Source organism: Somniosus microcephalus, chromosome 10 (genome assembly GCF_052327205.1).
Source record: "Somniosus microcephalus isolate GS21.2 chromosome 10, FLI_Smic_1.0, whole genome shotgun sequence".
Taxonomy (NCBI): Eukaryota; Metazoa; Chordata; class Chondrichthyes; order Squaliformes; family Somniosidae; genus Somniosus; species Somniosus microcephalus.
Genome location: NC_140996.1, coordinates 154736845 through 155025202, shown reverse-complemented (window position 1 = coordinate 155025202; position 288358 = coordinate 154736845). Strand labels below are relative to the sequence as shown.

The following is a 288358-nucleotide window of genomic DNA, read 5'->3' as shown; positions in this document are numbered from 1 at the left end:
GGAGTAGGCAGGGAAACCCCGCGGGCTGGCAGCCGTTAGCGAGCGGCTCACTTCGGGCGGCCCGCCCGCCCCGGCCCCGACACCGTCAAACCTGAGAGGAGGAAGTAGAGGGAGAGAGAGAGGGAAGAGGAGAGAGAGGGAAGAGGAGAGAGAGAGAGAGAGATAAATTTTTTGAGCTTCAGGCCTGCCTGCAGTGGGCCTGGAGAGCAGCACCGAGTCCCCCCTGCGCGAGGGTGAGGAGGAGGGGGGGGGAGGTTGCTAAACACAATATAAAACTGAAATAAATTGTTAATTAATTCCCTAACACACAAATCAAATATTTACCTTAGTTCCCTAACACACAGAAAGTGTGGGGAAAAAATAGTGAATAATAAAGATGGCGGCCACTCACCTCGGTTCAGAAGGATAAGGCCCGCCCACACACGCACCGATTGGTCGACCGTCAGGTCACCAAAGCGTAGGATTGGTCAATCGTCAAGTCACTCGACACTCAACTGTAGGATGGCACGCTCCAGGAACCCGCCGTACGATTGGTCGACCCGTGGCTGATGAGATGCTAATGAGCGGAACGTTGAACGTTTTTCGGATACCGTGGGCACGATTTTTGTCCGGCCGAAACGTAAATAGGCCTATGACCGGTCTGGAATCGCAAGCTTTCTTTTGAGGCGACGGGCGCGTCGGTACGCTCTCTAACTTTCAAACGTATAGAGAACGGACAGACAGACAGACAGAAGAGCCGCTTTATATATATATAGATGTCTAAGGAACTATCTCCTTCTTAAATATGGATATTACGTTAGCTATCTGCCAGTCCTCTGGCACTACATCTTTTTCTAACAAATTATTATAAATACATATAATAGTGCCTCTGCTATCTCTTCCCTGGACTCCTTTAAAGTGCATGGATGTAATCCAGGGATTTTATCCTCTTTTGAGTTTGCTTAGTTTATTTAATATTTCTCTCTTTATTTTAAATGTGTTTATATCATTTCTAATCTCAACTTCCAATGTCATGTCCACCTGATCTGTCACCCTGGTAAATTTTGAAGCAAAGTAATTATTTAATATTTCTGCCATTTTGCTATAGCTGTCTGTGATGTTATTCTGACCATCCCTTAGTGGCCCTATTCCCATAGAAACTATTTCTTATGTTCTATTCGGCCCTTCGAGCCTGCTCCGCCATTCAATATGATCATGGCTGATCCTCTATCTCAATACCATATTCCCGCTCTCCCAAAATCCCTTGATGCCTTTTGTGTCTAGAAATCTATCTCCTCCTTCTTAAATATATTCAGTGACTTGGCCTCCACAGCTGTCTCTGGTAGAGAATTCCACAGGTTCACCACCCTCTGAGTGAAGAAATTTCTCCTCATCTCAGTCCTAAATGTCCTACCCCATATCCCGAGGCTGTGACCCCTTGTTCTAGACTCCTCAGCCAGGAGAAACATCCTCCCTGCATCCAGTCTGTCTAGCCCTGTCAGAATTTTATACATTTCAATGAGATCCCCCCTCATTCTTCTAAACTCTAGTGAATACAGGTCTAGTTGACCCAATCTCTCCTCAATACGACAGTCCTGCCATCCCAGGAATCAGTCTGGTGAACCTTCGCTGCACTCCCTCTAAGGCAAGTATATCCTTTCTTAGGTAAGAAGACCAAAACTGCACACAGTACTCCAGGTGTGGTCTCACCAAGGCCCTGTATAACTGTACTAAGACATCCTTGCTCCTGTACTCTCATCCTCTTGCAATGAAGGCCAACATACCAATTGCCTTCTTAACTGCTTGCTGCACCTGCATGCTTGCTTTCAGTGACTGGTGTACAAGGACACCCAGGTCCCTTTGTACATCAACATTTCCCAATCTATCACAATTTAAATAATACTCTGCCTTTCTGTTTTTCTTACCGAAGTGGAAAGCTTCACAATTATCCACGCTATACTAGAACATAAGAACATAAGAAATAGGAGCAGGAGTAGGCCAATTGGCCCCTCGAGCCTGCTCCGCCATTCAATAAGATCATGGCTGATTTGATCCTAACCACCAATCCACTATGACAGGACTATCTCCTGAATCTAACAGCATTAGACACACGAAAACAGGAGCAGGATCAGGCTACACGGCCCCTGGGCCCGCTCCGCTACCCACAGGGCCATGACCTATCCGAACCTAGACTCATGTCCAAATTCCTGCCCGCTCCCCGTAACCCTTAATTCCCTTTTCTACTAGGAAACTGTCTATTTCTGTTTTAAATTTATGTAATGATGTAGCTTCGACAGCTTTTTGGGGCAGCATATTCCATGGACCTACCACCCTCTGAGTGAAGTAGTTCCTCCTCATCTCAGTTTTGAAAGAGCAGCCCCTTATTCTAAGACTATGCCCCCTAGTTCTAGTTTCACCCATCATCTGGAACATCCTCCCTGCATCCACCCGATCCAACCCCTTCATAATCTTATATGTTTCAATAAGATCGCCTCTCATTCTTCTGAACTCCAATGAGTAGAGTCCCAATCTACTCAACCTCTCCTCATATGTCCATCCCCTCATCCCCGGGATTAATCGAGTGAACCTTCTTTGTACTGACTCGAGAGCAAGTATGTCCTTTCTTAAGTATGGACACCAAAACTGTATGCAGTATTCCAGGTGCGGTCTCACCAATACCTTGTACAACTGAAGCAATACCTCCCTATTTTTATATTCTATCCCCCTAGCAATGAAAGCCAACATTCCATTGGCCTTCTTAATCACTTGCTGCACCTGCATACTAACCTTTTGAGTTTCGTGCACCAGGACCCCCAGATCCCTTTGTACTTCAGTACTTTCAAGTTTCTTGCCATTAAGATAATAACTTGCTCTACGATTTTTCCTGCCAAAGTGCATAACCTCACACTTTCCAGTACTGTATTCCATCTGCCAAATCTCTGCCCACTTACTTAGCCTGTCTATGTCCCCTTGCAGGTTTTTTATGTCCTCCTCACTCACTACTTTCCCTCCCATCTTAGTATCATCTGCAAACTTTGACGTGTTACACTCGGTCCCCTCCTCCAAATCGTTAATATAGATTGTAAAGAGTTGGGGACCCAGCACTGACCCCTGCGGAACACCACTGGTTACTGATTGCCAGTCTGAATATGAACCATTTATCCCAACTCTCTGCCTTCTGTTAGATAGCCAATCCTCTATCCATGCCAGAATATTACCCCCAATCCCGTGATTTTTTATCTTAAGCAATAATCTTTTGTGTGGCACCTTGTCAAATGCCTTTTGGAAGTCTAAATACACTACGTCCAGTGGTTCCCCTTTATCCACCCTATATGTTACTTCCTCAAAGAACTCCAGCAAATTTGTCAAACATGACTTCCCCTTCATAAAACCATGCTGACTTTGTCTTATTAAATTATGATTATCCAAATGTCCTGTTACTGTCTCCTTAATAATGGACTCCAAAATTTTACCTACCACAGATGTTAGGCTAACCGGTCTATAGTTTCCAGCCTTCTGTCTACTGCCCTTTTTAAATAAGGGTGTTACATTAGCAGTTTTCCAGTCTGCCGGGACCTTTGCTGAGTCCAGGGAGTTTTGGAAGATTATTACCAATGCATCCACAATCCCTACCGCCACTTCCCTCAAAACCCTGGGATGTAAGCCATCAGGTCCAGGTGATTTATCCGCCTTGAGTCCCATTATTTTACCAAGTACTACTTCCTTAGTGATTTTAATCGTATTTAGCTCCTCCCCCCCTATAGCCCCCTGCTTGTCAAGTGTTGGGATATTCTTGGTGTCCTCTACTGTAAAGACTGATACAAAATATTCATTCAGTGTTTTTGCCATCTCCATATTTCCCACCATTAATTTCCCGGTCTCATCCTCTAAGGGACCAACATTTACTTTAGCCACCCTTTTTCTTTTTATATAACTATAAAAACTCTTACTATCTGTCTTTATATTTTTTGCTAATTTACTTTCATAATGTATCTTCCCTTTCTTAATCAATCTTTTTGTTATTTTTTGCTGTCTTTTAAAGTTTTCCCAATCCTCTATCCTCCCACTAGATTTGGCTACCTTATATGCCCTTGTTTTTAGTCGAATACTATCCTTAATTTCTTTACTTAGCCACGGATGGCTGTCTTTTCTTTTACACCCTTTTTTTCTCAGTGGAATATACTTTTTTTGGAATTTGTAAAATAACTCCTTAAATGTACACCACTGATCATGTATCGTCTTATCCTTTAACCTATTTTCCCAATCCACTTTACTCAATTCCGCTCTCATACCTTCATAGTCTCCTTTATTCAAGCTTAGCACGCTTGTTTGAGATACAGCCTCCTCACCCTCTAACTGAATATGGAATTCAACCATGTTATGGTCACTCATTCCAAGGGGATCCTTTACTAGGACATTTTTAATTAATCCTGTCTCGTTACACAGGACCAGATCTAAGGTTGCTTGCCCCCTGGTTGGTTCAGTTACGTACTGCTCAAGAAACCCATCCCTAATACACTGCATCTGCCATGTATTTCCCCACTCACTCAACTTGTCTAAATCGTCTTGAAGCCTCTTTGCATCCTCCTCACAACTCACAATCCCACCTAGTTTTGTGTCGTCAGCAAACTTGGGAATATTACATTTGGTTCCCTCATCCAAATCATTGATATATATTGTGAATAGCTGGGGCCCAAGCACTGATCCCTGCGGTACCCCACTAGTCACTGCCTGCCACCCTGAAAAGACCCATTTATTCCTACTCTGTTTCCTGTCTGTGAACCAATTTTCAATCCATGCCAGTATATTGCCCACAATCCCATGTGCTTTAATTTTGCACACTGACCTCTTATGTGGGACTTTTATGAAAGGCTTTCTGAAACTCCAAATACACCACATCCACTGGTTCTCCCTTATCTATTCTACCAGTTACATCCTCAAAAAACTCCAGTAGGTTTGTCGAACACGATTTCCCTTTCATAAATCCATGTTGACTTTGTCTAATCCTGTTGATATTTTCTAAGTGTCCTGTTATCACATCCTTTATAATAGACTCTAGCATTTTCCCTACTACCGATGTTAGGCTAACCGGTCTGTAGTTCCTGGTTTTCTCTCTCCCTCCTTTTTTAAATAGTGGGGTTACATTTGTCACCCTCCAATCTGCAGGAACTGTTCCATAATCTATAGAATTTTGGAAGATGACAACCAATGCATCCACTATTTCCATGGCTACCTCTTAGTACTCTGGAATGCAGATTATCAGGCCCTGGGGATTTATCGGCTTTCAGTCCCATTAATTTCTCCAACACTATTTTTTTACTAATACTAATTTCCTTTAATTCCTCCTTCTCACTAGATCCTTGGTTCCCTAGCATTTCTGGGAAGTTATTTGTGTCCTCTTCCGTGAAGACAGAACCAAAGTATTTGTTTAATTGCCCTGCCATTTCCTTGTTCCCCATTATAAATTCTCCCATTTCTGACTCTAAGTGACCTACATTTGTCTTCACTAATCTTTTCTTTTTACATATTTGTAGAAGCTTTTACAGTCTGCTTTTATATTCCTTGCAAGTTTACTCTCATACTCTATTTTCCCCCTCTTAATCAATCTCTTGGTCCTTTTTTGCTGAATTCTAAACTGCTCCCAATCCTCAGGCTTGCTACTTTTTCTGGCCACTTTATATGACTCCTCTTTGGATCTAATGCTATCCTTAATTTCTGTTGTTAGCCATGGTTGGGCCGGTTGAAGCCAACCCGACTTTACTTTTTTATTTATGCGCCTGTAGAATATTTTACTATTTTGCTTTATGTTCCTTGATAATTTAATTTCATAGTTTCTATTTGCCTTCCTAATTTTTTTTTACTTCTCTCCTAACCTCTTCGTATTATCCCTTTTCATGCTCTCCCCTGCTGTCCATGTACTTAGTGTATGCCTCTTTCCTTACCCTCAATTTTTCCCTAATGTCTTTATTCATCCATGATAGTGTTTAGCTTGTTCTTGTATTCTTTAGATCATGAGATCCAGCAGGACTCCAAGTTACATATTTAACTTAAATGAGCATTAATTCTCAGTATAAATCAATCTACTAAATCTTCCAGTATTTCCTTCCTCTTTTGCTGCTCAATCATTTTCTAAAGTACACCATATATACACAGTACAGTGGTTTCTACTATTCTATTAAGCCTGCCTTTCCTGAATTAAACTGGTGAACATGCCAGAGATTTATGACTGAGTTGAAGTAAACTTAATAGAACAGCATTAAATGCGGTAGATGTGACCTACATGTAGTGCCTCTTTAGAAAGGAATTTTTAGTAGTGAATGAGGAAGCTGAACACCTGGGGGAATTGGCAGACTTTTTCCATTACAGGCAAGTTATCTAGTCTTCAGTTCTGAAGGTTGATACACCCATAATATCAATAACCTGCCTTTTCTCTCCACAGATGTTGACTAGCCTGCATATTTCCAGTATTTTCCTTTTTATTATTAAAATTTGAGCATGTCACCTGGTGTATTCCTTTAGTGGTTGTTTTTTTTTAAACCATGTGTATTAATTATATTGTGGCGGAGCCACTAAGGGACTCTGATCAAATGTATATAATTCCCTTTAACAATATGTTAGCTACAGCCTGAGTCTGTATCTTTGTATATACTGTTTGCATGTACAGAGCGCGGTCCCTTTAAGAGCGCGGGCAAATGCGATGACGTCACGCCGTTCATCACGTGATCCCCCACCAGCGGGAAAAACGTGATGACGTCATGACGGCAGCCACGGGACCACCCAAGCAGTCCTCGTGGAGCTTCCGAACTGACTAGACCTGTATTCGTAGTTCTCGTGCATTTGTTTGTTAAACTCAGTTTGTTTTACATTAAACATCGTTTGTTTGATCGCCTGAGTCGACCTCAGTCTCTTGATAGGAACTAGACATTCCTACAATATGCTATAAAGTAAAATCTGCAAAGGGGCGATTTTATATTAAAGCCATTTTGTGGCTGGATACATTTATGTAACATCAAAACTCCAGTGGGAATAGTCTAACTGATGGAGTTTCCTCAAGTACTATATATTAATCGGGGAGTGGAAAAGCATGTTCTAGATGGGAGGAGAGAAGAATAAACTGATAAAAGTACTTGCATTAAATCAATTAACTGGACAAACCCACCAATAATTGTGCAAAGAACTGAAGAGATTTTGTGAAAAGAACAACAAGGTTACTTGCATCTTGTGCAAATTTACTAAATGGTTGGCTAAGAGTTTATTAGATATATTTGTACGACCATGTTTAATATTTTTACATTCAATTGTGATATTTTTGCTATATTATAACAATAGGCAAATTGCTGTCATGTTTAGACTGCTGCAGAACTGTGGTTTGCATCAGAAATCGTGCTGCAGGTCCCAACTACCCATGCACAATTCAATGGATTATCAACAATATATAGTGGTACTAGTCAGAAATTCTGTACGTATGTAATTCTAAATTTCAAAGTGGTTGCAATAGTGGATGGTTAAAACTACATATCTTTTGGTGTACTGCAACCTTTAAAGCCTTTTAATTTGTTCACATCTTGTGTTCAATCTTTGTAATTATGGCATTTAAAAAAAGTAACTTTTATCTGTTCAATGTGTGCCGATGTGCTGCTTTTCTCCATCTAAATTACCTCAACAAAGCGGCTTCTATAGGGTTTTACCTAAACTCCTCATGACAGAGTATTCTTAGTTTGCCAACACAACTTTTAATAACTACAGCATCCCCATGTAGTGAATTGTACCTTCCGATTATACATCACTACACCTATGTGTAAAATGATCCACCAAGTATTAGCATAAAAATGCCCCGACAGATTGCAGTTAATCACACATTCCATCTAAAATCTAAATTTTGTTTAGTCCCTTTGCTGCTCATGATATCCTCATACAGTTGTTAACAGAAGTAACTAAGAAAATAACTACCTAAATGTACCATTTCATGCAATAGTCAAAAGTCTCTGCTTCCTTACACCAGCTTGATTTGGTTTAAAAGTGCCACTTGCTCTAGATTTCAGTTGGATTTTTCATTGAACTGTATGAGATACCTGATGGAAATCTTTTCACTTGTCATGTGCCTTCAATTATCAGTTCCATTGAGAAGACCTGGTGTAATAATAAATTAAAAAGGCTAGTTGCATAATTTTAAGAAGGTTTTGAAATTGGAAAGTTGCTGAATCAGTGTGCTTGGGGAGATTTGTGTATGTAGACTGTGAAATACAAATGTGATTTGTCAACATTAATACTCTTTATTTATGGAGTATAAATATTTTTTTTTTCTTTTTTGCAGCTGTTTGGGGAAACTTTGTCAGCATGAGGTAATGTACAAATTACAACTTTTTTTCCTACAAACTTCTATCTAACACTATTGTTTGTCGTGGTAGTGTTAAATCTAGCAGATGCCAGGTGCTCTAAAAATTTAACTTGAAACATTTGCAGGACATTTCTCTGTCAAGTGAAATTATAGACTTTGGTTATTGTGATTGGCACTGCAGTGGTTTTAATTTTGGCCTGCGATGATGTGTCCGGTTTCGCAAACAGAATTATGCATAAAGATGAAGGGTGGCAAGCAAGCCAAAACCAATTAATCCCGTTTACACATTCTTTTGATTTCAGGAAACTCTCGTTTAAACGGCACCTAAATATCCAGAATTCTCTATTAACCGACAAAATTCATACTCCGAAAACAGCACCTCAATAACCGGATATGTTGCCGAGTCCGAGTCTCCCACGGTGGCCGAGTTAGTCAGTGGGGGTAGTTCTCCAAACTGCCACTACTCGGCTTCTTGGCGCTGTCGGAAGTCCGAACACCTCAACAACAGGAGTCTGACACTCCCGCGCTGCCAGTAGTCTCTTCCGATCCGCCATTTTTCTGTGTCTCCCGCACTGCTGGTAGTCTCTTCCGATCCGCCATTTTTCTGTGTGTCTCTCCATCTTTATCGTGAATTATCTCCCCCATCTTGCATTATGGAATTCCCAAAAGTTGGTCCAAGCAAAAGGAAGAGAGTGGTGTTAACTTTAAAACAGAAAATCGAGATATGCCAACGGTTGATAACCCTCTCCGTCATCCGGAATTTTTAATCAACCAGTCCCATTGGTGCCGGATACCAAAGAGTTTCCTGTGCAATACGAAATGATGAAAATAGCTAACAAAAGTGAACTTCAGTTTTGATTTCAAATAAATAAAATCCCCAGTGTTTGTGTCATACATAAACTTGTCAGCCTGATTTTGTATTCTCTATCTTCCAGAAATAAAAACATGAATAGTTAAATATTTCCTAATAAGTTGTTTGTTCTGAGTATGAGAAGAAGTGGTTTGCATCACTGATTGGCCAAATTATGGCATTCCAGGATAGGTACATGGATCGCGATACCGATCTACTTAGAAGCTCCTAATACTTATTACTCCTTATTAATCAATTAAGAATGATGCATTTCCAGTGTTTGAACAGCAGTGTGTAATGCGAGTTACCGAATTCCCTACCCTTTGTATCACAGAGTTACATTAAAAAACAACTCTGCATATGCAAACTCAATTCTCAGTGTCTGTGGTAGCATCTGAAAAACCTCATTTACTTTGTAGTTGAGGCTGCCATTGGCAACGGCACTGTAATGCGGTCTCCGATGCACTAAGTGAACACAATATGCTTTGATTAGAGAAATAATGTCTTGAGTACTGTGAAAGGATTGCAGATCAAATTGTTGATGCCTTCTGTTGAGTGGATGGGGCATAGTTTTTCAGAGTACCACTTAGTGAACAGAACAGCATAGGCTCTTAACAGATGGGCTAATTATAGTTGTAACACAGATATGGTCTCAGACCAATAAGAGGGTGAAATTATATTGTACTTGGTGCAAAGTCAAATTGATATGAGACTACATTCTGGAAGTAGGTCTTGCATCTACTGAATTCAATGCACTCGAGAGTCAATTGCTGACCTGATTCCTGGTTTATACTGCGACATGTTTTAGCCTCAAAACCACTTTTAATTTACATGAAAATGAGAGTATAAGTGTGACTTTAAATTAGAACTTGTTACAAAATGCTAAACTTGTCAAGAGAGGGTTGTTATTTTACCAGCATCTTCCAATTCTGGGGGAAAAAAAGTAATTGCATTTAATAAAAATATCACTGCTAAGGCCTGTGTTGAAATGCATAAAGATTGCAGTTAATTTTTTAAAAAGTATTTACACTTTTTCTATTCCCTTTTGCACAGGTCATTGCAAGAAGGAGGAGAACAAAAAATTGAGAAGAAAATAGAAGAGGTTAGTCAGCTGGTTTTTGACCATCTTGCTTTATCTTGGAAGTGATAATGAGAAGAAAATATTGTTCAGAAAATACCATAATGATCAAAGAGAGACTGGTAATTAGTTTTCTGCATTGGTTTGAGTCTTCTGAAAACCCCATTTTTAAAATTTGTTCTTGGAATGTGGGTGATGCTACAAGGCGTCAGTTATTGCCCAGTTGCCTTGAGGGTTTTAAGAGCAACCACCTAATGTGAAGCTGGAGTCACATGTAGGCCAGATTAGATAGGGCTGACAGGTTCCCTTCCCTGAACAGCATTAGCAAACCAGTTGTGTTTTTATGACAATCTGGCAGCTTTTCTAGTGTTGGCCCAGAAATGACCAGATTTATTGACTTGCCATGGCAAGATTTGAACTTGGGAACTTTTACGTTGCTAGTCCAGTATCATAATCATACTCTACCAGTATCCTTTACTGCTGGTAAACAACATAAAACATTGGCATCAGTGTGATTAATTTATTCTCCTCCCCCTTAATGTATTGGTGGATACTCTCAGCTAGCACTGCACTAATCATTTGGAAGCAGATTCATTGAATGTAAGAGCAAAACACAGCGGATGCTGGAAATCTGAAATGAAAACAAAATGCTGGAAATACTCAGCAGATCAGGCAGCATCTGTGGAGTGAGAAACAGTTAACGTTTTAAGTTGACCTGAAACATTAACTCTGTTTCTCTCTCCACAGATGCTTCATTGAATGTAGTTGGAATTAGTGTTCTGGACAGGCTTGAATAGCTATTCATGCAGTCCTGACATGAGGTTGATTTTTCACACCACAGAGAGCCTGGAGGTGGCCATTTGCTGACTTATTTTTCACTTTCGCCCTGCTCGCAGCCCCACAGAGACTTCAAGGTGACCTTTTGCCTGCTATGCCTGACCTAGCACAGCCTGGTTCCATAGAAACCTGAGGTGGCCTTTTCCTCTTTCCATCCTCAGTGCTGTCTCTTTCCTCATTCTTCACTTTGTCCTGGCCTGGATGTTACACTTCAAAAGCTGCAGTTGTGGCCCTAACCCCACTGGCTTATGAAGTACCTGGGAGGATTCCCTAAATGGCTTCCCCACAACTTTGGGAAGTTATTGTTTAAAGCTCAAAATAATACAGCTTTCATTCGACGTCATACTAACATTTCCTGGCCTGATGCCTTCAGAAACACTGGGTAAGTTAAAGGAGCAGCTTTAGAATAAATGCTGGCATAGCCCAGGATTGTCATGGGATTGACTCTAGGTGCAAGAGGAAACACAAAATGCCAGGTTCCTTGAGGATGAAAATAAGTACAACTCCTTGCAGATATATCTACATGATTTTTAAAATTTATACAGATGGAAAGTGCTTTATACTGAATGTACTTCCCTTAATTTTCTTCCAATTCTATTACTAAACAATGAGGAAAGGTTCTCTCTGCATGCTGCATGTACCAAAATCATAAAGCTGTTCTCTATAAATGAGTTTACAGGTTCACACCGAATGCATGAAGGAAACCCTCCTCCACTGTTGTGAAGCTTTGCAAACCTGTATCTTTGAAATATGAGCAGACTTCTATTTTTGTTCTGGTGATTAATTTTAGCCAACGGTAGAGAGAATTGAATAAAATAGTTTTTGTTCTGAAATTACCATGTTTTCACAAGCTGGGACAGTATGCATCATATTAAAGCTGATTTTTGACGTGTTTCCATTTTCCAGGCTGTGGCACCCTTGAAAGAGAAAATTCGAGAAATAGAAACAAGGTAAGTGTTCTTCCATTTGCTTATATTAGGTTGTATAAAGAAGGGTGAGATGAAGTAAGGTAGGTGGAAGCTTATGTGGAGCATAAACACTGGCATAGAGAGGTTGGGCCGACTGTTTTTTATTTCTGTGTAATATGTCCATCTTGTAAACCGAAGTTGCTCCATTCATGCTGTTGCCTGTAGTGAAGCAGATCCACTTAATGTTAGAGACCATGCTGATTGGAAATAGGATGAATGACACAGCTGATGTCACCATTTCGGCTTTGGTGCTGCGGCCGAGTAATGTTTTAATGCATTTTTTGTTCCCCTTTGTTCTCCTAGTTTATGTCCCATTGTAACTACTGAATCGTCTCTGTAAGCTTTCCATGGCACGAATATCCTTCCTATAGTTATCAAATAGCCTTGACTTTCTTTGAAAATTTCAACAATTTAAACTTGACGCTCCATTTAGATTTGCAATTTGTTGAGCAAGTCTAATTGTCTACGAAGAAGAGCAGGGGAATTATCCCCGGTGTCCTGGCCAATATTTATCCCTCAATCAACAACACTAAAACAGATTATTTGGTCATTATTCCATTGCTGTTTGTGGGAGCTTGCTTTGCACAAATTGGCTGCCACGTTTCCTGCATTACAACAGTGACTACACTTCAAAAGTACTTCATTGTTTGTAAAGCGCTTTGGGACTTCCTGAGGTTGTGAAAGGCGCTATGTAAATGCAAGTCTGTCTTTTTTACTGAATTTTATTGCAACCGACGCCATTGTTCTTTTAGCTAAAGGAGGTGTCGTTTATAATTCTGGTGCAAGTAGGTCGTAAAGTTCTATTTGTTTATTTTCCCCTCTGGCTTTGTGTGTTTTTGTTTTTAATGATCTCTAGTTGCTGTGCTGCGAGTGTGAGAGAAAGTACATACTGCAACATGATATAAGTGCAATAGTGAAGTAGAGGACAGAGCTTAACACAGTATCATTTTAGAAGTGACAAGAAACAGTTTGGGATCGAATCTCTACCAATAAACATTTTATCTAAGTAAACAGGTAATCAACATAGAAACATAGAAGATAGGAGCAGGAGTAGGCCATTCGGTCCCTCGAGCCTGCTCCGCCATTCAATCCGACCATGGCTGATCATCCAAATTCAGTACCCGGTCCCTGCTTTCTCCCCATACCCCTTGATCCCTTTAGCCTTAAGAAATATATCCAACTCCTCCTTGAACATATTTAATGAATTGGCCTCTACTGCCTTCTGTGGTAGAGAATTCCACAGGTTCACCACTCTCTGGGTGAAGAAATTCCTCCTCATTTCTGTCCTAAATGGCCTACCCCTTATCCTTAGACTGTGACCCCTGGTTCTGGACTCCCCGACCATCGGGAATATCCTTCCTGCATCTAGTCTGCATAGTCAAATTGAGATGTGCTAATAAAAGCATTGGGCCATAATTTGCTGAGGCAGGGCATCCAACGGCATCTGCCTTTAGACTAGCCCTAGCATGTTTAAGTTTAAAACATTTTTGCATGGCAAGTTGCTAAAAGTGAGAGCTGATAATGTCGCAGTGAGAGAAACTGGGATCTGGGACCTGAGTGAGCAGGACAAGCAACTGTGTATTGCCTTAACCAATCAGATTGAAGGATTGTGAAATTAACAGCGCAAGGATTGAGAAGGAAGTGTAAATTAGAGTGGGTGGACTCAGTGTCAAATCAGGTACAGAACGAGAAATAGAGAGGGAAAAGGATTAGATTGAGAGAGAGAGAGAGAGAGAGAGAGGAAAAAAGAGACAGAAAGGAAAAGTTTTTAAAAAGTTAATTAAAAATGTCACTGCCACTTCTCTTCAAGGACAACTCTGTTTCTCGCTCCACAATACTGCCTGACCTGCTGAGTGTTTCCAGCATTTTCTGTTGTTGTTTCTGATTTCCAACATCTGTAGTATTTTGCTATTGTATTAATTAAAAATTTGACATTTTAAAATCTCCAACAATTAAAACCTGAAGGAATGAGACTCCGCACTTGTAATAGTTAATTTTCCATGCCAAAGAAGTTGACTGGCAGTAATTAATACTTATCACATTGTTAAAAGGGTACTTAGACTGAAATGGACAAGACTTAACTTTCTGGAGCCAGTTTAGTTTGCATCTACCATGCAAATACAGGAACTTCACGCCGTTCAATCCATTTCAGTGGTGAGGCAGATAGCAAGATACATTTTTCCTGAAACGAACGGTGGAGCGACGTATCTCGGACAGCAACTTTTGGATTTCCACGTTTAATTGCTCATCTGCCCTCACCTGAAGTTGCTGTAGCATCCGTGCATAAATAACGGCGAACGCCATTAACCTCACCGTTATTTTGGCAGCAAATTAGGCCGATCTCTTTCCTACCGTCATGGTTTATTCTGCCAGTCTGTGCTTGTATATCCACATTGCAGTGTCAGTTGTTGTAATTGTGCAAGCCTGCCACTCTGACTGACTCCCAAAAGTGCCCAGATCTAATTACAAGCAATGCATTGGAATTCTTCCACAGAGTTGCATTGCAAAAAGGAGCAGTGTATATAATTGTGGTTTACAGACACAAGAAAAGTGTTTCACATATTGATGGATATACTTGACCTAAATCTCCCATCATAGTGTAGAATTGAATTTACCTACAGAAGATTTCAACTTAGCAACTCTACAAGTGGGAGTTTCTGTCAGATCTACTCATTTAAAAAGTAGACCAATATCAGCTTGTTTTGCAATTTAAGAACTGGTAAAAAAGTTAAATGTTAAGTTAATTGAGCTTTAATCTTGATTGAACAAATACTTTTTAAAATTAGGTTTATTTAATTAAAATGCAAACTGCCAATAAGCAATTCTATGTTTTACTTAATCCAACAGCATATCACAAAAATATCCTCCAGTAAAGTTCCTATCTGAAAAGGATCGTAAAAGAATTCTGGTAAGTTATTCTTGGTTTCCTGTTGATCTATCCAAGAAGTTGTATATTTAACTGTTCCTTATTTAACAGTGTATTTCAGGCCTTGAAGTTCAGTTTGTTTTTCCAGCTCTGGGAGCAGAGGTAGCAGTATAAATCTTTACAGGGAGCAATTCATTATTACAGTAACCCAATTTGAGTGGGTGGTAAATTTAGCTCTCGATCATGATTTTGAATTCTATATCCTTGTTTTATTAATCTCATCATTTAGTCTGATTACGTCTCTGTAAAGCAGCTTGAGATTTTTTTCTACGTTAAAGCCACCATATAAATGCAAGTTGTTGTTGATTGCTGTGAAAAATGAAAGTTTCAACCCAGTACCTAGTGGCTGCCGGCACGGAACACACAAATGCCCATGTTTCAGCGCACATTGGCTTTGAATTGTTACATAGAGTTCACAAGGCTGGCTGGTGCAAGATACTGGAAGAGCATGACTTATGCACATTAGGAGAACTCTAAAGTTTGAGTTAACGTTTTTAATATCTATTTAGCTAGTAGACCTCATGGTATTGTTCATGGATAGCCCAGCAACAGATGTGTGGTTTCTGATGTTTATCGTGAGCCTGATGCAACATAAACCCAGCAGCATTTCATCCATCACCCTAATACAGCAAATTTACTCGAGCAATATATCACATGAGATAAAACATTAGGGCCCAGAAATTCGGGTCCCAACGCGTGAGTACAGACGGAGTACTCACGCGTGGACCCGATGGAAGTGCCGGAATCTTGCATGCACTACGCATGCGCGGGAAGCCGGCACTTCCGATCCTCTGAACCAAGGGGTTCAGAGGTCAAACGCGTGCGCGCGGGAGTCTGCGCGTGCGCGTTGAGCTTCCCTTTTTTTTCAGGTTTTAACGTGCGGGTAAGTACATTTTAGAAATGTAAAAAGCAGCCATAAGGATTTCATTTTCAAAGGTAAGTGGTCAATTAAAATAAAACATTTTTTCCACTATAAGCCCCAAAACATCACTAAATCTTCAAATAAATTTTTTAATCACATTTTTTAAATAAACTATAAATTACATGAAATAACTATTTTAAACTAATTTAAATTTTTGGAAAAAATAATTTTATTTTCTAACGGGGCTAAAAATAAACTTACCTTTCTTTAAAGTATTTAAAAATAATAAACCTGTGGGGGAAAAAATGTTTTAATTTTAATTAATTCACCACTTACCTTGTAAAAAGCAGGCCTTGCGACTGCTTTTTATATGTCTAACTTCTGGAGACTTACCCTCCCGGGAAAACCTGCAAAAAAAAAAAAAAACGTAAGTTCGATGCGCACGCGCAGCCTCTCCTGCGCACGCATTCGAACTCTGAACCCCTTCTTTCAGGGGAACGGAAGTGCCGGTTTCCCGCGCATGCGCGGTGCATGCAGGAAACCGGCACTTCCAGTGGGCCTACGGGTGAGTACCCCGTGCGTACTCACCCGTGGAGACCCGAATTTCTGGGCCATTATCTTTCCTGCCTCTCACCTTAGCACAGACTGTTCCTTCAATTCCTTCCTCTTCCGCCCCGCCCCCTGCCGCCTCTGCACCTGCTTAAAATCTGTTACATCTCCAGCTATTTCCAGTTCTGATGAAGGGTCCCAGACCTGAAACGTTAACTCTGTTTCTCTCTCCACGGATGCTGCCTGGCCTGCTGAGTGTTTCCAGCATTTTCTGTTGTTATTTCAGATAAATTAATTTATACAACCTTTAATAATTGCACATGAAAGTGCTACTTTGATGCTTCTGAAACCTCGCAAAGAAATATTTTGGTGACTCAGAAAATGATTTATACCGCAAATTGCGCCCCAGATCAGCCATCAAATTGGGCTTGTTCATTGTCAACTCCTGAGAAAAGCCAAGATACTTAGAGTTTGCAGACTTTCACTTGAGAATGGGCACAGTAATGCACCATTATAATACATATTTCTTCCCCGAGTGCTATTTATTACTGGTTCTGGCCAATGACGTAAATCTCCAACTCTTTTCCAGTCATGACAATAAACTTGAATTATTCATGGTATGGGGGGGAAAAGGGCTTAAATTAAAAAGTGAATGCAATGTTCAATATACCCAGGTCCATTTATTTATGCCTCCACTCTGCTAATTAAGTGGGATAATATTAAAATGAATAATTGTTCAAGAATTAATAACCCCACTAACAGTCATTGGTGAGAGCAAGTGGTAAATTTGAAACAGGCCAACTCGGTGTTGATCATCACTCCCACTTCTACCCTCCCAATAATTTGTAAACATAAATTCAGATATTATCTTTAATACACAATGTAGTGTAAAATAGTAAGTTCTTCCATTACTAAGTGAATGAAATGATTGATCTGTCGATTTATATATTGTACTGAAAGTGTACGTGGCTATTTGGCAGAATGGCTCAAGTCTGCAGGGCCTCTGACGCGAGAAGTGTTCTCTTATTTTAGTGTGCGGAGTATGGGAGCCCGAGGCTATGCAAGGCCTCAACTACAATCTCATGCCATTACCTGGAGCCCTTGTGCTCTGGGATCCTCTCCCGTGTCTAAGACAGTGATGAGAACCCCTCCCCCCCCCAGCTGTCATACTGTGAGTACCGGGAGAGGAAAGATGCAGCGGTCTCTTTCTTCGCAAAGAGAGTCATTGAGATGAGCAGCCACGACTCAACTCGGACTAATGTGCAGCTCAAGTTCTGGCTCACGTTCTATTTCTGTCCTGTCCAGCAGGCCGGATAGAATGAACTGGCGGGCCAGATACGGCCCATGGGCTGTATTTTGCCCACCACTGCTGTAACTGCAAAGAAAATCTTGTTTAATTTGAACACTTTTTATTCTAACTGAAGTAAGCTTCCAGTAAACAGTTAATTTCTATGGGATACAAACAATACCTAGTTTGTATCATGAGGATGGTGAGGAAAACTGCACTTAACGAATAATGATCATAATTGAGAGCAGGTGAAATAAAATTCATTATTCTGGCTTTACATAAGGTGTGATAATATTTTGGCATCTCGACACTTTGAATCGTTATCTATGTGATCGCAAAGTTCCAATGCAAAACATAGGAGCAGTCCTCGAGCCTGTTCTGCAATTAATTAAATCGTAGGTGATCTGTACCTCAACTCCATTTACTTGCCTTTGAGCCATATACCTTGATACCCTTACCAAATGAAAATCAAGCGATCTTACAAAAATCTAACGATCAACAGTAAATTGTCTAAAATCAAATTCATATCTTTTAACATATACCCCTTATTGTTGAGTAATGAATCACTGATTTGTAGAGGGGCTTTGTGATGGAATCTCGTTTTGACAGGCTGTAAGCAGAGGCAGTGATTGGGAAGCTTGACGAGTAGTGCCAGCTGCAATTGGAAGGTCAGGGATTGGTTTTTGGCAGGTCAGTCCATTTGAGGTGGCAGTGGTTCATTGTTCAGGAATATCAATGGCAGTAAAGATTTTGCAGGGATCCACCAGTAGTGTGGTTTGAGAAATCGGGCATGCAGGCCAGATTCAGAAATGCGTGCATTTTGAGGTGAAGTAAGTCTGTAGGAAAATGGAGTCTGGCAGTATTGACCAGCGTCAACCTCATTGTAATATGTTAATTATAGTAATCCGGTCCCAAGGCAGATTTCAGATTCCTCTACCAAATATCACCCATATAAAATGGGTGTTTGACTAATCCACTGGACTGGCCTGCTGAAGTTGGATTCTTAAAGATATTGGCCCAGAAATTCGGGTCGGAGGCTTCCCGCGGGCGTAAGCCCCCGATCTGCACTTACCTTGCGCGCTGGCCGTTGAGCTGTGGGCTCCCGTGGAATTCCGATCCGGGGCCTGGTCCAGCTGCCGGCGCGCAGTGCTTGCGTATCCCAGGGGCGCAGTTAATTCGATGCGTCCACTGGGATCACGTGGGCCATGGGCAGCCAATCGGAGCAGGGAATGCTCCATTCATAAGTCTGACAGGACGTGCTGTAAAGACTTATAAATACGGCCCCAAAATAGCACTAAATCTTCAAATAATTTTTTTTTTAAAACACATTTTTAAAATAAACTATAAATTACATGAAATAACTATTAAACAATAATTTAAATTTTTGAAAAAAATAATTTTATTTTCTAACGAGGCTAAAAGTCAACTTAACCTTGCTTTAAAGTATTTAAAAATAATAAACCTGTGGGGAAAAAATGTTTTAATTTTAATTAATTCACCACTTACCTTGTAAAAAGCAGGCCTTAAGCCTGCTTTTTATATTTCTAAATGCTGGAGCCTTACCCTCCCAGGAAAACCTGTATTTAAAAAAAAAAAACGAAGTTTGATGCGCACGCGCAGCCTCCCCCGCGCACGCGTTTGACCTCTGAACCTCTTCATTCAGAGGAACGGAAGTGCCGGTTTCCCGCGCATGCGCAGTGCATGCAGAAAACTGGCACTTCCATTGGGCCTACAGGTGAGTATACCGTGCGTACTCACCCGTGGAGACCCGAATTTCTGGGCCATTCTATTGAAAAAGCTGATACTAAACATCAATGCTTCAAAAAAAAGTTTAGTTGCATTTTGCTCCCTACAGTAGATTCTGTTGCAGCAGAGCTTCCCATTTTTGTTCTCATTTTCGGGGGCCCCCTCTTTCCCCCTCCCCCCGCCGCCCCCCCCCCCCTTCGGGGGCCCCCTCTCCCCGCCGCCCCCCCCTTTTCGGGGGCCCCTGCTCCCCCCCCCTTTCGGGGCCCCCCTCTCTTTCCCCCCCCCCCCCTTTCGGGGGCCCCCTCTCCCCGTCTGCCCCACCCCCCCATCCCCCCCCACCGTCTCCTTCCCCCCCCCCCCCACCGTCTCCTTCCCCCCCCACCGTCTCCTTCCCCCCCCCCACCGTCTCCTTCCCCCCCCCACCGTCTCCTTCCCCCCCCCCACCGTCTCCTTCCCCCCCCCCACCGTCTCCTTCCCCCCCCCACCGTCTCCTTCCCCCCCCCACCGTCTCCTTCCCCCCCCCACCGTCTCCTTCCCCCCCCCACCGTCTCCTTCCCCCCCCCCACCGTCTCCTTCCCCCCCCCCACCGTCTCCTTCCCCCCCCCCACCGTCTCCTTCCCCCCCCCCACCGTCTCCTTCCCCCCCCCCCACCGTCTCCTTCCCCCCCCCACCGTCTCCTTCCCCCCCCCCCCCACCGTCTCCTTCCCCCCCCCCACCGTCTCCTTCCCCCCCCCACCGTCTCCTTCCCCCCCCCCACCGTCTCCTTCCCCCCCCCACCGTCTCCTTCCCCCCCCCACCGTCTCCTTCCCCCCCCACCGTCTCCTTCCCCCCCCCACCGTCTCCTTCCCCCCCCCCCCACCGTCTCCTTCCCCCCCCCCCACCGTCTCCTTCCCCCCCCCCACCGTCTCCTTCCCCCCCCCCACCGTCTCCTTCCCCCCCCCCACCGTCTCCTTCCCCCCCCCCCACCGTCTCCTTCCCCCCCCCACCGTCTCCTTCCCCCCCACCGTCTCCTTCCCCCCCACCGTCTCCTTCCCCCCCACCGTCTCCTTCCCCCCCACCGTCTCCTTCCCCCCCACCGTCTCCTTCCCCCCCACCGTCTCCTTCCCCCCCACCGTCTCCTTCCCCCCCACCGTCTCCTTCCCCCCCCCCACCGTCTCCTTCCCCCCCCCCACCGTCTCCTTCCCCCCCCCCACCGTCTCCTTCCCCCCCCCACCGTCTCCTTCCCCCCCCCACCGTCTCCTTCCCCCCCCCCACCGTCTCCTTCCCCCCCCCACCGTCTCCTTCCCCCCCCCCACCGTCTCCTTCCCCCCCCCACCGTCTCCTTCCCCCCCCACCGTCTCCTTCCCCCCCCACCGTCTCCTTCCCCCCCCACCGTCTCCTTCCCCCCCCACCGTCTCCTTCCCCCCCCCCACCGTCTCCTTCCCCCCCCCACCGTCTCCTTCCCCCCCCCCCACCGTCTCCTTCCCCCCCCCCACCGTCTCCTTCCCCCCCCCCCACCGTCTCCTTCCCCCCCCCCCACCGTCTCCTTCCCCCCCCCCACCGTCTCCTTCCCCCCCCCCCACCGTCTCCTTCCCCCCCCCCACCGTCTCCTTCCCCCCCCACCGTCTCCTTCCCCCCCCCCCACCCACCGTCTCCTTTCCCCCCCCTCCATCTGTCTCCTCTCCCTCCCTTCCCATCTGTCTCCCTGCTTTTCCCATTTGTAACACTGATCAATTCAAATTACTCAATTTGCTTTTACCTTCTATTTTTCCTAATTCTTTATTAGCCAACTTCCCACATGGACTAGGACCAATGGCTGCTCACTGAACCCTCCTAGAAATTTGCCTGTATGTTCGTCGTTATCATTTATCCTGGCATCAGGGAGGCAAAGTACCTTTCTGAACTCTTGTTATTTCTGTCTCTTTTTCAGGTTTGTATTCTGTGTAATATCTACCTACCCTCTTATTTTTTATTTGGGTGGTGGGTAGCGAACAAATTGAGTTGAAAGTGATATTTTTAAGTTGTGTGTTCTGTTTTTTATTGCAGATAACTGGAGGAGCCGGATTTGTAGGTTCTCATCTTGCTGATAAACTCATGATGGATGGTCATGAAGTAACTGTCGTTGACAACTTTTTCACAGGCCGAAAAAGGAACGTGGAACACTGGATTGGGCATGAGAACTTTGAATTAATCAATCATGATGTGGTAGAGCCATTATATATTGAAGGTGAGTTATGATTAACTAGTCATTGATCCTAGTTTATGGGATCTTGTATGCAAAATGGCTACATAGGCCACTGTATTTCAAGGCAATTCATTGTATGTGAAGCACTTTGAGTGGAAACGGAAGAAAATAGAATGGTTGGAAAGCCTGGGTGCCAGGCATGAAATTAAAACTGGTTGGTAAATGAGGATATAGTTAAAGACTGAAGTTATTGTTCAGGATTCCTAGATGAGGTATTCTTGAAGCTTGCACTGGGCTTCATTGGAAGAGTCTACGAGGTCAACACCAAAGAGGTCAGAGTGGGAATGAGATGGGGGAGTTAAAATGGCAAACCACAGGTAGTTTGGGTTGCACTTGCAGACAACATGGATGTGTTTGGCAAAGCAGTCACTTAATCTACATTTTGTTTCCCCAGTGTAGAGGAGACCACACAGTGAACATCGAATATAGTATAGTAGATTTTAGGAAGTACAAGAATATTGCTGCCTCACAGAAGGAGTATTTGGGGCCGGGCCAACATGTAGGAGGTGGTGAATGGGCAGTTGTTGCATCTCCTGCACTGCACAGGAAGTTGCCTGGGGAAGAGCACTTTGAAGTAGGGTTGCTGCAAAAGTGAATTGGGAGGGAATAATCCTTCTGATAAGTGGGGAGTGGAAAGGAAGGTGTGTTTGGTTTGGGGGGGCGGGATGTTCTTGTAGGTGGTGGAAAATAATCTGATGATTGCAGAGGCTTGTGGGCTGGAACACCAGAGGAACTCTGCCACAGTTGTGAAGAGGAGGAGGAAGAGTTCAGGGTATGGGAAATGGGACAGACCTGATCAAGAGCCCTATTGATTACTGCAAAGGAAATCCTTGGCTGAGGAGAAAGGTGGACCTTTCAGAAATTCTGGTGCAGTAGATACAGTTATCCAAGTACATTTGACATAGAAACATTAGAAGATAGGAGCAGGAGTAGGCCATTCTGCCCCTCGAGCCTGCACTACCATTTAATGAGATCATGGCTGATCATCCAAATTCAGTACCCTGTCCCTGCTTTCTCCCCATATCCCTTGATCCCTTTAGCCTCAAGAAATATATCCAACTCCTTCTTGAATATATATTTAATGAATTGGCCTCAACTGCCCTGTGTGGCAGAGAATTCCACAGGTTCACCACTCTCTGGGTGAAGAAATTCCTCCTCATCTCCGTCCTAAATGGCTTACCTGTTATCCTTAGACTGTGACCTCTGGTTCTGACTCCTCCGCCATCGGGAACATCCTTCCTGCATCTAGTCTGTCTAGTCATGTTAGAAGTTTATAAATTTCAATAAGATCCCCTCTCATTCTTCTAAACTCTAGCAAATATAAGCCTAATCGACCTAATCTCTCCTCATACATCATTCCTGCCATCCCAAGTATCAGTCTGGTGAATTTTCGCTGCACTCTCTCCATGGCAAGAACATCCTTCCTCAGATAAGGCGACCAAAACTGCACACGACACTCAAGGTGTGGTCTCACCAAGGCCCTGTACAACTGCAGCAAGACATCCTTGCTCCTGTACTCGAATCCTCTCGCTTTGAAGGCCAACATACCATTTGCCGCCTTAACCGCCTGCTGCACCTGCATGCTTACCTTCGGCGACTGGTGCACAAGGACACCCAGGTCTCGTTGCACTTCCCCTTTTCCCAATCTATTGCCGTTCAGATAATAATCTGCCTTCCTGTTTTTGCCACCAAAGTGGATAACCTTGCATTTATCCACAATGAGGGGATCTCATTGAAACTTATAAAATTCTGACAGGACTGTACAGACTAGATGCAGGAAGGGTGTTCCCGATGGTTGGGGAGTCCAGATCCAGGGGTCACAGTCTAACGATAAGGGGTAAGCCATTTAGGTCAGAGATGAGGAGGAATTTCTATATTTGGGCAGATGCATGGCAAATGCAGTATAATCACCCAATCTGTCCAAATCATATTGGAGTTTCTCTGCATCCTCCTCACAGTACACACACCCACCCAGCTTTGTGTCATCTGCAAACTTGGAGTTATTACATCTAGTTCCCTCGTCTAGATCATATATATATATATTGTGAATAGCTGGGGACCTAGCACCGATCCCTGCGGTACCCCACTAGTCAGTGCCTGCCACTCGGAAAAAGACCCGTTTATTCCAACTCTTTGCTTCCTGTGTGCCAGCCAGTTCTCTATCCAAGACAGTACCTTACACCCAATCCCATGCGCTTTAACTTTACACGCTAGTCTCTTATGTGGGACCTTATCGAAAGCCTTCTGAAAATCCAAATACACCACATCCACTGGTTCTCCCTTATCTATTCTACCAGTTACATCCTCAAAAAATTCCAGTAGATTAGTCAAGCACGATTTACCTTTTGTAAACCCATGTTGACTTTGTCTGATCCTGTCACTGTTTTCCAAGTGCTCTGCTATTACATCTTTGATAACGGACTCTAGCATTTTCCCCACTACCGATGTCAGGCTTACCAGTCTATAATTCCCCGTTTTCTCTCTATCACCCTTTTTACATTAGCTATCCTCCAATCCATGGGAACTGTTCCAGAGTCTATAGAATTTTGGAAGATGACCAGCAATGCATCTACTATTTCTAGGGCCACTTCCTTACGTACCCTAGGATGTAGACTATCAGGCCCTGGGGATTTATCTGCCTTCAATCCCGTCAATTTCCCTAACACCATTTCCCTACAAATACTGATTTCATTCAGTTCCTCCCTCTCATTAGACCCTATGTTCCCTAACATCTCTGGGAGGTTATTTGTGTCCTCCTTTTGTGAAGACAGAACCAAAGTATGTATTTAATTGGTCTGCCATTTCTTTGTTCCCCATTATAAATTCCCCTGATTCTGACTGCAAGGGACCTACGCTTGAGTTCACCAATCTTTTTCTCTTCACATATCTATAGAAGCTTTTACAGTCAGTTTTTATGTTCCCTGCAAACTTACTCTCATAATCTATTTTCCCCCTCTTAATTAATCCCTTTGTCCTCCTTTGCTGAATCCTAAACTGCTCCCAATCCTCAGGTTTGCTGCTTTTTCTGGGGAAACTAGGAGAATTAGATGGAGTCTTTACAAATGGTGAGGTCGAACGAAGCATGTTGTAGGTAGCTGTGGGAGTCGGGTGGGCTGTAATAGATGTCCATGGAAAGCCCGTCACTGGAGATAAAGAACTCCAGAAATGGAGTCAAAGATTGGCCCTGTAAAGGCTGAAATTGGAAGCACAGTTAATAAAAATTCACAAGATCAGAGCGCGAGCAAGAAGCAGCAACCATACAGTCATCAACTCAGCAAAAGAGGGGGCCTGAGTTGGACTGGAACAAAGTGCTCAACATAATATACAAAAAGACAGGTGTAGCTAGGGCCTTAGCAGATGTCCGATAGCGACTCTTTTATCTGGAACAAGTGAATTACAAGAGAGGTTATTAAAGGTGAAAAGAAGTTCAACCAGGCAGAGGAAAGTGGTCATAGATGGAGACGGGTTGCACTGTTCAAAGGTTAAGTGGAGGGCCCACAGGCTTTCTGGTATGGGATTGAGTTGTCCATATTAAAAGACAGTGGGCGAAAAATTCAGGGGCTTTATGCCACTGGTTGCTGTTGAGTGGCGGGTTCCACGGTGTCCTCTATTTTTGTCATCCCGGTAGCACTGCCAGTAAGCATTAGCCACATGGCTCTAGCCCTCCTCACAGCCTTAATTTATACATAGACCCGAGCTAATGTCAAAGGGGAGGTAAGACAACATTCACCTGAGCATGATGTAAAGGAGAGTGAGTAAAACTGAGGTCAATGGGGGTCAAGGGAAAAAACTTCTAGCAGTTGGAATCTTGTGAAGCACCGGATGGTCACAGTTGTCAATAACCAATCGTTACCGTCCCAGGGCATTGCAGTAGGAGTTCCTCAGGGTAGCGTTTTAGCCCAACCATTTCCAGCTGATTGACTCATAAGGTCAGGAGTGTGGCTGTTTGCTAAAGATTCTACAGCGTGAAGCTCCATTCACAACTTCGCATAATGAAGCAGCCCATGCCGGACTTGGATGACATCCAGCCTGGACTGACAGGTGACAGGTAACATTCGGCCACATCAGTGGTGGATAACGACTACCTCTAATAATAAAAAGCCCAACCATCTCTCCCTGATCTTCATTGGCATCACCATTGCTGAGTCCCCCACCATCAATATCTTGGGTGGGGGGTGTCACCTATGAAAAGAAGCTTAGTTTTCATCATAAAATTGTAGAATGATACAGCACAGAAAGAGGCCATTCTGCACAACTTGTCTGTGCCGGCTCTTTGAAAGAGCTATCCAATTAGTCGCACTTCCCTGCACTTTCTCCATAGCCCTGCAATTTTTTCCTCTTTGAGTATTTATCCAATTCCCTTTTGAAAGTTATTATTGAATCTGCTTCCACCACCCTTTCAAGCAGTGCATTCCAGGTTGCAACAACTCGCTGTGTAAATTTTATTTTTCTCATGTCACCTTTTTTTTGCCAATTACCTTAAATCTGTGTCCTCTGGTTACTGATGCTTCTGCCACTGGGAACAGTTTCTCCTTATTCACTCTATCAAAACCCCTCATGATTTTGAACACCTCTATCAAACCTCCCCTTAACGTTGTCTGCTCCAAGTAGAAGAATCCCAGTTTCTCTAGTCTCCACGTAACTGAAGCCCTTCATCCCTTGGTACCATTCCAGTAAATCTCCACTGCAACCTCTCTAAGGCCTTGAAATCCTTCCTGAAGTGTGGTGCCCAGAATTGGCCACAATACCCCAGCTGGGGCCCAACCAGTATTTTATAAAGGTTTAACATAACTTCCTTGCCTTTGTACACTATGCCTCTAAAGCCAAGGATCCCATATGCCTTTTTAACAGCCTTCACAACTTATCCTGCCACCTTAAAAGACTTGTGTACGTACACCCCCAGCTAAAATTTTACCATTTAGTTTATATTGCCTCACTTCATTCTTCCTACCAAAATAAATCACTTCACACATATTAAATTTAATTTGTCACATGTCTGCCCATTTCACCAGTCTACATCCTCCTGAAGTCTGTTACAATCTTCCTCACTGTCTGCTACATTTTCAAGGTTAGTGTCACCTGCAAACTTTGAAATTATGCTCTGTATACCCAAGTCCAGGTCATTAATATATATCAAAAATAACAGTAGTCCCAACAACGACCCCTGTGGGACACCACCGCATAATTCCCTCCAGTCTGAAAAACAACTGTTCACCACTACTCTGCTTTCTGTTCCTTAGCCAGTTTTGTATCCATGCAGCCATTGCCCCTTTACTCCCATGGGCTTCAATTTTGCTAATAAGTCTATTATGTGGCACTTTATCAAACATCTTTTGACAGTTCATATACACAACACCAACTGCACTACCCTCATCAACCCTCTCCGTTACTACTTCAAATACCAGCCATATCCACACCATGACTACAAGAGCAGGGTAGAGGCTGGGTATTCTGACGAGTGGCTCACTTCCTGATGGCTTATAATCTCTCCACCATCTACAAGGCTCAGGTCAGGTATGTGATGGAATACTCCCTACTTGTCTGGATGGGTGCATCCACAACAACACTCGAGCACCTTGACACCATCCAGGGTAAAGCAGTTCACTTCTCCCCTACCACTGAAATCAGTATCCACACCCATCATCACCGACACACTGTGGGTGCAGTATGTACTATCTACAGAATACACTGCAAAAGCTTACTCCAACCACAGGGAAGGCCAAGAGCGCTAATATCATGGGGACACTTCCACATTTCCCTCCTACACTTGGATATATATTGCTGTTCTTTCGTTGTCGCTGAGTCAAATTCTCTTAAGTAATACCTCTATGGGAGCACTATCACCATAATGACTACTCTTCAAGAAGAACCACCATCTCCTCAGGGCAACTATGGGCAGACAGTAAATGCAGCTCTGCCAGTGTCTTCCACATTCCATGAAAAACACAGTACATTTTATTCAGGTGGCTCATTTATAACGGCTTGACGAAAATGAACAAAAGGAAACCATTTATTATGACCAGTAAATTGTTTTTCAATCTGCTCTTTTACTCTTAGATGACTAAAGATTAAATTTTTATTTGACATTTCATGGAAATTAATAGATGAGTCAAATATGAATTTAAAAAATCCAATTTTGCATGGTTCTTCATTTTTTTAAATTTAGATTTTAAGATATGACCTTTTACTGAGCAGCTATACAAGTACCCTGAATGTCTTTGAGTAATACCTAGATAAACGAGTTATTAAAATGTAAACTACTGTGAACTTTAAGATGAATGTGTTGTGTTTTTTGTAATTCAATAGTGACATTTCAACACACTGAAACATCTGTGGTAGGAACCCAATCAGAATCAAAAGTGATGACTACATAAACATTTTGTCTTGTAAAATCGCCACATTGAGTGTTAGTGACCATGACAAAATTATTAATATGTAATGTAATCTAGTTTTGAGTTCAGCCATTCTGACTTCATTCTACAGAAAATGCTGGAAATACTCGGCAGGTCAGGCAACATCGTGGATTTCCAGCATCCGCAGTATTTTGCTATTTTCATTCTACAGCACTGTTTTACCTGAAATCTTATTCTTGCATCACTAAATTATATTTGTTTTACTTGTAAGAGGGATGTTACATACATGCAATAAATTAGAACTGGGTAAATAATATGGTTGTCATAATCCAGAGGTGTTGCTTCGACACAAGTGGAAAAAATACAATTTTTTTTAAAGGAAGTCTACATGGAATGTGTACATTTTCTCAACCTTTTATAAAAATGCTAATGAATGACTCTTAATCTAAACTAAATACGGCCTGTCAGAGCATTTAGTTCACTAAACCAATGAATTTCAATTTCTCTCATGGCCGCATTTATATGCTCTAAATTAAGAATTTAAAACTTAGCCAGTTTACCATACTGGTCCCTATTTAAATAAGAGCTGATGGGATAACAAGAACTTGCATTTATTTGCCTTTAATGTGGTGCTTCAGAGACATCAGAAAAATAATGGGCAACAAGCTAACAGATATTGGATGGGGTAGTCATAAACTTGGTCAAAGAGGTGGGTTTTAACTGGATTTAGAGGAGAAGGAGGCAGAGAGGCTTAGGTGGCTGAAGGCACAACTGTGAGTGGTGGAATTATGGGAGGAGGTTGGAAGCAGGTGATAAAATTGGAAATGGGTGGTATTTATGATAGAGAATATGGGATTGGAAGATCAGCTCAGCATAGAATAGGATCCCGAGTTTGCATCTCGTTCAACCTGAGACAGTGGCTGGGAAAAAGAAAGACTTGCATTTATATAGCGCCTTTCACGGCCACTGGACGTCTCAACGCTCTACAGGCAATGAAGTACTTTTGAAGTGGAGTCACTGTTGTAATGTGGGAAACGCGGCAGTCAATTTGCCCACAAAAAGCAATGTGATGATGACCAGATAATCTGTTTTTTGTTATGTTGGTTGAGGGATAAATATTGGCCAGGACTAGAGCCACAGCTGACACTGTAACAAGGGTGGGCATTGGTGATTAGGGGATGGCGTTTGTGACTGAGACCAAAGAAGATGATATTTAGTTGGAAGCAATTATGACTCATCCAAGCAGTCTGACAGCACAGAGGCAGTGGAGGGGTTGAAAGAGATGGTAGAGCGTTTGAGCTGTGTGTCATCAACATATGTGGAAGCTGACCCAATTTGTGCAAAAAATGTCTCCAAAAGGCAGTACGCCGATGAGGGAGTCGAGGATAGATCCATGGGTGAATGGGGAAGTGGGGGGGGTGGTTAAGGACAGATCCTTGGGATCTTTGAGATGAATGCAGGGTGGAAAGAGAAGCCATTGCTAGCGATGCTTTGGCTATGGTCAGAAAGTTTAGACTGGAACCAATCAAGGGCCATGCCACTCATCTGGACAGTGGAGGAGAGGCTGTGGAGAGAAATGGTGTGATCAACTGTGTTGAAGGCTACAAAAAGATCAAGGAGGGATAATGCACCATGGTCACAGTTAATGTCGTTTCTGACTTTGCTTAGGGTTGTTTCAGTGCTGTGGGATAAGCAAAAACCTGATTGGAGGGATTCAGAATTCCAGGAGATATGGGAGATGACTGTGCAAGGGCTTTGGAGAGGAAATGGAGGTTCGATTGGGGTGGTAATTTGTAAGGACAGAGGAGTAAAGTGTGGGCATTTTAATGAGGGATTGGTGATGGCGGTTTTGGAAAGAAGGGAGACAATGCCTGAAGAGGGGAACATTTGCAATATCGGCTATCCTAGGGGCAAAGAAGGGAAGCTGGGTGGTCAGCAGTTTAGTGGAGCTCGGTGAGGGCATGGGTGGAGGTGGGATAGAAACTAGAGGGGACTGGGTGGGAGAAGGGGTAAGTTTGGGTTAGTGGTCAAGTGAAAGGGGGAACAATAGAGACAGCTGAATGGTTTCTATCTTGGTGGCTAATAAATCCATGAGCTTAGATGTGGAGATGGAGACAGCAGAGAAGAAGAAATTGAAGAAGCGGTTGTGGAGAAAAAGGGTCTGGTTTTATCTTTGCTCTCCAGGTTGATCCTAGAATAGTCATTTTTGGAAACGAGAGCGAGGCACAGTAGGGCTTTATTATGTAGTTCAGCCAGATCTGATGATTGTGGTGAATTTTGTTCAAAACATTTGAGTAGGTAAGCTCTCTGAAGACTTCCATTGTGATTGTGATGGAATTAGGATAGCATAGAATTTTCTTTTATAGATTTAAGTGTCACCTGGAAACAAAGATTTAAAAAATAATCATCTGTAAGGAGTTCCTGTGTGATAGCGAACTGAACACCATAGGCTAGTAATCAGAAAAGGCTCATGGTATTTGATAGCTTATATCTATTTCCTGTTCATGCGATCTGAAGTTATTTTGCCAGCCTTATTGCAGTACGCAATTTCAGTGGTAGATTTGTCTGGCAAGTGGGTAAAGTCGTTCTTCGACCCCCCCCCCCCCCCCTGCCAAAGCAGAAGTACCATCCTAATGGTGAGACTTTAATCTGATGCTCCATCTCCCGATGGTACCGGTGGGTGTTAAAGATCCCATGGCATTATTTGAAGAGCAGGGAGTTCTTCAGGTTTCATGGCTAACATTCCTCAATCAATGTCACCAAAAAATTAATTGGCTGAACATTCATTTCAGTGGCATTTGTGGGATGTTTGCTGGCACAGCAGCAGTCACTGCAGTTCAAAAGTAATTGATGAAGTGCTTTGAGACATTTTGACATAGGTGCTACATAAATACAAGTATTTATTTCTCTGGAAGCACCTATAACACAGCGGTATAGAACAATTTTACGGTTTTACCAAGGATTCCTATCTTGATCAGACAGGGCACGGTGACGAGAGCTTTTGGTGCTGCAGAACTGCCAGTCATCATGAATATGTAAACCTTAAAAGCCCCACTGCAATTTCTACACTACATTGATGTGCCCCTGTTTTAATGACATTGAATAAATTAGGAAAAGTGTTAGATAACCTGCCTTTATTCTTTAAAGGTGGTCAACCTCATTTATAAAACACATCATTTGATTCCATTTCCAACCAGATGCTGCTCGAGATTTCTTTAGCTTCTGTGGCATTGCTCTTGTTGCATTTGATTTTCAGTTGGAAAAGTAACCATGTAGTTCAGAAGGGAACTAGGGAAAGATGATCAGGGAAAGATCACATGACCAAAATGCAATATCAAATTAGATTTTTTTTTAAATGAGAGATCTGTAATGTTAAATATGTCCTTCAGTTTGCTTTGTAATGAATCAGTTTCTTTTCTATTTAAAATAGTGGATCAGATTTATCACCTGGCTTCACCAGCATCTCCTCCAAATTATATGTATAACCCAATCAAGACACTGAAGACAAATACCATTGGGACCTTAAACATGTTGGGTAAGACTTTTGTTTGGTCTTTCATCGCTTTTATTTATCGAGCATTAAAATATATTTAATAGTTTGTTTTTACCAAAGAAACAATGTTATTTTTAGGATTAGATTGATTTCATAGAGTGCAGCAATAAAAAAAATTAAGTATAAAGTGACTTCATTACATTTGGCCAAGTGTCAAAGTAAGTTGATGTCAGTGTGGAATATCCTACTTGCTGGCGAGAATATTTGAAGTATTCACTTGAAAATTGTATCAAATTTATGTAAGTGAGAAATCTTTCTTGTCAAGCATAGCATGGCAAAATTGCCCATTTAGCACTAAACTTTAGATTTCCAAAATAGAAGAACTATCTATCAAGGTGCAACACACTTTAAGATATTGTGATAATCTCCTGCAGTGGCTCAGCCAGCTTATCTAATGAGCTGAGTCATACACACCAAAACAGTCCCAGATTCATTCTCCTCTTTCTGCTAATTAACTGGTCTCCGCCACGGTGGCAGTAGGGGTGCTGCAGCTGACATGAGCCCTGAATTAGGGATAGGGAAATCTTCCAGGATCCTCTGAAGGGAATGCACTTTTATAGACATTGGGCAAGGACAGGCTGAAGCTCGACTATAAAGCCTCCCACTGTCAAGTAGCCTGCCAACTGATTGTCAAAGCTCAAACGTGAAATTTAATGCTTGACTGCTTAGGCAACCATCACCTATGGAACTGTACTCCAGCAAGAACTTAATGGCTTCAGAAAAGGTGGAGAGAGGGAAATTGGCATGGGAAAACAAAAATTATAGTATATTTTAATTCTTAAAATCCTTTTTTCATACCATTGTCATACTTTTGATCTTAATTTGTAAAGTTAACTGCATATCCTAGTAAATCAAAATCTGTAGTGACCTCCTGCATTAGTTATAGAATCGTACAGCACAGAAGGCGGCCATTTGATCCATTGTTTCTGTGCCGACTCTTTGAAAGTCATCTAAAGAGCCCCACTATGCTGCTCTTTCCCCGTAGCCCCACTATGCTGCTCTTTCCCCGTAGCCCCACTATGCTGCTCTTTCCCCGTAGCCCCACTATGCTGCTCTTTCCCCGTAGCCCCACTATGCTGCTCTTTCCCCGTAGCCCCACTATGCTGCTCTTTCCCCGTAGCCCCACTATGCTGCTCTTTCCCCGTAGCCCCACTATGCTGCTCTTTCCCCGTAGCCCCACTATGCTGCTCTTTCCCCGTAGCCCCACTATGCTGCTCTTTCCCCGTAGCCCCACTATGCTGCTCTTTCCCCGTAGCCCCACTATGCTGCTCTTTCCCCGTAGCCCCACTATGCTGCTCTTTCCCCGTAGCCCCACTATGCTGCTCTTTCCCCGTAGCCCCACTATGCTGCTCTTTCCCCGTAGCCCCACTATGCTGCTCTTTCCCCGTAGCCCCACTATGCTGCTCTTTCCCCGTAGCCCCACTATGCTGCTCTTTCCCCGTAGCCCCACTATGCTGCTCTTTCCCCGTAGCCCCACTATGCTGCTCTTTCCCCGTAGCCCCACTATGCTGCTCTTTCCCCGTAGCCCCACTATGCTGCTCTTTCCCCGTAGCCCCACTATGCTGCTCTTTCCCCGTAGCCCCACTATGCTGCTCTTTCCCCGTAGCCCCACTATGCTGCTCTTTCCCCGTAGCCCCACTATGCTGCTCTTTCCCCGTAGCCCCACTATGCTGCTCTTTCCCCGTAGCCCCACTATGCTGCTCTTTCCCCGTAGCCCCACTATGCTGCTCTTTCCCCGTAGCCCCACTATGCTGCTCTTTCCCCGTAGCCCCACTATGCTGCTCTTTCCCCGTAGCCCCACTATGCTGCTCTTTCCCCGTAGCCCCACTATGCTGCTCTTTCCCCGTAGCCCCACTATGCTGCTCTTTCCCCGTAGCCCCACTATGCTGCTCTTTCCCCGTAGCCCCACTATGCTGCTCTTTCCCCGTAGCCCCACTATGCTGCTCTTTCCCCGTAGCCCCACTATGCTGCTCTTTCCCCGTAGCCCCACTATGCTGCTCTTTCCCCGTAGCCCCACTATGCTGCTCTTTCCCCGTAGCCCCACTATGCTGCTCTTTCCCCATAGCCCTGCAAATGTTTTCTTTTCAGGTATAGACCACAGTCCCAACACACAAGTTATTCAGACCTCTAGGACTAGAAATTGGAGAGCGCTGGCCTGCTGGTGCAAACTGTGTGCAGGGAACAATCCCTGCACCGGAACAAAATTGGGCTTCAGGCCTTATTTAAATTAGACCAGCGGGCTGCAGACGCCAGCTGTGCGACCCAGGCACTGTCAAGCAGCCTGCCAACTGATTGTCAAAGCTCAAACATTACATTTGTACACTGCAAGATCTGACAAACAGAAATAAGATTATGACTAATCTGCTTCAGTGATGTTGGTGGAGGGATAAATATTGGCCAGGATTCCCTTCCTCTTACTTGAAATAGTGTCATGGGATATTTGATGTCCAACTGAGCTTGCTGACGAAGCAGACATCAATTTCGGTGACGCCGACAGTGACCCTCCGATACGTTCTGGAAGACCAGTAACGGTCTTCGAGACTGCTGTGAAACCAGGAGCACAAGTGCTCCTCCTGGCTCCACATTTGGGTAAGAATTTTTTAACAAACGTATCTTTTTGATGGTGGCCTCCAGTGGTTCTCCCCAGTTGGACATAAAATATCCCATGACACTATTTCAAGTAAGAGGAAGGGAATCCTGGCCAATATTTATCCCTCAACCAACATCATTGAAGCAGATTAGTCATAATCTCATTTCTTTTTGTCAGATCTTGCTGTGTGCAAATTGGATGCCATGTTTCCTATATTATAACAGAACTACACTTCAAAAAAAGTACTTCGTTGTCTGTAAAGCGCTTTGGGATGTCCTGTGGTCTTTCACTTGTATGATCTTTTGTCCAATTTTTATTTTACATGTCTTTCTGAATATATTAAAAAGGAAAGCCAGTGGCAGTCAACAATATTCTCTCTCTTTTGATAATTGCCAAATTAAATAAAATGAAAGAATGGGTTTCTGTTTTTCTGCAGGATTAGCAAAACGCGTTGGTGCACGTCTCCTATTAGCTTCCACTTCTGAGGTGTACGGAGGTAAGATTCAATTTATAGTTGCTCTTTCACTATGCCTTCATAACTGTAGTAATCTATACCTTTTATGTAAAATGTATGTTTAATTTAATTCTGCAATATCGGAGACTTCTGTCCTTCACATCCTTCACCAAGTCATTCAATAAGGTGTCATATAAAAGGTTGTTATGCAAGATAACGGCTCATGGAGTTGTGGGTAATATATTATCATGAATAGAGGATTGGTTAACAGACAGAAAACAGAGAGTAGGGATAAACAGGTCATTTTCAGATTGGCAGGTTGTAACTAGTGGGGTGCCGCAAAGATCAGTGCTTGGGCCTCAGCTATTTAAAATCTATATTAATGACTTGGATGAAGGGACCGAGTGTAATGTATCCAAGTTTGCTGACTATACAAAGCTAGGTGGGAAAGTAAGCTGTGAGGAGCACACAAAGAACCTGCAAAGGGATATAGACAGGTGAAGTGAATGGGCAATAACGTGGCAGATGGGGTATAATGTGAGGTTATTCACTTTGGTAGGAAAAATAGAACATAAGAACATAAGAAGTAGGAGCAGGAGTAGGCCATACGGCCCCTCGGGCCTGCTCCGCCATTTAATAGGATCATGGCTGATCCGAACCTAGACTCACGTCCACTTCCCTGCCCGCTCCCCGTAACCCCTAATTCCCTTATCCGCTAGGAAGCTGTCTATCTCCGTTTTAAATGTATTTAATGTCGCAGCTTCCACAGCTCTCTTGAGGTAGCAAATTCCATAGATTCACCACCCTCTGAGTGAAGAAGTTTCTCCTCATCTCAGTTTTGAAAGGGCAGCCCCTTATTCTAAGATTATGCCCCCTAGTTCTAGTCTCACCCATCAATGGAAACAGCCTCCCCGTATCCACCCGATCAAGCCCCCTCACAATCTTATATGTTTCAATAAGATCGCCTCTCATTCTTCTGAACTCCAATGAGTAGAGGCTCAACCTTTCCTCATAAGTCAACCCCCTCATCTCCGGAATCAACCGAGTGAACCTTCTCTGAACTGCCTCGAGAGCAAGTATATCTTTTCTTAAATATGGAAACCAAAACTGTACGCAGTATTCCAGGTGTGGCCTCACCAGTACCCTGTATAACCGAAGCAAGACTTCCCTGCTTTTATACTCCATCCCCCTTGCAATAAAAGCCAAGATTCCATTGGCCTTCCTGATCACCTGCTGTACCTGCATACTAACCTTCTGTGTTTCATGCACCAGGACCCCCAGATCCCTTTGTACTGTAGCACTTTGCAGTTTCTCTCCATTTAGATGATAACTTGCTCTTTAATTTTTTCTGCCAAAGTGCATAACCTCAAACTTTCCAACATTATATTCCATCTGCCAAATTTCTGCCCACTCACTTAGCTTGTCTGTGTCCTTTTGCAGGTTTTTTATGTCCTCCTCACTCACTGCTTTCCCTCCCATCTTTGTATCGTCGGCAAACTTGGATATATTGTACTTGGTCCCCTCCTCCAAATTGTTAATATAGATTGTAAAGAGTTGGGGTCCCAGCACTGACCCCTGCGGAACACCACTTGTTACTGATTGCCAACCCAAGAATGAACCATTTATCCCAACTCTCTGTTTTCTGTTAGATAGCCAATCTTCCACCCATGCCAGTATATTACCCCCAATCCTGTGATTTTTTTATCTTGTGCAGTAATCTTTTGTGTGGCACCTTGTCAAATGCCTTTTGGAAGTCCAAATACACCACATCCACTGGTTCCCCTTTATCCACCCTGTTTGTTACGTCCTCAACACAAAAACACAATGGCCTAGAAATTCGGTTGGTTGCGCCAACGATTAGCGCCTAATGAGCCCGAGATTTGGGGCGCTACCCAATGTTCGGGCGGGCGCAATGAGGATAGCGACAACTCCCATATTGAGTATCCATTTAGCGCCTGCGTTAACTGTCCGCGCGCGCGCCCGCATGCGCAGGCAGATCATGACGTCATTTCAGTGTGCAACGCCCTTTTGGCGCCCCTGACCGGATATTCGGTGGCGCCTGGAACCTTTCCGCCTGGCGCTATTAGTGACAGTTCGATGGAACGTTCCCAGGCCCTTCTCGGAGTCGGGGGGCGCTATTTAAAGGGGACAGCTCTAGTATAAAAGTTGCAGCCACTTGGCCTATTCATTCTGATCGTTGCTGGAGAGAGTTGGTGAGCTACTGTTGCACAGGATTTATCGGATTTAGCCTTCGAATACTTGGGACCTTCAGCCCTGTCTGGAGCAGTTGGAGCGTTAGACATTACAGCGTGTTGCCCGTCTGGCATAGCAACGGGAGCTGCTTTGGAGGGGAACGTCCTCACGGCCGGACACTTTGAAGGGGCACAGAGACGGCGGGAGAGAGGGCCAGAAGGAGGAGGGGCAATGGAGGTCGGCCACTCCGAAGATACGTTGCGAGGGTTTTCAGGCAGCAGGTGTCATACCTTACCATGTCGGAGGAGCAGTGTCTGCGAAGGCTCCGATTTGGTAAGGAGGTTGTGACTGAGCTGTGCCACCTGCTTGCTGAGGATCTGCAGCCGCGTCTACGGTGCAGGACCTCTCTGTCGGTGGCCGTTAAAGTGACTGTTGCCCTCAACTTTTATGCCACCGGATCCTTTCAGTCAGCCACTGGGGACATAGTGAATATATCTCAATTTGCAGTGCATTGTTGCATCCGGCAAGTGACAGCTGCCCTCTATAGAAGAAGGCGTCAATTAATCACCTTCCCTCTGACCCTAGAGAAGCAGGCGGAGCGCGCGCAGGGCTTCGCTGCTATTGCGGACTTCCCCATGGTGCAGGGGGCCATTAATTGCACACACGTGGCTTTGCGGGCGCCATTATTGAATCCTGAGGAGTTCCGCAACCGCAAGGGGTTCCACTCCCTCAATGTCCAGCTGGTCTGTGACCACCGCCAGATGATCATGGCAGTCAACGCGCAATTCCCTGGGAGCAGCCACGATGCGTTCATCCTGCGGCAGACCTCAGTTCCTGACCTTTTTGAGGGGCCGGCTCACCCACGAGGCTGGCTTCTTGGCGACAAGGGCTATCCTCTCTGCCCATGGCTCATGACTCCACTCCGTTTGCCCGCCACCCCGGCAGAAGAGCTTTACAATAGCAGCCATCAGGCGACCAGGAACATTGTGGAGCACACTATTGGTGTGCTCAAACATCATTTCCGCTGTCTAGACCATTCGGGGGGAGCCCTGCAGTACTCGCCAGAGCAAGTGGGTCGCATCGTCGTCGTCTGCTGCATGCTCCACAACTTGGCCATTCGACGAACCCAGCCAATGCCAGCTGCCCCTCAAGGTCCAGCAGAGCAGGCGGAGGAGGAGGAGGAAGAGCAGGCGGACGAGGAGGAGCAGCATGCGGACGAGGAGGAGGAGGAGGAAGATGGGAGGGCTCCTGAAACTGGAAGGGCCGTCCGTCAGAGGCTCATAAGGACTCGGTTCGAGGACCCTCTGACGGAATGATGGGTCTCATTCGTCCTGCGAACTTCTGATCGTAGAAAGCCTATGAAGGCCACCATGAGTGTAAATAGTTAAGAGTACCATTGTAAATAAAAAAAAATCTTTATTTTCAAAAAAGTCCTTCCTTCCAACATAACAACGTCATGTCAACAGAAACTATAACTAACAACATAACAGTTAACTCTCTGGCAAAGCCGCAAAACTAAACAAACCATCACCAACAATCAGAACAGGTGAGGGCGTCCTTGAATTTGGGGAAAGAAACGTCTCAGCACCTCCCTCTACCGCTGGCCCCTTGATGGAGACCGATTTCTCTTTCGCGGTCGGCCCCTTCCCTCCCTGCTGCTCCTCCGTAGTTGAACCCCAGTGGCGGCCTCAAGGATGGGGGACGCCTGGTGACTGTCTGCAAGCGCAGAAGCCCCTGAGGGACGGCCTGGACGACCTCTGGGCTTGGAGGGTGCGGAGGCTGGCTGCTTGATCTGGCCATGACTGGAAGCAGTGTGCACTGCAGGTGGTGGCAGCTGCACTGCAGACGTTCCAGCGGTGGCATGAGCAATGGTCACCTGCCGAGAGAGGACACCTGCACCATGGTCGGACGACACACTGGCTCTCGGAGGGGACCGGCTCGGCTCTACCGCCACAAGCGACTGCTCCACTGATTTCTGGCCTCGTGTGGTACTGGAAGGGCCCGGGGTGATCCTAGCTGATGCAGATAGGGTGGCAGCAGTGAGAGTTCGCGTTGCCTCAATCTGGGTCTGGACGAGGCCAGCAAGTGACTGCGTGGCAGCAGTGAGGACCTGTGTGGTCGGTGCCAGTGCTTCGGAGAAGCCCTGGACAGTTCTCTCCATTGCTTCGGACAAGGCCGGAGCAGTCCGTTCCACTGCCTCGGACAAGCCCTGGACAGACCTTTCCAGGGATTGTCCGAAGCTCTGAACAGTCCTTTCCATAGCGGCCTCGAAGCCCTGGACAGTCCTCTCCATTGCTGCGCCAAAGTCCAGCACACTCTTTGCCAGTGTTTCTATCGACTGAGGCATCCTCCCCACTGCAGCCATAAGCTCCGTGTGCCTGAGCCGGGCCTGGGTGCTCATTTCAGCCAGGCTACGCACCTCCTCTGCACTCTGTGCAACAGTCATCGCTCCCTGCCTCTCCCTCCGGGGAGCCGGTGCCCGAACTTGCCTAACCCCCTCGCGTTGCTGCAGGCCGCTTGTTCCAGCAACTAGCTCCTCATCAGTGCCCCCCTCCCCTCCAGGGAGCTACTATCCCCAGTCTGCAGATGTGTTGGCTCCCCTGCGGCTGGAACGGATGGTCCGGCTTCCTCCTGATCCTCTCCTCCGGAGGCACTGGCACTGGCAGCTTCAGGGCCCGGATCCCGAGCTGGTGATGCAGCATCTGAAAGCAGGGAGGTGGAAGAGTGGCTTTAGCAAAAGGACAGGTTGGCAGCAAGGCATGCCAGATTGTGGCAAGGCTATGACATGGCTCCACAGTGAGAAAGCATGCTGGCGGTGGGACCAAGTGGAAGGAGACAGCTGAAAAAGGTGAGATCCTTACCATCGCTGTCGACAATTGGGTCGGCAGCTGCAGTGGTAACAGGACCACTCAGACGTCCTCCAAGAATCTGGTGCACTCTCTCCTCGAGATCCATCAGAGTGACCACTTGTGGAGGTCCTCCACCGGTTCGACACTGGTCCTTGTGGATCGTCGCCAGCTTGGACTGCAGGGGAAAGAAGGGGAAGTTCTGTTACATGATGCCCTGAGTGATCATCTCATGCCCCCCATGGTGCAAGAGCCCTTACATGACTCCTTGAGTCAAATGTGCATGTGTGTGCCCAGAAAGGGCCATGGGTGCTTGCTGACACATGGCCATTGGGGCATCGCGCACCCTGTAGCCATGAAGTCAGGTGCAGATGGAGGGAATCAGAAGTTTGCATAAACGCCACTCACCCTCACGACCCGAGTGAGGTCGTTGAATTTCTTCCTGCACTGAACAGGGCTCCTGGTCGCCATGCTGCTGGAGTTGCCCCTCTGACAAACATCCCTCCAAGCTCGGCGGTAGTCCTTTTGATTCGGGCTCCTGCCATTGTCAGGCTAGAGAACATTTTGACGGCGCTCCACTGCGGCCACCAAGTGCTCCAGAGCCTCAGTGCTGAAGCGCTCTGCTCTCTGTCTCACCTTCTCCATCTTGACCAAGTTTTTTGCGCCAGAGAAGGGCGTGCGCCGATTCTGAGGCCTACAGGGCGATGAGTGTGGAAGCGGAGACTGACTGACTGACCCACCCCTTTAAGAGCCGGCCGGCGCCTGGAAGTCTCGTGGTTATCGGTAATTGAGATCACCTGCGCTGCGCCCGTCCGCGCCGATATTGGGTAGCGCCGGAAGTTTTGCGCCTTAGGAGGCCCGTGCAACGTCTGAATTCGCGCCTCAATCACCTTTGGGGGCGATGCAACCCAATATCGCGCCAGGCGGCGATAAGTTTCGTCTGGCAATAAACTTTGCGCAGCACCAGTTCTAACGCCTCAAGCGGGGCTATACCCAATTTCTAGGCCAATATATTTTAAATGGTGAGAAAGTATTAAATGTTAATGTTCAGAGAGATTTAGGTGTTCTCGTGCAGGCAACACAGAAAGTTAGTATGCAGGTACAGCAAGCAATTAGGAAGGCAAATCGCATGTTGGCCTTTATTGCAAGAGGGTTGGAGTCCAAGGGTAAGGAAGTCTTGCTACAATTGTACAGGGCTTTGGTGAGACCACACCTACAGTACTGTGCACTGTTTTCATCTCCTTATCTGAGGAAGGATATACTTGCCTTAGAGGCGGTGCAACAAAGGTTCACTAGATTGATTCCTGGGTTGAGAGGGTTGTCCTATGAAGAGAGATTGAGTAGATTGGGCCTATACTCTCTGGAGTTTAGAAGAATGGGAGCTGATCTCATTGTAACATAAGATTCTGAGGGGGATTGACAGGATAGATACTGAGGTTGTTTCTCCTGGCTTGAGAATCTAGAACTAGGGGGCATTGTCTCAGGATAAGGGGTCAGCCATTTAAGACTGAGAAGAGGAGGAATTTCTTCACTCAGAGGGTTGTGAATGTTTGGAATTCTCTACCTTAAAGGGCTGTGGATGCTGAATCATTGAGTATATTCAAGGCTAAGATTTTTGGACTCTAGGGGAATCAAGGGATATGGGGATCGGGCGGGAAAGTGGAGTTGAGGTTGAAAATCAACCATGATCTTATTGAATGGCAGAGCAGGCTCAAGAGGCCATATGGCCTACTCCTGCTCCTAATTCTTATGTTCTTAAGTGACGTCATACTCAGTGTCTGAATCAGGGTAAGACAGTTGAAATGCGGTGGCGGACATTTAAGGAGATATTTCATAACTCAACAAAAATATATTCCAGTGAGAAAGAAAGATTTTAAGAGAAGGGAGCACCATCCGTGGCTAACTAAAGAAGTAAAGGATGGTATCAAATTGAAAAGGAAGGCATACGATGTTGCCAAGATTGGTGGGAGACCAGAGGATTGGGAAATTTTTAAAAACCAGCAAAGGATGACTAAAAAAATAATAGAGAGAAGATGTGAGTAAGCTGGCAAGAAACATTAAAACAGATAGTAAGAGCTTCTACAGGTATATAAAAAGGAAGGGGGTAGCTAAAGTAAATGTTGGTCCCTTAGAGGATGAGACTGGGGAATTAATAATGGGGAACGGGGAAATGGCAGAGACTCTGAACAAATATTTTGTATCTGTCTTCACGGTAGAAGACACTAACAGCATCCCAATAATGGATAATCAAGGGGCCACAGGGAGGGGGGAACTAAAGACAATCACTATCACTAAGGAAATAGTACTTGGTAAAATAATGGGACTAAAAGATGACAAGTCCCCTGGACCAGATGACCTGCATCCCAGGGTCTTAAAAGAAGTGGCTGCAGAGATAGTAGATGCATTGGTTGCAATATACCAAAATTCCCTGGACTCTGGAGAGGTCCCAGCGGATTGGAAAACCGCAAATGTAACACCCCTATTTAAGAAAGGAGGGAGACAGAAAGCAGGAAACTATAGACCAATTAGCCTAACATCTGTCATTGGGAAAATGCTGGAGTCCTTCATTAAGGAAGCAGTAGCAGGGCATTTGGAAAATCATAATACAGTCAAGCAGAGTCAGCATGGTTTTATGAAAGGAAAATCATGTTTAACAAACTTGCTGGAGTTCTTTGAGGAGGTAACAAGCAGGGTGGACAAAGGTGAACCAGTGGATGTGTATTTAGATTTCCAGAAAGCACTCGATAAGGTGCCACATAAAAGATTACTGCATAAGATAAGAGCTCACGGAATTGGGGGTAATATATTAGCATGGATAGAGAATTGGCTAACTAACAGAAAGCAGAGAGTCGAGATAAATGGGTCATTTTCCGGTTGGCAAATGGTAACTAGTGGGGTGCCACAGGGATCGGTGCTGGGGCCTCAACTATTTACAATCTATATTAATGACTTGGATGAAGGGACCAAGTGTAATGTAGCCAAGTTTGCGGATGATACAAAGATGGGTGGGAAAGCAAGTTGTGCAGAGGACTCAAAGAACCTGCAAAGGGATATAGACAGGCTAAGTGAGTGGGCAACCATTTGGCAGATGGAGTATAATGTGGGAAAGTGCAAGGTTATACACTTTGGCAGGAAAAATAAAAAAGCAAATTATTATTTAAATGGAGAGAGACTACAAAATGCTACAGTTCAGAGGGACCTGGGGGTCCTTGTGCATGAAACACAAAAAGTTAGCATGCAGGTACAGCAAGTAATCAAAAAGGCAAATGGAATGTTGGTCTTTATTACAAAGGGGTTGGAGTATAAAAGTAGGGAAGTCCTGCTACAACTGTACAGGGTGTTGGTGAGACCACACCTTGAGTACCGCGTACAGTTTTGGTCTCCTTATTTAAGGAAGGATATACTTGCATTGGAGGCAGTTCAGAGACGATCCACTAGGTTAATTCCAGAGATGAGGGGGTTGACTTATGAGGAAAGGTTGAGCAGGCTGGGCCTATACTCAATGGAATTTAGAAGAATGAGAGGTAATCTTATTGAAACATAAAGGGGGAAAAATTCAGTTGTTTGCGCCTCCCGTTAGCGCCTTAAGAGGGCGCTAATGGGGCGCGGCAATGTTTGCACCGCTCGCAAAATTAAGTTGACATTTTGCGGCGGCGCTAAACGCTACCGCCACGATCTCCTGCGCCAGCTGCTCGTGACGTCAGTCGAGTGCGCAGCGCCCCGGATAAGATATTGAGTGGCGCCCCCTGCCTTACCGCCTGCCGCTAGCAATGACAGGTTGAGGGGAGCATTTTGCAGTCGGGAAGATACTGGGGGAGCGCTATTTAAAGGCGACCGCTTCCTGCCTTTTTTTGTTGGTGACATTTTTGCACCACGCATTCTGAGAGAGAGGGAGAGAGACTTCTGGAGAGATTCAACACCGTGTGAAGGAGTTTTGGGTACTGAGCAGCACTTTGCAGGTTCATTTTGATTTGCCCTTCCTTGTATCTATTTAGAAGAGACTGGGGGGGCTGCACTCTGAGCTCTTTCCCTGGGTGTCTCCATTGTTCTTTCCAGCAGATTTGATGTACAGGTCTCTCCAGGCCGAGATTCAAGGCTGCAATGAGCAGGATGTGGATGGAGAGCAAGATCAACCCTCCCCTTTAAGATAAAAACAGAAAATGCTGGAGAAACTCAGCAGGTCAAGCAGCATCTGTGAAGAGAGAAACAGAGTTAACGTTTCAGGTCGATGACCATTCGTCAGAACTCCCCTTTAAGAATTGGCCGGTGCCAGTGTGTTTGTGTTCCATTGCTGACTGACATCACATGAGCTTCGCCAGCGCTGTGAGGTAGCGCCTCGCTCCTTGGCTTTTGCGCCTTAAGACAGATGTGAAGCGCCTGATTTAGTGCTCCAATCACCTCCAGGGGCGATAAAAGCCACGTTTGCTGTCGGAGGCGATAATTAGCGCCAGGCGCTAAACTTTGCGCCCGGCCGATAATGGCGCCCCAAACGGGGCGATACCGAATTTTTCCCCCATAAGATATTGAGGGGGCACGACAAGGTCGATGCAGAGAGGATGTTTCCCCTCATGGGGCAATCTAGAACGCGGGGGCACAGTTTTATAATAAAGGGTTGCCCTTTTAGAACTGAGATGAGGAATTTCTTCTCTGAGGGTCGTAAATCTATGGAATTCTCTGCCCCAGAGAGCTGCGGAGGCTGGGTCATTAAATACATTTAAGGTGGAGATAGACAAATTTTTGCAAGATAAAGGAGTGAAGGGTTATGGGGAGTGGGCGGGGAAGTGGTTTTGAGCCCAAGATCAGCCATGATCTTATTGAATGGCGGAGCAGGCTCGAGAGGCCAAGTGGCCTATTCCTGCTCCTATTTCTTATGTAAGCATTGTTCAATATTATCAGAGTACCATGTCATGCAGTCATGGATATACTCATCCAATAATATTTTAATCTCAAAGGAGAATTCAATTGTTATGAATTGTCTGCTAACCCTAAATATTAAAGAAAGATACCTGTACACTTGTCAGTGTCTCTCAGTCCCCTCATTTTACCGTTTTGTGCTTTAGGATTGTTGGTCAGAGGAAGTCTGTAAGTAGAGAATTTCTGTCAAATTTAGCACCTCACCATGACGTGAATAGAGATAGTGGATTATGGGTAGCACTTTCCATTCATGATGTCACGTGCTGGAACTAACGCGACCATCTCACATATTTGGTGTCCATTTTCACTTTTTCTGCTGTTGGCATCAGTCTCCTTGCTGCTTTCTCTCTTGTGGGAGGCACTTTTGTCCAAAACCAGGCTGAGTTTTTGGTCTGTTGGTCCAACGGTTTATTTTCTTGTCAAAAATATTAAGTTTGCTAGAATCTCTGCTCAAATACTTTGCAAAAATCATAGAAATCTCGGAGTACTGTGGACCTTTAAGATTTTATGGGAAAGTATTAGATTGGAGAGGTGCAGGAAGCTGGGAAAAGAATATTATCAAACTTGACATTTTAAATGCACGACCATTCCTCATATCTACATATTAAAATTCAAAATGAGTAAATGTCAGACTGTTTCCCCAGTGGACTGCGCTGCTGTCAGTGGAGCCTCTTGATTGTAGTTCAACCTCATTAGAGATGGACAAATTCTGTAGATAAGAAGCAACTTAATCTTTCTAGGCAAGTAAAATACAGGTACACTTCAAACCTCACTTCTTAGACTTTCATAGTAACTTTTTTTCTTAAAGGCTTGTTGACTTGTTTTGGGAATAACAGCATTTATTTTGGTCTTTTTATTTGCTTTTCTTTCACTTAGTTAGCTACATTGTTTTTTTTTAATTTAGTCCTATTTTACATTTCTTGATTTTTTTTGTTCCTTCCCTTTTGTTACCTCCAACCGCTATGTGGAGTTTAACTCTTAATTTGAGCGCTCTAAACAGCTATGCTGGCATCCCCCTGGGAACTCCTCTTGCCATCTGGGAACTGGAAGACAAGAAGGTATTCTAAAGGAATGTGCTGAAATAGGTCCTTTGAGGCAATGTACCCCAAGCCACTGTTGCTCCAAGAAAATGAGTTGAAAGATTCTGTCAGTTACTTGGGCATGTCTGAGGTCATCTCCCTCCACTGTCAAGGATGCATTCTCAGAACTTTGCTTTCATTTTTTGTATTCATTCATGGGATGTGGGCATCACTGGCAAGGCCAGCATTGCCCATCCATAATTGCCTTCGAGAGGGTGGTTGTGAGCTGCCTTCGAACCGCTGCAGTCAGTGTAGTGAAAGTACTCCAACAGTGCTGTTAGGGAGTTCCAGGATTTTGACCCACTGACGTTGAAGGAACGGCGATATATTTCCAAGTCAGGATGGTGTGTGACTTGGAGGTAATGGTGCTCCCATGCGCCTGCTGCCCATGTCCTCCTAGGTGGTAGAGGTCGCAGGGTTGGGGAGGTGCTGCCGAAGAAGCCTTGGCGAGTTGCTGCAGTGCATCTTGTAGATGGTACACACTGCAGTCACGGTACGCGGTGGTGAATGTTTAAGGTGGTGGATGGGGTGCCAATCAAGCGGGCTGCTTTGTCTTGGATGGTGTTGAGCTTCTTGAGTGTTGTTGGAGCTGCACTCATCCAGGAGAGTATTCTGTCACACTCCTGACTTGTGCCTTGTAGATGGTGGAAAGGCTTTGGGGAGTCAGGAGGTGAGTCACTTGTTGCAGCATACCCAGGCTCTGATCTGCTCATGTAGCCACAGTATTTATGTGGCTGGCCCAATTAAGTTTCTGGTCAATGGTGACCCCCCCAGGATGTTGATGGTGGGGGATTTGACAATGGTAATGCCATTGAATGTCAAAGGAAGGTGGTTAGACTTTCTCTTGTTGGAGGTGGTCATTGCCTGGCACTTGTGTAGGTACTTACATAGGATTACATAGGATATCTGGCACAGAAACAGGCCACTCGGCCCAGCCAGCCCATGCCAGCGTCTATGCTCCACTCGAGTCTCCTCCCGTCTTTCCTTATCTAAATCTATCAGTGTAACCCTCTATTCCCTTCTCCCTCATATGCTTGTCCAGCCGCCCCTTAAATGCATCTATACTATTTGCTTCAACCACTCCCTGTGGTAGCAAGTTCCACATTCTCACCACTCTCTGGGTAAAGAAGTTTCTTCTGAATTCCCTATTGGATTTCTTGGTGACTATCTTATATTGATGGCCTCTAGTTATGCTCTTCCCCACAAGTGGAAACATTCTCTCTCTCAAAACCTTTCATAATTTTAAAGATTTCTATTAGGTCACCCTTCAGCCTTTTTTCAAGAGAAAAGATACCCAGCCTGTTCATGCTTTCCTAATATGTATACCCTCGCATTTCCGGTATAATCCTTGTAAATCTTCTCTGCACCCTCTCCAGTGCCTCTATCCTTTTTATAATATGGCGACCGGAACTGCACGCAGTACTCTGAGTGTGGTCTAACCAAGGTTCGATACAGGTTTAGCATAATTTCCCTACTTTTCAATTCTATCCCTCTAGAAATAAACCCTAGTACTTGGTTTGCTATTTTTATGGCTTTGCTAACCTGTGGTGCAACTTTTAGTGATTTGTGTATTTGTACTCTGAGATCCCTTTGTTCCTCTACCACACCTAGACTCTCACCCTCCAAGTGACAAGTGACCTCCCTATTCTTCCTACCAAAATGTAATACCTCACATTTATCTGTGTTGAACGTAATTTGCCAATTATTTGCCCATTCTGCAAGTTTGTTACAGTCCTCCTCAGTATTGACTATTCCGCCCCCCCAAAAAAAATTTGGTATCATCTGCCAATTTAGAAATTGTGTTTTTGATTCCAAAGTCTAAATCGTTAATATAAATTGTGAACAGCAGTAGTCCCAGCACTGATTCCTGTGGAACACCACTACCCACTTTTGCCACTGTGAATAGCTACCTTTTACTCTCTTGAAGCCAGCTCGCAATCCATTCTGCTACTTGTCCCCTGACTCCGCATTCTCTGACCTTATTAGTCTATTATGGGGTAGCTTATCGAAGGCCTTTTGAAAATCTAGATAAATTACATCTACAGTACTGCATTACCATTGTCTACTCTCTCTGTTACCTCTTCAAAAAATTCAGTAAGGTTGGTTAAGCAAGATTTACCCTTTTGAAATCCATACTGACTATTCATTATTATACTTTTCGTTTCTAGATGTTCTTCTATTTTCTCCTTTAGTAGGGATTCCATTATTTTTCCTACCACCGATGTTAAGCTGACTGGTCTATAATTCCCTGGGCATGTTCTATCCCTCTTAAATATAGGTATTACATTAGCTATCCACCAGTCTTCTGGCACTACACCTTTTTCTAACGAATTATTAAATATTTGTAGTAATGCCTTTGCAATCTCTTCCCTAGATTCTTTTAAAATGTGGGGATGCAATCCATCCGGACCAGGGGTTTTATCCTCTGAGTTTGATTCATTTTTTTAAATATATCTCTTTTATTTTAAATGCACTTATCTCATTACATCATCCAATGTCATGTCTACCTGTTTATCTCCCTGGCAAATACCGAAGCAAAATAATGATTTAATATTTCTATCATCTCCCTATAGGTACCTGTGGTATTGTCCTGTCTATCCCTTAATGGTCCTATTCCAATCCTAACCTTTTTTTATTGATGTGCCTGTAAAATATTTTTTTTTTAATGTTCCTTGATAATTTAATTTCATAGTTCCTCTTTGCCTTCCTAATTGGTTTTTTTGACTTCTCTCCTAATCCCTTCGTATTCTCTCTTATCGTACACTCCTCTGCTGTCTATGTACTTAATGTATGCCTCTTTCCTTACCCTCAATCGTTTCCTTATGTCTTTATTCATCCATGGAGTCTCATTAGTGTTTAGTTTGTTCTTTTAGCGGAATATATTTTTCCTACACTCTGTTGAACACCGTTTTAAATGTTTCCTATTGTCGTTCTACGTTGTTGTTTGCCAATATCGTTGCTCATTTTATCTTCCCAAATTCTATTCACAGCCCCTCAAAATAAGCTTTTCTCCAATCTATTAACCTAGTTTTTATCATACTTATGTCCTTCTCTATTATCTTAAAGCGTATTATATTATGGTCACTATTGCCTATATGTTCCCCTACTTTTACTTCTCTTATCTGCTCTGGCTCATTCCCCATAACTAGATCCAATAGCGAATCCTCCCTTGTTGGGCTTTTTACATATTGGGTTAGAAAGGAGTCCTGTAGACATTGTAGGAACGCCAGTCCCTTATCCCCTTTACCTACCTCGTCTGTCCAATTAATATCTGGGTAGTTGAAATCCCCCATGATTATTATTCTATGTCTTTTACTCTACTAATTTGTCTGTATATTTCTTCCTCCACCTCCCTTCCACTATTAGGTGGTCTGTAGACTACGCCTATTAGTGGATTCTATTTTTGTCTTGCTGATATCTACGTCCCTTTTAAGTAAAGCTACACCACCTCCCCTTTTTCCCTCTCTATCTTTTCTAAATATGTTATACCCTGCAATGTTTAATTCCCAGTCCTGATTTTTCTGTAGCCATGTCTCAGTAATCCCTACTATGTCTGGTTCCTCCCAACGCATGATTGCACCAGCTCCCCTGTTTTATTACGGACACTGTGTGCATTGCTGTACAGACAGTTTAACTCATTTTTAATAGGATTTCCTCTCACTTTATGTTTAACCATCTTTTTAGACTCCTGTTCTATAACTCTATTTGCTCCCTTGCTGTCAATGTCCTCCCTTACTTTATTCTTTCCTATGCTCCCTTTTCCTGTCTTGTTTATATTTAGGCTGCTTACGTTTCTTGTAGATCCCTCCCCCCTTGCCACTTATCAGCCTAAGCCTGAATGTTGTCCAGGTCTTGCTGCATGTGGATACGGACTGCTTCATTATCTGAGAAGTTGTGAACAGTAGGGTTGCAAAATTCTGGGAATTTTTAAAAGAGGAAACTTTCCATGGGAATTTTGGGAATTTATGGGAATTTTGAGTTTTTTTGCACACTGATGGTTTTTGTCTCTGACCCTTATATTATCTTTTTCGTCAAAATAGACATACTGTTCCATACAAATAAAAACAGGCTTTCAAAACTTTATTTAGGTTATAATTTTGAACTTTATTGAACCCCCACAAAAAAGACCCATCTAAAATAAAATAAAAAGAGCGTCAGCTTATTTAGCCTGTAATTTGTCCTTTTTTTGTCCCTTTGAGTCTTCTACTCATGAGTCTTCTGAGTCTTCTACTCCTCATTGCTCCTCCTGATTCTCTGGCTCTGACGTGTCCATTTCCTCCTCTGTGTCAGTGTCTAGCTGTGTGGTGGACACTTCTGTATCTGGCTCAATAAGTTGTAGGTTCGCCCGGATAGCCACCAGTTTCTCCACTCTCTTGTTAGTCAGCCTGTTGCGCACCTTTGTATGCGTATTCCCAAAAAGTGACCAGTTTCGTTCAGAGGCCGCTGATGAAGGTGGGATTTGGAGTATCACCGATGCAATAGGTGACAGGGCCTCAGATGCACAAAGTCCCTTCCACCAGGTATGTGCACTGATATGCTTGCATGATTCCCATATCCCATCCCCATTCCAAAGACCTTGCTTGGTAGAGAACTTTGCCAGACTTCCCAGAACTTTGCCCACATCCAGATTGAGATGGTGTGAGAGGGTAGAAATCACACTGTAAGCGCTGTTGATCTGTTCTCCAGAAAGTATTGGTCTCCCAACATGCTTTGGGTCCAGCATGTATGCTGCAACATGAATCGGCTTGACACAAAATTCTTGACGCGTCTGTATGAATTGAACAATTGCCTTCTCCTCTGCTTTGAGCAGCAGGGATGTGGGTAGGGCAATGCTGATTTGTTCTTTTAAATCAGTAAAAAGCCTGAGAACATCTGACAAGACAGCATCTCCTTCAATCTGAGCAATTGCAGATGCTACTGGTGAGAGAGTAGTTTAAGGCTGCTAACCACTCTCTCCCAAAACACATCATCCAGCAGTATTTTCTTGATGGTGGTTTCCATATCCCCAGACTGGGATATTGCCATTTCTTGCAGCGACTCCTTACCCTCCAGAAGGCTGTTGTACATTATGACAACACCACCCCATCTAGTGTTGTTGGGCAGCTTCAGTGTGGTGTTCTTGTTCTTTGTCATTTGCTTGGAGTTGTAGGTTGCTGCAACTACCTGTTTTCCCCTGACATACTTAACAACTTGCTTGGCTCTCTTGTACAGTGCTTCCATGGTTCTCAAACCCATGATGTCCTTGAGGAGCAAGTTAAGCCCATGAGCTGCGCACCCAATAGACGTAATATGAGGGTAGGCCTCCTCCACTTGAGCCCAAGCAGCCTTCATATTCGCAGCATTGTCAGTAACTACTGCAAAGACCTTTTGTGATCCAAGATCGTTGGATAAATGCTGCTGCATCTTTGTGGCATTCTTTACATATGGCTTTCTACAGTGTTTGCACATGTACACAGTCTTTCCATCTTTAATGCCTGGGGTAAAATGCTTCCACACATCCGATGGTAAACGTGGCATTGTTCTATGCAGAGAAATAAAGGGCATTCATCTCTGTGTCGAACTGCGGTCGATCAGCACGATTGCAACAGGGTGAGTACATTTTTGCTGATGCTCCATGTGATGGAAGCATGACCTGTACACACACGACGCTACATCACTAATAGTGTATTATTTTGTATATTTTAAATTGAAGGACAACAGAGTTCAACAAGTAACTGGTTTATTTGGTATAAAGTCTGATTTACTTACTGCATCATCACAACATCAGCAGAAAACAAAATGACTTCCCTCAGGACCCCTAACCTGGATCTTAAAAAAACTATAGCAGTCTTACAGATGCCTGCAGGCCAATCACAATTCGATATGCAAATATTACAAATAGAGGGAGCTAATCGCTCATCCACTCATCCAACCAATCAGGACACATTTGTTCACAGTCACACACAAAACTTGTAATTATTAAAACAAGCCAAGTAAGAAGATAAACATATATTGATTAAGAAATTCCTTAATAATTGAGATTCCATCTCTGTTAGTAATTTTAAGAGAGGACCTGTGGGGAAAAAAAAAAGAAAGAAATACAAAAAAAACAATATTATGCTAGCATGTGCTTTTTTGGGCAAAATTCCCAAGCTAAACTTCCCGTGGAAAATTTCCGGAAATTTACTGGAAACTTTCCACCCCTTTGCAACCCTAGTGAACAGAACCGAACACTGTGCAATCGTCAGCGAACATCCCCATTTCTGACCTTGTGATGGAGAGAAGGTCATTGCTGAAGCAGCTGAAGATGATTGGGTTTAGGATACTGCCCTGAGGAACTCCTGCAACAATATCTTCTGCAGTCTGACTTGCAAACTTCATCTAGGACTGGGACAGCACTTCCAGTGGCTGTGAAAGTCACTATTGCCTTAAGCTTCTATGCAACTGCTTTCTTTCAAGCAGCCAATCAACACTGCACCACTACAAAAGTTTGAAGCCTTGTTTACCAGACCAAATTGTTTCACTTTTCCAAACGCTTTTTCCCAACAGCAGGTGAAGGCTTTGCGCTGTTTTCAGGATGGTTGAATTCCCAAGAGGGCAGGACCTCATCAATGGAGCTGTGAAGTATTTCAGTCATCTTTCGTTCATGGTATAACTTCAATAAATAAGGGATTCCATTCAATCAACTTACACATTGTATGTGAAGTCTGCATCATATTGTGTGGGTGGGTGCTAGGTTTCTGAGATTTGTCTTAAAGTATTTTTCCTATGCCAGTCTACATTGCCAGCAGTATTTAACAGAAAATCAAGATGAGTTGGATAGATGCACGGGACCAGTGATACACTCTTGAGCTGTGGCTCGTGATGCCAGTATAAAACGAATCAACTGCAACTTACATCAAGAGTGAGACACATGTCTTAACAAAGATTAAAACCGATCCGATTAATGGCAAACTGAAAAAGATTCTGCTGCTTGGACAGATCTGAGAGTGTCCTGTTATACAGCCCCTCCCAAAAGTCTTCAAAATGTTAGTGTGTTACATGCTACACAATTTTGCTATCAGAAGAGTCACCATGCAGCAAGTGGAAGAGGATGATCAGGTTGTCCCTGAGGAGAACAATAACAATTAACTAGAGCTGCAGCCCGGAAAACCAATCTGGGAATTTAATTAAATGTCAAAGTTACCCCAGCAGAAGCATTGCTGCATACTCATTCCCAATGAACTGGCAGTATGCTCGCCATTATTCTCTACTTGACTTCATCTACCATCCATTCAGCTGCAGAAATCTGCCCCAGTAAAAATGAATTCTCAGAGCAAAGTGGAAATGTAGATTAATTAGGTTATTGCCCTAACAGTGTTTTATAAATTAGTACTTTTTCCCTGGCGCTCGCCTTTTATGGCTACGTATGTGGAGTGTATCCTAGTGCCTAAACTAGAACTCCTTGTAGGTGCTAATCAAAATGAAAGAAGGTAATGGAATGGATAACTGATGAATGTCACCGATCCTTGGGGCAGGGTAGCCTTTTATCTCTCTGCTGGAACAGCAGGTGGCTATGGAGCTGCTGGCATTGCCGTTGATGCTGTGGTGGCTGTTAGGATTTATCATCATTCTGGCTCGGCATAGGTAAGTACTTTGCTCAGCTTCGCTCCTATGCTTCACTTGATGCTCTGTCCTCGGAGTTTAAACCTAATTCCCCCAAGAGTCGTTCTACCTCTGTTGATTCTTGCTGCATGTGGAGTAAGTGACGCTAGGTGGTAGGTTGGGCTACGGCTGGCTCCTTTAGAACACTATAGAAAGGGAAGGTGAGTAAATATAACAGCAGAATCCACATACACTTTTTTTAGCAAATGTGACTTACCAATATGTGGTTTGATGTGACACTATGGTCTATGCTACGCTAATGAATGACAGAGTGCCTGTATGCGTGGAAGATTGGGGACAGGTAGATTAAGCGTGATACTCTTCTACTTGACCCCTGCTGATTGCACATTTTGGCTGCACTATTTCAAGGTCATTTCTTTGAGCTTAGTTAAGGGCATCAGGTTGAATGGGTACGAGCCTGTGCTGTTTGCTAAGTCAGATTGAAAGTTACTCTGGTCCTCCTTGCCAAACAGTGTAGCTCTTTTGACTTTCTCCTTTGACTTTCTTGATGGTGTCTGGGTCATTCACAAGAACTTGGGTCCAGGAGAGAGCTGTTTGTTAGGTATATGTGCGAACTTAGCTATAATTTTTATAAAGTTTTATAGTTTATTATGCTATTTTTAATTAAAGAGCTACTTTTTTTTAAATTTAAAGATCCAGAAGTTCACCCACAACGTGAAGATTACTGGGGCCATGTAAATCCTATTGGTCCAAGAGCCTGCTATGATGAAGGGAAAAGAGTAGCTGAAACTATGTGTTATGCCTACATGAAGCAGGTTAGTGCATTCATCAGATATGCGTTAGCTGACCAGGAAACTAGGTTGTAATGTACTTGTTAAATTTTGAACTCTGGGCAGTACATTTTAAGAGTAGTAACTTTTTTTTAACAAATAGCACTTTGTGAGTGTGTGATAATTTGGGAGTTCTTATTTTGTATGATAGTAGATTTTCATCCTTATTTAACATATTTGGGTATCCTGGTGCCAGGCATTCACACTCTGATTTCTGTAGACTATTCAGAAGGCTGGGTGCTATTTTAACTGTTATGTTTTTAATGACATTTTGCTACAGAGTTTAAGTTTAAAGCACTGCAGATTAATCCTGGAAAGCATTTGCAAAAATTATTAAAGTTATTTGTCTTGTATTCTGTGCTGCACAATTTTTGAAAACCATCATTTGAAGAAAATTTCATCTTCACTGTGATGTTCATCAAACTTTGGCAGTGCAAATGCCACTGGCACGTAAAGATGTTTAGTTAATATTGTAGCTATGTTCATATAGCGCCAGTGATTTCAGGAATATAAATTTGTAGATGGTTGCCAATGTGAATGGGTTAATGTGCAGTTTTAAGCATTGAAATCTTGTGACTCCCCATTTCCACTAAATATAACTCCTTGTTTTTTCTGCATGTTTGTCATGGTGCTTTACATCTTCCGGTGGAAAAATCCTTAACTCTTTTGCTTCAGAAATCTCAATCACCTTATTACTGCTGGTTGAGGCAGTGGATTGGAATAATTTTAACTAACATCCAAATTGGTGTTTTGTCCCCAGTCGTAACTCAAGGTCTTAGGAATTGGAATACACAGCCTACAGAGCACTTAAAACTGTCTAAAGTGCCTTTAAGGTTTCACACTGAATATAGCCCCTTTAGTTATAGTCATACTGCGTCCTTTAACTGTGTTATGACTCATTCAGATAGGTTTTTTTCCTGGCAATTTATATTATTTTGTACATTCATTGATCTGCAATGTGATTTTCCTTGCAATGGTTGTGTTTGAAGTTATTTGGTATCCAGTTTATGAAATCATCCATAAATGAACTGATAGGTAATCCAAACAAGCTAATGTGGATTTAATGAATTTTGTTCAGTCTATACTGAGTACTTTAATTTCATTTATTTCCTTGATAATATGTTGATTTTAAAGCACATGATGTTCTACATCTACTTGTTGCAGGAAGGAGTGGAAGTTCGGGTTGCAAGAATATTTAATACATTTGGTCCTCGAATGCATATGAATGATGGCAGAGTAGTGAGTAACTTTATTCTGCAGGCTCTCCAGGGAGAAGGTCTGACGGTGAGTACAATTGGTCAGTAATTTTATACTTCATATTTCAAAATATGAAATGTGCATTGAGCTTTGTGCTTGCACTTTAGAATATTATCTGAACATCTTAATTGAATTATTGTAGTTCTTTTCCAGGTATCTGTTATCTTTCATAGTATAAAGATGTATAGAAGGTACTAGGTTTCTGCTGCATTTCTATCTTCGTTCAGATTAAAACTGAGCTATTTTTCACGTGACGGTTAGTAACCCTGTTTACAGCTCTTGCCAAAACTAAATTACTGGCAACTTCTAACAATATGACCAGTTTATTGTTAATATGGAGCCTTGTGAACTAATAGAAATAGACATGCATGTTTAATGTTGTAAACATTGGTGGTAATTTGAGTCTTTTTAGGGAAATCAGAACCATTCAGGACATGATGCTAAGAGGTCTCTTACAAGTACTGGAGATTTTAGAACGAACCTTCTATTTTCAAATTTTCATTTAGTGAAAAGAATTATATTTGGCCTAGCCTTTTAACAGAGGAATCACTAGAATCCATACAATCAACCTTTTCCAACTTTTTTTTTAATCCCTTCATATAAACAATACATTTTGCTGCACTGCCACAATAACATGTTGAATAATCCAGTTTGCTGAAAGTTCTGCCCACTCAAAAATAAACACACCTTTCTCCCACTTGCTGTCTAGGTGGCCACCTCTCTTTTTCAGCCCTCTGTCTCCCGCACCTTCCAGACAAGGGAAGTTAAATTTGATACTGTGGGCATAGGTGCCAACTCACGTGCAGCATTGGGGGAGCAGGACTGAGGCATCATCAGACCTGGCGGGTAAGTGTCATTGGCAGCTTTCCCCACCCCCTTTCTGTTTCTGTGGTTTCCCAGCATGGCGCTGAGGTCAGTTTCACAGCACTGATAGACAGCCAAAGGTGCTGGGCTAGAACAACACAAAAACTATGCACGCGGTTAGCTCTAACCCAAACCTGTTGTGTATATAAAGCAAATTTATCCACAGCAGAGGCCAACTCTCAGTTAGTAGCGGCGTACTGCTGAGGCAAATGCATGTCACACACACGCTGGACTACTAACAATACTGCAAGACATGCTAAAAGACTTGTAAATGCTCAGATCACATACCCCTCCAGTCGTTCGCAACTATCATGGAAATGGAAATGACCAATGGAGAAAAAAAATGGCTGTATTTGCACATCTTCCGTTAATATGGCAATTCAATCGGCTAGATGGTGAAGAGGCCAAAATACTATCTCAATTTGTTCTGGCACATTTTAAGCACTGATGTGCAGATCATTGTGCTGGGGGGTGTATTATACCCTCAAACATTATCATTGGAGGAGCAGTTTTTATTCATTCTTGGAATGTGGGCCATCATTGCTCCCCAGTTTCCTTAAGTAGGCATTTATTTTTATTTATTCTCAGGGTGTAGGTGACTCTTGTGAGGCTACTTTTATTACCCATCCATGGTTTCCCTGAGAAGATGGCGGTGGGTTGCCTCCTTGAACTGCTCAAGTCCTTATGGTGATGGTGCTTCCATGATGGTATTAGGTAGGATATTCCAAGATATTGACCCAGTGACTATAAGAAGGATACGCATCTAAGTCAGAGTATTGTGTGACTTGGAGGTGATGATGATCCATGATATTGTTGCTCTTACCCTTCTTTGTGGTCGAGATCGTGGGGGCTGGGAGGTGCTGTCAGTGTAAGCTTGGTAAGTTGCTGCACTGCATCCTGTAGACAGTGCATATTGCAGCTACATTGTGCTGATGTTGGAGGAGATGGATATTAAGTCCAGCAGGAAGGGCGCCAAACAAACAACTGCTCTGCCCTGGATGGTGTCGAGCTTCTTGGGCGTTGTTGCGGCTGTTTCCATCCGGGCAAGTGGTGAGTATTCTATTATAATCCTGACTTGAGCCTTGTAGATGGTGGGGGAGGCTTTGAGGGTCAGGAGGTGAACCACTCGTTGGAATATCTAGCATCTGTCCTGCTCTTGTAGCCATAGTGTTGATGTCGCTGGTCCAGTTAAGCTTTTGTTTGGTAGTGACTCCCAAGATGATGATGGTGGGGGTTTCAGTGATATTGCCATTATAGGTCAGGTGGGGCGGTCTGACCCTTTTAGAAAGTCATCATTGCCTAGCAACAATGTGGCACGAATGTTTACTTGCCACTTGTCAGCATAAGCCTGGATGTTGCCCAGGTCCTGCTCTCTGGTGGCATGGGCTGCTTTATTATCAGAGAAATTATGAATGTAGCTGGACACTAGAACTGTCATCCACCAGTCCCACTCTTGACTTTATAATGGAGAGAAGGTCACTGACAGAGCAGCTGAATGTGGTTGGGCCGAGGTTACCTACCTGAGGAAGGTGCAGGTTTGTGACTAGGAGGTGCAGTTTGCTTGTCCTCAGATAACTGATCATCTGTAATCATTAGTGACAGGGAAAGGCAGAGAACATGAACAGTATGGGAAAGGGGAATATTTCTTAGGTCGTTGTTGTGTAGCACAAAGATTTATCATAGTTTTTTTTTAAAGGATGTAGATTTTTTTAAACAATAGAGTAAGAGTTTATATTAAATTGAGAATTGTATCTTTACTAAATTGCTAGCAATGTTAATACAAGTAAAGCCAGGTGTCCTATTAACACTCCAGTAATAGAAAGTCAGCAACAATGTCCTCGGGATGTTGGATTACAACTACTGCTTAACCCACCACTGGATGGGGTGGCAACTTGAGATACATGGTAAACAGAGGTTAGTTCCTGTTGAGCACAAAATGGTGTCGATAGGCCAGGCTTCTAGCATTTTCACCTGTTTATTTTCTGTCAGTAAATACTATTCTGGGCAGACAGTATAAGTTTCTCAACAAGCTAACCTGGACCAGGTTGCCAATCCTCTGCAAGAATACACTGAAAATCTGAAATTGGTCTAGAATCCAGTATACAATCTCATTGCTCAGTAGTCATGTTAGTCAAGAAAATATTCTGGTAGATCTCATCAGGATCCTGGTATAATGCATGAGTTGTGCTACTACTAGGAGATTGATGACCACATTGTCTAGTGATTCGGATGCCCTGAAATAGACCAGTTTGTTGCAGATGACAAAGTTTCTATTTTTCTTGTTCAAAATATAGAACCATGAGTTCAGATTAATTGTCCATCCATTGAAGGAGAAAAATATTACTTGTATATTTGTCACTTATATGCCAACTTCTGAGTTTTCTCAAAAACTAGGGAGCGAGCAGGGCATAGTATGAACTGGTTTCAGGGAACATGATTGTCAGACCTGCTTCTCTCTAAACTGCCCTCACAGATTCATGTAAGACTATTAACACCCTGCTCCCATCATCCCATATGTAAGGTGATTGCTCAGAGTATCAAAACTGTTGATTTATATTATCCTGACATGTTCAAAAACTTGTCACTGTGGGTTATCTAACATCAAGAGATTTGTTTAACAAGTATTTTACTTGGAGCCTGACCTCACTCGTATGTCCAACAGGATGTATATCTGTGCACTCGATATTTCATGATATCATGGAATGAATCTTTTTTTTTTCCACCCACCCCTCAAGATAAAAGTTCAACATTGCATCAGAATCAGACTTAGTCCTTCTTAAACTTGTACCCAGCATTTCATGTTGTCATCTTTGGGCCCTAAACCTGGAAAACTGCAATGTGTACTTGGATGATGGGTGTACATAGAATAATGAGTGCTATCTGAGGCTGTGCCAAAACATCCCATCTGTCAGGAAAAAGTAATTCCTTCCTTCAATCCAGCTCTCCCCCATTACCAAAAAAGAAAGAAAAGTTTGAGAACATGATCATATCATTATATGGACAGGGCAAAAGCTGTCTAAATCTAGCCTTTTCTGTGCCTTCTGGTCAGCTACCTCCAGTGGCATTTACCCAGAGTTGCCATTAATTTAATAAGATTCTTCAGGAAAGGCCAACCTATTACACCAGATCAATAGTTAATAAGTGAGTTAACCTTTTGATAATACATGTAAAATTGCAATGTGAATCAATCCACTTACGCTTTGTCATGCTATTTGCTTGGATTGGACTACAAATTTTGATATTTATTTTGGTAAGATTGTATGAATTTTTGCACTTCTGAACAAGGATGCAACCCCAAAAAATGTCACGCCTATTCTAATATGAAAATTTGAACACCTCGTGAGCAGAGCTGATCCTATCCTTCTGGAATGTCAACCTAACATACCTTCCCATTACATCTTCTAGCTGCTGCTTAAATGAGTCCAGTATCCTCGCCCAACCATCCTTCTTGACAACCTAATCAGTTTGTTGATCATCTTTGTGTAAAATACTTCCTGACATCTGTCCTTGATTTGCTCTCCACAGCCCTAAAGCTGTGATCTCTTTTGCTGCCTGGGGTATTTGAAAGTACCATTTTAATTTTTTTTCTTTTGCTCTATTTCTTTCTCTCTCTCTCTCTCTCAGCTTAAAGCTAATAGTCAAATATATTTATAAATAACAATAACAACTTTAATTTTTATAACACTCATTATGCACAGAGTGATGTCTTAAGAATACTTTTCAAGGCAGTGGATAGCGAGTGTAAAATAATGGAAAAGGATCAGGAGAGCAAGGTCCTGAAGCAGAAAGGAGATTTTAAGGGAAGGTGTTCCAAAGGATGGGGCAAGATGGTTGAAGGAGCAGCTTCCAATGATGAGGTGGAGAGAGTGGGGAACAGGAAGTATATGCTATAAAAGCAGAATACTGCAGATGCTGGAAATCTGAAACAAAAACAGAAAACGTTGGAGGCAAATAGCAAGTCAGGCAATGCCAGTCAGCTGTTGGAGGACTGGTGGGTCGGTGCCGTGACAGGGCTAGCAGAGATCATGGATGAAGGGATGGTGGGGCCAAGGGGTATTTGAAGGTGTGGATGAACATTTTAAACACTGGGAGCTTGCTGAGGACACTGGAGGCTGTATTCTGGATGATTTGTAATTTATGAATGGTGGAAATAGGGAGGCTGGAAAGGAGCATTGTAGAAGTCTAGCCACAAGGTGGTAATAGCATGGATTAGGTTTCATTGACTGAGGGGCAGAGGCAGGCGATGTTGCAGAGATGTATGAAAGCCGTCTTGGTGACAACAGCAACTTACATTTATATAGCGCCTTTAACACAGTAAAACGTCCCAAGGTGCTTCACAGGAGTGTTAAACAAAAACAAAATTTGACAACAAGCCACAAAGATATTAGGACAGGTGACTGAAACCTTGGTCGAAGAGGTAGGTTTTATGGAGCATCTTAAAGGAGGAGAGAGATGTAGAGAGGCGGGGAGGGAATTCCAGAGCTTAGGGCCTAGGCAGCTGAAAGCACAGTCGTCAGTGGTAGAGTGACAGAAATCAGGGATGTGCAAGAGGCCAGAATTGGAGGAGCGCAGAGATATCGGAGGGTTGTGGGCAACATTCCCTCTAATCTGCGCAGCTCTCTGCCGGTCCCGCGCAGCCTGCAACCGGCTTTTTCAATGTTGGCTGCGCAGCCCCTTAAAGGGGCCGCGCACCCCAAAAAAAATTACGGGGAACATTGATTTTAGGGCTTAGGGAGGGGCGACTTCATGGAGGGACTTGAATTTGTGGCGTTGCCAGACCAGGAGTCAATGTAGATCAGCAAGTTCAGGGGTGATGGGTGAATGGGACTTACTGCAAGTCAAGACATGGGCCGCAGCGTTTTGGATGAGCTGACGTTTACGGAGGATCTGATGTGGGAGAGGAAACTGAGTTCAGGATGGAGCAGTGCATCAATGGTCTGCTCCTCCGGGTTTGACCTAAGAGGTCAGCTGAGGTGGTGGATGTAATGGAGGCCGGGAGTGAATAGGTGTTTGCAGGAACTGAAAATTGCTTCAGTTTTGTCACAAAAGATCTTGATGTCGATTAGAAATCAATGGAGGGTGCAACATTGCTGAGGGCTAGCATGCAAATGATGAAAAAGAAGGAGCCAACAATGAAACTCTGGAATAACAACAGAAAACGCTGGAAAAACTCAGCAGGCAAGGGCAGCATCCATGGAGAGAAAACAGAGTCAACGTTTCAGATCGATGACCTTTCGTCAGAACTGGAAAAAAGCAGGAAATGGAAAGCAGGTTTAGGGGCTGGGAAAAGGGGGAGGGAATGAAAGAACAAAAGGGAAGGTCAGTGATAGGATAGAAAGCAGGAGAGATTAAGAGACATTGGGAGAAACTCTGGAGTTCACTGGGTGCAGAACAATCTGGAAGGTACCGTTCAGGCTGCTCACAAGCTGTTTCCTCTAAGGTACTGTGCGGCCATTGGCCCAGAAATTCAATTCGCAGGCCTCCCGCGGGCGGAGGGCTGCGAACTGGAAAAATCTGCGCTTGGACCGGAGGGCTCCCGAGAGGCGCAGCATTCCGTTCCTGAGCCTCTCCAAACTGCCGGTGCACAGGGCCCACGTATCCCAGAGGCGCAGACAGTTCGCAGCGTCCCTGGGATCACGGCCATGGGGAGCCAATCAGAGAAGGGAATCTCCATTCATACATTTGACAGGAAGACCTCTCAAATATATGAAGAGATCACCCCCAAAACATAGTAAAACTTTAAATAATTTTTTTTTAAAAACATCACATTTGTAAAATGACTTGAAATTACATAAATTTAAATTTTTGTTTAAAATAGTTAATTTTTGAAAAAAATAATTAAAGTTTTTAACGGGGCTAAAAATAAACTTACATTTCTTTAAAGTATTTTTAAATGATAAACCAGTGGAAATTTTTTTTAAACTTTTTTTCAACTCTTATCCTGGTAAAAGCAGGCCTTGTGCCTGCTTTTACCAGGCGCAAGAATTGTAAGTGTTTTCTGCAGGCGGAGGGTCTCCAAAAAACGGAACCCTCCACCCGCAGAGGCCCTGCTCCAACGCAGCCGGAGGATCTGTCAAGAGCTTTCTTGACAGATTGGAAATGCCGGTTTCCATGCATGCCTGAAACCAGCATTTCTGATGTCTCTATGGGTGAGTACACACCCGTAGGGATCGGAATTTCTGCCCCAATGTGTGTAAGCATGGGAACTAATTTTGAGGGTCTGCTCCCAATTACTGGGCCTGGCCATTGGCAAGCACAGCAGTGGTGATGAAGCTACAAAGTTATAGCTTTGTTATTTTTATGTCTGCTTGCCACCAGTGAGGCTTTGCAATGGAAGCAGACCCTCCAAATTAACCCTGGGATGCACAAATGCCTTCCAAATCTTGCTAGAGCGAGGCATCTCGTGGTGTGCACCGTTAGACTTTTTCCTGCACTCTTCAGCTCGAATATAATTTACGGCATAACTTCCTGGAAGTGCGAGCTGATAACAGAGGCAGCGGGGCTTCTGGGGCCTTAGTGAACGATGGGGCCAACAATGTATCTCCTTAACCAATGAGATTCAAGGATTGAGAAAGAAACAGGAACAATGGAGAAGGAGGGTGAATTACAGAGGGTGAATTAGAATCAATTCAGATACAGAAATAAAGAAAGGGAAAGAAAGATTGGACTAAGAGAAAAAAAAAGACAAAGGAAAAGTAAGAAAATGTTAACTTTTTTTAAATTTCCAAGTATAATTTACTACATGCAACAAATGAGACTCAACAGTTTAAATTGTTCTCTTTCTGGACCAGTGAGATTGATTGGAATTGCATTAACAATTATCACATTGTTAAAACGGTACTTATGCTGTTAATTATGAGCCCTAACTTTCTGTGGCATGTTTAATGGGGAATGAATGTGCAAATCCAACAAGTTATTAAAAATAACCGGGAGGCTAAGGGCGAGCTACCACTCGTGCAAGGCAAACAGTGGAGCGACTTAAATCGATCTGGAGATTCGCAACTCACGGCATATCTTTTCTTCCTTTTAAACTTGCTAGCCGGTTTGCGCATTAATAACTGTGTACGTCGTAAACTCGCCAATATTTTTCCAGGAAGATTTGGTACATTGTTTGCATATATACATATTGGGGTGGTATTTTTGCATTGTGGGCACATAAGCTTGAAAAGCATAATGCACTGATTTTTTTAATTTATCATAAATCCTGAATATAAATTGTATGTAAATAGTCTGGCTAATTGCCAATTATTTCTTTTGCATTATTACAATTTAGGAAATTTAAGTAACGTCTTTTAATGTGATATTAGAGTTGTGAGGCATCAACAGTGTTGGAGATTCTACCTGTATCATTACTGTTGCAGTTTATATGATAACAGTATTTTCTGTAAATTTGTCTATGCTAAAATATTCTTTCTTGTCCTGATCTGTAACTAGACTGCTATGTTGTTGTATCCTTAGTTATTTTGAAAATTGAGACAAAGTAACTGAAATTCTAATGTAAATGGAAATCTTAAAATGCATAACTTGATTAAAGATTTCTGTATTCAGAGAGATCAGTTAATTCACTAGCAATCACTTGCATTTACCACAGTTTCCATTTTTAAAATATTAAACGATCACCAACTGTAAGAGTTTGAAAGGTCTACCTATCAACCTATTTTAAAATAATAAACCCTATTTTTGGCTCTGATTAATTAGGGCTCTAACTCTTTTCCTGATAGCATGATGTACTCCTCAGACTTGTGCTTTATTCATAAATATAAAAGCTATCAAGTGTATGATTTGTTCTTGTTGAAATTAATTACAGCAATAGCTCCAGCAAAATATTTATCAAAATATATTTGGATGTTAAAATGTTTGAATTTAAAATGATTGCTTTTCTTTGCTATGCTGCTCACCACTTTAACAAGCATGATATTTGTTGTTATATGTTTTTGCTACCTAACATTATTTTGGCACTTGTATCAATTGGCATGTAATAATGGTTATATTATCTCATTTAATAAACTTGCAGAATGGGCATATAATTGGCAAACTAATTTCAACACAAATAAATGTGAGATATCACATTTTAGTAAGAAAAATAAGGTCACATTACTTGGGAAATAAGAATCTAAATGGGGTAGAAGAGCAAAGGGACCTCTGAGCACAAATCACTAAAAGTAGCGACACAGGGTAATAATGCCATAAGAAAAAACAAACCAAGCACTCTGGTTTATTGTGCTAGAATTGAATAGTAGAGAATTGAAAAGTAGAGAAGTTATGCTAAACTTGTATCGAACCTTGGTTAGAGCACACTTGGAGTACTGCGTACAATTCTGGTCGCCATATTATAGAAAGGATATAGAGGCACTGGAGAGGGTGAAACAAGATTTACAAGGATTATACCATAAATGCGAGGTTATACCTATGAGGAAAGGATGAACAGGCTTGGGTCTCTTTTTCTCTCAAAGAGAAGGTTGAAGGGGTGACCTAATAGGGGTCTTTAAAATTATGAAAGGTTTTGATAGAGTAGACCGAGAGAGAGTGTTTCCACTTGTGGGGAAGAGCAAAACTAGAAGCCATCAATATAAGATAGTCACCAAGAAATCCAATACGGAATTCAGAAGAAACTTATTTACCCAGAGAGTGGTGAGAATATGGAGTGGTTGAAGTGAACAGTACAGATACATTTAAAGGGAGGCTAGATAAGCATATGAGGGAGAAGGGAATAGACAGTTATGCTGATAGAGTTGGATGAGGAAAGAAGGGAAGGAGGCGCGAGTGGAGCATAAACACCAACATGGACTGGTTGGGCCGAATGGCCTGTTTCTGTGCTGTATTATCCTATGTAATTGCTCGCCAGTCAATCTGATTCAGAATTTCCATCAAGGTTACAGTAATAGACCAATGGTTCTCAACTTGTGGGTTGTAACCTCTGGGGTGGTCACATGCACTGTTGGAGGGAAAGGGGTGGGGTAACCACTAGAGTGCCAGTTTAAATTGATGCCACATTATGTCAAAACAAGGATCCAAAACCTGTGAAAATAGTTGAAATCAGTCAATAAACACTAGCATCACCAACATTAATCTTAAGTCAGGATATCATTAGAACTAAGTAAGGATCCAACACTTCCTTCAGTGCATAGCACCCACCCACATTGATTGATGGGGCAGCATCAATGCACTGGAGCACAGGAAACTCGAATATTTTGAAAACTGCCTGATTGGTCACAGCAGGCAGAGGCAATTGAAATCATCTGAGCAGTCTGCAATACCACATCCTTGATTTCATGCTCTCAATGCACAAGGTGATGGTCAGTTCAGAAATCCATGTATGAGTCAGGCTCCAGGCTGTACCAGATAGGCATGGAGAAGATGGGATCATCCTCCTGACCAAACATTGATAGGCCCCAGTGCTGTTGTCACATGGAAGACAGACTGTTCTCTTCCTGATACATCTCTGGGTAGAGGACCAGTTCCTCTGTGGTTACCCACTCTAGACTAACCCTGTCTGGTCAATGGTTCCTGCTGTATGGGCTTGTTATGAATGGCTCATCCTTTTACCAACTTGGTCCTTTGAGAAATGGTGCTGGAGAGAGGCTAAAATTGCTGATTCTGTTCACAAGGGTTTGACTGTTCTTGGTGGTGGGTGGGAGAAACAGGATCTGCTCTCCCAGGCATTGGTAATTTATAGATTTTTACACGTGAATTGTCATGTTGAGAGTGACTTATATGAAATTAGTAGCAAATGAGCATAAAAATCTACATTTTGTTTTGCCTTATTATTACAAACCTATATTCTGTGTGTTCTTATTTGTCTTGTAAACTTGCAAACAAATGGAAAATTCACCTGCTGACTACGTCTCGCACGCTGGGAATGTGCAGCATTTCTTCAAATTACAGAGAATTTTTGTCTGAATAACAGTTATTGAAGTTGCAGACCAGACCAGAATTTAATTTAACCCTTTAAGCCCCAGTATCCTTCTGGTGAATCTGTACTGCACCCTCTCCAAGACCAATATCTCCTTTCTGAGGCACAGTGCCCAAACTGAACACAGTACTTAAGATGGGGCCTGAGCAAGGCTGTATACAACTCAAAGCCTCTTTGAAAAAGTGTAACATCCCCATCGACACCTGGGAATCCCTGGCCCAAGACCGCACAAAGTGGAGGAGAAGCATCGGGAAGGCGCCGAACACCTCGAGTCTCTTCGCCGGGAGCAAGCGGAAGCCAAGCGCAAGGAGCGCACGTCAACCCAAGCACCCCACCCACCCGCCCCTTCAACCACCGTCTGCCCCACCTGTGACAGAGACTGTAGGTCCCACATTGGACTCATCAGTCACCTGAGAACTCATTTTTAATGTGGAAGCAAGTCATCCTCAGTTCCAAGGGACTGCCTAAGAAGAAGAAGATACAACTGAAGCATCACTTCCTCCCTTTTGTAATCCAACCCCTTGAGATAAAGGCCAACATTCCATTAGCCTTTTTGGTTTCTGTTTGTACCAGTCTGCTAGCTTTAAGTGTTTGTTTACTTGGACCCCAAATCTCTTTGCACCTCTACAGCTCCTAGTTTCTCACCATTTAGAAAATACTCTGATTTATCTTTCTTGGGTCCAAAGTGGATGACCTCACACTTGCCCACATTGAACTCCATCTATCATAATTTTGCCCACTCACTTGATCGGTTTATGTCCCCTTGCAACTTACTCCTCCCATCTATACTACTTACTGTTCCTCCTAATGTAGTTTCATCTGCAAACTTGGATATACAACTCTCTATTCCTTCATCCAAGTCATTAATAAATATGGTGAAAAGTTGAAGCTTCAGAACAGATCCCTGAGGGACACCACTTGTCACATCCTGCCAATACATACCCTTTATCCCCCCTCTCCTATCTTCCAACTAATTTCCAACCCAAGTCAAAAGGCAAACTCCCAATTCCGTGCATTCTCATTTTTGAATTCATTAGAATTAATTAGAAATGAAAAGTTATTGTTCTGAAGGGCTCATAATGTTTTCCTCTTCGGAAAACAGAATATTAAGAAAGGAGCTAATAGAGATTTTCAAAATTCTGAGGTTTTGAGAGAATAAATAATGAAAGATTGTTTACATTGTTGACTTATTGGGAACAAAAGGGAATAAACTCAGGATTACCTAAAAGAATGAAGAGGGAAGTTTGATCAATTTGTTTCACAGAATTGTTAGAATATGGAATGCTTTACCATGAGTGGCTATTGAGGCAAAGACCAATCACATCATTTAAAAGGGAATCTGATAAGTATCTGAGAAGGAAGAATATAAAAGGATACGGCAAAAGGGTAGAGAAATGAAAGCGGATAGCTCGTCAAAGAGCTAGCACAATTGTGATGTACCTAATGGTGGCCTCCTGTGCTGTAATTTCCATGGTTCTGATATAGATTCAAATATCTAGTATATAAGATATAACAGAAAGTTAAAGATTTAGATACACCCAGATTTAATCTGATGGCTTTGGGACCAATTATAGAAGTTTGAAAGACATTTTAAGCTTGTTGGAGCCTGTAAATTGATATGTGCAGGGGGCACTATTTAAAGTCCGTTGATGGAAAATATTGAAATCTGTTCACTCCCATTTCCCTGCCATTCAGCCAACCATGTTCACAGGTTTTGGTCTTTATTTTATAAGTTCAAATGTTTATTGAAAGTTACATAGTACAGGAAACTTTCTGGTATCCGGCACTGACGGGACCGAGCTGGTGCCGTAACATCAAAAGTGCCGTAGAAACCAGCGCTAATGTTAAAACATATGGAGCTTTTGAGCTCCGTGTGAATCAACAAACCCTGTTGCTTAGCAACAGCTTCAAAACAGTCGACCACTGCTTAAAAGCGTCTCTGTAGCTAAGCAACAGCTTCAGCTAGACCTTGCAGAGCCTGACTGGAAAAAAAAAAGCAACGAGAAGTAAAAAAGCTTATAGGAAACGGCTCCTGAATTTTGCCGGTAGATAGAGCTTTCCGGACATTTAACCTCCGCTTAAACAAAAGTTTCCTGTAACATTTTGTGCAGGAAAATATCTTTGTCCTTCCAAATCTCCATCAGTTTCCTTACCTGATCCTGGAACTAATGGCCATGAAACACTTTTACTAACACAAATTCATCCAGTCCTTTTTTAAACCCTTTCATGTTTTTTTTGTTCTTGTATCTGCTGGTAATCCTTGCTACATAAGAACATAAGAAATAGGAGCAGGAGTAGGCCAATCGGCCCCTCGAGCCTGCTCCGCCATTCAATAAGATCATGGCTGATCTGATCCTAACCGCCAATCCACTATCGCAGAACCATCTCCTGAATCTAACAGAATTAGACGCACGAAATAGGAGCAGGATCAGGCTACACGGCCCCTGGGCCCGCTCCGCTACCCACAGGGCCATGACCGATCCGAACCTAGACTCGTGTCCAAATTCCTGCCCGCTCCCCATAACCCTTAATTCCCTTTGCTTCTAGGAAACTGTCTATTTCTGTTTTAAATTTATGTAATGATGTAGCTTCTACAGCTTTTTGGGGCAGCATATTCCATGGACCTACCACCCTCTGAGTGAAGTAGTTCCTCCTCATCTCAGTTTTGAAAGAGCAGCCCCTTATTCTAAGACTATGCCCCCTAGTTCTAGTTTCACCCATCATCGGGAACATCTTCCCCGCATCCACCCGATCCAACCCCTTCACAATCTTATGTTTCAATAAGATCGCCTCTCATTCTTCTGAACTCCAATGAGTAGAGTCCCAATCTACTCAACCTCTCCTCATATGTCCATCCCCTCATCCCCGGGATTAACCGAGTGAACCTTCTTTGTACTGACTCGAGAGCAAGTATGTCCTTTCTTAAGTATGGACACCAAAACTGTACGCAGTATTCCAGGTGCGGTCTCACCAATACCTTGTACAACTGAAGCAATACCTCCCTATTTTTATATTCTATCCCCCTAGCAATGAAAGCCAACATTCCATTGGCCTTCTTAATCACTTGCTGCACCTGCATACTAACCTTTTGAGTTTCGTGCACCAGGACCCCCAGATCCCTTTGTACTTCAGTACTTTCCAGTTTCTTGCCATTTAAGATAATAACTTGCTCTACGATTTTTCCTGCCAAAGTGCATAACCTCACACTTTCCAGTATTGTATTCCATCTGCCAAATCTCTGCCCACTTACTTAGCCTGTCGATGTCCCCTTGCAGGTTTTTTATGTCCTCCTCACTCACTACTTTCCCTCCCATCTTGGTATCATCTGCAAACTTTGATATGTTACACTCGGTCCCCTCCTCCAAATCGTTAATAAAGATTGTAAAGAGTTGGGGACCCAGCACTGACCCCTGCGGAACACCACTAGTTACTGATTGCCAGTCTGAGAATGAACCATTTATCCCAACTCTCTGCCTTCTGTTAGATAGCCAATCCTCTATCCATGCCAGAATATTACCCCCAATCCTGTGATTTTTTATCTTAAGCAATAATCTTTTGTGTGGCACCTTGTCAAATGCCTTTTGGAAGTCTAAATACACTACGCCCACTGGTTCCCCTTTATCCACCCTATACGTTACTTCCTCAAAGAACTCCAGCAAATTTGTCAAACATGACTTCCCCTTCATAAAACCATGCTGACTTTGTCCTATTAAATTATGATTATCCAAATGTCCTGTTACTGTCTCCTTAATAATGGACTCCAAAATTTTACCTACCACAGATGTTAGGCTAACCGGTCTATAGTTTCCAGCCTTCTGTCTACTGCCCTTTTTAAATAAGGGTGTTACATTAGCAGTTTTCCAGTCTGCCGGGACCTTTGCCGAGTCCAGGGAGTTTTGGAAAATTATTACCAATGCATTCACGATCCCTACTGCCACTTCCCTCAAGACCCTAGGATGTAAGCCATCAGGTCCAGGTGATTTATCCGCCTTGAGTCCCATTATTTTACCGAGTACCACTTCCTTAGTGATTTTGATCGTGTTTAGCTCCTCCCCCCCCCCCCCTTTAGCCCCCTGTTTGTCCAGTGTTGGGATATTCTTAGTGTCTTCTACTGTAAAGACTGATGTAAAATATTCATTCAGTGTTTTTGCCATCTCCATATTTCCCACCATTAATTTCCCGGTCTCATCCTCTAAGGGACCAACATTTACTTTAGCCACCCTTTTTCTTTTTATATAACTATAAAAACTCTTACTATCTGTTTTTATATTTTTTGCTAATTTACTTTCATAATCTATCTTCCCTTTCTTAACCAATCTTTTTGTTATTTTTTGCTGTCTTTTAAAGTTTTCCCAATCCTCTATCCTCCCACTAGATTTGGCTACCTTATATGCCCTTGTTTTTAGTCGAATACTATCCTTAATTTCTTTACTTAGCCACGGATGGCTGTCTTTTCTTTTACACCCTTTTCTTCTCAGTGGAATATATTTTTGGAAGTTGTAAAATAACTCCTTAAATGTACACCACTGACCATGTATCGTCTTACCCTTTAATCTATTTTCCCAATCCACTCTACTCAATTCCACTCTCATACCTTCATAGTCTCCTTTATTCAAGCTTAGCACGCTTGTTTGAGATCCAACCTTCTCACCCTCTAATTGAATATGGAATTCAACCATGTTATGGTCACTCATTCCAAGGGGATCCTTTACTAGGACATTTTTAATTAATCCTGTCTCGTTACACAGGACCAGATCTAAGGTTGTTTGCCCCCTGGTCGGTTCAGTTACATACTGCTCAAGAAACCCATCCCTAATACACTCAATGAACTCATCCTGAAGGCAGCCCTGCCCAATTTGATTTGTCCAATTAATATGATAGTTAAAATCCCCCATAATTATAGATGTTCCCTTATTACAAGCCTCAACTATTTCCTGATTGATACTCCGTCCAACAGAGTTGCCACTGTTCGGAGGCCTATAGACTACGCCCACTAGTGTTTTTTCCCCCTTATTATTCCTTACCTCCACCCAAACTGTTTCATTATCCTGATCTTTTGACCCAATATCATTTCTCTGTATTACAGTGATTTCTTCCTTTATTAACATAGCCACCCCACCTCCCCTTCCTTCCTGCCTGTCCTTCCTGATCGTTAAATAACCTGGTATGTTTAATTCCCAGGCATTGTCACCCTGCAGCCATGTTTCTGTAATGGCCACAAGATCATACCCATATGTAGTTATTTGTGCCATTAACTCGTCTATTTTGTTACGAATGCTACGTGCATTCAGATAGAGAACTTTCAAATATGTTTTGTGACACTTAGTTCCTGCTTTTGCCCTTTTTATTACTTTACGTTTTACTCCATACCTTCTGCCCCTTCCTGACACGCTCTGGTTTTTAATTTCCCCACTGCTACCTAAGTCTATGACCTTCTCTGTTGTCATTTTTATTATTTGCTCTCTAGGAACCTCCCCCCCACTAGTTAGTTTAAAGCCCTCTCTACAGCCCTAGTTATATGATCCGCCAGGACTCTGGTCCCAGCACTGGCCAAGTGAAGCCCGTCCCAACGGAACAGCTCCCTCCTGCCCCAGTACTGGTGCCAGTGTCCCAGGAAGCAAAACCCATTTCTCCTACACCAGTCTTTGAGCCGCGCATTTAACTCTCTAATTTTATTTGTCCTAGCCAAATTCGCTCGTGGCTCAGGTAATAATCCAGAGATTATTACCCTTGTGGTTCTGCTTTTTAATTTGGCTCCTAGCTGCTCAAACTCCCTCAGCAGAACCTCCTTCCTTGTCCTATCTATGTCATTGGTACCAACATGGACCACAACAACTGGATCCTCCCCCTCCCACTCCAAGTTTCTCTCCAGTCCGGAGGAGATGTCCTTAACCCTGGCACCAGGCAGGCAACACAGCCTTCGGGACTCTCGCTCTCGGCTGCAAAGAACTCTCTATCCCCCTAACGATACTATCCCCTACCACTACAACATTTCTTTTAACTCCCCCCACTTGAATGGCCCCCTGCTCCACGGTGCTGTGGTCAGGTTGCTCATCCTCCCCGCAGTCCCTGTTCCCATCCTCACAGGGAGTAAGAGCCTTGAACCTGTTGGACAAGTGCAAGGGCTGCGGCTCCTCCAACACTACCTCCTGGATCCCCGTACCTGCCTCATTCATAGTCACACCATCCTGACCCTGGCCACGGACTACATCTGAATTAATTAATCTAATTGGTGTGACTACCTCGTGATACGCAGAGTCCAGGTAACTCTCCCCCTCCCTGATGTGTCTCAGTGTTTGAAGCTCGGACTCCAGCTCTTCAACACGGAGCCGGAATTCCTCGAGCAGCCAACACTTACTGCAAATGTGATCACTGTGAGCATCAATGGTGTTCACCAGCTCCCACGTATTGCAGCAGCAACACATCACCTGATCTCCCATTCTATGTAATTAATTAAATTTATTAATATTATTCTTAAATACCCTCTGCCCCGATTCTAGATGATGAATATCACACCTTAGAAACTATAAACCAGAGATTTAAGCTTAAAAAGGGAGAAATACTTACCAACCAATCACTTACCCGCTTCTGGTGACGTCACACTTGGATTACTTTTTACCTCTCTCCTTCCCTCCGAGTTCCCAGACTGTGAGGCCTTACCTGGTCTCTGGGACTTTTATAGCCCCGCTCTGCCGCTCGAGATTCCCGCCGACGCTGTGAGGCCTTACCTGGTCCATTGCCCTTTTATTTGCCTAAATTTCCCATTTTCCTTCGACACTTTAAACTGTGTTCCCTAGTCCTCAACTCCTGTACCAGACACAAACTTTCCTGGATCTAATTTCTCTAATCTGTTATAAAAAAAATAAAAATAAAAAATTTTTAATCTTAAAGACCACTTATCAAGCCTCCCTCATCCTCCTCTGCTCCAGAGAGTAAAGTGGGCAATCTTTCCTCATAACTCAGCTATAACATAAGTGCTAGGATAATATTGTTCCAAGGCTGGTTTTTGTATGGCAGTGCAGTAACACATTTTCTGAATTCTTATTGGCTGGTAAAATACCTCAGGTTACTGTACTTCACAATTTATGGGTGTGCTATTTTTTTTTTAAATGGTTGCTTTACAAATTTACTTAATTTTTTTTCTCTGTCTTCACAGGTTTATGGTTCAGGAAGTCAGACTAGATCTTTCCAATATGTAAGGTAAGATATGTGTTACTCCCAGGATATGTTCTATACGCACACACCTATCTCTTTTAATTTCATAAACAGATTTTGTCATGCTCTATATCAGCCTAGACAATATATGAAACCTATTTTACCAAATGTGTGTGTATGTCAATCTCCCATGGAGTTGTACACAAGAAGTCAAGACTGGGGAGTCCAGAACCAGGGGTCATAGTCTAAGGATAAGGGGTAAGCCATTTAGGACTGAAATGAGGAGGAATTTCTTCACCCAGAGAGTGGTGAACCTGTGGAATTCTCTGCCACAGAGGGCGGTGGAGGCCAGTTCATTAAATATATTCAAAAAAGAGTTGGATATATTTCTTAAGGCTAAAGGGATCAAGGGATATGGGGAGAAGGCAGGGACAGGGTACTGAATTTGGATGATCAGCCATGATCTCATTGAATGGCGGAGCAGGCTCGAAGGGCCGAATGGCCTACTCCTATCTTCTATGTTTCTATGTATACAGTATTTAGGTCAAGAAGGGTTAAAGGAACAGGGGGATACTTAGATCCAGGTGGGGGAAGAGATGGAAAGAGGGAAGGAAAGACTGAAAAACAGGAAAGACTGGAAAACTCTTAGCAGGCTCGGGTTCCAAAATATTATCAAAGCAGGGGGAGGGGTCAATGGTCCTCCAAGTGGAGAGATTTGGGGAAGCACATCCATGTTCTTAGCCACTCATTTGTTCTCAATGAAAGGAGGGATAGTGTGAACAAATCAAATGCCCCTCCCAGGCCTCAATTTTGCACTAAAGGAAGTTTCAGTAAGTCCCGATACTAAAGTTAACTGCGGGGGTAGGGGAGTACTCATTTCTGCGAGAGCACTAGTAATGTCCAATTCAATGCAGAGAAGTAATCCTCCTGCGATCACAGGCTTTCCGTTGAAGCGATGGGGGAGCAAGTGACATTAGCAATATGGCACAATACAGGTTGCCAAACATCTGTTGTCAGTAGCAGTAAGGGAGGGTTGTTGGCTGGATATTTTTTCCTTAGTGGAGAGGGGGATTGTGGGCTTGGTCGCTACTTTATGGCTGCACTTTGATTTTGCTGCTCTCCTAAAGGCCATTACGGTTACTCAGGGTTCCGTTTGAGGCTGGGGGGGCTTCCCATTGTTTTCAACATTGTTTACAGCACCACCTACTGCTGCAGTACCACTAGAATCTGGAGACCACTCACCATTTTTTTAACATACAGTAGATGTATTAAAATCTTACATCCATGTGCCCTTCTTGTACAATTTGACATCTTGTTACATTTTTGTGTCACTGTCGTTTTTTTTCTCATTATAAATTCCTACGGCCACATTTATCATGGGTTTTGCCAATGTAAATTCATTATTGTGATTGTACAATATAACCACAGGTTCCCACAAATTATTCTATGTTTTCTAAACAATTTTTTCATCATCTGATTTTTTTTTTAACTGAAATTTCCAATGTCCAAAATAATAAGTGATGTAGAAAATTCAAACAATTACATACTTTACAATATCATGAAATTTATCCAGTGTATTTTTTGTGGTCTTTAATGCCTGCACTAAATTTTTTGCTTGTAGGCCTCGTCCTCTCCAAAAAGCCTGGGCTTGAACTTGATTTTTTTTTTGCCCAGAGCTGTGACTGAGCTGAATTTATATTGTGCATTCTGAGCACGTATTTTGTATGTAATTTTCCAGGATGCATCCATACCATTCAGACAGCTGATGGAATTTATTCTTCAGCTTCTAGTACTTTCTGCTCAGTAGCTTTTCTTCAAATAACTTAAACAAGAGGACAAATTTCAAAAACTTTTACTGAGGTAAAATTTATATTGTGTATTTCAAAAAAAAAAGTCTGTTTGGGAGAGGAAAAAATGACCATGTTCTGATGTTGTCTATATTCTTTTGTGGCAGAGGTGTGGGATGAGCTGGAGACAAGAGCTGTAGACTAGAGAGGTAGAACTGTAGGGAAGAGGGGGAGGTGTAGAGAGGGAGAGGTATGGATAGGGAGGAAGAGGGGAGGGGTGATGACACCATAGAATGGGGAAAAGAGGGGTGGGTGCTGAGAGGGAGATTGGAGGAGGGGACTGGGGGTAAAGAGTATCTCAGTGTTGTGGAGGTTTGGAAAAATATCTCAGAAGGGGGAGTTTGGAAAATTAGCTTGTGTGGTGAGGAAAATGCCTCACTGGTGAGGTTTGGAGATGTTCCTCAGTGGGGGGAGGAAAGTTGGGGGAGCGGGGGAAGTACCTCAGTTGGGTGGTTGGGAAAATACTTGTGGGGTTGGAGGAATCTACCTACCCCAACTGGGGAGAGTTGAATAACTCCATCAGCAGGAGGGGGCGAGTGTTGTAAAAGTTCCTCGTGGAGTGTGTGGATGAGGAGCCCCTAATTTTTCTAACATTAAGAAATTCCAATATTATAAAAACTGCACAGCTACTGATTTTACCCTGTATTACTTTTAATAAACCCTGATTTTTTTTTTTTTAAGAAAGGCCCAAAGTGTGTTTCAAGCTTGAAGTAGCCCCAGTTTTTTTTAAAAAGGGAGTACCTGTACTGGCGAGAATTCCTCATTTCTGAACAGGCACCAATTTCTGTAGGTTTAATCCTGAGATGAAGTGTTAAGCTTTGCTAATGTTAGTATACCGTAACATTGAAAACCCCTATCACAGTGCCACACACGTGTTTGAGAGGTATTGCAGATAAATGTTCTTTTTAAATAGGATTATATATAAGATCAAATTACCATGCAAATATTCAGTGCATTTTGAAATAGAACATTGTGACCATTCTACCATAACATATCATAGATATATAATGAGCAGATCTCCTGTGGCATTGCTCATGGTGAGCCAAAGGATTTGCTGTTTTATACTGATAATAAGTGTTACTGACAGTGATCGGGAAGTTTTACAGGAAGTAAGTGTGGCAATTAAGACAGTATGTTGCTAAAGGATAGGTTACATAATACATATTGATCAGTAAACGAGACTAAGTGAATAAGTGTGGGAATATTTTTGTAATATTGAAAATGTCATCTGGATTTACCTTTTTAATAAAACCTGGAAATTCCTGTGAAATGTTAACTGAAAGCAGTGGTTCAAATATACTAGAAAAGTATTTTATTCCTGTATTTTTGAAGTATTCAACTACCTTTGTCACACTAAATAGTCAACAAGTCAGAAGATGTTTACATAGAATTGAGAAGTTATGGAAAGTGTTGAATTTCTTAGGTAGCCTCTTGTCTTGTATGATCTTAAATTTACATAGTTTCATTTTCATGTTAAACTTAAATATATTTTTGTACTGAAAGATAATACTGCAGATTTTTAGATCGTTAACATAGACCACATATGAAAGTGCAGTGCACGTTCATTTTAATATTTTAATTTTCTCTGCAGTGACCTTGTGAATGGATTAGTGGTTTTGATGAACAGTAATGTCAGCAGTCCTGTGAATGTGGTATGTAAACTTTCTATGTTCTAGCAATCCCTGTTCCAACTGTTCATTTAAAATCAGATGTATATTTGGTATTATTATAAATGTAAACCTGAATAATAGCTTGATTAGAAGTTTTGTAATCAATCTATAATGGCCCGGAATTTGCAGTCAGCGGCGAAGCGAAGGCGTTCGCCGATGGCCCTGAAGTAAGCTTCGCACAAAGATCTCGCGAGCCACGTGTCGAGAACTGTTTTCCGACATTCAATTCAAATCAACAAAGTATAGTGGGGATCCCCTTGTGCGAACTGCTGTGACGTCAACAGGCTGTCTAAGTAGCCAATCAAAACGCAGAATTCTCAGACAATTCTCGGAACAAGGAAGTGAGTAAGCTCTTAAAATTCTAACTTATTAAAAATGTTAGAGCAAAACAAAGATTGGGGCTCTCGCATGGGGAAATGCAAACCTGAAATAAAGATGGATAAACTTCAAAAATATATTTTTTTTTTACAAGTTTCTTTAAAAATTTAAATTTTTATTAAAATGGACAAATTTCACACTGCACAAAATTAATTTGTTTTCCGGGCCCATCTTCTTAGGCAGCCCCTCAAAACCGAGAATGACTTGCTTCCACATTAAAAATGAGTTCTCAGGTGACTGATGAGTCCAATGCGGGACCTACAGTTTCTGTCACAGATGGCTGAGGGGGCGGGTGGGTGGGGTGCTTGGGTTGATGTGCGCTCCTTCCGCTGTTTGCGATTGGCTTCCACTTGCTCCCGGCAAAGAGACTTGAGGTGTTCAGCGCCTTCCCAGATGTTTCTCCTCCACTTTGTGCAGCCTTGGGACAGGGATTCCCAGGTGTCGGTGGGGATGTTGCACTTTTTCAAGGAGGCTTTGAGGGTGTCCTTGAAGCGTTTCCTCTGCCCACCTGGGGCTCTCTTGCCGTGTCAGAGCTCCAAGTAGAGCACTTGTTTTGGGAGTCTCGTATCAGGCATGCAGACGAGGTGACCCGTCCATCGGAGCTGTTTGAGCGTGGTCAAAGCTTCGATGCTGGGGATGTTGGCCTGAGTGAGAACACTGACGGTGCGCCTATCTTGCCAATGAATTTGCAGGATCTTGCGGAGGCAGTGTTGGTGGTACCTATCCAGTGCTTTGAGATGCCTGCTGTACATGGTCCATGTCCCTGAGGCATACGGGAGGGCGGGTATCACTACTGCTCTGTAGACCATGAGCTTGGTGCCGGGTTTGAGGTCCTGGTCTTCAAACACTCTTCCTCAGAATACACATAACCTTTGTTTAGCAGTCAATACGCTGTTAAAACCCCAGTTACACCTAATCCCCTTGGGTTTAACTTTAAGTTTTGAATTTATCAACGTACTCACTGCGAAAGAGCCTAAGTTTTCGACTGTCTCCCTGATCTGGGCGATTACACAGATTGCCGGCTCTGGGGGGGGACAGCACAGCCTGTTTCGGAGCTGTCAGTGACAGACCGCATCTTCAGGATTTTGTGCCAAATCCCGAAGTTGTGGTCAGTTTCAAAGGCGGAATGCTGCCGTTCTGGGCCAATATGTTAAAAACTGAGTGGTCTCAAGCTTCTAATAGTATTGCACTTGTAGGCAGTGCTGTAAGCATAAAGTTACATGATCAATTGATTACAGTGGGGTCGGACCTAACATTGCGTGAAGGCCACCAAATGGACACACCGGTAGTGTCGATTAGAGATGAAAAATAAATCTTTCTGGAGAATGAAAGATCGGCAGAGATACTCGATGAATATTTGTCTTGGTTTTCACAGAAGTGTGCGGTAGTGGGAATGAAAGGATACAAAAGGAGGAGGTGAGGATAACTATAGGTAAGGGAAATAATAAAAATGGTAGAAAGCAAAGTGGAAAGGTACCTGGCCCTGATGGTATGCATCCGAGAATGCTGAGGTATGTCAGAGAGGTTATAGTAGGCTCTAACCAGTCGTTCAAACATCCTTGGATATGGAGTGGTGATAAAGTACTGGAGGGTTGCCAATGTAACACCCCTGTTCAAAAAAGGAGAAAATGGGTTAATATGGGTCAGTCAATCTAATATTGTTCGTGGGTAAGCTTCTGGAGGCCAAAATACAGGATGAAGTTAATGATCTGTAAAGGGTAAGCTGTGTTTGACAAATTGAGTTCTTTGAGGAAATAACAGGAGGACATAGGTAGGTTATTAGATTGGGCTGATGGAAGTCAGATGAAATTTAATGCAGAGAAATGTGATGTCATGCATTTTGGGAGGTACAAGATGGAGAGAAATATGCACTACATAGTAAAACTTTCAAAGGAGTAGAGGAGCAGAGAGACTTAAGGGTTCAGATGCACAGATATTTAAAAGTGAGAGGACAAGTTGATAAAGTAACTTATAATTCTTTTTAAACAAAATGCATATGTGATCCTAGGTTTTATAAATAAGGATATTGAGTACAAAAGCAGAACTTGTACAAAAAATTGATTAGGTTGCAGTTAGTATGTGGCCAGTTTTGGACGCTTTTGAAAGAATGTCAAGACCATGGAGAGGGTACACAAAAGCCTCAGCAAGGGATGAGAGGCTTTTCTTATGAGAAGAGACTAGAGCAACTAGGCCTTAGAGCAAAGGTGGTTACAAGGAGATCTGATACAGGTGTTTAAAATTATGAAGAATTTTGATAAGATAAATAGGAAAAACTATTTTCACTGGTCAGTGAATCAGTACTAGAGGATATAAAGTAGAATTCATTAAGAATGGAGAGAAGGGCTAGGGGATTTTTCTTTTGCACATAGGGTTAATAAGACTTGGAATGCCTCATCAGAAATGATTGTGAAAGCAGAATTCGCAATAGCTTTTAAAAGGGTAACTTTGAAAAATGGGAAAGGGCAGTGGAATAGGACTAATTGGTCAGCTTTTTCAGAAAGCCAGTATAGATTCAATGAACTGAACTGCTTCTGTCCGCTGTTAAAAAATGATTCTAAACAAAATTATCTAATTGTTTCCTTCCCCAACTTAGATATTTCAGTAGTAATCCTTCTACTTTCCAAAAGTAGTGCTACCCTCCCTATCTCTGTAACCTCCTACCAGCCCCCCACCACTTCCCCAGAACACTGTATTCATCTGACTCTGGCCTCTTGTGCATCCTCCATCTCTTCACCTCGTCATAGGTGTCTGTCATCAGCCACCTAGGTCTTATACTCCAAAATTCCGCTCACTAGACCCTTACACCTCTCCACCTCCCTCTGCTCCTTTACGACCTTCCTTAAAACCCCCTCCTTGACCAAGCTTTTGATCACCCCTCCTTTTATCTCCTTGTTTGGTTCAGCATCAATTTCTAGCTGATTATGTCTCCATGAAGTGCCTTGGGACTTTTTTTAACATTTAAAGACATTATATAAATCTAAGTTGTTGTACCCTTTTTATTTTAAATCTATTCAATATGGTCTTGATTTAAGTGACCTCTGGTACAGAAAGGTAATTGGTGTATTTGGGAATTAATGCATGAAACAAATTTGTGATGGAAGTGATGTTGCTAACATTCAGAAATTTTAAAATGAGGATTTTGGCAGCAATAAAGATGAGAAGCTGGCGATTGTTGTGAAGGTGGAAGTAAGTAGACTTGGTGATTAGATATGAAGTTGGATTTGAAGCTCGACTCTTGCGTCAAACGTAATATTAAGGTTGTACACAGCCTGAGCAAATAACTGTGGAGGGGGATGGGTCTGTAGCAAGGAATGTTTATGGCAGTGGCCAAAAGTGATGGCTTTGGTCTTCCTGGGTTCATTGTACATTTTGGTCTTCCCAATGTACATTTTAATTGCACAATAATGCATTGTATTTTACATGGTGTAATGTTCCTATTCATGTAAATAGTGCATCCCGTGACTTACTGAGAGCAGCACCACTGGAGAATTATATGTGTATAGAAATGTGTGATCAGGGCTTCAAAATACAATAGTCAATATGAATTCATACTTACCCTAGAAAGATTTTAAATACTTGTGTAATGTAAATATTTTCAGGAGTATATTCACAAAGTAGTTAAAACCACAAACCCAGTTGTGTCAAATTTTGAAATTGTAGCAAGTGTAAATTTTCATCTAAATCACCACTTGTGCCTAAACTTTTTTAAATGTATCCATTCTGTTTAATGCAAACTATTTACTTTTCACAGGGAAACCCAGAAGAACACACTATTCTAGAATTTGCCAAATTAATTCGGGGCCTTGTTGGTAAGATTTTCTTTTACGTATTTTAGTAAACTGGAAAGGGAAGGGATGTCAGTCCTGGGGAATTAAATACTTTTATAGGAACAGGAGTAGGCCATTTGGCCCATCAAACCTACTTCCTTCTTTTGAATAATGATGTAACATTTTCTGCCTTCCAATCTAGTTCTATCCTCAAATATACAGGAAACTTTCTGCTATCCGGCACCGACGGGACCGAGGTGGTGCCGTTAGATCAAAACTGCCGCAGAAACCAGCGCTAATGTTTAAAACATACGGAGCTCAGTGTGAAGCAACAAACCCTGTTGCTTAGCAACAGCTTCAAAACAGTCGGCGCAGCTTGCAAGCGTCTAGCTGAAGCTGTTGCTTAGCTACAGAGACGCGTGCAGAGCCAGGACTGGAGAAAAGAAGCAACGAAAATAAAAAAAATTATCTGAACCGACTCCTGAATTTTGCCGGTAGATAGAGCTTTCTGGACATTTAACCTCTGGATAAACGAAAGTTTCCTGTAGTGAACTTTCGAAAATTGCAACTAATGCACCCCCAACTTACTTACTTCTTTCTTTTGGGTTTGGAAATTTGTGTGGCTTCAATCCCATTAGTTTATCCATTGCAGTTTTTCTGTTTGTATTGATGCCTGTAAGTTCCTCCACTTCACTAATTGCTCATGTTTCTCTGATACATACTGTCTTATTTTTTTCTGCTATGAAAACCGAAGTGAAATGTTCACTTAACGGTTCTGACATTTCCTTATCTTCTACTATTGTCATATCTAAATATTTTAGTGTTCCCACCTTACCATTACATCCTTTTTCTTATACTTAGAAAAGTATTTACATTTTATGCTTGTATACTTCTCTATTTTGAGCTCCCAGGGCTAGATTTTCGTGGAGCCATCGGGCGGGGTTTCAGGCGTGGGGGGGGGGGGGGGGGGGAAATCCCGAATTTGGGGGTCCCGACACCATCCTGCCCAAAACCCCGCACCACGTAAGTTTCAGGGGCGGAGGGTATCCACCCCGCACTGGGACCCGCCGAAACCAGGCGGGAAGGGATTAGTGCCAATTAACTGCCTGTTAACAAGTAGTTAACAGGCAGTTTTTAGCCTAATCCCTATTTTGAGGGATTTCATGTGGTTTTCCCGACAGCTCCAAACCACGCCAGGTTAGAGCAGGCGGGCCGTCGGGTTGAAGGAGTTGGAGGGGTCGCGATGTCGGTGCTCGGGTGAGTGATGGGTACATGAGTGTAAAGGTAAGTGTGTTTGGTGTGTCTAAAGTGTGTAAAGAACTTTTACTTACCTTAACAGCCTTTCTTCCTGTAGCCGTCGGGAGTCCATCACTCACCCGGAACTTAAAGCTGAATGGCTGCGATCTGTCAAAAGTGACAGCCTTCAGCTTTGAGTGCCGGTGAGAGTTCTAACTGAGTCTGTGCAGAAGGACTCATGTTAGAACTCAGAGTGTAAGTGTTTCACAGCTTCAAACAGCTGTGAAACACTGATATTTCATCTGTCAAGAACTCTTGACAGATGAAATATCAATCTGTGATGTCACCTGTTGCCGGGTGGCCCTTAATTGTCCTGCTGAGCCCGCTGGGCGGGCTCAACAAGGTCAATCAAGGGAAAATCGCGCGGATTGGCCAGGCGTCGAAGTAGGCGGGTCTAAAACCCGAAAGGGAAAGCCCCGCCGCCTTCCCGACAGGTTCGGGGAAATCTACCCCCCAGTGTCAGCATCAGACACTCCCAGCTCTGATTATATTTAATAAAGGTTTTTTAAATTATGAAGGGTATTGCCAAGGGAATGGGTCAGTTAGCGACTGTTGCATCTTTTAGAAAACAATTGGATTAATATTTGAAGCAGAGGAAGATGCAGGATTCTGGGGCGAGATCAGGGCAGTATTTTGGACTGCTCTAGCAACCGGCTGGCACAAATGCAATGGAGTGAATGGCCTCCTTTGGTGCTGTAAACTTCCAGGGTCCCTACTCTTTCTCCAATATAGCCTTAAACTTAACCTCAGAGGAGAATAATCTTACTAACCACTGTGGGCTTTTCTACTTCCCACCCAATCCAAATTGTGAGCATTTTGCGATGGCAAGTCGCTGCTATGATTTCCCCTTTGTTTAGGGCTCCGCAATAACAGAGAGCAGTGACTATTGTCCCATTAGGGTAGTTTGGATTTAAACCCAGGTCAAACAGAGGTGTCAAGATTTGTACCATTTGGTCCTCTGGTTAGTAGGAACCTCTTTGTAAATCCTTTGGCTAATGACTGATGATTTGACCAAGATGTTTTCAGTACAGCAGAAATGAATTTGCTTGCTTTATGTGTACACATGCATAATATTATGTATTTATGCCTTTATGTATTCTCATCAATCACCCATTAATTCACCTGCTCCCATTCTTATCTATCCAGTCGTAGCCAGAGAATCTCCTGCAATGGCTTCTCTTTCCACTTCTGCACCATTACCTCTGAAGTCCCCCAAGGATCTATCCTTGGCCCCTCCTATTTCTTATCTACATGCTGTCCCTCCGCTACATCCTCCAAAAACACGTCAGATTCCACATGGATGCTGATGATGCACAGAAATGTTATCTAATTTAAATACTGGGAAGACGAAAGCCTCTCTACACCTCTCTCTTCCTTTAAGACGCTACTTAAAACCTACCTCTTAGACCAAGCTTTTGGTCACGTCCTAGTATCTCATTGTGGCTTGGTGTCAAATTTTGTCTGATAACGCTCCTGTAAAGTGCCTTGGGATATTTTACTACGTTAAAGGTGCTATATAAATGCAATTTGTTGTTGTTCTATCAATACCAGTGCAAAATGTAATGTAACAGAGGCTTGATCGTCAAAACCACAATTGGAGTCCCACCACTGGTCCTGCCTAAGCAGAAATGCCACACTGCTGATTCAGATGAAACACTACACAGTTCTACTCTAGAAGCCCAGGCCCGGTCCTTTTCCCCTAGCCGCCAGACACAGCCACACACTTCCCCTATGGCAGAAAAGCAGATCCACATTTTTGTAGGTCGATGATACCACTGGTTCCTAGAAACTGGGATATCAACACTATGGAGTGTAAATGATGGAGGAGGGCTGTGCATCTGTGGTCAACTATACTCCTGTAGTGCCTGCACATATCTTCTGCTGTCTCACTGTTTCTGGATGCCTATAGGTAGAAATTACATAGGTGCATGAATGAGACTGCCAGTGGGAGTGTAAATGTACTGGGAACGTGCTCCAATCTTGATGGAGTCTTGTAAGAGGTACAGTTGATCCATGGGATGTATGAGAAGCCACATTATAAGCTAATAATAAAACAAAGGAATGTCAGGCAATTTTACTTGCAAGGAGCAGAGTCCAGCTTTTAACTACATCAGGTTTTGATTGGGTATTGCTTTGTAGTCCTGCAACAAAGAAACAACAATAACTTGCATTTATATCACATCTTTATTGTATAAAAAGTCCCAAGGTGCTTCACGGGCATAATCAGACAGAAATAGACGCTGAGCCAAAGGACGATATTAAGAGGAATAACCAAAAGCTTGGTCACAGAGATGGGTTCTAAGGAGGGTCTTAAAGAAGAGGCAAGTGAAGCTATGGAAAGAATGAAAAGGAATTCCAGAGCTAGGCGGCTAAAGGCACAGGTGCCATTGTTGGGGTGTACGGTGGGAGCGATGCTCTAAAGTGGTATGTGACAGATTTCTTCTTCAGAATTTTTTGTGTAGGATTTTCTCTTTTTAACAAACTAAGTTTCTCTACAGATTTTAGAGGAATCATTGTGAACTTCGATTTATATTGCTTGTGGGCAATTACATTGGTACTTTAGGTTTATTGATATGACTGTGTACATAATGGCAGTAAGTTCAGTAAATGCTATATCAAACATTTGGGCTGGAATTTTCACATTGGAGAGCGTGCGGGTTTGGGGATGGGTCAGCGATTAAAAGCGTAGTAAAAGGCAGCACGTTGGAAACCCACTGACCTCCGCCTTTCATTGGGATGCATTTTGAGGTGCGCCACGGACGCACTCAGGAGAGGCGGACAGCCTCATTGAGGCACTTAACAGCTCGTTTACAGACCTTAACTGCCTTTTTAATGTCAGGTTGAGACTTTAACTGGTTGTGCACGGGACTTGCGCACCTCGGGAACCTCGCCTATGAAGGTGGAAGCTCAGTGGCCATTGTGCGAGTTCATTAAGTGACAGCTAAACAAAGCACATACATACTCGCACCTTACACCTGCTTCCTTGCCTAAGGGAAAGGCTCCGGCTGATGCCATTTTGTGCCGAGATTTAGCTTTCAGGAGTTTGCAGGTGATTTATGCAACCTCCGAAGCCACTCTCAGTACATTGGAGGATTGTGCCTCTGATCTCCACTTTAACTGGCATCTATCAGATCAGCATGGGTGCCGCTTATGCTGTCTCACCTTGGACCTCAGAATCTGACCAAAATGAGCCCCAGAACCACCAACACCAGCAGCAGCAGCCACACCAGCAACCTCCTCCTCACCGACCTGATGCTCCACACAGAGAGATCATCAGTACAGGTGTGCACCACGCCAAAGGCAATACCGCCAACATAGGGTATACAGGAAGAGGATGAGCTTCCTGGACATGACTGAGCAGCCTGAGCTATTGCGCCAGGTCGTCGCAGACATTTGTAGCTTGCTGAAACAAAACCTTCTGCCCAGAGGACATGGTGGACACTCCTTACCAAAGTCACCACCGCCCTCAGCTTCTTCGCCGCAGACTCCTTCCAGGGATCTGCAGCAGGCATTAGCAGGATCTCGCAGTCGGCCGCCCACAGATGCATCACCCAGGTGACCGATGCCATGTTTCACAAGTCAGCCAATTATGTGAACTTTGCCACTGATGAAGCCAGTGTTACTGAGCGGGCACTCGGCTTTGCGGCTCTGGCTGGCTTCCCACAGGTGCAGGGTATCATCGACTGCACACATGTGCCCACCAAGGCACCCCCACATCACCCTGGAATGTTTGTGTGGGGCTCTGACTGAGGGGGTGGCAATGGGGGGAAGTGGAAGTGCTTTGAGCAGAGCCCCCATTTCCATGTCCCCCCTCACCATCATCTCTCTCATGGTCCACCTGCAATTCTCTGCTAGCAAGGAGCTGGAGAGCACCTTGCTGCACATCAGTGGGGCGCTGAACGCCCAAGTCTAAGTTGGTATCCCTCCTAGAGATGAGTTCAATGAGAGTCTGCAATCTGTTGTTCACAGCAAGCATGTTCTCGTTGGACTGGCGCATTTGCTGCTCCATGCAGGTGGCCATCCTTTCCATGGAACCAGCAGATCATCGCCATCGCCTGCGAGATGGTGTTGGTAATGTTGACGATGGACTCCTCCATTCTCTGTACAGACGCACACATCGCGGCTGCAAAAGCTGCCAGAGCCTCGCACATTTGTTGTTGCTCCTTCAAGATCAAACTCTTTCTTGATGGTCCCCAAGGTTCAGCATCTACATGTAGCTAAGCAGAGCTCGGAGCGTCCTGCACCCTCCGGCGAGGAGTCTTCACTGCTAACCCTGTTTCTACCATCTGCTCTTGCTCACTTGTGATCTGAGAGATACCAGGTGGCGACACTACTCTGTCTCGCTGGACCCGCCATGTATCTGCTGGTGCTGGGTGCGCATGGGTCTGGTGACTATGCACCCTCAGAGAGTGGAGCTTCCTCTGGACGCCAGTTCATTAAATATATTCAAAAAAGAGTTGGATATATTTCTTAAGGCTAAAGGGATCAAGGGATATGGGGAGAAGGCAGGGACCGGGTACTGAATTTGGATGATCAGCCATGATCTCATTGAATGGCGGAGCAGGCTCGAAGGGCCGAATGGCCTACTCCTGCCCCTATCTTCTATGTTTCTATAATGACATTTCACAGGCTGCTGACATCAAGTCACCATGAGTAATTGTTGAACACCATGTGGCTGTATGAGATTTAATTCTGTCACCAGGTTGCTGGGAGGTCCCCTTCTCCGTCCCCCACCGCCAGCCGCTCTGCAACTCCAGTGATTAGCAGTGCCGCCTCCTCTGCTGTAGTCAAGTTGGTGAACATTGGAGGACCACCTCTGGTTCATTGCCTCTCCCTGTTGTTCTGGGCTTTCTTCTCCTGTCAGGAGGGAAAGACGAGAACTTTTAGTGAGAGTGAGGAATGAGTGTAAGGATTGGATGGGCTGCACCTGTAGAGGGTGACTATGAGGGAGTGGCGTGACATTGCCAAACGGACTCCTTCTGTGGCGTTCCTTCCTGTGATTGCATTAGGATCAGGGTGAGTGTCAGTGGTGGTTAGTCAGATGGGGATGTGAGTAGGTACATAGAGAGTGAGAGATGGGTGCACCTTGCCAGGTAGGTTGGTGTGAGGAGTGACGTACAGGAGTAGGCTTGGGAAGGCAGAGTGATGTGTGCGTGTCACCCCAACACCATCAGGCTGTATTTGAATGTGGCATTGCACACACCTTTCCTGACCTCATGAGATCATTAAATCTTTTCCGGACCTGGATCCAGGACCGCCTTACCACATCCCTGCTGCTGACCTACTCTGCCATCTCCAGCCACCTCCCTGCATGCTCTGACTCCCTGGACTAGGACTTCCAGGGAGCTATCAGTGAATCTGGGTGCAGCCTTCTGCTGCTGTAACTCCATGTCTGCTTGGACCCACACAAATCTCTGCAATAACAAGCAATTGCCTCCTCTCCCAACCAACTTTGTCTCCTCCAACAACCTTCAACTGGGATGTGTGCGAGGCTGCTTTAAATATCTGAGCCGAAAACCAGTCATCGGTGACATCAGCAGACCCGCTCCATTTAATTGGGCCGGGAAACCCGCATGACTGTTTCAATTGATGTAGTTAAGTTGAACACGCTGTTAAAAACTTCGGGATGGCGATCTGCATGCACCCGTCCCGACTCTCTGGTAAAAATTCTGGCCTTGGAGAGGGGAGTTTAGGCATTGGCTAGTGAAACAATTTGGAATAGAAAAAACTAGGCAGAAAGTTGTAAAATGTTTTGGAATATTTGAGCATAAAGTTTAAAAAGGATCCATTTCCAGAGCTGAAACATATGTTCTCCCTTGTATCTTTCCTAAAAAGATGAGCCAATTGGTTATTTAATTGCTCTTTATTAATCCAAAATCTATAGCATCCTTTGGTGTTCTATTTCTGTTTTTGTTTTAAACAATATTTTCTTCCTCTGTCCAACAGGGAGCAAAAGTGAAATTCTGTCTCTTCCAGAAGCACAAGATGATCCCCAACGAAGAAATCCAGATATCAGGAAAGCCAAGCTATTGCTGGGATGGGAGCCTGTGGTAAGGACATACTGAATCCTCAACATTTACAGTGCCATATCATGTAGCATCAAACTACTCTCAAGACAAATGTTTCCTTTATCGGATGTTTTGATTTTATTGGCTGGGTAAAGTGTTAGTGCTCTAAATCATGTTTTACCAGATTCGAATTGTTAGATGGATTAAGCATAGCACCTCAGCCTTCTCCCAGAAATGTATAAAACAAGAGTCAACACTGAATTGAAGTTCCACAAACGTGTGTGTGTGTGTGTGTGTATTAGTCATTCTCCTATGGTGTTGCACACCGAGAGTCCAAGACCAAGTAGAGTATTCGGGTTGAGCAGGACTAGAGAGCAGGGTGATAATTGGACCAAGTTGGGGAGGGGCAGAAGAGAGAAGGGCAAGAGGGGGAAGTGAAAGACAAATGGGATGGAAGGGAGGCAAGTGAGAGAGATGGGGACGGCTGTTATCAGGTGGAAATAGAGTTCAGGGATAAAACGTGGCAGTGGATGGGGGTGTTGCAGGGCTGTAGTGCCTCAGTTTGGGGAGGAGTGGGCCACAATGTCGGGCAGTGAGTACGCTGCAGGACAGTGAAGAAACCTGAGTGTAGGGAGAATGGTCCAGTGGCCAACATCTTTTTTCCTGGTGGGGAGAAAGTCAGTACAGTGGAGGATGATGGCTTTCCTTTTCAGCAACTGGGATGAGAAAGGCAGTAACAGCAGCCCTGCACATGGCGCAGGCAGCATGTCTGGGAATGTAGCCTGTACATTTACATTCACAACACAGGATCGAGGTGAGGAGCAGATAGTATAGAACAAACACCACAGCTAGTCAGACATTCAGCAGCAGAATGGAGGGCCTAGGATGCCCAAACATAGGTTGGCAGTTACGTCTGGACAATGCCACCAGGCTGTTGCTGGGATTAATTATTACATACACAGTCTGCTTAAAGCACTTTGTTTTAAATTACTGAGGAATAACTTTACCACAAAAAAAAATGAGCAATTGTGCGAATTTGCTACTGCTGCCTGTGGGCATGGAGGGAACATGAACCTTTGGAGGCTGAGCAGGATGGCCCAAGGTTTTAAAAAAAAAAAATCAATTAAAAAAAAAAAGTAAAAAAGTATTTCAAGAAAAGAGGTGTAGGGGCCAAGGGGAGAGGGGTCAGGAAAGCCCAAAGGTTACCTGAAACAAATTGATGAACTGCGAGACAATCTGGGTGCCAAGAAGCAGGGAGGGAGGTGGATAGCTTAAAAAAAAGGATTTTAAAAATCATGTAAAAAGTTACTAAAAAATAAAAAAATAAATAACTAAATGTATTTGCACCAATTAACTTCAGTATAAAATAGCACCAACTGTGTGGGACACCAGGGTGGATGAATCTGTGACGTGGAGTCAGGGGACAAGTAGCAAAATGGATAGCAAGCTGGCTACAAAACAGAGTAGGGGTTAACAGTAGTTACTCAGATTGGCAAGAAGTGATGTTCCACAAGGATTGGTGCTGGGACCACTTCACCATTTACAGAAACGATTTGGACTCTGGAATCAGAAGTACAATTTCAAAATGTGCGGATGACACTAAATTAGGGGAGTATAGTTAATACAGAGGAAGACTGTGACAAAATACAGAGAGACATTAATAAACTTGCAGAATTGGCATGTAATTGGCAAATGTACTTTAATATAGAGAAGTATGAGGTAGTACATTTTGGTAGGAAGAATAAGGAGGCCACATACTCCTTGGAAAATAAGTGTCTAAATGGGATAGAGGAACACCGGGATCAGGGGTACAGATACACAAATCACTAAAAGTAGCGACACAGGATAAGGAGGCCATAAAAAATGCAAACAATGCACTGGGGTTCATTTCTAGAGATATAAAATTGAAAAGCAGAGAAGTTATGTTAAAATTGTACAGAGCCTTGGTTAGACCACACTTGGAGTACTGTGACCATTCTGGTCTCTATATTATAAAAGATATATAGAAACACTGGAGAATGTGCAAAAAAGATTTACCAGGATGATGCCAGAACTAAGAGGTTATATCTATCATGAAAGATTTAACAGGCTGGGGCTCTTTTCTCTAGAAAAGAGAAGACTAAGGGGTGACCTGATAGAGGTCTTTAAGGTAATGAAAGGGTTTGACAGGGTAGACATAGAGAAGATGTTTCCACTTGCAGGCGGACCAGAACTAGGAGCCATAAATATAAGATGGTCACTAAAAAAAATCCAATAGGGAATTCAGGAGAAACATCTTTACCCAAAGAGTGGTTCGATTATGGAACTTGCTACCACAAGGTGAGGCAACTGGTATAGATGCATTTAAGGGGAAGCTAGATAAACACACAAGGGAGAAAAGAATAGAAGGATATGTTGAAGGAGTTCGATGAAGAAGGGTGGGAGGAGGCTCATGTGGAGCATAAACACTGGCATGAACTTGTTGGGCCGAATGATCTGTTTCTGTGCTGTAAGGATTACGTGACACTCTCGCCATTGAAAATTCCTCTATCACATCGCCACCCACAGGTGTAACTGGTGCATACAGGTGCTATAATAGATTCATAAATTATTTATAGTACAGAGCTGGAGAATGTAGCACTGTAGATAAAAACATAGATGTTAAGTTGCAACTTACTTGCCATAAAAGTGTCATTAAAGTAATGGAAAATTATAAATAGACTAATTTTTAGGACTAGCACCTAATCTAGCTAGCTAACCTAACCTGGCATCTAGCACTAGGACTTTAAACCTAGAGATCTTGCTTAAAAGTATTGTCAAACAATGCATTTAAGGCCAGAAACCCACTGCTCATATACAGCATACATCTCATACTGAAATGCTTGTATATAGTGGGAGTTTGTTAAAATGGAAAGCTAAATCCGGTTTTATATTTGAAAGTTGAGGAAAACTTGTGATATTGAGTAGAAATATCCTGAATGAATATCTAACAGCAATAAAGGCAGGAATAAGGGGCTGTCCATAAAGTGTATTACCGAAAATCTCTATCATGCTCTCAAATCCGCCCCCCCCCCCCCCCCCCCCCCATTGCCAATGCTGCATTTTTAGAAGACCCTCCAGCCGCCCTTTCCCCAGAAAACATGCTGTACTTGCGTCTTTTAATTTCAGTAAGGGAAGTGCCATTCTGATCAATGAAAATGTTACTGTCCTTAATGGTGTAACATGCAACAGGTATGTGGTTTTAAAAAATATTGTGGAGTTTCATTATAAAGCAATAAACATGGAAGAAATATTTCACTAACCACTATTTTTCACACATCTCCTACTTTGAACAGGTTCCCTTGGAAGAAGGCCTAAACAAAACAATTGACTACTTCCGTAAAGAACTAGAATATCAGGCAAATAATCAATACATCCCAAAACCAAAACCTGCTAAAACAAAGAAAGGCAGACTGCGACGCACCTAATGCAGTAGAGAAAAACCAGCTTTCCATGTCACAGGGAATAGAATGAAAACTTTGCTTTTCAAGAACCTTTGAAAAAATATTAAAATTGAACTGGAATTTGTTCTTCAAGCTTGCTTCTACAGATGGATGTGCCTAAAAAAAAAAACTTCAGATCTTGCCTTGCACTTTTTAATCTGTTTTATTTAAAATAGCATAGCAATGTTGAGTGGCTGTTTTTTTTTGTACTTTTGCTTTTGTTTATTATATTTGTCATGAAACTGTTACTCATTGCTGTGAAGGATTTCCTTATGAACCATTTCACAAGAACAGAACTGTTGAAAATGGGATTATTTATAACAAAGGGTACTACAGTACTTTAATTTTACCATTACCATATGCATTAATTTTCAAGCAGGCTGTCTAACAATGTGTCAGGTGAGTAACACGGTGACATACGGTGGTTGATCTGCCATGTAAGTGGTTCCTCAGCTACAAAATGTTGCTATTCATTTTCAAGAGTTGTAAAATTGTTGTTTTGAAATTAGGGAATATATTTCTTTTTGTAAGAATCTATTTGTTATATAAGAGTTTTAAACAAAGGTAATCATTGCCTGAATCACTGCTACATTGTTTACGTGCTTGGAGGGGGAAGTGTATAACTAGATATGTGTTTTAATTGTGCTGATTTAATAAAGTTTTGGTGGGGCTATCATATAAAAACTATTTTTACATCATTGAGGATTACAAAAGAGAATTGTCTTTGGCGTACTCAGTAATTCAAATATCTTGTATGGTAACATATGTACTGTATATAGCTCCCTAAAACAGTTATTAAAATCAGACATGTGTCCTTTTACTTCGTTCAATTAAATACCTTCCCAGTTTAAATTAAAATGTAAAAACCCAATCATGAATGCTGTCATTCTTCTCATTCCTTCGACCAATAAATAAAAGTAGGAATTGTAATCCCACAGATACATTTTTTTTTACTCTGAAGAAATTTACCGCAATTCCATGATGGCTCAGTGAATAATTGCATCTTGTGGTATGCTGCAGAGACCAGAGAGGCTGCAGCTTAATTCTCTGGTCTGTGCTGAGTTAGATCATCTCTGCAACTGGGCAGGTCCTTGTCCATGAGCTGGGGAAGAAAATTAATCGGCCAGGCTTCCCACTTCTGATCACTATCCAGTGGCCCCAGTGGTAGTGCATCTGTATGAATGTCTGATGGGGACACGATCTAGCTCTGTTGTCAAGATGACCTGGCCAATATTGATCCCTCAATCAACATCGATAAAACAAATTTATCTGGTCATTATCACATTACTGTTTGTGGGAGCTTGCTGTGCACAAATTGGCTACTGCATTTCCTACATTACAACAGTGACTACACTTCAAAAGTACTTCATTGGCTGTAAAGCGCTTTGGGACATCCGGTGGTCGTGAAAGGTGCTATATAAATGCAAGTCTTTTTCCTTAGCCAGTACTTCACTGCATCTCAACATCTGGCCATTTGACCTTTTCTACTGTTTTATTTCTGGTTGACTCCTCCTCTACCTCTAGTCAGTATCATTTCCTGGTTTTAAAATTTGTATTAAATACATGACCGTTTCCAGTGATGGTGTAAACAGATGTGGTTATCAGTCTTTGGAGCAGGCTCGAGGGGCCGTATGGCCTACTCCTGCTCCTATTTCTTATGTTTTGATGTTGCATAACTTCCAAAAGTGTTAAACCTACTGCAGTCTTAGCAAATGGGCTCAATATCACTGTCTTGCTCACTGTTAGGCTATTTTAGTGAATTCCTACAGGTCTGGTGCTAACTCTGCCTGGAAACATATTTACAGTGTCAGGTAAGTCAGCGAATTGCCTTTAAAGAGAGAACTTTCAGGAACATTCCAGAAAATATACACTGACCAAGGAGTGTTCCGTACTGACCCAACCTGCTCCTCAGCAAACACTCAAGTTGTCATTAGCACTGTCAAATGCAGGTGCCCCAAACTTCTGTTGGAAATGGACACTGATGCATAACAGATGCATTTGGTCATAGCTGCTAACTCTTTCTATTAACTATTCTCTGGCAAAAAAAATGCTGTGTCAACTGAGACACAATCCTGGATACCACCCTTTCTATTCCTTCATTCATCCTTCCTAATTTTATGAAGAATTTCTTCAGTACCATGGGGCATATTTTCCCTTGATCATTCGCAAGAAATGCTGGAATCCCTGCTTTGCATTCACACAAGCTTTAAAAAAAATTAGCAAATGGGGGAAAATGTACACGTGTACCCTCTATTGTAATCTCGCACATCATATGACTTTAGCCTCTGCTGCCACTAGTGTAAGCTAAAGGTCTTGTTTGATATGATTGTCCCAGCAGTAATAATGAATCTGAGTGAAGCCAGTGCATCAAAGGATATAATATCCCATCTCTTGATGGAACTGAGGAGGAGGAAGGAGAATACCCTCCTGAGCCTTTGGAGACGCTGGAAACAACTCCAGCATTGATTTTTTTTGCCACCATTTTCTCCTCTCCACTCCTGATCTCCTTACGTGATTAATGGTTACCCAGGCAGCATTCTCCCTCCAGTGTTTCACCCAAGTGCCTGTGTTTCACAGTAAATGTTGGCAGGCTAGCCAGCTGTGGCAAACATCACTGCCTCACCTAATCCTTTCCTCACTTGGCATCCACTTATTCACTTCTAGCAGGTGTTGCTAACAATTGGGAGTAAACCATGGCTGAATTTTCATTCCCTAGCCCACAGGGCCCTATGACCAATCATAGTGCCCCTACCACCATCCTGGTTCAGATCAGCTACCTTACCATAGACCAAGGATTGAAATAGGGGTCGCCTGCTCTGTATGGCTTAGAGATGGTCTCTCAGCCATTAGGGAAGGCCCCTCCAGCAATATCTACTTCCCCATTTACACTGAATTTCTTTTGATGAATCCAATGCCAACATTTGTCATCTAGGACTTCAGGTCCCAGAAAATAATGCTACTAACAAGGATTCAATTATAGATCTAGTATTTGCATTGACAGGCCAGATACTCCTTGGGTTTTAACTCGCCCCTTCTGTGAATTGGCGAACATGTACTAGACAATGCTCATTGCTTCAAAACCTGATTGGCTGGGCTACTGATTTACGATGATTGGATACTACGGATTCAGCTTTTATTAAATGGAATTCTGGGATGTTTACTGGTGTTTTGGAAATCACTGTGAATCTGACCATTATTCTGTGAAAACTAAACCAGTAACCTCCATGTCTGTTAGGTGCTATAGAGGTTAAAGCAACTGAGGAGCCTATGCTTACGCAGTTGGTTGAAAACTTTGAAGTTGTATTTTGTGTGAAAAGTTGTAGGAAGCAGTGTCAGAAAATTGCTACCTGAACTAGAAATGTCTACATATAAGGCTCTCTCTCTATAGGAAGTGATCTAACCTCCCCTCCACCCCATACTCCCCACTCCAATAATGACGTCGTTACTGCCACAGTAAATATCAATGGAAAATCCAAGCTTTGTGCGAATGGGACCTCATCGGATGTCTCGGAACGATACTGTTTATTTTTTCAGGACAACCAGCCTGGGTGGACCATAGAGCCACTAGCCAATGGGGTGCAGAAATTAGTGTGTCAGGTATGGAAGGGGCAACATCAGGTCAGGAGAATACAGAAGACTGCCAGCGCACACTGAAATTAAGCATGCTGAAGTGATTTATTTTAAAAGGTAATTTGCGCTCAAATTATCCTGGTAGTTTGCTCAGGAGATTGACTTGCATTCATATATCTCAAAGCTTTTAATATAGTAATCATAAAAATGCACAAGGAATACCCAAGGTTTAATGTGGAATGGGTGCATTACCATTTGGCCTTGTCTCAGCTGTTTGGTTGTCTGTTTCAGGCCGCGTTCTTTGGGATGCAGTACCTGCACATCAAATAAACTGCTTTTTATATATTAATACAATAGCGAAATACTGCGGATGCTGGAAATCTGAAATAACAAAGTGCTGGAAACACTCAATAGGTCAGGCAGCATCGAGGAGAGAGAAACAGTCGATTCGAAATGTTGACTCCTCGATGCTGCCTGCCTGACCTGCTGAGTGTTTCCAGCACTTTCAGTTGCTTTATATTAATGCTGTTTTAATTTGGATTCCAGGAGACTGACCTACATGAGAGTCAGCTTTTACACTAAATGTACCTGGAGGCAAACCTGTTTGTCCTAGGTAATGAGAGCCAAGACAATGGTTCAACCGGTCTTCAACCTTTGAGGAGGCTAGGATTTGCTAAATTCCAGATCAGCCACTGCTTTTATAGGAACCCATTTTTGGAGTGTGGTTTTGTTGCCACTGTAGAGATTCGCAGTCATTGTCAGAATGCATTCTCTTTTCCTTCTTCCCTCACCCCCTAACTCTAAGAGCACATAGCAGATGGATTACAGGACTAATTGTGACAAACATTTTTGTGATGCAGCGTCCTTGAGATTTTTGTAGCTGAATCTTCTTGCGCAATAATGGAACTTGGGAATAAGCCATTCAGCTGCTCGAGCCTGCTCTGCCAATCATTTGTACCTCTGTACCTCAATATCTTTTACCTGCCTTTACCCTTACCCAACAAAAGTCTATCTATCTCCGTATTGAATTTCAATTGACCCAGCATCCAGTCTTTTGGGAGTTCCTGATTTCCACTATACTTTGCGTGAAAAAAATCTTCCTGATTTCACTCCCAAATAGTTTAGCTCTAATTTTAAGATTATGCCTCCTTGTTCTGGATTTCCCCCACCAGAGGAAATATCTATATTTACCCTATTTAATCCCTTTTATCTTTTTAAATACCTTGATTAGATCACCCCTCAACCTTCTAAACTCAAGAATACAAACCAAGATTATGCAACTTGTCCTCATAATTTAGCCCTGATATTCCAGTGAATCTACACTATACCCCCCTCCAAGGCCTTTAACACTCTCTTGAGGTGTGGTGCCTAAAACTGAATGCAGTACTCCAGATGGGGTTTGACCAATGCTCTGTACAACTGAAGTATCACTTCCTCACTTAAATTTGAACCCCCTTGAGTTGAAGGCCAACATTCCATTAGCCTTTTTGATTACTTTTTATACCTGTGCACTAGCTTTTAGTGAAATGTATACATAGACACATCCCTTTGCTCCTCCACAGCTAGTTTTGCATCATTATGAAAATATTCTGATTTCTCAGATCCAAAGTGGATGACTTCACCCTTTCCCCCATATTGAACTCAATCTGCTTTAGTTTTGCCAACTCACTCAGTCTGACTATATTAATTTGTAACTTCCATCTCGCATCTATACAACTTATTGTGCCTCCTAACTTAGTCTCATCTGAAAACTTGGATATATGACTCTCTATTCCTTTATTCAAGTCATTAGTATATAGTGAAAAGCTGACACCCCCTGTACTGATCCCTTGAGAACACCTCTTGTCACATCCAGCCAATCAGGGAATGTTCCCTTTATTGCTATTCTCTCCCATCTCCCAACAATTACCGACCCATGTCACAAGATTACCTCAGATTCCTTGTGCTTTTGTTAGTTTTTTTTATTCGCTTATGGGATCTGGGCGTTGCTGGCAAGGCCAGCATTTATTGCCCATCCCTAATTGCCCTTGAGAAGGTGGTGGTGAGCCGTTGCCTTGAACTGCTGCAGTCCTTGTGGTGAAGGTTCTACAGTGCTCTTATTGTTATTAATCTCTTGTGCAAACCTTATCAAATGCCTTCTGGAAGTCCAAATAGACACCATCTATAGACACTCCCCTTTCCACCATGCTAGTGACCTCAGAAAATTCAGCTAGTCAGATATGACCTACCCTTCTAAATCCATGCTGACTCTCCAATCAGCTGACACTTGTCAAAGTGCTCCCCTGATAGATTGCAATAGCTCCCCACAATTGATGTTAAACTGACAGGTCTATAGTTACCTGTTTTTTCCCCCCTTAAATAATGGAGTGCCATTCTCAATTTTCCGTTCCTGAATCCTGACAGCTTTGGGGAATAATGGCTAATGCATCTGCAATTTTCATGGTTGATATTATCATTACATGAAAATATGTATCCTTGAGATCTATGACTGTAAGCCCATCTCCTGGGCATACCACTTGGAATATGTGAGGGATAATTACAACCACCACCAGTTCCAATGCTTTTTTTTAATTCATACCTGGGATGTAGGCATCGCCAGCATTTATTGCCCATCCTAATTGCCCTTGAGAAGGTGGTGGTGAGCTGTCGCCTTCAACCGCTGCAGTCCATGTGGTGAAGGTACTCCCAGGGTGCTGTTTGGGAAGGAGTTCCAGGATTTTGACCCAGCGACGATGAAGAAACGACGATATATTTCCAAGTCGGGATGGTGCGCAACTTGGAGGGGAACTTGCAGGTGATGGTGTTCACATGCGGCTGCTGCCCTTGTCCTTCTAGGTGGTAGAAGCTGTGGGTTTGGGAGGTGCTGTCGAAGAAGTCTTGGCGAGTTGCTGCAGTGCATCTTATGGTTGATGCACACTGCAACCACGGTACACCGGTGGTGGAGGGAGTGAATGTTTTAGGTGGTGGATGGGGTGCCAATCAAACAGGCTGCTTTGTCCTAGATGGTGTTGAGCTTCTTGAGTGTCATTGGAGCTGCACTCATCCAGGCAAGTGGAGAGTATTCCCTCACACTCCTGACTTGTGCCTTGTAGGTGGTGGAAAGACTTTGGGAAGTCAGGAGGTGAGACACTGCAGAATACCCAGTCTCTGACCTGCTCTTGTAGCCACAGTATTTATTTGGTTGGTCCAGTTAAGTTTCTGGTTGACAGTGGGGGATTCAGCGATGGTAATTCCGTTGAATGTCAAGGGGTGGTGGTTAGACTCTCTTGTTGGAGTAAGTCATTGCCTGGCACTTGTGTGGTGCGAATGTTATTTGCCACCTATCAGCCCAAACTGCTTCTTCATATTTCTATCTACAAGTTGAATGGATAAGAAGGGACATTGGATTACATACTGCAGTATAGTCTTTTAATTTTTTTGATTGCTGCTGCTTTAGTCTTTGCTACTTTGTTGATCTCAAGGTTTCAATTCTGCCTCCTCTACAGAATTAACTGAGTGATTCAGATGAGATCTTTATTATACGTGACCTTTATTATGTAGAAGATGCGAGACCAAAATGACAATGCTATGGCTAGGATTTCTTGAAAGGACAGTGTCCCTAAACAATTCTCCCTCCCTATACTGTGCAATAGCCATTCTCACATGTATGTGTAATTTGAAGTTGCTTCAATGAGTAAGGAAGATCATATCACGTATTGTTCGCTGTTCTGCCTATCTAATGGAATTGTTTCTCTCTTGTCAAAGTACAGTTTAATCAGGTTGCCTGGGATGATCGTGACTTCAGAAGTTGAAAAAGTATCACTGCCCAGCAAAATCATCCTCCTTCAATTAAAATGCTATTGCGATTGGACTTTGTACAGGAACTGAATCTAGAATTACACAATTTACTCTTTAAATTTAGAAAAAAGCTCCAAATTGTTGGAAACCTGGTAATTAGCAGCAAGGGCCTGTGTATATAATGAAGGAAATGCCTTTTTCTTGATCATACTGCATTACAATGGAATCCTTTTATAAAGAAATCCTATTTGCCATGGCTGATTATCACTGTCTGTAACATTGAGTTAGCTGTGATACTAACTCACTGAAATGAAAAAAAGGTGGTTACAGACAACAGACTTTTAACATTTATATTTGCATTTGGTTCAAGCTGAGGATGTCAGTATTGGTTTCAAGTACTTCCAGATGAGGTACAGCATAGCTTGACTCAGTAAAGTTCATTCTATTCCCCAAAGTGCCTTAACCCCAACTTTAAACAAGCACTCCGAGTGCATCAGTGTGAATTTTTCCATTTCCCACGCTAACTGTGCGTATAGCCTTTGAATGATGTTGACAGTTTAGTGCCAAATAGTGGGCAGTTTATTTGTGCTGTGATCACACACATCAGCAGCAGGGTTGAAAATGTTCAAATATATTTATTTGGCACTTACACAGCCAACAGAGAGAGAAGAAATTTTCATTTCATGAGTCTGGCCTAGAATCAAACCCAGGTCCCAAAATGAAAGGTTGCTGTTCTGACCCACAAGTGCATTCTGCTTCGGGTCAGTATTCTAACGTGAAACTTAGTTCTTAAAACATTGCAATCCAACTAATGTCTCCTGATTAAGATAATGTGAACATTTTTATTAACTGAACAGTAAAATTAAACTCAAATGAAGCCATTGATTTCCATTGATGTGAGGCAAATTCCTTTGCCCCTTAAAAGCCGAATAATAGAAGATTAGTGTTTGGACTTTCTGTACCTGTTTATTGTAATAATTATAACCTTATATTCAGTTCCATTGTAAATAAAAGAAATGTTGACTTTTTTGTGTAAGTTGACTTACTGTATCTGAGTTTTCTATAAGTGGGTCCCACTGTTAAGTTTGTCTATAACAGGAAACCTCCATTGTGTTTTAATTAACAAATTATAGCCAATAAATTACAGAATGAAGCTATTTTATTAGGCTTTCATTTTTACAGTTTGTTGAGTTGTTTGTGAACTAATAAATGCTGGACTAGTTCCTTCCCATTTGGTTATGCTCCACATATTGTGGATAATATATATTCAAAATGGAAACCTAGATGCCACTATTTTGTAAATAATTTGACAGAAATTCTCCTCCACCCCCATGTGTAGCATGATACGTTTATATTTTCAGGCATCAGCTTTCTACATAAGTATGTCTCCCTACTTTATGACACATAATAATTCAAAAATTATATTTGCCAAAATGTTTCCAAGTTTTTGAATACAATATGGTTGTTAATTTTTGTAATTTTCTGCTTGTTAGAATCTGCATCAAGTATATGAATCTTTTCCTAGCTGCCAACAGACATTGAATCCCTCTGGTGTCTCCCACTAAGACACCAGTTCATAACCTAGTAATTGTGCCAAGATTTTCAAGAAAAACAGAAATGACTGATGCAATTTCAGGAAACTGAAAAGGCAATTCATGATTAAAACAGAACCCCTCATTCTCTAGCAGTAAGTGGGCAGTTGCTAATACAAAACCTAACCGTTCAGGTAAAATACCTAAAATTAAACATCTAGAAACCCTTACCCACAACAACAGCTTGCATTTCTATAGCGCCTTTAAAGTAGTAAAACATCTCGAGGCACTTCACGGGAGCGATCAGACAAAAATTTGACACGGAGCCACATGAGATATTAGGACAGATGAACAAAAGCTTGGGCAAAGAGGCAGGTTTTAAGGAGGGTTGAGAGGTGGAGAGGTTTAGGGAGTGAATTCCAGAGCTTAGGGCCTAGGCAGCTGAAGGGATGGCTGCCAATGGTGGAGTGATTAAAATCAGGAATGCACAAGAGGCCAAAATGGAAGAGGGCAGAGATCTCGAAGGCTTATAGGGCTGGTGGAGGCCACGGAGGGATTGGAAAAGAAGAATGAGAATTTTAAATTGAGGCATTTAATTAATTAGGCCAGCATTTAATGTAAGTGCCCAGGTAACCACACCGGTGCCCCTCTCTTTTTGTTTCTGATGCAATGATCACAGAATCTGTATTTACTGTTTTGTAAATTAGAAAGAAACTTTAAGAATAAGACCCATGACATGCAACAGTATTAGTCATGAAGGGAAAGGTAGTGAGCAACCATGGAGATGTTGGGTGGGAAAATGTTTCAACCACCCTTTGGATGAAAGTTCTTAAACAAATATCAGGTCACTGGGATAGGAGTGAGAGTGAAATGGATAGCAAGTGGGCAAAACCATGTCAGGCAGCTTGAATTGTCACCACTTTAGGAGCAGCAGAGGAGGCTTAGTGCTGGTATGACCAAAAATATCAACTACAAGCGGGCAAGTATGTCACTGGTTTTCCTTACTTCTCCTTCATACTTTAATCTTTTTAGCACATACTAAAGACAAAAAAACCACAATCATCACTGAAGTTGCCATATCCTACTTTGAATATGGTCTGTTATGACAGCCTTGTAACACATCTGGTGCTGCTCACTATAGGACAGAGGCTACCATATCAGGTTCATTGACTTCAACTAAGACCATATCTTTGTGGTAGGACATTCAATTTGATGACTTTTAACTTGCTCCAGTACAAGGCCAACACTGTCAAAGCCTACATTTTCTAGAAATATCACAGAACTGGTAGGTACAGTGGCTATTCAACCACCGGAGCCACACACCTGACCCACCAAATCATCTGCAGTCAAATCTCATTACATATTTGAACTGAGGCTCTCGGCGTGTATTATTGCAGTCATTAGAAGCTTACAGTTTGGAGGAGAAAGATGGGACATCCAATGCTGCTGCAGCAATTGTGCAGCAGACTGAAGGATAGCGTGTTTTCGGGAATTAAATGTATCTAATTAGCAAAGGATTTTAAACAATGGAGCAGGGATGTAATGGCTTCCAGATTTCCTGATGCATCTGCAGTGATACTGTTAAAGTGTGACACAGGTTGACACCATTTACACAATTGAGTTGCATAGAGAGCGTAGGAAAAGATGGCACTCTATGTAAATGCTGTGTTGAATGTATCGGATTCTTGGCTGCATATGAGAAAGATGTTTGGAGATCTTGCCAGATTAGCAAAGGTAAGATTACCCACTGCTACCTTATGTTAAGTTTACAGTCTAGCTCAAAAGTTGAGAAGTTGAATACGTCTTTGAATATTAAAATACTGGAATCCATGTCAAGAATGCAGCAATTTCAATTTGGCAGTGCCTTTACTATAGTTGAACTTAAAGCTTTCTCCATTTCATAAAATGGTCAGTTAGTAATGTTCAGTGAGCCAGCTTTTCACTGTTTTGGGGGTAAATGAGGTGCCACTGTAGAACAGTTCAACTGTATTTTTAAATTCAATAATGAAAAAGTGAGAGATTCTTGTGAAAGATTTATACTAGCAGATTTTTTTAACATGTTTTCTTGAAATCTGCATGGCACTGGCAAGTCGATTTTGTTGCCCATCCCTTTTGCTCTGTGAAGGTGGTGGTGAGCCTTCTCCTTCAATCACAGCAGTTCTTGTGGAATTGGGGCACCCATAATGGTGGTAGGTAGGGAATTCCAGGATATTGACGATGAAGGAATGGTGATGTATGTTTAAGTCAGGATGGTGTGTGGCTTGGAGGGGAACTTGGAGCTAATGCATATAAAAACAGGGAAGTCTTGCTGCAGTTATACAGGGTATTGGTGAGGCCACACCTGGAATACTGCGTGCAGTTTTGGTTTCCATATTTAAGAAAAGATATACTTGCTCTCGAGGCGGTTCAGAGAAGGTTCACTCGGTTGATTCCGGAGATGAGGGGGTTGACGTATGAGGAAAGGTTGAGCAGGTTGGGACTCTACTCATTGGAGTTCAGAAGAATGAGAGGCGATCTTATCGAAACATATAAGATTGTGAGGGGGCTTGATCGGGTGGATGCGGTGAGGATGTTTCCACTGATGGGTGAGACTAGAACTAGGGGGCATAATCTAAGAATAAGGGGCTGCCCTTTCAAAACTGAGATGAGGAGAAACTTCTTCACTCAGAGGGTAGTAAATCTATGGAATTTTCTACCCCAGAAAGCTGAAGCTGCAACATTAAATGCATTTAAAATGGAGATAGACAGTTTCCTAGCAGATAAGGGAATTAGGGGTTACGGGGAGAGGGCAGGGAAGTGGACGTGAGTCTAGATTCGGATCAGCCATGATCCTATTGAATGGCGGAGCAGGCCCGAGGGGCCGTATGGCCTACTCCTGCTCCTACTTCTTATGTTCTGCTCTTGTGTTTCTCAGTGATAGAGGTTAGAACATAGGAGATACTGTTAAAGTAACCTTGGTATGTTGCTGCAGTGCATCCCGTAGATCATATATACTGCAGCCACAGTGTTCTGGAGGTGAATATTGAGTTCCAAGGCATTGATCAAATGAACTGCTGTGTTCAGAATGGTGTTGAGCCTCTTGAGAGTATTATTGCAACTGAGCCATAATAGATCAATGGTGAGTATTCCTTCATACTCCTAACTTGAGCCTTGTACATGGTTGAGATGCTTTAGAGATAGTTAGGATGAGAGCTACTTATCCGAGCACTCAGCCTCTGTCCTGCTCTTGTAACCATGGTGTTGATACGACTATTCCAGTTCAGCTTCTAGCCAATGGTGACCCACAAGATGTTGATGGTGGGGAACTTGGTGATGGTGCCTATGAAGGTCAGGAGGAGATGCTGGGCTTTCTTCTGTTCAAGGTAATCATTACCTGGCACATAGGTAACATTCACGCCACATATCACTTGTCAGTCCAATACTGGACTTAATCCAAATTCTGCTGTAGGCTAGCATGGGCTGCTGCATTATTAGAATGTGAATGGAGCTGAACACTGGAATCGTCAGTGAACAGCCTTACTCCTCATCTTAATAGCGAGTAGGTCATTGATGAAGCAGCTGAAGCTTAGCAGGTCTTCAACACTACAGCCAGGATATTTTCAAGGCTGAATACAAAAGCAAAATACTGCAGCTGCTGGAAATCTGAAATAAAAACAAATTGTTGGAAATACTCAGCAGGTTGGGCAGCATCTGTGGAGCGAGAAACACACCTGAAACTTTAACTCTGCTTCTCTTTCCACAGATGCTGCCTGACCACCTGAGTATTTCCAGCATTTTCTGTCTTTATTTTCAAGGCCTATTGCCTTTGCTTTACGCAGTGCACTCAGCCACTTAGAATCATAGAATGATACAGCACAGAAGCAGGCCATTCGGCCCATTGTGCCTGTTCTGGTGCTTTGAAAGATCTATCCAATTAGTCCCACTCCCCTACTCCTTCCCCATAGCCCAGTAAATTTTTCCTTCACTGCAGCAATCCCTCAGTAACTGCACTGAAGTGTCAACCTAGATTGTTGGACTCAAGTCTCTTCTTCTTAGGCAGTCCCTCGGAACCGAGGATGACTTGCTTCCACATTAAAAATGAGTTCTCAGGTGACTGATGAGTCCAATGCGGGACCTACAGTCTCTGTCACAGGTAGGGCAGACGGTGGTTGAAGTGGCGGGTGGGTGGGGTGCTTGGGTTGAGGTGCGCTGCTTGCGCTTGGCTTCCGCTTGCTCCCGGCGAAGAGACTCGAGGTGTTCGGCGCCTTCCCGGATGCTTCTCCTCCACTTTGTGCGGTCTTGGGCCAGGAATTCCCAGGTGTCGGTGGGGATGTTGCACTTTTTCAAGGAGGCTTTGGAGGTTGTCCTTGAAGCATTTCCTTTGCCCACCTGGGGCTCTCTTGCTGTGCTGGAGCTCCGAATAGAGCGCTTGTTTTGGGAGTCTCGTATCGGGTATGCAGACAATGTGACCCGTCCATCGGAGCTGATCAAGCGTGGTCAAAGCTTCGATGCTGGGGAAGTCTCTAGAGTGGGGCTTGAATCCACAACCTTCTGACTCAGAGATGAGACCCACGACGTCCCCGATCTTCTCTTCTCTTTCCTCCCCCCACCCCCTATCCTCCGGAGGCAGGCACCAACCTCCACGTGATCCCTCCCTCCCGCCTCTGTACGGCTTAGTGCTGCAGGCCTACCCACCTGCAGCCAGCCAGCCTCTCCATCTGCCTGGCTATGGTCAGGAAACAGGCTTCAGATGCAAATTGGACCCTGCCGTTAAAGTCGGCAAGGCCTGCAGGAAACCTGTTCTACCGGGTCTTCCGACCACATTGAACCCGCCTCCAACCCACCTTCCTCCAGGCTTACGTCCCTAATTATGAAGCCAAGGATCCCGTATGCCTTTTTAATAGCCTTCTCAACTTGTTCTGCCACCTTCAAAGACTTGTGTATGTACACCTCCAGGTCCCTCTGTTCCTTCATCCCCTTTAAAATTGTACCATTGCCTCTCCTCATCCTTCCTAACAAAATGAATCACTTCACACTTCTCTGTTAAAATTCATCTGCTATGTGTCTTCCCATTTTACCAGTCTGTCGATGTCCTGGTGATGTCTGCCACTATCCTCCTCGCTGTTTACTACATTTCCATATTTCGTGGCATCTGCAAACTTTGAAATTATGCCTTGTATACCCAAGTCTAGGTCATTAATATATATTAAAAATAGCAGGAAATTCCAGGTCATCACCACTCGCTGCATAAAAAAGTTTTTCCTCACATCCCCCCTGTATCTCTTGCCCAAAACCTTAAATCTGTGTCCCCTGGTCCTTGCACCATCAATTAGTGGGAACAGCCTTTCCCCATCTAGCCTATCATAATCTTGTACACCTCTATCAAATCACCCCTCAACATCCTTTGCTCTAATGAAAACAAATCCAGCTTCTCCAACCTGTCCTTGTAGCTAAGATCCCCCATCCCCGGAACCATTCTGGTAAATCTCCTCTGCACCCTCTCGAGTGCCTTCACATCCTTCCTAAAGTGAGGTTACCAGAACTGGACGTTTTCTGCCCTTGCAGCACGTTCCTATGCAGAGCTAGACAGGTAGCTAACAATTTGATATCTTCCCATAAAAATCACAAGGCTTGACTTTTCTTGTAAACTTTACTGAAAGATTCTTATGGTGAAACTGAAATACAATACAGAAGTGGAAGCATACATTAGTACACAAGCACATAACTGATATGCATACACAAACTTAGGTAATCATGAGCAACACAGTACATTTGGCATGTAACTTACCAAAACACGTGAAAACACAGCTTACTGTGAATATACATTTAGCAAACTGAAAGGCATTCTCTTACATTCACTTTAAATTAGCCCTGTACATAGTGCATCAAAATACAGCTACAAGTTAACCAGCTAGATACAGAGAGCGAGCAATTCATGGCTAGCTGTGTAGGTTTGCTTACAGAGAAAGGTTACAAACTAAACATTTTCTGCAAAATATAGTGTACACTAATCATCTATAACATTCTCAAGTACTTACAGACAAATAGTGTCCAAGGCCGAAGCGTAACAAGAAAATAACTGCAACACCTTGTGTCGAGCTGCAGGTCTTGTGATATTCAGCAATTTTACTTTACAGCACTTGCTAGGTACCAAATATCCACTAGGTGGCGGCACACAATGGGAATCGACCCAAATTAATTAAACCCCTGAATTAACTTGAAAACTAACATAAATTCCTAAAGGAAGGCAGCACACTCCCCGCTTGGTATAATTCCATTGTACCACTACAGATACAAAATAAAACCTAAAGAAAACGTCCTTTGGCTGCAAACATACTCCGAATCCTTTCTCTAGGTTTCTTCAGAAAGGAGGACTACGATCTCTGAGACCGGCCTCAGAAACACTTTGACAGTCCCCTCCTTGACAATCTTCACCTCCACCTTGCGGACCCTCTTGTCCCTGCTCGGCAGAGTTTTGACAACCAGTCCCACTGGCCATTCATTTCTGTGTGCTTGGCTGTCTTTCAGCAAGACAATATCTCCCACTTTGACGTTTGGCTTGTCTTCTGTCCATTTCCTACGGCTCTGTAGGGTGGACAAATACTCTCCTCTCCATCTCTTCCAAAAAGTGTCTGCAAGACACTGGACTTGCTTCTATTGCTTCCCGTGCAGCTCAGCCATGTCGAAGTTTCCAGAGGGGGCTGAAATAGCACTCATCTTTTGAGTCAGGAGCATCGCTGGGGTGAGGACTGCAGGCATGTCTGGGTCAGTGGACACCGGCAACAGGGGTCTTGCATTCATGATCCCATGACTTCAGCCATGAGAGTGCTCAAGATGTCATGTGTGAGATGAGTGGGTCCCGTCCGAAGCAGCATAGCATCCAGAATACGCCTGGCAACACCGATGAGCCTCTCTCATGAACCACCCATGTGGGATGAATGCGGGGGGTTAAACACCCACGTGCATCCTTTCTTTTGGAGGTAGCTTCTTATCGCTGCATCATCCGTGTGGATGTCCAACTCCTTACAGGCACCCACGAAGTTAGTCCCTCTGTCGGAGCGGAGAAGTTTGGCTGGACCATGGATTAAGAAAAACCTCCTCAGGCCATTGATGGTTAGGAAAGCTTTGTCGTCCATGGATAGTGCTGGCTTGTCATCATCCTTGGACCTTTCAAACACTGAGCATCCTAGGCTGTCTGTGCTCACAGTGAGGCCTGCCTCTTCCTCACAGGCAGAGGAGGTTGACCTATGATGCTGCGTCATGCCATCGTAGTCTTCCTTTACCTGGATCCTTGTTTGGGCATGGGCTGAGAAAGGATGTGCGACCGTTGTGCAACGCGTTTGCTTTATAGACGTTGACATCCGCTGGTTTGTGGACTGTTCCCAGGCAAACTCCACCCACGAGGACCCATCCCAGGTCAAGCCGCTGCGCATAAGGAGCATTGTGGGGCCCGTTGATTTGCTCACGCACCTTGTGCACCCTTAAGATGTCTCTTCCCAAGAGCAGGAGGATTGGAGCGTCCGGGTCCACAGCTGGAATCTTGTTGGCAACTGGCTGTAGGTGGGGCTGATGGCGTGCGACCTCTGGGGAGGGAATTTCCGTCCTATCATCTGGCATCATGTCACACTCAATTAAGGTGGGGAGGGGAAGCTGTAGTTTCCCATCCATGGACTCGATCATGAAGTTGCCAACTCTCTTACCCGTAGTCTCTCTTGTCCCCGAACAGGTTTTTAGTGTGTACGGAGCTGCGCTGGCTTTGACTTCAAAGAGATTGAAGAATTCTGTCTTCGCTAGAGACTTGTTACTTTGCTCATCAAGCATTGCATACATCTTGATTGCCTTCTCCTTTCTCCCTGCAGAATACGCTTTAACCAAGCAGATGTTGGAGCATGAGCATAGGCTGCTTGCATTTCCACAAACCTCTGTACACTTGGAGGTGACTGAAGAAGATGCGCTTTCGCTTTGCTCCCCGCTATCCTCTTCGACCACCGAGAGTGCTGCGGTTGACAAAGGAGGAGGATCTGGATGCAGGGCTGCGATGTGTTTTTCACTGTTGCACTCGAAGCACTTGATTGTCGCCTTGCAGTCTTTTGCCATGTGCATAGTCGACCCACAACACCGGAAGCAGATGTGATTCTCTTTCAGGTATGATTTGCGCTCGTCAATAGGCTTGCCTCTAAAGCTTTGACACTTTTTCAGTGGGTGGGGCTTCTTGTGTATTGGACACTGACGATCTGGGTCATCCACTTTATTCCCAGCAGAACTGGATTGGTTGACTGAGGGTTCGGCTAGAACATCTGTTTTGTGCATGCTCACAGAGGCTTTGTTGCTGTACTTTGTGGGTTTCTCTGTTCTCGAAGGAGCGTAACTGCTGGAGGTGGAGAAAGTGAAACTTGGATCATTCCTCACCTTTGCCTGTTGTTGGACGAACCTGGAGAAGAGAGAGAAGGGAGGAAATGCCACTCCATAGTCCTCCTTGTACTTGGATCCCTTAGCTATCCATTTCTCTTGAAGGTTGTAGGGGAGCTTTTCCACTATTGGGTTTACCCCACGAGCTGTATCCAAATACGAGAGGCCTGTCAGGTAACCTTCTCCCTTAGCACACTCCAGTTCGAGGAGAATGTCACCCAGTTCTTGAAGCTCCACATTATCTTTGTTGGTTAGTTTCGGAAAGTCCTCAATCTTCTTAAGCAGTGCGTGTTCAATGACTTCTGGTGTCCCATAACAGTCTTCGAGACATTGCCAAACCAGGTTGAGGCCTGCTGTGGGATTGCGGATGTGCACTGAGCAAATTCTCCTCGCTTGTTCTGACGACTCAGCTCCGAGCCGCTTTGTCATCAAATCTAGTTCTTCTCTGGCTGACAGATTCAAGTCCTTGGTGGTACTCAGGAAGGACGCTTTCCATGACCAATAATTTTCAGGACAGTCATCAAACTCTAGAAGACCTGAACTTAACAATTCTCGGCGGATGAGGTCTTGTGCACCTTGTGGCTTGGGTAAGGACTGCTTGGCTGGATTGGCCGAGTGCTGTGGAGGTCTCTGCAGGTAAGTCTTACTTGCTTCTTCTCTTTTAAGCTCAGTGTCTCCGAAAACAGGCTGTTTGTTACTGTGGTGAGTAGCTGGATCTGCATCGAGATACCTGGATGTTTCCTTGAAGAACAATTTGGAGTGTTGTTGGACATACTCACTTGTATGTTGCACTGGACTGAGGGGCTGCTCTAGAACATATGGTTCATGGCTGTGCTCCCCGCCTTCGTTCTCCTCACCTTCTTCATAAGCTGCAGCTTCAGCGGCAGCGGCAGCTCTCTGGCTTTGGAGAATGTGGAGACTGGCGTCGAGGTCAGCTCTCTGCTTCATCACACTAGCTTCTTTTTCAGCGAAGGACAATTGAGCCTGGGCAGCTTTTGCCTTGGCATGTGCTTTGGCGGCTGCAGAAGCTGTCGATGACGACGGTCTGCTGGACCGCCAAGATGATCTGGAGGATGCTTTAGAGGACAGTGACTTGGCATCATTTGCTCAAAGAGGCTCATGCTTCTCAGTTGGCTGGTCGACGTCCTCTATGGTATATTGTCTTCCTGAGCGTAGACTCATGGTAGCTGGGTGGTATCTTCTTGTGCTTGAGCCCGCTGTGCTGTTGTCTTTTCACTTTTCTGCACTTGCAGCGCGTTCCTATGCAGAGCTAGACAGGTAGCTAACAACTTGATATCTTCCCATAAAAATCACAAGGCTTGACTTTTCTTGTAAACTTTACTGAAAGATTCTTATGGTGAAACTGAAATACAATACAGAAGTGGAAGCATGCATTAGTACACAAGCACATAACTGATATGCATACACAAACTTAGGTAAGCATGAGCAACACGGTACATTTGGTATGTAACTTACCAAAACACGTGAAAACACAGCTTACTGTGAATATACATTTAGCAAACTGAAAGGCATTCTCTTACATTCACTTTAAATTAGCCCTGTACATAGTGCATCAAAATACAGCTACAAGTTAACCAGCTAGATACAGAGAGCGAGCAATTCACGGCTAGCTGTGTAGGTTTGCTTACAGAGAAAGGTTACAAACTAAACATTTTCTGCAAAATATAGTGTACACTAATCATCTATAACATTCTCAAGTACTTACAGACAAATAGTGTCCAAGGCCAAAGCGTAACAAGAAAATAACTGCAACACCATGTGTCGAGCTGCAGGTCTTGTGATATACAGCAATTTTACTTTACGGCAATTTTACTTTACTGCACTTTACTGCACTTGCTAGGTACCAAATATCCACTCGGTGGCGGCACACAATGGGAATCGACCCAAATTAATTAAACCCCTGAATTAACTTGAAAACTAACATAAATTCCTAAAGGAAGGCAGCACAGGACGCAATACTCCAGTTGTGGCCTAACCAGCACTTTATAAAGGTTCAGCATAACTTCTCTACTTTTGTACTCAATACCGCTATTTCACACACACACAGAATCACACAGAATCCCCACAGTGCAGATAGAGGCCATTTCGGCCCATCGAGCCTGCACCGACACATATCCCACCCTATCCCCGTAACCCCACGCATCCAATCCCCTAACACTAAGGGTCAATTTATCACAGCCAAATCAACCTAACCCGCACATCTTTGGACTTTATATTTATAAAGATCAAGGTCCCATATGCTTTGTTAACCACTCTCTCAATATGTCCTGCCACCTTCAGGAACCTATGCACATTAACTCCCAGGCCCCTCTGTCCCTGCACACTCTTTAAAACTGTGCCTCCCCCTGTTCCTTCTGCCAAAATGCATCACCTCACACTTCTCTGTATTAAATTCCATCTTCCACTTGTCTGCCCATTCTGCTAGCCTTTCTACATCCTGTTGCAGTCAATTGGTATCATCTTCACTGTTTTCCATACTCCCAAGCTTGGTGTCATCGGCAAATTTAGAAATTCTACTCTGTATTCCAATATCCGGGTCATTTATATATATCAAAAAAAGCAGTGGCCCCAGCACCGACCCTTGGGGAACACCACTGTCTACCATCCTCCAGTCTGAAAAACAGCCATTTACCACAACTCACTGTTTTCTGTCCTTAAGCCAATTCTTTATCCAAGCTGCCACTGACCCACCTATTCCATGAGCCTCAATTTTCTTAATCAGCCTGGTACTCTGTCAAGTGCCTTCCGAAAATCCATATAGACAACATCCATTGCATTCCCTTCATCAATCCTCTCTGTTACTTCATCAAAATATTCAATTAGATTAGTCAAACACGATCTGCCTTTTACAAATCCGTGTTGGCTCTCCTTAATTAGCTTAAACCTCTCCAATGCCAGTTAATTTTTTCCTCGATTATTGTTTCTAAAATTTTACCCACCACTGATGTTAAACTGACTGGCCTGTAGTTATTAGGATTGTCCTTACACCCTTTCTTGAACAATGGTGTCACATTTGCCACTTTCCAATCCTCAGGCACCTCCCCCGCCTCTAAGGAAGATTGGAAAATTATGGCAAGCCCTTCCGCTATCTCCTCCCCCAATTCTCTTAGCAACCTGGGGTGCAAGCCATCTGAACCAGGTGACTCGTCTACTCTAAGCATAACCAGCCTTTCTAGTACATCCTGTCTATCAATTTTCACCCCTTCCATTGCTTCTACCTTTTCCACTTCTACCGATATTTTGTCAGCATCCACCTCCTTAGTAAACACTGATACAAAGTACTCATTGAATATTCTAGCCTTGCCCTGCGCCTCTAAGTATATATCACCTTCTTTGTTTCTAATAGGCCCCACCCCGCCTCTTACTATTTATATGTTTAGAAAAGGCTTTTGGGTTCCCTTTTATGTTACCCGCTAATCTATTCTCAAGCACTTTCCTTGCCTCTCATTTCCATTTTCAGTTCCCCTCTGTATTTTTGTATTCGGCTTGGTTCTCTACTGAATTTTGAATTCGGCATTTATCATAAGCCTCCTTTTTCTGTTTCACTTAAATCTCTATGGCCTAGAAATTGGGCCACATACTGCCACGAGTTGCCATCTGATTGAAAAATGGCGGCCGCCACACTAGCACCCTTCTCTGGTGCGGGACTCGACAGCCTCAATTTTGGTGAGGGCCTCAGCGCAGCCAATAGCAGCGCTGGCCCTGTAAATGTAAATGAAGAGAGGGTGACATGCATACCTCAGCGAACTTTGGCCTTGGTGTTGAGGTCAGCACTGGATCCTAAGCTCGCCATGAAAACCCAGTGTTCAACAGACTAATAGAGACACTGTCAGCACCTCTTAAAGGGACTCGCACATCTTTGAGGTAAGTTTGCATTTAAGCTTTTGGACTGGATTTTTTAATTTTATTGAACTAGTGGCTTGGTGCAATAGATGTTAAAAGTTTTTAAAGTGTGCAGGGAGTGCTGCTGGATGCTTGCAAGGCCTCAGATAGTAAAGGAAGGCCTCTTGAGAAGACAGAAAATGCTGGAAATACTCAGCAGGTCAGGCAACATCCATAGGGAGAGAAACGGGGAGAAATTGAGTATAGCCCTATTTGGGTCGCCAGGGCGCTAAAATTAGCACCCCGGAAACATTCGCGCCCCCGCACCGGAAATTGAGTGGTTGCGCCCCAAAGGGAAGCGCGGCGCTACTGGAGGCGCACCGCATCCCTCTTGGGGCGCTGCGAGTGAATATCATGGCGCAACGTGCCGCAGTGCCACACGCTGCGGCACGTCGTGCTGCGGTATTGCAGGCCTTCCTCCCCTTCTTAAAGGGGAGGGGCTTTGTGCAGCATGATCTGGGGCCCAGCTGGGCCCCCGCGGATCGGGAGTGCAGGCAAAAGAGCCCGGCACCGAGGAGAAGTGCCGGGCTCTTGGAGCGCAGCTGGCACTCCGCGGGGGGGGGGGGGTTTCAGGAGGCCGAGGACGGGAGCGCTGGCAGGCGGCCAACAACAAGAATGGCCGCCCCGCACCTCACCTTTAATTTGCGCCTCCCCGACTGCAGGTACACCACCCTGACCCTGTCGGACATAGCGTCCGGCGGTAAATCAGGGGGCGCTGCCGAATATCGCGGCCGGGGCATCAGCGGGGCGCTGCGCACACCGATGACTTCAGCGGCGCAGCGCTAACGGTTAGCGCCACCACTAATGTCCCGCGGAATTTAGCGGGAGGCGTGGGCAGTGCCGCGCCCGGGCGTGAGTTGGCTTGCGACCCACTTAGCGCCCTCTTAAGGCGCTAACGGGTGGCGCAACCAACTGAATTTCTCCCCCACAGAGTTCACATGTTCTCACACACGCATTTTCAGGAGGGGTTGCTTAATAACATTTAGGACCAGGAAGCCTGCCTGATTCTTTCCTCAAATCAGGAGCACTGATGCAAATTATAACACCTGCAGCATTCCTTGGGCTGAGATCAACTAACTGGGCAGGACAAGACAGAACGGACAGTGATTGAAACTGGGACCTTCCTGTAGTGCCTGTCTCCGCTACTTATCAGATAAAGTCAGTGAGCCATCAGATGACTGGCACCACACCACTGAGTGGAAAGATTTTGTTATATTTTTTAGTTTGAAATTTCTGTCCTGTTCTGTGATGTAAGTGATCTGCTTCTTTGCTTGGTTGCTGCTCATTTTTAATATGCTATCAATTCAGATAGAAACTGATGGAATATGAAATGACTAGAGTTAAAAAAGGAATGGCTTCATCTGAGCAGATTGGCCCAGTAATTCCGGGCACAACGTGTGAGTACGGACGGGGTACTCACGCGTGTGCCCGGAGGAATTGCCGGTTTTCAGCATGCACAGCGCATGCGCTGAAAACCGGCATTTCCTGTCCTCTGACCCAAGGGGTTAAGAGGCAGAACGTGCGCGACTGCACAGGCAGCGCGTGCGCAGTGAAATTCCTTTTTTTTTCAGAGTTGCGCACGTGTAAAGGCCTCCGGTCTTTACGCGTGGAAAAGCAAGACGTAAGTATTTAGTTTTTCAGGTAAGTGGGCTTTTCCCACAGGTTTGTTATTTTTAAAGAATTTACAGGATGGTAAGTTTAGTTTTAGACCCTATTTTTTAAAAATTTATTTTTTTCAAAAAATTGATTAAGTGTTTAAAACATTTTTTAAAACTTATTTATAGTTATTATAATCAGTGGGATGTTTTTAAAATTTTTATTTAAAGTTAAAGTAGTGTTTTGGCAGCCCATACTTTTCATGAGTTTGACAGCTCTTACTGTCAAACTCATGAATAAGTTTCACCTCCCCTGATTGGCTGCAGAGTGCTCACCTGATCCCAGCCGGCACATCGCACTAACTACGCCGCTGGATCAGGTAAGCACAGCGCAGCGACATCTGAACCGGGCCTGTGACAGGAAATGCAAGCAAGCCCAGGCTTCAGATGTCGGCGCGCAGGGTGAGTGCAGATCGGGGGCTTGCACGCGCGGCAAGCCCCCGATCCTAATTTCAGGGCCATTATTGTTGTCTGCAAATTTTGTACGTGTTGAGCTTGTAGTGGTTTCCCTCCACTGAACTATCGCTGAAATACATTATTCAAATAAATGTAATAACTCCTACTACTATTATATCACAGAAAAATTTTGATGTAATTTACTTTCATTAATCTTAGCAGGAATATTATGTGGATAGACTGGAGAAGCTGGGGTTCTCCTTAGAGCAGAGAAGGTTGAGAGGAGATTTGATAGAGGTGCTCAATAGCATGAGGGGTCTAGACAGAGTAGATAGACAGAACTGTTCCCATTGGTGGAAGGGTCGAGAACCAGAGGACACGGATTTAAGGTGATTGGCAGAAGAACCAAAGGTGACATGAGGGAAATCTTCTTTACGCAGCGAGTGGTTATGATCTGGAATGCAATGCCTGAAAGGGTGGTAGAGGCAGATTCAATCATGGCTTTCAAAAGAGAATTGGGTAAGTACCTGAAGAAAAAAATTTGTAGGGCTACGGGGAAAGGGCGGAGGAGTGGGACTAGCTGAAGTGCTCTTGCAGAGAGCTGGCATGGGCTCGACGGGCCGAATGGCCTCCTTCTGTGCTGTAACCATTCTATGATTCTATTCTATACGTCAAGGTCGAGATGCTGCCTGACCTGCTGTGTATTTCCAGCATTTTATGCTTTTATTTCAGATTTACAGCATTCTCTTGCAGACGGGAGAGGAAGATGCGGAAGAGGAGGAAGCAACCCAGACAGCCCCTTTCTGGCCGAGATATCCCAGATGGAATCATCTGCGTGTGGTACCAGTGACCACAACCCCAATTCCCCTTTCCACAATTGTCCCACACCTTACCTTCCCTCTGTTACGGACCATCACAGCATCCTCTTGGCCCCGATACTGAAATAAAAACCACCACAAAGCAAACCTTCCAATCAACTTTATACGTCTATCCATCCAATATGACATCAAGAAATCAACTCATCACCCTTATGTATTCCCTTAGTGGCTGTCTTGTGTGTGCCTTTGCCTATCCTACTGATGTCATGCAGGGCTACCCCCATGGCTGCAGCATGGCTGGTGGAAGAATGCTGACTTTAATGGTGGATATTGCAAATGGCCTTGCTGGTCGACCTTGAGGAGCTGGTGGCTGGGAGTATGAAATCGAATGACGGTGTTCCTCCTCCTCTTCCTCTTCATCCCCCTTCCCCTCACTGGGCAGGCTGCCTTTCTTGGGTGTGTGAAATGAGGAAGACACAAGGGTGGAGATGTGGAAAGCAAGAGGTGAATGTGAGAAGGAGTATGAGGATATGAGCATCTTGTATCCTTTCGCTAGCCAAGGGCTCAGACATGCCCCTGCCGAGAATGGCCAGCACTGTCTCCTCCAAGGGGGTGAGATGAGCTAGGAATGGGAGGTGTGCCTCGTATTTGGTACAGGTTGTTGGTAGGTGAATAATTGGGGGGGGGGGGGGAGAGTTGTGCTTTGAGAAGTATGTGAGGCTTGTGGTGCAGTTGGTAGGAGGCGGCTTTTGAAGATGCATTCACTGACCTTGACCACTGGTCTGAGGTCATGAAGCTGCTTTGGGCACTGGAGCCAGGTGGTGGGGATAACACTGCTGGCAATGAAGACCTCGGTGATGTGGTCCCACATCGTTCTTTCTGGAGAGCCTCCTGGCCCCTGTGGGTAGAGGACCGCTCTTGCAGTGTTGACCCCCTGCACAAAGCTGGAGTGCTGCATGCGAGACTCTGGGTGTCCCTTCCCTGGCTTGATGAGCCATTTGTGTTCGTGCTGAAGCACTTTTCCCATTTTTGTAGGTGCGGAAGGGAATTCAGCTTTAAGAGCTGAAGACTCCCATTTGGGACTTCTTGTTAATTTTTTTTCCAGAAGGCAGTTGAGCTGTAAGGGCTAAAAACTGCATATTTTTACATTTTTATTTTTTAAATTTCAGAAGGTATTGCTCCTTTAAGAAACCGACGATGCTTTCTGAAATGACAGCCTTGCTTTCAGAGAGGCTGTTCTAGCTGCAATGACACTTCGGCCGTGCTATATTGGGGCCTGCTGCTAGGACAAACGCCACCAGGACGTCGTTGCAGTGTGAGTTAAGCCCTGGGCTAATGTTAATTAATCTCCAGCGCCAATTTCCTGGTCCTGCCAGCGCCACCATTTTCGTCGGCCATTGACACCCAGCAGCTTTTGTGGTGGTCACGAATTTCTAGGCCTATATCTTGTGTCATCCAGGGAGCTCGAGCTTTGGATGTCCATCCTTTTCCCCCTCGTGAGAATGTCTCTATTCTGTACCCAAACTATCTCTTCTTTAAAGGCTCATTTAACATTTTACCTGCCAATCTTTGATTCCAATCCAATTGGGCCAGCTCCCTTTTCAACTCACTGAAATTAGCCCTCCTCTAGTTGAATAACTTCTTAATGTCATGTGGAATGAACTGAATTTGTTGGACACTGACAGCTATGATGTTGTGGACCACGGGAGAATCTCCCGTGATGTTGCAGGGTGGGCATAACTAACTTTATTGGAGCAATCTGATTTTTATTTTCATGTTTTGCAGTAAACACATATTCATGAGCAGCTCCACATGTGCAACAAGTTAATCCATGGCTGTAAATGACCAAACTCAATGCCTGTCCTTATGTGTGGCTGTTTGCTTTCTTTTTTTTCCTCTATCTGTCCATCTCTCTTTACATATATATCCCTGCGTGTATCATTCTCATCCTTTCCTTACCCCATGACCTCTATATTTGTAGGTTTCTTCTGTCTAACCCTACATGTGTTTTCCCCCTGCTCTCTGTTTCTCTTTCTGATATAGTCTCTGAAAATGCTTCTTTATCTCTCTTTGCCCCTTTTTCTCTGAGTGGTTGAAGACAGGCGGTGCTGGGGAAGATGAGGCTGAGGAGTCACACTGCATGGACGAGGACATGAGTCCACTGATACTCTCCCACTGTCTTTAATCCCTTCCAATGCTCCAACATGGATCTGCATTGGCAAATTAAAATAAATCTATTTTTAATCAAGACAATAGGGTAGAAATTACGCTAAATTCCTCGCCCCAACAGAATAGAGGAATTAACCATTTCATTAGAAGAGCAAAGAGATATGGTACAAGCGCAATAAACATTTGGAAGTAACACTGCCGACAGTAATTTCTATCCTCAAATTTTTTTTAACTTCTATTTAAACCAAAAATGAAAGTGTGTTAAACTGTACCTAATGTTTTGTGCTACAATCTGGGCAAACTACTCCTTCACCAGCCTCAGCTAAGATTCACTGAATGAATATATATGGTCAATTTGTAGAGATGATCAAAAAATGGCAGAGGTATTAATATGTACTTGTGAGAAGGATATTGGAGAGGAAGCGAATCCTGCAGTGGTTGAGTACGAGATGAGTGACCTGATGGGATCATGTGGCGGAGCCACTGAATGACTCTGGGCAACTGTATATAATTCCCTTTAACGATGTTCTAACAACAGCCTAAGCCTGTACCATGGTGTTAGACATTACTTTGTTTTGTATATAGTGTTTTATATGTACGGGGCGTGGCCCCTTTAAGAGCACGGGTAAACGCGATGACGTCACGTCGCAAACCACGTGACTGCCCAAGCAGTCCTCGTGGAATCTCCATCTTGTTAAGACCTGTTTTCGTGGTTCTCCTGTATCGATCTCAACAAACTGTTTGAACTCGTTTAGTCTTACATTAAAGACCTGTTTGATTGATCTCCTGAGTTGACCTCAGTTATTAGTTAGGAATTCGTCAATTCCTACAATAAAAAGGTTTTAGATGTTATTTAAGCTAAGGGAATACAATGAACTAGGACCTGCCTGGATACATCCTAGGATCTTGAAGGAATTTATAGAAGCACTAGAATTTATATTTCACGGCTCTATTGAGTGTAGATCTGTGCTGGAGGACCGGAGAGTGTAAAGTGCAGTACCCATTTTAAAAAATGGAAATGGAGCTGATACAGGTAATTAGCTCACCATCCGTGGTAGGGAAGAGTCTTTAAGGATGAAATTCCCACTAGAGAAAATAGTTAAAACTAACCAGCACCAGTTTCAAAAGGGACGATAGTGCTTGCCAAACCTCATAGAATTCTTTAGAAACATAGAAGACAGGAGCAGGAGTAGGTCATTCGGTCCCTCCAGCCTGTTCTGCCATTTAATGAGATCATGGCTGATCATCCAAATTCAGTACCCTGTCCCTGCTTTCTCCCCATATCCCTTGATCCCTTTAGCCTTAAGAAATATATCTAACTCCTTATTGAATATATTTAATAAGTTGTTCTCAACTGCCTTCTGTGGTAGAGAATTCCACAGGTTCACCACTCTCTGGGTGAAGAAATTCCTCCTCACCTCAGTCCTAAATGGCTTACCCTTTATCCTTAGACTGTGACCCCTGGTTCTGGACTCCCCCGCCATTAGGAATATCCTTCCTGCATCTAGTCTGTCTAGTCCTGTTAGAATTTTATAAGTTTCAATGAGATCCCCTCTCATTCTTCTAAACTCTAGTGAATATAAGCCTAATCGACCCAATCTCTCTTCATACGTCATTCCTGCCATCCCAGGTATCAGTCTGGTGAATCTTCGCTGCACTCCCTCCATGGCAAGAACATCCTTCCTCAAGATAAGGTGACCAAAACTGCACACAATACTCAAGGTGTGGTCTCACCAAGGCCCTGTACAACTGCAGCAAGACATCCTTGCTCTTGTACTCAAATCCTCTCGCTATGAAGGCCAACATGAGGGGATAACAGCCATGGTAGATGGAGAAAGTGCAATGGATGTAGTGTATATGGACTTTAGAAAAGTCTTTGACAAGGTACCACACAGAAGATTACTGGAGAAGATTAAGGGGTAAAGAATTAGGGAAAGAATAGCAAACTGCATTAAAAATTGGGTAAAGGAAAGGATAGCAAACTTGATTGAAAATTGGTTATAAGGTAGAAAAGAGTATGAAGGGCAGTTATGTAGTGGTTGGAAGTGGGTAGTGGTGCCCCTCAGCGTTCAGTTCTGTTGTCACTTCTGCTACTGTGTATATTAATGATTTGGATATAGACCAACAGGAAGTGGTGACAAAATTTGATTCCAAATTTAATCCAGATTCATTAATATAAATTGTGAACAACATTGGTCTCAGCATTCTTCTTCTTAGGCAGTCCCTCGGAACCGAGGATGACTTGCTTCCACATTAAAAATGAGTTCACAGGTGACTGATTAGTCCAATGTGGGACCTACAGTCTCTGTCACAGGTGGGGCAGACGGTGGTTGAAGCGGTGGGTGGGTGGGGTGCTTGGGTTGACGTGCGCTCCTTCCACTGTTTGCGCTTGGCTTCCGCTTGCTCCCAGCGAAGAGACTCGAGGTGCTCGGCACCTTCCTGGATGCTTCTCCTCCACTTTGTGCGGTCTTGGGCCAGGGATTCCCAGGTGTCAGTGGGGATGTTGCACTTTTTCAAGGAGACTTTGAGGGTGTCCTTGAAGTGTTTCCTCTGCCCACCTCGGGCTCTCTTGCTGTGTCGGAGCTCCGAGTAGAGCATTTGTTTTGGGAGTCTCGTATCAGGCATGCGGACGATGTGGCCCATCCATCAGAGCTGATCGAGCATGGTCAAAGCTTCGATGTTGGGGATGTTGGCCTGAGCGAGAACACGGACGTTGGTGTGCCTATCCTGCCAATGGATTTGCAGGATTTGCAGAGGCAGCGTTTGTGGTACCTCTCCAGTGCTTTGAGGTGCCTGCTGTGCATGGTCCATGTCTCTGAAGCATACAGCAGGGCGGGTATCACTACTGCTCTGTAGACCATGAGCTTGGTGCTGAGTTTGAGGTCCTGGTCTTCAAACACTCTTCTTCAGGCGACCGAAGGCTGCACTGGCACACTGAAGGCGGTGTTGGACTTCATCGTCGATGTCTGCCCTTGTTGACAGTAGGCTCCCGAGGTATGGAAAGTGGTCCACATTGTTCAAGGCCTCGTCATGGATTTTGATAATCGGGAAGATGTACTGTGGGACGGGGACAGGTTGGTAGATGATCTTTGTCTTACGGATGTTTAGCATCAGGCCTATGCTCTCGTACGTTTCGGTGAAGGTGTTGACGATGGTTTGGAGTTCGACCTCAGTGTGCGCAGACGCAAGCATCGTCTGCATACTGTAATTCGATGACAGAGGATGGGACGACCTTGGATCTGGACTGGAGGCGACGGATTCTTGTGGAACACCACTTCACACCTTCTGCCACTCTGAATAGCTATCCTTTAGCCCTGCTCTCTGTTTTCTGTCTTGAAGCCAGCTAGTTATCCATTCTGCTACTTGTCCCTGACTCCGCATTCTCTGACCTTATTCATTAATCTATTATGTGGTATCTTATCGAAGGCCTTTTGGAAATCTAGATAAATTACATCTACTACTTTAACACTAAATAACACCACAATATACAAAGTCCCACAACCATATCAGAAATCATTTAAAACTTCAAGTAAACTACTTTTAACCAGAACCCGAAACTTCAACAAAACAAGTAAATACCAGTTCAACGCCAGTCCTATTGGCACTCTAATAACTCTCTCTGTTACTGTTTCAAAAAATTCAATGAGATTGGACAAGCAAGACTTTCCCTTTTGAAACCCATGCTGATTATTATATTTTGGTTTCTAGATGTTCTTCTATTTTCTCCTTTAGTAGCGATTCCATTATTTTTCCTACCACCGATGTTAAGCTGATTGGCCTATAGTTCCCCGGACATATTCTATCTCCCTTCTTAAATATAGATATTCTGTTAGCTATCTGCCAGTCCTCTGGCACTACACCTTTTTCTAATGAATTATTAAATATGTGTAGTAGTACCTCCGCTATCTCTTCCCAGGATTCTTTTAAAATGTTTGGATGTAATCTATCCAGACCAGGGATTTTATCCTCTTTGAGTTTGATTAGTTTATTTAGTATCTCTCCTCTTTTAATTTAAATGCGGTTATCACATTTCTAATCTCATCATCCAATGTCATGTCCACATGATCTGTCTCCCTGGTAAATACTGAAGCAAAGTAATTATTTAATATTTCTGCAATTTTGCTATTGCTGCCTGTGATTTTATCCTGTCCATCCCCTTAGTGGCCCTCTTCCCATTCCAACATTTTTTATTTATGTGCCTGTAGAATATTTTACCATTTTGTTTTATGTTCCTTGATAATTTAGTTTCATAGTTCCTCTTTGCCTTCCTAATTGATTTTTTGATTTGTCTCCTAATCTCTTTGTATTCTCCCTTGTCATGTTTTCCCCTGCTGTCCATGTACTTAGTGTATGTCTCTTTCCTTACCCTCAATTCTTTCCTTATGTCTTTATTCATCCATGGTGTCTCATTGGTGTTTATCTTGTTTTTTAGCGGAATATATTTTTCCTGGACCCTGTTGAACACCGTTTTAAATGTTTCCCATTGTTGCTCCACATCATTGTTTGCCGATATTGTTGCCCATTTCATTTTCCCGAGTTCTTTTCTCAGCCCCTCTTAATTGGATTTTCTCTAATCTATTGCCCTGGTTTTTGTCATACTTATGTCCTTCTCAATTATTATCTTAAAGTGTATTAAATTATGGTCACTATTGTCTAGATGTTCCCTACTTTTACTTCTCTTGTTCATTCCCCATTAGATCCAGTAGCGAATCCTCCCTTGTTGGGATTCTTACATATTGGGTTTGTAGACATTGTAGGAACTCCAATCCCTTATTCACTTTACCTACCTCTTCTGGCCAATTAAATTTGGGGTAGTTGAAATCCCCCATGATTATTATTCCATGTTTTTTACTAATTTCCTGAATTTGTTTGCATATTTCTTCCTCCACCTCCCTTCCAATATTAGGTGGGCTGTAGACTACCCCTATCAGCGTGATTGAGCCTTTATCTTTTATCTCTATCCATATGGATTCTATTTCTGTCTTATGGATAGCTGCGTCACTTTTTTCTACCACCAATATGTTATCCCTCAAGTACAGCTACACCACCTGGATAAATATATGAGGGAGAAGGGAATAGAGGGTTATAGAGTTAGATGAGGAAAGATGGAAGGAAGCTCAAGCGCATCGACATGGACTGGTTGGGCCACATAGCCTGTTTCTGTGCTGTATATCCTATGTAAAATTTGCACATGATACTAGTATAGCAGATATAGCTAATTCTTTAGTAGACCAAAAGAAACTGCAAAGGGATATTTATAAGATAATGGCAGATGGCATTCAGTATCATTAAGTACAAGGTAGTGCATTTTGGTTTTAAAACAGCAGTAATTATACTGAATGGAAGTAGGCTCAGTGATGTGGAAGAGCAGAGGGATAGTTCACAGACTATTGAAGGTAGTACCTCAGGTTAATAAGGCTGTAAAATAAAAGTTAACTGAATATCTTGAGGTTTAGAATATAAAGGGCAAAGGATAACGACAAATCTATAAAACCTGAAGAACGAGAGAGGGTGCATTGCAGCTGCTGCCTGGCATGAGACAATATGAAGACCTGAAAAATGGGGTCCTTTTTGATGAGAACAACACAAAGTACAGGTTATATAATAGAAGTATTTAAAAGTATGAAAGGATGGGGCAGGGTAGATAGAAGCAGACTGTTTCCAATAGTTAAGGGGTCAAGACAAGGTACCATAGATAAAAGATTAAATGCAAGAGAACCGAGGGTCAGAGAAACTTCTTCGCACACAGTTGTGAGGCTGTGGAATTCACTTCCAGGGTTAGTGGTTGAGGCAGAAACAATGCCACCATTCAAAATTAGATTGAGTAGGTGGATGAAGGAACAGGGTGGGTAAAGAAATATTTGCTCATGTGGAGGGCAAGGATTCAAAAAGGGATGAGGTTATTGAGCCTAATGTTCATCCAAGGAAATCTATTAACACTTTGTTGTCATGACTTGTATTTATAAAACATGTAACAGATTACACTTTTTTTAAAGTTTAATCAGAAAATACAGAATACCATTTTAGAAAGCCAAGAAAACAAATTTCAGAAACTATAGATACTTATTCAAGAAATTATCCCAATATTCAATAACCTTTATTTCTGTAATTTATGTTCTAAACAATGCTCATGAAGTTATTTACTATAGTAACAACATTCAATTTGTAATATGTAGGAAATTGCTTCAAGATGATTAACATATACCAAGTTTTAGAAGAATGAAAATGTGATCTATAGTATTTGGACGCGAGAAACTATTTGCATTTGTAATTGTTTACGAAGCAAATACAAAAGTCAGATTCCTGCATTTCCAACTTGAGTCGATAATATTCAAGAAAAAGATATGCCAACAGGGGAGAAAAAGCTATATAACATAATATTTATTGATTATATTTTGTTGCTTTAATAATCATCGTAGTTGACATTAGCACCATGGCGCATAGATTGGGAATAATGAGGGCCAATTGGAGAATTGCCATCATAATGGTGTTGGTTGTAATACCGGGAGTGATCATCGTGAACAGCGCCTTGGTGCACGCTCATCCAATACGCAACGGTTTCTTCAAATTTCTGCAGGATAATTTAAAAAATATGAATTAACTCTTTAAAATGATTATGTACTGAAAATTAACTATACTGTTAAATGAAAGGAGAAAGCACAGTTATGCTATGTGGGTGTCGCTGGCAGGCCAGCATTTATTGCCCATTCCTAATTGCCCTCGAGAAGGTGGTGGTGAGTCGCCTTCTTGAACCGCTGCAGTCCGTGTGGTGAAGGTACTTCCACAATGCTGTTACGGAGGGAGTTCCAGGATTTTGACCTAGCGACGATGAAGGAACGGCGATATACTTCGAAGTCAGGAAGTGGAAGAAAAATTAGTCATCCTCTGGACATAGCAGCTCCATTCAAGAAGATTGAAGAGTTCAAAGCAGTGCCTATTCTTTAATGATTTGCCAGAACTTTCACAAGAATTCCTCTTCAGTTAAAACTGAAGTCAAGCGTAGGTCACTTGCAGTCAGAATCAGGGGAATTTATAATGGGGAACAAAGAAATGGCAGACCAACGAAATACATATTTTGGTTCTGTCTTCACAAAGGAGGACACAAATAACCTCCCAGAGATGCCGGGGAACATAGGGTCTGATGAAAGGGTGGAACTGAAAGAAATCAGTATTTGTAGGGAAATGGTGTTAGGAAAATTGATGGGACTGAAGGCCGATAAATCCCCAGGGTACTTAAGGAAGTGGCCCTAGAAATAGTAGATGCATTGCTGGTCATCTTCCAGAACTCGATAGACTCTGGAACAGTACCCATGGATTGGAGGGTAGCTAATGTTACCCCACTATTCAAAAAAGGTGGTAGAGAAAAAGCAGGGAATTATAGACTGGTAAGCCTGACATCGGTAGTGGGGAAAATGCTAGAGTCCATTATAAAAGATGTAATAGCAGAGCACTTGGAAAACAGTGACAGGATCGGACAAAGTCAACATGGATTTACAAAAGGTAAATCATGCTTGACTAATCTACTGGAATTTTTTGAGGATGTAACTGGTAAAATAGATAAGGGAGAATCAGTGGATGTGGTGTATTTGGACTTTCAGAAGGCTTTCGATAAGGTCCCACATAAGAGATTAGCGTGCATAATTAAGGCACATGGGATTGGGGGCAAGGTATTGACTTGGATAGAGAACTGGTTGGCGGACAGAAAGCAAAGAGTTGGAATAAACGGGTCGTTTTCCGAGTGGCAGGCAGTGACTAGTGGGGTACCGCAAGGATTGGTCCTAGGACCCCAGCTGTTCACAATATATATTAATGAGCTGGACGAGGGAATTGGATGTAATATCTCCAAATTTGCAGATGACACAAAGCTGGGTGGGAGGGTATGCTGTGAGGAGGATGTCGTGAAACTCCAGTACGATTTGGACAGGTTGGGTGATTGGGCAGAAACATGGCAAATGCACTATAATGTGGATAAATGTGAGGTTATCCACTTTGGTGGCAAAAACAGGAAGGCAGATTATTATTTGAATGGCAATAGATTGGGAGAAGGGGAAGTGCAAAGAGACCTGGGTGTTCTTGTGCACCAGTCGCTGAAGGTAAGCATGCAGGTGCAGCAGGTGGTTAAGAAGGCAAGTGGTATGTTGGCCTCCGTAGCAAGAGGGTTCGAGTACAGGAACAAGGATGTCTTGTTACAGTTGTACAGGGCCTTGGTAAGACCGCACCTTGAGTATTGTGTGCAGTTTTGGTCGCCTTACCTGAGGAAGGACGTTCTTGCCATGGAGGGAGTGCAGCGAAGATTCACCAGGCTGATACCTGGGATGGCAGGAATGACGTATGAGGAGAGATTGTGTCGATTGGGCTTATACTCACTGGAGTCTAGAAGATTGAGAGGGGATCTCATCGAAACCTATAAAATTCTGTCAGGCCTGGACAGATGAGATGCAGGAAGGATGTTTCTGATGGCTGGGGAGTCCAGAACCAGGGGTCGTAGTCTAAGGATAAGGGATAAGCCATTTAGGACTGAAATGAGGAGGAATTTCTTCACCTAGAGAGTGGTGAACCTGTGGAATTCTCTGCCACAGAGGGCGGTGGAGGCCAGTTCATTAAATATATTCAAGAAAGAGTTGGATATATTTCTTAAGGCTAAAGGGATCAAGGGATATGGGGAGAAAGCAGGAACAGGGTACTGAATTTGGATGATCAGCCATGATTGCATTGAATGGCGGAGCAGGCTCAAGGGGCTGAATGGCCTACTCCTGCTCCTATCTTCTATGTTTCTATGTAACTGTTTCAGAAAATGTGCTGGTTTTGAAATGTATGATTATGCCAATTAATAGTGTCTCTAATATATTCCTTTATTTCTTTCTGCAAAATATTACCACTGTGTAATCTGGAATCTCTAGTGACCTCCATCATCACTGCAGTTTTCTATGGCCATAGTTTCTGCTGGGATGTCTCTATTCTAGAGCCAGGCCTGCTCCTGGGTCCTCAGTTCTCCACTGCGCTGCTGAGAATTTTTCACACCATGCTGAGCTAGCTGTGAACTGTTCCCGCTGGTTCTCATCTTCCTCTGGATTCTACTCCATTACTGCTGAATGACTTTTACTTTGGAACTTTCCATGGCTGTGGCTCTACTCACCCTCCAGAACGCCTCAGTCACCATTCACTGGACTGGCTCCTCAAGCTCCTACTAGTGCTCACGATCTTGAGTTCTCCTCAACTCCCCACAGCTATTTCCTTGGACAAAGTCTCTCATCTGCACTGATCTTGTGGATTTATTTCACCATTCCTTGGTTTTACTGCTCTCAGCCCTTGGGCTCCACTCCCACTGCTCCTCACTCATCTGCTGCTATACTGGAACTGCTGCTGTGCACTACTAATCAGAAAGACCACTATGGCCTTACCCCACCCCATCCCTTCTCCAGCTGTAACAAATCTCTGAGATCTCTGCAGTTCTCCAAATTTGCCCTCTTTTGCATCCCTCATTCCCACTACTTTCACCGCACCATTGGTGGCCTTGCCTCAGCTATCTAGACCCTAAGCTCTGTCATACCCTAAACCTCTGTGCCTCTCGACCTCTCTCTCTCTCCTTTAAGATCCTCCTTAAAACCTATCTCTTTAAGCACCTATTCTCTCCTTTTCTGGTTCTGTGTCATTTTTGTCCGATTATGCTTGCGTGAAGCACCGTGGGATGTTTTCCCATGTTAAATCTGTTATATAAATGCAAGTTGTTGCTTCCTCATGTTGCACGTCCTTTATATCCTACGCTTAATAGGACATTTAATTCAGAGTGGCTGGCTGAATGGCCACCAGCCATTAACCTAGATTTGGGTGCAGAAAATTCTATGCAGCTCAAGCCGACTTTAAAAATAGTTGTTCCCATTGTCTCCTGAGAATAAGAACACTAAAGCATTTGCAGAGTGAGACTGCAAGCAGCCATGCTTAGTGGATAAATTACAAGTAGTGGGAAGAAAACAGTTTCAAGGGCTTTTAAACAGCAGGGAATGTTCTTACTATGATGATGTCCCTTTCTTGAGAATCTCCTGTAATGGAGACTTAATAAAGTTGTCAAGAAAAAATGTATAGATGTGTTTTTTTTAGAATGGCACTTGAGGAGAGGGATCAGTACTTTTATTGAGAGGAAAAACTTAAATTGGTATAGGTCAAAAAACAACCTTGGGAGGTCTACTCAGTGACTAGCTACCAAAAGTCTAGATCAGCATCCTCCTCGCAGCTGCCAATTCTGCAATCAAAGGTATATCCAAGATTTAGTACTGACTGGCATTCATTTTAGCTCCATATTTTATAAGGTTGCCATAGTGACTCCAATTTTCCCCTAGAGATAGTAAATGACACAGATTATTTGGTTGTTTTATACTTGATTTTCATGACGTAGGTTTTTACCTGTTATTCATTTATTGCTATTTCACTTTGCAAAAAAGGGGGAGAAAAAACACAGATCTAGAAATTCACTAGTGTCTCAATGAGCTGTTAACATGTGAAAGTATCAAAATTTTAGATGGGCTTTTTTTTTGCTACAGTACACCCCGGCATTGAGTGACATCATTATGCATTGCTCTTCAGAAGTGATAATAATTGCTCAGTTAAATACACTGAGCTGCAAACAATCTGATAGCACATACTAGTCTTACCCAATAAACAAAAGATGATCAGAAGGGATAATGTATTTCAGCTCAAACAAAAGTATAAAATTGTGGCTTTATCCACAACTCTCAGGACTCTGAAGAAAAGCATAAACTCCTGCAGTGTCCACAAAATGTGGCATCAACTGCTGATGTATTTTATTTGTTATTGTTTGATATATTATAGGTATGTTAATGCTCACCGGATAGATCAGAGAGTTTGTCCAGTCAGCAGCTGAACAATGCAGACCCAAGAAAGTTCTAAGTTCAACTCTTGTCTATGTGAAATTAGCTGTTCAAGTCAGGGCAGAAGTAGGAGTGTTACTATTGGCCTCAGTGCACATGGAAAATAAACAGTGTTCCCACTTCTGATTACTAACCAACAAACCCTGTTGTGCATGCACATGTAGATAGCATACGATGCAGCACAGAAGAAAGCCATTCAGCACATCGTGCCTCTTTGGTAGAGCTATCCAATTAGCTCCACTCACCTGCTCTTTCCTCATAGCCCTGTAGATATTTTCCTTTCAAGTACACATCCAATTCCCTTTTGAAAGTTACTATTGAATCTGCTTTCACCACACTTTCAGGCAGTGCATTCCAGTTCATAACAACTAGCTGTGTAAAAAAATTGTTTCTGCATGTCACCTCGAGTTCTTTTGCCAATTACCTTAAATCTGTGTCCTTTGGTTACTGACCATTCTGCCACCAAGAACAGTTTCTCCTTATTTACTCTATCAAAACCGTTTACGATTTTGAACACCACTATGAAATCTCTTAACTTTTTCTGCTCTAAGGAGAACAAAGCCAACTTCTCCAGTGTCTCCACATAACTGAAGTCCCTCATCCCTGGTACCATTCTAGTAAATCTCTTCTACACCCTCTCTGAGGCCTTGACATCCTAATAAAGTGTGGTGCCTAGAATTGAACACAATACTCCAGCCGAGGCTTAACCAGTGTTTTATAAAAGCTTTAGCATAACATCCTTGCTTTTGTACTCTGTGCCTCTATTAATAAAGCTAAGGATCCCATATGCTTTTTAACAGCATTCTCAACTTGTTCTGCCACCTCAAAGACTTGTGTACATACACCCCCAGGTGTCTCTGTTCCTTCCTCCCCTTTAAAATTGTACCATTGCCTCTCCTCATTCTTCCTACCAAAATATATCACTTCACACTTCTCTGCTTTAAATTTCATCTGCCATGTGTCTGCCCATTTCACCAGTCTGTCTATGTCCTCCTGAAGTCTGTCACTATCCTCCACGTTGTTTACTACATTTCCGAGTTTCGTGCAAAATTTGAAATTCTATCCTGTATAGACAAGTCTAGGTCATTAATATATATCAAAAAGAGCAGTGGTCCAAATACCAATTCCTGGGAAACACCACTGTATACTTACCTCCAGTCGCAAAACAACTGTTTACCACTAATCTAATCTCTGTTTTCTATCCATTAGCCAATTTTGTATCGACGTTGCCATTGTTCCTTTAATCCCACAGCTTTAATTTTGCTAACAAGTCTATTATGTGGTACTTTATCAAATGTTTATTGAAAATCCATACACACAATATCAACCGCACTACCCTCAACAACCCTCTCCATTACTTCATCAAAGTATTCAATCAAGATAGTCAAACATGATTTTTCCTTTAAAAAATCCGTGTAAACTTATTTATTAGCGATTACTTTTTCCAAGTGTCAATTAATTTTGTTCCAGATTATTGTCTCAAAGTTTCCCACCACTGGTATTCGGTTGACTGGCCTGTAACTGCTGGGTTTATCCCCCTTACCTTTTTTGAACAGGGGTGTAACATTTGCAATCCTCCTCTGGCACCACTTCCATATCCAAGGAGCATTGGAAGATTGTGGCCAGAGCTGCTACAATTTCGACTCTTACTTCCTTCAGTAACCTAGGATGTGTCCCATCTGGACTAGGTGACTTTCTACTTTGAGGACTACCAACCTTTTAAGTAGCTCCTCTTTATCTTTTTTCTTCTTATCCAATATTGCTACTGCCTCGTCCTTTACTGCTACATTGACAGCATCCTCTTCTCTAGTGAAGGCCGATGCGAAATATTCATTTAGTACCTCAGCCATACCCTCTCCCTCCACAAGAATAGGATTACATAGGATAAATGGCACAAAACAGGCCATTCGGCCCGACCAGTCCATACTGGCGTTTATGCTCCACTTGAGCCTTCTCCCGTCTTTCCTCATCGCACTCTATCAGCATAACCCTCTATTCCCATCTCCCTCATATGTTTGTCCAGCCTCCCCTTAAATGCATCTATACTATTCGCTTCAACCACTCCCTGTGGTAGCGAGTTCCACATTCTCACCATTCTTTGGGTAAAGAAGTTTCTTCTGAATTCCCTATTGGATTTCTTGGTAACTATCTTATATTGATGGCCTCTAGTTTTGCTCTTCCCCACAAGTAGAAACATTCTCTCTGTATCCACTCTAGTAAAACCTTTCATAATTTTATAGACCTCTATTAGGTCACCCCTCCGCCTTTTTTCAAGAGAAAAGAGACCCAGCTTTCCTGATATATATAGCCTCACATTTCTGGTATCATCCTTGTAAATCTTCTCTGCACCCTCTCCAGTGCCTCTATATCCTTTTTATAATATGGCGACCAGAACTGCACGCAGTACTCCAAGTGTGGTCTAACCAAGGTTCGATACAGGTTTAGCATAATTTCACTACTTTTCAATTCTATCCCTCTAGAAATAAACCCTAGTGCTTAGTTTGCTTTTTTAAATGGCCTTCCTAACCTGTGGGGCAACTTTTAGTGATTTATATATTTGTACTCCTAGATCCCTTTGTTCCTCTACTCCACCTAGACTCAAACACTCCAAGTGATGTGACCTCCCTATTCTTCCTACCAAAATGTAATACCTCACATTGTGTTGAACTTAATTTGCCAATTATTTGCCCATTCTGCAAGTTTATTAATGTCCTCCTGTAATTTGTTGCAGTCCTTTTCAGTATTGACTATTCCCCCCAATTTGGTATCATCCAGAAATTTAGAAATTGTGTTTTTGATTCCAAAGTCTAAATCGTTAATGTAAATTGTGAACAACAGTGGTTCCAGCACTAATCCTTGTGGAACACCACTCCCCACCTTCTGTCATTGTGAATAGCTACCTTTTACCCCTACTCTCTGCTTTCTGTCTTGAAGCCAGCTAGCAATCCATTCTACTACTTTTTTTAAATTTTGTTTTTGATGGGATGTGGGCATCGCTGGCAAGGCCAGCATTTATTGCCCATCCCTAATTGCCCTTGAGAAGGTGGTGGTGAGCTGCTTTCTTGAACCGCTGCAGTCCATGTGGTGAAGGTACTTCCACAGTGCTGTTAGGGAGGGAGTTCCAGGATTTTATCCCAGCGACGATGAAGGAATGGCAATATACTTCTAAGTCAGGATGGTGTGTGACTTGGAGGGGAACTTGGAGGTGGTGGTGTTCCCATGCGTCTGCTGCCCTTGTTCTTCTAGGTGGAAGAGGTCGCGGGTTTGGGAGGTGCTGCCGAAGAAGCCTTGGTGAGTTGCTGCAGTGCATCTTGTAGATGGTACACACTGCAGCCACTGGTACACCGGTGGTGGAGGGAGTGAATGTTTAAGGGGTGGATGGGGTGCCAATCAAGCGGGCTGCTTTGTCCTGGATGGTGTCGAGCTTCTTGAGTGTTGTTGGAGCTGCACTCGTCCAGGCAAGTGAAGAGTATTCCATTACACCCCTTATTTGTGCCTTGTAGATGGTAGAAAGGCTTTGGGGTGTCAGGAGGTGAGACACTCGCTGCAGAATACCTAGCCTCTGACATGCTCTTGTAGCCACAGTATTTATGTGGCTGGTCCAGTTAAGTTTCTGGTTAATGGTGACCCCCAGGATGTTGATGGTGGGGGATTCGGTGATATTAATGCCATTGAATGTCAAGGGGCGGTGGTTAGACTCTTGCTTGTTGGAGATAGTCATTGCCTGGCACTTCTGTGGTGTGAATGTTACCTGTCACTTATCAGCCCAAGCCTGAACGTCGTTCAGGTCTTGTTGCATGCGGGCATGGACTGCTTCATTATCTGAGGAGTTGTGAATGGCACTGAAGACTGTGCAGTCATCAGCGAAAATCCCCATTTCTGACCTTATGTTGGAGGGAAGGTCATTGATGAAGCAGCTGAAGATGGTTGGGCCTAGGACACTGCCCTCTTTAGCTATCCCCTAGTCCTCTGGCACTACACCTTTTTCTAACAAATTATTAAATATGTGTAGTAATGTCTCTGCTGTCCCTTCCCTAGATTCTTTTAAAATACGGGGATGCAATCCATCCGAACCAGGGGTTTTATCCTCTTTGAGTTTGATTAGTTTGTTTAATATAGCCCCTTTTTTATTTTAAATGCACTTATCTCATTACTCATCTCGTCATTCAATGTCATGTCCACCTGTTCAATCTCCTTGGTAAATACCAAAGCGAAATAATGATTTAATATTTCTGCCATCTCCCTATCGTTCTGTGGTATTGTCCTGTCTATCCCTTAATGGCCCTATTCCCATCCCAACCTTCCTTTTTTTATTGATGTGCCTGTAAAATATTTTACTATTTTGTTTTATGTTCCTTGATAATTTAATTTCATAGTTCCTCTCTGCCTTCCTAATTGCTTTTTTGACTTCTCTCCTAATCCCTTCGTATTCTCTCTTATCATGCACTCCTCTGCTGTCTACGTACTTAATGTATGCCTCTTTCCTTACCCTCAATTGTTTCCTTATGTCTTTATTCATCTATGGAGTCTCATTAGTGTTTAGTTTGTTCTTTCCTTTTAGAGGAATATATTTTTCCTACACTCTGTTGAACACCATTTTAAATGTTTCCCATCATCATTCTATGTCGTTGTTTGCCAATATTGTTGCCCATTTTATTTTCCCAAGTTCTATTCTCAGCCTCTCAAAATCAGCTTTTCTCCAATCTATTAACTTGGTTTTTGTCATACTTATGTCCTTCTCTATTATCATCTTAAAGCGTATTATATTATGTTTCCCTACTTTCACTTCTCTTATCTGCTCTGGCTCATTCCCCATAACTAGATCCAATAGCGTATCCTCCCTTGTTGGGCTTTTTACATATTGGGTTAGAAAGGAGTCCTGTAGACATTGTAGGAGCTCCATTCCCTTATCCCCTTTACCTACCTCTTCTGTCCAATTAATATTGGGGTAGTTGAAATCCCCCATGATTATTATTCTATGTTTTTACTCATTTCTCGAATTTGTCTGTATAGTTCTTCCTCTACCTCCTTTCCACTATTAGGTGGTTTGTAGACTACTCCTATTAGTGTGATTAATTCTTTATTATCTTTTATCTCTATCCATATAGATTCTATTTTTGACTTGCTAATATCTACGTCCCTTTTTTCTACTGCCATTATGTTATCCCTAATAAGTACAGATTACTCCACCTCCCCTTTTTCCCCCTCTATCTTTTCTAAATATGTTATACCCTGCAATGTTTAATTCCCAGTCCCAATTTTTCTGTAGCCATGTCTCAGTAATCCCTACTATGTCTTGTTCCTCACAACGCATGATTGCCTCCAGCTCCCCTGTTTTATTATGGACACTGTGTGTATTGCTGTACAGACAGTTTAGCTCATTTTTAATAGGATTTCCTCTCATTTTATGTTTAACCATCTTTTTAGACTCCTGTTCTATAACTCTATTTTGCTCCCTTGCTGTCAATGGTCCTCCCTTACTTTATTCTTTCCTATGCTCACTTTTCCTGTTTTGTTTATGTTTAGGCTGCTTACGTTTCTTGTAGATTCCTCCGCCCTTCTTCCTAGTTTAAGGCTTTTGCCACTTCCCTATTTACCATTTCTGCTAGGACACGGGTCCCATCCCGGTTCAGGTGGCGCCCGTCCCATTGGTACAACTCCTTCCTGTCCCAGAACTGGTGCCCGTGTCGCATGATAAGGAACCCCTCTTTCCCACACCAGCCCTTTAACCACGTGTTAATTCTCCTGATCTGTCTCCTTTTATGCCAACTTGTACGTGGCTCAGCAATAATCCAGAGATTATTACCCTCAAGGTCCTGCTTTTTAATTTCGAGCCTAACTCCTGATACTCTTTCAGCAGGACCTCCTCCCTGTTCTTACCTATGTCGTTTGTTCCAACATGGACCACGACAACTGGATTTAAGCCCTCCCTTTCCAAGTGCCTCTCCAGCCGCCATGAGATATCCCTTACCCTGGTAGGCAACACACCCTTCAGGATTCTCATTCATGGCTGCAGAGGATGCTATCTATCCCTCTAATAAAATTGAGGCTCATGGAATAGGTTGGTCACTGGCAGCTTGGATAAGGAACTGCTTTAAGCGCAGAAAACAGCGAGTTGTGGTAAATGGCTGTTTTTCAGACTGGAGGATGGTAGACAGTGGTATTCCCCAAGGGTCGGTGCTGGGGCCACTGCTTTTTTTGATATATATAAATGACCTGGATATTGAAATACAGAGCAGAATTTCTAAATTTGCCGATGACACCAAACTTGGGGGTGTGGCAAACAGTGATGATGATACCAATCGACTGCAACAAGAGATAGAAAGGCTAACAGAATGGGCAGACAAGTGGCAGATGGAATTTAATACAGGGAAGTGTGAAGTGATGTATTTTGGCAGAAGGAACAGGGAGAGGCAATATACACTTAATGGCACAGTTTTAAAGAGTGTGCAGGGACAGAGGGACCTGGGAGTTAATGTGCATAGGTCCCTGAAGGTGGCGGGACATATTGAGAGAGTGGTTAACAAAGCATATGGGATCTTGGGCTTCATAAATAGAGGTATTGAGTACAAAAGTAGAGAAGTTATGCTGAACCTTTATAAAGCGCTGGTTAGGCCACAACTGGAGTATTGCGTCTAGTTCTGGTCACCACACTTTAGGAAGGATGTGAAGGCCCTTAAGAGGGTGCAGAGGAGATTTACCAGAATAGTTCTGGGGATGGGGATCTTAGCTACAAGGACAGGTTGGCGAAGCTGGATTTGTTTTCATTAGAGCAAAGGAGGTTGCGGGGTGATTTGATAGAGGTGTACAAAATTATGACGGGTTTGGATAGGCTAGACAGGGAAAGGCTGTTCCAACTAGTTGATGGTACAAGGACTAGGGGATACAGATTTAAGGTTTTGGGCAAGAGATACAGTGGGTGTGAGGAAAAACTTTTTTACGCAGCGAGTGGTGAGGACCTGGAACTCGCTGCCGATGGAAGTGGTGGAAGCGGAGACACTCAATGTTTTCAAGGGGAGACTGGATAGGCACTTGAGGGAAATAAACTTGCAGGGCTACGGGGATAGAGCGGGGGAATGAGACTGACTGGATTGCTCTAGAGAGCTGGCATGGACTCGATGGGCCAAAGAGCCTCCTTCTGTGCCGTTATGACTCTAATTATAGAGTGCCCTGTCACTACCACATTTCTATTCTGCTCTTCCCCCCCCCCCACCCTTTGACAGCCATGTGAGCCACGGTGCCTTGGTCTGTATTGTGGCTGTCCTCCCTGCAGTCTTTCTCCTTGTCCTCCCAGGTAATGAGTACTTTGTACCTGTTGGACAGGACCAGTGTCTGCGGAACCTCCATCTCAACCTCTCCTAAATCGCTGCTACCCGGCTCCCTAACAGTCATACCTTCCCTTTCCTGAACATGTGCTGTCCTCTGGGGTGTGACTGCATTCTGGATAAAACTGTCCAGAAATCCCTCCCCCTCCCTTGTGTGTCAGAGTGTCTCCAACTCGCACTCCAGCTCAATGACTCTGAGCCGGAGAGATTCGAGATGGAGCCATCTCCTGCAGACGTGTTCGGTCGGGACAGTCTCACCATCCACAAACTCCCACATACTACAGTCCAGACACACAACCTGCCCTGCTGTATCTTAGACTAGCCTTATTTTATGTATTTAATTAGGTAAAGTCTTTATTCAATGATTATTTATAATTATATTAAGTAGTTTAACTAGTTAAGCTATAAATTTAATACAGTTATAGTTTCTTGCCAACTGTCCTAGGTTAGAGAGAAAAAAAAACCTTAATACTCACCAACCAATCACCTACCTGCTGTCCTGTGATGTCATTCTGTTATTTTTTTGGAAATCGTCGACGGTTCCGCCGCTCCTGGTGTCTCCAATCAAGAAGATCTCCCTTCTGGTCCAAATTCAGCCCCACTCTTCTTTGACTACACTTTTACTATTTGTGTTTATAAAAGACATTTGGGTTCCCTTTTATGGTAGCTGCTAATCTATTCTCATAATCTCATTTTGCCCCTCTTTATATCTCCGCTCTACTTTTTGTATTCGGCTTGGCTCTCTACTGTATTCTGAATCTTACATTTGTCATAAGCCTCCTTTTTCTGTCATTTTAATCTCGATATCTTTGGTCATCTGGGGAGCTCTAGCTTTTGGATGCACTTCCTTTCCCCCTCGTGGGAATGTGTCTACTCTGTACCCAAACCATCTCCTCCTTGAAGGCTTCCCATTGTTCAATTACTATTTGGCCTACCAATTTTTGATTCTGTTAGGGTGAAAATTATATAGCTTAAAGCAGCAACATAAAGAGTTAAAGAATGTATTGTAAGAAGTGAACTTGTAAATAAGAAACAATGGCACAAGACAAAACAAACTCAGCTTAAGATGGGGCAGGAATTAACTGTTTGTGGCTGCTCCCATTAAAACCATTGCGCTTGACATTATCGTTGAACAGTTATTGAATGTGGGAAACACTAAATATTTCACAATTATTCAGTGGTGCAGCCTTCTGCAAACTATTTGCTGGAAGCCCTTTTGGATGTATTAATGTAATTCTACTATTCTATAATGCAAAGTAGATGAATCAAAATTGTGTGTATTGATGAGTTACAGTAATTGGTAGCTGCAAAACTGCGCATTTTGTAATTAACCGCCCAAAGTTCTAGAAGGTTCCATATCATTCCTGTGAGGACAGGGGAGTTGTTGCTGAGGGAGCGTGATTGGTTGAAGACACCTGTGTGTAATATTTTGCTATAGTGTATAAAAGAAGTTTTAATACCTTATTGCTGGGGGAACGTGATTGGATGAGGATAAGAGAATTGTTGCTGGGGGAACATAATTGGGTGAACACATTTGTGTGTAGTGTTTTGCCTGTATAAAAGAAGTTTGATATCACTGTAACGGTGAGAAGGTGACCACTAGACCGCGGGGTCTATGGCTCTTCTCCCAGAATGTTCTGTTAATAAACTGTGTACTTTTACTTTAAGACAGACTCGAGTGAATCTATTTTTCACCAACAATTGGCGTAGTCGGCAGATGCTCCGGAACTGAAAGACCGCCCGCACCAGTGAACCCGGATGAGAAGTCAAATTTTGACCGTCCAGAAATTGAGTCATCTGGGGAGGCAGAGGAACAGTGCCGTAGCATCACGAATCAAGTAAAAGTCTGCAAGAGGTAGGAGAACACAGTTGTATGGTGTGAATTATATGAAATAGGGAACACTGTGTTGCGATTAAAGTCGTGAAGGAACGAATGGTACTTGACTGATTGACACAGACAAGGAGGATACCTGTTTCATCAATCCTAGCCTGAGCCGGAATTAAGAGGGCAATTGGGCCTCACGTGATGGCCAGAATTAAGTAGGCTGAGAGACTCAAGTATCCTAGGATCGTGAGGTCGAGGACTATATATGTGTCTGACTGTGTGAGAAGGAAGAGAACGTAGGAGAAAGGGTAAGAGTAGGTCCGAATTGAGATACAAACGCCAAAATTGTCTAACCAGAAATTGTTTCAGGAGTTGCAGACCAGCCCGAATAGAGGAACTCAGCCGAAGGTAAGTCTGAAGTTGGACTAGTTATGGCATCGGGGAAAGAAATAGAGGGAGGACCCCCGGGTCTCTCGAGGTTCTATGCAGATGACCGGAAGGGTATGGTAGACAAGATGCGGAAGGATGGGTGGGACCCGTTTCAGACGCCAGCCGCTCAGAGGGAGTGGTGGGATAAACAGAAACAAAAAAGAGGCAAAAAGGCGGGAGTCATTTTGGTAAATCAATTGGTATCAATGATACAAAAGAATAGCGAATTGCGCTGTAGATTAATGAGGCATAGAGAAAGGATAGAAGTATTGGAACAGGAAAATGAGTTCCTGGAAAAATGGAACACAATGGAAAGATGGATATAGGATGGACAGGTCAGAACTTTGGAATGAAATAAATGTGGGACTATGCGCCGCATGAAGGGGGGTTGAGGAAAGGCCCCCACCTTACAACAAGGCGGAAGCCACTGCACCACTAGAGGAATTTGTTTACTTAAGTGTATAAATATGCTGCGATTGCTGATGATTTTTGGAGTTGCTAGCCTAGCCCTTGACTAGGCATGCTCCCCTTGTGCACAAGTAAAATAAACTAACAATCTGACAGTACTGCTTGTGTGATAGAGTCTTACTCGGAGTCGAGATTTCGACAGTATTACTTGGAGGTTCCACCGAGATCGCTTACGACTTGCCGGTGAGTAAACGGACAAAAACACGGTGACTCTCTAAGGAAGGACCCTAACTGGCCAGTTATCGGTGATATTTTAATCACTAAAGGGGCCCTTCCTTGGACGGTGTGCAAGTGTAGTCTGTTTGTCTCAGCAGGAGTATTGCGATCTGTAAGACTCATTTCAGGGTTGAGTTGAAATTTTTGTAATCACTTCCTCTTTCAGCTTGACGGTAAAAGGAGACAGATTCCAAAACCTTGAACCCTGAAACAGGCTGGGCAGATTGTATAAGGGGAAGGTAAGAAAGACGTCGTCAGGTTAAGAAGGTCCCTGTTTCTTGTGTGATGGAAACAATTACCCTTGTGTGATAGGGAAAAATAAGAAGGGATGTGATCCTTGTTTGATAAGATCGATCCTTGTGTGATAGCAACTTAACAACTTTAAGATCCTGTGTTAAGGACTCAGTCTGTAGGGGCGTACAACGCAGACTGAGAATTGACTATATGTTTAGTTAGAGCATAAGGATTATAATCTGTATACCCCTTTGGGTTTTCGCAGTTTTTATTATCTTCGTAATATTATTATGTGCGTATTTTTGTGCGTCAATTGTCTGTGAGCTCGTAGGAAGACATAACAGGGAACTCAATAAGGGAGGTTGTGTCTCAGAAACACTTAAATTGGTGGAGAGTAAAGTGATCGGTTGATCGACACACCCGTGGTCCGTGTCCAACAGTATCTCACACACCCAGACTGAGCCCGAATTAAGAGCCCAAATGGGTCACGTGACAGCCAGGTGAAGTGGGCGTAGAGAACTCGGTTGGAACGGAAGGATTGTGATACCGAATACCTGTGATAACCTCAACCATTAAGAATGGGTGCCAGAGCAAGCAAAATACCAGAAAAAGGCACACCAGCCTGTTATATGCCCCAGAATTGTGGTCAGACATCAATAAATGACTCACCAAAATGGACCAAAAAGGGAAATAGGCCGTTTCCACCAGATGGTACATTTAACCTCGACAGGATAACGTGTCTCGAGGAGTGCCTCTTAAATAGAGACCCAGGGAGGAGTGGTAAGAAGGTGAATTGGTCAGTATTTGGAGACTGGAAACGAGAAGCTGAGAAAAGACGTGAGTGAAGTATCGAGGCTAGTAATGCAGGCCGTAGAAAGAAAAAAAAGCAAGTCAGGAAGGTCTTGGGGTTGTTTAATTACAGCAGGAATTTCATCCCAAACTTTGCAGCAATAGCAGAGCCATTTCAGAGACTGGTAAAAGGAGGGAACCCCGGTAATGGCGGGATTGACTGGAGACCTGAGCAGGAGAGCGCATATGGGGATTTGAAACAAGCCTTAATGGCGGCCCCCGGGCTGGGATTACCCGATATGGAGAAACCCTTCCATCTCCACTGTGAGAATGAGGGAGGATTCTACGCAGCAGTGACCCAGCAACATGGGGACAGAAGACGCCCAGTAGCGTATTATTCTACGCAACAGTCACCAGTTGTGGCAGGACTATCACGGTGTGTGGCGGCACTGGATTGTACGGCCTGGGCAGTAAAAGTGAGTGAACCAACTATGATGACCGGGGATATTATTTTACACACTAAGCACACTTTGGTAGAAATGTTAAACAATAACAAATTACGGTCAGTGTCCAACATGCGCAGAGCGCGTTGGGAGGCAGTCCTGATTCCCCGAGACAAGTCAGTTTTGATTGTCCGCGATACAGGGGAAAACCCGACGGAAGGTATGTTGGGGGGCAGGCGACCCCCATAGATGCGCTGACGTAGACGAGGAAGTAGGGGAAGGTAAAATACGAGATGAACCATTGGAAGGAGCATAAGTCACCTTGTACGTTGATGGGTCTAGAAAGTACATTGAGGGGGCCCCACATACAGGATGGGCGGTGGTCAATGGGCAGTTGAAAACCGAGGCGTCAGGACGACTCGATGGTGGGTTATCGACGCAGGTAGCGGAGATAGTAGCTTTAACAAAGGCGTTGGAATTGGCAAAGGGGAAAACAGCCAATATATATACAGATAGTAGATACGCCTTCGGAGTAGTACATGATTATATGACCGCTTGGGGGAGAAGGGGGTTTCTGACAGCTGGGGGGGATTCCATCAAACATGAGGAACGGATAAAGGCTCTCTTGGAAGCCGCAGAGGCTCCATTACAAGCAGCCGTGGTAAAAATAAAGGCACACCAGAAGCTGGAAAGCCCAGAGCAAAAAGGGAATCAGGCTGCAGATTTAGCAGCAAGACAAGCCCTTGAACAAGAACTAGTTGAGGAGAGAGTGTCAAGCGTCCAGGTAGAACACATAGACATCAGTGAGTTGCACAAAGATGTCTCTGAAGGAGAAAGACAAGAGTGGCATCGCACAGGGGGCAGGCCAGATTCCGGGGGAATCTGGCGAAAGGATGGAAAGGTGATGGCTCCGACATGTATCCGACAGATACTCCTGGAATTGCACCACAGGGATACCCACACAGGAAGGGGAGCAATGATTGAGTTATTAAGTAAAGAATGGTGGTGGCCAGGTTTGGGAAAGGACGTGGCAAAGTACTGTCAACGGTGCCTGAGGTGTGCACAGTATAACCCAGGGCGACCGATAAAGATACGATTAGCCCACCAACCCCGACCATGGGGGCCATGGGAAAATATACAGATAGACTCCACGGGTCCACTTCCCACTTCCAGGGGACGAAAATATTGTTTGATAGTCATAGATCAATTCACCAGATGGGTTGAGGCGTTTGCGATTCGGGATTGTACAGCCACCACTGTAGCTAAAATCATGGCAGAAGAAGTAATTCCCAGATGGGGAGTGCCAGTACAGATCGATTCCGACCAAGGGACACATTTTACAGGAGCTGTAGTGAAAAAGATATGTGAATGGATGGGAATAAAACAAAAATTCCACATCCCCAAAGTTCTGGGATGGTGGAACGAATGAATCGAACGACGGGCTTATCCCCGTACGAATTAATGACGGGAAGGGCAATGCGGCTTCCCCATGGAATAATAACTGGTGGGGAAGAGGTAGGCCCCCTCAAGGACAAAATCCGTAGATACGTATTGGAATTAAGTGACCAGTTGAAAGAAATGAGGCAATAAACTCGGGATCGGCAGGAGGAAAAGGACAAAGATTTGGAGTTAACTGCGCTCCCGTACATTCCTCCGGCGGGGACTAAGGTAATGGTTAAAAATCTACCTGAGAAACCTGGATTTGCACCAAAGTGGTCAGGGCCATACCAAATTCTAATTAGTGGGGATACGTGTGCTTGCATTGATATGAAGGGCATGGGACGATGGAAGCACTGGACGCAGTTGAAAGTCTATGACCCTTCATCAGCTTAGCAATGGCTACACCAGAACAGATACCCTTTACAGATAGCGAAGAATACATCGGGCAATACAAAGAATGGGAATGGATGATAGTACGAACATTGGTATGGATAATATGTATTATCCTAATGGGATACACCTTGGGGTGCATCCTGAAGTATGTATGGGAACAATCCCGCCGACCCCAACTAGCCCCAAGGCGGGAGGAAGTCCAAATGGTTATGTTCGAGGACTTAAGCTAATGATGATATTTTATCCATCCCCACAGGAGAATAGAATCTACAAGCAACAAACAGTTAGGGTTGGCGATATAGCCTTTGGGAAGTTGTTAACATAAAGTGATAAGAATTGTTCGATGTTAATGCAAGCGTAATGCGTGCGTGATTTCCGGTTCTTGTTAAAAAAAGGGGACAACTGTTGTAATAATGGAAAAAGGGATACTGCTGTTATGTGCGTGTGTAGTGGGTGCCTGCCTAATTGTTATGATGAGACAGGTCCCCGGACCAGAGAATGATAACAAGCGACGTAGAGAACTGAAGGTGAATACCTTTTTGTATATGTCCCACAAATATGCTATGGAAAACAATAAGGAAGGAGATTGTTGGATATGTACCCAAATCCCTATCCACTCTAAAGGAGGGATTCCTCTTAGACCTGTCCCACTTAATCTGTCAGAAGTAGTAGAGTGGTATATATACCAGAATGGCACACGCCAATCCCCCAGGATGATAAGAGTTGCGTCTGTGGTAAAAGACGGAGAGAGGCTTTGTCATTTTACCCCATATCTGCAGAGCCCTGGGAAGCGGGGGGATATTATATAAATACCTTCGAAGGGTGGTACCAACCAGGGTACGACTGCTCCCAACAGCCTCCCTTCCTCACCCAGGCCACAGGTATGGGAAGGCTACCGGGGACAATATGTTTACTAAGGAATTTGACTGGGGGAATATTCATAGGCACTAGTCGGTGCGCATATAACTTTACAGTAACTGGTACTGCTGATGGGTTTCCCCTTTATACGTCCTTTCAGTATTATGGTTGTACACTGGAAGTCCCATACGCCAACCAGACAGGTACTTTCAACTACTCCCTGGTAGCTGCAGGGTTTGATGTTGATAAAACCACCTCGTACAATGGGACATACTTTATTTGTGGCCACAAGGCATACCCCTGGTTGCCATGGGGCTGGACAGGATCATGTTACCTGGCATATGTAGTGCCATACATTTATCACTTGCCCTCTCTAGCGAATCATTATCATTATCGATCCAAAAGAGCTATTACTGAAACAGAACGATTCTTCGCTATCCTATTCCCCGGGTATGGAACGGCCAGGGCAATAAAAGAAATTTGGCTTGTAGCCTCGATTCTTGAGGAAGTAGCCAATGATACGGCTGAGTCACTGAGTAAAATTAACACCGAGATGGTGACAATATGCACAGTTGCCTTACAGAATAGAATGGCTCTAGATTATCTGCTAGTGAAGAAGGGTGGAACATGTGCCCTGATAGGATCTGAGTGTTGCACATACATTCCTGACAGTTCAGAAAATATAACTAATATGGTCGAACATATTCAGAAGGAGGTGGGAAAACTTAGACAACCACCTGAATCGACTCTGTGGAATTGGACAACCGGGTGGTTGGGATCAATCGGACCCTCATTGTTACATGGATTGATGTTGGTCTTTGTTATAATAATCCTATGTGCATTCTTAGCGATAAAATGTTGTTGTGCCCAATTGGCAAAAGATGTTGTACCTGCCGCACCAGTCGGACAGGAGCTTTGTTTATTTAGAAGTACAAACAGTTAGATGGAAAATGCTTATGCGCAGGTAACGTTTGTATGAATATTTGTATGAGAAATGTCTTAGAATATTTGTATGAGAAATGTCTTAGAGATAGAGTAGGGTTCAACAGTGGTTATGGCATAAGGCACAAGAAGAAACAGATAAACAGATGAAGAAGGAAACACGAACAAAAGAAAAGGAGAAAATGGATATCAAAAAGGACATGTTTTTGACACATCAGATAAGAATGAAGGATCAAAATGGACAATAGCCAATAATGGCATAAAGGAATCCTCAAGAGTGTCATAAACAATTGTGATCGTTGTTGGATTTCGTAAACGGATAACAAGGAGCTGCGTGCTGCCATTTTTACCCTGGTACATTGGTTCCCAGGACAAATCAAGTTTTGATCAGGGACCAACAGGCGGGACTGTTAGGGTGAAAATTATATAGCTTAAAGCAGCAACATAAAGAGTTAAAGAATGTATTGTAAGAAGTGAACTTGTAAATAAGAAACAATGGCACAAGACAAAACAAACTCAGCTTAAGACAGGGCAGGAATTAACTTTGTGTCTGCTCCCATTAAAACCACTGTGCTTGACATTATTGTTGAACCGTTATTGAATGTGGGAAACACTAAATATTTCACAATTATTCAGTGGTGCAGCCTTCTGCAAACTATTTGCTGGAAGCCCTTTTGGATGTATTAATGTAATTCTACTATTCTATAATGCAAAGTAGATGAATCAAAATTGTGTGTATTGATGAGTTACAGTAATTGGTAGCTGCAAAACTGCCCATTTTGTAATTAACCGCCCAAAGTTCTAGAAGGTTCCATATCATTCCTGTGAGGACAGGGGAGTTGTTGCTGAGGGAGCGTGATTGGTTGAAGACACCTGTGTGTAATATTTTGCTATAATATATAAAAGAAGTTTTAATACCTTGTTGCTGGGGGAACATAATTGGGTGAACACATTTGTGTGTAGTGTTTTGCCTGCATAAAAGAAGTTTGATATCACTGTAACGGTGAGAAGGTGACCACTAGACCGTGGGGTCTATGGCTCTTCTCCCAGAACGTTCTGTTAATAAACTGTGTACTTTTACTTTAAGACAGACTCGAGTGAATCTATTTTTCACCAACAATTCCAATCGACCTGGGCAAGATCCCTTTTTAACCCATTGAAATTAGCCCTTCTCCAGTTAAGTATTTTTATGCTTGATTGTTTCTTGTCCCTTTCCATAACTATTTTGTACCAAATATTATGATCACTGTTCCCCAACTGCTTCCCAACTGAAACATGCTCCACTTGCCCCACTTCATTCCCCAGAACTAGATCCAGCACTGCTTCCTTCCTCGTTGAGCTGGAAACACACTGATCAAGAAAGTTCTCTTGTACACATTTCAGGAATTCCTCCTCTTGTTGTCCTTTATACTGTTACTATCCCAGTCTATATTGGGATGAAGTTTCCCATTATCACTACTCTATAGTTCTTGCATATTTCTGTAATTTGCTCCTCTATCTCCTTCCCACTATTTGGTGGCCTATACCCGGTAATGTAATAGCTCCTCCATTGTTCCTTAATTCTAACCAGATAGATACTGTCTTTGACCCCTTAACTACATCATCCCTTTCCAGTGCTATAATAGTTTCTTTGATCAATATTGCCATCCCACACCCACCCATTTCTTTCCTTCCCTATCTTTTCTGAATACCTTGTAGCCAGGAATATTAAATTCCCAATCCTCCCCTTCAAATAGCAGAATCACAGCAATAAGCTCAGCTGTGTTTGCCCCCAACCCCCCTCCAGTAAGTTAATGCCTTCAGGGCAGGAGAGGTGGTGAGGGGAGAAAATTGTTGAGCAGGTAAAATTATATATTTAAATTGATTAAGAAAATGACATAAATTGAGTTTGACAAACAATTGTGGAGCATACTCACAGCTTCAGAAAATCCCATGTTAATAAACTGCTGATACCACTGCTGAACATCATCACGAGACCTATCCCACAGTTGCCGTTTTGAACGCTTCAAACTGTTCAAAAATTCTTTAGCCTTGGATTCAGGAAATGAAACAGCCAATTTCTCATCAGCTAAAAGATGTTAAAAATGGTGAAAATGTTTTTGAGCCATCCAAATTAGTAAGAACTTGTATTTACATAGCACCTTATAACCCAAAGCACTTAACAGTTGCATAACTTTAAAAGTAATTCAGTGAATGTTATGTACTAGTTCTATAAATGCTGTTCTACTTAAATGCTGTACCAGTATTTCATAGAGAGACTCACCATTGAAATATATGAAGTTGCTGTATTTACTGCCCACGCATTACCGGCACCCGGCTACCGACCATAGAGCATATATATCAGAAACGCTGCCTACGGAGGGCACGGTCCATCATCAAAGACCCTACCCACCCCAGCCACAGTCTGTTCGCCCTCCTACCATCTGGAAGACGCTACAGATGCATTCGCACCCGTACGACCAGATTTAGGAACAGCTTCTTTCCCAGGGCTGTCATCCTACTGAACTCCACAAATAAACACTAAAGCCTGCACATCTGCCAATGCACTTTATTATGGTCATATTTATGCTAATATACTGCAAGCCAAATGTATAAATGTATGTTGAATATTTAAGTGTCCTAATCCAAATTGTACACTCTCGGGAGCCGCAAGCCTACATTTCGTTGTACTGCACTTGTGCACTAACAATGACAATAAAAGTTGATTTGATTTGATTTGACATACTAAACTCACCAGAAAAGTTAGGGCTTGTCCATTCCACTGTAAGTAAATTTTTAACGGTGTGCTAAGTCTTAATTATTGCCAAACAACCATTCAGGCACTGAAAATTTACTTTTACAAGCATAGGGGGAAAAATTCAGTATCGCCCCGTCTGGGGCGCCATCATCAGCCGTGCGCGAAGTTTAGCGCCTGGCGCTAATTATCGCATCCGACGGCAAAGTTGGCTTTTATCGCTCCTGGAGGTGATTGAAGCGCTAAATCAGGCGCTTCACACCTGTCCTAAGGCACAAAGGCCGAGGAGCGAGGCGCTATCTCAGAGCGCTGGCGAAGCTCATGTGATGTCAGTCAACAATGGAACACAGACACACTGGCGCCAGCCAGTTCTTAAAGGGGAGTTCTGATGAAAGGTCATCGACCTGAAACGTTACCTCTGTTTCTCTCTTCACAGATGCCGCTTGACTAGCTGAGTTTCTCCAGCAGCTTCTGTTTTTATCTTAAAGGGGAGGGTTGATTTTGCTTTCCATCCACATCCTGCTCATTGCAGCCTTGAATCTCGGCCTGGTGAGACCTGTACATCAAATCTGCTGGAAAGAACAATGGAGAGACCCAGGGAAAGAGCTCAGAGTGCAGCCCCCACAGTCTCTTCTAAATAGATACAACGAAGTTCAAATCAAAATGAACCTGCAAAGTGCTGCTCAGTACCCAAAACTCCTTCACACAGCATTGAATCTCTCCAGAAGTCTCTCTCTCTCAGAATGCGTGGTCCAGAAATGTCATCAACAAAAAAAGGCAGGAAGCGGTCCCCTTTAAATAGCGCTCCCCCAGTCCCTTTCTGACTGCAAAATGCTCCCCTCAACCTGTCGTTGCTAGCGGCAGGCGGTAATGTAGAGGGTGCCACTCAATATCTGGTCCGGGGCGCTACCGGGCCGCTGCGCACTCGACTGACTTCACGATCTGCCAGCGCAAGAGATCGTGGTGGCAGTGTTTAGCGCCACCGCAAAATGTCTAGTTAATTTCGCGAGTGGCGCAAACATCGCCGCGCCCGGGCGCTAGTTGCTTTGCGTCCCATTAGTGCCCTCTTAAGGCGCTAATGCCTGGCAAACAACTGAATTTTTCCCCATAGAGTCTCATTCCTTCACCTTTCAATTATTGTTGGAAATTTAAATAAAAATTTCTTTGTCTCTTAATCCAATCTTTCTTTGCCTCTTTTTATTTCGCTTTCTGTACCTGAATTAACATTGAATTAAATATTCTAACTGACACTTCCTGCTTCGGACACTGTGCTGCTCATTAATGATTCTTCAATCTGGTTGCTTAAGGAGATGCACAGTTGCTTGCCCTGTTCACACAGATCCCAGATGTCCTGTTGCATTTTTTTTGATCATTGGCCAAGAGGAACTTCCAGTGCAAAAGTCTATGGGCAAGTTTGTTCACTGCTGACTGCAAAATCTGGCCCAATTGAGTACTTTGTACAACAGCCTTGTATAGAATTGAGACTTTATCAGCTGCAGCTACAGTCACAATAGTAAAGGAAAAAGTCTCCCAATTCAATTGAATGCTGATATAATAGTATGATGTTTGTTGCATTTGTTAGTCTTCAGCAATATCAGCCAATGATGTAATAGCAAAAGACTGCGGATGCTGGAAATACTCAGCAGGCCAGGCAGCATCCGTGGAGAGAGAAACAGAGTTAACGTTTCAGGTCTGGGACCCTTCATCAGAACTGGAAAAAGCTGGAGATGTAATAGATATTAAGCAGGTGCAGAGACAGGGGTGGGGGGGGGGGGGCGGTGCGGTTAGGAGGGGAGGAAGGAATAGAAAGAACACCCTGTGCTTTTGTAAGAGGCAGGAAAGATAAAATGTTGCAAATGGGAATGGCAAAAATCATACTGCATGAAAAATGGGGGCAGGGATAATTATCTGAAATTGTTAAACTCAATGTTGAGTCCGGCAGGCTGCGTGCGGAAGCTGAACGCCAACTCTCCAACACCTCCGCCTGGACCATGACCCCACTAGCAAACATCAAGCCATTGTTTCCAAGTGTGTCACTAACCTCATCTCCTCTGGAGATCTTCCCTCCATGGCCGCCAACCTCATAGTCCCCCAACCCCGCACAGCCTGCTTCTACCTCCTTCCCAAGATCCACAAACAGGACTGCCCTGGTAGACCCATCGTTTCAGCCTGTTCTTGCCCCACAGAACTTATCTCTTCCTATCTCGACTCTTTTTTCTCCCCTTATCCAGTCTCTTCCCACCTACATTCGCGACTCTTCCGATGCCCTCCGTCACTTTAACAGTTTCCAGTTTCCTGGCCCCAACCGTCTCCTTTTCACCATGGACATCCAATCCCTCTACACCTCCATCCCCCACCAGGACGGCCTTCGGGCGCTCCGTTTCTTCCTTGAACAGAGGCCCAACCAGTCCCCATCCACCACCACCCTCCTCCGCCTGGCTGAACTTGTTCTCACATTGAACAGCTTCTCCTTTGACTCCACTCACTTCCTCCAAATTAAAGGTGTTGCTATGGGAACCCGCATGGGTCCTTGCTATGCCTGCCTGTTCATGGGATATGTGGAACATTCTTTGTTCCAGTCCTACTCAGGTCCCCTCCCTCACCTCTTTTTCCGGTACATCGATGACTGTATTGGTGCCGTTTCCTGCTCTCGCCCTGAACTAGATAAGTTCATTCACTTTACTTCCAATTTCCACCCTTCCCTCACCGTCACATGGTCCATCTCCGACTCTTCCCTTCCCTTCCTTGACTTCTCCGTCTCCATTTCTGGCGATCGGCTTTCAACAAACATCCACTACAAGCCCACCGACTCCCACAGCTACCTGGACTACACTTCCTCCCACCCCGCTTCCTGTAAGGACTCTATTCCATTCTCCCAGTTTCTCCGTCTCCGCTGCGTCTGTTCTGACGATGCCGCCTTCCATACTAGTGCTTCCGACATGTCTTCCTTTTTCCTCAACCGAGGATTCCCCTCTACCGTGGTTGACATGGCCCTTGACTGTGTCCGTTCTATTTCCCGCACTTCTGCCCTCACCCCTGCCCCTCCCTCCCGGAACCACGATAGAGTTCCCCTTGTCCTCACCTTTCACCCCAGCAGCCTCCACATTCAACGGATCATCCTCCGCCATTTCCGCCACCTCCAACGTGATCCCACCACCAAACACATCTTCCCCTCACCTCCCCTTTCAGCATTCCGAAGGGACCGCTCCCTCCGCGACACCCTGGTCCACTCCTCAATCACCCCCAACAGCCCTTCTCCTTCACCTGGCACCTTCCCGTGCATGCGCAGGAGATGCAACACATGCCCTTTTACCTCCTCCCTTCCCACTGTCCAGGGCCCCAAACACGCCTTCCAGGTGAAACAGCGATTTACGTGTACTTCTTGCAATTTAATATGCTGTATTCGCTGCTCACGATGCGGTCTCCTCTACATTGGGGAGACCAAACGCAGATTGGGTGACCGCTTTGCGGAACACCTCCGTTCAGTCCGTAAGGGTGACCCTGAGCTTCCGGTCGCCTGTCACTTTAATTCACCGCTTCACTCCCACTCTGATCTCTCTGTCCTCGGGCTATTGCATTGCTGCAATGTAGCTCAACGTAAGCTCGAGGAACAGCACCTCATCTTTCAATTAGGCACTTTGCAGCCTGCCGGACTCAACATTGAGTTTAACAATTTCAGATAATTATCCCTGCCCCCATTTTTCACGCAGTATGATTTTTGCCATTCCCATTTGCAACATTTTATCTTTCCTGCCTCTTACAAAAGTACAGGGTGTTCTTTCTATTCCTTCCTCCCCTCCTAACCACCCCCCCTGTCTCTGCACCTGCTTAATATCTGTTACATCTCCAGCTTTTTCCAGTTCTGATGAAGGGTCCCAGACCTGAAACGTTAACTCTGTTTCTCTCTCCACGGATGCTGCCTGGCCTGCTGAGTATTTCCAGCATTTTCTGTTGTTATTTCAGCCAATGATGTGTTGTAACTAGGGATACTGGTTCCTTTAGGCTGGAGTTTGGGACCACATTGTTGACATGGCAGTTCTGAACAAATACAACCAATATCATCATGTGGGCTTTTCTGACAACACCTTTCTAATAGTAGCATCTTGAACATAGGGTAGTAACAAAAAAAAATTGTGATGCACTTTAACGTGTATCTTGTAATGAAGCAAATTACTTAAATACAGTTAGCCATAATAACAGACCATTTTTACAGTATTGCAATTGCAACCCAGCTTGCATTCCATTGTTAACATAGAAACATAGAAGATAGGAGCAGGAGTAGGTCATTCGGCCCCTCGAGCCTGCTCCGTCATTCAATGAGATCATGGCTGATCATCCAAACTCAGTACCCTGTCCCTGCTTTCTCCCCATATCCCTTGATTCCTTTAGCCTTAAGAAATATATCTAACTCCTTATTGAATATATTTAATGAATTGGCCTCAACTGCCTTCTGTGGTAGAGAATTCCACAGGTTCACCACTCTCGGTGAAGAAAACCCTCCTCATCTCAGTACTAAATGGCTTACTCCTTTATCCTCAGACTGTGACCCCTGGTTCTGGACTCCCCGCCATCGGGAACAGCCTTCCTGCATCTAGTCCTGTTAGAATTTTATAAGTTTCAATGAGATCCCCTCTCATTCTTCTAAACTCCAGCGAGTATAAGCCCAATTGACCCAATCTCTCCTCATACATCATTCCTGCCATCCCAGGTATCAGTCTGGTGAATCTTCGCTGCACTCCCTCCATGGCAAGAACATCCTTCCTCAGATAAGGCCACCAAAGCTGCACACAATACTCAAGGTGTGGTCTCACCAAGGCCCTGTACAACTGCAGCAAGACATCCTTGTTCCTGTACTCGAATCCTCTTGCTACGAAGGCCAACATACCATTTGCCTTCTTAACTGCCTGCTGCACCTGCATGCTTACCTTCAGCGACTGGTGCACAAGGACACCCAGCTCTCGTTGCACTTCCCCTTCTCCCAATCTATTGCCGTTCAGATAATAGTCTGCCTTCCTGTTTTTGTCATCAAAGTGGATAACCTCGCATTTATCCACATTATACTGCATCTGCCATGCATCTGCCCAATCACCCAACCTGTCCAAATCATACTGGATGACTTCTGAATTAACTTCTTTCCAAACTTAATACAAAAGAGGAGAACAGTTAAGTGAGTACAATTACTTTGCAAAATAATTCACTTAATAATTTTCCTCTGTATTAGGATACATAGCTAGGACAATTTAGTATCATACTAAAAGAACTATAGTACCCATGTACAAGGCACTGGTTAGGCCTTGTGGTGTATGTAACCGTTCCACCTTTAAGAGAACTATTTTAAGAGATGCACTACTTTATCTTGGCTGCTGTATACTGTAATACCGGTGGTGACCACACCGGTATATAAGTGCTGTGTAATGATTTATTGGGCAGTTCAGCCCTGACCTTCGACTAGTAAAGACCTGTTAAAGTTATTCTTGTGGTCTGTGTGCAGTGATTCATATTAACCATAACTGGAACACACAGACTTAACAGTGGCGACGAGTACGATCTTACCCTGCGGCAGAGATACATCCAAGGCAGTTTAACGGGCGTCGAGAAGAGGCATCCGCCCTCATCATCCTGCTGAGAAAAGACTCGGGTCTGAAGAGCAAAGGAAGAATCCTGACACGAAGCCTTCCATCAGTGACAGGCAGTGATCATCCCTTCTACCACGGTGGTGGGTAAGCCGATCAGCGACGAGCAACAAGTCGGCCACGTTGGCTGTGGAGTAGGGGAGGGAAAACGGAGGATATAAGGGCGGAGAACTCGACCACGGCCGGGGAAAAGAGCCGGACAGAAGCCGGGGCCAGAGGCGCTGAGACTGGGGCAGCGTAAGGCATGGGAGCCGCGGTGAATGCAAACGCAGCCGGTGTAAAAGACCGGGCTGCAAGCGGGCTGGGAGACGCAACAGCGTCGAGAGAGCTCGACCGCGACCAGTGAAAAAGGCCGGGCAGCTACCGAGGCCGCGAGGCGCAGCGACCAGGACAGCGTAAGGCGCGGGAGAAAATTTAAAAAAAACCGCGGAGAACTCAGCCGCAGCCGGTGGAAAGGACCAGACTGCAAGAGGGGCTGAGAGGCACGAATTGAGAACCGCTGGGGAGGCGCGAATGGCAGCAATATGGCAATCGCCATTACAGCCAGCGGGGGAGAAAGGCAAATGCGGGAAGCCACCATTTTCGTAGGCGGGGGAAGAAGACAAGCGCGGGAAACCGCCATTTTGAAAAAAAAAATTAAAAATTTCTTTTTGTTTCTCAAGAAGATTGCGAGGATGCCTAAGCGTGGTAACATCAACGATTTCGATCCCGATGTTGAAGATTGGGCCACGTATGTAGAACGCATAGAGATTTATTGTAAGGCAAATAAAATATCAGATGACGATAAAGCACTAACCTTACTAAACTCAATGGGTGCGAAGACATACGGGCTATTGAAGCATCTTCTATCACCAGCTAAACCGGCGGATCAGGCTTTCGCTAATATTGTTGCTGTCCTGATAAATCATTTGAACCCCACACCGCGGATGTTAGCGGAACGATTTAAATTTTATGCGAGAACGCAACTGAAAGAGGAAAGCAACGCGGAGTATTTAATTGAACTGCGTAAGCTAGCGAAATACTGTCAGTTTGGGGAAAGACTGACAGAGGCACTGAGAGACAAATTCGTGTGTGGATTGTCGAAAGAGGGAACACAAAAGCGGCTGCTTGAAGAGAATGATCTTACACTTGATAAGGCTGTCACTATTGCAGCATCGCACGAAGCCGCAGTGAGAGGCACTGCGGAAGTGCAGCTGAAGGCAGCGGTACTCAGCGTAGATCAAATGGCTTTGGGTACAGCGAAATGTTATCGTTGTGGAAAGACAACACACGATCAGAACCAATGCTGGTTTAAAAATCAGGAATGTAGAAAATGTGGCAAGCTTGGTCACATAGCTAAAGTATGCCGGTCAGGAAAGAAGACCAGCAACAAAAAGTCACCGCAGGAAAAGTGCAGAACGGTACATAAGGTGGCTGAGAAGAGTTCGGATGAACAGAATTCGGATTCAGACTCCAACAGCAAGGAACTGGGTAGTCTGAGAATTCACAATGTGAGTAAGGAAGCTGACCTACAAACTATCTGGGTCATACTTCAGATAGCAGGAGTGCAAGTGAAGATGGAATTGGACACCGGATCGGCGTTGACGGTCATGAATAAGCAAGATTACAAAAGGTTATTCACACATATTCCCCTACGGGATACGGAGATAGTATTGCAGACATACACGGGGCAAAGAGTATACCCCATCGGAAAGATAAAAGTCAAGGTGGTACACAAGGGCAAAGAACACCAAGGAATGGACTTATATGTACTACCTGAGGGAGGTCCACCACTTCTGGGACGGGAGTGGATCAGGAAAATAAATATGGACTGGCACTCCCTAAAAGCAATAATGGTAGATTCCGGAAAAAAAGATGTCAAACCTGAACGATTGTCCAGAATATTGGATGAGGGCATATGCAGCAGTGACAGTGACAAAGCAGAGAGTGAGAACTCGGTGAAGACAATCAGCTCAGACTCTGGAACTGATGATGGTAAGACCAGCCCATGTGCAAAAGACAAGTCTAAAATGGACTTGCAGACTAATGATGGAAAAACGAAGGAGTGCATAAATGCTTCAGAAGAGAACAAAGTATCAAAACAGAATTCCACTGAACAACAACAACATAGTTTGACAGAGAATTCTGAGTCTGTCCAGTCTACAGACATGCACATTTCTGAGGGCACTGCTGATTCAAAGAATGAAAAAGAATTGCTAACCAGAAATGAAAAGGAAAGTAAATCTGATAAACAAGTCACTCTGGTCCCGGATTCATTAACTCTCAATGGAGCAGTAGATTCTACCAATAGAAAGTCAAAGAAAAATTCTGATTCGGGTAGCATATCTGCATCCGATAGCGTTGACTTGAACATTTCCCTTTCAGGTGATCTCTCTTTAAACAAGGAAAGTGGCTCTCTTTAAACAAGGAAAGTGGCTCTCTATCAATACGGGGTAACCAAGCATACAACAAAACTCTGAAACGAACTAGAAAATTTGTTGTCGATGGAGTGGAAGTGAGTGTCACTACTTCAAAGATTATTGGTGAGGATGAGAAGAAAGCTGAGGAAATGCGATTCCTAAGGCGGCAGGAGCTGCCAGAGTTGCGGTTGCTTCAGAAGGAGGAACACCGGGCTCGAACTCAACTCAATTTCAAACTACAACAGCAATTAGAACAAATGATTCACCGTTTTGAGCAAGGGATGAATGCAAAGAAAAAGTTCTTTGACACAGAGTGGGAGAATCTGGAAAGACAGCAGAAGCAGCTGATTGAGAAAATGGAACAGGAACACACAAACCGTCTGCGCGATGAGGCCAAACGAATCAAAGCTGAGCAAGAAAGGGAATATGTCAAATTCATCGATCAGTTGAAAGCTAAGAAGAAAGAGTACCCTTTTGTGAGCAGTGTCAGCAGTAATAAGCCACTCAGGGAATTGGTGGCAGAGGCAAAAGCTGAAGTGATGGAGGAAATAGAAGACAATAGAGAGGAAGCAGAAGATGACGACTCATCTGAACCATTATCACCCCTACCAGGTCACGCATGTGGTCCCTCCGAACTGAGCCAAATCAGTCTGGAAGCAGAAAAACTTCCCAAGGTACTCGAGCCTTTAGAAGTCAACAATGCTGGTTCTGAAGTTACGAAAGTTCAAGCTGTTAAGTCCAGTGAAGGACTATTAGATGAGTCACCCCAGCAACGAGAACCAGAGACCCCTGAAAGGCGTTATCCATCTCGGATCAGGAGGCCTCCTCAGAGACTGAATCTGTGAACTGTTTTTACATGAAGTTGTGTATATATGTTATTATGTTATGTTAATGGGGAATATATACTGTTAAGCTAAAAAGGGAGGATTGTGGTGTATGTAACCGTTCCACCTTTAAGAGAACTATTTTAAGAGATGCACTACTTTATCTTGGCTGCTGTATACTGTAATACCGGTGGTGACCACACCGGTATATAAGTGCTGTGTAATGATTTATTGGGCAGTTCAGCCCTGACCTTCGACTAGTAAAGACCTGTTAAAGTTATTCTTGTGGTCTGTGTGCAGTGATTCATATTAACCATAACTGGAACACACAGTATTTCAGATGAGGCCTGTTAAGTCTGTGTACAGTTTTGATTCAGTCACATGGTGGGTAATATTGAGGCCCTCAAAGGAGGCCGAGTCTAATGATCCCTAGCCTAAAACTCCTTAGTTTTCATGGTAGACAGAGATCTGGGCCTTTTACTCCAGTAAAGTAGATTTCAGGGAAATGTAATTGAAGTATTTAAATGTTGATGGGACTCACCTGCATCTGTGTGGATAGACTATGTCAGCTAGATAGGTTAAGGAAAATAAGCTATACAAACATCGTACTCAGTTAGGTGTCAGGAGGTTTGTCTTTACTCACAAAGTTGTTGACGGCTCGGATTTGCTGCAATAGTTCAGAAAGGAATAGGAGGAATTCCTCGCTGTGGCGAATGTAAGTGTGCAGAACAAAAGATGAGACTAGAGTTTATAGCTGATGGTCACTGCAATCTCCTGGAACTTGTTTTTGAATTCCTTAGGGGATCAGAGAAGAATTTCCCACATTTTCTTCCCCTTGAATTGGCCTAGGTTTTAAAAAATATTTCTTTTTGCTTCTCTCAGGAGATTATGGCCCGTATTTTCTGATCCCTACAGGTGTGTACGAGGTGTGTACACACCCGTAAGGACATCGGAAATGCCGGTTTCAGGCATGTGAAGCGCATGCACTGAAAACTGACATTTCCGATTTGTCAAGAATCCATTGGACGCCTGTCCTGGAGAAGGGCCTTTGCAGGGGGAGAGTTCCGCCTTCTGCAGAACCTCCGCCTGCTGAAATCACTTCAAAATCTTACGCCTGGTAAAAGCAGGCCTGCTTTTACCAGCATAAGAGTTTAAAAAGGTTTAAAAAAAAAAAGATTTCCCCACTCATTTATAATTTAAAAATACAGGTCAACTATCCCTTATCCGCAATTCTGAAAATCGAAAGGCTCTGAAAACCGAAAGCTTTTTCGTGGAGCGTCTCTCAGTATTTCCAGTGTAAAAGCTTGAGCAGCTTGCACGGGAGTTTGCAGATTGCTGCGTGGCCGTATGCAACTTTGAGGAAACATTGCTGTTAACTATTTCTTTATAGTAATCTGGTTACCTAGCCAGGTTTGCATCCATCACTAGTGGTGTAGTTGTAGGGTAAACCTGACGGTTGCCTCTTGTCCATTTATAAGCATTATAATTATCCGTTCTGAAATCCGAAAAATTCCAAATTCCGAAAAACATCTGGCCCCAAGGTTTTCAGATAAGGGATAGTGCACCTGTACTTTAAAAAAGGTAAGCTTATTTTTAGCCCTGTAAAAAAATTTTTTTTTTTTTTTTCCAAAATGTTTTATTTTTGTTTAAAATATTTAATTTAATGTAATTTTAACTCATTTTTAAAGCGGGATTTAAAAAAAATTATTTAATGTTTTGATATCTTTTTTCAGTGATCCCCATTCACACTCTTGACCGGTCCATCTGTCAAAAGTATGAAGGGGGGATTCCCTTCTCCCATTGGTTGGCCTGGCCCACGTGAGCCTGGGGACGCTTGCGAACCGCATGCGCCCCTGGGATACCTGGGCCTTGCGCATTTCGTTGTAGAGAGGCCCAGGATCGGAACTGGCCAGACCTCGGGAGCCCTCAGGTAAGGGCATAGATTTTTTTCCTAATAGGAGGCATCCGCACGCAAGAAGCCTCCTGTCGGAAATTAGGGGCCTATATGAGGAAAAACTGGTAGTCACAATGTTTTGTTGCACGTGACTGTTTGCAACAGGTTCGATGTACCAGCTGGTCTTATCCTGGTCGTATATCCCAGAAATTAATAGTTACCTTGTACAATGCACTGGTCTACCCCCACTTTGAGCATTGGGTGCACTCCTGTAATTCATGTACAACAGGGAGGTCTTGTTATCCTTTCAGGAGGTACCAAGAAGGGCTACTAAGTTAATAAATAGGATTGGGCAACTGAACTAAGGAATTATTCAGAGTACTAGGGGTGTGTACATTGGAAAAAGAGATGGCTTAGAGGTGACATTTGTTAAATCCATGAATCTTAAGGTATGGTGTTCTTCAATAAATAGACAGAGACTGCAGATTAACAATCAACAGCTGTTCACTGGATGAGGGTAGTCTAAAAACTAACAGTACAGATCCCTGCTCAGGGCTTATATACAGGTGTAGTCACTGCCAGTACTACAGTATACAGGAGCTGTAAAAGTAGTTCTCTCTTAAAGGTACATACACTACAATTCCTCCCCTTTTAGATTAACAGTACCATAACATTCAATTAACAGTTAACACTTTTAACATGCACATTAACTGAAATAGTCCATTTATAGATTCAGTCTTTGGGGCGGCTTCCTGATTCTTTCTAGATAGCGCCTTTCCTGAGTGTCTTGCTCTTGGTGCGGAGGCGATTCTGGCCCCCTGTCGTCGGTTAGTTCATCAGCTTCCAATGCTACTGTTTCTGGGGTAGATGCTACCGGTATGTCGGGTTCATCACCAGGTACGCAAGACATGGGGTTGACTCGTTCTTGTGACGCTAGGATCTGATCGACATGGCGTCACACAATGTTCTCCCCAACATCCACTGTGTACATTAGTGGCCCCTGCCGTGTGCATATCGTTCCTGGTTGCCATTTCTCTGTTCGGTAGTCGCGGGCCAAGACTGGTTGTCCTACATTGAAGCTCCTTGTCGGCTTCTCATTGATGTGCTAGAATTGCTTATTCTCAACATTTCTTCGTACATTTGGTCTGAGCAAATCCAGACGAGGTCTCAACCTTCGGTTAAAGAACATCATGGCCGGGGTCTGGTTGGTAACTGCATGTGTCGCATTTCTGTAGGCTAACAGGAAATTGTCCACCTTATGCTGCAGTGGAATGTCATCATCGCACATGGCCCTTACTGCCTTTTTAAAGGTTTGTACGAACCTCTCAGCCAATCCATTTGTGGCTGGATGATACGGGGCGGATGTGTAATGCCTTACCCCATTCCTTCTCATAAATTTCCAAAACTCTTCGGACACAAACTGTGGTCCGTTATCAGAGCAAATCTGTTCTGGCAAGCCGTTCCTGGCAAATATGGTCCGTAGGACTGCAATCGTTTTATCCGTAGTGGTGGAGGACATTTTGATCACCTCAGGCCATTTCGAGTGTGCATCCACTGCTATTAAGAACATTGGCCTAGAAATTCAGTATAGCCACTTTTGGGGCGGTAAAGTCGGGCGGCCGCTAAAGTTTGCGCCCAGCGCAAAGCCGAGGCCACTTCGCCGATATTCGGTAGCATCGCCCTAAGAGGTTGCTGCAGCGCTAAAACTGGCGATGCACGACTATCTTTAGGCACTAAGCCGGTGGTGCTGAGTGATACCGCCGAGGCCGGGCGCAGCGCAGGTGCGGTGATTTCTTCATTGACGGCAGACACGCTGGCGCCGGCCATCTCTTAAAGGGGGAAGGGTCGATTTGTTTGGCTGCCACGCCCTGGACACTGCAGCCCTCCACCTAGGCCCAAGCACTGCTGCTGCAACTGTTTACCGCCCAGGACGATGCAGAAGGCCCGGGAGAGAGCGCTGCGCTTTAGCGAAGGTGACCTGAGGCTGCTGGTTAGCGCAGTGGAGCGAAGACGCCATGTTTTGTTTCCTGACAGTGGCAAGAAGCCGGTGCCCAGCGTCTACCGCAAAGCCTGGAGGGAGGTCTCCAACAGGGTGACATCCAACAGTGTGGTTGCCAGGAATCCTGTACAATGCAGGAAAAAGTTCAACGACCTCACTCGGATTGCCAGGGTGAGTACCCTTTCCAGTGTCCTCCTCATCCTTGCATGTGCACCTCACATTATGGACAAAGGGACCTGAAAGCCCTAATGGCCAGCCCTCATCCAGCAGCTATGGGACTGGCATGAACATCAATTGCACATTCTGCACTTTACACACTGTCCAAGCTATTCGACCATGGGAGGCAGTGCAGACAAGATCAGGGCTACACACCGTACTTAGAGGCCGTCCTTTCTCTTGCAGGCCAAGCTGGCTAACAACAAGCGTAGCCAGATTGCGACTGGGGGAGGCCGACCTCAGCACCAAGAGCTCACCGACCTAGACCAGCGCGTGGAGCGCATTATGGGAGTCCGTGTGATTGGCCCCGTTGCCACTGGAGATGCCGACCCTGTTCTGGGCACCAATGATAAGGACATCACCTTTTGGACCTCTCTCGTTCCACTTGCGCATCAGATCAACATCCTTTGCCACTGTCCGACCAATGCGGTGAATGGCACCACTCATGCCTCCCTCGCTGATGCCCTGTCCTCACTGCAAAGCTACTCTTGTGCCTTCCTGCTTTCAGATGGTGAATCGCCAGGTGAGGAGGCGGCCCCTGAAGCTGCCAGTGACAGCCCCTCGGAAGAGGAGGAAGAGGAGGAGGAGGAGGAAGAGGCAGCCGGCCCATCAGTGGCACCCTCAGCCGCGACAGCCCATGGCGATGTAGGGGACACGGCTTCCCTGGAGGGGAGCCTGGGGGAAGGGTTGGAGGAGAGTCAAGTTCCTGGGCCCAGCGGCCTGCAGCAACGCGGGAGGGGTGGGGAACCTCGGCGGCCTTCTCCCCAGAGGGTGAGTGCGGCCTCCAGTCCTGCGATGGTCAGCGCAGAGGAGGTGCGCCTCCTAGAGGAAATGGCCGTTGACTCGGAGCGCAGGCACACGGAGCTCATGGGGGTAGTGGCACGGATGCCTGACTCCATAGTCACTGGCTCGAAGTGTGGAGGAATTCGGGGCAGCACAGTCGGCGAGTACCCAAGTGCTCAGTCGTGCCGTCCAGTCACTGGCTGGTCTTATGCGGTCACAGACCAGGGCAACACGGGCACTAACTGGTGCCACACTGGCTGCATCAGCCAGGCATCGCCAGGGCACCCGCCGCGCTGCAGCAGCCCAGCGGGCTGTCCTTCAGCAGTTTGCTGCGCATGCTGCAGTGCTGGCCCGGGCGACTGCCACTGTATCAGGCGACCAGCGAGCACCTGCCATCAGCCAGCTTGCCCCCATTCCTGCAGCCGACACTGCCACTCCACCAGTGCAGCTGCCACCAGCTGCTGGACACACTGATGCCGCCCAGCCACAGCTGCAGCAGTCACCAGCCGGCCCCTCGAGGGCCAGAGCTCGTGCAGGCCGACCCCCAAGGGCATCTGCCGTCTCGCCATGTGCCCCTCAGGAGCCTTCCCCCAGCCTTGCTGCAGCCACTGGGCTCCAATTGAGGAGCAGCAGCAGGGCGGGCAGGGGCCGCACAAGTATGCGCAAGGCATCGCCCTCGCGGGCCATAAAGTAGAAGGTGTGGGCAAATGTTTTGTTTTTATGAAGGCCGAGGATGTTGTGTATGTTTTTTACGAAGGCCGAGGATGACGGTCATTTTTGTTTCACTGTTTTGTTAATCCTCTCCAGGTTGTGGGAGCGAGTTATGTGTCTGACTGTTTTTGGTTTTTTTTTTCTGTTTTTGTTTGTCATGTGGGAAGGGCACAGAGTTTGTGGAATAAACAATTTTCTTTATTCAGATTGTCCATGTTTGAACTTTGAAGTTTTTGTTGCCTTGACCGGCTGAGGGCTTGCGGAGCGGTAGCATTCATGTTCTTTCATTGGCACAAGCCATTCCGAGAGGGGGCCTAGAACCTACGTTCAATAAGCCACAGACGGGCGGCCCTTGCACCTTGTGCCTCCCTCCTGTGCTGGTCCTCCTCCTCCTGCTCCTCCTGAGGTGGTGCTCCAATCTGTGGTGGCAGTGCCGGAGTCCTGCGGATAGCCAGGTTGTGCAGCATGCAGCAAACGACCACAAAATGGGAGACTCGCTCCGGAGAATACTGCAGGGCTCCGCCGGAACGATCCAGGCAGCGGAACCATTGCTTCAGGACGCCGATTGTTTGTTCGATGATGTTCCTGGTCGCTTGATGGCTCTCCTTGTATGCCTCTTCAGCAGGGGTCCTGGGCGCGTGGAGCGGGGTCATGAGCCAGGTACACAAAGGATAGCCTTTGTCCCCAATAAGCCATCCTCGTGGCTGAGGCTGTGCCTGGAACATGTCAGCCACAGTAGTCTGTCGCAGGATGAAGGCATCGTGGCTGCTGCCTGGAAAGCGGGCATTGACAGCTAGGATGAGCTGCCTGTGGTCACACACCAGCTGCACGTTCAGCGAATGGTAGCCCTTCCGGTTGCGGTAATCCTCGGCATTCTCCACAGGTGCCCGCAAAGCCACATGCGTGCAGTCAATGGCGCCCTGCACCATGGGGAAGCCTGCTATTCTTCCAAATCCCATTGCACGCTGTTGCTGCTTGTCCAGGGTCATGGGGAAGGAGATGAACTGACGTCTCCTTCTGAAAAGGGCATTGGTCACCTGGCGGATGCAGCAATGCACGGCGAACTGGGAGATGTTAGCAATGTCCCCAGCAGCGGATTGGAAGGAGCCGGTGGCATAGAAGTTGAGAGCCACCGTCACCTTCACTGCCACCGACAGACGTCCTGCACCTCAGCTGTGGCTGCAGATCTCTCTGAAGCAGCTGGCAGATCTCTGTGACCACCTCCCTTCGGAATCGCAGCCTCCTAACACACTGCTCGTCAGACATGTTGAGATAGGAGAACTGCTGGCGGTAGACCCTGGGTGGGTAAGGCCTCCCTTGGCGACGCCTGTTGCCCCCTCTCCGTCTAGCCAGGGCTCGCACTCTCTCACGGCGTCTGTGAGCCCTTTGGATGTAATTGTGAAAGCCAGCGTTGACACCCATTGCTGCCCCCATAATATGCTGGCAAACAATGAGATATCAATGAGGCCAAAAACAATTGCAAAGCTGTGGCCTGAAGCCAGAAGTACCTGTCCTAGAGTTGGGCCAAAGCAGTAAGCTCTCTACCTTGGTCTCTCTCCAAAGATCCGTTTCATAAGAATGAGTGCTGCAAAATGGCAGCCTTTTATAGTGCAGGGGAAGTGCCCTTTAATTTGCGCTCCCCGCGGCCCGCATCGGCTGAGCACCGTTCCACTCAACAGTCGCTAGGGCCGCCAGGCGCACAATGGGCCGGCGTGACTGAAGATCCGGTTGGGGGCGCACAAAGGGCGTTGCACGAGGAAATGACGTCATGATCTGTGCGCGCAGCTGAGCGCGCGCAAAGACTTTGCGCCGGCGCTAAATGTCTACTGAAGTTGGGGCGAGGCACAGATCGCGCTGCGCCCGGGCGCTAAGCGCCTAGCGCTCGACATCTACTCCTCCTAAGGCGCTAACGGCTGGCACAACCAACTGAATTTCTAGCCCATTGAGTCCATGAATGGACCAGCAAAATCAATATGCACCCGTTGCCATGGAGAGGAGGGCCACTCCCATGGGTGTAGAGGGGCATGTGGTGGTGCATTTTGGACCTTCTGGCATCCTGAGCAGCTCTTTGTTAGGTCCTCGATTTGTTGATCGATTCCCGGCCACCACACAAGCCCTAGCAAGGCTTTTCATTTTCACCCCTCCCAGATGGCTTTCGTGAAGCTCATTTAGCACTCTCTCCCTTAACTTGGGTGGAATTACCACTCGGGATCCACACATCACTGTCCCCTGGCATACTGACAGCTGTTCTCTTCTGGATGAGAATGCTGGCAACAGTGAGTCGCCATGTGTTGGCCATCCCTTCACCGTCAAATCATATACCCGAGACAGTGTCGGATCATTTCGGGTCTCCTTCTCTATATCCGCGTTAGTTACTGGCAAGCGTTCAATTATAGTTGAATAAAATATTTCAACAGGGTCCACTGCTGGTACTTCCTCCGCAGTAGGCAGTGGCAGGCGTGATAGCCCATCAGCGTTTCCATGCAGCTTCGTGCCCTTATACTCTATTTCATATTGGTTCGCCCCTAGAAAAAGGGACCATCTTTGTAGCCGTTGCGCAGTCATCACCGGAACGCCCTTCTTTCGATTAAAGATGGAGACAAGTGGTTGGTGGTCAGTCAGCAAGGTGAACTTCTGCCCGTGCAGATAGTGGTTGAACTTTTTCACTCCCCATACTAGGCTGAGGGCCTCCGTGTCAATCTGGGCGTAGTTGCGCTTGGCTGAGGTTAGTGACAGAGACGCAAAGGTTACTGGCCTCTCCAACCCGTCTGGGAATTTGTGCGACAGCACCGCTCCAATACCATAGGGTGATGCATCACACGCCAACCGAATTGGCAGTGCTGGGTTGAAATGAGCCAACACCTCTTTTGATGTGATCAATTCTTTGCACTTCTGGAAAGCTCGTTTACATTCGTCATTCCACTTCCATGGTACCCCCGTTTGCAGTAGGGTGTTCAGTGGGTGTAATACTGTCGACAAATTTGGTAAGAACTTATGGTAGTAGTTCACCAGCCCGAGGAACGACCTCAGTTGTGACACATTTTCCGGTGCTGGAGCCTTGACTACTGCCTCAATCTTTTATCGGGACTTATGTAACCCCTCTTCATCAATAACGTGGCCACAATACGAGATCTGCTTCTGGAAAAACTCGCATTTGTGGCGATTAGCTCGTAGCCCATATTCCTTCAATCTAGTGAGCACCTACTCCAGGTTGACGAGGTGATCACTGTCATTTTCACCCGTGACCAGGATGTCATCCAAATAACACTGGGTCCCTGGAATTCCTTGCAGGACTTGATCCATTGCCCTTTGCCAAATAGCCGGAGCTGATGCTACCCCGAACACCAGCCGGTTGTATTGGTAGAGACCTTTGTGAGTGTTGATCGTGAGGTATTGTTTCGAGGCTTCTTCTACCTCCATTTGCAGGTACGCCTGGGCCAGATCAATCTTAGTGAAGCATTTTCCTCCAGATAGCGAGGCGAAAATATCTTCAATCCGCGGAAGCGGATATTGTACCGTGTGAAGGACTGGGTTCACTGTCACCTTAAAGTCCCCACAGATGCGAACCTTCTTTGGTTCCCCAGGCGTATTACTCAACGACCTCTTCATTACAGGAACGATGGGTGTAGCCCACTCGCTCCAGTCCACTTTGGACAGTACTCCTGAACGTTCCAAACCTTCCAGCTCTGCTTCGACGGCTGGGCGAATCGCATAAGGCACCGGTCTGGCCGTAAAAAACTTTGGGCTTGCATTTTCCTCTATTTTGATCGTCACTGTCATGCCTTTTAGTGTTCCGAGTCCCTCCTGGAACACTTCTTGTGCGTCAGTTAGCATTTTTGACAGTCGTCCGGGTGTGACGTCGTCATCCTTTTTGGCCTCTACCGTCAGTGCCTGTATGGAATGCCAATCTAACTGTATTTTCCGGATCCATTCACGTCCTAGTAGTAGTGGTCCTCCATCTGGCAATACATATAGATCCATTTTTGGTGTTTCCTTGCCGTTGTATATCACGTTAACCCTTATTTTTCCTTTGGGGTAGACTTTTTACCCCGTGTACGTCTTCAAGACAATCTCTGTATCTCTCAAGGGTATATGTGAGAATAGCCGCTTGTAGTCCCTTCGGTTTATGACTATCAGGGCTGATCCTGTGTCCAATTCCATTTTAACTTGGACTCCGTCTATCTTGAGCGTGACCCAGATAGTTTGGTGATCCTCCATTTTGATTACATTATGTAGTTTCAGACAACCCAGCTCCTTGCTTCCGGAGCCTGTATTGCTTTTCTGTTCGTCTGAACTACTCTCCATCACCTTATGTACCTTTCTGTACTTCTCCTGTGGAGATTTCTGGCTGCTGGTTTTCTTTCCCGACCTGCAAACTCTTGCTATGTGTCCTGCTTTTCCACACTGTCTGCACACTTGGTCCTTGAACCAACAATCCTTCTGGTCGTGTGTTGTTCTGCCGCAGCGATAACACTTCACTGCTCCATATGACATTTCATTGGTACCATATTCTTGCGGTCTTCGTTGTATCTCTGCAGTGCCCCGTGCGGCTGCTTCGTGTGATACTGCCATGCTGAAAGCCTTGTCCAGCGCAAGATCCTTTTCTGATGGAACCCAGAAACGGCTTCTTTCACTTTGAAGCCCACACACAAACTTGTCCCTTAACGTATCTGCTAGTCCCATTCCAAACTGGCAGTGTTTCGATAGCTTGCGCAGTTCCGTTAAATACTCAGCATTACTTTCGTCTTTATGCTGGTTCCTTTTGTGAAACTTAAATCTTTCTGCTATCAGCAGCGGTGTGGGGTTTAAGTGGTCCTGTAGGATTGCCACTATGCTTTCGAAATCCTTATCCACTGGCTTCTCTGGGGTTACTAGGTTTCGCAGTAAGTCATACATTTTTGCAACCATGGAATTCAAAAAAAACAGTGCTTTCCTAACATCTGGCACTTCATTCGCCTTGCAGTGCACCTCAATGCGTTCCAGATATGTTGCCCAATCTTCGACTTCATTGTTGAACGCTGTGACACTGCCACTCTTCGGCATCCCTGGGTGTGGTTCGACTGGCTAAAATGGCATCTCCCGCGCTCTCCCTTCTTCTCCGCTGGCTCAAAATGGCGTCTCCCGCGCTTCCCTTTCTTCCCGCGCTCGCCCTTCTTTTCCGCTGCGGCTTCAAAAATGGCATCTCCCGCGCTTTCCCTTCTTCTCCGCGGCTCAAATGGTGTCTCCCGCGCTTCCTTTCTTCCCCCGCGGACGCTGACCAGCCCTTGAGCCCTGGCTGCGCTCTGCGCGTTTTCCTGTGCGCCTCTCTCGTTGCCGCCGCTCGGTCCTGAACCCCGGCTGTGCTTTACCCTCTCTCTCTTTTTGTTTTCCATTGACGCCGCTCGGTCTTCAACCCCCGGCTGCGCCCTGTGCGCTTTACCCTCTCACTTACCCCGTCGACGCTGCTCGGCCTTTTCTGTGCCGTCGGTCGGCTCCAGCCGCCGCTGTCCGGGAAGGGTCTGCGCCGTACCTGTTGCCAGCCTGTTGCTGGATCGTCGTGGCTGGTGAACCAAGCCTGGCTCTCAACAGCCTCCCCTGCAATGTTCACTCTCTGCCGGATGACTGGGCGGTTGCTCCTGGTCGACGCCCGTGCTTCTGGCCTCGACTTTCTTCCACTGTCCTCCAGGAGCGAATCCCTGGGAGGAAATGCAGAGTTGCAGGTAGGTTCGAATCGACCTCCTCGCCACTGTTAAATCCGTGAATCTTAAGGTATGGTGTTCTTCAATAAATAGACGGAGACTGCAGATTAACAATCAACAGGTGTTTACTGGATGAGGGTAGTCTAAAAACTAACAGTACAGATCCCTGCTCAGGGCTTATATACAGGTGTGGTCACTGCTGGTACTACAGTATACAGGAGCTGTAAAAGTAGTTCTCTCTTAAAGGTACATACACTACAACATTGAGGTTCTTAACATCTTAAGGGAATTGATGTTCTACATTGATTATTTTGGAACCTAGTTCAAGTGAACATGGATGAAAAAAGGTGAATAAAGGAGCAAGAACACCACCGCCAAAACATTTAGCAGAGGAGGAAAATAAATGACTGCCAAACCTTTTGTGGGAGAGTTAGAAGAGATAACCAGAAGCATGGTAGAAGAGATGGTTTTTTGAGAAGGGTTTTAAAGGCAGGAAGGGAGGTGGAGGTATTTAGGGAGGTAACTAAGTTGGCTGAAGATCTGCCACCAATCATGGAGTAGAGAGAAGAGAAAAATACACAGAAGGCCAGAATCAGAGGACTTGCGAGCACAGGAGGGAATGCAAGGCTGCAGAGATCTGTAGATGACAGGAGATTTTAAATTCAGTGCTTTGTGGGACAAGGAGCCACTGTAGGTCACCAAAGACTGGGGGGGGGGGGGGGGGGGGGGAGGGGAACAGACAGACGTGGGGGAGGGGGGGGAAACAGACAGATGTGCGGGAGGGGGGGAGGAAACAGACAGACGTGGGGGAGGGGGGAGGGGAACAGACGGACATTGCGGGGGGAGAGACAGACAGACAGACGTGGGGGGGGAACAGACAGACGTGGGGTGGGGAGACAGACAGACAGACGTGGGGGGGGGAACAGGCAGACGTGGGGTGGGGAGACAGACAGACAGACGTGGGGGGGGGAACAGGCAGACGTGGGGGGGAGGGGAACAGACAGATGTGGGGGAGGGGGGGAGACAGACAGACATGGGGAGGGGGGGAGACAGACAGACATGGGGGGGGGAAACAGACAGACGTGGGGGAGGGGTGAGACAGACAGACAGGACAGGGTACAGGCTGTGGAATTTTGGATAACTTAGGTAGAGATCAGGTCGTCAGTAATGAGGTTAGATAAATCAAAAATCACATGTTTTGGGATCTTCTGTACCTTTTAAGAAATAGAAACATAGAAGATAGGAGCAGGAGTAGGCCATTCGGCCCTTCGAGCCTGCTCCGCCATTCAATGAGATCATGGCTGATCATTCAAATTCAGTACCCTGTCCCTGCCTTCTCCCCATATCCCTTGATCCCTTTAGCCTTAAGAAATATATCCAACTCTTTCTTGAATATATTTAATGAACTGGCCTCCACCGCCCTCTGCAGCAGATAATTCCACAGGTTCACCACTCTCTGGGTGAAAAAATTCCTCCTCATTTCAGTCCTAAATGTCCTACCCCTTATCCTTAGACTATGACCCCTGGTTCTGGACTCCCCGACCATCGGGAACATCCTTCCAGCATCTAGTCTGTCCAGGTCTGACAGAATTTTATAGGTTTCAATGAGATCCCCTCTCAACCTTCTAAACTCCAGTGAGTATAAGCCCAATCGACACAATCTCTCCTCATACGTCATTCCTGCCATCCCAGGTATCAGCCTGGTGAATCTTCGCTGCACTCCTTCCATGGCAAGAACGTCCTTCCTCAGATAAGGCGACCAAAACTGCACACAATACTCAAGGTGCGGTCTCACCAAGGCCCTGTACAACTGTAGCAAGACATCCTTGTTCCTGTACTCGAACGCTCTTGCTACGAAGGCCAACATACCATTTGCCTTCTTAACCGCCTGCTGCACCTGCATGCTTACCTTCAGCGACTGGTGCACAAGAATACCCAGGTCTCTTTGCACTTCCCCTTCTCCCAATCTATTGCCATTCAAATAATAATGTGCCTTCCTGTTTTTGCCACCAAAGTGGATAAACTCGCATTTATCCACATTATAGTGCATTTGCCATGTTTCTGCCCAATCATCTAACCTGTCCAAATCATACTGGAGTTTCACGACATCCTCCTCACTGCATACCCTCCCACCCAGCTTTGTGTCGTCTGCAAATTTGGAGATATTACATCCAATTCCCTCGTCCAGATCATTAATATATATATTGTGAACAGCTGGGGTCCTAGGACCGATCCCTGCGGAACCCCACTAGTCACTGCCTGCCACTCGGAAAATAACCCGTTTATTCCAACTCTTTGCTTTCTGTCCGCCAACCAGTTCTCTATCCAAGTCAATACCTTGCCCCCAATCCCATGTGCCTTAATTTTGCACGCTAATCCCTTATGTGGGACCTTATCGAAAGCCTTCTGAAAGTCCAAATACACCACATCCACTGGTTCTCCCTTATCTATTTTACCAGTTACATCCTCAAAAAATTCCAGTAGATTAGTCAAGCACGATTTACCTTTTGTAAATCCATGTTGACTTTGTCCGATCCTGTCACTGCTTTCCAAGTGCTCTGCTATTACATCTTTTAGAATGGACTCTAGCATTTTCCCCACTACCGATGTCAGGCTTACCGGTCTATAATTCCCCGCTTTTTCTCTGCCACCTTTTTTGAATAGTGGGGTAACATTAGCTACCCTCCAATCCATGGGTACTGTTCCAGAGTCTATCGAGTTCTGGAAGATGACCAGCAATGCATCTACTATTTCTAGGGCCACTTCCTTAAGCACCCTGGGGTGTAGATTATCAGGCCCTGGGGATTTATCGGCCTTCAGTCCCATCAATTTTCCTAACACCATTTCCCTACAAATACTGATTTCTTTCAGTTCCACCCTTTCATCAGACCCTATGTTCCCCGGTATTTCTGGGAGGTTATTTGTGTCCTCCTTTGTGAAGACAGAACCAAAATATGTATTTAGTTGGTCTGCCATTTCTTTGTTCTTCATTATAAATTCCCCCGATTCTGACTGCAAGGGACCTACGCTTGACTTCACCAATCTTTTTCTCTTCACATATCTATAAAAGCTTTGAGTCAGTTTTTATGTTCCCTGAAAGCTTACTCTCATATTCTATTTTCCCTTTCTTAATTAATCCCTTTGTCCTCCTTTGTTGAATCCTGAACTGCTCCCAATCCTTAGGATTATTGCTTTTTCTGGCCAATTTGTATGTCCTCTCCTTGGATCTTATGCTATCCCTAATTTCCCTTGTTACTCACGGTTGAGTCACCTTTTTTGTTTTATTTTTATGCCAAACTGGGATGAACAACTTCTGCAGTTCATCCATTCAGTCTTTGAATGTTTGCCATTGCCTATCCACCGTCACCCCTTTGAGTGCCATTCCCCAATGAATCCTACCCAACTCGCTCCTCAGACCATCGTAGTTTCCTTTATTTAAATTGAGGACCCTTGTTTCTGAGTCAACTACTTCATTCTCCATCTTCATGAAGAATTCGATCATATTATGATCGCTCCGACCCAAGGGGCCTCGTACAACAAGATTGCTAATAGGAGCAGGAGAAGGCCATTTGGCCCTTCGAGCCTGCTCCGCCATTCAGTAATATCATGGCTGATCTTCTACTTCAACTCCACCTTCCCGCACTATCCCCATATCCCTTAATTCCCCAAAATTTAGTGATCTGTCTTGAATATACTCAACGACTGAGCATCCACAGCTCTCTGGGGTGGAGAATTCCAAAGATTCACAACCCTTTGAGTGAAGAAATTTCTCCTCATCTCAGTCTTGAATGGCCAACCCCTTATTCTGAGACTGTGACCCTGTGTTCTAGATTCCCCAGCCAGGGGAAATATTTTCTCAGCATTAACCACGTCAAGCCCCTTAAGAATTTGATATATTTCAATTAGATCACCTCTCATTCTTCTAAACTCTGGGGAATATAGGCCTAGTCTACTTAATCTCTCCTCATAGGGTAATCCCCACATCCCAGGAACCAGTTGTGAACCTTCGTTGCACTCCCTCTGAGGCAAGTACGTCTTTCCTTAGGTAAGGAGACCAGAACTGTACACAGTACTCCAGGTGTGGCCTCACCAATGCCCTGTATAATTGTAGGAAGACTTCTTTACTGTTATACTCTAATCCCTTTGCAACAAAAGCTAACATACCATTTGCTTTCCTAATTGCTTGCTGTACCTACATGTTAATTTTTCTGTAATTCATGTACAAGGACACTCGGGTCTCTCTGAATGCAAACATTTCCCAATCTCTCACCATTCAAAAAATATTCTGCTTTTTTTTTTCCCTACCAAAGTGGGTAACTTCACACTTCCCCACATTGTATTCCATTTGCCATGTTCTTGCCCACTCAGTCAACCTGCCTATATCTCTCTGCAGCCTCTATGTCTTCCTCACAACTTGGATATATTACACTCAGTCCCTTCATCTAAGTCATTGATATAGATTGTAAGTAGCTGAGGCCCAAGCACTAATCCTTGCGGTACCCTGCTAGTTATAGCCTGCTAACCCGAAAAAGTCCCGTTTGTTCCTACTCTATTTTCTGTCCACTAACCAATCCTCAATCCATGCTAATATATTACCCCCAATCCCATGAGTCCCTCTTTTGTGTAATAATCTCTTGTGTGGCACCTTATTGAATGCTTTTTGAAAATCCAAATACACTACATCCACTGGTTCCCCCTTATCCATCCTACTAGTTACATCTTCAAAAAACTCCAACAGATTTGTCAAACACGATTTCCCTTTCATAAACATAAGAACATAAGAAATAGGAGCAGGAGTAGGCCAATCGGCCCCTCGAGCCTGCTCCGCCATTCAATAAGATCATGGCTGATCTGATCCTAACCGCCAATCCACTATCACAGAACCATCTCCTGAATCTAACAGAATTAGACACACGAAATAGGAGCAGGATCAGGCTACACGGCCTCTGGGCCCGCTCCACTACCCACAGGGCCATGACCGATCCGAACCTAGACTCATGTCCAAATTCCTGCCCGCTCCCCATAACCCTTTATTCCCTTTACTTCTAGGAAACTGTCTATTTCTGTTTTAAATTTATGTAATGATGTAGCTTCTACAGCTTTTTGGGGCAGCATATTCCATGGACCTACCACCCTCTGAGTGAAGTAGTTCCTCCTCATCTCAGTTTTGAAAGAGCAGCCCCTTATTCTAAGACTATGCCCCCTAGTTCTAGTTTCACCCATCATCGGGAACATCTTCCCCGCATCCACCCGATCCAACCCCTTCACAATCTTATATGTTTCAATAAGATCGCCTCTCATTCTTCTGAACTCCAATGAGTAGAGTCCCAATCTACTCAACCTCTCCTCATATGTCCATCCCCTCATCCCCGGGATTAACCGAGTGAACCTTCTTTGTACTGACTCGAGAGCAAGTATGTCCTTTCTTAAGTATGGACACCAAAACTGTACGCAGTATTCCAGGTGCGGTCTCACCAATACCTTGTACAACTGAAGCAATAGCTCCCTATTTTTATATTCTATCCCCCTAGCAATGAAAGCCAACATTCCATTGGCCTTCTTAATCACTTGCTGCACCTGCATACTAACCTTTTGAGTTTCGTGCACCAGGACCCCCAGATCCCTTTGTACTTCAGTACTTTCCAGTTTCTTGCCATTAAGATAATAACTTGCTCTACGATTTTTCCTGCCATGTTGACTCTGCCCAATCATACTACGATTTTCTAAGTGCCGTGTTACCCGTCCCTAATAATAGATTCTAGCATTTTGCCTACTACTGATGTCAGGCTAACTGGCCTATAGTTTCCCGTTTTTTCTCTTCCTCCTTTCTTAAATAGCGGGGTTATGTTTGCTACCTTCCAGTCCTTGGGGACTGTTCTAGCATCTAGGGAATTCTGGAAGATTAATGCCAGTGCATCCATTATCTCTGCAGCTACCTCTTTTAAAACCCTAGGATGCAGGTCGTCAGGTCCAGGGGATTTGTCGCCACTTAGTCCTATTAATTTCTCCAGTACTATGCCTTTACTTATACTGATTTCTTTAAGTTCCTCATTCTCTCTAGACCCTTGGTTCCCCATTATTTCCGGAATATTTTTTGTGTCTTCTACTGTGAAGACAGATACAAAGCATTTGTTTAATGTCTCTGCCATTTCCATATTGCCCATTATAATTTCTCCCATCTCTGCCTCTAATTGATTGTAGAATAACTAACACAATAACTACTAAGGAGCACTCAATGGAATAAATAAACCTCCTGCTAGATATTGTGATGGACTCTAGAAAGTGATGTTCATATTTATATATTTACATTGAAAATCAGGAATACAATGTGATCATTGACTTCTGTGGGAAGAATAGATATATATCTCATGGAGAAGGGTTGTTCCCTTCTGATTATACAATATTTTCACAACCCTGCTTCGGTCCTTGAGTTCCATGGGTCATTTCTGGCCGAAATGTACTGGAAAGTTGCCTGTTTGCGAACATTGTGTTTTAAAAAAAAAAAAGTTTGCCTACTTCGAAATCTGTTAATCACCATGCCTACCCCATGAAGCAGCTGCCGACCTATAAATCTTGCAGCAGCACCTGATTTCCTACCCACCGATTGGTGACTTCTCGACCGCAGGTATATTCCATCCCAGGCCTGTAAAGTCTGTGGGTTGTGCAGTAAATAAATACACAGACTTTTGAAGTACAAACAAACAGGTCTTTACTATTCAGAGGTCAGGGCGAATCTGCCCTAGTTATCCTGTAACATCACTTATATACTGGTGTGGTCACTGTCGGTATTACCGTATACAGAAGCCAATCAAATAGTGCCACACCTAAAGTAGTTCTCTTAAAGGTGAACGGTTACACTCAATCGTTCCCTTAAAGGTAGACGGGTACATACACTACAATCCTCCCTTTTTAGCTTATTACTTACAGGGTCCCCGTTAAACATACATATCTTCAACTTCACATAACAATTTACAGATATACTCTCGGTGGAGAACAAACAATTTACAGAGATAATTCCGGTGGAGTCAACGTCATATAAAACAGTTTACAGATATACTTTCGGTGGGAACAGTTCACAGGTTCAGTCTCTGCGGAAACAGTTCATAGATTCAGTCTCTGATCTTGACTCATTCCGAACAGCATCTCTTTGGTGTAGCCGGTTCACATGGCTAGCGTGACTCCTCCATAGCCTTTTTCTTAACGTAACAGCTTGACCTTCCGTCCTGTTGAACCAGCAGTGCGGACTTTTACAACCAACTGGCTGTCTTGATAATTTTCGGGTTTTCAACTAATTTAGCTCCTTTCATGGTGTCCCGCCGGAGATGATAGTATTTTAGACAGTTATTATCTCCTGCTTCTTCTTTTTCTTTTCTGCCTTTTTGAAACTCTCGGAGCTCCTTTCTCTGCGGCCATCTGTAGCGCCACCAACTCTCTATGTTCATTAGACCTTAAGTGCTTCATGCGGATTTCTGTACTTTGGGAGTTTTCATCACAAACTGGGCAGACCAGATCCTCGTAATATTCAGTGTCACTCAATAGGTCATGATAGTATTCGGGGTCGTCCTGAGTTAGGCCAGTGAAGGGCCCTTCTACTTCCTTCTTATCCAACTGGACGTTAGCCGACGGTGGTTCCTTCTCTGACCATCTTTCTTGAAAAGACTTCTTCAAGCATTCATATTCATCCCGCTCTTCCTGGGATGTCTGCCATTCCTTCACGCCTGGCCTCATTTGTGAGTTCAATACCTTCCCTTCCATCGGGGATTCCGTTATCAGGCTATTTAATCCTTCTACTGAAGTAGCTGTTTCCGCATTCTTCTGTTCCCCTTGACGTAATTCAGCATACTTTTGACATCCATGTGCAAGCTGTGTTGCCCCCTCAGCTCTCTCCGTGACTTTTGGAAGCTCTGAATTCTTTCCCTTTGAAACCTGAAACTCGTGTTCCCATTTTGGAGTCTTGTCCCTCAGCGTGTATAAGAGTTGGCTGGCTGTTAACTCTTCTACGGGGACACTGTGGATTAGCGCCTTCTCCATTTCATCCACCTTTCCCTCCAATGTTTTCACCTTCCTTTCCTCCGGTCTTTTGGTTTTAAGCGCTCGAAGAAATTGCGCCTTGGTGTTCTCTAACTCCTGATCAGGTGCCATTCCTACAGTCTCTGTGTTCCTTCCATTGGCCTTTCCTTCCACTGCCCGGATTCCTAGTTGAATATGTTCGTCATGTTGTTGGACCTCTGCCATTGCCGCCTCATATTTGTCTTGGGTTTCCTTCAATAATTTAACGAGTTCTTGGACATCTTGAATTTCACGTTCTGCTATGTCTTCCACCTCTAATTTTCCATCTACGGATGGAATCTCTACCGATGAGTCTGTCTTGGCCTGGAGCTCGTCAAACATTTCCTGCAGCCTTTGTAATTCTCGCTCATGTTCAAACTTTAGTTGTTCATATGCTTTCACTAAAACTAGCTTTTCGGAGGTTGCCGAGTTAACCCCTTCCAGGATTGTAGTCTGGGCCCGTTCATACTGTTCCTTCAACTTGTTACACTCTGCTTGCAACGAGTCGTAGAGATGAACTGGGATAAAATCCTGGCTTCCTGAAGATTCCTCTTCCTTTAGGTCGTTCTGTAAATAGTCTAGTTCCTGAACAGTTTCAGGGAGATGTGATCGGTACTTGGCCACGATGGCTCTATGGTCGCTCTTTTCTCGAGCTAGCTGTCTCTGTTGTCTTTCCAGGTTCTCCCATTCAGTGTCCCAGAACTTTTCCATATTTTTCATCTCTTGTACGAGACGGTCACTCCACTGTTCTAATTGTTGTCGTACTTTGACATAAGTTTGAGTCCGAGCTCGGTGTTCTTCCATCGTGGATGAATCCTTAGCTTGAACAGGCTCAGAATTCTCTGTCAACCTGGAGTTCTGCTCTGTAACTTTATTCTTCTTGGTGACATAAGTCTTTCTGCATGTCTTTGTTTCCTTCCCCATCGTCGGCAAGTCCCCTTTAGCCTTGTCATGCATATTTGAATTGGTCTTATCGTCATCCATCACAGAATCTGAGCTGATAGCTTGCACCGAATCCTCCTTCATTATGGCTTTTAGGTAGTGCCATTCCATGTCTATTTTCTTAATCCACTCCCGTCCTAGAAGTGGTGGTCCTCCCTCAGGTAATACGTACAAATTCATTCTTGGGTGTTCTTTCCCTCTATCTCTCACCTTGACTCTTATTTTCCCCATGGGGTATACATTATGCCCCGTGTATGTCTGTAATACGAACTTGGTATTTCTCAAAGGTATGTGAGAGAATAGCCGGTGGTAGTCCCTTCGGTTGATGACTGATAGAGCTGATCCAGTGTCCAGCTCCATTCGTACTTGGACTCCAGCTATTTTTAGTACGACCCAAATCGTTTGTAGATCAGTTTCTTTCCCCACATTGTGGATCTTCAGACTACCCAGCTCCTGGTTGTTTGGGTCTGAGTCTGAATTCTGTTCGTCTGAACTCTTTTCAGCCACCTTGTGTACCTTGTTGTACTTTTCTTGTGGTGGCTTCCGTTGATTGTTGGTCTTTTTCCCGGACCTGCATACCTTCGCGATGTGACCCAGTTTGCCACATTTCCGACACTCTTGGTTCTTAAACCAGCAGTGATTCTGGTCGTGCGTGGTCTTCCCACAACGGTAGCATTTTGTTGTGCTCGAAGTAATTTGGTCCACCCCGAGTGCCGCCGCCTTTAGCTGCATTTCGGCCGTTCCTTTCGCTGCGGCTTCATGTGATGCAGCTATGAGGACAGCCCTGTCCAGTGTGAGGTCGTTTTCTTCCAGTAGTCGCTTCTGCGTTCCTTCTTTGGACAATCCGCATACGAACTTGTCCCGCAGTGCCTCTGTCAGATTCCCTCCGAACTGGCAGTATTTCGCTAGCCTACGCAGTTCGACCAAGTATTCTGCATTGCTTTCGTCTTTCCTCTGCGTTCTTGCGTAGAATTTGAATCGCTCAGCCAGCATCAACGGTGTGGGGTTCAAGTGGTCCTTCAGCACAGCCACAATTTCTTCGAAGGTCTGATCCGCTGGTTTAGCTGGTGCTATTAGATGCTTCAAGAGCCCATATGTTTTTGCCCCCATCGAGTTTAGCAATGTTATCGCCTTGTCGTCTTCCTCTATTTTGTTGGCTTCGCAATAGATCTCTATGCGTTCCACGTACGTGGCCCAGTCTTCTATTTCAGAATTAAAATCGTTAATATTCCCTCGCTTAGGCATCTTTCTTTCTTTGAAGCAGCACAGTATTTCTTTAAGTATTATTTATTATCTTTTTTTTTCTAAAATGGCGGTTTTCCTGCGAAAATGGCGGTTTCCCGCTCTTCCCTTCTCTCTCTCTCTCTCTCTGCCCACTTCAATGGCAGTTAAGATGGCGGTTCTTTTCCCGCGAAAATGGCGGTTTCCCGCTCTTCCTTTCTCTCCCCGCCCACTTCAATGGCGGTTTCCCGCCTCTGTCGTCTTCTCCGCCTAATGGCGGCTTTCCGCGTTTCTCCCTGGTGTAAGGGGTACGCTTTCCCCACAGCGGACAGGTTCAGCCGCTGGGCTGGCTCTCGCACAGCTCCCCTTACTCGGCTCTGTCTTTTCCTCCCGCCCGCACGGCTTTACCGGCTCTGGGTACACCCCGTTAACGGAGGACAGTTCAGCCGCTGGACTGGCCCTCGCGCAGTCTCTCTCTCCCCGTGCTCGGCTCTGTCTCTCCCTCTCCCGCACGTTCGGTTCTACCGGCTCTGGGTACTCCGTAGGTGGAGAACAGTTCAGCCGCTGGACTGGCTCTCGCGCAGTCTCTCTCCCCGTTCTCGGCTCCTGTTCGCTCTCCCACTCCCGCACGTTCGGTTTTGCCGGCTCTGAGTACCCCGTTGGTGGAGAACAGCTCAGCCGCTGGACTGGCTCCTCGCAGTCTCTCACTCCGCACCCGGCTCTCACCCGCACGGTTCCCGTTCGCCTCCCCAGCCCTCTCGCAGACCGGTGTTTCCCTCCCCGGCTGCGGCTGGGTTTCTCCTCCCGCGCCTACTCGCAGGCTCAGCGCTTCGTGGCTGCGGTCGCTGCCCGGATTTTTCCCACCGATCGCGGTCTGGCTGTCACCCGACGCCGTTGGACCCGACTTTTGGCCGGTACAGCTCCCCCTCGACCGAGGTCGAGTGCTCTGCCCTTCTCCTCCGGATACTTCTACCCCTTCCCCTACTCACAGTCTCTTCGGCCGCCTTGTTTCTTGCTGGTCGGCTCACTCCACACCGTGGTAGCAGGGTAATCAGTGCCTGTTGCTGATGAAGCTTTTGTTGCTAGTCTTCCAGCTTCTGTAAAGTACCACACTTTCTGTTGTTGTAGCCTTGTGTTTTCTTTTGGTAGCACGACGAGGGCGGTTGCCTCTCTTCGACGCTCTTTGTTACTTTGCTATTCTTGCCGCAGGGTACGATCGGACTCGTCGCCACTGTAAAGTCTGTGGGTTGTGCAGTAAATAAATACACAGACTTTTGAAGTACAAACAGGTCTTTACTATTCAGAGGTCAGGGCGAATCTGCCCTAGTTATCCTGTAACATCACTTATATACTGGTGTGGTCACTGTCGGTATTACCGTATACAGAAGCCAATCAAATAGTGCCACACCTAAAGTAGTTCTCTTAAAGGTGAACGGTTACACTCAATCGTTCCCTTAAAGGTAGACGGGTACATACACTACAAGGCCCACATCATGTGATGAGGCAAAGTTCAGAAATGCAGCAGCCCTCGAATACCTTGCCCACATGGCCATTCTTCACAAGGTGAGCTCAGACAGTGATTAGACCATTCAACCCCTCAGTTCCTCCATGGGGATTTCAATGGCCCCATCTGAGAAATGGTTTGTCCTTTGGCCTCCTACATAAAGCTTACAAGAAACACCAAGATGATTTTCCTTACCATTTCTTTTCTCAATCATCTTGCGCAGTTTATTTCCACTTGACCCATCTGAAAAAGGAAATAAGTTGAAGGTATTTTGCATAGATAAAATAATGGAATAAAGTTATAAGGATCAATGGGGCAGATGATTAGTTGTTGAAATAAGATCAGTCAAGGCACATGCTTGTTCACACATACCATTTCTAATTCACTAATGCTACTGTTTTAAGTTCCTCCAGCAGAAAAAAAGTCTCCTGCTTCTACTGAGCATAATACTAGTTCTAATCAAAGTGTACAATTTTTTCTAACTAATTATTGTGTGTCTGGCTTGTTAAACTGTGCCTCTTTCTCCATCTACTTACCACAGTCTTGAACCAATAAAAGGCAAACACTAGCATTACAGATGTCAGATGTTCCTATTTTTGATCGGAATGATTATTTGCACACACAAATTCAAGTCGTTCTGCGCATGCGCACTGTACGGGGGCGGAGCCTAAAAAATGTCCTGCCACCCACCGGAGCCGCACACACGGAGCCGTCATTCCAACCGCACACGCGCTTACGTTTGCGGTAGGCGTGGGTGGAGGATTGGCTCTCTAACAGAAAGCAGAGAGTTGGGATAAATGGTTCGTTCTCAGATTGGCAACCAGTAACTAGTGGTGTTCCGCAGGGGTCAGTGCTGGGTCCCCAACTCTTTACAATCTATATTAACGATTTGGAGGAGGGGACCGAGTGTAACATATCAAAGTTTGCAGATGATACAAAGATGGGACGGAAAGTAGTGAGTGAGGAGGACATAAAAAACCTGCAAAGGGACATAGACAGGCTAAGTAAGTGGGCAGAGATTTGGCAGATGGAATACAATACTGGAAAGTGTGAGGTTATGCACTTTGGCAGGAAAAATCATAGAGCAAGTTATTATCTTAATGGCAAGAAACTGGAAAGTACTGAAGTACAAAGGGATCTGGGGGTCCTGGTGCACGAAACTCAAAAAGTTAGTATGCAGGTGCAGCAAGTGATTAAGAAGGCCAATGGAATGTTGGCTTTTATTGCTAGGGGGTTGGAATATAAAAACAGGGAGGTATTGCTGCCGGTTTACAAGGTATTGGTGAGGCCGCACCTGGAATACTACATACAGTTTTGGTGTCCATACTTAAGAAAAGACATACTTGCTCTCGAGTCAGTACAAAGAAGGTTCACTCGGTTAATCCCGGGGATGAGGGGGTGGTCATATGAGGAGAGGTTGAGTAGATTGGGACTCTACTCATTGGAGTTCAGAAGAATGAGAGGCGATCTTATTGAAACATATAAGATTGTGAAGGGGCTTGATCGGGTGGATGCGGTGAGGATGTTCCCAATGATGGGTGAAACTAGAACTAGGGGGCATAATCTTAAAATAAGGGGCTGCTCATTCAAAACTGAGATGAGGAGAAACTTCTTCACTCAGAGGGTGGTAGGTTTGTGGAATTTGCTGCCCCAGAAAGCTGTGGAAGCTACATCATTAAATAAATTTAAAACAGAAATAGATAGTTTCCTAGAAGTAAAGGGAATAAAGGGTTACGGGGAGCGGGCAGGAAATTGGACATGAGTCTGGGTTCGGAATGGTCATGGCCCTGTGGGTAGTGGAGCGGGCCCAGGGGCCGTGTAGCCTTGTTCTGCTCCTACTGTGTTCTAATTCTGTTAGATTTCAGGAGATGGTTTTATTCCTGTTCCTGGCTGGGGTGGAGATCGCCTTTACAGAAGGTAAGTACTGTAGAAAATATAGGGACAGAGTGATCTCCTGGAAGAATTTCGATCGCCTAGATGGGTCGGAGAGGAATTTCCCAGATTTTTTTCTCCCAAATTGGCCATTGGGTCTTTATCTGGTTTTTCGCCTCTCCCGGGAGATCACATGGGTTCGGGTGGATGCAGAGTGATAGAAGATTTGAGGTTAGGATCAGATCAGCCATGATCTTATTGAATGGTGGAGCAGGCTCGAGGGGCCGATTGGCCTACTCCTGCTCCTATTTCTTATGTTCTTATGTTCTAAAACCCGGAGCCCATTCACCGGCTGTAGGACCAGCTCGGGGGGGGGCGAAGGAGAGAGACGGTCAGGGAGTTCTGGGGCGGGGGTGGAGGGCAGGAGAAGGTCAGGAACTCAGGGGAGGAGAAGGTCAGGAAGGGGGATGGAGTGAGAGAAAGTCAGGAACTCGGGGTGGAGTGAGAGAAAGTCAGGAACTTGTTGAGGGGTGGGGGGGGGGCGGAAGATGGTCCTAACCCGGGAGGGTGAGCCCTGTCTGTTCTCTGAAAGCAGTAGTGTTAGCACTGTGAGCTCTAGAGCCTGGCTGTCACAATGAATGGGTCAAATTACACATTGCAAAGAACCTGATTGCTCAGGCAGGCAGGATCGAATTACACATTCAAGACAAACTGTTGAGTGTCCTGTCCTCCAAGGGGACCAATCAGAAATTTGGTGTTGCAAATAGTTACAGCCATTTTTGATTCTGTCTGACACTCCCACAAATTGGGCAATCTTTTTTCCGCAAAAGCTGACAGACATGAAACAGCTAACAGTTCAAGAACAGCCCTGATTATCAAGAGTATCATGTGAAAAAGTAACACAGGCTTGTAACTTAAGTATTCCCTCACTTGGATTGGAGGGGAAATAACATAAGAAACTGAAAGCAGAAGGGGAAAATCCATAAAATTATTATATTTGTAAGTAGTTCTGGGGACATATCACCATCTGGCTATTTTTTCCAAAATATATTTTTAATCTTGAAAATTAAAATGTCACTTTTTTAAAAAAATGTAAAAACTGAAGATCAATTCCCCCCCAAAAATTACATCAACAGTCAGTCTCCTATTTCCAACCCCCTCCTGCCCAGTTCACAGAAGCACTCTACCCCGTACAGCTCCCCACTATTTCTGAAACACATTCTCCTTCTACCCTCCCAATTTCTACTGGTATTCTGCCCTCCCCTCCCTGGCACTCTGTTTCTTCCCATCATACCTCAGTTCAAGCTGCTATGGTTTCCCTGCCTCCCTCAATTAATGCTAGCATACTTCCCTCACCCCTTCAGTTAATGCTGAATGGGTTCAGTTTGGCTCAGTTGCTAGAACTCTCGCCTATGAGTGAGAGGGTTGTGGGTTCAAGCCCCATTCCAGGACTTGAGCACATAATCTAGGCTGACAGTCCAGTACAGTACTGAGGGAGTGCTGCATTACTGGAGGTGCTACATTTCGGATGAGATATTAAAGTGAGGGCCTGTCCATATTGATGTATAAGATGCTATGCACAATTCAAGAGTTCTCCCAGTTTCCTAAGCAACATTCATCCCTCATCCAAACAGCGTATTTGGTTATTTATCTCTTTTGCTAATTAGCTGCTGTTTGCCTACATTACAAAAGTAATTAGCTGACTGAAATGCTTTGGAACATCCTGAAGACGTGAAAGGCACAATATAAATACAAGTTTGTTCATTTCCTCTTTCCCACCCCCCTCTCCACCCCCAGTTCATGATGACATTCTTCCCCCTCTTCTCAGTTAATAGAAGGCTCTCTTCTAGCCCTTCACTGAGCTAATAAGGCTCGTCCCCCACTCCAGTTTATGCTGGCACTCTTCCTCCCCCTCTCAAAGCTCCACTCCTTGCCTCTGTCCTTTTTGCTTTCTTTCTTCTCTTAACACTGCTCCTATTTGTGGCCTGCTGCTACTTAAGTTGATTCTAGCCGCTGTATACTGTAGATAGGACTTCCTGTTCTCATGAGAACTCCCACTTATGGTACACAAAGGCCGATGCCACTTCCATTAATGGTAACAGTTTTGGGGGGGGGGGGTGGAGGGGGGGTTCCAGACTGACTGATTGGGTTCCAGCAGACTAGGCCCTCAAAATGCTGAGGATAGCTTAACATGCCGATGGTTGACTCAGGCTTATCAACAGCCAAGCTTACAGAATATTGGAACCATCATTGTTGGAAAACAAGACCTTTACTACATAGGCCCAAAGGGAATATAAGGTGTAGGAACAAAAAAAAAGCAAAGCAAAATCTGTCATCTGGCAAGGCTAACTGCAGTAAGAGAAAACAAAAACAAGTCCAGGGAGGTCTCAGAATCTTTTCCTACAGTACTTGGCAGATCAAGCAATTATAATTGCCTTAGGCTTTCATCCATGTAGTTGAGAAACCAAAGTTTTGTACACTTCCCAGGAGACTGTAGACCAGCACAGGAGGGGAAATAAGATAGCATTAGTAACCCAGTTATAGACAAGAAGGACATCAATCCCAATCAACATAACCTTGGTTCCCTAACCCAACTAAATCCCAGGGACCAAGGACACACATTTGATCCTTAATTCTGCATAAACAAGAAATCTTAGCGTAGTCCTTCTGCAAGCAGAAAATGTGAATGTAAACTCAGCAAAATACAACAAAGAGGTTTGTACAAGTGAATATCTTGATAATATCTTTCTCCACGACAAAGCTATGCCATCTTAAGTGATGTCATTTTGTTTTGGCATAATTTACATCATGGGGGAGAAGTCACTATAGAAGTTATGGTTGGTGATACTAGCAGATGAACACAATGCATTCATAGGATAGACCTCTACTTCGATGTAAACTGGTTAACATTTAAAAAAATATTTATTCCAGGGATGTGGGCATCGCTGGCAAGGCCAGCATTTAATGGCCTCCCCTAATTGCCCTCGAGAAGGTGGTGGTGAGCCGCCTTCTTGAACCGCTGCAGTCCGTGTGGTGAAGATACTCCCACAGTGCTGTTGGGGAGGGAGTTCCAAGATTTTGACCAGCGTCAATGAAGGAATGGTGATATATTTCCAAGTCAGGATGGTGTGTAACTTGGAGGTCATGGTGTTCCCATGCGCCTGCTGCCGTTGTCCTTCTAGGTGGTAGAGGTCGTGGGTTTGGGAGGTGCTGTCGAAGAAGACTTGGCGAGTTGCTGCAGAGCATCTTGTAGATGGTACATACTGCAGCGACGGTGCGCTGTTGGTGGATGGAGTGAATGTTTAATGTGGCGGATGGGGTGCCAATCAAGTGGGCTGCTTTGTCCTGGATGGTGTTGAGCTTCCTGAATGTTGTTGGAGCTGCACTCATCCAGGCAAGTGGAGGGTATTCCATCACACTCCTGACTTGTACTTTGTAGATGGGGGAAAGGCTTTGGGGAGTTAGGAAGTGTGACACTCGTCGCAGAATACCCTGCCTCTGACCTGGTCTTGTAGCCACAGTATTTATGTGGTTGGTCCAGTTAAGTTTCTAATCAATGGTGACCCCCTAGGATGTTGATGGTGGGGGATTCGGCGATGATAATGCTGTCGAATGTCAAGGGGCAGTTGTTACGTCTGGGTATAATAAGATACAGACTGCAGCAGAAATAGTAACACAGGTGTTTACGCAACGTGGCTCACAGTTGAACTGATTGTACAGATTACTACTCAGTGCTATATACAGGTGTGGTCACTGCCGGTACTACAGTATACATGAGCTGTAAAAAGTAGTTCCCCCCCCTTAAAAGGTATATACATTATAATTCCTCCCCTTTTAGATTAACAGTACCTTAACACTCATTTAACAATTAAATATCAAACTAATTACAATTAACACTTTTAACATGCAACATTAGCTGAAAATAGTCTATTTATATATTCAGTCTTTGGGGAGGCCTCCTGATCCTTTCTGGATAGCGGCTTACCCGAGTGTCTTGCTCTTGGTGCGGAGGCGATTCTGGCCCCCTGTCGTCGGTTGGTTCATCAGCTTCCGATGCTACTGTTTCTGGGGTAGATGCGACCTGTACGTCGGGTTCATCACCAGGTACGTATGGGCGAGGCATGCGCTTGACTTGTTCCTGTGACTCTAGGATCTGGTCAGCATGGCGTCTCACGATGCTCTCCCCAACGTCCACTGTGTACATTAGTGGGCCCTGCCGTGTGCATATCGTTCCTGGCTGCCATTTTTCTGTTCGGTAGTCGCGGGCCAAGACTGGTTGCCCTACATTGAAGCTCCTTGTTGGCTTCTCATGGATGTGCTGGAATTGCTTACTCTCAACATCTCTTCATACGTTTGGTCTGAGCAAATCCAGGCGAGATCTTAACCTTCGGTTAAAGAACATCATGGCTGGGGCCTGGTTGGTGACTGCATGTGTCGCATTCCGGTAGGCGAACAGGAAATTGTCCACCTTGTGCTGCAGCGGAATGTTGTCATTGTACATAGCCTTTATTGCCTTCTTAAAGGTGTGTACGAACCTCTCAGCCAATCCATTTGTGGCTGGATGATACGGGGCGGATGTGTAATGCCTTACCCCATTCTTTTTCAAGAACCTCCGGAACTCTTCGGACACAAACTGTGGTCCGTTGTCTGAGCAAATCTGTTCTGGCAAGCCATTCCTGGCAAAAATGGTCCGTAGGACTGCAATAGTTTTCTCCATGGTGGTGGAGGACATTTTGATGACCTCAGGCAATTTCGAGTGCACATCCACGGCTATTAAGAACATTGAGTCCATGAATGGACCAGCAAAATCAATATGCACCCGTTGCCATGGAGATGAGGGCCACTCTCATGGGTGTAGAGGGGCCTGTGGTGGTGCATTTTGGACTTTCTGGCATCCTGAGTAGCTCTTGGTCAGGTCCTCGATTTGTTTATCGATTCCCGGCCACCACACATAAGCCCTGGCTAGGCTTTTCATTTTTACCCCTCCCAGATGACCCTCATGAAGCTCATTGAGCACTCTATCCCTTAACTTGGGTGGAATTACCACTCGGGATCCACACATCAAGGTCACCCGGCACACTGACAGCTGTTCTCTCCTTGTCGAGAATGCTGGCAACAGTGAGTCGCCATGTGCTGGCCATCCGTTCACCGTCAAAATCATATGCCCGAGACAGTGTCGGGTCATTTCGGGTTTCCTTTTCGATACAAGCTTTAGTTACCGGTAGGTATTCAACTATAGTCGAATGGAATATTTCGACAGGATCCACTGCTGGTGCTTCCTCCGCAGTAGGCAGTGGCAGGCATGATAGCCCAACAGCATTTCCATGCTGTTTCGTGCCCTTGTATTCAATCTCATAGTGGTGCGCCCCTAGAAAAAGTGACCATCTTTGTAGTCGTTGCGCAGTCATCACCGGAACGCCCTTCTTCGGATTAAAAATGGAGACAAGAGGCTGGTGATCAGTCAGCAAGGTGAATTTCTGCCCGTGCAGATAGTGATTGAACTTTTTCACTCCCCACACTAGGCTGAGGGCATCCCTGTCAATCTGGGCGTAGTTACGCTCGGCTGAGGTTAGTGATGGCGACGCAAAGGCTATTGGCCTCTCTGAGCCGTCCAAGAATTTGTGCGACAGCACCGCTGCAATGCCGTAGGGTGACGCATCACATGCCAACCGAATTGGTAATGCTGGGTTGTAATGGGCCAATACCTCTTTCGATGTGATTAGTGTCTTGCTCTTCTGGAAAGCTCGTCTACATTCGTCACTCCACTTCCATGGCACCCCAGTTTGCTGTAGGGTGTTCAGTGGGTGTAGTATTGTAGACAAATTTGGCAAGAACTAATGGTAGTAGTTTACCAGCCCGAGGAACGACCTCAGTTGTGACACATTTTCCGGTGCTGGAGCCTTGACTACTGCCTCAGTCTTCTCTGGGGACTTATGTAACCCCTCTTTATCGATAACGTGGCCACAATACGAGATCTGTTTTCTAAAAAACTCGCATTTGGGGCGGTTAGCTCGGAGCCCATATTCCTGCAATCTAGTGAGCACCTGCTCCAGGTTGGCAAGGTGATCACTCTCATTTTCGCCCGTGACCAGGATGTCGTCCAAATAACACTGGGTCCCTGGGATCCCTTGCAGGACTTGTTCCATTGCCCTCTGCCAAATAGCCGGAGCTGATGCTACCCCGAATACCAGCTGGTTGTATTGGTAGAGACTTTTAGGGGTGTTGATTGTGAGGTATTTTTTTGATGCTTCTTCTACCTCCATTTGCAGATACGCCTAGGCCAGATCAATCTTAGTGAAGCGTTTCCCTCCAGATAGCGAGGCGAAAATATCTTCAATCCGCAGAAGTGGATATTGTATGGTGTGAAGGACCGGGTTCACTGTTACCTTGAAGTCCCCACAGATGCGAACCTTCCTTGTTTCCCCAGGCGTGCAGCTCAACGACTTTTTCATCACAGGGACGATGGGTGTAGCCCACTCGCTCCAGCCTACCTTGGACAGTACACCTGAACGTTCCAGACTCTCCAGCTCTGCTTCGACGGCTGGGCGGATCGCATAAGGTACCGGTCTGGCCTTAAAACATTTTGGGCTTGCGTTTTCTTCAATTTTAATCGTCGCTGTCATGCCTTTTAGTGTTCCGAGTCCTTGCTGGAACACTTCTTTCGCGTCAGTTAGGATCTTTGACAGTCGCCCAGGTGTGACGTCGTCATCCTTTTTGTCAGCCACAGTCAGTGCCTGTATGGAATGCCAATCCAGTTGTATTTTCTGGATCCATTCATGTCCCAGTAATGGTGGTCCTCCATCTTGCAATACATACAGGTCTAGTTTTGGTGTTTCCTTACCGTTATATATAACGGTCACCCTTATTTTTCCTTTGGGGTAGACTTTTTGCCCCATGTACGTCTTCAAAATAATTTTTGTGTCTCTCAAGGGTATGTATGAGAATAGCCGCTCGTAGTCCCATCGGTTTATGACTGTTAGGGCTGATCCTGTGTCCAATAACATCTTTACCTGGACTCCTGCTATCTTGAGAGTGACCCAAATGGTTCGGTGATCCTCCGTTGTGATCACATTATGTAGTTTCAGACAACTCAGTTCCCTGCTTTCTGAGTAGTTATCACTCTTTTGTTCATCTGAACTATTCTCCGTCATCTTATGTACCTTCTTGTACTTTCCTTTGGTAGGTTTCTTATTGCTGGTTTTCTTTCCCGACCTGCAGACTCGTGCTATGTGTCCTACTTTTCCACACTGTCTGCACACTTTGTCTTTGAACCAGCAATCATTCTGGTCGTGTGTTGTTCTGCCGCAGCGATAGCACTTCTCTGTTCCATTTGACATTTCGTTTGTGCCATAATCTTGCGGTCTCTGTTGTATCTCTGCAGCGCCCTGTGCTGCTGCTTCATATGATACCGCAATGCTGAAAGCCTTTTCCAGCGTAAGGTCCTTTTCAGATAAAGGCCCTTTCTGGGTTCCTTCACTTTGAAGCCCACACACAAACTTGTCCCTTAAGGTATCTGCCAGTCCCGCTCCAAACTGGCAGTGTTTCGATAGTTTGTGCAGTTCTGTTAAATAATCAGCATTGCTTTCATCCTTATGCTGGTTCTGTTTGTGAAACTTGAATCTTTCTATCATCAGCAGCGGTGTGGGGTTTAAATGTTCCTGGAGTATCGTTACTATGTCTTCAAAACTCTTTTCCATTGGCTTCGTTGGGGTTACTAGATTTCGTAATAACCCATACGTCTTTGCACCCATTAAATTTAACAATACCGACACTTTCTTGTCATCTGACACCTCATTTGCCTTGCAGTACACCTCTATTCGCTCGACATATGTAGTCCAATCTTCGACTTCATTGTCAAATGCGGTGATACTGCCACTCTTCGGCATTTTGGGTGTGGTTTAAAATGGCGTCTCCCGCGCTTTCCTTCCTCCCCCGCTGCTGCCAACGCTGCACTCGGCGGTCCTCGTGGCATTGGCGGCGCCTCATGGGTTTCTGCGCATCTCTCTCTCCGACGCTGCTCGGCCCCTGAACACTGGCTGCGCCCTGTGCGTTCTGCCCTCTCTCTCTCTCTCTTCCCCCCCGTCGACGCTGCTCGGCCCTTTGCTGTGCCGCTCGGTCGGGCTCTAACCCGCCGCTGTCCGGGAAGGGTCTGCGCACTACCTGTTGCCAGCCCATTTCGCTGGACCACCTCGACTGGAAAGCCAAGCCTGGCTCTCAACAGCCTCCCCCGCAATTCTCGAGTCTCTGCTGGATGACTGGGCGGTTGCCCATGGTCGACGCCCGAGTCTCTGGCCTTGACCTCCAATCCACTGATCTCCAGGAACGAATCCCCGGGAGGTGATGCAGAGTTGCAGGTAGGTTCGAACCTGCCTCATCGCCAATGTTACGTCTGGGTATAATAAGATACAGACTGCAGCAGAAACAGTACAACAGGTGTTTACTCAACGTGGCTCATAGTTGAACTGACTGTACAGATTGCTACTCAGTGCTATATACAGGTGTGGTCACTGCCGGTACTACAGTATACATGAGATGTAAAAAGTAGTTCCCCCCCTTAAAGGTATATACATTACAGCAGTGGTTAGACTCTCTCTTGTTGGTGTTAATCATTGCCGGGCACTTGTGTGGCACAATTGTGTTACTTAACATCTACGTTAAAATAGCAGAGGAACGTTAAGTTTTCGTCTACCTAATATCACCAATAATCTCTAGGCTTGTGAGTAGCTACATTGGAGTTTCATTCATGAAGATTTTTTCTGGGCAATATTTCTAGAAAAAGCCTAAATGTGTTATTGTTTCAGCTTGGGTGATTTAAGACAGTGAAAACTCTCAAAATAAATTCAAACATTTTGGGCCACCAATTTTGGGAGGTTTTATTTTGGCTTCTCATCCAAGAGGGATATTTAGTATTGTCATTCTATTCACATTCAAATACTTACAAAGCACTTGCTTTGAAACCAGGTCAATAAAAATAGCTTGAGAAAAAAAGTTAATCTCCAGTCATTCATATTTTCTAAGCATTTAAAACCAGCAAAGGCTTGTATTAAGATTTGGTACTGCCAACTCTGAACTTACTCAAAATTAAACTGTGTAGAATTGAATAACTTCCTATATTCAAGATGTACGAGATTATTTTCTGAATGTGAGCTTTCAGCAGGGTGTCTTGCTTATGGTGAGGATACAAACCTTCCAATCCGAGAGAAATGAGAGTGAACACTCAGTCAAGCGTTCAGGGTGCAAGTTGAAGCCAAAATTTGATGGATTTCAGGATTGCTTTGCGACCCATGAGCTTTGAGTTATCACAAACACCTTCCTTTATTCTATTTGATACAAAATATATGAGTAAACTAAGCACTAATGTATGAATAATTGCTCAAAAATAATGGTGTGGCCCTCAAAACGATGAGGAGTTGAAGTTACTTTGTACATTATTAGCTAGAATTTCAGCATCGATGGCTGCCTTCTATTGCAGGGATATGTAAATATGAAAAGCACCTCTGATATACTGCCCAAATGTATTACAAACTATTGAAAAAAATCCTTTGTGCGAAACAAAATGCAAGATATTCTACAAATTAAGTGCCTAAACAATTTGAAACTCCCTGGGCACATCTCTTTGAAATCCTTTTACCTACCTGGGAATGTGAAAGTCACCAGAAGTACACAAAGAATCGCAATAGGAAGTCGGAATAGTTGAAGAGACATTGCTTGCAGATGATAGTTTGCTCAGTAGAACTGTTGTGAAGACTCAGATGGCTAAAGAGAAGAGAATAAGAATAAGACACAGCAAACACTGATCCAGTTAGCCTTAGGCTAGGGGAGTGTTCAAACAATATCTGTGATGAATCTTAATATAACCTTCAACTCTAACAGAAAAGGCTCTGCCATATCTTACCTTTTAAGTATAACATCTAACTATGCTATATAGCAAAATACAGTGAAAGAAATTCACAACCATTTCTTACAACAATGTAACGTTTTGTTGACTTCCTTGGCCTACGTCTATAAATATATTCCTTCTAAACCAAGATTATTAAAACGTTATGGCCAAATTTCCCCTGCTGCACTGTGCGTGAATGATATTTGTGCAGATACAAGGCAACAATGTTCCGGTTTACCTTGAACTACTACTTCAAGGTAAACTGTGATAGTAAGACAAGGGAATATAGGTTCAAACTGGGATATTGTGGCAAAGCCACCAAAGAGACTCTCACAGTAACTTGTACAATTGTCTTTAATCATTATTGTTACCTTTTAATGTTTGCCCTGTTTAAACAGCGTGGGATCGATAAAATCGCGATCTGACGCGATGATGTCATCACGTGATGTTCCCAACGGCGGGAAACGTGATGACGTCATGACGTCAGGGTTGGAGGGCGTTTCCAGTTAGTCCTCGTGGAGTGAGCTAGTGTACAGACTTGTTTGGATTTTCTCCTGCGTTTTTGTTTTGTAATACTTTCAGTGCATTAAACTAAGTTTGTTAACTACCAGTTTAGTTCACAGTGTTTTTGTTAGGAGTGCACAGACTCCTACAATATGGTAAATTTAGGAATGGTGTGGAGGCAGAAACCTTGGGAAATATTCCATGAAGTTGGTTGCTGTAATGGGAAACTAGATTGACGAACTAGGAGGAGCCAAATGGGTTTCCTTATTTTGCAGGCTGACAGAAATGAGGGGAGGGAGGGTGCCCCAATTAGGTCATTTTCATGATTCTCAAAAGTGTGAGGGGAAAAAAAAAAGAACAGATAACAATCATCCTCAGTAGCCTCTTGAAACTTTTGAAGAAAAATATCTTTGAAATGCACCTTAAAAGTGCATCTTTTAAATGCACCTTATCCTGAAGCCACAGTCCTGTAAAAACTGAAATATGAATAGGAACAGACACTTCTTGAATTGGGTACACAACCATTTGTTCCATTTCTACTGTAGACAGGTTATCAAATGCTATTGATTACTGAGCATTCATATTTATCTAAAAAGCAATATGTAGCTGTTTAAATGAACTGCCAATAACATTGCAGGAATGAACATAATTAAAATATGATTTCAGAAAATGCAATTGTGTTAGCAGTAATGAAAGCAAATTAATAAAACAATCATGACAAATCTGCAATAATTATCCTTTAAAGCTTAGTTCACAATCCGCTTAAATGGTGCAATCATCAAATGGTTTGTTCATCAGTTGTAGATTTCACAATTGTTTTTCAGAATGTCTCAACAAGTTCACTAATGTCCTTTAGGAAAGGAAATCTGCTGTCCTTACCTGGTCTGGCCTACATGTGTCTCCAGACCCACAGCAATGTGCTTGACTCTTAACGTGCTCTGAAATGGCCTAGCAAGCCACTCAGTTGTACCAAACTGCTACAAAGAAGAATAGTAAGAATAAAACTGGACGGACAACCCACCATCGACCTAGGCACTGGACACGACAATGGCACACTCGGCCCAGTCGACCCTGCAAAGTCCTCCTCACTAACATCTGGGGGCTTATGCCAAAATTGGGAGAGCTGTCCCACAGCTGTTCCAGTACAGCTATAACACTGGCATTTATCCGACAATGTGGAAAACTGCCCAGGTATGTCCTGTCCACAAAAAACAGGATCCAAAAAAATCCAAACTGGCCAATTACCATCCCATCAGTCTACTCTCAATCATCAGCAAAGTGATGGAAGGGGTCATCGACAGTGCTATCAAGCAGCACTTGCTCACCAATAACCTGCTCACTGATGCCCAGTTTGAGTTCCACCAGGACCACTCGGCTCCAGACCTCATTACAGCCTTGGTCCAAACATGGACAAAAGAGCTGAATTCCAGAGGTGAGGTGAGAGTGACTGCCCTTGATATCAAGGCAGCATTTGACTGAGTGTGGCATCAAGGAGCCCCAGTGAAACTGAAGTCAATGGGAATCAGGGGAAAACTCTCCACTGGCTGGAGTCATACCTAGCACAAAGGAAGATGGTTGTGATGGTTGGAGGTCAATCATCACAGCCTCAAGACATCGCTGCAGGTGTTCCTCATGGCAGTGTCCTAGGCCCAACCATCTTTAGCTACTTCATCAATGACCTTCCCTCCATCATAAGGTCATAGTCATAGATTTATACAGCACAGAAAGAGGCCCTTCGGCCCATCATGTCCTTGCCGGCCATCAAGCCCTATCTATTCTAATCCCATTTTCCAGCACTTGGTCCGTAGCCTTGTATGCTATGGCGTTTCAAGTGCTCATCTAAATGCTTCTTGAATGTTGTGAGGGTTCCTGCCTTTACCACCCTTTCAGGCAGTGAGTTCCAGATTCTAACCACCCTCTGCGTGAAAAGGTTTTTCCTCAAATCCCCTCTAAGCCTCCTGCCCCTTACCTTGAAACTATGCCCCCTGGTTATTGACCCCTCTACTAAGGGGAAAAGTTCCTTTCTATCTACCCTATCTATGCCCCTCATAATTTTGTACACCTCAATCAGGTCCCCCTCAGCCTTCTCTGCTCTAAGGAAAACAACCCCAGCCTGTCCAGTCTCTCTTCATAGCTGAAGCACTCCAGCCCAGGTAACATCCTGGCGAATCTCCTCTGCACCCTCTCCAATGCAATCACATTCTTCCTATAGTGTGGCGACCAGAACTGCACAGTATTCCGGCTGTGGCCTAACTAGCGTTTTGTACAGCTCCATCATAACCTCCCTGCTCTTATGTTCTGTGCCTAATGAAGGCAAGTATCCCATATGCTTTTTTAACCACCTTATCTACCTGTCCTGCTGCCTTCAGGGATCGAGGTCAGAAGTGGGGATGTTCTCTGATGACTGCACAGTGTTCAGTGCCATTTGCAACTCCTCAAATAATGAAGCAATCCATGCCCACATGTAGCAAGACCTGGACGACATTCAGGCTTGGGCTGATAAGTGGTAGGTAACATTCGCGCCACACAAGTGCCAGGCAATGATTATCTCCAACAAGCGAGCGTCTAACCACTGCCCCTTGATATTCAATGGCATAACCATTGCTGAATCCCCCACCATCAATATCCTGGGGGTCACCATTGACCAGAAACTTAACTGGACCAGCCACATAAATACTTTGGCAACAAGAGCAGGTCAGAGGCTGGGTATTCTGCGGCAAATGTCTCACCTCCTGACTCCCCAAAGCCTTTCCACCATCTACAAGGCAGGAGTGTGATGGAATACTCTCCACTTGCCTGGATGAGTGCAGCTCCAACAACACTCAAGAAGCTTGACACTGTCCAAGATAAAGCAGCCTGTTTGATTGGCACCCCATCCAGCACCTTAAACATTCACTCCCTCTACCACCGGCGTACCTTAGCTGCAGTGTGTACCATCTACCAGATGCACTGCAGCAACTCGCCAAGGCTTCTTCGGCAGCACCTCCCAAACCCGTGACCTCTTCCACCTAGAAGGACAAAGGCAGCAGGTGCATGGGAACACCATCACTTCCAAGTTCCCCTCCAAGTCACACACCATCCTAACTTGGAAGTATATCGCCGATCCTTCATCGTTACTGGGTCAAAATCCTGGAACTCCCTACCTGACAGCACTGTGGGAGCACCTTCACCACACAGACTGCAGCGGTTCAAGGCGGTGGCTCACCACCACCTTCTCAAGGACAACTAGGGATGGGCAATTAATGCTGGCCTTGCCAGCGACGCCCACATCACTTGAATGAACAAATAAGTGACAATCTCATTTCAGCAACTAGGCACTGCAAGCTCTTGCAGACCATTGGTGAGTGGTGAGAAAAGTTGTATTAAGGAATCCATTTTCCGTTGAAGACTCTATTTTGTAGCAAATATACAGCTGCTTCAGGAAACTGCAACAGCAGGCTTCTGGAACATATTCAAACCAGCCTAGACCCTCAAGGCCCCTCCATGGATGGTACAAGCTGGAGTCGTAAAGACAGTTGCCTGTTCTTTGTGTAGTTTTGACCTTCTGGTAGATAAATCTATCTTACAACCATGTACAGAGTTGTTTTTACCTTTCCTCTAAATGTAATCAGACACGCAGCCTATGCTATGTTTTAAGCCCACCATAGACGTAGATAAATGAAGGCAATGGATCTCACCCACTGGTACCATAGAGACAGCAAGTCTCTGGAATGCTGAGCTAATGGAAGTTAATGTAAACTGGGGAAAGTTCACGGAACGCAGGACTGGTGTGGCTAAGGGATAAACGTGAGTACTGGAACGCAAAGTTAGGATTTCAAGACCTGATCACCCTACTACAGATCTCAGTGGTCTTCTGCAGCAAGTCGCAACCTTTGCATCACCGTATGTGTTGTCTGTTGAGTATAATTTCCTCTAATAAATCTATAAGCGAAAGACTCTGCATCTACGGCTCTCATTCCTGGCACATGGACAAAGGCGGCAGACTTTGTATCCCAAAACAATGGAGTGTCATGCACTTTTTTTGGTGGGGCATGATGCTAATTGAAAAGTTTTAAAGATGTTTCCATTGTGAAGGGTGGGACTTGTGAGACCAGCAAGAACATGGAGCTCAGTGATGAGAAAAGTATGGATGAGCTTTGCGCTGTTTGTGGAAATGAGACAAGGGCAGAGGGGCTGGTGATGTTGCAGAAGAGGAAATGATATGGGGTTTGAAGAGTGGCTCAGGGTCAAACAACACATTGAGCTTGCACACCTTCTGACCCAACCTGAGAAAGCTGCAAGTTGGGTCAGTGACTAAGAAGTATTTGGCAAAAGTCAAACAGGATGCCTTTGGTCTTGTCAATATGGAGTTGAAAGAAGTTGTTTCTCATCCAAGACTTAATATTGGCAAAGTAGTTAGACAGCACAGTGGTGGTGAAGGAGTCAAGTGTGGTGGCTGAGAGGTAGAACTGCATGTCATCAGCATACATGTGGAAAGCTGATGACATTCCCACGATATTGCCAAGTGGCAGTAATGCAGATGAAGAAAAGAAATGGCCAGGGATGAATCACTGGGGCAAATCCAAGAAGACTGTGTGGGAGCAGGAGTAGAAGCCTCTATAGAAGATGGCCTAGCTTTGGTGGGATAGGTATGAATAGAACCAAGTAGGCAGTGCCACAGAGGAGAAATGGAGGAGGATGCATTGTGCAACAGAGTTGAAAGGTCGAGGGTGAAGGGAATAGCACACCACAGTCCGAATCACAAAGCTTGTTGTTGACTTTGACTAGGGCAGGCTCAGTGCTGTAGAACCTCTACCAATAGATCATATGCTGTAACTCTATAGGTTTTAATGCTGGCAGGCTGCCGATATGCATTTTAAACCAGTTGCATTAAAGACGTTCCAGTCCTCTCCTGTGTGTGTCTCCCTCCCTCACACACAGTAGATGTTCTAAAGCAGTTGTCAAGACATTATCCAGACAATTTTGAACTGGTCATGAATTGATGAGCCCACTTCTCAGAAGTTTATTACTCATCAGTAAAGAGTTGAATTAAAAGGTTTTTTGGCCAGTACTCAAGGACAGAGGAGATGATTTTCCAACTTCAAGGTGTCAGTGTGGAGCCTTGTAGTGCAGATCGGAAATTCAAGCTCATGCTGCACATTATTTACCGACCATTTAAGTTGAGAAATTACCCACTAATGGGCCATATTTAATAACACTTCTTAATAAGGTGCAGGTGTAGCATTAAAGCATATCTTAAAAACATAACACATTGTGCTTTCGACATAGTGATCACATTGCACACATCAGGATTCAGATGCAGTCAAAGATTAAAGCATTAATCTGTTGATATATCATCACATTTTACGGAGCGGTAACTGCTGCTAGTGTAGCAACGATTTTTTTTGTACTTTGCAAACAAATGTAGATTTCCAATTCACACCATGACTGTTAACTAATAAACCCAGGCCATCATTTGAAAATGTTAATTCCTCTTATCCAGCACTTTGTAGAAGGCTCATTAGCGTTTAATTAATGAACCCAGTTCAGAACCTGATACGGAGTTAGGCAACAGCCATCTAGCAAGTTGCAGGCAAAGTCAGCACAGTCAAGGCTCTGGGGAAAATAAATAAAAATAACCAAAACTGTAGCTGTAGCCATTAGAAAAAGACAAAATTAAAATTCAAAAGTTCAACAATTTTAATGGTGATATTTGTCTTGTTTTGCACACTTTGTACAAAAATAATAAATTGCAGGACAACGGAGTATTACAGTTTAAACTCTTTTAATGAAGCATCAGGTCTGTTCTGACTCAACATTACAGCACCGTGTGGACAAGATGGAGTCAGGACCCCTGGGTCTTCTAAACAATAGCAGTCCTTACAGATGCCTGCAGGCCAGTGACAACTCAGCATGTGATCACCTGAATAATAGGTATTCCTTACAGATGCCTGCGGGCCAATGATAATTCAGTATGCAAATGTTACATCCCCTTTCTTTTAGAAGAAAAATGTTATGCATTACTTTTGAACCTTTCTTCTACGTAATGTTCTCAGTAGCATCAACATATAAGTAAACTCAACATTTAACTAGCACTGAAAACATCTCAATGTTTCAATAACGATGTACAGTTTTTTTAGGGCAGCAATCCGCTTACACCCTTTGGCAGTTCACAAGTCAATGATAACTCTTAACCTCTCGTCCAGACCTTGTGTGGTATGGAACTGATCCTCTTGTTGGGATGACGGTGTTGTTCCTTGGTGTTCAGGAGGTGCCTGCAATTGCGGCGGTACACCTGTCCTTCTGGGGTGCGGACGTGATACGATTGCTCAGTGTCAGCTGGCTGGATGATGACTGCTGGCTTCCAGTAGTCATGCTCCTGGATTCTGACGGATTCTCCATTGTGCAGCGGCGGCAGTAGTCTAGCTGACCTATCATAGTATCTCTTTTGGTGTTGCTGTCTCTGTACACATTTTGCATGCACTTGCTTGCAGCTGACGACCTGCCAGGGCCTGTCTGGGATACGGTGAGGTATCATGGGCTCTTTGACATTTGATGGGCGGCGTTCTAGATAAATGGAACATTTTCCGACATGTCCTCAATGTGTTTGCACATTCCGGGCCAAAACATAATGTCACGTGCTCTTTGTTTGCATTTTTCCATGCCCATATGTCCAGCATGAATTTTTGTCAACATCTCTTCTCTGAGATTGGTAGGAATGATGATTTTCTCCCCTTTGAAGATGATTCTGTAGATTTGTGACAGTTCGTCTCTGTGGTTCCAGAATTCAGATATGCTCTGAGGGCATTTCCTCCTTTCCTCAGGCCATCCTTCATGTATGACTTTGCTCAGCAGTGCGAGTTGTGCATCTTTCTCTGTTCCTGCTCAGATCTCCTTCAGTTTTGAGTCACTCACAGGTAAGCTGTTGTACACCATGTGCACCTGCACATCCATGCCTTCACTGAGGCTGCTGTCCTGGTAGCTAAGAGACTTTCTGGAGAGCGTGCCTGCGACAGGAATGTCTTTGCCTGGACGGTGAATGATTGTGAAGTCATACTTCTGTAGCTGAAGGATCATTCTTGTAGCCTTGGTGGGGCTGCGGCTAGTGGTTTCCTCATGATTGACTCGAGGGGCTTGTGGTCGGATTCCACAATGACTTGTCGACCATAGACGTACTGGTGGAAATGCTTACATCCGAACAGAATTGCATATAGCTCTTTCTCGATTTGAGCATAGTTGATTTCACTGTCTGAGAGAGATCTGGAAGCGTAGCCGATGGGCTTTCCTTCTTGCAGTAATACTGCACCTAGTCCGTACTTTGACGCGTCCACTTGCAGTTTGAGCGCTTTGTTGGGGTCGAAGTAGACAAGAACTGGTCCTGGTTCTCTGGTGATTAGGTCTTTCATTTTCTGAAATGCTGTGTCATGTTATTTGTCCCACAGGAACTCATTGGATTGTTTGAGCAACTGACGCATGGGTGCGTTGATTTCGGAGAGGCTCGGGGCAAACTTGGCTAAGTAGTTAACCATGCCTAGTACTGTCTCTAGCTTTGCGTGGTTCTTCGGTGGCTCCATCTTCTTGATGGCAGAGATTTTCTCTGGATCCGGCTTAATGCCATCAGTTGAGAGGCGATGCCCGAAATAACTGATCTCGGTGGATCCGATTATGCTTTTCTCGGGGTTGAGCCGGATACCTTTCTCCCGTGATCTTTGTAGCATCGCATGGAGGTTCCTGTCATGTTCCTCTCTATTCCTGCCATAGATGAGGATGTTGTCTACGATTGCGACTACTCCATCGAGGTCTTCATAGGTTTCGTCGATCTTCCACTGGAATTCATCCTGAGCTGAGATAAGACCAAATGGTAAACGCAGAAATCGGTAGCGTCCAAATGGTGTGTTGAACGTTGTTAGCTTAGATGACTCTTCCGTGAGCTTGATAGTTCAGTATCCTGATTGTGCGTCCATTACACTGTAGTAACGTGCTCCCACTAGCTTGGGTGTGATGTCATCTAGCGTTGGTAGAGGGTAGTGAGGGCGTTTGATAGCCTTGTTCAAATCTCTGGGGTCGAGACAGACTCTGAGCTTGCCTGTACGTGGTTTCTCAACCACTACTAATGCGTTGACCCACTCTGTTGGTTCTGTTTCCCGGACGATGATTTCTGTATTCTCCATGCTCTGCAGCTCCTCCTTCAGGTGACTATGTAGAGCAAGGGGTATCCTTCTCGGTGGGCAAACCACAGGGGTTGCTGCTGGGTCGAGGTGAATAGTGCATTCACCTGGGAATAGTCCAATTCCTTTGAAAATGTCAGCAAACTCCTCCATGACTGTCTGCTTCTCAACTGGTGCTGTCAATGATAGCACTAGCTTGACGAGGTCCATGTCTAAACATGCCTTTAGACCTAGCACTGGAGGTGCTTGAGTGTCAACAATGTAAAAGTTCAACATCATGTCGCTTTCTTTGTACTTGCATTTCATCACGCATGTGCCTTTTACAATGAGCTGCTCACCCCCATAGCCGGTCAGTCTGCATGAGGTGGGCTGTAGCTCACACTCATCCTTCAAGCTGTGATACTCACTCAGAGGAATTACATTAACCTGAGATCCAGTGTCTAGTTTAAACTTAAGCTCTTTGCCCTGTTTTCCTATCTCAATAATCGGCATAGGCTTGCTCAGTCTCTGAAATCTGTTTTTCCTGTGACATAGAATCAATAAACAGTTTCTCTGCATTTGGCTCTCACTCACTGTGTACTGCTTTTCCAAAAACAGTCTTGCAAATTTTAGCAAAGTAGTTCCGTTTACCACATTTAGCACATTGCCTTCCTTTGGCAGGGCAGTACTCCTTTTCTCCATGCCAGTTGTTTCTACAATATCCACAGTTTTTGAAACGTTTTATGTCTGTCGCCCATTTTTAGAACTCTCGCTGTTCTTTCTGTTCTGAAACACGCTCTCTGGGCAGTGTTCTTTAGTGTGTATCTATTAACTGCATGCACTGTCTGTTCACGTGAGCTGCTCGTGGCGCCGGTTATGGTTTTCAACTGTGCTTGGGCTATCTCGTGCAATCTAGCTATGTCTATAGCTTTGTCCAGCGTTAGCCCGGACCCAACATTCAAAAGTTTCGCTCTCACTTTAGCTGAATGTATTCCAAACATGATGCGGTCTCTGACCATCTCATCTTTATCTGCATATACACAGTCTTTTACCAGCAGTTTTAACTCAGTCACGAACTGTTCAAGCGACTCACTAGCTCCTTGTACTTTCTCCTGAAACTTGTACTTAGCGAATATCGTATTTGTCTTGGGCATCACATATGCTTCAAAACGGTCAAAATAACTTTTCAGTATCTTTGCTTCATCTGCGGTGAGAGACCATGTGTTAAAAATGTCTCTCCCTTTTTCTCCGATCCACAAGAGTAGGTAGCTGCATCTTTCTTCCTCCCCTTTGCTTTTCAGTGGACCCAAGAACATCAATTCCACGTGTTGCTTGAACTTGCACCATTCTCTAGGTAAGTTCAAAGATCCCCAATTAATTTGAGGCAAGGGAGCTCCAACGATGTCCATTTCAAATCCCTGTTCTGACACCATGTCTTGTTTTGCACACTTAGTACAAAAATAATAAATTGCAGGACAACGGAGTATTACAGTTTAAACTATTTTAATGAAGCATCAGGTCTGTTCTGACTCACAACAGTACAGCACCGTGTGGACAAGATGGAGTCAGGACCCCTGGGTCTTCTAAACAATAGCAGTCCTTACAGATGCCTGCAGGCCAATGACAACTCAGCATGTGATCACGTGAATATAATAGGTATTCCTTACAGATGCCTGCAGGCCAATGATAATTCAGTATGCAAATGTTACAATATTCTTTAAGTTCTTGACCCGATGTTCAATTTAAATAGGATCTTACATTCTCTATTGTTAAACAGATTATATGAAATGGAATTTTACTGTCGATTACGAAACGGACTCTTACTGTCACTGCATTAACAACATTCTGCTGTTCCCGTTTGCTGTTACCTTGGTCCAAACTATATACAAAGAACGTCCAGTTAGAGATTCTTAACATTGAACACTCTCATTTGCAGTAGAGTACAGAAATCAAGATGAATTACCTGGAGCTGCTTGACTAAACTTGGGTAGACTCATTGGCTGGAATTTTCACTTTGAAGAGAGTGCGGGTTTGCGAGCAGGTGGGCAGTTAAAAATACTGAAATTGACAGCGCATCAGGGAACTGCCTTCATCCAGCCAACTTCCACCTTTAACTTCAACGCACTTTTCCACCGGAACAGTGACCCGCTCGGGAGAGGCGGATGACCTAATTGAAGTATTTAAGAGCTCATTAACAGGCTATTAATAGGCTTGTTAACATGATGTTGCAGCTTTTACTGGCTGTGCATGGGATTCATGAGCTTCCTGAACCTCGCCTGTGAAAGCAAGGCGAGAGCTGAGCAGCCATTGTGTGAGTTGAACAACTGTCATTTGAAAAAAAAATCAAAAATACTCACACCTGCTTCCTTGCCTAAGGAAAAGGCTCTTGCTGACACCATTTCTGCTGAGAATTTGCATGTGATTTCCACAACCTCGGGAGCCACTCTCACTACATTGGAGGATTATACCTCTGATCTCCACTTTACCTGGCATCTATCAGTACAGCATGGGTGCCATTTATGCTGTTTCACCTTAGACCTCAGATTCAGACCAAGATGAGCCCCAGCAGCAACAACAAAATCAACACCAGCAGCCGCGGCCTTTTCCTCACTGACCTGCCGCTCTACAGGAGAGAGGGGATGAGCACAGGGCTGCACCTCACCAGAGGCTTTCTGGACATGACTGAACAGCAGTGCTTCAGGAGGTTCAGGTTATCGCATCAGATCGTTGCAGACATTTGTAGATTGCTAGAAGACGACCTGCTGGGCATACCTTACCATTGATGTCAAAGTCACCACCGCCCTCAACTTCTTCACCTCAGGCTCCTTCCAGGGATCTGCAGCAGACATTTCCAGGATCTCACAGTCGGTCGCCCACAGATGCATCACCCAGGTGACCGATGCCATGTTTCACAAGTCAGGCACTTATGTACACTTTGCTACTGATGAAGCCAGTGTTACTGAGCAGGTTCGGCTTTGCGGCTCTGGCTGGCTTCCCACAGGTGCAGGGCATCATCAACTGTGCACATGTGGCCATCAAAGCACCTCCAGATCACCTAGGAGTGTTTATGAATCGGAAGGGCTCATCTGCAACCACAAAAAGATCATCATGCATATGTGCGCCAGATTCCCTGGCAGCTGTCATGACTCTTTCGTCCTGCGCCAGTCCACCTTCTCTCAGATCTTCGCACCTCCAAACAGACTTACCGGCTGGCTGCTGGAGACAAGGACTATCCACTGAACATGTGGCTGATGACACCCTTGAGGAGGCCAAGCAATGAGGCTGAGGAGCGCTATAATCAAAGTCACATGATGACCAGATGTATAATAGAGCAAGCAATTGGGATGCTGAAGATGCGCTTCAGATGCCTGGACAGATCTGGAGGAGCCCTTCAATACACACCAGCCAGGGTCTCCAGAATGATCATCGTATGCTGTGCATGAGACAACAAAGTACAGCAGCAAGGATTGGAGCTGCAGGAGGAACAAGGTGCAGAGCCTCTTCAGAGGAGAATGATGAGGAGGAGCAGATGGAACATGGAGGACGAGGAGGACGAGAAACCTGAGGTGGAGATGACACCAGAAGCGGCGCACATTGCTGCCCGGGAGGCTTGGGATGGCCTCATAATGGCACCAGTGCACCCAGATGCTGAACCAACATTTCCCTGCACCCCGACACCACAAAGCTGTTCTAAAATGACCAAATCATTCCTGTCACACACACACCCATTGCTCAAGGTTAAGTAATGTCTTGCCATTTCTCCAACTGACAAGGCCACTTCCCAGGTAGCAGGCAAAAATGGACAAGATGGGAAAGTGGTGTGAATAAATGAATTTCTGTGGCTCATAAATACAACTGAAACTTAACCCTCTAACATTTTGGAACACACCCATGTGCATACCCTTGTGCATCTACAATTATATCATTTTTGTTTTCCTACTACTTCTATGATGTGCAACCCCTGTGGCTTCAGCAGAGGTAGAGGCAGGCTGCTCATTTCCCTGCTCGGACTGCTTAGATACTTTTGGTGGATGTCCTCTGGGTTTTAGAGCCGGTGATGGCCCCGACAAAGTCTGCTCCTCCTGCAACTGTGCAGGGGCAGACTTGACCATTGGGATCCGAGGCAACATGTGGTGCTCTGACTTAAGGGGAGGCAATAGGGGAGAAGTGGGAGCGTTTGAGAAGAGCCCCCACTTCCATGTCCCCTGTCACCATCATCCCTCTCATGGGCCACCTGCACTTCCCTGCTAGCAAGGAGATGGAGAGCACATTGCTGCACATCAGTGGGCCGATGAAGGGCCAAATCTAGGTTTCTATCTATCCTAGATATGACTGCAATCAGAGCCTGCAAGCTGTTACTCACAACAAGCATGTTCTCGTTTGACTGGTGCATTAGCTGCTCCATGCAGGTGGCCATCCTTTCCATGGAAGAGCACATCGTAGCCATCGCCTGCGGCATGGTGCTGCTCATGTTGGAGATGGACTCCTCCATTCTCTCTACAATCGCGCACATCGCGACTGGAAAAGCTGCCAGAGCACCCGCATTTATTGCTGCTCCTCCAGAATCACTCTCTTTGTCGATGGCCCCCGAAGTTTAACATCTGCATCCAGCTGAGCAGAGCTTGGAGCATCCTGTACCCTCCGGCGAGGACTCTCCACTGCTGTCCCTGTCTCCTCTTGTTCACTTGTGATGTGTGAGACACCAGGTGACAACACTACTCTATGTCTCCCAGGACCCACCAACATGTGTGTATCTGCTGGGTGCGCATGGGTCTGGTGATGGTGCACCCTCAGAGACTGGAGCTTCTTCTGAGGAGTCGTCTTCCCCCTCCGGCTGGACAGTTGATGGGCCTGTGGGCGAGTAAAGACATGAATTAGAACTGTTAGGATAAGAATGTTTTAAATTACCATTGTGCATATGATCATATTTCACTGGCTGCTGACATTAAGTCACCATGAGTAACTGTTATATGCCATGCAGCTGTATGATATTTAATTCTGTCACCAGATTGCTGGGAGATCCCCCTCTCTCTAGCTCCCACTGCCAGCAGCTCCACAACTCCTTATGTCCAGCACCTCCTCCCCTGCTGCAGTCAATGGTGTGATAATTGGAGGGCCACCTCCGGTTCTCGGTGTTCTGTGCTCTTTTCTCCTGCAAGGAGCAAAGCAAGAAACTTTTGAGTGAGAGTCATGGAATGAGTGCAAGGAATGGATGGGCTACATCTGTAGAGAGTGATTATGAGGGAGTGGTGTGACATTGCCAAATGGCCTCCGTCTGTGGTGTTACTTCCTATGATTGGAATAAGATGAGGGCGAGTGTCAATGATGGTTAGTCAGATGGGGATGTGAGTAGGTACATAGAAGCCATGGTGTGGAGATGCCGGTGTTGGACTGGGGTGGACAAATGTAAGAAATCACACAACACCAGGTTATAGTCCAACAGCTTTATTTGAAATCACAAGCTTTCGGAGCACTGCTCCTTCGTCAGGTGAAGTGGAGAGATGCACAAAAACACAGCTTATATAGTCAGAATAATGTCAGATGTTGACAGGTAATCTTTCTAACTGCCATTTATCACACCTCGGCAGAGAGATAATCACAGCAATCAAAGGTGTAAATGGTGTCCAAACAGGTCAGTCAGGAAAACATTACATCAAAGAGCAATGAGGTGGGGTCACAAGGGGTCAAATGTTGCAGATGCTGGGGTCTGTATGAAAAACAAAAAAAAGACAAAAAACATTTTTTTTGCTGGAAATCACAGCAGGTCCGGCCGCATCTGTGTGGAGAGAACAAGCCAACGACGACTCGAGTCTGGATGACCCTACGTCAGGTGGGGTTACATGTAGCGTGACATGAACCCAAGATCCCGGTTCAGGCCGTCCTCATGGGTGCGGAACTTGGCTATCAGTTTCTGCTCGATGATTTTGCGTTGTCGTGTGTCTCGAAGGCCGCCTTGGATCGAGCAGAAACTGATAGCCAAGTTCCGCACCCATGAGGATGGCCTGAACCGGGATCTTGGGTTCATGTCACGCTACATGTAACCCCACCTGACGTAGGGTCATCCAGACTCGAGTCGTCATTGGCTTGTTCTCTCCACACAGATGCGGCCGGACCTGCTGTGATTTCCAGCAAAAAAAATGTTTTTTGTCTGTTTTTCATACAGACCCCAGCATCTGCAACATTTGACCCCTTGTGACCCCACCTCATTGCTCTTTGATGTAATGTTTTCCTGACTGCCCTGTTTGGACACCATTTACACCTTTGATTGCTGTGATTATCTCTCTGCCGAGGTGTGATAAATGGCAGTTAGAAAGATTACCTGTCAACATCTGACATTATTCTCTGACTGCGTTTTTATGCATCTCTCCACTTCACCTGATGAAGGAGCAGCGCTCAGAAAGCTTGTGATTTCAAATAAAGCTGTTGGACTATAACCTGGTGTTGTGTGATTTCTTACATAGGTACATAGACAGTGAGGGATGGGTGCACCTTGTAATGTAGGTTGGTGTGAGGAGTGATGTGCAGGAGTAGGCTTGGAAAGGCAGAGTGATGGGGTTGGGGGTGACACGCACATCAGGATGTAGTTGAATGTGGCATTGCACTCACCTTTCCTGACCTCATGAGGTCAGTAAATCACTTTGTGCACTGCATCCAGGACCTGGTAACCACATTCCTGCTGCTCACCTCTTCCGCGATCTCCAGCCTCTTTGTCTTGGCTGCTGGCCTCTTCCTCCTGTCACCAGCGAAGAGGACCTCCCTGCAGGCTCTCATTCCCTGGAGCAAGATTTCCAGGGAGGCATCACTAAATCTGGGGGCAGCCTTTTGGTGCTGAGCCTGCACTTTTGCTTAAAAATCTTCATTTTCAGACAACTAGCTTAGTCTCACAGTAAAGCAGTCTCCCCCCACCAACCTCTGCAGCACCTCCACCAACCTTCAACTGTCATCTGTGCATTGCGCCTTTAAATAGCTTAGCTGAAGTTGAGTCATCCGTGACGTCATCAGACCCGCTCCAGTTAATTGGCCAGGGAAGCCACATGACTGGTTTAGTTAAAAAGCCACTGCAGAAGGTGCTGATAGAACATCGGGATAGCAACCCGCTACATGGCTCCCCAGCATCCAACCCGATGGAAAGCTGAAGATTCAGCCCATTGTTTCTTCTGAGCACTCAGCACTGAAGCAAGGTTGTAAGAATTCCAGTCAGCTCTGCATTTCAATTTCTGACGACGGCAGTATAACTTCTTCTACTATATCAAGAAGCACAACATATCCAGTATTGGATTTCTTCTGAGTACAACAGTGAGATGAGCATCTGTTCAACTTTTTAAAATATTCATTCTGTCTTGCACTCTACGATGAGCAGTTCCATTTATCCAGTTGACTGCAACCACTAAATTCTAAAAAAATCAATTTAAAATTGCATGAGTCCCAAAGTGGAACAGATCAATTTTATAGTATATTCTGTTAAACATACCACTAACTTGAGATTATCAAAATCATAGATTACTGTATATCCTCAAAGGGATAGAGTTTCCACTTTCGGCGCAATTCACGATTCCAGCGCAAATTGCGCAGAAAATTGCGTATGTTTTGAAAAGTGTTCCCCCCCCAACCCACCACCGAGTTTTCACTCAAATTCATTTGCATATCGCCAACTGCAAAGTCTGCCATGAACCAACGCAATTGGGCAATGTTTAAAACTTAATGGGGGAAAAATTCTGTACCATAACGCTCCAGTTAGCGTCAGCAGATGGCACTAACGTGGCGCTACAGCATTATCAGCGGGGCGAGGCGAATCCGATGTTGCACGGCAAATCCTGCCCCCACCCCCCCACAGCACCACTGCTAACAGTTATTGCCAGGAGCCTCAACGCCAGGTGGGCCGTGACATCAGTGAGTGTGCAACGCTCAGAGTGCCCGATCTGTGAAATTGATTGTCGCCACCTACCAAAAACTCCTATCAGTAATGGTGACCATGAAACTACCGGATTGTTGTAATAACCCATCTGGTCCTTTAGGAAAGGAAATCTGCTGTCCTTACCTGGTCTGGCCTACATGTGACTCAGGCCCACAGCAACGTGTTTGACTCTCAACACCCCTCTGAATTTGCCTAGCAAGCCATTCAGTTATGACAAACTCTCACAACACGTACTGCACCGGTTCAAGAAGTGGCTCAATACCACCTTCTCAAGGGCAGGTAGGGATGCCAGCAATGCTCACATCCCGTGAACGAATTAAAAAAAAAAAACAATTTATGCGTTTGAACTAAACATTCATTTTGTAATCCTGATTTGAATCTTGCTGGCCTACAATAAGGATTCAACATCAACTGTTCAATACTATCCATCTAAAAGGAGGATGAAAAGTTATAGACAGGCTGTTTTTACACAGGGTTCCTTGTAAATATAGGTAAATGAGAAAGGAGTTCATGACACTCATCAGGCAAATGCAATTCCAGCCAGGTTTACAGTACTTTGCCCAATGATGGATTTATTTGATTTCCTCATATGTCCCACCTCCTTTCCCAAAGAAAGGAACTAATTCTGGGGTACAATTTCAGTGACAGTGGCAACCCTCCGCTACCTCACCCAAGTGAACATTCTTAATGTGTGAGCCTGGACAATGGGTCTCAGGGTCTTAATAAACAGCAGAGCCAGAGCCAAGCCCACCCAATCTAGTAATTCATACATACACTCTTTCAGCAGGGGTTGTTGTATAGAGTTCAGCAAGAACCATGACCAGATTTTCCTCTCTGTAACCTAAGGCCTTTAGGAAGTAGCATCTGTTTCCCCCAGCAGATCTCTGTCCATATGTTGAGGGATCGGGGGGTGGGGGATGGCGATAGAGGAAAAAGAAAGTAAGGAGCTTTACGATGAAAGATATCATTGATCACCATCACCCCCTTTCCAAGGTCTTTGAACAGGCCACTACTTCCCAGCTCCTTGCTCAATTCTCTCTCAACTTCCAATTCCAAGCTCTTGAATCCCCCAACCCGTTGCTGCCCTTCTGAGGTTGTGGAAGTGCTATATAAATGCAAGTGCTTTCTTTCTTTCTTTCTTTCCACAGTACTGAAAGGACACTAATCAATGAATGAAATTCTCCATAATTGTGTCTCCATAATTGTGACATTGCTGCATTATCACTCTGTTGAGTCTGTGCTTTTAAATGTAGTTATGCTGAATAACTGGACACAGACAACAGAATACTTAAACAGGTCTTTAGTAACTGAGGGTCAGGGCTGAACTGAAATACACTTTGCTCCACAGGGTTTTTATATACCGGTGTGGTCACCACCGGTACTACAATATACAGGAGCCATCAGAAAGTAGTCCATCACCTTAAGGTAGTCTCTTAAGGTGGTACAGGTTACATACACCACAATTCCTCCCCTTTTAGCTTAACAGTGTACACCCCAATTTAAACATAACATGGATAACATATATACAACTTTCATACAAAACTGTTCAAAGATTCAGTCTCTGAGGAGGCCTCCTGATCCGGGCCGGATAACACCTTTCAGGGGTCTCTGGTTCTCGTTGCTGGGGTGACTCATCCATTTGATCTCTTATGGATTGAACATCATCATGTACGTTCGAGTCTGAGGTAGATGCTACAGGCTCAATAACTTCTTCAACTGGGGTCTCTGCCGTAGACATGGGGTCGACCCTTGTTCTCGATTCCACAAGTTGGTCAGCATGACGTCGTATTACGTTCTCACCAACGTCTACCGTGTACATCAAGGGTCCTTGTCGGGCATGAATTGTTCCGGATTGCCATTCATCATTCCTATAGTCCCTGGCCAACACTGGTTGTCCTATTTCGAAACTCCGAGTGCCCTTGTTATTTACGTGCTGGAATTGCTTGTTTTCGACTTCCCTACGCACATTGGGTTTTAACAAATCCAACCGGGACCGCAACCTCCTGTTATAGAACATTATGGCAGGGCTTTGATTTGTCACTGCATGCGTGGCGTTTCGATATGCCATCAGGAAATTGTCCACCTTGTGTTGTAGTGGAATATGGTCTTCGCTCATGGCCTTTATCGCCTTTTTGAACGTTTGTACAAATCTCTCAGCCAACCCATTTGTAGCCGGATGATATGGGGCAGATGTATAGTGTTTCACCCCATTCTTTTTCATGAATTTCTGGAATTCTTCTGACACGAACTGTGGTCCGTTGTCTGAACATATTTGTTCCGGCAACCCATTCCTTGCAAATATGGTTCTTAGAACTGCGATCGTCTTTTCAGAGGTAGTGGTCGACATCTTAATCACTTCTGGCCATTTAGAATGTGCGTCTACCGCTATCAAAAACATGGAATCCATGAATGGACCTGCAAAGTCGATATGCACACGTTGCCATGGGGTTGAAGGCCATTCCCACGGATGCAGCGGTGCAATTGGAGGTGCGTTTTGAACTTTTTGGCACCCTGAGCAGCTTTTAGTCAGATCCTCTATTTGTTTGTCGATACCTGGCCACCACACATAAGCCCTAGCAAGGCCTTTCATCTCGACTCCCCCCAGATGACCTTCATGTAGTTCCTTCAGAACTCTCTCCCTTAATTTAGGAGGAATAATCACCCTTGTTCCATACATCAATGTGCCTTGACAGACGAATAGCTGTTCTCGTCTGGCTGAGAATGCAGGTAACAGTGGTTCGCCATGTGCTGGCCATCCCTTCACTGTCAAATCGTAGACCCGAGACAGTGTCGGGTCGTTTCGGGTCTCTCTCTCAATACTCGCATTGGTGACTGGTAAGCATTCGATGATGGTCGAGTGAAATATCGCGACAGGGTCAACTACCGGTGCCTCTTCCGCTGTAGGTAGTGGCAGGCGCGACAGCCCATCAGCATTACCATGTTGCTTTGTACCTTTGAATTCGATATCATATTGATGTGCCCCTAGGAAAAGGGACCATCTCTGAAGCCTCTGCGCCGTCATAACCGGAACACCCTTTTTAGGGTTAAAAATGGAAACCAACGGCTGGTGATCTGTCAGCAGCGTAAACCTTTGGCCTTGCAGGTAATGATTAAATTTCTTAACTCCCCACACGAGGCTGAGAGCCTCCCTATCTATCTGAGCATAGTTGCGCTCTGCGGAGGTCAATGATCTGGATGCGAACGCGACTGGCCTTTCCAAGCCATTTGGCAACTTATGTGAGAGCACTGCCCCGATACCATATGGAGAAGCATCACAAGCTAAACGAATAGGCAGCGTTGGGTTAAAGTGAGCCAACACTTCCTTAGAGGTGATCAGTGCCTTGCTTTTTTGAAAAGCCCGCTTACAGTCCTCGCTCCACTTCCATGGTACGCCCATTTGCAAAAGAGTGTTCAGCGGGTGTAACACCGTGGATAAATTTGGAAGAAACTTGTGGTAATAGTTAATCAACCCAAGGAACGACCTCAACTGGGATACATTTTCTGGAGCGGGAGCTTTCACAACAGCTTCGATCTTGTCAGGTGACTTGTGAAGCCCCTCCTGGTCAATGACGTGACCGCAGTACGAGATTCGCTTTTGAAAGAACTCACATTTCTGGCGATTAACTCTGAGTCCATATTCTTTCAATCTGGTGAGCACCTGCTCCAAATTCACGAGGTGTTCCTCATCATCTCCTGTAATCAGAATGTCGTCCAGGTAGCATTGTGTGCCTGGAATTCCCTGTAATACCTGCTCCATGGCCCTTTGCCAAATCGCTGGAGCCGATGCCACTCCAAAAACCAGTCTATTATACCGATATAAGCCCTTATGTGTGTTGATCGTGAGATACTGGTGTGACGCTTCATCAACTTCCATCTGTAGGTACGCCTGCGCCAGGTCTATCTTGGTGAAGTGTTTCCCGCCAGACAGCGAAGCGAAGATATCCTCAATCCATGGAAGTGGATATTGCACCGTGTGAAGAACCGGATTAACAGTGATCTTGAAATCGCCACAGATGCGAACCTTCCCAGGTTCCCCCAGCTTGTTGCTCAACGAACGCTTCATGACGGGAACAATGGGTGTGGCCCATTCGCTCCAGTCCACCTTTGACAGTACTCCTGAACGTTCTAGCCCTTCCAGCTCTGCTTCCACAGCAGGTCGTATCGCATAAGGTACCGGGTCTGGCTTTGAAAAATTTTGGGTTTGCATGTTCTTCAACCTTGATGTTTGCCGTAATTCCTTTCAGTTTTCCCAGTCCCTGTTGGAACACCTCCTTAGCATCGTCCAATATTTTGGACAGTCGTTTAGGTTTGACGTCGTCCTCTTTACAGGAATCTACAGTTAGTGCTTGTAAGGAATGCCAGTCCATATTTATTCTCCGGATCCATTCCCGTCCCAGTAGTGGCGGACCTCCCTCAGGTAACACATACAAGTCCATTCCCTGACTTTCATTACCATTGTAGACCACCTTTAACCTTTATCTTTCCGATGGGGTATACTCTTTGCCCCGTGTATGTTTTCAATACAATCTCCGTATCCCTCAGGGGAATGTGTGAGAATAACCTTTTGTAATCTTGCTTATTCATGACCGTCAATGCCGATCCAGTGTCCAATTCCATCTTCACTTGGACTCCTGCTATCCAAAGCATGACCCAGATAGTTTGGTGGTCTGCTGTGTTACCCACATTATGTATTTTTAGACAACCCAGTTCCTTACTGCTGGAGTCTGAATCCGTCTTCTGTTCATCCGAACTGTTCTCTGCCACCTTGTGTACTTTTTTGTACTTCTCCTGCGGCGACTTTTTGTTGCTGGTCTTCTTTCCTGACCGGCATACTCTCGCTATGTGACCAAGTTTGCCACATTGCCTGCATTCTTTATCTTTGAACCAGCACTGGTTCTGATCATGCGTTGTCCTTCCGCAACGATAGCACTTTACTGCGCCCAATGCCATTTCATTGGTGCTGAATTCCGATGGCCTTTGCTGCATTTCTGCAGTGCCTCGTGCTGCTGCCTCATGCGATGCTGCAATGCTGAAAGCTTTGTCCAGTGTAAGATCCTTTTCCTCTAGCAGTCGCTTCTGGGTTCCTTCCTTTAGTAGCCCACACACAAACTTATCTCTCAGAGCGTCTGCTAGTCCTGTAACGAACTGACAGTACTTTGATAACTTGCGCAGTTCGATTAAGAATTCAGTGTTGCTTTCCTCTTTAAGCTGAATTCTTTTGTAAAATTTAAATCGTTCCGCTATCAGCAGCGGCGTGGGGTTTAAATGCTCTTGCAGGATAGTAACAATATCCGCGAAACTCTTTCCTACCGGTTTATCTGGTGTTACAAGGTGCCTTAATAACCCGTACGTCTTCACCCCCATCGAGTTTAATAGGGTTAGTGCTTTCTTATCCGCCGGTACCTCATTTGCTGTACAGTACACTTCAACGCGTTCCACATAAGTGGCCCAATCTTCTACATCGCTATCAAAAGCAGTGATGTTACCCGTTTTTGGCATCCTTGTTGAGTTTCCTTTATTTTATTTTATTTTTCAAAATGGCGGCTTCCCGCGCTTGGCGGCTTTTCCCACACCTGTCTTCTTCCCCCGCCGACTAAAATGGCGATTACCGCGCTGTTGCCGTTATCGCCTCCCAGCGGTCCTTTATTTTCCCCGACGCTGCTGCTCTTATTCTCCGCCGCTCCCGCGGTCCTCGTGGACATCAACGCTTCCCTGGCTGCTGCGCGTCTCTGCCCCGATTGCAGTCCGGCCCCTGACACCGGCTGCGGTCATGTTCTCCACCCTTTTCTTCGTTTTCCCTCCCCTTCTCCCACTGACAACTCGGCCGACTTCCCCTCCGTGCCGCTCGATCGGGCTTACCCGCCGCTGTCATAGAAGGGATGATCACTGCCTGTCGTCGATGGTGGACTTCGTGGCCAGCAAACCAACCCGGGTTCCCGATGGCCTCCCGTGCGATGCAGTGCTCAGCAGGATGTTGAGGGCGGATGCCCCTTTTCGACGCCCGTTCTGAGGGCGAAGCTTCCTTGGATGCAAAACTGCCGCTAGGTACGATCAGACTCGTCGCCACTGTTGAGTCTGTGCTTATAAATGTAGTTATGCTGAATAACTGGACACAGACAACAGAATACTTAAATAGGTCTTTAGTAACTGAGGGTCAGGGCTGAACTGAAATACACTTTGCTCCACAGGGTTTTTATATACCGGTTTGGTCACCACCGGTACTACAATATACAGGAGCCATCAGAAAGTAGTCCATCACCTTAAGGTAGTCTCTTAAGGTGGTACAGGTTACATACACCACACACTCCTCATTGCCTTTGACTTCTCCGCAACATTTGACAATCGACCATGTCATTTTTCATCACCTCTCCTCCCTTGCCCAGCTCTATGAGACTGTCCTGGCATTGTTCCACTTCAACCTATTTGTATATGGCCAGAGCATCTCCAGAAATGACTATTCTTCTCTTCCCCTCCCCTCCAGGTCCCACCAAACATTTATCCTCGACGCCGTTCTCTTCCTCATCTCAACGCTGATCCCAAGCAACATTTCCTACAGTTATGGTGGGTATAAGAACATAAGAAATAGGAGCAGGAATAGGCCACTTGGCTCCTCGAGCCTGCTCAGCCATTCAATAAGGTCATGGCTGATCTTGGGCTCAAAGCCACTTCCCAACCCACTCCCCATAATCCTTCACTCCCTTATGTTGCAAAAATTTGTCTATCTCCACCTTAAATGTATTTAATGACCCAGCCTCCACACAACTCTGGGGCAGAGCATTCCACAGATTTACAACACAGAAACATAGAAGATAGGAGCAGGAGTAGGCCATTCGGCCCCTCGAGACCACTCCGCCATTTAATGAGATCATGGCTGATCATCCAAATTCAGTACCCTGTTCCTGCTTTCTCTCCATATCCCTTGATCCCTTTAGCCTCAAGAAATATATCCAACTCCTTCTTGAATATATTTAATGAATTGGCCCCAACTGCCTTCTGTGGTAGAGAATTCCACAGGTTCACCACTCTCTGGGTGAAGAAATTCCTCCTCATCTCAGTCCTAAATGGCTTACCCCTTATCCTTAGACTGTGACCCCTGGTTCTGGACTCCTCGGCCATCGGGAACATCCTTCCTGCGTTTAGTCTGTCTAGTCCTGTTAGAATTTTATAAGTTTCAATGAGATCCCCTCTCATTCTTCTAAACTCTAGCGAATATAAGCCTAATCGACCCAATCTCTCCTCATACATCATTCCTGCCATCCCCAGTATCAGTCTGGTGAATCTTCGCTGCACTCCCTCCATGGCAAGAACATCCTTCCTCAGATAAGGCGACCAAAACTGCACACAATATTCAAGGTGTGGTCTCACCAAGGCCCTGTACAACTGCAGCAAGACTTCCTTGCTCCTGTACTCAAATCCTCTCACTATGAAGGCCAACAAACCATTTGCCTTCTTAACCGCCTGCTGCACTTGCATGCTTACCTTCAGCGACTGGTGCACAAGGACACCCAGCTCTTGTTGCACTTCCCCTTTTCCCAATCTATTGCCGTTCAGATAATAATCTGCATTCCTGTTTTTGCCACCAAAGTGGATAACCTCGCATTTATCCACATTATACTGCATTTGCCATGCATCTGTCCAATCACCCAACCTGTCCAAATCGTACTGGAGTTTCTCTGCATCCTCCTCACAGCACACACACCCACCCAGCTTTGTGTCATCTGCAAACTTGGAAATATTACATCCAGTTCCCTCGTCTAGATCATTTATATATATTCTGAATAGCTGGGGTCCTAGCACCGATCCCTGCAGTACCCCACTAGTCACTGCCTGCCACTCGGAAAAAGACCAGTTTGTTCCAACTCTTTGCTTCCTGTCTGCCAACCAGTTCTCTATCCAAGACAGTACCTTACCCCCAATCCCATGCGCTTTAACTTTACACGCTAATCTCTTATGCGGGGCCTTATTGAAAACCTTCCGAAAGTCCAAATACACCACATCCACTGGTTCTCCCTTATCTATTCTACCAGTTACATCCTCAAAAAATTACAGTAGATTAGTCAAGCATGATTTACCTTTTGTAAATCCATGTTGACTTTGTCCGATCCTGTCACTGTTTTCCAAGTGCGCTGCTATTACATCTTTTATAATGGACTCTAGCATTTCCCCCAATACCGAAGTCAGGCTTACCGGTCTATAATTCCCCATTTTCTCTCTACCACCCTTCTTAAATAGTGGGGTAACATTAGCTACCCTCCAATCCATGGGAACTGTTCCAGAGTCTATAGAATTTTGGAAGATGACCAGCAATGCATCTACTATTTCTAGGGCCACTTCCTTAAGTACCCTCGGATGTAGATTATCAGGCCCTGGGGATTTATCGGCCTTCAATCCCGTCAATTTCCCTAACACCATTTCCCTACAAATACTGATTTCATTCAATTCCTCCCTCTCATTAGACACTATGTTCCCCGACATCTCTGGGAGGTTATTTGTGTCCTCCTTTGTGAAGACAGTACCAAAGTATGTATTTAATTGGTCTGCCATTTCTTTGTTCCCCATTATAAATTCCCCTGATTCTGACTGCAAGGGACCTATGCTTGACTTCACCAATCTTTTTCTCTTCACATATCTATAGAAGCTTTTACAGTCAGTTTTTATGTTCCCTGAAAGCTTACTCTCATAATCTATTTTCCCCCCTCTTAATTAATCCTTTTGTCCTCCTTTGCTGAATCCTAAACTGCTCCCAATCCTCAGGTTTGCTGCTTTTTCTGGGCAAATTATATGTCCTCTCCCTGGAACTTATGCTATCCCTAATTTCCCTTGTTAGCCACAGTTGAGTCACCATTTTTGTTTTATTTTTATGCCAAACAGGGATGAACAAATTCTGTACTTCATCCATACGATCTTTAAATGTTTGCCATTGCCTATCCACTGTCAACCCTTGAAGTAACATTCCCCAATCCATCCTAGCCAACTCGTGCCTCATACCAATGTAGTTTCCTTTATTTAAATTCAGGACCCTTGTCTCTGAGTCAACTACTTCACTCTCCATTTTAATGAAGAATTCTATCATATTATGATCGCTCCTCCCCAAGGGGCCTCGCACAATAAGATTGCTAATTAATCCTTTCTCATTACATAATACCCAGTCTAAGATGGCCTGATCTCTAGTTGGTTCCTCGACATATTGGTCCAGGAAACCATCCCGTAAACACTCTAGGAATTCCTCCTCCACAGTATTGTTACTAATTTGGTTAGCCCAAACTATATGTAGATTAAAGTCACCCATGATAACTATGTGCCCTTATTGCACGCGTCTCAACCCTCAGAGAAGAAATTCCTCCTCATCTCAGTTCTAAAAGGGCGACCCTTTATTCTAAAACTTTGCCCCCACATTCTATATTTCCCCACAAGGGGAAACAGCCTCTCTGCATCTACCTTGTCATGCCCCCTCAGTATCTTATATGTTTCAATAAGATCACCTCTCATTCTTCTAAATTCCAATGAGTATAGGCCCAGCCTGCTCAACCTTTCCTCATAAGTTAACCCCCTCATCTCTGGAATTAACCTAGTGACTCATCTTTGAACTGCCTCCAATGCAAGTATATCCTTCCTTACATAAGGAGACCAAAACTGTATGCAATACTGAAGGTGTGGTCTCACTAATATCCTTTACAGTTGTAGCAGGACTTCCCTGCTTTTATACTCCAACTCCTTTGAAATAAAGGCCAACATTCCATTTGCCTTTTTGATTACTTGCTGTACCTGCATGCTAACTTTTTGTGTTTCATGCACAAGGACCCCCAGGTCCCTCTGAACTGTAGCATTTTGTAGTCTCTCTCCATTTAAATAATAATTTGCTTTTTTATTTTTCCTTCCAAAGTGTATATCTTCGCACTTTCCCACATTATACTCCATCTGCCAAATGTTTGCCCACTCACTTAGCCTGTCTATATCCCTTTGCAGGTTCTTTGAGTCCTCTGCACAACTTGCTTTCCCACCCATCTTTGTATCATCCGCAAACTTGGCTACATTACACTCGGTCCCTTCGTCCAAGTCATTGATGTAGATTGTAAATAGTTGAGGTCCCAGCACCGATCCCATTGGCACCCCACTAGTTACCATTTGCCAACCGGAAAATGACCCATTTATCCCGACTCTCTGCTTTCTGTTAGTTAGCCAATTCTCTATCCATGCTAATATATTACCCCCAATTCCGTGAGCTCTTATCTTATGCAGTAATCTTTTATGTGGCACCTTATCGAGTGCTTTCTGGAAATCTAAATACACATCCACTGGTTCACCTTTGTCCACCCTGCTTGTTACCTCCTCAAAGAACTCCAGCAAGTTTGTTAAACATGATTTCCCTTTCATAAAATCATGCCGACTCTGCTTGACTGCATTATGATTTTCCAAATGCCCTGCTACTGCTTCCTTAATGAAGGACGTTAGGCTAACTGATCTATAGTTTCCTGTTTTCTGTCTCCCTCCTTTCTTAAATAGGGGTGTTACATTTGCGGTTTTCCGATCTGCTGGGACCGCTCCAGAATCCAGGGAATTTTGGTATATTGCAACCAATGCATCAACTATCTCTGCAGCCACTTCTTTTAAGACCCTGGGATGCAGGCCATCTGGTCCAGGGGACTTGTCATCTTTTAGTCCCATTATTTTATGGTATGGTAGCATAGTGGTTACTGTTGTGTCCGTGTATAATAAGACACAGACTGCAGGAGAACGGTACAACAGGTGTTTACTCAACGTGGCTCACAATGGAACTGATCTGTACAGATTACTACTCAGGACTATATACAGGTGTGGTCACTGCCGGTACTACAGTATACATGAGCTGTAAAAGATAGTTCCCCCCTTAAAGGTATATACATTACAATTCCTCCCCTTTTAGATTAACAGTACCACAACACTCATTTAACAATTAAATATCAAACTAATTACAATTAACACTTTTAACATGCAACATTAGCTGAAAATAGTCTATTTATATATTCAGTCTTTGGGGAGGCTTCCTGATCCTTTCTGGATAGTGCCTTTCCCGAGTGTCTTGCTCTTAGTGCGGTGGCGATTCTGGCCCCGTCGTCGGTTGGTTCATCAGCTTCCGATGCTACTGTTTCTGGGGTAGATGCGACCTGTACGTCGGGTTCATCACCAGGTACGTATGGGCGAGGCATGGGGTTGACTTGTTCCTGTGACTCTAGGATCTGGTCAGCATGGCATCTCACGATGCTCTCCCCAACGTCCACTGTGTACATTAGTGGGCCCTGCCGTGTGCATATCGTTCCTGGCTGCCATTTTTCTGTTCGGTAGTCGCGGGCCAAGACTGGTTGCCCTACATTGAAGCTCCTTGTTGGCTTCTCATGGATGTGCTGGAATTACTTACTCTCAACATCTCTTCATACGTTTGGTCTGAGCAAATCCAGGCGAGATCTTAACCTTCGGTTAAAGAAAATCATGGCTGGGCCCTGGTTGGTGACTGCATGTGTCGCATTCCGGTAGGCGAACAGGAAATTGTCCACCTTGTGCTGCAGCGGAATGTTGTCATTGTACATAGCCTTTATTGCCTTCTTAAAGGTTTGTACGAACCTCTCAGCCAATCCATTTGTGGCTGGATGATACGGGGCGGATGTGTAATGCCTTACCCCATTCTTATTCAAGAACCTCCGGAACTCTTCGGACACAAACTGTGGTCCGTTGTCGGAGCAAATCTGTTCTAGCAAGCCATTCCTGGCAAAAATGGTCCGTAGGACTGCAATAGTTTTCTCCATTGTGGTGGAGGACATTTTGATGACCTCAGACCATTTCGAGTGCGCATCCACGGCTATTAAGAACATTAAGTCCATGAATGGACCAGCAAAATCAATATGCACCCGTTGCCATGGAGATGAGGGCCACTCCCATGGGTGTAGAGGGGCCTGTGGTGGTGCATTTTGGACTTTCTGGCAACCTGAGCAGCTCTTGGTCAGGTCCTCGATTTGTTTATCAATTCCCGGCCACCACACATAAGCCCTGGCTAGGCTTTTCATTTTTACCCCTCCCAGATGACCCTCATGAAGCTCATTGAGCACTCTCTCCCTTAACTTGGGTGGAATTACCACTCGGGATCCACACATCAATGTCCCCCGGCACACTGACAGCTGTTCTCTCCTTGTCGAGAATGCTGGCAACAGTGAGTCGCCATGTGCTGGCCATCCCTTCACCGTCAAATCATATACCCGAGACAGTGTCGGGTCATTTCAAGTTTCCCTTTCGATACAAGCGTTAGTTACCGGTAGGTATTCAACTATAGTCGAATGGAATATTTCGACAGGATCCACTGCTGGTTCTTCCTCCGCAGTAGGCAGTGACAGGCGTGGTAGCCCATCAGCATTTCCATGCTGTTTCGTGCCCTTATATTCAATCTCATAGTGTTGCGCCCCTAGAAAAAGTGACCATCTTTGCAGTCGTTGCGCAGTCATCACCGGAACGCCCTTCTTCGGATTAAAAATGGAGACAAGAGGCTGGTGATCAGTCAGCAAGGTGAATTTCTGCCCGTGCAGATAGTGATTGAACTTTTTCACTCCCCCCACTAGGCTGAGGGCCTCCCTGTCAATCTGGGCGTAGTTACGCTGGGCTGAGGTTAGTGATCGTGACGCAAAGGCTATTGGCCTCTCTGAGCCGTCCGAGAATTTGTGCGACAGCACCGCTCCAATGCCGTAGGGTGACGCATCACATGCCAACCGAATTGGTAATGCTGAGTTGTAATGGGCCAATACCTCTTTCGATGTGATTAGTGTTTTGCTCTTCTGGAAAGCTCATCTGCATTTGTCAGTCCACTTCCATGGCACCCCAGTTTGCAGTAGGGTGTTCAGTGGGTGTAGTATTGTAGATAAATTTTGCAAGAACTTATGGCAGTAGTTTACCAGCCCGAGGGACGACCTCAGTTGTGAAACATTTTCCGGTGCTGGAGCCTTGACTACTGCCTCAATCTTCTCTGGGGACTTATGAAACCCCTCTTTATCGATAACATGGCCACAATACGAGATCCGTTTTCTAAAAAACTCGCATTTGGGGCGTTTAGCTCAGAGCCCATATTCCTGCAATCTAGTGAGCACCTGCTCCAGGTTGGCAAGGTGATCACTGTCATTTTCGCCCGTGACCAGGATGTCGTCCAAATAACACTGGGTCCCTGGGATCCCTTGCAGGACTTGTTCCATTGCCCTCTGCCAAATAGCCGGAGCTGATGCTACCCCGAATACCAGCTGGTTGTATTGGTAGAGACTTTTAGGGGTGTTGATTGTGAGGTATTTTTTTGATGCTTCTTCTACCTCCATTTGCAGATACGCCTAGGCCAGATCAATCTTAGTGAAGCGTTTCCCTCCAGATAGCGAGGCGAAAATATCTTCAATCCGCAGAAGTGGATATTGTATGGTGTGAAGGACCGGGTTCACTGTTACCTTAAAGTCCCCACAGATGCGAAACTTCCTTGGTTCCCCAGGCGTGCAGCTCAATGACTTTTTCATCACAGGGACGATGGGTGTATCCCACTTGCTCCAGTCTACCTTGGACAGTACACCTGAACGTTCCAGACTCTCCAGCTCTGCTTCGACAGCTGGGCGGATCGCATAAGGTACCGGCCTGGCCTTAAAAAATTTTGGGCTTGCGTTTTCTTCAATTTTAATCGTCGCCGTCATGCCTTTTAGTGTACTGAGTCCTTGCTGGAACACTTCTTTCGCGTCAGTTAGGATCTTTGACAGTCGCCCAGGTGTGACGTCGTCATCTTTTTTGTCAGCCACAGTCAGTGCCTGTATGGAATGCCAATCCAGTTGTATTTTCCGGAACCATTCACGTCCCAGTAATGGTGGTCCTCCATCTTGTAATACATACAGGTCTAGTTTTGGTGTTTCCTTACCGTTATATATAATGGTCACCCTTATTTTTCCTTTGGGGTAGACTTTTTGCCCCGTGTACGTCTTCAAAATAATTTTTGTGTCTCTCAAGTGTATGTGTGAGAATAGCCGCTCGTAGTCCCGTCGGTTTATGACTGTTAGGGCTGATCCTGTGTCATAGAAACATGTAAGATAGGAGCAGGAGTAGGCCATTCGGCCCTTCGAGCCTGCTCTGCCATTCACAGAATCACAGAAACCCCACAGTGCAGATAGAGGCCATTTCGGCCCATCGAGCCTGCACCGACACATATCCCACCCTATCCCCGTAACCCCATGTATTTAATCCCCCTAACACTAAGGGTCAATTTATCATAGCCAATCAACCTAACCCGCACATCTTTGGATTCAATGAGATCATGGCTGATCATTCAAATTCAGTACCCTGTCCCTGCCTTCTCCCCATATCCCTTGATCCCTTTAGCCTCAAGAAATATATCCAACTCTTTCTTGAATATATTTAATGAACTGGCCTCCACCGCCGTCTGTGGCAGAGAGTTCCACAGGTTCACCACTCTCTGGGTGAAGAAATTCCTCCTCATTTCAGTCCTAAATGTCCTACCCCTTATCCTTAGACTATGACCCCTGGTTCTGGACTCCCCGACCATCGGGAACATCCTTCCAGCATCTAGTCTGTCCAGGCCTGACAGAATTTTATAGGTTTCGATGAGATCCCCTCTCAATCTTCTAAACTCCAGTGAGTATAAGCCCAATCGACACAATCTCTCCTCATACGTCATTCCTGCCATCCCAGGTATCAGCCTGGTGAATCTTCGCTGAACTCCTTCCATGGCAAGAACGTCCTTCCTCAGATAAGGTGACCAAAACTGCACACAATACTCAAGGTGCGGTCTCACCAAGGCCCTGTACAACTGTAACAAGACATCCTTGTTCCTGTACTCGAACGCTCTTGCTACGAAGGCCAACATACCATTTGCCTTCTTAACCGCCTGCTGCACCTGCATACTTACCTTCAGCGACTGGTGCACAAGAACACCCAGGTCTCTTTGCACTTCCCCTTCTCCCAATCTATTGCCATTCAAATAATAATGTGCCTTCCTGTTTTTGCCACCAAAGTGGATAACCTCACATTTATCCACATTATAGTGCATTTGCCATGTTTCTGCCCAATCACCTAACCTGTCCAAATCGTACTGGAGTTTCATGACATCCTCCTTGCAGCATACCCTCCCACCCAGCTTTGTGTCGTCTGCAAATTTGGAGATATTACATCCAATTCCCTCATCCAGATCATTAATATATAGTGAACAGCTGGGGTCCTAGGACCGATCCTTGCGGTACCCCACTAGTCACTGCCTGCCACTCGGAAAACGACCCATTTATTCCAACTCTTTGCTTTCTGTCCGCCAACCAGTTCTCTATCCAAGTCAATACCTTGCCCCCAATCCCATGTGCCTTAATTTTGCATGCTAATCTCTTATGTGGGACCTTATCCAAAGCCTTCTGAAAGTCCAAAAACACCACATCCACTGGTTCTCCCTTATCTATTTTACCAGTTACATCCTCAAAAAATTCCAGTAGATTAGTCAAGCATGATTTACCTTTTGTAAATCCATGTTGACTTTGTCCGATCCTGTCACTGCTTTCCAAGTGCTCTGCTATTACATCTTTTATAATGGACTCTAGCATTTTCCCCACTACCGATGTCAGCCTTACCGGTCTATAATTCCCCGCTTTTTCTCTGCCACCTTTTTTGAATAGTGGGGTAACATTAGCTACCCTCCAATCCATGGGTACTGTTCCAGAGTCTATCGAGTTCTGGAAGATGACCAGCAATGCATCTACTATTTCTAGGGCCACTTCCTTAAGTACCCTGTGATGTAGATCATCAGGCCCTGGGGGATTTATCGGCCTTCAGTCCCATCAATTTTCCTAACACCATTTCCCTACAAATACTGATTTCTTTCAGTTCCACCCTTTCATCAGACCCTATGTTCCCCGGTATTTCTGGGAGGTTATTTGTGTCCTCCTTTGTGAAGACAGAACCAAAATATGTATTTAGTTGGTCTGCCATTTCTTTGTTCCCCATTATAAATTCCCCCGATTCTGACTGCAAGGGACCTACGCTTGACTTCACCAATCTTTTTCTCTTCACATTCCAATTCCATCTTTACCTGGACTCCTGCTATCTTGAGAGTGACCCAAATGGTTCGGTGATCCTCCGTTGTGATCACATTATGTAGTTTCAGACAACTCAGTTCCCTGCTTTCGGAGTCGTTATCACTCTTTTGTTTGTCTGAACTATTCTCCGTCATCTTATGTACCTTCTTGTACTTTTCTTTGGTAGGTTTCTTATTGCTGGTTTTCTTTCCCGGCCTGTAGACTTGTGCTATGTGTCCTACTTTTCCACACTGTCTGCACACTTTGTCTTTGAACCAGCAATCATTCTGGTCGTGTGTTGTTCTGCCGCAGCGATAGCACTCCTCTGTTCCATATGACATTTCGTTTGTGCCATATTCTTGCAGTCTCTGTTGTATCTCTGCAGCGCCCCGTGCTGCTGCTTCATATGATACCGCAATGCTGAAAGCCTTTTCCAGCGTAAGGTCCTTTTCAGATAAAAGCCGTTTTTGGGTTCCTTCACTTTGAAGCCCACACACAAACTTGTCCCTTAAGGTATCTGCCAGTCCCGCTCCAAACTGGCACTGTTTCGATAGTTTGCGCAATTCTGTTAAATAATCATCCTTGCTTTCATCCTTATGCTGGTTCCGTTTGTGAAACTTGAATCTTTCTGCTATCAGCAGCGGTGTGGGGTTTAAATGTTCCTTTAGTATCATTACTATGTCTTCAAAACTCTTTTCCATTGGCTTCGTTGGGGTTACTAGATTTCGTAATAAACCATACGTCTTTGCACCCATTAAATTGAACAATACCGACGCTTTCTTGTCATCTGACACCTCATTTGTCTTGCAGTACACCTCTATTCGTTCGACATATGTAGTCCAATCTTCGACTTCATTGTCAAATACGATGATACTGCCACTCTTCGGAATTTTGGGTGTGGTTTAAAATGGCGTCTCCCAATGACGTAAAATGGCGTCTCCCGCGCTTTCCTACGCCGCTCCTGGCGGTTCTCATGGCAATGGCGGCACCCTGTATGTTTCTGCGCATCTCTCTCTCCCTCTCTCCGACGCTGCTCAGCCCCTAAACACCGGCTGTGCCCTGTGCTGTGCCGCTCGGTCGGGCTCTAGCCCGCCGCTGTCCGAGAAGGGTCTGCGCACTACCTGTTGCCAGCCCGTTTCGCTGGACCACCTCGACTGGAAAGCCAAGCCTGGCTCTCGATAGCCTCCCCTGCAATTCGAGTCTCTGCTGGATGACTGGGCGGTTGCCCGTGGTCGACGCCCGAGTCTCTGGCCTTGACCTCCAATCCACTGATCTCCAGGAACGAATCCCCGGGAGGTGATGCAGAGTTGCAGGTAGGTTCGAACTTGCCTCGTCGCCAATGTTGTGTCCATGTATAATAAGACACAGACTGCGGAGAACGGTACAACAGGTGTTTACTCAACGTGGCTCACAGTGGAACTGATCTGTACAGATTACTACTCAGGGCTATGTACAGGTGTGGTCACTGCCGGTACTACAGTATACATGAGCTGTAAAAGATAGTTCCCCCCTTAAAGGTATATACATTACAATTACGTTACTGGACTAGTAATCCAGAGGCAAGAACAGAAAATGCTGGAGAAACTCAGGTCAGGCAACATCTGTGAAGAGAGAAACAGAGTTAATGTTTCAGGTCGATGACCTTAGTAATCCAGAGGTCTGGACTAATGATCCAGAGACACAAATTCAAATCCCACCACGGCAGCTGTGGAATTTAAATTCAGTTAATTAAATAAATCTGGAATAAAAAAAACTATCAGTAATGGTGACCATGAAACTATCGGATTGTCGTAAAAACCCATTGGGTTCACTAATGTCCTTTTGGGAAGGAAATCTGCCATCCTCATCCGGTCTGGCCTATATGTGACTCCAGATCCACAGCAATGTGGTTCACTCTTAACTGCCCTCTGAAATGGCCTAGCAAGCCACTCAGTTGTATTCAAGAAGGTGGCTCACCACCACTTTCTCAAGGGCAATTAGGGATGGGCAACACCCACATCCCATGAATGAATATAAAAAAGTTTCCACACATCTCTATTTCTCCACTATCTCTCTGATTCCTCATCCAATGGGAAGATCGAAGCCATCGCCTTCAGCCCCTGCCATAAATTCTGGTTCCTTGCCATTGACTCCCATCTCCCTCCCTAGCCATCGTTTCACAACTAGACGGTTCACAACTTCAGAGTCCTGTTTGACCCTGCCTTCTGGAAAAAAAACATTAAAAGTAATTCCAAAATGGCAGTCTTAAAGCTGATCTGACTTTCGGATGTTAAAAAATGGTAAATGTGCTTTAGCGCTTACACAAATGGTTCAACAAGCCAGGGAAGGGACACCCAGACTCTCGCACACAGCACTCCAACTTTCTGCAGGGCGTCAACACTGCAAAAGAGGTCCTCTATCCACAGGAGCCAGGAGGCCCTCCAGAATGAATGATGTGGGACCAGATCACCGAGGCTGTCACGACCTGGCTCCAGTGGCCAAAGAAGCTTCATGACCTCAGACCAGTGTTCAAGGTCAGTGAATGCATCTTCAAAAGCCAATTGCACCACTAAACTCACACACTGCTCATTGCATGACCCACCCTCAATCACTCACCTACCAACAATCTGTACCAAACACGAGGCACACCTCCAATTCCAAGCTTCACTTCACCCCCTTGAAGGAGGTGGTGCTGGCCATTCTTGGCAGGGGCATGTCTGAGCCCATGCCAGCAGTGGGGATGAAAGGATACAAGGTGCTGGTATCTTCATACGTTATCCTTCTTCTCACATCCCACTACCCTTCATCCCACAATATCTTCTGATTTACAAGGTGCGCACGGTGTAAGCATGCAGCTCTTGCTCGAGGATGAGGAGGAGAAGGAGAAAGAGAAGAAGAAACATGGTCACTCGATTTGACACACTCAGCCACCAGCTCCTCGAGGTCAACCAGCAAGGCCATCTGCAGTGTCCCCCACTGAAAGTCAGCAGCTTTCCACCAGCCACTGGAGTAGCACAGTGTGACATCAGTAGGATAGGCAAAGACATACACAAGACAGTCACAAAGGGAATGCACAAGGGTGATTGGAAAGTTTGCTTTGTGGTGGCTTTTATTTTAGCATTGTGACAAAGAGGATGTTGTGATGGTCAGTAAGAGGGAAGGTAAGGTGTGGGACAAATGTTGAAAGAAGAATTGAGGTTGTGGTCACTGGTACCACAGGAGGATGATTCCATCCCAGATATCCCAGCCAGAAAGGGGCTCACTGGGTTGCATCCTTCCTCCTCTTCTGCTTCCTTCTCTTCCCTTGGTGTGCAGATGCTGGCAATCTGAACTAAAAGCAGAAAATGCTGGAAATACTCAGCTGGTCAGGCAACATCTCGACCCGAGACGTGAACTCTGTTTCTCTCTCCACGGATGCTACTTGACCTGCTGAGTATTTCCAGCAATTTTTGTCTTCTCAGAGGCCTTCCTTTGCCATCTGAAGTCTTGCAAGCATCCAGCAGCACTCCCTGCACACTTGAAAAACTTTTATCATCTGTTGCACCAAGCCACTACTTCAATAAAATATTTTTTTTAAAGTCCAAAAGCTTAAATCCAAACTTACCTGAATGATGTGATGCTTTAAGAAGCGCTGACAACATCTCTGCAGGGCTGCTTCACACACGCTTTACTGAGCATGCTTAGGACCTGGCGTTAAACAGGCTGAAAATGGCGAAGTTTGCAGACGTGGCATCAAGTTGGCATTGCGTGCTGATTGACGTCACACTCTGCTCATTTACATTTCAGAGGCCAGCGGCGTTAGCGGCAGCGCTATGGCCCTTACTAAAATGGCAGCCACTGTGTCACGCTCCGGAGGCGGCACGAAGCGAGGCAGCTGCCATTATTTTGCACCAACTCAGCGGTAATGGCCGGCACACAGGTATCGAATTTCTAGGCCCTTGTCTTTAAATCCCTCCATGGTCTCATCCAATCCTATCTTCTCAACCTCCTCCAGCCCTATATTCTCCCTTCACCCCCACTCCCGAAACATACCAGTTCCTCTGATTCCAGCCTCCAGCAGCCTCCCTTCTCTTTGCCCCACCATTGGCAGAACTTTCAGCTGCCTGACTCCTACTCTCTGGAGAACTGTTGCTGCTAGTTTCTAAATTTCACAAGTCAGCAAATAGGGAGGGGGGTGGGGGGGAGGAAAGAGGATGCCACTGCCCTGATCTGCTCCTGCTTTCCTCTCACACAGTTCCCCCCCCCTCCTAGCTAGCAGCCAAAGATAGATAAAGGGAAAACCATTGTGCAAAAGGCTGAACTGGTTATGGACCCAGGCCAGTTTGGAGCTTACAAATGAACATCAGATTGGCCTGAATTGATACACAAATCCAGTACTGTTTTAATAAACTAAATAGCTTATGAGTCAAGCAAAAACATCTGTACACTGGACCAACTACTGTTAGCAAAATCTGAAACAATTAGCATGGACTGGAACATTGCCACCCGACTATTTAAGATACAGGTCAACTACTAGGAAAGTTAAAGAGAAGCTCTACATACGGTTACAATCTGAAGGATATTTTGCAGGTTTTAGTGTGTGCAGCAAATGGTAGGAATATGAACACAAAGTAATTTTTAAGAATGGTAAAATTATTCATATTTATTGCCTTTTAAGCCCAGTAAGCAGGGTATCACTAATTACCCTTATTAGAAAATAGACTATAGTAATTGAGGTGAGGAAGTACATAAATTTTACAGCTTAAGGTATTCTAAACAGAAATTAAAAGGTAAACCGTCCAGCTGACGTTGAACAAGTGATTGTTGTGTTTGAAGAGATAATTCAACCACTGGTGGATAAATGCAGCATGCGTTGTGGTACTGAGTCATACAGATCAAGAAGAGCCCAGGTTTGGTCCCTAGTTTATGTTGAGTTAGCTTATCTTCACGATAGTAATAGTATCTTTGGACTGTGCAGATGGGGTAAAAAAAATTCAGACTTTTCCCTCTGAATCATTGTCCAGGGAACCCTGCTGGAAACTGCACATATGGAATCTTAGTGCAGACAGAACCATACCTGCAAAAAAAACTATGAATAATTGATCGGTCTTAAACCTAGATTTCCAGTCCATTTTTATATATGGTCCAAAGTGGTCCCTTTAAATGTCACTTCTCAGTCCAAATGTGCCTTATCCTGAGTGTCAATTTCATTTCAAATAAATGATCTAAACTCACCGCATTCCCTACAAGAATGTCACAGAAACACATCAGCAATAACCTCAATATCATTCGCATAGATTTTCATACTGACATGAGGATTTTGCTCATAAAAAGATCAAAAGATGTCATATGGCACACAGTTAGCAGAAATCCATGGGAATTGCACATTATCACCCAATGTTACGGTACCTGTTCCACACTGGTGTTACTGGAATGGAAATTCTACCCTCTGGATCACAGGCTTCATAAAATGCAAATGTTACAATAGTTTTAACATAGGGCAAAAGTTCCTGCAAATATTCTATAGTGGGCTGGAGTTAAAGTTTCTCCTTTTAATAAGTTTGCCAAGAAAGTTGGGACTTAAAAAAAAAAAAAAAAAATTGTTTATGGGATGTGGGCATCGCTGGCAAGGCCAGCATTATTGTCCCTCCCTAATTGCCCTTGAGAAGGTGGTGGTGAGCCGCCTTCTTGAACCACTGCAGTCCATGTGATGAAGGTACTCCCACAGTGCTGTTAGGTAGGGAGTTCCAGGATTTTGACTCAGCAACGACGAAGGATCGGCAATATACTTCCAAGTCAGGATGGTGTGTGACTTGGAGGGGAACTTGGAGGTGGTGGTGTTCCCATGAGCCTGTTGCCCTTGTCCTTCTAAGTGGAAGAGGTTGCGGGTTTGGGAGGTGCTGCGAGTTGCTGCAGTGCATCTTGTAGATGGCACACGCTGCAGCCACGGCACGCCGGTGGTGGAGAGAGTGAATGTTTAAGGTGGTGGATGGGGTGCCAATCAAGTGGGCTGCTTTGTCCTGGATGGTGTCGAGCTTCTTGAATGTTGTTGGAGCTGCACTCATCCAGGCAAGTGGAGAGGATTCCATCACACTCCTTACTTGTGCCTTGTAGATGGTGGAAAGGCTTTGGGGAGTCAGGGGGTGAGACACTCGCCGCAGAATACCTAGCCTCCAACCTGCTTTTGTTGCCACAGTATTTATGTGGCTGGTCCAGTTAAGTTTCTGGTCAATGGTGACCCCCCAGGATGTTGATGGTGGGGGATTCGGCGATGGTATTGCCGTTGAATGTCAAGGGGTGGTGGTTAGACTCTCGCTTGTTGGAGATAGTCATTGCCTGTTGTTAAGGTTACCTTCCCCTGATTCCTATGCATCCTCTCCATGTACCATCTATAATGGCCAAGTTTCAAATCACAAGAGCAAAAATGAAAAAAGAGACACTAAAATAAACTGAATTAGGAAGACTTTTTTTGAATAGTTAATCTACCGATCCATATATAGAGTGTTATTTCCTTGCCCCAATTCTTTGCTATCTTTTCACCCATTCTTTGGTTTATCTGCTATCATAAAACATTGCACCCAGAGGACTGGCATAAAAGCTGTTCCCAGGCCTCTGCAAATGTAACAATTAATAATAGCAAATGTCTTTTTTTTTTGTTCTTGTTTATCCATGTTGCTAGGGTTTGTTAAGTGCTTTGGGACATCCTGTGGACCCGATAGGCACCATATAAATGCAAGTTCTTAATTTTCTGCTGCATATTAGAGACATGTGCTAACCACATACTAAAAGAAAATTCTATTCTCTCTACTGTGGATTGTACCACAGACGTCAGATGAGGTCAAAATAAACATGATCAATCAGGCAAATAAAGGAAATAAGTGCCATTAAGTTATGCTGCTATTAGCTTATTGAAATAATTTCATTGGAGAACCAACAATACAACCAGCCCTATTATAAATTTTGACGTGATGGCTTCAGAATTTGGCTTCACTTAATCCAAATATCAACGTGTCTAAATAAACACGGCAAGCTTGCAGCTCGGGAAATTAAATACTTGTCATGGGAAATTAATTCAGTAGTTTCTTTTATCTATGTATTGGGTAAAAAACATAAAATTAAGATTCGGCTAAGGAAACTGAACACATTTTAATAAAGCTTTTATTGACATTTAAAACATTTTCCTCATGCACTTTAAAAATATCCTGTTAAACAGTTGAAGTGTTAAACAAAATTAAATAACAGTGCATGCGTTATTAAGTGTTAAAAAAATGAAAGATACACAATTTTACAAAAGCTTTAAGTTAGCTCAAAAGTACATTGAGCTTTGAACCTTAAAATACTAGAATTTTAGGAGAGCACATCTACAAATTATATTCTCTATAAATCTTCTACTGGTCCATCAGGTTTCTAGAAAGACAGCACAATGTTCATTTCCTTGAGATAATGTCCTTTGTGAGCTAAATATAAAATAGTTTTACTGTTCTATTGTAAACAAAAGAAAAATCACACTTGGACCAGCTGGCAACCTTAAACCCCTAAAATAATTTTTGTTTTTCAATTCATTCAGTTTACCTTTGACAGGACAAGCGTTCTTTTCTTTCCCCTTCCAAGCGTGTGGAGAAAAACAGATATTCAAGCGTGTGGAGAAAAACAGATATTCAGTCTGCAGCAAAAGAGAACAGACTGTTCCTTATTCTATTTAGCACAGTCCAGTCTAACCTAGCCTAGCAAGCCGAGTCTGAAGTGAACACTATATCTAGAGGCAGAACAAAAATTCAACAGCAGAATCAGTTAGGCTAATGATGAGTCACATAGAAAGGAACTTTTATTAGTCATCTAACAAATCCTACATTAGGAGTCTGACAACGAGCGTTAAATAAGACTGACAGAATTGGGAATGCTTTCAATTTAAACAGAATAATTTTCAAGCTGCTATAAATTGCAAACAGATGTCTGTGTGATGTGTACCATAAAGAATTTGACAATACAGCAAGTGGTTTCTATTAACAAAAATCAGTAACAGATTTGCAGTCTGAAATGAATGTTCGCTGAATATATGACTTGTCAGCAAAATATCCCATTTTTGATCTTTCTAGTTTTGCTTAACTGTGGTTTTTCATTAATATTCAAATAACCAGACACACAGTTGCATAAATATGAAGATACCTTCACTAAGTTAAACACACACAGTCTACTCCTCTTAATTCAAATTGTCTGATAATTCAATTTTAACACACAATTGCCACTTGGCTGTGCTATTTAAATTGCTTAATTCTTTAGCCAACAAAATGACTTCTCATTATCAGACAAACTGTATTAGATCAGGCCAAAAGGGATATGCAATCATGTGGCGGGCTGCAATTTGCACAGAAAAGTCTCCAGTTTCTCTGAAAACTGAACATGCAGAACCTAATGCTTCGTCAGCCCTATAGATCACAAGGTAACATGCTCATTTATGTCAGTAAGCTACCACCAGGTAACAATTTCATTTTAAACAATCCTGTGGGGTTAATTGGGATATCTTGCATATATTGCATCACTTTCATAGGATCGTAATTGTATTGCTGATTAATATAGAAGCATCTGACTGCAGAATACAGCTACATCTGAGAGAGTGGGATATATGCTCTAACTGTACAAGGAGAGTAAAAATGACTCCACATTATATGTCACCTGATGATAATATACATTTTTGATAAAGTATTTTAATGTCAAGTAGAATATAAAATCTAGATTCAAAAGGACACGTCTGCCTGAAAAAAGTTTCTGCTACACAACTTTTTCTTTAAGATTAGAACTGCCAGAAAAAAATGCATAATGTTCTCCACAAGAATGTTACACTCAAGTGATGCAGCAACATATTTCAATGTTATTTAGGTCGTGAGGTTTCAAACAGTTATAACTAAGAAATATATTTTCAATTTATATACAGCAATATCAATTAGAAGATATAACAGTGTTTTCTGGTTTGGTCTGAAAGCCACTGTTGAAATTTGCTGTTGATCAGAATTTGGGATATAAAAAGGTTGGCTGGGCAATAGCTTGGCACTGTTACTCTGCATCCAGTGAAGAAGGGTTGAGGCCAATCACTGGATATTAAATATACAGGAAACTATTAAAACATTTAATGGAACTTAAAGTAGAAAAGACACTGGATGGTATGCATCATAATTTTTCAATGAATATTTGGAAATGGGAGAATGTGTCATAGGACTGTAGGACATCAAAAGTTACACCTCTGCTCAAGCTGTGAAATAGGTCAATTAGTCTTACCTCAGCTGTGGGTAATTTGAGAGTCTATAATGAACACGTAGGGCAAATCAGGACCTGTCAGCATTGACTTCTAAAGGGAAGGTAGAGATGCCTAATTTAAATAATTTTGGGGGGGAAGTCAGAGAGTGTGTAGATAAAGGGAATGTTATAGATTTTCAGAAAGTGTTTGATAAGATGCCACATTAATGACTTGTTACAAAGAATGAGGCACATGGCATTAAAGGTAATGTAGCCATGGGTAGAAGGATGGACTAGCACAGAAAGCAGAGTAGGGGTAAATGGAAGTTCTTTGAGTTTGCAGGATACAGGTAATGATGTGCCCCAGAGACCTGTGCTGAGGACTCTTGTTTCAACTTAGATAAATGATTTGGACATAGGCACAATAGGAATTATATTACTGTGTGTTGATGACATCAAATGTTTTATTTGGGGGGGGGGGGGGCGCATAGTAAACTGTGAACAGCAGAAACATTTACTGGAGGTTGTATAGATTCATAGAAATTGCAGCATAGAAGGAAGTCAGTGAGCCCATCATGCCTGTACCAGTGCTAACTCTTCAACGGAAGCTATCTACTGTAATCCCACTGAGGAGGAATTCAAGAAAAAATAGGTTAGCAGAGTGGGCAGATAGGTGGCAGGTGCAATTCAATACAAATAAATATGAAATAGTATATTTTGGGAGAGCTGTGAAAGGAAGCATACCCTAAATCATTGGATTCTTAACAGAGTGGAGGAACAGAGAGATGTAGGTGTGCAAATATATAGATCTTCAAGGAGTAGGAGTGCAGGTAGAAAAAGCCATAAAAGGAATCTGGGTTCTATACATGGGGCATTGGATGTGAAGTTAGTGATGTTGAATTTGTATCTGATATTAGCTAGGCCACAGTGGATTATTGCATGCCATTCTAGGCGCCTTATTATAGGAAGGATAGAAGAATCATGGAAAGGATGCAGTCAAATTTCAATAGAATGATACCAGAAATGAGAAGTTATAGATATGAAGAAAAGCTTGAATTTTTTTTTTTTTTATACACAGAAGTTTATTAGAACAGGAATGGTTTACCGTGAATGGCTAGTGAGGGGAAAAACTTCAACATCATTTAAAAAGGAATTGGCGGCGTATTTGAAAAGGAAGCTCAAAGGACATGGGAAAGGGCATGGGAGTGGGACTACAGTAGATAGCTACTGTTGAAAAGTTAGCACTGGTACAGGCATGATGGGCTCAATGACTTCCTTATATGCTGCAATTTCTATGATTCTATATAACCTCCAGTAAACGTTTATGCTGTTCAAAGTAAGGGATAAATGAAGGGCATTTTTTCTACATCTAACATTTGCAGTGGTGGTGGGACAGTTACTTTGTGTGCTAGATGTAGCAACAACAACAACTTCCATTTATATAACGCCTTTACTGCAGTAAAACATCCCAAGGCGCTTCACAGGGAGGTTATCAAACAAAAGCTTAGCCAAAGAGCTTGGTTTTAAGAAGCATCTTAAAGAAGGAGGTGTAGAGAGGCAGAGCTGTTTAGGGAGGGAATTTTAGAGCTTGGTGCCGAAAGAACTGAAGGCATAGCTGCCAATGGTGGGGTGAAGAAAATCAGGGATGGACAAAAGGCTAGAATAGGAGGAATGCAGAGTTCTGAGGGTTGTAGGGCTGGATGAGGTTACATAGCACAAAGAGGAAATCTCCCTCCCCCAGAGGTGACGCCACAGAGGTTTATAGTCGGGAGGGAGTGGCCCTGGGAGTCTTCAACATTGACTCTGGATCCTTTGAAGTCTCATGGCATCAGGTCAAACATGGGCAAGGAAACTTCCTGCTGATTACCACCTACTGCCCTTCCTCAGCTGAGGAATCAGTACTCCTCCATGTTGAACACCACTTGGAAGAAGCACTGAGAGTAGCAAGGGCATAGAATGTACTCTGGGTGAGGGACTTCAATGTGCATCACCAACAGTGACTTGGTAGCACTACTACTGACCGAGCTGTCTGAGCCCTGAAGGACATAACTGCCAGTCTGGGCCTGCGACAGGTGGTGAGAGAACCAACACGAGGGGAAAAACCTACTTGACCTCATCCTCACCAATCTACCTGTCGCAGATGCATCTGTCCATGACAGTATTGGTAGCAGTGACCACCGCACACTCATTGTGGAGACGAAGTCCCGTCATCACACTGAGGACACCCTCCATCGTGTTGTGTGGCACTACCACCGTGCTAAATAGGATAGATTCAGAACAGATCTAGGAGCTCAAAACTGGGCATCCAAGAGGCGCTGTGGGCCATCGGCAGCAGCAGAATTGTATTCCACCACAATCTGTAACCTCATGGCCTGGCAAATCCCTCACTCTGCCATTACCATCAAGCCAGGGGACCAACCCTGGTTCAATAAGGAGTGTAGAACAGCATGCCAGGAGCAGCACCAGGCGTACCTAAAAATCTGGTGCCAACCTGGGGAAGCTGTAACACAGGATTATATGCATGCTAAAAAGTGGAAGAGCATGCTATAAACAGGGCTAAGCGATCCCACAATCAACGGATCAGATCAAAGCTCTGCAGTCCTGCCACATCCAGTTGTGAATGGTGGTGGACCATTAAACAACTAACAATGATAGTAGAGCCCAGCACGTGAGGACAAAAGACAAGGCTGAAGCATTTGCAACCATCTTCAGCCAGAAGTGCTGAGTGGATGACCCATATCAGCCTACTGCTGACGGCCTCACCATCACAGAAGCCAGTCTTCAGCCAATTTGATTCACTCCACATGATATCAAGAAACGACTGAGCGCACTGGATACAGCAAAGGCTATGGGCCCAGGCAACATCCCGGCTATTGTGCTGAAGAATTGTGCTCCAGAACTAGCCGTGCCTCTAGCCAAGCTGTTCCAATACAGCTGCAACACTAGCATCTATCCAACAATGTGGAAAACTGCCCAGGTATGTCCTGTCCACAAAAAGCAGGACAAATCCAACCGTGCCAATTACCGTCCTATCAGTTTACTCTCAATCATCAGCAAAGGGATGAAAGGTGTCATCTACAGTGCTATCAAGTGGCACTTACTCATCTTCTTCTTCTTCTTCTTCTTAGGCAGTCCCCCAGAACTGAGGATGACTTGCTTCCACATTAAAAATGAGTTCTCAGGTGACTGATGAGTCCAATGCGGGACCTACAGTCTCTGTCGCAGGTGGGGCAGACGGTGGTTGAAGGGGCGGGTGGGTGGGGTGCTTGGGTTGACGTGCGCTCCTTCCGCTGCCTGCGCTTGGCTTCCGCTTTCTCCTGGCGAAGAGTCTCGAGGTGTTCGGTGCCTTCCCGGATGCTTCTCCACTTTGTGCGGTCTTGGGCCAGGGATTCCCAGGTGTCGGTGGGGATGTTACACTTTTTCAAGGAGGCTTTGAGGGTGTCTTTGAAGCGTTTCCTCTGCCCACCTGGGACTCTCTTGCTGTGCCGGAGCTCCGAGTAGAACGCATGTTTTGGTAGTCTCGTATCAGGCATGCAGACAATATGACCCGTCCATCCGACCTGATCGAGCGTGGTCAAAGCTTCGATGCTGGGGATGTTGACCTGAGCAAGAACACTGACGTTGGTGCGCCTATCCTGCCAATGGATTTGCAGGATCTTGTGGAGGCAGCGTTGGGGGTACCTCTCCAGTGCTTTGAGGTGCCTGCTGTACATGGTCCATGTCTCTGATGCATGCAGCAGGGCGGGTATCACTGCTGCTCTGTAGACCACGAGCTTAGTGCCGGGTTTGAGGTCCTGGTCTTCAAACACTCTTCCTCAGGCAACCGAAGGATGCACTGGCACAATGAAGGCGGTGTTGGACTTCATCGTTGACGTCTGCCCTTGTTGACGGAAGGCTCCCAAGGTATGGAAAGTGGTCCACGTTGTCCAAGGCCTTGTCGTGGATTTTGATAATCGGGGGGTAGTACTGTGTGGCGGGGGCAAGTTGGTAGAGGACCTTTATCTTACAGATGTTTAGTGTAAGGCCCATGCTCTCATACGCTTTGGTGAAGGTGTTGATGATGGTTTGTGTTGTGTCTGTGTATAATAAGACACAGACTGCAGGAGAACGGTACAACAGGTGTTTACTCAACGTGGTTCACGCTGGAACTGATCTGTACAGATTACTACTCAGTGCTATATACAGGTGTGGTCACCGCCGGTACTACAGTATACATGGGCTGTAAAAGATAGTTCCCCCCTTAAAGGTATATACATTACAATTCCTCCCCTTTTAGATTAACAGTACCATAACACTCATTTAACAATTAAATATCAAACTAATTACAATTATCACTTTTAACATGCAACATTAGCTGAAAATAGTCTATTTATATATTCAGTCTTTGGGGAGGCTTCCTGATCCTTTCTGGACAGCGCCTTTCCCGAGTGTCTTGCTCTTGGTGCGGAGACGATTCTGGCCCCCTGTCGTCGGTTGGTTCATCAGCTTCCGATGCTACTGTTTCTGGGGTAGATGCGACCTGTACATCGGGTTCATCACCAGGTACGTATGGGCGAGGCATGGGGTTGACTTGTTCCTGTGACTCTAGGATCTGGTCAGCATGGCATCTCACGATGCTCTCCCCAACGTCCACTGTGTACATTAGTGGGCCCTGCCGTGTGCATATCGCTCCTGGCTGCCATTTTTCTGTTCGGTAGTCGCGGGCCAAGACTGGTTGCCCTACATTGAAGCTCCTTGTTGGCTTCTCATGGATGTGCTGGAATTGCTTACTCTCAACATCTCTTCGTACGTTTGGTCTGAGCAAATCCAAGCGAGATCTTAACCTTCGGTTAAAGAACATCATGGCTGGGGCCTGGTTGGTGACTGCATGTGTCACATTCCGGTAGGCGAACAGGATAGTGGTTAGCACTGTTGCCTCACAGCGCCAGGGACCCGGGTTCGAATCCGGCCTCGGGCGACTGTGCAAACTCCACACAGACATTCTCCCCGTGTTTGCGTGGGTTTTCTCCGGGTGCTCCGGTTTCCTCCCACACTCCAAAAATGTGCGGGTTAGGTTGATTGGCTATGATAAATTGACCCTTAGTGTTAGGGGGATTAAATACATGGGGTTACAGGGATAGGGGGGGATATGTGTTGGTGTAGGGGTTACGGGGATCGGGTGGGATATGTGTCGGTGCAGGCTCGATGGGCCGAAATGGCCTCTATCTGCACTGTGGGGTTTCTGTGGTTCTGTGTTGTGCTGCAGCGGAATGTTGTCATTGTACATAGCCTTTATTGCCTTCTTAAAGGTTTGTACGAACCTCTCAGACAATCCATGTGTGGCTGGATGATACGGGGTGGATGTGTAATGCCTTACCCCATTCTTTTTCAAGAACCTCCGGAACTCTTCGGACACAAACTGTGGTCCGTTGTCGGAGCAAATCTGTTCTGGCAAGCCATTCCTGGCAAAAATGGTCTGTAGGACTGCAACAGTTTTCTCCGTGGTGGTGGAGGACATTTTGATGACCTTGGACCATTTCGAGTGCGTATCCACGGCTATTAAAAACATTGAGTGCATGAATGGACCAGCAAAATCAGTATGCACCCGTTGCCATGGAGATGAGGGCCACTCCCATGGGTGTAGAAGGGCCTGTGGTGGTGCATTTTGGACTTTCTGGCATACTGAGCAGCTCTTGGTCAGGTCCTCGATTTGTTTATCGATTCCCGGCCACCACACATAAGCCCTGGCTAGGCTTTTCATTTTTACCCCTCCCAGATGACCCTCATGAAGCTCATTGAGCGCTCGCTCCCTTAACTTGGGTGGAATTACCACTCGGGATCCACACATCAAGGTCCCCCGGCACACTGACAGCTGTTCTCTCCTTGTCGAGAATGCTGGCAACAGTGAGTCGCCATGTGCTGGCCATCTCTTCACCGTCAAATCATATACCCGAGACAGTGTCGGGTCATTTCGGGTTTCCTTTTCGATACAAGCGTTAGTTACCGGTAGGTTTTCAACTATAGTCGAATGGAATATTTCGACAGGATCCACTGCTGGTGCTTCCTCCGCAGTAGGCAGTGGCAGGCGTGATAGCCCATCAGCATTTCCATGCTGTTTCATGCCCTTATATTCAATCTCACAGTGGTGCGCCCTAGAAAAAGTGACCATCTTTGTAGTCGTTGTGCAGTCATCACTGGAACGCCCTTCTTTGGATTAAAAATAGAGACAAGAGGCTGGTGATCAGTCAGCAAGGTGAATTTCTGCCTGTGCAGATAGTGATTGAACTTTTTCACTCCCCACACTAGGCTGAGGGCCTCCCTGTCAATCTGGGCATAGTTACGCTCGGCTGAGGTTAGTGATCGTGACGCAAAGGCTATTGGCCTCTCTGAGCTGTCCGAGAATTTGTGCGACAGCACCGCTCCAATGCCGTAGGGTGATGCATCACATGCAAACTGAATTGGTAATGCCGGGTTGTAATGGGCCAATACCTCTTTCGATGTGATTAGTGTTTTGCTCTTCTGGAAAGTTCATCTACATTAGTCACTCCACTTCCATGGCATCCCAGTTTGCAGTAGGGTGTTCAGTGGGTGTAGTATTGTAGACAAATTTGGCAAGAACTTATGGTAGTAGTTTACCAGCCCGAGGAACGACCTTAGTTGTGACACATTTTCTGGCGCTGGAGCCTTGACTACTGCCTCAATCTTCTCTGGGGACTTATGTAACCCCTCTTTATCGATAACGTGGCCACAATACGAGATCTGTTTTCTAAAAAACTCGCATTTGGGGCGGCTAGCTCGGAGCCCATATTCCTGCAATCTAGTGAGCACCTGCTCCAGGTTGGCAAGGTGATCACTGTCATTTTCGCCCGTGACCAGGATGTCATCCAAATAACACTGGGTCCCTGGAATCCCTTGCAGGACTTGTTCCATTGCCCTCTACCAAATAGCCGGACATGATGCTACCCCGAATACCAGCCGGTTGTATTGGTAGAGACCTTTATGGGTGTTGATTGCGAGGTATTTTTTTGATGCTTCTTCTACCTCCATTTGCAGATACGCCTGGGCCAGATCAATCTTAGTGAAGCGTTTCCCTCCAGATAGCGAGGCGAAAATATCTTCAATCCGCGGAAGTGGATATTGTACGGTGTGAAGGACTGGGTTCACGGTTACCTTAAAGTCCCCACAGATGCGAAACTTCCTTGGTTCCCCAGGCGTGCTGCTCAACGACTTTTCATCACAGGGATGATGGGTGTAGCCCACTCGCTCCAGTCTACCTTGGACAGTGCACCTGAACATTCCAGACTCTCCAGCTCTGCTTCGACGGCTGGGCGGATCGCATAAGGTACCGGTCTGGCCTTAAAAAATTTTGGGCTTGCGTTTTCTTCAATTTTAATCATCGCTGTCATGCCTTTTAGTGTTCCGAGTCCTTGCTGGAACACTTCTTTCGCGTCAGTTAGGATCTTTGACAGTCGCCCAGGTGTGACGTCGTCATCCTTTTTGTCAGCCACAGTCAGTGCCTGTATGGAATGCCAATCCAGTTGTATTTTCCGGATCCATTCACGTCCCAGTAATGGTGGTCCTCCATCTTGCAATACATACAGGTCTAGTTTTGGTGTTTCCTTACCGTTATATATAACGGTCACCCTTATTTTTCCTTTGGGGTAGACTTTTTGCCCCATGTACGTCTTCAAAATAATTTTTGTGTCTCTCAAGGGTATGTGTGAGAATAGCCACTCGTAGTCCCGTTGGTTTATGACTGTTAGGGCTGATCCTGTGTCCAATAACATCTTTACCTGGACTCCTGCTATCTTGAGAGTGACCCAAATGGTTCGGTGATCCTCCGTTGTGATCACATTATGTAGTTTCAGACAACTCCGTTCCCTGTTTTCGGAGTCGTTATCACTCTTTTGTTCGTCTGAACTATTCTCCGTCATCCTATGTAGCTTCTTGTACTTTCCTTTGGTCGGTTTCTTATTGCTGGTTTTCTTTCCCGACCTGCAGACTCGTGCTCTGTGTCCTACTTTTCCACACTATCTGCACACTTTGTCTTTGAACCAGCAATCATTCTGGTCGTGTGTTGTTCTGCTGCAGCGATAGCACTTCTCTGTTCCGTATGACATTTCGTTTGTGCCATACTCTTGCGGTCTCTGTTGTATCTCTGCAGCGCCCCGTGCTGCTGCTTCATATGATACCGCAATGCTGAAAGCCTTTTCCAGCGTAAGGTCCTTTTCAGATAAAAGCCGTTTCCGGGTTCCTTCACTTTGAAGCCCACACACAAACTTGTCCCTTAAGGTATCTGCCAGTCCCGCTCCAAACTGGCAGTGTTTCGATAGTTTGCGCAGTTCTGTTAAATAATCAGCATTGCTTTCATCCTTATGCTGGTTCCGTTTGTGAAACTTGAATCTTTCTGCTCTCAGCAGCGGTGTGGGGTTTAAATGTTCCTGTAGTATCGTTACTATGTCTTCAAAACTCTTTTCCATTGGCTTCGTTGGGGTTACTAGATTTTGTAATAAACCATACGTGTTTGCACCCATTAAATTTAACAATACCGACGCTTTCTTGTCATCTGACACCTCATTTGCCTTGCAGTATACCTCTATTCGTTCGACATATATAGTCCAATCTTCGACTTCATTGTCAAATACGGTGATACTGCCACTCTTCGGCATTTTGGGTGTGGTTTAAAATGGCGTCTCCCAATGGCATCTCCCGCTGCTGCCAGCGCCGCTTCCGGTGGTTCTCGTGGCAATGGCGGCGCCATGTAGGTTTCGCGCGCTTCTCCTGCGCTGCTGCCAACGCCACTCTCGGCGGTCCTCGTGGCAATGGCGGCGCCTCGCGGGTTTCTGCACGTCTCTCTCTCTCTCCCCCTCTTCGACGCTTCTCGGCCCCTGAACACCGGCTGCACCCTGTGCACTCTGCCCTCTCTCTCTCCCCCCCCCCGTTGACACTGCTCAGCCCTTTGCTATGCCGCTCGGTCGGGCTCTAGCCCGCCGCTGTCCGGAAAGGGTCTGCGCACTACCTGTTGCCAGCCCATTTCGCTGGACCACCTCGACTGGAAAGCCAAGCCTGGCTCTCGACAGCCTCCCCCACAATTCTTGAGTCTCTGTTGGATGACTGGGCGGTTGCCCGTGGTCAACGCCCGAGTCTCTGGCCTTGACCTCCAATCCACTGATCTCCAGGAACGAATCCCTGGGAGGTGATGCAGAGTTGCAGGTAGGTTCGAACTTGCCTTGTCGCCAATGTTGTGTCTGTATATAATAAGACACAGACTGCAGGAGAACTTAAAGGTATATACATTACAGTTTGGAGTTCGACCTCCGAGTGAGCGCAGACGCAAGCGTCATCTGCATACTGTAATTCGATGACAGAGGATGGTAACTTGCTCACTGATGCCCAGTTTGGGTTCCGCCAAGACCACTCGGCTCCCGACCTCATTACAGCCTTGGTCCAAACATGAACAAAGGAGCTAAATTCCAGAGGTGAGGTGGGAGTGACTGCCCTTGCCATCAAGGAGCCCTAGTAAAACTTAAGTCAATGGGAATCGGGGGTGGGGGGAGGAAACGCTCCACTGGCTGGAGTCATACCTAGCACAAAGGAAGATGGTTGTGGTGGTTGAAGGTCAATCATCACAGCCCCAGGACATCGCTGCAGGGGTTTCTCAGGACAGTGTCCTCGGCCCAACCATCTTCAGCTGCTTCATCAATGACCTTCCCTCCAACATCAGGGAACATCCCCATTTCTGACCTTATGACTGCACAGTGGTCAGCACCATTCACAACTCCTCAGATAATGAAGCAGTCCATGCCCTCGTGCAACAAGACCTGGACGACGTTCAAGCTTGGGCTGATAAGTGGCAGGTAACATTTGTGCCACAGAAGTGCCAGGCAATGACTATCTCCAACAACTGAGAGTCTAACCACCTCCCCCTTGACATTCAATGGCAATACCATCGCTGAATCCCCCACCATCAACATCCTGGGGGTCACCATTGACCAGAAACTTAACTGGACCAGCCACATAAATACTGTGGCAACATGAGCAGGTCAGAGGCTAGGTATTCTGCGGTGAGTGTCTCATCTCCTGACTCCCCAAAGCCTTTCCACCATCTACAAGGCACAAGTCAGGAGTGTGATGGAATACTCTCCACTTGCCTGGATGAGTGCAGCTGCAACAACACTCAAGAAGCTCAACACCATGCAGGACAAAGCAGCCTGCTTGATTGGTACCCCATCCACCACCTTAAACATTCACTCCCTCCACCACCGGTGTACCGTGGCTGCAGTGTGTAACATCTATAAGATGCACTGCAGCAGCTCGCCAAGGCTTCTCCGGCAGCACTTCTCAAACCTGTGACCTCTTCCACCTAGAAGGACAAGAGCAGCAGGTGCATGGGAACACCACCACCTCCAAGTTCCCCTCCAAGTCACACACCATCCTGACTTAGACGTATATTGCCGATCCTTCATCGTCGCTGGGTCAAAATCCTGGAACTCCCTGCCTAACAGGACAAGGGCAGCAGGCACATGGGAACACCACCACCTCCAAGTTCTGTAGCAGTCGGCACAGACTCCATGGATTTTTAGAATACCCTTATTAAAAACTCGACAGGCTGTTTGGGCAGGAAGCAGTGAAAAACCACTCAAGCTGAAGGTGGCTCATGTAACCAGGTTGCATTCATATGGTAACGGACTTTCCTTGGGAACAATGGCCCAAGAGGCCCACTCCCAAGTCTTGAATACCGAAGCTGGTGACTCATTGTTTCTGGAGAAGATTAACTTAACAAGCTCATCAGCTGGGAGATCGAAATGAGTTCTAAACCATCCAAACCTGGGAGGGAGCCTGGAAACCACTTCCTTGAGGCCATGTGTCCATTAAAACCACAGACAGCGGTCGGTGTATTGGAGGGGTATATTAGAAAGCAGTTTGGATAGCTCTCTCTCTCTCCTGCCCTCCACACAACGGAACGTCAAGAAGAGCTGAGCCTTGCTCTTCCAACTGAGACGGACTTCGACTAAGGCTGGGACTCGCATGCCACAAGGTCGGTACGGAACCAGGTAGCCGAGACGTATGGGAGGAAGCTGCAAGCAAGATCAAAAGGCAATCTAAGTGAGCATTGCCAAGCCTACACACCCACAAGATCACTTAGCTGTGTGAGGGGGTGCCTGTATGTTCCCACCAAACCAGAGGGGGTTTAGCGTTGAAAGGGTCCTGTGATATTTAGTTCACGGGAAGGTGTTTTTAGGCCATGGTAAGTCAGCATGGCAGGGGCTTGTTGGACAAGTCAGGGTTGTACTGTTTTAAACTGTACTGTTGTGTTCATACCGCTCGTACTGTATGCGAGTGGAGTGGTTTTTGTCAGCCTTAATAAACACAGTACGGGTGAGCCCGAAAACGCTGTCCGTGTTCAAATCTGTCCTCAGTAATCCCTGTCATCCAGAACTTGTAGTAAGGAGGTATTGCATGCTCGCTATGGGTGGGGCGAAACCACTTACAATAATTGGCGATTGCAGCAGGGGCCATAGGAAATTGGCCACTGCAAAAACCGGTTACAGTTCCGCTCCAAGTCACACACCATCCTGACTTAGAAGTATATGCAGCCGCAGTACGCCGGTGGTGGAGGGAGTGAATGTTTAAGGTGGTGGATGGGGTGCCAATTAAGTGGGCTGCTTTGTCCTGGATGGTCCCTATACAGTGAGGGAGTACCTTCACCACAGACTGCAGTGGTTCAACACCACCTTCGCAAGGGCAATTAGGGATGGGCAATAATTGCTGGCCTTGCCAGCGACACCTACATCCCAGGAACAATTTTTTTTTAATGTAGAGTTGTACTTTTGCTACACCAAACCAATGTCTTTGGCTCAACCTTTACTACTCCACTGTGATATTTCCATTTTCACACCCACCTTCCTTGTAGCCTCCGAGAGTGCCAAATTAATCTTGTACTGTAGTCTCACACTCCAGGAATTAAGTACAGACTACTAAAATAGTATACTAGGAAGTATTTATTTAATCTGGTTAGGGAAGTAGTTTTCAGAATTTTCCTTCAGGAAATTAAAGAAGTTCTACAAAAGTAAAGGAAAGAGTTAAGAGTAAATTGTAAGATCAAAAAATATTCATGGTTTAACCTGGCATAAGTAACTTGTAAAGTGTATTGCAACTGTATTTAATAGCTCATGTCTCTGAGCACAGTTTGAGTGTACATGCAAGATTAGCTAAAATAGAATTAGAAAAAGATGACCAATAATAGACAGACCAGAGATGATGACTCACCACAACTATCCCCAAAGATTCAACCACCTGGTGGCACAAATTCATTCCACTAGGCAGCTCTGCACCCACACCGAGGGCATAGGCTGCCTATTCAAAGCTGTTACTTTGTCGGCAACACGTTGAATACAAGCGACAAACCTTGCCTTAATAAGTGGTAGCATAGCCTCGGGCACTGAACATAACTTATTATACAGTAATCAAGAGAACCCAGCTATAGCTGAGATATTGGACATCTTATAAACTTTACATGTATATGGTAGGTGTGTGGTCCAATCTGTGTACATGTTAGTAAAAAGGACAAAGATTATGCTGATATCTCGTAATATGTATAGAATGAATATTGGAAATTCCTGAATATATTCTGAAAAATGGGATGCATTCTACCATTTATCAATATCTTACAGTAGTCTATCGTGAAATAATGGCCCAGTAATCCCGTTCCAAATGCGTGAGTACAGTCGGGGTACTCACGCGCCTGGCCGGAGGAAATGCCGGTTTTCAGCATGCACAGCGCATGCGGGGAAAACCGGCATTTCCTGTCCTCTGAACGAAGGGGTTCAGAGGCACAGCGCGTGCGACTGCACAGGCAGCACGTGCGCAGTGAACTTCGTCGATTTCATTCATGGATTCAGTGAGGTTAAGTCCTTACAACTTACACATGAAAAAAGCATGTGTAAAGTTGCTCCAGAGGCTGTGGAGGAAGATATATTTTATCGTGGAGCTTCTGAAAGGCAATATTTTTGTTTGGGAAAGGGAGGAAAGTTATTTTAAGAAATGCTGAGGTAAGTTTTAAAGTGTAATTTTTTTTTTTTTTTTTTTTTTTTAAACGGGTTTTCTGTACTGTAGGTAGAAGGAGCAATTGTGGCTGTGAGAATTGAATTTGCTGTGTTTATTAAATGTGAAAATGACTGTTCTAAAATGAATAATGTAACATTTCCAACATTTTTAAGAAAGAAACTTTTCATCAGTAATATATTCTTTTAAGTAATTATGTATGTATGTCCGTATATATTCCTTTACGTATATGTATGTATGTATTCCTTTACTTATGTGTATGAATGTATGTATTTAATTATGACTTTCAGAGAAAGTAACTTATTGGAAAATCATAATTAAATACATACATTCATACACATAAGTAAAGGAATACATACATACATATACGTAAAGGAATATATACGGACATACATACATAATTACTTAAAAGAATATATTACTGATGAAAAGTTTCTAAGTAATTATGTATGTATGTCCGTATATATTCCTTTACGTATATGTATGTATGTATTCCTTTACTTATGTGTATGAATGTATGTATTTAATTATGATTTTCCAATAAGTTACTTTCTCTGAAAGTCATAATTAAATACATACATTCATACACATAAGTAAAGGAATATATACATACATACATATACGCAAAGGAATATATACAGACATACATACATAATTACTTAAAAGAATATATTACTGATGAAAAGTTTTTCTTAAAAATGTTGGAGTCATTTTCACATTTAATAAACACAGCAAATTCAACTCACATAGCCACAATTGCTCCTTCTACCTACAGTACTGAAAACCCGTTTTAAAAAACAAAAATAAACTTTAAAACTTACCTCAGCATTTCTTAAAATAACTTTCCTCCCTTTCCCAAACAAAAATATTGCCTTTCAGAAGCTCCACGATAAAATATATCTTCCTCCGCAGCCTCTGGAGCAACTGTACATGCTTTTTTCATGTGTAAGTTGTAAGGACTTAACCTCACTGAAAGCATGAATGAAACCGGCGAATTTTACTGCGCACGCGCTGCCTGTGCAGTCGCACGCGTTCTGCCGCTGAACCCCTTCGTTCAGAGGACAGGAAATGCCGGTTTTCCCCGCATGCGCTGTGCATGCTGAAAACCGGCATTTCCTTCGGCCAGACGCGTGAGTACCCCGACCGTACTCACGCGTTTGGAACGGAATTACTGGGCCAACATTTTACATGTCAATAAAATGAAAAATTTAACAATTGCACGATTTGCCCCCTCGCATCTGCGACTGAGGGTCCAAGGAGGTGCATTGCGCAAGAGGTCATCGTCGTACGTATCCTCACACTGTTCCCTTTCGGGAACTGTATGAAGTGGTGGAAGGATTTCTGGCCACGTTAACGCTTCTTCCGTGACCATAACCATCTTCATACCAGCCATTAGGGTGGTTAGTCCTATGGCACGAGGGTTTTACGGGCTCCCACAACCCATCTGAGGGAGGGGGGCCACCCACACCCGCGGACGCAAGTATCCCGCTGGATGTCCACCCAGAATTTATAGTTGGAGCTCCGACTCCACTTGCCGGGACTGTCTGGAGCGGGGTTCGAAACCCTACTCCTTCTGGCCCAGCGGCGGGGATTCTTACCGCTACGCAAAAGGCCCACTCCGCGCAAAAGGTGACACCCATAAGTTTCCTGTGCCTTTTCCCTCCCCGTGACTGGAGCCCTATGCTGCCACTTGAAAGACCAAGCTATCATCTGTCCTTTTTGCGGCGCCTTGGACTTCTCATTACCAATGATGAGCAGGCGCTGCGCCTCCACCTCATTGAGGAGATTGCTGAGGTCATCATCAGTTCAATTGAGAGTTCTTTTAATGCCGTGAATTGTGCTCATTCCAGCCATTTCACGTTGCTAATCGGAGTGGGCCTTTGGCATAGCGGTAGGATCCCCGCCGTTGGGCCAGACGGGGTAGGGTTTCGATCCCCGCTCCAGACGGTCCCGGCAAGTGGAGTCGGAGCTCCGGCTCTAAATTCTGGGTTGACATCCAGTGGGATATTTGTGTCCGTGGGTGTGGGTGGCCCCCCCTCCTCGTATAGCTTGTGGGAGCCCATAAAACCCTCCCGCCATAGGACTAACCACCCTAATGGCTGGTACAAAGATGGTTACGGTCACGGAAGGAGCGTTAATCACGACCATAAATCCTTCCACCACTTCATACAGTTCCCCAAAGGGAACAGTGTGAAGACACGTATGACGACGACGTTGCTAAATAAATAAATGGAATGAAGAAAATTCTTTCAGGGCTTTTAAAAGTCTTTAAATTGCTTTAATTCTGTTTAAAACTACTTCAGATTCTTCAAAATAATGTAAATGTTTTTAAAAGTTTATAAAAGTTACCAAAAGCTTCATAAAAATACCAAAAACCTATTTCAAATGCTGCTCTGCATGTAAAAATGCTTTGCAGCTTATGAGAAACATTGGGGGCGTGTCCTATTAAACTGAGACCTCAAGGGGCGTGTCTCAGTTGCACAGCGCGCTCCAGGCTTCGCGCTGGCTGCACTCCTGGGCGGCGTGATGTCAGACGCTGCCCGGGATTCTTCTCTTTCAAAAAGGAATTCCAGGCGTCCCTGGGAGGTGAACGGCAGGCGCGTCGGGTAAGTGCAGATCGGGGGCTTGCACGTGCGGCAAGCCCCCGATCCGAATTTCTGCCCCAATAGAATTGATTTTTATAGAAACATATAGATGGTAATATATTGTTCCCTCAGTGGGATTTTATTTCTATAATGTATCTTGCCATATTTCATGTACTAAAAACCAGTCATATTCTCAGACATAATTAATCTTATTATTCTAAACATATGTTGATTTAATATTGTGTCATACATAAACATCTGGCATTACGCTACCATTTATGATTTGCTATCAGATTTGTACCTTTCATTTAAATCTGCTCCAGCTGTGTGTAATATGGTTATCTGAAAGAATTTTTTGGATTCCATGGACAGGAGCAGTTTTTTGGAACTGAAATACATGATTTTTTCTTTTAATACATGTGATATTTATATTATTTCAACATATAAAATACAAGTTAAAAGCAATTTTACAAACTGAATTTGTTGTATACCTGTGTCATCTTTTTTATAAATCTGTTAACATATTCTGAAAGAATGGAATGGAATCACCAACAACATGCTTTTAGAGAATGAAACCAGGCAAAAATGTTCAATAGATCCCTTTGAAAACGACAATAGCATTTGTGCACCAGAGTGAATTGGCTGAATGCAGTGGGGATAACTAGTTAGATGTGTTATTTCTCTATTGAGCAGTTGTTTATTGACTTGTAATATTCAAAATAAGAGGTTTATTCCTTTTGCTTATATCTTAAGTGTCTTCTTTTCCTGCTCCACGCCAGTCTTATAGTGGAGTGAATCTTTCAGTATTATGGTTCTTCACCTTTTTGAATTAAACTGCAACTGCTTCTGGAATGTTTGATGCTCTTTTCTTCTGGGGCCTGAGCAGATTACATTAGAATGCCTCACCTCGTGCTAATTGTGAATGTATAATTATATCCTTCTTATAAATGTTCCACATGAATCTACTCAGTAAGTTTGTACTCAGAATAACACACTACAGCAATGTGATACAAGATAAGATGCAGAACTTCACAAAGCCTGTATGCATAGTACACAAAACACATTTTCTCTAGCTTATTCCCGATCAGCTGCTGTAACTTCAGCAGATGATCGGTGGGAACCCTGTTTACATGTATAGGAACTCCAGGACTGTAAACAACAACTTGTATTTATTTGGTACCTTTATCGTGAAAAACATCCCCAGATACTTCAGAGGTGCAATGAAAATGGATGCGGAACAAAAGGAGGGAAGATTAGGAGAGGTGACCAAAAGCTTGGATTTTAAGGAGGTTCTTAAAGGAAGAGCGGGAGGTGGAGAGGCAGAGGGGTTGAGAAAGAAAAGACTTGCATTTATATAGCGTCTTTCACGACCACCGGACATTTCAAAGCGCTTTACAGCCAATGAAGTACTTTTGAAGTGGAGACACTATTGTAATGTGGGAAGAGACCTGGGTGACTGAAGGCAAGGCCTCCAGAGGCAGGGCAAAAAGGGGAATTGAACAAGAGACTGGAGTTCAGGGGGGCATTATTGGGCTGGTAAGGTAAGAGAGATATGAAACTATAAATAATGGAGGAGTTTAAACACAAGGATAAGAATTTTAATTTGAGGCATTGAAGGACCGAGAGCCAAGGTAGGTCAGTTGGGACAGAGGTGATGGGCTATCGGGACTGATGCGGTATAGGATATGGGATGAGGTGAACTTTCTGGATGGTGGAGGATGGGAAGCTTCCCAGGAGAATGTCGAGTTATTGAGTTTGGAAATGACAAAGGCATATAAAAGGGCTGCAGCAGCAGATAGACGAAGATAGGAGCAGAGTAGTTGTTCCAACGCACTCCTGGCTGGCCTCCCACATTCCATCCTATGTAAACTTGAGGTCATCCAAAACTTGGCTGCTCATGTCCTAACTCGCACCAAGTCCCGTTCGCCCATCACCCCTGAGCTCGCTGACCTACATTGCTCCCGGTTAAGCAGCGCCTCAATTTCAAAATTCTCATCCTTTTTTTCAAATCCCTCCATGTCCTCGCCCTTTCCTATCTCTGTAATCTCCTCAACCTTTGGTGGCCGTGCCTTCTGTTGCCTAGGCCTTAAGCTCTGGAATTCCCCGCCTAAACCTGTCCGCCTCTCTACCTCCCTTTCCTCCTTTAAGACGCTCCTTAAAATCTACCTCTTTGACCAAGCTTTTGGTCACCTGCCTTAATTTATCCTTATGTGGATCGGTGTCAAATTTTTTGTCTTAAAATACTCCTGTGCAGCGCCTTGGGATGTTTTACTACGTTAAAGGTGCTATATAAATACAAGTTGTTGTTGTTTTGGCGGAGAAAGCAGGTGGTAGGTGATAGAGAGGATATGGGTTCAGAGCCTCAGATAGTTACAGTGAAGGAACTCTGTTTTTTCCAATGATGTGGTTTCCATCACTACTTTGCACATTGGCACCTCTTCAGGTCTGATAAATTCACTACCAAACTGTCAGAACTGATCATATGGCCTGGGAGATTTTGCTGCCCTAAGCATTTACTAATTTTGAATTCTGGTGAAGGTGGTTGGGATTGCAAGTTGTGAGGGAGCTTCATTTTGGTACCTTGGCATTCTAAATTGACATGGGCTGCTGAGTAATGGTGTATTGGTAATCTGCTTTATTACTTTGCAGCTTTGTGCTTCCTTCTGTCATTACTCTCCTCCACAGTGAGTTAATAAACAGAGAGATTACATTTTGTAGGCCTGTTTCCAACTGAATAGTTTGGGGATCAAGACAAAGGTGAACTTTTTTATTTTATCTTTCAAATTACACTTTGCATACATATATTTAATATTAACTTGTTTATACATAGCACATTCCACCTAATAATATACACACAGGCATATACTAGTATATTCCTTATCCTAGTGGAAAAGAACTCGATCAATCTCCTTAAAAGATAGTCATACGATCATGACGCCTATTTAAAATTAAATGATTGCAGAGTTAGGATTAACTTCAACATTCATTTTTCTGTCTTTTTATTATTGAACATGATAAAAGATGACATTATTGGAGGAACAAGTTTGGATCAGTTGCTGAGCTTGAGCAAATTCAACCAGCTATTTATCTTTTTTTTTTAAATGTTGTCATAACTGCATATTCAATTGACTGCCTCTTACTCAGTAACTCCTCGAAGGCATTTGCTCTTATGGTATCATCAGCATTCACACTTTAAACAAATATTCAAAAAACAAATCAACAGAACACAAACGATGTTAAAAAGTAAACATTGTTTTCTCCTCTTCTCATATGGAATACTGGTGCCCATCCCCCCTGCTCCCTCATTCAAGTGAATATTATTGATCTGTGCCTAGTGTCAGGAGGCTATTCTATCATATGAGATATCACAATCAGGCTTGATCCTGTCCTTGCCCGATGTCCAATGTGCCTGGTTCCAGTATGGGTCACTAAATAGTTCTCAGGAGCAGGAACACTGGATGAATTTCTCCCTCCCTAATCAGAGACCAATTTTGGCACCTCTCCCAACAACCCAACTGAGATCAGCTAACTCAGCACAGAGATCAAACTTTGGATCGTCCTGGTCTGTATGCCTCTGTTACTCATGAGATTAAGGAAAAGGATGTTAAATTGTATTATAATTCTTTTAAAAATGTGTATTAATGTTTTGCTTGCATTGGAATTCTGATGAATAATTTGTCCTTAAATAATGTGCATCAGAATTCCTCTGGTTAAAATTTATTTCACGTGTTGATTTTCCTTATTTCTTCAAAATGTTCATTTTCGGCATTCCTTCCCTTCCTTTGTTCCACAGCAATCTGGGTCTAAGCATACAGAGAAACCACCTTCCGTTTAGATGGATAAAGATCCCAGGGCTGGCTATTAGATTTTAGGTTATATTGCTGAATATACATTTAGGTGCATTGAATTGATGTTTTACAAGACACAGCAATTACAAGAGTTTGTCCGCAGGAGCTGTGACAACAATGGACTGTTAAATATTCACCCTACTTGGATGTATTGTAATTATTAATTGTGCTATATAGTATTTTGTCCATATTTTTGCTTTTGTAAATCAGCTAATCTACTATACATTAAAATTGATGAGTGCATCACAACATTCCATTTCAAAATGCATGGAAACACTTAAGTCAGACTCTGTATAGGAAAATGCATTTTAAAATGGTCGTCATGTGCATGCCGTATCCATTGCACTTGTAGGTGGCACTGTGACAGTAGTTTCCAATGTACTTAAAGTATCTTGACTGTACTTTGCTTTTGAACTAATGGTATGTGACAGGCTCCCTAGCACAATATCTATTCCAGTGCTATCATTGTCACAAAAAAGCAGGACTAAGTTCCGGAAAAGAAAAAGCAGCCAAATTAATTGAAACTATAACTTTTGTGTCCTCTGGGGGGGATAATTAACAAAACATTTTTCTTTCTAAAGCTGTTAATTATCATTAATCAAGCCTTCCCTAAGCACGTCTGTTGCATCCCTGCCTAACTACTTGTTCTGGGCTCCCTTCTTTCATGCCCTGCATAGCTCACTCATTCCCTCAGTCTAAACCCTCTCTCTGCTCCTTTCCACCCTGCAAAATTTAATGATCTGTACAACCTTGGTCCTAAGCCCTCCCTCCGTTGATTTAGTAACAACAACTTATATTTATACAGTGCCTGTAACATAGTAAAACATCCCAAGGCACTTCACAGGAGAGTTATAAAACAAAATTTGACACTGAGTCACATAAGGAGATATTACGGCAGCTTGGTCAAAGAGATAACTTTAAAGGAGTGTCTTATGGGAGGAAAGAGACAAAGAGCAATGTTCCCTATAAGCTGCGCGGCCCTGCAGCTCTCTGCCAGTCCTGCAGCTCTCTGCCAGTCCTGCGCAGCCTAGGCCCGGCTTTTTCAATGTAAAGTTTTGTGAAACTGTGAATAGGCCAAGTAGCCCTTTAAAGGGGCTGCGCAACCAAAATGAAAAGAAGAGGGAATATTGGTAGTGAGGCGGAGAGGTTTAGGGAGGGAATTCCAAAGCTTAGGGCCTTGGCAGCTGAAGGTATGGCCATCAGTGGTGGAAGGATCAAAATCAGGGATGCTCAAAAGGCCAGAATTAGAGGAACACAGATATCTTTGGGGGGGGGGGGGGGGTGCTGTAGGAAAAAATATAAAAACACATAGTAAGAGTTTTTATAGTTATATAAAAAGAAAAAGGGTGGCTAAAGTAAATGTTGGTCCCTTAGAGGAGGAGACCGGGAATTTAATGGTGGGAAATATGGAGATGGCAAAAACACAATGAATATTTTACATCAGTCTTTACAGTAGAAGACACTAAGAATATCCCAACACTGGACAAACAGGGGGCTAAAGGGGGGGGGAGGAGCTAAACACGATCAAAATCACTAAGGAAGTGGTACTCGGTAAAATAATGGGACTCAAGGCGAATAAATCACCTGGACCTGATGGCTTACATCCTAGGGTCTTGAGGGAAGTGGCGGTAGGGATTGTGGATGCATTGGTAATAATTTTCCAAAACTCCCTGGACTCGGCAAAGGTCCCGGCAGACTGGAAAACTGCTAATGTAACGCCCTTATTTAAAAAGGGCAGTAGACAGAAGGCTGGAAACTATAGACCGGTTAGCCTAAAATCTGTGGTAGGTAAAATTTTGGAGTCCATTATTAAGGAGACAGTAACAGGACATTTGCATAATCATAATTTAATAGGACAAAGTCAGCATGGTTTTATGAAGGGGAAGTCATGTTTGACAAATTTGCTGGAGTTCTTTGAGGAAGTAACATATAGGGTGGATAAAGGGGAACCAGTGGACGTAGTGTATTTAGACTTCCAAAAGGCATTTGACAAGGTGCCACACAAAAGATTATTGCTTAAGATAAAAATCACAGGATTGGGGGTAATATTCTGGCATGGATAGAGGATTGGCTATCTAACAGAAGGCAGAGAGTTGGGATAAATGGTTCATTCTCAGACTGGCAATCAGTAACTAGTGGTGTTCTGCAGGGGTCAGTGCTGGGTCCCCAACTCTTTACAATCTATATTAACGATTTGGAGGAGGGGACCGAGTGTAACATATCAAAGTTTGCAGATGATACTAAGATGGGAGGGAAAGCAGTGAGTGAGGAGGACATAAATAACCTGCAAGGGGACATAGACAGGCTAAGTAAGTGGGCAGAGATTTGGCAGATGGAATACAATACTGGAAAGTGTGAGGTTATGCACTTTGGCAGGAAAAATCATAGAGCAAGTTATTATCTTAATGGCAAGAAACTGGAAAGTACTGAAGTACAAAGGGATCTGGGGGTCCTGGTGCACGAAACTCAAAAGGTTAGTATGCAGGTGCAGCAAGTGATTAAGAAGGCCAATGGAATGTTGGCTTTCATTGCTAGGGGGATAGAATATAAAAATAGGGAGCTATTGCTTCAGTTGTACAAGGTATTGGTGAGACCGCACCTGGAATACTGCGTACAGTTTTGGTGTCCATACTTAAGAAAGGACATACTTGCTCTCAAGTCAGTACAAAGAAGGTTCACTCGGTTAATCCCGGGGATGAGGGGATGGACATATGAGGAGAGGTTGAGTAGATTGGGACTCTACTCATTGGAGTTCAGAAGAATGAGAGGCGATCTTATTGAAACATATAAGATTGTGAAGGGGTTGGATCGGGTGGATGCGGGGAGGATGTTCCCGATGATGGGTGAAACTAGAACTAGGGGGCATAGTCTTAGAATAAGGGGCTGCTCTTTCAAAACTGAGATGTGGAGGAACTACTTCACTCAGAGGGTGGTAGGTCCATGGAATATGCTGCCCCAAAAAGCTGTAGAAGCTACATCATTATATAAATTTAAAACAGAAATAGACAGTTTCCTAGAAGTAAAGGGAATTAAGGGTTACGGGGAACGGGCAGGAATTTGGACATGAGTCTAGGTTCGGATCGGTCATGGCCCTGTGGGTAGCGGAGCGGGCCCAGGGGCTGTGTAGCCTGATCCTGCTCCTATTTCGTGTGTCTAATTCTGTTAGATTCAGGAGATGGTTCTGTGATAGTGGATTGGCGGTTAGGATCAGATCAGCCATGATCTTATTGAATGGCGGAGCAGGTTCGAGGGGCCGATTGGCCTACTCCTGCTCCTATTTCTTATATCTTATGTTCTTATTACAGAGATAGGAAGGGGCAAGGCCATGAAGGGATTTGAAAACAAGGATGAGAATTTTAAAAATCGAGGCATTGCTTAACTAGGAGCCAATGTAGGTCAGTGAGCACAGGGGTGAAGGGTGAACGGGATTTGGTGCAAGTTAGGACACAGCCAGCAGTTTTGGATCACCTCAAGTTTATGGAGGGTAGAAAATGGGAGGCCAACAGGAATGCATTGGAATAGTCAAGTCTAGAGGTAACAAAGGCATGGATGAGGGTTTCAGCAGCAGATGAGCTGAGGCAGGGGTGGTGTCAGGCAATGTTACAGAGGTTGAAATAGGCGGTCTTAGTGATGACATGTGTAATGTATGTACCTTTAAGGGGGGAACTACTTTCTACAGCTCATGTATACTGTAGTACCGGCAGTGACCACACCTGTATATAACGCTGAGTAGTAATCTGTTGTTTCAGTTGCAGTTTGAACCACGTTGAGTAAACACCTGTTGTACCATTCTCTGCAGTCCTTTTCTTATTATTACACGGACATAACAGTGGTGACGAGCAAGTTCGAACCTACCTGCAACTCTGCATCACCTCCCAGGGATTCGCTCCTGGAGAACAGTGGAAGGTGGTCGAGTCCAGAAGCATGGGCGTCGACCACGGGCAACCGCCCAGTCATCCAGCGGAGATCTGAGCATCGCAGGGGAGGCTGTCGAGAGCCAGGCTTGGCTTTCCAGTCACGGTGGTCCAGCGAAACCGGCTGGCAACAGGTACTGCGCAGACCCTTCCCGGACAGCGACGGGCTAGAGCCCGATCGAGCGGCACAGAAAAAAGCTGAGCAGCGTCGACGGGGGGGGGGGGAGAGAGGGCAGAGTGCACAGGGCGCAGCCGGTGTTCAGGACCGAGCGGCGTCAACGGGGGAGAGAGGCGAGAGAGAGCAAAGCGCAGTCAGTGTTCAAGGGCCGAGCAGCGTCAACGGGGGAGAAAGCAGCGCACGAAACCCACAGGGTGTCGCCATTTGCCACGAGGACCGCCAAGAGCGGCGTTGGCAGCAGCATGGGAGACGCCATTTTAAGCCGCAGCAGGGAAGAAAGGAAAGCGCGGGAGACGCCATTTTAAGCCAGTCTAACCACACCCAAAAATGCCGAAGAGTGGCAGTATCACAGCGTTCGACAATGAAGTCAAAGATTGGACGACATATGTCAAATGCATAGAAGTATACTGCAAGGTGAATGAAGTGCCAGATGACAAGAAAGCGCTGGTATTGTTGAATTCAATGGGTGCAAAAATGTATGGCTTACTACGAAACCTAGTAACCCCAGAGAAGCCAATAGAAAAGGATTTTGAAAACAGTGTCAATCCTACAGGACCACTTAAACCCCACACCGCTGCGGATAGCAGAAAGATTTAAGTTTCACAAAAGGAACCAGCATAAAGATGAAAGTAATGCTGAGTGTTTAACGGAACTGCGCAAGCTATCGAAACACTGCCAGTTTGGAACGGGACTAGCAGAAACTTTAAGGGACAAGATTGTGTGTAGGCTTCAAAGTGAAGGAACCCACAAACGGCTTCTATCAGAAAAGGATCTTACGCTGGACAAGGCTTTCAGCATTGCAGTATCACACGAAGCAGCAGCATGGGGTGCTGCAGAGATACAATGGAGACCGCAAGAATATGGCACAAATGAAATGTCATATGGAACAGTGAAGTGCTATTGCTGCGGCAGAACAACACACGACCAGAATGATTGTTGGTTCAAGGACAAAGTGTGCAGACAGTGTGGAAAAGTAGGACACATAGCACGAGTCTGCAGGTCAGGAAAGAAAACCAGCAATAAGAAACCAACCAAAGGGAAGTGCAAGAAGGTACATAAGATAACGGAGAATAGTTCAGACGAACAAAAGAGTGATAACTACTCCGAAAGCAGGGAACTGAGTTGTCCGAAACTGCATAATGTGATCACAACGGAGGATCACCGAACCATTTGGGTCACTCTCAAGATAGCAGGAGTCCGGGTAAAGATGGAATTGGACACAGGATCAGCTCTAACAGTCATAAACTGACGGGACGACGAGCGGCTATTCTCACACATACCCTTGAGACATAAAAATTAATTTGAACACGTACACGGGGCAAAAAGTCTACCCCAAAGGAAAAATAAGGGAGACTGTTATATATAACGGTAAGGAAACACCAAAACTAGCCCTGTATGTATTGCAAGATGGAGGACCACCATTACTGGGACGTGAATGGATCCGTAAAATACAACTGGATTGGCATTCCATACAGGCACTGACTGTGGCTGACAAAAAGGATGACGATGTCACACCTGGGCGACTGTCAAAGATCCTAACTGACACGAAAGAACTGTTCCAGCAAGGACTTGGAACACTAAAAGGCATGACAGCGACGATTAAAATTGAAGAAAACGCAAGCCCAAAATTTGGAGAGTCTGGAACTTTCAGGTGCACTGTCCAAGGTAGACTGGAGCGAGTGAGCTACACCCATTGTCCCTGTGATGAAAAAGTCATTGAGCAGCACACCTGGGGAACCAAGGAAGGTTCGCATCTGTGGGGACTTTAAGGTAACAGTGAACCTGGTCCTTCACACCGTACAATATTCACTTCCGCGGATTGAAGATATTTTCGCCTCGCTATCTGGAGGGAAACGCTTCACTAAGATTGATCTGGCCCAGGCGTATCTGCAAATGGAGGTAGAAGCATCATCAAAAAAATACCTCACAATCAACACCCATAAATGTCTCTACCAATACAACCGACTGGTATTCGGGGTAGCATCAGCTCCGGCTATTTGGCAGAGGGCAATGGAACAAGTCCTGCAAGGGATCCCAGGGACCCAGTGTTATTTGGATGACATCCTGGTCACGGGCGAAAATGACAGTGGTCACCTTGCCAACCTGGAGCAGGTGCTCACTAGATTGCAGGAATATGGGCTCCGAGCTAACCGCCCCAAATGCGAGTTTTTTTAGAAAACAGATCTCGCATTGTGGCCACGTTATCGATAGAAGGGTTACATAAGTCCCCAGAGAAGATTGAGGCAGTAGTCAAGGTTCCAGCACCGGAAACTGTGTCACAACTGAGGTCGTTCCTCGGGCTGGTAAACTACTACCATAGGTTCTTGCCAAATTTGTCTACAATACTACACCCACTGAACACCCTACTGCAAACTGGGGTGCCATGGAAGTGGAGTGACGAATGTAGACGAGCTTTCCAGAAGAGCAAAACACTAATCACATCGAAAGAGGTATTGGCCCATTACAACCCAGCATTACCAATTCCGTTGGCTTGTGATGCGTCACCCTACGGCATTGGAGCGGTGCTGTCGCACAAATTCTCGGACGGCTCAGAGAGGCCAATAGCCTTTGCATCACGATCACTAACCTCAGCCGAGCGTAACTACGCCCAGATTGACAGGGAGGCATTCAGCCTAGTATGGGGAGTGAAAAAGTTCAATCACTATCTGCACGGGCAGAAATTCACCTTGCTGACTGATCACCAGCCTCTTGTCTCCATTTTTAATCCGAAGAAGGGTGTTCCGGTGATGACTGCGCAACGACTACAAAGACGGTCACTTTTTCTAGGGGCGCACCACTATGAGATTGAATATAAGGGCATGGAAATGCTGATGGGCTATCACACCTGCCACTGCCGAGGAAGCACCAGCAGTGGATCCTGTCGAAATATTCCATTCGACTATAGTTGAATACCTACCGGTAACTGACGCTTGTATCGAAAAGGAAACCCGAAATGACCCGACACTGTCTCGGGTATATGATTTGACGGTGAAGGGATGGCCAGCATATGGCGACCCACTGTTGCCAGCATTCTCGACAAGGAGAACACAGCTGTCAGTGTGCCGGGGGACCTTGATGTGTGGATCCCGAGTGGTAATTCCACCCAAGTTAAGGGAGAGAGTGCTCAATGAGCTTCATGAGGGTCATCTGGGAGGGGTAAAAATGAAAAGCCTAGCCAGGGCTTATGTGTGGTGGCCGGGAATCGATAAACAAATCGAGGACCTGACCAAGAGCTGCTCAGGATGCCAGGAAGTCCAAAATGCACCACCACAGGCCCCTCTACACCCATGGGAGTGGCCCTCATCTCCATGGCAACGGGTGCATATTGGTTTTGCTGGTCCATTCATGGACTCAATGTTCTTAATAGCCGTGGATGCGCACTTGAAATGGCCTGAGGTCATCAAAATGTCCTCCATCACCATGGAGAAAACTATTGCAGTCCTACGGACCATTTTTTTGCCAGGAATGGCTTGCCAGAACAGATTTGCTCCGAAGAGTTCCGGAGGTTCTTGAAAAAGAATGGGGTAAGGCATTACACATCCGCCCCGTATCATCCAGCCACAAATGGATTGGCTGAGAGGTTCGTACAAACCTTTAAGAAGGCAATAAAGGCTATGTACAATGACAACATTCCGCTGCAGCACAAGGTGGACAATTTCCTGTTCGCCTACCGGAATGCGACACATGCAGTCACCAACCAGGCCCCAGCCATGATGTTCTTTAACCGAAGGTTAAGATCTCGCCTGGATTTGCTCACACTAAACGTACGAAGAGATGTTGAGAGTAAGCAATTCCTGCACATCCATGAGAAGCCAACAAGGAGCTTCAATGTAGGGCAACCAGTCTTGGCCCGCGACTACCGAACAGAAAAATGGCAGCCAGGAACGATATGCACATGGCAGGGCCCACTAATGTACACAGTGGACGTTGGGGAGAGCATCGTGAGACGTCATGCTGACCAGATCCTAGAGTCACTGGAACAAGTCAACCCCATGCCTCGCCCATACGTACCTGGTGATGAACCTGACGTACAGGTAGCATCTGCCCCAGAAACAGTAGCATCGGAAGCTGATGAACCAACCGACGACAGGGGGCCAGAATCGCCTCTGCACCAAGAGCAAGACACTCGGGAAAGGCGCTATCCAGAAAGGATCAGGAAGCCTCCCCAAAGACTGAATTTATAAATAGACAATTTTTAGCTAATGTTGCATGTTAAAAGTGTTAATTGTAATTAGTTTGATATTTAATTGTTAAATGAGTGTTATGGTACTGTTAATCTAAAAGGGGAGGAATTGTAATGTATATACCTTTAAGGGGGGAACTATCTTTTACAGCTCATGTATACTGTAGTACCGGCAGTGACCACACCTGTATATAACGCTGAGTGGTAATCTGTTGTTTCAGTTGCAGTTTGAACCACGTTGAGTAAACACCTGTTGTACTGTTCTCTGCAGTCCTTTTCTTATTATTACACGGACGTTACAACGTGGATATGTGGTCGGAAGTTCATCTCGGGGTCAAATATGACACCAAAGTTGCAACAGTCTGATTCAGCCTCAGACAGTTGCTAGAGAGGGATGGAGTCAGTAGCTGCGGAACAGAGTTCGCGGCAGGGACCAAAGACAATGGCTTCCGTCTTTTCAATATTTAGTTGGAGGAAATTTCTGCTCATCCAGTGCTGGATGTCAGATAAGCAGTCTCACAATTTAGAGACCATGGAGGGGTCGAGAGAGGTGGTGATGAGGTAGAGCTCGGTGTCGTCAGTGTACATGTGGAAACTGACGCTGTATTTTCGGATGATGGCGCGAGGAGCAGCATTTAGATGAAAAATAGGTGGGGGCCCCAAGGATAGGTCCTTGGGGGACAACAGAGAGAACAGTGCGGGAGTGGGAAGAGAAGCCATTGCAGGTGATACTCTGACTACGATTAGATAAATAAGAATGGAACCAGGCGAGTGCAGTCCCATCCAGCTGGACGATGGTGGAGAGGCGTTGGAAGAGGATGGAGTGGTCAAAGGTGTCAAAGGCTGCAGACAGTTCGAGAAGGACGAGGAGGGATAGTTTACCTTTGTCACAGTCACATAGGATGTCATTTGTGACTTTGGTAAGAGTAGTTTCAGTATTGTGGCAGGGGCGAAAACCTGATTGGAGGGATTCAAACATGGTGCTCTGGGAAAGATGGGCACAGATTTGGGAAGTGACAACACATTGAAGGACTTTGGACAGGAAAGGGAGGTTGGAGACGGGGCGGTAGTTTGCAAGGACGGAGGGGTCAAGGGTTGTTTTTTTGAGGAGAGGGGTGAAGGCGGCAGATTTGAAGGAGAGGGGGACAGTACCCGAGGAGAGAGAGAACCATTAACAATATCAGCTAACGTGTGAGCCAGGAAGGGAAGTTGGGTGGTCAGCAGTTTAGTGAGAATAGGGTCTAGGGAGCAGGAAGTGGGTTTCATGGACAAGATGAGCTCAGAAAGGGCATGAGGGGAGATAGGAGAGAAACTAGAGAAAGATGCAATTTCAGGGCTAGGGCAGGGGGGAACCTTAGAGGAAGTGTGGCCTCGTGGGCTGGGAGAAGGGAGGGAAGTGACAGAGGCAGCTGATCGGATTATCTCAATCTTAGTGACAAAGGATTCCATGAGCTCCTCCCTTCCCACTGTCCAGGGCCCCAAACACCCCTTCCAGGTGAAACAGTGATTTACTTGTACTTCTTGCAATCTAGTATACTGTATTCGCTGCTCACGATGCGGTCTCCTCTACATTGGGGAGACCAAACGCAGATTGGGTAACCGTTTTGCGGACACCTCCGTTCAGTCCGTAAGGGTGACCCTGAGCTTCCGGTCGCCTGTTGCTTTAATTCTCCACTTCACTCCCACTCTGATCTCACTGTCCTCAGTCTATAACATTGTTCCAATGAAGCTCAACGTAAGCTTGAGGAACAGCACCTCATCTTTCGATTGGGCACTTTACAGCCCTCCGGACTCAACATTGAGTTCAACAATTTCAGATAATAATCCCTGCCCCCATTTTTCATGCTGTATGATTTTTGCCATTTCCATTTGCAACATTTTATCTTTCCTGCCTCTTACAAAAGCACAGATTGTTCCTTCAATTCATTCCTCCCCTCCTGTCTCTGCACCTGCTTAATATCTGTTACATCTCCAGCTATTTCCAGTTCTGATGAAGGGTCCCAGACCTGAAACGTTAACTCTGTTTCTCTGTCCACAGATGCTGCCTGGCCTGCTGAGTATTTCCAGCATTTTCTGTTGTTAGCACAGATAATGGTGGCAGCGCAGCACGGTGGCATAGTGGTTAGCACTGTTGCCTCACAGCGCCAGGGACCCGGGTTCGAATCCGGCCTCGGGTGACTGTCTGTGTGGAGTTTGCACATTCTCCCCGTGTTTGCGTGGGTTTTCTCCGGGTGCTCCGGTTTCCTCCCACAGTCCAAAGATGTGCGGGTTAGGTTGATTGGCTATGATAAATTGACCCTTAGTGTTAGGGGGATTAAATACGTGGGGATAGGGTGGGATATGTGTTGGTGTAGGTGTTACGGGGATCGGGTGGGATATGTGTCGGTGCAGGCTTGATGGGCCGAAATGGCCTCTATCTGCACTGTGGGGTTTCTGTGATTCTGTGATAAGCGTGATGCTCTTGTTTTACCCTGGAACCGATCTGATGTTAGATTGATTACTGACCTTGGGCTATGAAATTATGTATACATTGGAGGAGAGTTTATTTGTGTGCTCAGGACTATGCATGATGGATTGCATTTCTGCCTCAGACTGATCTTCATTCTGGTGCTGAATTTCACATAAACTGAGCACAGGAAGAAGACAGAAACCCTGTTTATTATACCCCTCAGGGGAGAGCTACAGACCATTGAAAACATCAAACTCTTTCATTTGTATAATTTATTCAACTGTGAATGTGATTTAGCATTGCACTCAAGTCTCAAAATTAGTATATTTTAATAACTCACTGCACGCTAGTCTACCTTTCTATCTGCATAATTCAATGGCACTGCAAATACGAATATACATTTTCAAACTAGCATTTTCACAAAATCTGAAGCTGGTCTCTATTCCAAGGTTAATGGGAACATTACGTGCATCCACTCAAACAAATTAGGTGAGGGAATCTCAGTGCTGGAGAATGGAAGCACAACCAAGAAGCACAGTAAAGCTCCTCTACTTGGGACCTAGCCACAGTCTCAGAAGAACACTTTACTACACCAATATGATCTTTCCCAATTTCTGATATCAGTCATCATATTTTGTGATTTAGATTATTACTTACTACAAATGACTGCTGAATTATCAGTAGTTTTGTGCTGTGGGCCCACTAGAAATTGGGTGGAGAATTATGAAAATCATTTCAAGTTTCATTCGCACATCTGATTGAAAAATAAACTTTCATTATACTAATGTTGGGTTGATTCAAACTCTCGTCCCAAAACTAAAGCTGCCCACAAAGATCTAGTGACTCTGTGGTGTGGATTTCACCTCTCCCGACGTTAATTTGAATCTGGCGCCAAGTCTAGGGGAACTCCAGCGTCCAGCAACAGTGATGTCATCAAGCTGGCTAAGCAGTCAATCACAGTGAAGAATTCTCACGGACAGCAAACCAGGATGTAAAATGCACTGATTATCCTTCACTTTTAATACATTTTACAGAGAGCGAAATAAAGATTGGGGTATACACATGGGATTAAGATAGAAGCTGAAATAGCAAGCAAACTTAAAAAAACAGAAATCATGGAATTTTTATCATGGAAAAATTTGACATTCTGTGGCAGAACCATTGAATGACTCTGGCTAACTGTATATAATTCTCTTTAACGATGTTCTAACACCAGCCTAAACCTGTACCATTGTGTTAGGCATTACTGTGTTTTGTATACAGAGTTTGCATGTACGGGGCGTGGTCCCTTTAAGAGCGCAGGCAAACGCGATGACGTCACGTCGCAAACCACAGGGCTGCCCAGGCAGTCCTCGTGGCATCTCCGTTGAGTAAAGACCTGTTTAATTGTTCTCTTGTGTCGATCTCCGTTATTCGTAGGAATTCGTTAATTCCTACAATTCCATAAATATAAAATTAGTTTTTCATGGCCAGAATAGTTGTTCAGCAGTAGTTATGACTCAGTATGCCATTAAATACCCAATTACACCTCATTGAACAAGACTTAACTTTTTGGGGGGTTTGAACAGCGATATTGGAGTGTAAAAGCTGAAGTTCTCGTCAGTTCTGTGATTTCAATTGGGGGGTCTTCAATAGCACGCCCTGTGGAGGAGCAGGGAACAACTGACAGTAACTTCTGGATTTCCACGTTTATCTGCGCATGTGTGGACACCAGAAGTTGCTGTCAGTTTCACAGTTGTAATGACGGTAAAAGCTGACAGTTTTGCCGTCATTACAATCGCAAACTCCGGGCCATTATATTATGTGTTATATGTAATATTGCTGTCATTATAAAATATCATTTTTTCTGGGGTTTTGATAGAACAAGTAAGGAGAAATTATTTCTTCTGGCAAGTGGTCAGTAACCAGAGGTCACAGATTTAAAATAATTTGTTAAAGAACTAGAGGGGAAATAAGGAGAAATGTCTTCACACAGAGGGTTGTTAAGATCTGGAACACACTACCTGAAAGGGTGGTGGAATCAGATTCCATAGGAGCTTTCAAAAGGCAATTGGACATGTACTTGAAGAAAACTAATTTACAGGGCTATTGGAAAAAAAGCTGGGATGTGTGACTGAATTGGACAGCTCTTTCAAAGAGTTGGAACAGGCGTGATGGGCCGAATGACCTCCTTCTGTGCTGTAAGATTCTATGATTCTAAAAGTTTTTAATCTGAGGGAGCCATCATACCTCAAAAGTGTCACAAATGTAACACTTGAAAGTATAAGACAGACAAAGCATATGTTACACTTGCACCTGATTGGTTCAACTATTGGCCCAGAAATTTGGGTCGGGGGCTTCCCGCATGTGCAAGCTCCCGACCTGCACTTACCTTGCGCACTGGCAGTTGAGCTGCAGGGCCCCGTGGAATTCCGCTCCGGGGCCTGGCCCAGCTGCCGGCACGCTGTGCTTGCGTGTCCCAGGGGCGTAGTTAGTGCGATGCATCCCCTGGGATCACGTGAGCCATGGGCAGCCAATCGGAGGAGGGAAAAGCCCATTCATAAGATTGACAGGAAGACCTGTCTAAACTTATGAATGCTACGGGGCTCAAAATAACAGTAAACCTTCAAATAAATTTGTTTTAAAAATCACACTTTTTAAATAAACTATAAATTACATTAAATAACTATTTTAAACAATAATTTAAATTTTTGAAAAAAATAATTTTATAAAAAAAGGGCTAAAAATAAACTTACCTTGCTTTAAAGTATTTAAAAATAATAAACCTGTGGAAAAAATGTTTTCATTTTAATTAATTGACCACTTACCTTGTAAAAAGCAGGCCTTACGCCTGCTTTTCAAATGTGTAAATCCTGCAGGCTTACCCTCCCGGGAAAACCTGCAAAAAAAACCTAAGTTCAAAGCGCACGCGCAGCCTCCACTGCGTGCGCGTTCGACCTCTGAACCTCTTCATTCAGAGGATCGGAAGTGCCAGTTTCCCACGCATGCGCAGTGCATTGCATACAAGAAACCGGCACTTCCATCGGGTCCACGTGCGAGTACCCCGTGCGTACTCACGCGTTGGGACCCGAATTTCTGGGCCAATGTATTCATAAAACAGCAAAAAATCATGTGAACAAACTTAAAAAAAAAAGTATTTGTAAAACAAAAAGATAGCTAGTCATTTCCTGCTGAACTCAATAGCTTGGTCTCACCTCAAGGGGAGAGGACAGGATTTACAAGCAGCTGCCGGTCTAGAGTATAAATCATAGAAACATACGTCACAGAAGGCAGTCATTCGGCCCATTGTGTCTGTGCCGGCTAAAAAAGAGCAATATAGCCTAAACCCACTTTCCAGCTCTTGGTCCGTAGCCCTGCAGGTTACAGCACTTCAAGTGCATATCCAAGTACTTTTTAAATGGGATGAGGGTTTCTGCCTCTACCACCCTTTCAGGCAGTGCGTTCCAGACCCCCACCACCCTCTGGATGAAGACATTTTGCCTCAACTCCCCTATAATCCTTCTACCAATTAATTAAAATCTATGCCCCCTGAGTATTGACCTCTCTACTAAGAGAAATAGGTCCTTCCTATCCACTCTATCTAGCTCCCTCATAATTTTATACAGTGCAATCAAATCTCCCCTGAGCCTCCTCTGTTCCAAAGAAAACAACCCCAGCCTGTCCAATCTTTCCTCATAGCGAAAATTCTCCAGTCCTGGCAACATCCTCATAAATCTCCTCTGTACCCTCTCTAGTGCAATCATATCTTTCCTGTAATGTGATGACCAGAGCTTTATGCAGTACTCTAGCTGTGGCCTAACTAGTGTTTTATACAATACTAACATAACCTGTGGGCCATCAACAGCAGCAGAATTGTACTCCACCACAATCTGTAACCTCATGGGCTGGCTTATCCCTCACTCTAACATTACCATCAAGCCAGGGGACCAACCCTGGTTCAATGACGAATGCAGAAGAGCATGCCAGGAGCAGCACCATGTGTACCTAAAAATGAGGCGTTAACCTGGGGAAGCTGCAGCACAGGACTACATGCATGCTAAACAGCGAAAGCAGCATTCTATAAACAGAGCTAAGCGATCCCACAATCAACGGATCAGATCAAAGCTCTGCAGTCCTGCCACACAGTGGTGGTGGACAATTAAACAACGAACAGGAGGAGGAGACTCCATGAATATCTCCATCCTCAATGATGGCAAAGCTCAGCATGTGAGTGCAAAAGACGAGGCTTAAGCATTTGCAACCATCTTCAGCGAGAAGTGCCGTGTGGATGATCCATATCGGCTTCTTCCTGAGGTCCCCACCATCACAGAAGTCAGTCTTCAGCCAATTCGATTCACTCCACATGATATCAAGAAAGGGCTGAACGCACTGGATACGGCAAAGGCTATGGGCCCAGACAACATCCCGGCTACCGTGCTGAAGGCTTGTGCTCCAGAACTAGCCGCACCGCTAGCCAAGCTGTTCCAGTACAGCTACAACTCTGGCATCTATCAGACAATGTGGAAAACTGCCCAGGTATGTGCTGTCCTCAGAAAGCAGGCCAAATCCAATCTGGCCAAATACCACCCCATCAGCCTACTCTCAAACATCAGCAAAGTGATGGAAGGTGTCGTCGACTGCTATCAAGCGGCACTTACTCACCAATAACCTACTCACCGATGCTCAGTTTGGGTTCCACTAGGACCACATTACAGCCTTGGCCCAAACATGGACAGAAGAGCTGAATTCCAGAGGTGTGGTGAGAGTGACTGCCCTTGACATCAAGGCAGCATTTGACCGAGTGTGGCATCAAGGAGCCCAAGTAAAATTGAAGTCAATGGGAATCAGGTGGAAAACTCTCCACTGGCTGGAGTCATACCTAGCACAAAGGAAGATGGTTATGGTTGTTGGAGGTCAATCATCTCAGTCCCAGGACATCACTGCAGGAGTTCCTCAAGACAGTGCCCAACCATCTTCAGCTGCTTCATCAATGACCTTCCCTCCATCATAAGGTCAGAAGTGGGGATGATCGCTGAAGATTTTACTGCATTCAGTTCCATTCACAACTTCCCAGATAATGAAGCACTCCATGTCCAACTAAAAGGCACAAGTTAGGAGTGAGAGGGAATACTCTCCCCTTGCCTGGATGAGTGCAGCTCCAACAACACTCAAGAAGCTCAACACCATCCTGGACAAAACAGCCTGCTTGATCGGCACACCATCCACCACCTTAAACATTCACTCCCTCCACCACTGGCGCACCGTGGCTGCAGTGTGTACCATCCACAAGATGCACTGCAGCAACTCGCCAAGGCTTCTTTGACAGCACCTCCCAAATCCATGACCTCTATCACCTAGAAGGACAAGGGCAGCAGGCGCATGGGAACACCATCACCTCCAAGTTCCAAACCATCCTGACTTGGAAATATATCGCTGTTCCTTCATCGTTGCTGGGTCAAAATCCTGGAACTCCCTACCTAACAGCAGTGTGGGAGTACCTTCACCACACCGACTGCAACAGTTCAAGGCGGCGGCTCACCACCACCTTCTCAAGGGCAATTATGGATGGGCAATAAATGCTGGCCTTGCCAGCAATGCCCACATCCCAGGAATGAATAAAATAAACCTCCCTGCTCTTATATTCTATGCCTCGGCTAATAAAGAAAAGTATCCTGTATGCCTTCTTATCTACCTGTCGTGTTATCTTCAGGGATCTGTGGACATGCACCACAAGGTCCCTCTGTTCCTCTACACTTCTCAGTATCCTACCATTTATTGTGCATCTCTTGCCTTGTTAGCCTTCCCCAAATGCATTACCTCACACTTCTCCAGATTTAATTCCATTTGCCACCTTTCTGCCCACCTGACCATTCCATTGATATAGTCTACAGCTTTCTTCCTCACTATAGACCATACGACTAACTTTTATATCATCTGCAAACTTTTAATTATGCCCCCTACATTGAAGTCTAAAGCATTGATATATACCACAAAAAACAAGGGACCTAGTACTGAGCCCCGCTGAACCCCACTGGAAACAGTCTTCCAGTCACAAAAACACCCGTCGACCATTACCCTTTGCTTTCTGCCACTGAGCCAATTTTGGATGCAATTGGACACTTTTGCTCGAATCCCATGGGCTTTTACTTTTCTGACCAGTCTGGCATGTGGAACCTTGTCAAAAGCCTTGCTAAAATTCATGTAAACTACATCAAACACACTACCCTCATCGACCCTCCTTGTTACCTCTTCAAAAAATTCAATCAAGTTAGTCAGATACAATCTTCCCTTAACAAATCTATGCTGACCACCCTTGATTAATCCGTACCTTTCTAAATGACGATTAATACTGTCCCTCAGAATATTTTCCAATAATTTGTCCACCCCCGAGGTTAGGTTGACTGGCCTGTAATTACTCGGTCTATCCCTTTCTCCCTTTTTAAACAACAGTACAACGCTAGCAGTTCTCCAGCATCATGCCTATAGCCAGAGATTATTGTAAAATGATGGTCAGAGCCTCCGCAATTCCCTCCCTTGCTTCTCTTAACAGCCTGGGTTACATTTCATCTGGGCCTGGTGATTTATCTACTTTCAAAGATGCTAAACCCCTTAATAATTCCTCTCGCACTATGTTTAACTCAGCTAATATTTCACATTTCTTCTCCTTAACTACAATGTCTGCATTGTCCCTCTCTTTTGTGAAGACAGGCACAATGTATTCATTAATAACCATACTCGTGTCTTCCACCTCCTCACACAGGTTACCTTTTTGGTCTCTAATAGGCCTCAGTTATCCTCTTGTTCTTTATGTATTTATAAAACATCTTTAGGTTTTCCTTGATTTTACTTGCCAATATTTTTTCAGGCCCTCTCTTTGCTTTCCTAATTTCCTTTTTAATTTCACCCCTGCACTTTCGATACTCTTCTCGGCTTTCTGCAGTATGAAGCTCTCGGTATCTGACATAAACTTCCCTTTTATGTCTTATCCTACCCTGTATGCTCCTTGACATCCAGGAGGCTCTAGATTTGTTAGTCCCACCCTTCTTTGTGGGAACATATTTACTCTGAACCCTCACCATCTCGTCCTTGAATGCCTCCCAGTGCTCTGACACTGATCTACCTTCAAGTAGCTGTTTCCAGTCCACTTTTGCTAAATCACATCTCAGCTTAGTAAAATTGGCCTTTCCCCAATTGATAACTTTTACTCCTGGTCTATCTATGTCCTTTTCCATAACTACGCTAAATCTACCTGAATTATGATCACTACCACCAAAACACTCTCCCACTGATACCCCTTCCACCTGCCCAGCTTCATTCCCTAAAACTAAGTCCAAAACTGCCCCCTCTCTTGTTGGGCTTGCTACATACTGGCTTAAAAATTCTCCTGAATGCATTTTAATAATTCTGCACCCTTTATACCTTTTACACTGATTCTATCCCAGTTAATATTAGGATAGTTGAAATCCCCTACTATTACGGTCCTATTGTTTTTGTACTTTTCAGAAATTTCCCTACATATTTGCTCTTCTATCTCCCTCTGTTTGGGAGTCTATAGTACACTCCCATCAGTGTGATTGTCCCTTTTTTGTTCTTCAGTTCAACCCATATGGCCTCATTTGATGATCGTTCTAACATATCATCCCTCCTCACAGCTGTAATTGTTTCTTTAACCAATATTGTGATCCCTCCTCCTTTTTTATCCCCCTATCTCATCTAAAAACCCTGTAACCAGGAATGTTGAGCTGCCATTCCTGCCCTTCTTTAAGCCATGTTTCAGTAATAGTTATGATATCATACTGCCACATGTCTATGTGCCCTCAGCTCATCTGCCTTATTTATTAGACTCCTTGCATTGAAGTATATACTGTACCATGAAGCACTGCCAAACTCCTTTGCTGTCTATTTTCTAGCCTTTGTTTCCTCTGCCTTCCAAACTCACTTACTAATTTTCTGCCTTCCATTTCCTGCTTTGCTTCGCTCCCTTCTGAATCTACTCTCAGGTTCCCATTCCCCTGCCAAGCTAGTTTAAACTCTCCCACCCCAACGAGGATATTGGTCCCAGCCCTGTTGAGGTGCAACCTGTCCCACCTCCCCCAGAACCGGTCCCAATGCCCCAGGAATCTAAAGCCCTCCCTCCTGCACCATCTCTCCAGCCACGGATTCATCTGCGTATCCTCCTATTTCTGAACTCACCAGCTTGTGGCACCAGGAGTAATCCGGAGATTACTGCCTCTGAGGTCCTGTTTATTAATCTCTTTCCTAGCTCCTTAAAGTTTGTCTGCAGCACCTCATTCCTTTTTCTACCTATGTCGTTGGTACCGATATGGATCACGACCTCTGGTTGTTCACCCTCCCCCCTCAATGTTCTGCAGCTGCTCAGTGACATCCTTGACCCTGGCACCAGGGAGGCAACATACCATCCTGGAATTATATCTGTGGCTACAGAAATGCCTGTCTGTTTCCCTATTGAATCCCCTATAAGGAGGGCAATTAATCATTCCCTTCTGCTTATTCCCACAATCAGGGGCAGCATTACTGCTTCAGAAGGATTTTTCCTTAAACGAATGTTCCTCAGCCTTCAATTTGCCTATTTAGAGTACTTCACCATGGGAAGTCATTGAGCAGGTAGATCATCAAATTTCAGTTTTTCTCCAGTTACACTATATAGTCTTAAAGAAAGAAGAAAAGGAAGTCTTGCATTTATATAGCACCTTTTACGATCTCAGGATGTCCCAAATTGCATTACTGCCAATGAAGTACTTTTCAAATGTAGTTACTGTTCTAAGTCTGCAAGGCAGCCATCATATCTTTAAAAGCGACAGGCCAGCTTAAATGCAGTTCCATCTTAGCAGCACACAACCTTCAAGTCTTTATGCCTATAAAATAATATATTGTCCGATATAGTATAACGTCCAAGTCATCATAAAACAGTGCATATTACTGCTTACCATGAATAATGCCAGGAAAATCACTAGTTCATTAATAAAAGCTTCTCAGATATGGAACCTTGTGCCTTATGAAAACCTAAGTATGTTACATGTACTGAATATGTATCTTCACACCATCACCCCCCCACCCCACCCCCCCCCAGATTCACCAGACTGATACCTGGGATGGCAGGAATGACATATGAAGAGAGATTGGGTCAATTAGGCTTATACTTGCTAGAGTTTAGAAGAATGAGGGGGGATCTCATTGAAACTTATAAAATTCTAACAGGACTAGACAGATTAGATGCAGGAAGGATGTTCCCGATGGCGGGAGAGTCCAGAACCAGGGGTCACAGGCTAAGGATAAGGGGTAAGCCATTTAGGACAGAGATGAGGAGGAATTTCTCCACCCAGAGAGTGGTGAACCTGTAGAATTCTCTGCCACAGAAGGCAGTTGAGGCCAATTCATTAAATATATTCAAGAAGGAGTTAGATATATTTCTTAAGGCTAAAGGGATCAAGGGATATGGGGAGAAAGCAGGGACAGTCTACTGAATTTGGATGATCAGCCATGATCTCATTAAATGGCGGAGCAGGCTCGAGCGGCCAAATGGCCGACTCCTGCTCCTATCTTCTATGTTTCTATGTATGCGCAGAACTCTGCTTTGCCACCACATTTAAATGTTTTGAAGTAGGCAGCTCAGTTTTTCCATAAAATTAAAAAGTATATACTAAGTTTATAAAGTGCCCAATAGGTCTAACAGATTGACTGAGCACCTTTAAAAACCACCTTGATACTAAATTGGAAGTAAACTCCATACTGTGCCAGGCCCAAGCAGTGCCACATCGCTCCCCCATCCCGCCAACTGGGTTCCTATCATTTGGCTTTAGTTCTGAGGTTGGATCAAGATCCGATTCTGGAGTTAGGATGCCATTTCTGATTAGATACACACCCAAAGCCATATTTGCATCCACACGAAAGTGGTTATATAATTGTAGCTGAAAATATTGCAGGCTATAACATACATTAAAATTAATGCCCATACCAAAAGTATAAAGATGGTAAAGAACAAAAGAATTCACAGTATTCAAAAATATGTGAAAACTTATTTAGACTCTGAAAGCTGTTGATAGTTCCATCTTCAAGAAGAGCAATTTCAGTTGACTCTAGGGCTAGAACCAGCTGGTGGCCCTATTCTCCTTTATCTAGAGCAGGAAGATTAGTTTGTTTCTGCTAACCCGGGCCCTGGGATGAGTTGCAGTGACTGCCAGTCCTGGTCTATTCATTGAATTAGCATGTGTGCCGATATTCATTGTTAGAAAATATAGGATCTTCTCTAAATGGATACACACAGACGGCTAGCTGTTGGGAGTTTTGGAGATACTAAGCGGATAACTACTTTTTGTATCATAAATTTTAAACTGGTACAATATAAACTAAAACACATTTAAAATCGTTCATTGCGAAGAGAAGATATCCTTACGCAACGCAAAATATAGAATGAAGGAGTTACAAACTTGGCTGCCTGTTTTTCAGTTACATACCCATTGAAGCTAGGAAAGCAATCAGCCCACAGAGCATCATCAAAACCTGTACCTGCTTCATGGCTTTGAACAGCTCAGAATTAATTCCAGGAAAATTGTATGTCACTATGCCACGAAATGACTTGCTTATCCAGGACCTGCAGAGGATTTTCTTTTTTTTAAAAAAAAACACAGGTTATTTAAACTTACTGGAAGAAAAGTATTGGATTTTTCATTAAAATGGAAAAGGCCAGAGGTAGAAATATTCTGCGCCTACCTGGGTTCCCTTAACTAGGCTATAAGGATTTCAATTCGTGCTGATGGATAAAATGAGATTATTGAGTCTGTGTGTTTATTTTTCAAATCATCAATCCAGATATATCACAGGACTATGCGATCCACTGGGGATGCGATATGAATTTCAGCAGCAAATTAAAGCCTCAAAAACCTTTTTATTTTTAAACTTGATTCTCTTTGTTTTAATTGTAGTACTAAAACCATGTCTTACAATGATCTGAGCTGTAATCAGTAACCAGGTAACCAAACTTATTGCATTTTAAAACTTTAATACAAGTAAACATGAAATATGTTTAACTTCAACCCATAACTAGCGAGCAGCGACAAAATCAGAAAACAGAAGGCAAAAAAAATAAAATACACAATTTAAAAAGGTCAGTAGATTTACTTTCATGTTGCTGTCAGATTGCATCTCAGCACCTTGCACTGGACTGGCTTTGACAGTTTAATTAATGTAATCCTTATGGTTTAAAAGGGAGAGGATGAAGAGTTTAATTCTAGGCATAATAAACTATGATGAATACCCTCACCATAAGAGAAAGGGCTGCTCGATTAGTTCTAATGACAATGAAGTGTGACCACCAGTCGTCTTAGGCCTGATGGTTTTAAAGCAGTGTTGTTCAATAGAAATTGCTGACTAGTCACAGATGGGCATGTCATGACACCCTTTTAACCACTTGCACTAATTATAGTGGAAAATGTCACTCACACAATACAGGTAAATGTACTTCACGTGTATATTTACCACCCTTCAGTAACCAAGGGAGTAAAACACAATGATCAAAAGGCACTCATACACTACTTTTCATATTACTGTACCATTTTACCAACAAACGCACGGAAAAATTAAAGTGCACATGAATATGCTGTGCAAAAGCCTATTGAGATCATATGTTCAATGATTCTGTTTATTACTCATTTTTAATTGTCCAGAAATGCAATTATCCACATCTGGATTCCAAATTAATCACAGTATTGGACAAAACGGCTTTAAAGCATTTAGTTGAAAGTCTTCAGGACAATTGGCGATCAGTCTCTCTCTAATCACTAACAACATCCTGTATGACTGTGACCATAATGCAATATTCCTCCTTGTCCTTTTCATAGCAATTGAAAGTCAATCTCACCATTTCCCAATGCATCTCTTCCATTATCCAGCTCCACAGGGCTGCCCATCCATGGTTCCATTCCTCCTTGTACCTCCATAACATTACCTATATCCATCCCTACTTCAGCCCCTTCCCCACTGAAACCCTTATATGTGCCTTCATCACCTCCAGACTTGAATACTCCGATGTTCACCTGGCTTTCACTCAAATGTAGCCAGAGCATCTCCAGCTATGGCTTCTCTTTCCATTTTTGCACCATCACCTCTGGAGTCCCCAAGGTCAATCCTTGCCCACCCCCCCTCCTCCTCCTCATCTACACGCTGACCCAGATGTGGGGTCAACTTCCACATGTATGCGGATGACAGCCAACTCTACTCTCCACCACTTCTCTTGATGCCTCCACTGCCTCTGTGCTGTCAAAATAACATGTCAACACATAGTTTTGAATGAATGTCAACTTCCATCAGCTCAACACTGAAGACAAAAGCCACCACCTTTAGTCCCTGCTACAAACACAATTCCCTTGCCAATGATTCTACCCCCTCCCCAGCCACACACTCCAGCTGAACCAGACTGTTTACAACTTTGGCGTCCTGTTCAAACTTTAGATGGTAAATCCTCTCCGTCAGATACACCACTTACTTCCATCTCCACAACATTACTTACCACTGCCCCTTTGACGCGGCAACCCTTATATGTGCCTTTATCACATTCACACTTGACTACTTCATTGTCCTCCTTGCTGGCCTTCCATCCGCCATTCTTCATAAATTCCATATTGTGCAGAACTCTGCTGCACATATCCTATCCCACATTAAGTCCCGCCCACCCATCTCCTCAGTGCTGGTTGACTCCCCATCCCCCAAGGACTCAATTTTGAAATCCTTCACTTTAAGTCCTTTAACCACCTGGATCCTGCCTGCATTTCATAGAATTATATAGAATACTAGCTGAAATGCCCGGCGGTACCGAGGGTCTTTTGAGGGCATGTTGTTGTTGGAAGAGAGAGAGCGCGAGCGACTGGGGGGGGGGGGGGGGGAAAAGAGAGAGAGCGCGAGCGACTGGGGGGGGGGGGGGGGAGGAAAGAGAGAGAGCGCGAGCGACTGGGGGGGGAAGGGAGAGAGAGAGCGCGAGCGACTGGGGGGGGGGAAGGGAGAGAGAGAGCGCGAGCGACTGGGGGGGGGAAAGAGGAGGGCGCGAGCGACTGGGGGGGGAAGAGAGAGAGAGAGCGCGAGCGACTGGGGGGGGGGGGGAAGAGGAGAGCGCGAGCGACTGGGGGGGAAAGAGAGAGAGAGCGCGAGCGACTGGGGGGGGAAAGAGGAGAGCGCGAGCGACTCGGGGGGGGGGGAAGAGGAGAGCGCGAGCGACTGGGGGGGGGGGGAAGAGGAGAGCGCGAGCGACTGGGGGGGGGGGAAGAGAGAGAGAGCGCGAGCGACTGGGGGGGGGGAAGAGAGAGAGAGCGCGAGCGACTGGGGGGGGGGGGGGAAAGAGAGAGAGAGCGCGAGCGACCTGGGGGGGGGGGGGGGAAAGAGGAGAGCGCGAGCGACTGGGGGGGGGGGAAGAGAGAGAGAGAGAGCACGAGCGACCGGGGGGGGGGGGGGGGGGGAGAGAGAGAGAGCGTGAGCGACGGGGGGGGGAGAGAGAGAGAGAGCGGGCGAGTGCGGGGGGGGGAGAAGAGCGGGCGAGTGCGGGGGGGGGAGGAGAGCGGGCGAGTGCGGGGGGGGGAGGAGAGCGGGCGAGTGCGGGGGGGGAGGAGAGCGGGCGAGTGCGGGGGGGGGAGGAGAGCGGGCGAGTGCGGGGGGGGGAGGAGAGCGGGCGAGTGCGGGGGGGGGGAGGAGAGCGGGCGAGTGCGGGGGGGGGGAGGAGAGCGGGCGAGTGCGGGGGGGGGGGGAGGAGAGCGGGCGAGTGCGGGGGGGGGAGGAGAGCGGGCGAGTGCGGGGGGGAGGAGAGCGGGCGAGTGCGGGGGGGGAGGAGAGCGGGCGAGTGCGGGGGGGGAGGAGAGCGGGCGAGTGCGGGGGGGGAGGAGAGCGGGCGAGTGCGGGGGGGAGGAGAGCGGGCGAGTGCGGGGGGGGAGGAGAGCGGGCGAGTGCGGGGGGGGGAGGAGAGCGGGCGAGTGCGGGGGGGGAGGAGAGCGGGCGAGTGCGGGGGGGAGGAGAGCGGGCGAGTGCGGGGGGGGAGGGGGGGGAGGAGAGCGGGCGAGTGCGGGGGGGGAGGAGAGCGGGCGAGTGCGGGGGGGGGGAGGAGAGCGGGCGAGTGCGGGGGGGGGAGGAGAGCGGGCGAGTGCGGGGGGGGGGAGGAGAGCGGGCGAGTGCGGGGGGGGAGGAGAGCGGGCGAGTGCGGGGGGGGAGGAGAGCGGGCGAGTGCGGGGGGGGAGGAGAGCGGGCGAGTGCGGGGGGGGGAGGAGAGCGGGCGAGTGCGGGGGGGGGAGGAGAGCGGGCGAGTGCGGGGGGGGGAGGAGAGCGGGCGAGTGCGGGGGGGGAGGAGAGCGGGCGAGTGCGGGGGGGGGGAGGAGAGCGGGCGAGTGCGGGGGGGGGAGGAGAGCGGGCGAGTGCGGGGGGGGAGGAGAGCGGGCGAGTGCGGGGGGGGAGGAGAGCGGGCGAGTGCGGGGGGGGGAGGAGAGCGGGCGAGTGCGGGGGGGGAGGAGAGCGGGCGAGTGCGGGGGGGGGAGGAGAGCGGGCGAGTGCGGAGAGCGGGCGAGTGCGGGGGGGGGGGGGGAGAGCGGGCGAGTGCGGGGGGGGGGAGGAGAGCGGGCGAGTGCGGGGGGGGGAGGAGAGCGGGCGAGTGCGGGGGGGGGGAGAGCGGGCGAGTGCGGGGGGGGGGGAGAGCGGGCGAGTGCGGGGGGGGGAGGAGAGCGAGCGACTGCGGGGGGGGAGGAGAGCGAGCGACTGCGGGGGGGGAGGAGAGCGAGCGACTGCGGGGGGGGAGGAGAGCGAGCGACTGCGGGGGGGGAGGAGAGCGAGCGACTGCGGGGGGGGAGGAGAGCGAGCGACTGCGGGGGGGGAGGAGAGCGAGCGACTGCGGGGGGGGAGGAGAGCGAGCGACTGCGGGGGGGGAGGAGAGCGAGCGACTGCGGGGGGGGAGGAGAGCGAGCGACTGCGGGGGGGTGAGGAGAGCGAGCGACTGCGGGGGGGGAGGAGAGCGAGCGACTGCGGGGGGGGAGGAGAGCGAGCGACTGCGGGGGGGGAGGAGAGCGAGCGACTGCGGGGGGGGAGGAGAGCGAGCGACTGCGGGGGGGGAGGAGAGCGAGCGACTGCGGGGGGGGAGGAGAGCGAGCGACTGCGGGGGGGGAGGAGAGCGAGGCGACTGCGGGGGGGGAGGAGAGCGAGCGACTGCGGGGGGGGAGGAGAGCGAGCGACTGCGGGGGGGAGGAGAGCGAGCGACTGCGGGGGGGGAGGAGAGCGAGCGACTGCGGGGGGGGGAGGAGAGCGAGCGACTGCGGGGGGGGGAGGAGAGCGAGCGACTGCGGGGGGGGGAGGAGAGCGAGCGACTGCGGGGGGGGGGAGGAGAGCGAGCGACTGCGGGGGGGGAGGAGAGCGAGCGACTGCGGGGGGGAGGAGAGCGAGCGACTGCGGGGGGGAGGAGAGCGAGCGACTGCGGGGGGGAGGAGAGCGAGCGACTGCGGGGGGGAGGAGAGCGAGCGACTGCGGGGGGGAGGAGAGCGAGCGACTGCGGGGGGGAGGAGAGCGAGCGACTGCGGGGGGGAGGAGAGCGAGCGACTGCGGGGGGGAGGAGAGCGAGCGACTGCGGGGGGGAGGAGAGCGAGCGACTGCGGGGGGGAGGAGAGCGAGCGACTGCGGGGGGGAGGAGAGCGAGCGACTGCGGGGGGGAGGAGAGCGAGCGACTGCGGGGGGGAGGAGAGCGAGCGACTGCGGGGGGGAGGAGAGCGAGCGACTGCGGGGGGGAGGAGAGCGAGCGACTGCGGGGGGGAGGAGAGCGAGCGACTGCGGGGGGGAGGAGAGCGAGCGACTGCGGGGGGGGAGGAGAGCGAGCGACTGCGGGGGGGAGGAGAGCGAGCGATTGGGGGGGGGGGGGAGGAGAGCGAGCGACTGGGGGGGGTGGGGGGGGAGGAGAGCGAGTGACCAGGGGGGTGGGGGGGGGAGAAAGAGTAGAGCGAGTGACCGGGGGGCGGAAAGAGTGAGAGCGACCGGGGGGGGGGGGGGGGGGGGGAGGAGAGAGAGAGCGACCGGTGGCGTGTGGGGGGGCGGGGGAAGAGAGAGCACGACCGGGGGGGGCGGAGAGAAAGAGAGAGAGCGACTGGGGGGGAAAGAGAGAGAGCGACTAGGGTGGGGGGGGGGGGGGGGGGAGAAAGAGAGAGAGCGACTTGGCGGGGGGGGGGAAAAGAGAGAGCGAGCGCGACTGGCGGGGGGAAAAGAGAGAGAGAGCGAGCGCGACTGGGCGGGGGGCGGGGAAGAGAGAGCGCGACGGGGGGGAAAGGGGAGGGAGCGACTGGGGGGGAAAGGGGAGGGCAGGTGGAGGGGGGAGGGGAGGGAGGAGGGGGAGCGGGGGGAGGGGAGGGGGAGAGGGGAGGGGAGAAGCACGATGTTACAGCTTGCCATAAACAGAGGGACAACCACTAAATATAAGAGTATATACAAATTATATGAATGTATCCTTATACACTCAGTGATATATCTGTTTATACACTATGGATCGATCTGTATTTATGTGTTCAACCATGAATGTACCTTGTCTTGCCAATAAAGCGATTTGAATTGAATGAGAGGGGGAGAGGGAGAGGAGGAGGGGAGGGGGAAGGAGGGGGGAGCCAGCAGACCCTCTTCCCTCTGCCGGCGATGGCTCCGCGGAGCTCCGTGTCGCCCCACGCACTGACATGCCGAGTGCAGCGCCCCGGTCAGCCCGAGCCCCGCCCTCCCGAGGCCAGGCCTGATGCGGCTTGAGACGGCCGATTGCGGCTGGCCGGGCCCGGTTGCCTTGGTAACCCTCCTCCCCTCTCCCGATCTCCAGGACCGGGCCTGAGCGGCTTGAGACGGCCGATTGCGGCTGGCGAGCCCGGTTGCCGGGGTAACCCTCTCCGCTCCCCCTCCCGAGCCCCCCCCCCTGCTAACCTGCTCGCTTCCCTCTGGCCGCGCTCTGTGTGGAGGTGCGCGTGCGCCGTGCAGCGCGAGCGTGAATTTCGCGCGAGGAGGTTGCAGTGAGCCCAGCCAGCCTTTACCAAGATGGCTGGCCGCTGGTTTGGAATCAGGCCCAGCCGGGGGCGGGGGCGGTGTGGGAGGAGCTTGCCACAAAACAATTGCCTAGGGTCCAGCATGGCTGGCAACAGACGCCCAGGCTTCGAGGCCTACCTGCAAAAACAGGGAAAGGTAGGAAAATTAATGAGATTAGATAAAAGATTTCGAAAGTAATTAACTTTTTTAATAAACAATGTGTGTTTTAAAAGCAATTTTTTTTTTTATAAAGACGCAGAAAGCGGGAAAAAGAAATGAAAAGTTTGGAATCAAGATGGCGGCGACTCACCTAGGTTCAGAATGATAAGGCCCGCCCACACACGCACCGATTGGTCAACCATCAGGTCACTGAACTGTAGGATTGGTCAATCATCACATCACTCAACTGTAGGATGGCCCACCCCCACTCGATGCAAATGAGCGGATAATGAGAGGTATTTTGAACATTTTTTGGATACCGTCGGCACAATTTTTGTGCGACCGTCGGCACAATTTTTGTCCAAGCAAAAAGTCAATATGCCTACAAGAGTCCCCTAATGATGAGCTTTCTTTTGATATAACGTATGTGTAGGTACGCTCTATAACTTTTGATTGTATAGCCGGCCAGAGAGACAGAGAGAGAGACAGAGAGAGAGACAGACAGAGAGACAGACAGAGAGAGAGACAGAGAGAGAGACAGAGAGAGAGACAGAGAGAGAGAGAGACAGACAGACAGACAGAGAGAGAGAGAGACAGAGAGAGAGAGACAGACACAGAGAGAGAGAGACAGACACAGAGAGAGAGAGACAGACAGAGAGAGAGAGAGAGACAGACAGAGAGACAGAGAGAGAGACAGAGAGAGAGAGACAGAGAGAGAGAGAGACAGAGAGAGAGAGAGACAGAGAGAGAGAGAGACAGAGAGAGAGAGAGACAGACAGACAGAGAGACAGACAGAGAGACAGACAGACAGAGACAGACAGACAGAGAGAGAGACAGACAGAGAGAGAGACAGACAGAGAGAGAGACAGACAGAGAGAGAGACAGACAGAGAGAGAGACAGACATATCCTTTTATATATATATATATATATATATATATATATATATAGATAGATAGATAGATAGATAGATATACAGCACAGAAACAGGCCATTCGGCCCAACCAATCCATGCCGGCTTTTATGCTCCACTAGAGCCTCCTCCCATCTTTCCTCAACTAATGTAAGAAGTCACACAACACCAGGTTATAGTCCAACAGCTTTATTTGAAATCACAAGCTTTCGGAGCGCTGCTCCTTTGTCAGGTGAAGCGCTCCGAAAGCTTGTGATTTCAAATAAAGCTGTTGGACTATAACCTGGTGTTGTGTGACTTCTTACATTTGTCCACCCCAGTCCAACTCCGGCATCTCCACACCATTCCTCAACTAACTATCAGCATAACCCTCTATTCCCATCTCCCTCATATGCTTACCTAGTTTCCCTTTAAATGTAATTGGCTATTACTATTTAATTCCCTCTGGTGGTCATTTTTCATTCTGCTTCTTTCTCCTTCTTTAATCAAGCTCCTTTTGGGTGAGGATACTATCTTTAAGTAAGAACTTCAAAGAAGGTATTAGAAGATACAAAGACAATTCAGTTGATACATTTAATCAGATGATGAAATGTTTTATTTATGTTAATTCTTATTGAGGCACAGAATTTTCAGTTACTGAGAAAATATGGTAGATGAAAATATTTCGAGAAAGCATTTTGAGTTATTTAATTGATTCTTCAAAAGGTTATGATGGTGAAAGTTGCCATAGGAAAAATGAAAAATGTGCATAGAAATTTATAAAAGTTGGCATAAAAATGTGAGCCAATTACATGATACCAAGTAAGATTTATAGACAAGAACTGCATGCAAACATAAGTTTTAATATACTATTAATTGGTTGATCTGTGGGTTTACACAAGGGAGTCAAGGCCCCCACCCTCCAATGTAGGCTTCAGGTGAAGCCAGGTTAGAGGGCAAGGGTTAATGTTGACAGATCATAATTCATTTCCCATTTTAAAGTTATACATTCTACCCTTATTTTTGAGATATTTGATATTATCTACATCTATATATTAAAAAATCTTATGCTTGCATGCAGTTCCTGTCAACCTTTCCATTATAAATTCCTGTATCTACATTTATAATGGAAAATACCTATGTATCTTGTCATACTCGAGGGCGTTGTTGATTGGAATAGGAGGGGCCAGTCACTAGGAGCTGGTATTCTTTCCAATCGGCACTAGACAACCCAGACGCCAATGCCCTAACATATAGAACATAGAAAATAAAAAAAATGGAACAAACCAACTAAATATACTAAAATATTTCCATTAGTAATTAAAAAACTGGTCACAACATCAAAAAGTCCAGTAGACTTCCCCGCAATGACTCTGCTGTTTAATGCAGCGAGTAGAGCACAGGTTTAGCCAGAGCATCTGCAACAATGGCTTCTCTTCCTCCTCCCTCACTGTTACATCCAGAGTCTCCCAAAATCCTATCCTTGGCCTTTTCCTCATCTATATACTGCTCCTTGGTGACACCATCAGAAGACATGGGGGCAGCATCCATATGAATACTTTTAACACCCAGCTCTACCTGTCCACCACCTCTCAATCCCTTTACCACTTCTGTGTGATCAGACTGCTTGCTTGGCATCCTGTCTTGAATGAGCCACAATTTATTCCAATTAAACATTGGGAAGACTGAAGCCATTGTCTTCGGCCCTGCATCAAACTCCATATCTTAGCCACTGACTCCATGCCCCTCCCCAGCCACCGTCTCAGGTTGAATGAGATTGTCCTATTCGACCGTGAGCTGAATTTCCAACCTTGTATGTTCTCCATCATAAAGACTGCCTACTTCCACCTCTAACATTTCCCACCTCGACTCCTACCTCAACCCATCTGCTGCTGAAACTCTCAAATGTTAAGAACACATGTATGATAATTTTTTGAAACCCAACTTATTCAAGAAAGGAAACCTCTAACACCAAATGTGGTCTTCAATTATGTCTCCAGTTCATTGTGGTTTTTCTACAGAATCTGTGCAGTTCCAGAATCTATTTTATTTTTGTTTGATATATTGTATAATTAAATGGCCTAACTATGGATATCAAAGATTTATGCCGTCAGTACTTGACACCTCCGAATGTTTTTATTAAAACTCATTCTTGATTACTGTGGTAAGCCACTTTTATCGTTCACTATCGTTACACTATGGTTATCACTGTTTATATTGTTACACTATGGTTATCACTGTTTACGCTGTTGTATCACTACACAAGGTCACCTCTTGCCACGCTGTTATACCTGGGCTGACCACAGCGGACTCCGCCCATGGCTCCGCCTGCTTGCCCAGGTATAAAGGTGGTCGACTGGCTGGTATTCCTCCTTGTTGGATCCGATCACCCACGAGGGTGGGCTCTGTTATTTAGCCAATAAAAACCTATAGTTACTAACTTAACTCGTCGCTTTTCATGAACTGAATTGATAGGTATATCAATTTTATTGGCTAAATTTTGAAATGTCTACAACGGAGCAGCCAAACGACCAGTCGGACGTACAGCCTCAGCCAAACGGCCATCTACAACAGCCCCAGCAGCCGGCCTGGCTACGAGCCCTCCGGCCGCCGTACCTGGATCTAAACCCACAGGCTGCGAATTCAGCCCTCGACTTTGAACACTGGCTGAGCTGCTTCGAAGCCTACCTGGGAGAATCCGGCGTGCCTCCGGCATCCAAACTAAGAGTTCTGACCGCTCAGGTGAGCCCTAAAGTATTTGCACTCATCCGGGACATTGCCACATACGAGGACGCCCTCAACCTGCTAAAAGAACAGTATCGGAGCCCTGTAAACTCAATGTACGCCAGGCATCTCCTAAGATCCCGCTCGCAACAGCCAGGAGAGTCGGTTGATGATTTCTTACGGGCGCTGCAAATACTCGGCAGGGACTGTGACTTTAAAGCCGTAACAGCTGCAGAACATACAGATGGAAACATCCGAGATGCCTTCGTGAAAGGCCTTCGGTCAGACTACTCACAGCAAAGACTGCTGGAATCAAAGGACCTCGACCTGAAAACAGCTGCTATCCTCGCTCGCTCCTTGGAAGTGGCCCATCGGGACCTCGAGGCGTACTCCAGGTACTGTGCTGCGCGACCCTGGGACTCGGGCCCGACCCCGGCTGCAATACCCCTCGCACCGCCGCCTCTGGGACCTACCACAGCGTCGGTGTCCCGGAACCGATCGGGACCGCCACCCCCGGTACCGGCTGCGACATCGGAGCCCCGCGATCGGGCCGCCGGCTGCTTCTTCTGTGGCCAGGCGAAACACCCGAGGGCGCGCTGCCCTGCAAGAAACGCGACCTGCTCCGACTGCCACAAGAAAGGCCACTTCGCGAAGGCCTGCAGGGGGAAAGCCACAGACGCCAGCAGTGCCTCATGCGAGTTGTGGGGGCGGCCATCTTTCATCAAGGCCACAGATGCCAGTATCCCCTCGTGTGAGTCGTGGGGGTGGCCATCTTTGATCAAGGCCACCGACGCCGGCAGTGCCTCATGTGAGTTGTGGGGGCGGCCATCTTCTCCGCCATTTTATTCAACATCGTGGGCGCCGCCATTTTGTTCACCACATTCGACCGCCACCTTGTCTCCAGACCTGACCACTGCCTCACCCACAGACTACAGCAGCTCGCTCAGCCATACACTAGCCTCCGTCACACTTGACCAAGCTCGCCCGCATCACCTGTCCAAGTCCATGATGGACATCAAAGTAAACGGCCACGCCACGACCTGCCTGTTCGACAGCGGAAGCATGGAGAGTTTCATCCATCCAGACACGGTGAGCCACTACTCCCTCACTGTCCGGCCAACGCGCAACCGGATCTCGATGGCGTCGAGGTCCCATTCTACAGACATCAGCGGCTACTGTGTTGTGACCCTGTCGGTTAGGGGCACGGAGTATAAAAATTTTTAACTTCTCGTCTTGCCCCAGCTCTGCGCTGCCGTCCTACTAGGGCTGGATTTCCAATCCCACCTTCAAAGTGTCACTTTGGCATACGGTGGACCCCTCCTCCCACTCACAGTCTACAACCAGCAGCTTTTAAACCGCCCACCGCGTACCACCTGCGGCCTATCCACCCTCAAGGTCCCGCCCCCCTCCCTGTTCGCTAACCTCACCCGTGACTGTAAACCCGTCGCTACCAAGAGCAGGCGGTACAGCGCCGGGGACAGAGCTTTTATTAGCTCCGAGGTGCAGCGACTCCTGAAGGAGGGCATCATCGAGAGAAGCAACAGCCCCTGGCGTGCCCAGGTCATAGTCGTTAAGACCGGCGATAAACACCGCCTGGTCATCGACTACAGCCAAACCATAAACCGGTACACCCAGCTGGACGCATACCCCCTTCCCCGCATATCTGATATGGTCAATCAGATTGCACAGTACCGGGTATTCTCTACCATCGACCTTAAGTCGGCCTATCACCAACTCCCTATCCGCCCTGAGGACCGCCAGTATACCGCCTTCGAGGCAAATGGCCGCCTCTACCACTTCCTTAGGGTTCCCTTCGGCGTCACCAACGGGGTTTCGGTCTTCCAAAGGGAGATGGACCGGATGGTTGACCAGAACGGGCTGCATGCCACGTTCTCTTATCTAGATAACGTCACCATCTGCGGCCGCGACCGGCAGGACCATCATGTTAATCTGGAGAGATTCCTCCGTATGGCCCAACGGCTGAACCTCACCTACAATAAGGAGAAATGTGTGTTTAACACCTTGCGCCTTGCCAACCTCGGCTGCGTAGTAGAGAATGGAGTCATCGGCCCCGACCCCGAAAGAATGCGCCCCCTCATGGAGCTTCCCCTCCCCCACTGTCCAAAGGCGCTGAAGAGAACCCTGGGGCTCTTCGCCTACTATGCCCAATGGGTGCCCAATTATGCGGACAAAGCCAGACCCCTCATGAAGTCCACCTCCTTCCCCCTGACGGCAGAAGCATGCGCAGCCTTCTCCCTCATAAAAGGAGACATTGCTAAGGCCACAATGCACGCGGTGGATGAGTCTATCCCTTTCCAAGTGGAGAGCGATGCATCCGACTTCGCCCTAGCTGCAACCCTTAACCAGGCGGGGAGACCTGTGGCCTTCTTCTCAAGGACCCTCCAGGGCCCTGAGATCCGACACTCTTCGGTCGAGAAGGAGGCCCAGGCGATCGTGGAGGCAGTACGACGCTGGAGGCATTACCTGGCAGGCAAACGATTTACCCTCCTCACCGACCAGCGCTCGGTCGCTTTTATGTTTAATAACAAGCTGAGAGGCAAAATCAAGAACGACAAGATCTTGAGGTGGAGAATCGTGCTCTCCACCTACGATTATGATATCTTGTACCGGCCTGGTAAACTGAACGAACCCCCAGATGCTCTATCACGAAGTACATGCGCCAACGCGCAAATTGATAGACTGCAGACCCTCCACAACGACCTCTGCCACCCCGGGGTCACCAGACTTTACCACTTCATTAAGGCCCGCAACCTGCCCTACTCCATCGAGGAGGTCAGGACCATGACCAGGAACTGCCAAACCTGTGCCGAATGCAAACCGCATTTCTTTAGGCCGGACAGAGCAAGCCTGATCAAGGCCACCCGCCCCTTCGAGCGCTTGAGCATCGATTTTAAGGGGCCCCTCCCGTCCTCTGACCGTAATGTGTACTTCCTCAACATTATTGATGAGTACTCCCGTTTCCCCTTTGCCTTCCCCTGCCCAGACATGACCAGTACCACGGTCATCAAATGCCTGAACGACCTCTTCGCCTTGTTCGGGTTCCCGAACTATATACATAGCGACCGGGGCTCATCCTTCATGAGCGAGGAACTTCGCCAGTTCCTACTAGCGAGAGGTATTGCTGCAAGCAGGACCACCAGCTACAACCCCCGAGGGAACGGCCAGGTGGAAAGAGAGAACGCGACTGTCTGGAAGGCCGTTCTCTTAGCCTTAAAGTCGAAGGGCCTCCCAACCTCTCGCTGGCAGGAAGTCCTCCCGGCAGCGCTGCATTCCATCCAGTCACTGCTTTGCACTGCCATTAACGCCACCCCCCATGAACGAATGTTTGTGTTCCCCAGGAAGTCGACTACGGGAACCTCGCTACCAACATGGCTGACTTCTCCGGGGCCCGTCTTGCTGCGAAAGCACGTGAGGGCCCATAAAACGGACCCCCTGGTCAAGAGGGTGGACCTCCTGCACGCCAACCCCCAGTACGCCTATGTGGCATACCCAGACGGGCGGGAGGACACAGTCTCCTTACGAGACCTCGCACCCTTGGGCAACCCTGAGACACCACCGTTACCCCCCACCACCCCTCCAAATCCAGCCCAGGTAGACGGCATGCCGGAACCCCACGAGCCTTCGCCGACCACGCAGACACCAGCATTAACATCGGATACTGCACCACCGCCGCCGCGCCGATCAGAAAGGCTTACGAGGCCTCTGGACAGACTGACATACCCGAACTGGTAGTACACTTCACCCCGCCGGACTCAAATTTAAACAAGGGGTGAATGTGGTAAACCACTTTTATCGTTCACTATCGTTACACTATGGTTATCACTGTTTACGCTGTTGTATCACTACACAAGGTCACCTCTTGCCACGCTGTTATACCTGGGCTGACCACAGCTGACTCCGCCCATGGCTCCGCCTGCTTGCCCAGGTATAAAGGTGGTCGACTGGCTGGTATTCCTCCTTGTTGGATCCGATCACCCACGAGGGTGGGCTCTGTTATTTAGCCAATAAAAACCTATAGTTACTAACTTAACTCGTCGCTTTTCATGAACAGAATTGATAGGTATATCAATTACTACGTTAATTTACGAGTTAATTTAATCCTTTTGAACACTGCGATATTTCAGCAAAATCACAAATGTAAACAAGAAAAAAATTATTGGAAATTTACCGAATCAGTTTTGCATAAGCATACAATTTAAAGTATATTAAAAATGACCCCTTAAAAATATACCTTGATTCCAATACTTTAATTGCTACGTTCGTCAAACACTCAAATTTTTCAATAAATTTAACACTTCAAAATAAGTTTACTTGTCAATAAAAATGGAGCAGCATTCTCCTTCATTTTACATTTTCTACAATTGGTGAATTCTTTGCAAGATATAAATTACCACAGAAAATTAGATTTTTGATAGTTTTATAATAAGACTACCAAAGGACCTTAAAATGCATTGTCTCTTTAGCCCTTTATCCACAAAACCATGCTTTCCTTAAACTTAAATAAATTACAATTCAAACTCAAACTTCAAAATAAATTCAATTTGTGTAATGCCATGATATCTTACTAGCTTACCTGAAGTTTCTGCAAGAGCGTGTGCTGGTTGCTTGAACGCAGAAACAGGAATGTAACCTTGAATGCTAACTTGATCCAGATCGCTGTAATCCTTTCCTATCACCACTGCCCAATCTGTGTATACACTTGGGATAAAGACATATACCACCATTCATTATGAAGAGTTTTCTTTTAACAAACTCCTTTAGCGATCAAGAGTCAGCTGAGACAAAAAACTTGATTTTTCAATAAAAATGCAAATGTCTTTCAAACCCATGATCAATATCTATAATTAATTTCACAAAAGAACTGTGTATATTTGTTGCAAATGCACTGAAGAACATACTACGAGATGGTCATGTTGATTTTAAAATCAATAACAAAACTATTTTCTGCAACTTGCATTTATATTAGCAACTTTTAACGTAAAAAATGTGCCTAGTGTAGTTAGGTGAAGCTCAAAATCATTTTTGTGAACTGTTAATGACAATCTAAAGGGTATGCTGTACTACTTTAAAAAAGCATGCAAGTCTACATTCTAACTGCATGAATTTAAAGGTTGT

General features: G+C 45.0%; 2 protein-coding genes across 7 annotated transcripts in view; one reads left to right on the top strand and one right to left on the bottom strand.

Annotated features, from left to right (window-relative positions):
- uxs1 (UDP-glucuronate decarboxylase 1) overlaps window positions 1–92528 on the top strand; it is a 144006-nt gene extending 51478 nt beyond the window's left edge. For all 3 annotated transcript variants that reach the window (XM_085999002.1, XM_085999004.1, XM_085999003.1), the window contains exons 2-15: window positions 8294–8321; window positions 10221–10269; window positions 11989–12032; window positions 14898–14958; window positions 21447–21627; window positions 31429–31533; window positions 34578–34637; window positions 53905–54026; window positions 55206–55325; window positions 73232–73275; window positions 76669–76729; window positions 80877–80934; window positions 88135–88238; window positions 91511–92528. In XM_085999002.1, coding sequence (XP_085855128.1) covers window positions 8294–8321; window positions 10221–10269; window positions 11989–12032; window positions 14898–14958; window positions 21447–21627; window positions 31429–31533; window positions 34578–34637; window positions 53905–54026; window positions 55206–55325; window positions 73232–73275; window positions 76669–76729; window positions 80877–80934; window positions 88135–88238; window positions 91511–91642 — 1169 coding nt within the window. In that variant the 3' untranslated portion in view covers window positions 91643–92528. The remainder of the gene's footprint in view (window positions 1–8293; window positions 8322–10220; window positions 10270–11988; window positions 12033–14897; window positions 14959–21446; window positions 21628–31428; window positions 31534–34577; window positions 34638–53904; window positions 54027–55205; window positions 55326–73231; window positions 73276–76668; window positions 76730–80876; window positions 80935–88134; window positions 88239–91510) is intronic.
- Window positions 92529–123844: 31316 nt separating this feature from the next.
- Window positions 123845–273034, bottom strand: LOC147111779 (augurin-like). Of its 4 annotated transcripts, none has more exons than XM_085999000.1 (5): window positions 272952–273034; window positions 190208–190328; window positions 178896–178943; window positions 146030–146181; window positions 123845–124436 (listed from the first exon to the last, which is right to left on the bottom strand). In XM_085999000.1, exons 2-5 carry the CDS (start codon window positions 190275–190277, stop codon window positions 124269–124271), a joined length of 438 nt encoding a protein of 145 aa, XP_085855126.1. In that variant the 5' UTR covers window positions 190278–190328; window positions 272952–273034; the 3' UTR covers window positions 123845–124268. The 4 variants fall into 4 exon arrangements, with proteins under 4 accessions (XP_085855126.1, XP_085855124.1, XP_085855125.1 ...); XM_085998998.1 differs by lacking the exon at window positions 272952–273034 and adding an exon at window positions 230586–230803; XM_085998999.1 differs by lacking the exon at window positions 272952–273034 and adding an exon at window positions 201046–201157.
- Between the last annotated feature and the right edge of the window lie 15324 nt (window positions 273035–288358).

What these genes read in the sequence shown, in the direction of transcription:
- LOC147111779 (XM_085999000.1), bottom strand. Translation starts at nt 190,277, where the DNA reads ATGTCTCTTCAACTATTCCGACTTCCTATTGCGATTCTTTGTGTACTT. An exon ending in GGTGACTTTCACATTCCCAG is followed by an intron (nt 178,944 to 190,207) that starts GTAGGTAAAAGG and finishes TTCCTTTTTCAG; the next exon opens with ATGGGTCAAGTGGAAATAAA. An exon ending in ACATGGGATTTTCTGAAGCT is followed by an intron (nt 124,437 to 146,029) that starts GTGAGTATGCTC and finishes ATTATCCTGCAG; the next exon opens with AAATTTGAAGAAACCGTTGC.